Here is a 288,358-nt window from a genome sequence, read left to right on the forward strand (position 1 = left end):
AAAGGCGGGACAGGCGTACTATATAATAATAATGAGTATGACTTTATTCTTATTTCCCCGATACACAACATACATAAAAACATACACAAAACAATAAACACACAGAAAATTGGGAAATCGGGTTAACAGGCAAAATCTCTAAAAAGATTTAAAATAAAGTGGAAATACACGTGCCAGTTTACCCATATTACACGAACAAATATATATAAAAAAATTGTAAAAACACGAACGGAATAGTATGAAATATGAATACAACGTTTGTCTCGAGAAAATTTGTTGAAGGTTGAGATCTCAACAACGTAGTTGTTACGTCATAACATATTTCTGTAACCATATCGTATGTCCCGAAAGGATAAGTAAAATTAAATTGAATAAATAACGGAATGTTAACAAACGAAAATGAAAATAAGAACACATAAGAGTTACGTCAGATAATACCGACTATTGAAACATTTTTTTTTTATCTAAGGGGGAAAGTGGTTGCGCAGTGATGCTAACCCCTGCCCTATACGAAATGTTACGTACACACTGAATGGACTTTTCCCCGACCTTTGACCCTCGGAAAAATTTTCCTATACTTTACCATTGCAAAATTTTTGGGGCCATTTTAAGAGTGCTTTTGCGAGTTGGCGCTTGTAAAATGGGGTATGTGTTACAAGCCATCATTATGATTTATCGAATACAACAATCTGTTTTTTGAAAGTACCAGTAAATAATTTCAGGCTAGTCTATCACAGCTATTTCTACACTAATTTTTATTACTGCAATCAAATTAAAACTCCTAGGAAAGACAGAGTGATCATTGAATTATCTGATTTATATGTAATTTTCCGAAACACAACTGAAAACTAACTAATAAAGTTCAAAAACGCGAAAACGAGGTAATGTTTACAACCATACTTGAAAATCCGTCTGAGTGAGAAAAGTGTCTGAGCGGATGCGAAAAGGGGGACATTTTTACGTCATTTTTTGCATCTTGCTGATTGGCCAATGTCGCGAAGTAAACAAGGAAAACGATGCTCGGGGAAAGGTCCATAGCCCCGACCAACGACTGCCCCCGACAGAGGGCGTTCTCGAAGTGCTGTTTCATTTTTGCCTCGTCTCGCTCAAAGTCTTGCTGAAGCTTCTTTTGCTCTTTATTGTTGTTCTGAGGAAAATGCTGCCGATTTTCAGTGGTCTGGTGGTAGGGCTTGCTGATGTTTATGCTTCAGATTTAAGCATACCGGTAACTCCTCCCATACCGTATACTACCAGTACTGCAGTACCTACTCTCCAATTCTGCGATCGCACGAGAGGTTGTGATTCTGTTATTCAACAATGTCAATAGACATATCCGCATACACAATACGGTACAGGCATTAATGATAGAGTGACAAGTAAGCCAGTTGCACAGTCGACAGATTTAGATTTGTTCAGTGGTGAACTCAAGCCCAGAACCTCACTGAAAAATAGAAATATTTTGACCATTTAAAATGTTGTAGCTCCTTAATAGATACCGGTACCGGTACCATACGGTACCGGTACTTCAGTATTTGTATAAAGCCTTGGATGTAGTCTATTTGTGGGTTCTAGGAAAATTCTCCGCAGGAAATTTCCCTGTAGGAAAATCTCGCCGCAGGAAATTTTGCAGCATAGGAAAATTCGCCGCAAGAGCGTTTTGCTGTAAAGCAAGTATTTGTGATAAAAACAGTTAAGTTAGGTCTGTCTGTAGGTTTTTGCAGTATTATTTTATTTAAAAATGATTCGTTATTTAAGAGCATACCCTACTGCCCTAACCCTATAAACCTAGCTGTTTTTATCACAAATACTTGTTTTACAGTAAAATGCTCGTGCTGCGATTTTTCAAGGGTCGAATTTTTCTATGCGGCAAAATTTCCTGTGGCAAATTTTCCAGACACGATATTTGTGATAGAAAAACTTTCATGAAATATCATATTGATACATCATATTCAACTATGAGTTTGCTCTATTATACATTACCATATTATGTTTTTCTCTTCTACTCTGAAATGTAATGGGTCACGGATGAAAAGTTTTATATCCCTTGTCGGCCATTTCCTCAAAGATGTAATAAATTGGGCATGCTGTATGCTGAAGCCAACAATTCTCACAATCTCACAAACATTGGAACATGCCACAAACCAGTGCAGCAGTGGCTGTTTATTTGTTGTGAAGTTATGAATACATTCTGCAGAGCTCACTCATTTCAACCAATTTAAATTATTTTTATAATTTTTCGTTATACAGTATTACGATAATTTTGCAATGTATTGAGCAGATGGACGTGCCAATAATTTCAGCAAAGTTGACATATCGCGACGGACAAACAATTGATTTTCTTCATCCCAAGAATGGACGGGATTTAGAATTGAGCACTGATTTAAAACTATTACAAGACGATGTTAATAATGTATTAACTGACCTGGTGTTGCTTGAAAAAAAAGAAAATAATAAACCAGCTGTTCAGGAAAACTCTTCTTGCGACGAAGAAAGTGATTCTAATGATAATAACAATACAGAGCCGAAAGAGAAAAAATTGAAAAATCAATAAGTTTTGATGGATGACACCATTATAAAACCATATATTTCGAAACGAAAAAGAAAAAGTGCTCAAAAACGTGAAACGGATGTTGTAAAAGGGGTTAGGGAACAGCCGAATTCTGAAGATATTAAAAAGATATTTTTAACCGATGATGTTGTATATCAAAATACCTTGAGGAATCCTCATGGAAACAGATGTTCTAAGTTTCTCAGTCAATGTAAAGTTATTACTGATGGCCCACTATGGAAAATCAAGTGGTGTAAAAAATTCAGTCATCTGCTTTCAACAACCTCACATAATTCTATCAGATTGTATGATGTTATGAAAGGTAGTGAGATGCGTTATGTGTTCGATTCATCGTTAAGTGGTGATGCTCGTTCCTACAAAGATCTTGATTGGTCCAGGTCATCACGACAGATTGTGGCTTGCTCATTTGATAAAACGATAGAAACTTGGGATTTTTTGTGCTCAGGAAACCAATCTCTTTGTATATCATTACCAGAGATTCCTTCTGTAGTAAGATGGTCAAATGAAGATGATAACCTGTTACTCGTTGGTGGTGCAAATTCTTTTCTTGCGTCTTATGATATTCGCAGTGGTAGAAAGGCTATATCGTATAAATCTCAGTTTGGTAATCTTTTAAGTATTGATTCATTTTCCGACACTGGAACATTTGTTGCCACGGGTGACGTCGTGAGCAGGCAATCAGCTCAATATTCAATCATTGTTTGGGACTTTGCCACTGGAGCTAAATTATCTGACCAAATATTTCACGAGCGTTATTCTTGTCCGGCTGTGAGTGTCCATCCCAGTGAGACATCGTTTCTAGCTCAGACGAATGGGAATTATATAGCACGGTTTAATGCAACAAGTCCATATCGACTGGATAAATATTTACGGTACGATCAACATACAGTAGAAGGTTACCCTGTTGGTTTTGATATATCTCCTGATGGTACTATAGTGGTGTCAGGCAGTTCAGATGGATCTGTTGTGTTTTATAAATATACATCTGGTGCTGTATTGAAAAGAATAATGCTCCAAGATAATATTAGTTTTCGAAATATCAGTACCAGTTCTTCTGGGACTAGTGTGCAAAAATCACCTATTGTTTCGGTACAGTTTCACCCTGTTTTACAAAGCATGGTAGCCGTAAGTGATTGGACCGGAAAATTGCACTTGTTGAAATAGCAATCGAAAACAGTTTTTATGACATTGTGTCAAATTTGCAGAGATGACTAAAACTTAGTATACTTTGTTGCAATCTGAATGCTAGATGGAATTTTAAATTTGCATGAAAGAAGTTTTTTTTTTCAAATATGATGGGCCTATACAGGAATATTTAAAAATTGAAGGAAATCGTTGTTTTATTCTGTCCCAGTTATGCTTCATTTCCAAATTGAGCATTTCTTTGTGATGTCTGTTTGTCTTCATGTAATTATCCAATTAATTATGTCCTATACTGTCAAGTAGATATGACTAGAAAATTTTTTTTTTTTCTGAGTATCCTGATTTGCACACTAGTGTCTTTGTCATAATACCGTAGTTGTTCATTGTTATACCCAGTAAAATGATACTCAATTGAACTCAATTTTGAGAGTGGTGTTCTTATGAACTCTTTCTTTATATTGTTTGCCCATCATAATTCAATACTATTGTCATTCTTTTTAGAAATACTATTAGGTGAAATAGATTTTAATCTTAAGAAGTGCTTGATGGAATCAATCACTTCATAAATCTGTTAATTGTACGAGTGATGGCTGGATCATCAAACGATCATCAAAACTCAATGAAGCCTGTATCGGTGTCACTGCATGTTGCCTTACTTCCTGTACTAGATGAAGTAAGTACCTTCTTCATACTAGTTTTGTATTCCATGTTGTTTTCATTTTCAAATTGGACTAGAAAATGGAAATGTGGCATAGGGCAGGGCTACTCAGCTGGTGTATCACTGTCCGTATTCGGACCTTTCGAATATTTGATTCGGGCGCACCTAATTCTTTATTTTGGATCATTAGCCCCACCCCTCATGACTTTTATTGTTTTGAATAGCCCTATATATGAAAAGAACTATAACACCATAATAAACAATCTTGATCAGCTAATAATCATTAGCCCGTTGAGGAAGTGCTTAATAATGATGCCAAAATATAATTTCTGGAAACACTGGACCCGAATAATTTTGAAGTTTTGTATGCAGATTTTCGGTAAAAATTGGTGGGTTGCTCTGGCATAGGGTATTTGAATTTTGAGTAGCAGACTATAATAAATTTCTATGAAGCTGGTATTTGGATTACTATGTAAAGAAACATTAATATTGATACAATTGTTAGGATAATCTGTATTTCTCCTTGGTTATATATCATCTGTGTGCTTCATTACCTCAAGTGTTTTTCCATTATAGTGATCTGAAAGGTAGTTATGTCAACCCCAAGACGAAAAATATTTGTTCACCTTTGTGGTTTTTCAATTCAAAAAGAAGTCGATAACATTTTGATAGTCAGATTCTTTTGATCTTTAGTGAAATCATTAGTGAAGAAATGAATAGTTTTTACCAAATATTTCGGAATATTTAGATAAATAAAATTTGGATACTTTACTGATGCCAAAAACAAGATGGATGGGGCCAATTCAATGTACTTTCTATATTCCTGAATATAACAGTAATTTTTCTGTAATGTCATCACAAAGCTTTGGTAATAACTCCCGAGATTCAGAAAGTTTTTCAAAGGCTGGGGTTTTTGTGATTCATAGTATAATACAGTACTATATGTGATATAATTACTGTAACATATTTTCCTAATTTCTATATTAATTACATCAAGGTTTCTTTTTTAGAGGGTTCTATTTTTGTCTGTTAGCATTATTCTTCAGTATTTAAAATATTGCAACACTGCTATTTTGTACATTTCCAGTTCATCAGTTTATCTATTGTTAGTGAAACACAGTCACTTTCAATTTGATATTGATTGGTATACTATCCAAATATAAATAGTGGGTGGGCATGCATAGATCGAATGAGTGATGTGATTTTGTTCAAACAAGAATTTAACACAGTCATCATATCTGTATAATCTTATAAAAACACAGCCCTAACATGGCCATGCGAACAATTCTAATAAAAATTTACATCCCTCACTTGATCAGACATGATCATGAAATAATTTTTTTTATTGTATGTACTGTTACTTCCTCTTCCTATTTGTGAAACAGACACGACCCGCTGAACAAAATTGATATACACTCAAGCATGGGATAAAGAATTTTAATAACTATAATTAAATATTATTATATAAAGGTATTTAATTAATAATTTTAGGGAACGATGTCATTGGTTGAAAGTGTTACAAGTGGTATGGAACTAGGGTATTTTACCATGTGGACTACGCCCTTTTTATCGTCACTGCTAGACGGTCAATTGTGCTATTTATAGTATTGGCGAACAGCTACCATAATACTAAGCGTATATGGTTACGTAATATAATATCTTACATATGTACGTGAATCACATCAATGTCTCACTTTTGTTTGATCGATGATTTATATTGTCACTACTTCGTAATTCCCTTTATTACCTGAAGAGTCATTGTATGTTTTTTATAATCAATTTGTCACAATGTTTTATTTTCCGAAAATTAGTAGTGATCGGTTATATATTGTATTCTTCTATCAAAAAGCCTGGTTTAAGAATTATAGATACTCTGTGTTGATGTCAATATGTCCTGTATATGCTTGGTATACATGAATTGTATTAAATTATAACATGCATACAAAGTATTATTAATATTTTATCATGTACAAGTTTTTGTTATTCCCTAATAATTTAATGGGATTTACCCCAAGTTTTTAAAATCTCTAAAATATTTGAGGTTTCCCAGCCTAATTCCACATAAGACTTAAGATAAGGTTAGATGAAGCATAACGGAACAAATATATTTTTGTTTGTTTTGCAGCAAAAACCTTCAGCCATTTGAATGTTTTTAAATATTATGAGAATATATCCTAGCCTTATATTCATGATTTACAATACTTTTTCAATTTTTTTGAAAAGTTTTTCAAACCAATTTTGAACCCAAGATTAATAGTCACTTTTATTTTCAGCTTTCTAAAGAATGTGACAAAAAGACAATTTTGATGCTAAAAGATGCTTTCACAAAGGTAAATGTGAACTACTTTTTTCTATTTAGGAGTACTGACTTAATAGAATTCCAATTTCAAACAGTGGTCATAAGAGATATGGACTTGGCTTTGCGGCTGAATAATATCACTTTAACCTTACAATCTTCCCTATAATGACAAGCAGCAATGTAATTTCTGCATCTGATAAATCTTCTCTAATATTTTAGACTGAAAAGCAAGTTCCAGGATTTACACAGGAATTCTTGAATGGATTATTACAAAAAGAAGTTCCGGGAGAAATTAATTTCACAGAAAGTTTACTGCGAATGTCGGGACGTGATAGCCCAGGTAAACTATGCTTGCAAGAGTGGAGCACAGTTTGTCGTGCCTATTCTACTAGGCCTGTTACTATTTGTGTTATTTTTTCAACAAAGATAGAGAAATTCAATAAAAATTACAAGCTCATTTTTCAAATTACACATGAATCAAGATTTCATATCAAAATAATCCCAAATTTCTAATTTAGTAAAATTTGAAAAAATAACACGCTGTGTACCTGGATTTCTATTTTTGTGTGAAGTAAGTGCCATACACCAACACCAGTGCTTTTCAACCTTTTTCTTACTCCGGGCCCAACTGACACTTGATATTTTGTTGTTTATAAATTATAATTACATTATAAATTTGAAGGCTCATTCCCGTTTATGTTTTCTATTTACAATCTTAGGGTGCTGTCCTTCCGTACATAACTTGGTGGTTGGGTCTGCAGGTACAGGCTATATCTTCCTGAGAACAGTTTTCATAATACCATTATCTTTAACCCCTGTTATAAAGATATTTTTATAGTCATTATTGCTATTGTTATGCTTTTATGTAACAGAGTTTGCATTACAACACAAGGAACCAGAATTCATCAAGTTATCTGATCGAGCCAGGTTATTAAAACAAATATTATCGAGGATACCTGATGAAATGCATGACAGACCCAGATTTCTTCAAACGATAAAGTAAGATTTTCTAATTTAATATTTTTGCGAGATGACATAGATTTTTTGTAGAGCCATTTAAATGTACAACAGGATTTAACAATTTAACTGGTCAATTTTGTCAGGATAATGCCCAAAATCATTTGGTTAGGCTTCAAATTTCTGGCTTTAAAGATTAGACATTGGTTGCATGTTGTAGTTAAATTGATGGGGCTCTTTATCTCTGTGCACACATTGTTTTTACTTTTGTATAACTTCAACCTTCATATAAGCAAGTGCTTCCAAATAAAGTATATCTATGTTGCATTGTGCTATTTTGCTCTCTATTATTCTGAACTACCGTAATAGTTCAATGAGGAATTATTTTTGTATGGATTCTCATTTTGTGTAGCAAAAAAAGAAAAAGAGATTCCTGTTTCCTAAATTGGTTTTATAAAACGTGTTTATGTTTAAATATGTTTATATAAATATTCAGAGATATAGCAAGTGCAATAAAAGATTTATTGGACGCTGTAAATGATGTTTTCAAAAGATATAGCAGCAGGACAAATAGGAGGGTAAGTTATCATGGTTGTTTTACAATATTATCTTATATGAAAGAAACTTGAATCTCATATTGTTTGCATGAATTCTGAATTCGTTGGAGACAAGATTCAGAACTGCAGACTTTTAATGGAGATAAATTTTTACAGGAATTCCAGCATTGGTTCACTAGCCATTCTTTAACAATCTATTAATAAAGAAACTTATATACTTGGAAGTTTTTGTCTTCAAAATTTGATGGTCTAGAAGTCGGGGAGTTGGAATTTACATATTCATTTCGTTAGGGTCTCAGGGTTGTAGTGAAGATTTTTTTAAAACGGTGTTGGTAGTTAAAAGCGATTGCAATTTTTCATCGATTTCGCAACCATTTTTGTTGCATGTTTTTTCACACACATTCAATGTTAATAAAATTATTGCGGAAGGCGAATATTGCAATCAAAAAAATTTAAAAATTTTTTGTCCTATATTCGTGTTACGTGTATGTAGTCAGATTATATAATGTGGATATTATCTGAAAATAATACATGCTTTTGTTTGACAGGCACTGGATAACCAAAAAAAAGAATTTGTTAAATGTTCAAAAAATTTTAGTGATACTTTGAAAATCTATTTCAGAGACGGACAGTGAGTTTATTTTTTGAAATATATTTTAATTAGGATAAATACAGTTATATAAGTACTCAACACTACAAAATAGTTGATTTATTATTAATATTTTCAAAGCTTTTGACATTTTAGCAGGCTCACATAATTACTTTTTATTTTTATATTGGGGTAGATGATATGCACATTAACTTTTATCTCACAGCAAATTGGATTTTCCTGAGAAACTATTCCTCATTGCTAAAATCTTACAATACTGCCATAAAAATATTTATTTGCACCCTCTTTAACTTCCTTGGTGACCTCTCGATTAGTGTATTTTATGCTGCATCTGAGGGTTTACTTATTATGACTATCTATGCATTGACTAAGCTACCATATGAGAAGAAATACATTGCGGTGTATTCAATTTTTCTTTGTGTACATACCCCTGGTCGTAATGTTAGAGAATTATAATAGGAAGCAATACATATATCATCATTAATTTTGTGTTTATTATTATTTCCATTCATTAAAGTGATAGCAACTGCTACAATTTTTTAAATCACTACATATGGTATAAATACATAATTTTTTACAGAGAGGTTCGTGTATATGCAAGTGCCAACAGACTCATTCAACAAGCCAACGCGATCCTCATGGTTTTCAAGAGTACTTCACCAGACTAAAGAACCATAACTGCTAACCGCAAGTGACTATGATTTTATGGGGTCATGACAATTTATAATGCAGGCCACCTAGAAAAGGCGTCAGTGATATTATTCCTTGACTCTATGTCACTTTTTTCATAAAGATGAAACTATTTTAACAAAGAATATTTTCATAATAAAGTGAATTGCAGTATTCTCTATAATTTTCCTTGTCCTGCCTGCTTCGTACTAAATAAGAAAGACTTTAATAATAAAGACAGCGGGGCTAAACAATCCAATGCTGTCAAATTTCCATACCCGATACCCAATGAGAGGCTGTGTAACGCCATATGATAAATCCGTCTCATCGACTTTCCTCTCCCCAGATAAACATGAAAATCTTTTTGCTTTTTAGTGTTCCTAAAATTTGATCTCGATGCCATTTTACTGTTTATTCGCAAAATAGATGGCAAGGGCTTTTCTTAAATGACAGTTTTGTTATATTAACAATGCTTTTGTGATATAGTGTTCATTTCTTTATGAAAAATCACAATGCGCTAATGCTGACTTTTCCAATTCTACTATTCTCAGTCTCAATATAGCTTTTGTAATTCTGCTCTGCTTTTTCATAGTTTTGATATACGCGAGTACTCGTATAGCGTACTCTTAATTCAGATTTGAACCCAACAGGTCCAGCGTAGGTGATATTCTTAAGGTTGGTGCTTTGTATAGCAGGTGCCCAGCGCAGTATAGTTTCGATTCAATAGCTCTGATTTGGTGATTTATTATGAGCAATCCATGATCTTAATTTGTAGGATGTATGTTAAATCTTTGATCCATGATGGAGTATGAAGCATGTGAATTCTTTTAGGGTATGTTTATTGACATTTGCAACCTTATTTTATATTATAAAATCATTTAAATTGCATCTATGACTGAAACTATCAAAATTTATTTGTGGCAAACCTGGAACTTACTTACAATCTTGAATGTTGAATCAAAAACATCATTGGAGTGATTTTATTATCTGAGATACATCATACATGCTAGAAAATGTCATCAAAATACTGATTATATATGAGTCTCCAGCAGACAAATTTTTAGAGGAGTAAAAAAAGACAAATTTTGAAGCACTGGAAACTTTTGGGTTTATTGAACACTAAAATATCACATTTGTCTTATTTCTCCCCCCCAACTTAATATTTTTCTTCGATTTATTATATAAGTGATATCATTGATAGTAATTTTTCTTTGAAGTTTTTCATTTACATGATATCGGTTAATTTTGGTGTGTTTTTTTTATTATTTAGTAATTGGAGTGTGCGAAGTACATTGATTTATTTAGGAAATTTTTCATTTTGTTTTTATCTTTATCAACTCTTTAATTCAAAAACTTGGATATTTTAATTTGAAAGTTGAATTTTCGATCGATTTACTGTTTAACAAAATTTTGCCCTAAAATTTTTAATTATATTGCCAAAAAACGCAATAGTCCGTTACAGTGGTTCCCAACCGGGGCAACATGGGTTCGTAGAAAGGTTTTTGGGGTCAGCAGCTTTGCATAAGGGGTAGATAGCACAGTAAGGGTTCTTTACTTTGCAAATAGTTACTCTCTAATACAGGGGTTCCCAAGCTTTTTCAGGACGACCCCAATGACAACTTTCAATTGTCCAGTGCGACCCCAGGTCAATATATATATTTTTCATGAAACTTTAGAGCTTCTTTCACTGGATTTTTGAGTTTGGTCATGTGCTGGTATTAAGTAAAATAAGCTAAAACCAAATAGTGATGTCACAATAAGCACCAACATTTTCTATAGCATAAGCATAGAGCGATGCTTATGGGGCCCGTTTTACAGTAAGCCCTGCTACAAACTGCTAAATTTAACATGGTTTGTCAAATCTTAGATGATTCGTACACCCATCCTCTACCATACCTCAGCGACCCCATGACCTGTTTGCGACCCTACCTACTTATCACTCCGACCCAATTTGGGGTCGCGACCCCTGGTTTGGGAACCCCTGCTCTAATAGTTACTTTCTCCAAAAGATTATCTAAGTTCAACAAGAAATTCTGTTTGTAATTTGACGAATGAACAGTTTTGAGTGGTTTTATTTAAATGATCAACAACCTAATAGCAAATTATCAAAAGGTTGGGAACCACTGATCTGGTACCTGTTTATTGGGATAATAAGTTAAAACGTTTGAGGAGAATATCATATTAATATTGAAAACAATCTGTCCACTTTTTTACTTATCATTTCAGGCACAGTATAACTGTCATTCATGATATACTGGTCGATGATAAATCAAGTGTTGGTGATCAAAGTCTTTGGCTCAACATGAAAAATCATGAATGTTACATTACAGTAACTTTATCTCTTCTCTGGAAAACTGCTTAAGATTTAAAGAAGCAATAGATTTCCACCAGTGGTTCTATTTCTAAATATCCAATGAAATTTATGCTCATCATATGAAATTTTGGCAAGGATATCAAAATTGGTTATAATTTTGTGAAAGATGCTTGACTATCAAGCTGTTAAGGACGATTGTTTTAAGACTGTTTATCAAATATTGAAAAGTACCATAATATACCATAGTTATCATTCATTGAATGAAGAAGTTTTAATCTTAATGGTTTTATCTTTGTTATAATCTTGTTTTTTCTTTTGTATTGTATGATCATTCAATTTGCCAATCCAATAATTATTCAATGTTTATTTTATAAATATTACTGTAACAAAAAATATTTTCATTGTGCCCTTGAAGACACTGCGCATTCCAAGCCCATTCTATCGTCGGGAACAAGACCATCTTAATAGTAATTTGCAAATTTAAAAAGGCTTCAGCATGAAATTAAGTCAACATGTATATCCACAACAAAATCCAATGCTGATGATTTATTCGAAGCATAGCCATGCCCATGGGGCACTGTCGTACCTGTACTACTGAGATATCATTCTCCAGAATGATGTGATACATCTCATACAAGCTGATAAAAAGGGGAAGGAATTCTTGTATTCAGGAATGCTGATTATCTAAAATATATGCCTTTGTGTGGAGTGGAACCATTTGATCAGGAATTCTCATGTAATTTATTAAACTCTTTGGGATACCATTTCCTTTCAGTTGTATCCATTCCGGTGGTATTCATTTATTAATCCGCACATTGTCACCAGTTCCCGATATAGCCTGGGGATTAGTGGTACTTAGCAAAGAACAATATGCTCAATGGACGGCTATCCTTCTGCTGCAAATACGTTTCAGCCCCGAACTCCGTTTCTAATTATAGAAGTTGAAATAAATAAATTGTGTTTGAATGATCATTTTAGTTTACCGTTTTGCTTATTGACATATCGTTAATATGCTCGTATAGCCGCCTTCAAAAGTCTGGCTTTAAATAAGATGCGACATGCGAAGTTGAGCTAATTTCAGGTAAATATACTGCTCCAAGAGCTGGCCAAACTCCGTAAATTCATGCATCCTGAAACCAATAACTGGCTAAATAATCCTTCTAGTGTGTGAAAATTGACTTGCAATGGTATTTCTTGTCCTATGTGGTTTGCTGGTCATTCGGATCAGCAAGGATTCTGATGTTTTATGGAAGGAGCGAAATCTAGAACAAATTTTTCGGGAGGAGTCAATTAATTTGCAATGTGTTTAGCGCCGTCGTTATGATAGCATTACATATCCGTTCTGGATCGGTCTTTAATTTTGAAGCAGCTGTAAGATAAAGCAAAGTTTAATCGGAAGTATTTTGCTACCTAGAACAGCGTCTTTTTCATTTCAGAAGCAAAGACTGAAAACGGTGCGGCAGATTATAATTCAATCACGGTATTTTTCACCTTGACAGTAAAAATAATACACTAAAAAATAGAGATTATGGAGTCATATTGCTGCCAGCCAATTGTATTTCATATTACACACAATTTGCCCTTATTCCCATTTAAGATTCCCATTGGCGCGGCGGTGTGGCTCAACGGACTAAGCGTTAGGAATACGCTCGCAACCGCACCTCTAATTACTCTGCGTGGGTTTGCAGGTTCGAATCTCATGCAGGGATGATTATGTGCGAGAGCATTGCTGGACTCCTCGCCGTCGTTGGGTGGTTCACGTAACCCCTGGTCGGTTACGGCTTCCTCCACCATCAAGTCCATGCTTTCGAAAACAAAACAATATAACTAATCCCATACCCGACTTGGAATGGTAACCGGACGATAGGTCGTGGTTCGCCATATGGATAAGCCGTCTTATCGGCTTTCCTCTCCCCCGGGATAAATATGTAAATCCTATCCTATCCTAAGGAATATAATCACAACTGCGCATTCTCATTTGCATTCAAGTGCAGATAGTGGACATAGCAAAGGATGTCGCGGGCCCTGATGATGTGAGAGAGACATGACTTACGAGGCAAGATCAACATAATAAAAGTATTTATTGCGATAAAGCAACTGATAAGCTCCATAAATGTTTTAGTCTAGCGGCAAAAAATCTCTAAAATTGGAATAAACGATTTATATTAACTGCCAACGGCGCCTTCCTTCCCCGACATCACAACACAAGTCACGTACGCTACCTAATGGGGTGAAGAAGGCGGTTATGATAATGAATTATTTCCGTTTAACTGGGTTAGTTATAAACGCGAGAGCGACTTGAGCTTTATCTTCATACCTTGAAGCAGCGACTGTATCATCATTCTGCTAACGATCATCGCCTTCGGAAAAGTGAGTATTATCTGCGATAACGTAACTATTTCAATGCATCCCAAATAGTACGAGAAAAGCTGCACTAATACATTTGTGTGCTGCTTTCTATTATATCTACATACAAACTAGTTATTTCAATTGATTTGTATCTGCATAATTAGCATAAATATCATTGACATTACATAATATGTTGCCTTGACTAAAAGTTCGTAAATATCTGTGTGAATATCAATGAATAAGAATGCTTGGTATATATCACAGATATAACAAGGAAGAGGCAAATATTGAGTTTAACCGAGATTTGTTTTTTAATCTGCGCTCTACGATAACATAATTTTACCTTTTAAAACTTGTAACCACGAATTCTGAGTCCTGACTTCATAACGTCTGAAATTTATAATCCAACCTCCAGATTCTTCAGAGTTTTAAGGTTTGAAATAGGGAAATTAATTAGTTTATAAATCATTATTTGTTACATTTAAACTTCAAATATATTGGTATACTAATTATTATGAAACGTATGTTTTTAGATACTTCCTAATTGATGATGAATAACACTGTTTATTGTTGCCTGGTTATATTGATCTTTGTACATTCTCTGACATTGCTAGAAGTGGAAAGCACGAGATGCACGTAAGAAAATTTAAAATTTATTTAGTTACGAAATTTAATCCATACAACTAATGTTCTTTTTTTATTTAGACATTATTTGTGCCCACCTCCTCCAAAACCAGGTAATTATTTTGAAAATTATAGTTTTGAATTAATTTTGTATATGGGCCATTCCAAGCATAAGTTGAATTCCATCAATTTTTTTAAAAGTGTAGTGAAAGAAATTTTTTTGTATTTTTTTATGTCAAAAGACTTTGGAATTTTATTGGACTGCATTTATTTCACCCAGGTTTTACACAAATTGGCCCGAAATGTACAAATTTTAGTACAATCGACATATTTTGTGATGATTTATGACACAGAGTGTTTGATTATGTGATACAGTTATTTCAAATAAAATAAACGCACTGGACTTAAGTTAATAAAGTTTAAATGTTTGCAGTGCTGTAAGACATGTCTTTACCCATTTAATAATTTAGAGCAGTGGTTCCCAACCGCCGGTGCCGGTCCGCGAAGCTTTTTTGCCGGTCCGCAAGAAATTTTGTTGTCTTGTTGTTTTTATGCCATTTCAATCGCTTTACCGTAGACAAAGTTGCGTTGGCTCATTACGCAGTTCTCTTCTGCCGTCATATTACGACGTCTTTCGCGACATGTTGGCGCCGTATTACGCGACATCTTGGCGCCGATCACTCACACTTTTCGCTTTTCCAGCTCCGATTCATCGCGAATGCGCTCCATCAAATCTTGCAAAATTAAGAAGCCTAAAAATCGGCACGCGTGCCTTTTCTGTTCTGCGTGCTTTTCCTGATTAATATGACCATTCATATGAAACGTAATGGATATCTCCTTGTTTAAACTAGAAAACAGTCAAGAACAGTATAATAATCCAGTAAGATATGAACTTGTTGCGACCCCACAGGTGGTCACGCGATACACGCAAAAAAAAGCATGAGCCGCAGAGATCTTTTCCAGACGCAGTAGAATTTTGAGCTTGTCGCCAAGTTATCGACGACTTTGTCATTGTAATGCAAATTCATTCCGTTTGAGGCGTCGATTAACTGCAGAGGAATTAATATTATGAACCCAATGAAAAAGAAAAGGCTTGATTAAAATTGTGATTCTTCTTTACAGTCCAGATTGAAAAAGAATTACTTATCACAATTTTAGATATCTCTTGATAGCGAATACCCATCGCCAAGTAATCGAGCAATCAAACTGTGGTCCGTCTTTTCAGCCAGTTACTGCGTTATGCGAAAAAACATTCTCATCACTCGATTCAATTAAAACCTCACTTTGATTAAAACGAGGCAAGGAAATCGGCTGCACGCGGCTGCAGAGCTACGTGTTGCAAAAACTTCTTTGCCTCGTTCGCAATCTTGTATTGGAAACGAAACAGCAGCAAAATTCTCACAGAAGTTAATTGTGCATTATTTTAATGTGAGAATTTAATGCGTGCCTTTCTCACGCATAATGGGTGCCCAGCACTGCATTTCATTACGCAAATATATGGTATTATTTTATGTTTCACTCATTTGTAATTTTTGGTCGGCACATTATTTGATAGTTATTCTTCGTGTGAAATGTTTTAAAGTGTGCTTTTTTGTCTAGAAGCATATTGAGTGCCCGACATTGCATTATAAGACGCAAATATATGTTATTCTTTTCTGTTACGGCCATTTCAATTTTTGCCGGTCCGCGAGTACATTTAATCTAATTTTACCGGTCCGCCAGGGTAGAAAGGTTGGGAACCGCTGATTTAGAGATCATAGGGGCCCCTGTTCCGAAGTGGAAAAATAGTCCTGTAGTGTCACATAGGGGAAGGTTCGGTACGTTGGGACACGGGGCACAGTGGAAAATCCGTTCTCACACTCATACTATATCCTAAATCAGGTCCGCGGTTCGATGTTTAAATCCGGCTTTCGGTAAGTTACAACCTCCATGCAAACGGACAGCGACCTTGCTGAGCGACGCAAGCAATGAGAAGAAATTGGTTTTGGGGGATCCAAACTAAAATTTCGCCATCTCATTCTTTCCTTTTTTCCACTTTTGGCTTTCGAACAGAACAAACGACTCTCTGGTATTTTCTAGCTCCAGTCCACTGTGAAATAATATTTATAACGTTGGCGAGTGGACACGCCCTCCTAATCTCGACTTGGGGCAGTCTGGAAATATTTGTTTCTTGTGGGGAACAATGGACCGAGATTCAGTGGAACTTTAGTAGATGATGATGGCGATTCATAGCTTATTTGTAACACGTACCTCATTTAGCTTACCAGACTGCTCCATTTGCCACAGGGTCTGGTCCCATGTGCCCCACAGGTGAGGTGCAGTTGGACACTTGACAAACGTTTTTCAAAGCGTTTTGATGGTAATATTTGTGTCGCTACGGAATTATTTGTTTTTCAATAAAAACTACAGTTACCCCTCTATCAATTAGCTCCACAATGTCAAATGAATGTTCAGATTATAAAGCTCAAAAATTGAAAAAGAAAAACCTTCCCCACTTTGCCTTACAATACGCCCATTATTTACATGGATTTACAGTGTTACATTAAATAACTTGAGCAACACATAGAGGGGTCCTTCAGCTACTGCACCACGAAATAGTACGGGATCCTGCTGTACCATCGCAAAAATTCCCAATTCAAAAATATTTCATTGAATCATTTTACGGTTAGGACTTTTCGCGCTTTTTGAGCCCTGTCTAAACGGCGCCCATGACATTAGCCATGGCTGCCATACCCCAGATACGCCACTGATCCCATTGCGTTTTCATGTACACTAATGCAAAAATATACTCGTTTCAGACGAACGTGCTGATGTAACCGAAGATGAAATACAACCAAATGAATTTGACATTTCTCAGCTCCCGGAAGAACAAATGTCATTTTTGGCCTAAATTATCCAGATTGATTTCAATCATAACATGAACAATTTTGTTTACTATCGATTAAATAAAACTAACTTGATATCATGTATATATGTACGTATCTATATCGAATCTTAAAGCATGAAACAACAAATAGCCAAAATAATTGTTTTTATTTCATTCAATAAAAGTTCTCCAGTAGCTGTACCACGTGTTGTAGTTAAATATTCAATTTCCAAATTAAACTCCATGGTAATATTCCCTATACTACCGCAGTTTACTATATCGAGATTCTCCGCTTTGCATTCAAAATTGGTCTGTCAATGAAGGTGCAGGAACTCGCGATTCCAAAGACAACATCTTGCACAGTTTGTTCGTCGCAATACCATTTCCACGCGATATCTTCATACGACTAAGAGTGATAAGTGATCTTGAACTTAAAATCAAATTAATATTTACTTGGGACTCTCATAGGATATTTTGCGGAAAGACGCCGCCAAAAAACACTCCCGCCACAACTCAAAACAAGAGAGCTATGCTCAAATATATGGACAGGTAGCGCCACCCAATGGCAATAATTTTGATGACGTCATAGCGAAAAAAAAGTAATAGCCTTCTGGAGAAAAATTTTATCTTTAACCACTGGAAATTTCAAAGCAATTGGTCCAGTATTCGAAGAGAAAAGCGATTTTTTAATGATAATGACGAAATTTTCCACTTCGTGTCCAAAAAAGGGTATTCACCAAGTTAGGGCCAGTCGTTGGTTAGGGCTTAGGATTAGGGATTAGGAAAACAGATTGCGTTGGAAACTAAAATTTTTAAATCATTTCCAAACCGAACCCAACTCTATCTATCCCTAACTGAGTAATTACTAATTTTTTATTTCAAAACGTGGCGGGGGTATTTTTCTTAAAATCTCACATTTTTGCATTAGAATCGGGACTTACAAAAAATCTATTTCATGCATATACAAGAGAGTTGTGCTCAAATATATGGACACGTCACAAGGTGTCGCTGTTTTTTTATTCTGACACATAAAAAACGAATCTCTTGAAGTCCACAGAAATTTTTGAAATAAGTAAAAGTAATAGCCTTCTGGCAAAAAAATCAATCTTTAACCACTGAAAATTTCAAAGCAATTAGTCCAGTATTCGAAGAGAAAAGCGATTTCATCATGACGAAAGAGAAGAATACTACTAACAAGAACAACACCATAATATTGAAACGATCGTTATGTACACTGACGTGTCCAATAATATATATATTACACAACACATTGAGATTATGTGCCAGTAGATTGCTGAACTTCTTTTATTGACCATAGTCGTGTCTTCATCCGACACTCAACGAATGTCACACGTAATATTTAGCACATATGACCCCTGGGTATCTATGGAAAATTTATCTACAATGAAAATGTTTAGAAGTACATGATTTTCCTCTTCTTTGCGACCAAGGCGATTAATAAGGATTCCCTTTGCATTCACTTCGCATGCAAGAAATAGGCCGCGAGCCGAGGCCATTTATCTTTCAGTTTCGTAGCGCACATCAGGTAACTACCTGAAAATGATTTTAAAATGTTACTTAGAAATTTAGTAACAAATATTGCCTTGTTCCCACTTCCAAAAGTTGCACGTTTTACAGAAAAGACGCTTTTACTACAATAAATATGTGTTACCATCTGTCCTATTTTCTCTGCTTTTCCGGTATCATGGGCCAATGAACGCAGACTTCTGCACGACGTAACAGTCAAGTTAGTCAGCTGTAGGTGGATCCCCAGTGGTCGGATGAATATCAGATGTACTCAACTGCTCGCTTTTGCGTTGAGTAGCCTTTCCATAGTTTTTTTCAGTTACCGGTAATATTAGTCCAGTTATTCTAAGGAGGTGTTGAAAAGTATAGGTAAGATATTAAACACTTGTATATCCTTGCCATAAATAGCAATTTTAGTTGAGCACTAGCTCATAAGACGTTGTTAAATAGGTACGGTGCGGTAACTCCAAGGAAGGCTAGACCTAGAATAATATGTCACAAACAACGATATTTTCTGGCTTGCATGAAATGTTTATGATTAATTTAATGACTCTTCTTGACTATTCAGCAGACTTATACTACTATATAGGCCACAGCATATTTGGAAATAGAAATGAATGGCTGTTTCTGTAATGCACGGTTGTGTGAAAGAGAAGAAATTAATCAATTTTACTAATGTCGGTTGGTCTAAATCTAAATTCATAGAGTCGACAAGAACCTGGGAAGCAATGATAAGTTATGCCGGAGTGGAAAGAAAGGTAGCATTGGAAATGATTGAGAGGTGAGAAATGAAGTTGTAGACAAACAGTTGATGTTTCAAAATATAGTCTATAGTCCATACTCATACTGTCATAGGACATTTCAGACTGTGATATATCAAAATTTAGTGTAGATATAGTCTAGTAATGGTATGCAAACACTGCTGGACTGTAGAACATGCAATGAGCATATATACGCTCATTTAGTACATCAGATAAAATGCATTATGTATTCAAGGTATTAGTTAGTATTTAGGGGTATTTTTAAAATCATGCTGCTCCAAATATTATTTTCTTCCTTATTTTAGATACTGTACTACAAAAGAAAACGACAATGTTCCACCAATCCGACCTAACGCAGGCTCTGATCCCTGCTGCTATCAGTGCTATAAAATGGATTAAACAAGAAGTCTTGAAGCTTAAAGGTATATGAGAATCATAATAGTTGCAAACAGCTTAGATGGGCTATTCATATTGAAATACTTTAGCACTTTTCTGCAATTGGAACTGCCCATCAAATTCATGTTGGAGACTTCATTGAGATTTTCAATTCATTTTTTTCCCTCGACTATGAAGATCTTTTGAGGTTAACGAGGTATTAATAAATAAAGCTGAGGAATTTGAAGAGGATATGAAGAATGTAAATGATACCAGGGCACGTCTATTTAACACTGTCAAACATAAGGATTATACTCTCCACCCAACAATGATTCACTGAAGAAGCATGTGGCCCTCAAATCAGTTCTTGAGTTGGCAAACTGCAAAGAAAAATAGTCAAAATAATTTATGAAAGTGTGCCAAAATCAACTTAAATTGCACAGATTTTTGTTTTTGTATTGACTGCAGAAATCACAGTACACCTATAGAGGAAAAGTCGATTTTTGAGATAGTGGATTTCGAAAACAATTCAGAAGAAAGTGAATTAGATATTACAGTTGATTTAATAAGTATCATACATTTTTTTTTTTTCAGACATTTGTTAGTGTCGTAGTCCTGTTTCTAGAAATATTATTGCCTTTGTTCAAATACATAACCACATAAACTAAAAAAAGATTAATTGTAAATTGTAATATTTCTGTTCACTATGTTATGTACATATTGTACATTCATTTAATTTTCTTGACTTTTGCGGTAAATTTCTTAAGTGAGAAATAACTGATTTATTTGTGTTTTCGTGCTCACGATGTTAATTTGTGACTTCATTGCTTAAAAATAAATACGTTTGATACTTGATAGCTTCTATAAAATGGATGTAGCTTTTTATGCTGTTCTTGTTGTAAACTGCTTGTGGTTATTACATAAAATTTATTCTCAAATGTGAATCAGCGTTGTTGGTGTCGCTGCTTTCGAGGTCACTCCCGACTCCTGTCACACAATTAAAGTATTTTTTGTTGTTGGTTACATGTATGCCATATTTTTCGTAATCTACCTAATAAATTATGATTGACTGAGGAAGTCCGATTTTGGTCAGGCAAAACATTACAGGAATACATTTGTGTTAGTGTGCTGTAGGGCTCTCGAATTGTATAGTTCTTATGTATGCGTTGTAAACTTATGGTTATTGAATTTCCGGGAACCTCTTATATTCAATTTCGCACCAGGATTGTGGAACAAGCTGTAATGCGTTCAATATGTTCGTTTTCACACAAAACTGAAGAATTTATTTAGTTACCAGATGTGCGCTACGAAACTCATTTTCTGGGCGTTTTCATGGTTTCGTCTCACGGCCCATATCCGTGGTAAGGATCTACAAGTGTTTAATAATTTACTTATACATTTTTCAACAACGTCTTAGCATAACTTAACTAATAATAACTAAACAGGGCTATGGAAAGCCTGCCCAACTCAGCGCAAGGTCGAGCAGAAATAACTAATATTCATCCGCTCGCTAACAGCTGGTTTAATTCAATTGTTACGTCATGCAGAAGTCATTGTTCAGTGCCGGAAATGTAGAGAATATAGGACAGATCGTAGCACATATTTCTTGTAGTAAAAGCGTCTTTTCCGTAAAACGTGCAACTTTTGGAAGTGGGAACAAGGCAATATTTGTTACTAAATTTTTAAGGAACATTTTAAAATCATTTTCAGGTAGTTACCTGATGTGCGCTACGAAACTCACTTTCTAGGCGTTTTTCAGGGCCTCGGCTCGCGGCCTAAAAGGGTGGGAAAAGGTCCCGGGTACTTCCCCCGTCGCGTATTCTAAGCGCGAATTTTATTTCTGGAGTCTGGAAGTCAATGTGCGACTGCGGCTACAAAGCTAAGCAAAAAATAAAAATAAAAAAGAGTTTAGTTAATTCAACGATAAGTTCACATAACTGAAGTTGTAGAATGGATACAGACGCCGTTCCTACCAGTGGTTGGATGATCGCAAAAGGTAATGTATAAGCTAATGTTAATGTATAAGCTAATGTTAATGTATAGGCTAATGACAATGGCTAGCTGGCACATAATGTCATATGGTTGTTGTCGCACTATCAACCAGATAGACTTTAGGCATACTATATTAAAACATGCACGGACAGCTAAAGATGTCCATCACAAATGTTTTCAGAATCCAATAATTAATGCTCTCAGTAACACCAGAACACAGTGATATCCTGATATTTGTAAATTTTACCGCAATAAACCGAATAAAATTTAGGGTTTTGTAATGACAGATAATAGTTATCAAAAAGCGTGAAAAAAAAGCAAAGATCAGGAAAAGATGTAGCCTTTATAAAAGAGCATATGAAATGTTTGTTGAAGCATATCTGGATATCGGGTTTTTATATCTGAAGTACTTCTATTGGGCGTAGCATAGCGATTTTTGCACATGTCAATCCTAACCCCCACCTGACTACGCTATTCAAAAATTAAGTCACTACGACGTCACAAACACGTCATAGAGCTTGCCAAAGTTTACCTACGATCGCCCGAAATGGCATCTGTGCTGAGGATAAAGAACTCACTAATGGCAGCATCTCTCTATCGCTGCAACGAGAAAACGAGAGCAATAGCTTGTTCTATTTCAGGTGATCATCTGCGCGACTATGAAGACAGTGCGTATAGTGTGAAAGTCATTATTATGTCACTGTTACATCGTAGTGTTGTAGTTTTTGGATGATGCTACGTCCACTAGAAGCACTTTAGGTACGAAACTACTCTAGACCTCAGATATCTACAGTGTCTATACTGGTCTCTTTTTGCCCAGATAGGCTTAGATTCAGATATTTATTTCCATTGTGCAAGATTCAATGTGAAGTAATAAACACTAATCATAAAAATAACAATTAGCAGAAAACATTAACTCATTGCCATTGATGAAAGGTCGCGAAAGACTCGGTGAGCGGTAAGTCATCCAGTCGGTGGCACCTGACACTGATTGAACTTTTCACTGGAATTATGTTTTTTAACGCTGGTTGCCAAATTCCCAATTCCTGAAATTTACCTCAACTACAATGTATCTATTCCAAGTTTTTCATATCGTACTATAAATTTTTGGCAAGTCCCTCATATATTATGTATGGAATATTTTACACTGAATTAATTTATTTTGAAGGAATTCCTGGAGACGGCAACAATATGCCAAATATAATTTATACTTGCTATAACATGCTAGTAAACACAATTATGGATACAAAATGTGATGCTTCAATATATTGGTACAATAAAGAAATATATGTGTGCCTCAGCAAAGGTATTGTATTACATTGAAACTTTAGTTAATACATGCATAAGAAATGCAATTTTTATATTCCGAATTTGAGAACATCAACATTTTATACAATCTTGGTGTCAATCAGTATGGAGACAAATGCTTTTTGTAATCATTGTTTTAGCATAGGTATATAGGCATTTCTTTAGTATGCTTTCGAGCAAAAATTTGTTTTTCCTATATCCATATGAGTATTTTCAGTCAATAGTTATATCATGGTATAATAAATTTATGCAATATTTGATAAGGAAATCTAATTATATTAGTCCAACTTCATGTTAACTTTCTTCTGATTTACAGTTCTTTCTATGCTCACTGGGGAAGATTTTACAATACCAGAATCTGAGAAAGTCATTTCACATCAAGATGTCTTATCACTTTTCATTGAGATAGGAAAGAATGAAACATTAACTTGCAGTGAGTACAATTGCTTTGTATGTTTTTATACAAACTGCTATAACCGGTGGTAAAGTAGAGGAAACTATCGGTTATAAGAGCCCTCTTTCACATCAAAACACCCCTTGCAGGATTCACACTTGCGATGTTAATCTGAGGAAGTAAGATGCTATTTGTGTTTTTAACACTCGGCAACAGCCATGATGAGATTATAAATCATTTTCGAGCATATTTCCATAAATTTTGTCCGATTTCAATTCAGCATACAAAAATTTGTTTTGTAAAGTTAGTGTATTTAAAATTCATTTGTCTAGAAATATTCCATGCATTAAAAAGTTTGAGTATTTGTACTTTGGTTATTTGGATGTTAAAATCTGTGAATGAAGACAAATTACACCAAGATGATTTTGAAAAGATTTCCAATGCTTTGACAACACCACCCTTTGACTGTATAATTGAAGATTCTGTTTGTAAATGGTCATCGGTAAGTTGCACATATCTTTATAATTGATTATGGCTGCTTAGATTACTAGTATTTTGAAACATAGGATCAAATCGCAGCAGTACTTTTATAGATCATTGTTTTTGCAGGATGTGTTTTCTGCATATAAGAATCCATCTTTCTATATTCAGGGATTTGGAAGATTTGTAATTTGCGGATGTCTCAAAAGTGTCGTCTCCCACTTAAATCACACTCCCGCATAAATCACACTTCATATGAATACTCGAACCTTCTGCTAAAATATTATTTTTATATTAAACTAGAACATAGTGAATCCCAGTTCAAGCATTTGTCTCACAACATATAACTTAACTCAGAGGACAAGTGTTGGAAACAACATTCTTGAGACACCAGTAATTTTCATGGTAAAATGGTTGGATTGACTTAGAGAGGCTTGATGTCGTCGAGACAACTAGCCTACTAGTTTTTGTATCCAGCTGAGTTGGCTATATAGAAATGTAGGTGTTTGCAATAAGCAAGCAAAAGTCTGATTGATGACAAAATTTATTGAACATGTGAAAATTACACTATCCCTTAATTTTATTGATTTTACTTTCAGAGGGAAACTCTACATGTGTTGTTTCATCAAATCAATGCTTCTGATTTGGAGAAAATTGAAGAACATCCAGATGATTTGACTCAACACAAAGCATATGTTGCTGGATTTACTGAGTATAACTCTGGAAATTATGAAAACGCTCTGCAACTTATGCAAACTTTTACAAAAAATACTGAAAGATATAGCTCAGATCTTTTGCAACTTAATCTTGCCAATGTATTCAACTTAATCGGATGTTGTTATGCAAATCTGGGATTGGACCATACTGCAATTTTGTATTTCAGGAAAGCCATACAATGTGAGGACAATCATTTTGCTTGCCACCTAAACAACATTAAAATATTGTATTGTAAATTAGGAAATTTGGATGCTGCTTCTCAATTAATGGATATGCTTGTATCATCATTCAGTATAGAAAGGCCAGAAAGGACCACAAATCATATTTTATTACTACACTCTAAAACATATGTAGAAATCGCTGTATTGTCTAATATATCACACTGGGGTTGCCAGAGAACTACAAATGATTCAATTTCAGCGATATATGTTGCTGCAAAGACTAGCCTTCGTGCTGAGCATTATCAGAAATCTGCTATGTACTATGATAAGATCTTAAGTGAGCAAAATAACACTTTGTCGCTGGAAAACCAAAAAATAAAAACCCTGTCGTTACCATCGGAAGAACAAATTCTAGCTGAGAGAGAATTAGCTCGCAGTGGAGACAATAGTGAGGTCAATGAGGAGGACAAAAATGAATTTGCAAAAATGAAAATGCATTTTACGCAGCTTTTAAACAAACTCGACAACTTGTACTCTAACCTATATACAAATTGTGAAAACGAATTATTGAAGGAATTTATTAACACAGCACGAACCCTTTATTATTGCCTCTGTTATACTTTATGCTATTCAAAACGATTTGTAAATAATGCAGAGGAGGAAAATATAATTCGTTCTCATCTTACCGAGTTGGAAAGATTTGAAATTACAAACTACTATCCTCTACATTTGGATGAATCAAACCTGGATAAAAATCTTCTTCAAGATGCGAAAATTATTTTAGGATATTTAAATGATGTTCGAGCAAAACTTCTGTTGAATAAAGTGATTATGTTAGTCTGTATTGACAAGGTAAGTTGGATTGAGTTAATACTGTGTCCTAATTGTCAAAATCCAATATTTTTCTTTTTTTCCTATGCATTATACAAAATTCAAGATAAGCAGTTATTTCTGCTTTATTTTTGAATCGTATGTTGGAGATTAGCTTTGTGAATATTTGATCAGGTTCATTATCAACATACCCATTATATCCATCAGAACATCATTGGTGCAAGCTTTGTTATTGATGAGGTTTCATTTCTAAGGCCGGGCTAATGACCTTTCCTTGTGCAATTCTATATAAAAAGCTATAGAATGACTGATTACCGACACAGTGACGGTCCCATCTCTATTTGCAATAATACAAACTTCAATTTATTATTCAGAATTATATTTATTTAGAATGCAGAAACGTTTCAAGTGCTACAAAATGTTCTAAAATTGGCACCGCAAGATATAGAAATAAGATGGAAGCTCACTTTAATGCTGTGGAAACTTGGATACAAAAATGAAGCTTGTAAAACGTGGATGAAAACAAGAGCACTTGATTACAGAATGACTGCAAAACAGGTAAGATAATAACTAAAAACCTGGATTATAATAAAATATTGTCAAAAATTGCTGATTCTGAATGCTGTAAGTAATATGGATGTGGTTCAGTGGTTGATTGCAGGCTACCAACCCTTTTTATAAAATTTAATTTTGCGATCAATCAGGGATGGCAATAATAAACTATTATGAATATATTCGGAGATTGACTTTCAAAAATCAAAAAATTCAAATAAAACTATATATTTAGTTTTTTTATTTTATTTGTGACCACATATATTTACTTATCAATTTTAAATATTTATCAACATTCAATTGCTTAATACTAATATGTTGCAAAAAGATTGATTCTGAGTTGAAATCGCATGGAATAAATAAACAACAATAATTTATAAATTTTCTAGATTATGCAAACTGTATCTGAAAGATCATCAAAGGAAACAGGAGAACGAGAAAAAAAGCTTTATCAGAGAGATGTAGCAATTCTAAAGGAACTATACACAAGTAAACAGTTGGTTCAAAAGGGGGAAACTTGAAATACTTTGTGATTGAAGTTCCAAATTGTAGATCACTTATTGCACAGTGCGGTTTGTAAACCTACATGAAGAGATTGAATTGCTCAGCCATTTTTTTGAATTAAATTTTCAGCAGACTTTATGCTGTTGTCAGTTTCCTGAAATGCTGATAAGGAGGTTCCACTGCACTGCGATAGAAACATTTCTTCTTCTGGTGAGATCTAAACATTGATGATATAACGAAATATATATCTTGAATTGGATAAATATTGTGGCATGTTAATAGTTCCCACATACAGATTCATTACTGTTACGGTACTTCTTAAATTATTAAAGACAATGATTAATGACTGTGACTGGACCACTGTAACATGCTCAGAGTGCTGTTCAATGCAATGGGAAAAAAGCATGTCAGAAGCCATTGATTGTAGTGTGTCGTTAGGAATGAACCAACTAATAAAATAAATAAACATGTACCTCACTTCCAAGTTTTTTCACAGCTGTTAAAATTTCAAGTTTTATTTGTGTGTAGGCGTCTTTAGATACTTTGCCTATTTTATGATCTCTATCGATTTCTTTCAATCTTGTGCGAAGTTGCCCAGGTTCTTTTTTTGCAAATAATTTTATGACTTCAGGTGTCTTGAAAGCTTCACTTATGGCTGCTTGTATTGCCTTTAAACAAATTGCTGTAGAATTAGTTGGTTATTGTAGCTTTGATTGCTGAGATTTGGGGTCACTTTCTATTTTTACAATCTCTAATCTATTTTAACATTGTATTATAATGAGATCTTGCCTAAATCATTTATGATAGTGGAGGACAAATTCGAAACTTTGAAGTCATTTGGAACTATATATATGGACCTCCATAGAGTCATGGCAAGTAAAGCATTTTAGTAGTGGAAAGAATCAAGAAAATAACTTGTGTGCTGTGGGACAAACATTGCGAAAGTTTGATTGACTATGCCAGATTTTAAACAGGTACAAAAATCCGATGTGCATCCAAGCGCCGAAACTGCTAAAATAACGCCTACCAAATATGTGATGTGAAATATTGATATTTTTTTTTAAAAAAGGCACAATGAAATTCGTGACAGATTTGTTTAGGAAAATCTCTCACTTCTCAACTAAGCAGGTCATGCTAAAAGGGTACCAATAGGCTTTTATTTGAAAAAATAATGTATTTTCACATTACATTTTTGTTTGGCGTTATTTACGGTGTGTTCTTCACTAGACCCAATTTTCACAGAGCATATACCATCCACAATACCGAAAGATAAATATAGAATTAAGCTTACCAACTGCATCGCATTCACGCTGTCAACAAGCGTTATATCTCCTTTAACCATCTTTGATAAAGACTCCTTCATTTCTTTCAATTGCTCAATAGTTTCATTTTTCAGTTCTTCATATTCATCTTGTTCAAAATCATCCCTGTCAGTAAAACAGAGATCAGTGCTGTAGTACAGTAGTAGGTGAATTTGATATTTAAAAACTAGGCTGAAATCTGCCAACTTATATCCATAGTTGAATAGGAGCTGCGATGATGATTTATTCACATTGCAAACCATGGCCGCCTGCTAATGTACAAATCGAGTATGAGCTTAGTAAATTTGTCGCAAATGCAGAGATGGCTGGGTTTCGTAGGGAAGAAAACCATAATCTGATACGGATTACATGAACCATCCCCCCTTCATGAAGATTAGGTACGGTACTGGGGTCTCATGTAGTTTCGTACCTAACGTACTTCTAGTAGTCGTAGCAAAACAATTTTTTCACGTGTCATTCCTAACCACCATCTGACCACGCCATCCAAAAATTACGTCATTACGACGTCACAGTGACGTAATAGAGCCCTTCAAACTATACGAACTGTCATCCAAGACGCGCTGACGAGAACCCGAAATAGAACATCCATGTCTCTCGTTTCTCGTCGCAACAATCCGCATAGGAGAGAGATCGCCGACGTCAGTTCTTTATCGTCGGCGCCGATGCCATTTCGAGCGGTCGTACGAGTATTTGGCAAGCTCTGACGTAATTGTGACGTCGTAGTGACATAATTTTTGGATGGCGTAGTCAGGTGAGGGTTAGGATTGGCATGTCAAAAAATTTTTATGCTACGCCTACTAGAAGTACGTTAGGTACGAAACTACACGAGACCCCGGTACTGTAGACCCAACTGTTTCAGTGCTCACAGGCTCCACATGATATGTGATAGACTTCGTTGATGTGGATTACTGCAGCACGGATCGGAAATGAACTGTACCAGAGAGTGTCAGGAAAACGCAAGATTGAACAATTCAGAGAAAGACGAAAGGAACGTGCCAGTGCCGGTAGTTTGATTAAGCTTTTTATGCCCGTCCTGATTAAATCATAATCAGGTCGTGTAAATTTTAGAGAAAAAATAAATGGAGTAGCCTTCTAACGACTTCTTCCGTCTTCAAGTACAGAAGTACTGAAAATATCAAACTGATTGTTCAAACACGATTTTACATATCACTGTGTTATGGACAACACCATTTGGTTACATACTGGTAACTATTTTTGCAATTTGGAGGGTCTGGGGTCGGAAAAGACAACTGACAAGTCTGAAAGTGGGAAAGCTAGAAAGTGAATACAACAGAGTTGTGAAGAAATGTGATATGACTTTTTGCCCACAAATATTGCACTCATAACTACACAAGCCAGTTTAATTCTGTAATTTGATTTTTTTAATTCTGTCGAACTTATATTTGGCCACTTCATGAATGGTATTAATCAGCACTTCACTATATCTCAGGATGTCCTGTTCACTTTATAACAAAGTTAAGGACTAAAGAGTTTTCACTATGAATAGTATAGTATGGGCATTGCTGGCAGGTGATGGAAATTTTAAAGACACCCACAAATTTTCCAATTGCAAGTGTGCTTTCTGTTTTAATATGGTTGTTTGTATTGTGTTACTTTTGATAAATATGCCTTGAATTGTTCATCCTATTTCAATGGCAAAATTATCCATGTTGTATTTTTTATGAGCTCCTGCAACCTTACTCTGTGGATATTATTTTGGCAATATCTACTTTTTCCTCTTCTGCTGCCAATAAGTGGTTATGTACCACCTAGAACACCAGCATAATTTGAATTTTCTACTGTAACATCAATGTTTCACTTTTGCTCATGGTATTTCTTTGTGTGAGTGTGTAATTGAGATTGCTTTTACTGTTTTAATAAATGATTTTACACCTCCATGTTGCCTGCTAATATTGACAGTGTTTGGATATTGTTTTGGTAAATAGTTCCAATGTATATAGCTTTTTTGTGTTTTTTCCTGTGTTACTAGTCACTATTTTCTTCTAACATTGGAACGCATTGTTAGGTATTTGTATTCACAGCTATTGTCACTCTATTTTTATCCCCATTATTCAAAACGTCATGCTGCTTTTCAACCATGTATTTATTTATCTGTCTTGCACATTTGATAGGTTTTTAGCTTGGCCATAGATTTTGACTTATATATTTCTTTGCTATATAGGATTCTCAGACCCAAAATATACAGAATTCGAGATCAGCTTTTTTTTATATATATTTACTGCAAGGCTAATCCTGGCGATTTCTCAGCTACCATAATCGTATACGAACATTTGAAACATCTATCAGAGACGGAGGAGGTCGTTGGGATTCTATTACATTTAATTTTATCTACCTGAATTTTGCTGTCTTATTTCGAACGCAACATTTATTTTACTCCATGTAAATTATTCACTGATTCAAGCAATTATTTGGCTTTTATCATTTTAAATTGAGTTATAAGAACTGCCCGATTTTGAATCGTGTCCATATTTTTTGTATAATCGTATTATTTTTACTTTTTGGTGGGTGGGCACGTACTTGTACGTTTTTTAACTTTATTTTAAGTTATGCTCGCCTTCCAGGTATCTCTGTATTTGTTGTTTGTTTACTTTTTTGTATTGTTCCGTTTTAGTTAGAGAGCCGAAATAAAATGATTGATTGATTGATGTATCAACTATTTCGGCGAGGGAGACTTGGAAAGAAATTACAAAATTAATATAGTATAGAGCAGAGAAGATATGATACTTATCTAAACCGAAACAGCAATTCATAGTGATTTGCTGTGACGCTGGCAGTCCATGGTTGAATGTAGGCAACATACAGACATATTATGGCAAAACGAAGTAACTTACTTAGATTCCTCCAAATCGACAAGTTGCTGCACAAGTCTGTCAAGTTGATCTTGCAAATTTTGCTGAAGTACATTCGTCTCCGTTGTACCGCGTGAAGACATATCTTGCCAAGAAGAAAGACCAACGTAAAAACAGAACTCTCTCTGCCCGTGCCCTGCTGTCGCTTGCTGCTTGCTCGGCAAGCCTCCAGGAATATAATATAGTGAAGCAGTCTTATGTGAACTGCGTCACCCAATCTACACCAGCTAATTTTACTACAACTACGTTGTTTTTGTCTACGCTTTTAACTGAGATAAAATTTTATTTTTACATTTTAATATATACTAAATAAGGATATTACAACTTTATTTTTTTTTGTACATTTTTAATTCAACTAAAAAAAATAATTATTCGTGTCTTTTTGATTCACATGATGACGCTCGTGGGTAAGATATTTTCTTTCGTCAACAAAGTCGAAATCGTCTCGATCCCGAGTTTCTGATACGTACGATCATTCGCTTTATTTTTCGTTGCGGCGTTATCTCTCTTTTGAATTGTATCGTGTCGGCTGTTCTCTGGGTGCGAGTTTTCTAATCTGCCAATGTAACGATTATTCTATTGCCGCGATAGTGTTGCAACTCTTGAGAAAAAATGGGTAACTAAATCATGGGTTGGTCATTCTTTTTCAGCTCTGTAACACAGATAGCCCCGTTATTCCGGTAACGGTGCCGATAGGCTATATGACGTGCATGTTTCAATATTTACTGATTTAGGATACAACTTTCTAACTACAGGGCATTGAAAATATGGACACAACTCAACAATATGACACGTAGGCTATACTTTTGTATTTAGACTCACCGTTCATGTTTGTTGGTTCTGTAGTTCAGTAATTTCCCATGGTTTATTAATTCAGTAATTACAGAATTGAAAAGAGGGAATTGCTAGTTTCAGAGTTTAGTACAGTAAATATTTGTTTGATTCAAACTTGTTTATTAGCAGGCTGATGTATTTTTGCCATTGTTATTTATAACACTTGAAAACAAAGACAAATTAATGTGTTTGAGTTAGTAGCCTACAGTTGCCAAATAAAGTTTAAGGTCGATTTCAGCATCTTGAATAAAACTGATTATACAGTTATATAAGTATAGGTACCAGTTATTGCTTTTTTTAATTCAGTAATCTGAGAGTATTTTTTTCATTTAATATAACTTTATTGTATTTACTGATTTAGTTGTTACTGTAAATATTTCACTTTGAGATCCCATTGTTAAATAAATAGGCCAAATAAAAAATTTGTCGACCAAGTTCGAAATCTGTTTTAAGGTACTTCAGCAGTGAATTACTTAGATCAGTGTTTGGTGTTTTGTCCATACATGAAGCGCACCAGGCTATAAATGCCTAACATTCATATAACTTACATGTATGTTGATTAAAATACAAAATATTGTAGGTATTATAGGCTATAGAAATCAATGATTTAGTAAATTTGTTTGGTTGAAGATCTCTAGTTACAGATTTACATGTTCTGGATTGAACAGTCACTTATCAAGATTTGTACTCACATGGTTGGAAAAGAACTTTTTCTTTCAATGTGATGTATTTATTTATTGAACTAATTACTCACCTTGTTTTTAATACTTATTTGCATTCAGTCAATCTGGCAACATTGTGTTCAATCAATGATAGCAATACATACTTTCGAGAGATAAATAAATTGATACCATATGATTAATAATTCAATGTTAATTTTGTTCAACTCCTAATGCACATAGTATACCATTTTTCGGTTTTATACTTTGAATAATTTTACTAGTACTTTGCAATTATTTTTTGATTTTATGCTTGAATCAATTTTGCTATTAATGTTCAATTATCAGTATATTCATCTACTTATTAGTTCTACTTGCCAGTAGTTATTATCTTAAAAAAGTTATTCAGTGAGAATATTTAAAAGTAGGAAACCAGATTAGTTTATAATAATATAGTCTTACTCTTGGCATGAACACAACATTAGGAATGACTGGAGAAAGATCAAAGGACTCACAGGAAGTGATATTGTACTGTTTGATATGATATTGCTGAAATTTACCTTGAAGTAGTATTTTTAATTTGTTTAAATTTTTTCAAAGTGGAATTTTCAAAACATTAGCAAATGTTACTCATTTATGGCTTATACATACTATTTAGTTTTAGCGTAGTATAGCATAGTGTGTAGGCTAATTATGTTACAATGTTTCATACAAACACTAGTCATTTACTTCAAATGGCCAGAAATAGATAATATATGATGCAATTAAGATTATGTCTCACTATTATAATATTGTATGTTCACAAGCATTTTATATTGATTTTGACTTTATATTATCTCACTAAACATTGCAAATCATCATTTTATGTACATTTTGACAGGCTCTGCAAAATGAGTAGGTGTCAATATCTTAGTATACATTTTCATCTGATTAATTTTGAATCCTAATAAACGCATTTTTACTAAAATTTGACAACATGTTGATTGACTGGATATCTTCAGCATTCAATTCTCCTGAAGAGAATATCAGCATTGAGGAAAAAGAAGAAGAATTTAACAATGTGGTATGAGTTTCGCTGTAACTAATTTATTAAGTGATTGATAGTGAAAATCAATAAATCAATTTATTGTATTTCTTTGAACTACTTCTTTTATTGCCTTCAATTTGAGTATGATAATAAATAACCATACATCTCACACGCACATGGCGAAGATTATTTTGGTTTCAGGGTTTTGTATTTATTTACATTCACATCTCTATGATTTGGATTATTGATAACTTATTAATAATAAGCCTCTCAGGCTCTTGGGTACTTTATCATTTCTTTGTATTTATTTATTAATAGTTAATACCAATAGTTCATCATATATATCCAAATGAAATGTTTAGCAAAAATGCATGTGAAGTGTATGGAAATCAAGAAAACATTAAATATCTGTTATAATTGCAATTTTTTCCGAAATTTTTTCACACTTGCTCACAATGCTCTTGAGGAGTGAAACCACTGAAATTTATTTGAAGGCTCAAAAAGTGAAATCAAAGGACACACATTAAAAAATACTTCAATGTTTTTTTTATGACTGTTTTAGTCATAATGAGGTTTATCATAACTTTTTTCAAATCTCTCACAGGATAAGCAATATGCTGTACTTATAAATTACGATTTTGTTATTTCAGGTTCGAGAAAACATAATTGGACTTCTAACATTCATCGTATTATACATAGCAGCATATTGCATCATTGTTTTTCTTCACCGGAAAAAAGAGAGAGATGAATGGTATGGTGGAGAGGATGAGGCAAAGGTTTATAGGTATTATGAAAAGTTTTGTTGGAAAACTCATTTGTCATCAATGAAAACTTGTCACTCTCAGATTTTTCTATTTTATTAATTATAAATAATATTATATTAGTCATATTTTCTGTTTTCACACAGACTTGATATCAAAAGGCATAATATAAATTTAGAAAAATTAGAATTATTTCAAATTTGTAATTTTAGACCAAGCTGATTGTTGAATAATCATATTTTCCATTTGGGCTTTTAAATAAGGCCTGTAATTGTTTGTTTCCAAAGCATGAGATGTAACTTGTTATGGTTCATGGAATTTTACTGAACTTTGATCCTTTGTGGAATGGACTTTAAACTATGCTTTCTATGTTGTAATTTAGAGTAAGCAAATAATGTTCAATCAGATTGTTTAATCGCACATAAACCAGAGAGATGGATTGTGATTTAATAGCATGTCCCACACTTGAGCAGCAAATAAAGGATTTCTAACATGTATATAACCAACTATAGTTCTCATTCCATTTCATGCATGATTATTAACATTAGTATGTATGTCAAGTGGTTTGCTTATTGTTTCTATAGTGTATTAAGTCCATGTTGTATTGGATAATGAAATAGGTTAATTTATTTGCACTGATTAGTTGATGGATCTTGAATTTTTATATCAAAATTTCACATTTTGTAAATACAAATATCATCACAATTATGATCTGTAGTCACAGTAGATGCTCATATTGCAATCTGTTATTCCAGAAATTTCTTTTTCATATGGTTTTCATTCTAAATATCCTAAATCAACTACTTTGCATAAAAGTCCTAGTAATTGTAAAATTTTACTTTAAAAAGTTTATCAATATAATTGTAAAAATATTAATTTATCCTGAATTAAAATCTCCTTAGCGGTACTCTGATCTTCAAAAAAATTTCTCTTATTATTTCTTTATAATTACCGTAAGTTTTTAAATTTATAGTCATGGATTTGTGAACATTACACTACAGTTTCATTTTTACTGTGTTAGTACTGAAATCTAAACCTATAAAACTATTTTTACTTATTTATAGGATCTCTTTGTATCTTTGTGCCGCCACATTAGCAGTTTCGATATCAGCAATATTGATGTTGCCTATGTCTATGATAGGAAATGAAATTGTTCATCTCTTTCCTGGAAGCTACTGGGTACAATGGTTGAATGGAGCATTGATTCACAGTAAGTTACTCATCAGTTATAAACAAAATTGTCATTCAGAAATTACAAATCACTGGTATTATCATATACTTACATTGTTTGAATTTTATTTTCAATTGGAAAATTTTACACCCAAAAGCAACAATAGGTGCAAAGTTTGGTGGTGGTTTTTGGTGGAGCTCTCTACAAGTTCTTGGTAATACTCGACGGCTATGGCTCTGTCTATTCAACTAAATCTGTGCCCAGTTGACAAATTAGAGAAAAAAAATTGTAAAAGATTTATCATTCGATTTCTCAATTAATTAGACACAGAAACATGATGACATTGAAAAAGCGAAAAAATCTTAATATCTTTTATGGATGTAAATATAATATTTGATCCAAAAAAGCGATTCAAATCATTCGAAATAAAAAAATTAAATTTAAATTGGAATTTCAGGTTATCGTAGGATTTTAGCACCGTTATTTTTATGATCCAGATGTCTGGGATATATTTAATATTACTTTTCAATTATAGCAAACCTTGAATTTGCATAAGTAATTAATCATAGAGATATAAATGGTATCATCTAATGATCTAATAATGCATTCGAATATGCAGCTGAGATAATTATAGTTTCCGCCCACTTTAATAGTCTTACTTAGCCAGTGATTGATGCCCTTGAGCTATGCTTGCTTAAGCTAGATGCCAATGGGTCAAATTGTTATTCAGCATCATGCAACCTAACAATTATTCTCTGTTGACTGATAGTTGGTAGTCGTTACCACAAGTTCACAACCTTGAAGTAATTTTTTTCAGTGACGTCAATTTGAATAATTGCTTTATGATACAATATGCCGTATTCCTTCCAACTTTTATAAGACTTAATTTTTATGACTGCGAACTTGGGACATAAATGTATTTGAAAAAAATGTTGAAATTAGAATACAAGTAGAAGTTATTGTAACTGTTCCATGTCAAATTTTACTAAATTTGAAATAAAATAAGATATTTTGTTTTGAGCTTTGCCAAGTTGCCAGAACTTCAAATATGCATGTAGAAGTATTATATTATATGGACAATCTCACACTTATTTCACAAGTTTTAAACATAACACAAAGTATTGATGAATTTGGAATGTATTTAGAAATAAAATTGAATATAGAAATATTCACAACTTCAGAAGCCTTTTTATATAGGATATCTGGTTCAAAACATGTTTGAATTCAAATGTAACTTCATTTCTCTTTAACTTTTTTAATCCAAATTCCTACTCAATTGTACATTAGTAAACGTGGTTCTAGGCTTCTAGCATCATTTCTTTTCTAATTTTCAGGATGTGGGAAAGTTCGTGTTTCCTGTTGTTTTGTATTGATTTTTTTGATCCGTATCAGTCTTATCCTAACCTAGATTTTGCTATTGACATTCAATATTGATTTTACATGAAACGTTGCTATAAGTCATACACCACTGAACACAAGTTATTTAAAAAATTAGAACTGATTGATTGTGTGTTGTGTTGCTAACTATTTAACCTTTTTCTATACTTTTACAATGGATCTGTATATCTGAGGAAGTCTGACTCTGGTCTGACGAAATGTTAGAAAAACACAGTAATCTTGAAACGCATTGTAACTATTCTTTCTTATTCTTTAGGTTTGTGGGATTGGACTTATGCTTTGAGTAATTTGTCTGTCTTCGTTCTTCTACCTTTCTCATATTTCTTCACTGAATCAGAGGGATTCACAGGGCAGCGGAAAGGTTTACTGCCAAGGGTTTATGAAACTGTTACAGTACTGTTATTACTTGCAGTACTGGTTTTTGGACTCGCTGTTCTCGCACTCGCATTCTTTGACAAAGACAATTCTGGATTGGTAGGTTTTCTTCTATATCAAATCATACCTTGCTGTATTAATAATAATTTTTTTACTGACTTTATCGCTGATTAGGTTTCGAAAGCTCGTTCCATAATCCTTAAATTAGGTATGTGGATGGAATATAAATTTTTTTGCTATTTAAATACTATATTCTATCAAAAAGTTGACTTAGACCTAAATCTATACCCAAGTGAATGATACCAAAGTGAATGGTGGTGTCAAAAACGTTATTGTGCTACACCAGTTTATTCTATTGTTACAGTTTTAGTATCCAATAGTATAATATGATTCTGAGAATTTGTTTATTTTTGGGCATTGACTTGGTTTATCCACACTGGTTTAAAGTAAAGCGTATTCGGGGTGTTTCAATGCCTTCAATTTTAATTTGTCCTACTTATGACTCCTGTTATCCACTAAACTCAATTGCTCACTAGTATCCCAAGTTCAATCACGAAACTTGTTAAATGTGTGTTAATTAACAAGTATTAGTGTGTATTAGTGCACAAGAAGCCCGCTACGTAAGTAGCTGCTTCAGTTTGGAAGGACCGCAATCTACTCAATTCATTATACCCTGGGTGATGTGGGGCATGGGATTGAACCGAGATTTCAACCTGTAATGCCATCGAAGTCAAGTTTAACACTTTATTAACAACTAAGCCATTGCACTCACTACTTCAGTTGACCTTTTTTATTTTTATCATCATCATTTTCGAACAATTGGTAATGACTAATGAGGTCTGTAGATGTTTTTTATTAAAATTATTGATTGGCTTCCTGTTCTAATTCTAGTTTCATTAAACTATTGTTTATTTTTCATTTCCAGCAACTCCTCACAATTGTCGGAGAATATTATTTGCAATATCTTTTTTCTTTTCTACTCTGCGCATTTGTTATTATTATGCTGACGTGCTCGCCATTCGGTTTTATTCTATTGTTTGACATGGTCGGAAAATTATTAGTCAAACCAAAAATACTCGAAAATAATGAAGAACAAATTAATGCTGCAAAATATGAAGAGGTGAGAGAATATTGATTGGCTTGATTGACTGTTTTATGTTGCTCATTAGCACTAAGTAACAAATATTCTGTATAAATGAACTGATTAGGAATAAATGTCACCCTACTTTTGGCAGCTACGGGAATACCAGTAAGTGGGCATATCTCAAAGAAACTGTATAATGAAAATTTTTTTCTCATCTCGTAACTTCGTTAGCCTTCACTTTTTTGAGAATGATTTTATTCAAGGGCCGTTTCATGACATTTTCTTCACTAACAAAGCTCTTAGTAAGCAGTAGCTGATTGGAATTCTTTTCCATCCAGTTGAGTATTATATTTACGAGTATCTGTTGTTTGGAAATAAAACGCTTACATATCAACATAAAATAAATAAACCATTTTGATATTTTTATTGTGTGTTATTCTGTATATTTGAATTGATGTTTTTTTTTATATATATATATTATTCAAATCTTTATAGCTTGGTTTATCATGTCTTAATAAATTATTACTTTTTAGTAAAACAATCACACTTGTCCTCTATGTTTGGGACAGGCACATGGACATGATACATCTTTGATTGATTGATTCATCCATTACACAACAAATAGGCTATGTTTTCATTTGCTTGATTGAAAAAATAGCATTGTGTCTGATGATATTGATTACTGTAGACTTACTGTACAACATGAGCTTTTATTTTTTTCATCTTTTGAACAGGATACATTAAAGAGAAAACTGCGCAGTCATGCATCAACATTAAGATGTAGACAAGATAGAGAATCTTTGAAACGACAAATGGAAGAAGTCAGAACAACAAGGATGGAATTAGAAAGAAGACAGAAAGCTTCTGCTTGGGAGAGAAATTTGGGATATCCCCTAACTATGCTGCTACTCATTATTCTCACTGGCCTTGCATTATTCTTGGTTAGTGAACTTATGGCAAAATGTTCAAAATTTTCTATAGGGAAAACCAGTGCTTCGTGAAAGCTAAAAATGTCTCGTGTAGCTCTTGCAATGTTAAATATGTTACTTCTGATCGGGATTTTATTCTTTTGCATGTGATTGGCCAAAGTGAAACTGTAGTTGTGGAAAGCCCCCTCTGATGCTCCATGTGTATATTTATACTTGAAGTTAATGTTGGTTGGTCTTATTAAATACCTCCAGAGTAGAAAGACAGGGTAACAAAAGAAAACACAACCTAGGTCATTTGGAACATATTCTTGAAAAAAGACAACTTTTGTGCAAACTGTCTTAGATTACTGAAACTGAATCATACACTAACAACTGTTAAATAAATTTATTCCATTTTCGTTGAAGTAATTGAGAAATTTATGGGTTTTGTTCTCTGGATTCACTCTGCAGTAGCCATGAACCATATTATGGAGATATAGAGTAAACACTTTTCTAAATTATCTGCTATTAACAATCTACTAAAACTATATTAATGAATACTTTTTTCTAATTATTACAGGTTGTTATTCATATTCTTGAGCTTGTATTTATTGGAGATAATGAATTACAACCAAAGAATGAGAAGGTGCGTGTTGTTTGTTCAAAAATTGTTATGCCTAATACTTGCATATCCTGTATTAGTTTTATGTCTTGTTAGGTTAGAATTTACATTTGTATATATTTGTAGAACAAGCACTCAGATATAGGTCTACAGGACTTAATTAAAGTCAGTCATGATACCTATCTTCAAATGAATATTCAAATATTCTTATTTTCTCACTTATATACCCTGATTATGGTCTAGGATTCTCCTTAGACAACTGTGCTTTGTTAACATGGTTTGTCAACAGCTGATACTTAATCCACATTTCTGTGTTCAGGGAGCTTTTCATAAAGACTACAGAAGTTATTCTGCTGATAATCAAAGATTTCATCAACAAGAAAAAAGTAAACCATGGGGTTTGTTTTCAAGCATTCTGAAAGACGAGCAAAATGTAGGTTATGGCAACTTTAGGTTAAATTATATGCAACTAAACTAATTTGTTTAAAGAAGCCATTTTGGTAGTAATGTTTTTGTGCAAAAAGTGGTAATTCATGAGAAAAAATTTTGCCATCACGATCAATCACTAAGAAGAAAAGGAATCCTAGCGATGATGCCAAATAATGCAATTTTATTTTTATCGTGCCTGGGCAATATTAGAAATTTTCTGCTCCTGATATTCATTAGTCAATGAATTAGTATTTTGTTCATTCATATCATGTATGTATGATCATCTTCCGCTTTGTTGGTAACTACAGCTGTGGTTAAAAATTTTCAAATTACATATGCTTATGAATATCGAGTTGCCACATTAATTAGACACGTATCATAGTTTTCACTGGAATCTATTAGGACAGCGGTTCCCGAAAGGCAAGTTGCTAAGTGCACCGCGAAAATTAACAGAATTGAGTTGAACATGCCTAAAATATGATTGAGTATTTTACATATTGTATCATATGTTTTATAAAAGTTTTATTGTTTCCCTTTCAAAATGCTGTGTATATGAATCGATCAATTCATTCCACCTCTCTATGTTGTTTACCTTCTGTTACGTAGTGTTTGCCTCTACTGTTACGTTACAATAGGATAGACACTATGTGGTGCAATTTCGCATGCTGCAGTTTATTTGTCTGCTGAAATTAGTTTAGCGAACATGAGTGATTTTTTTTAGCATTTCAAGTTGACCTTTTGCCTTTATTCCTAGCCGACATGTTTACAAACTTTAAAATGCATAAAGTACACATTAACGATCACAGAATTGAGTTTTATTTAAAAGCAGCATTTTTTTTGTATAAGTGTGTCGTGAGTTTTTTTCCTGATAATTTGGCGCCACATGAACAAAAAGTTTGGGAACTGCTGTTTTAGGACATAAATAAACTGATATATATAAAGTCTATCACCTATCAGTCAGTAGTAGTACATGTCCATTATCACTATTTTCAATCCTTTTGAGTTCAGTTCTGCATAATAGTTGTTTCAGATGTATATTTACTTTTTCCAGGCATTCAGAACTATTAGTAATACGAGTCCCAAAGCCTCAAGCCACCGGTACATCTCTCTTACAAATCCCACAAAATTAATAAAAATTTGCTTATTTTTTTCAGAATCATATGGCAACGCTTGGTGCGACTTCTTTATCTGCTTTCGGTATTGTTGGTACAATGCTTGAAGTTGCTGTTATATTTTATCTGATGTTGGCATCTGTGGTAGGATTATATAATCTGCCTGGATTCAAAAAAATGAGACCACAACGTCAAGACACATCCATGACAGGAATAATATTTAACTGCCTTACTATTCAACTTCTTGGTTCTTCACTGCCAGTACTTTGTAGGATTCTAGGTAAGTACTAATGCGTTCATTTTTATACCATATTAGGAAAATACTGAATTGTTCACAGTTAGGGCATGCGCAACTGGTAAGAAATAAATGATCTATGTTAGCTTCAAATTTGAAAACTTTCAGATAGATTCTGATTTTTATAGATTTGTGTGTGGACAGCATAGCTTATTGGTTTTGCAAGTAATTCAGTAGAATAACAAAATAATTTGTTATAAATTTTTTTGGTATATTGATTCATAGTGTGTAAAACTTGGAAAACATGAAAATTCTGTAATTTTTTCTTCAAATAAGATTCTCATCCAGTATTATATAAGTGTAAATGTGTCTGAAAGGAATTTCTTTAAAATAGGCCACACCCTTTTTATACGTACTAGTCCAAAAATAGACTTCAGAACTATGTGTTCAATCAATTATTCTTTGATACATTCGTTTAGGTATCACTGAATTCGTTCTTCAAGGAAGTTATGGACAATTTTCATGGCTCGGAAACTTCTATGTAGTTTTCTTTTGCAATCTTGCTTTCGCTGGCTTCACAGCTTTTTGTCTCACAAAGAAAGTAACAACGAAGATGAGAAACGAACTTTATAAAGCGTTAGGTAAGAAAAGATTATTTTTTGATTATTTTTTAAATATTGTAATAAAGTGACATAACAAAAAAATTCATGATGTGACGAGCATGATCTGAATCCTTTATTAATATAATATGTTGAAAACGTTGTTAGCTTTTGTGGCTAGATAAGATATTCAAATATACTTAAAATGGCTTCCACGTGGGCAATAAATGAGATGCTCAATTGAGGTGGCCACAAGCTGTATGATAAACAAAGTATATATGTTAGGTGCTTTGTGAGTGGAAATGAATTACAGCAAAATCAATTTTATATAAGTTTTGAAGTTTAAAGAAAATTTCATGGAAATTACAATCATACTGTCTAAAAGCTCTTTTTTTTCAAATATCTGATTTTTTTACCTTAGGATCTTTTACATTTCTCAAAGTCTCTGAAACTGATAAAAATAATTTCGTTTTTGTTTCATATTTGTAGGAGACCAAACTAAATTCTTATATGCATCCACCCGAGCAGCTGTGATATTTCCACTTCGCAAAGCAAGAGATAAAAATTTCCTTCAGTTCATTGATTTTATTCATTCATGTTATTATGTAAATGGTGAGGGTCGAGTCTGAATGTGTGTGATGAGTTGTCCTTCCTGCTTGTTTTGTGCATGTTGTTTTGTCTTACTGTCTGATGCTATGAAAAGCCTGTGATAAATATTTGTTGGTCTAAGTAAATCTTTTTACCTATGCAGAGGCCATTTTGAAATTGGTAGATATTATTTCGGATAAATTATATAACCAATTCTCCATAAAACAAACTTCAAAAAGCTGTGATTACATTTTCATGTTGCCACAATAGTAAATATACGCTATTACACATTGTGTATTTAAAACTTGAACCAAAACCGGGTTAATGACCGAGGGTGGAAAAAATGTATCTGCACCCTGGAAGCTTCTCTTGAATATATCTCTATGATTAAAATGCTCTTTTAGCTTAATTTTTATTCCATTCTTAGTATCTCAGATGTGTTCCTCGTTTCTGTATCATTCTCTTTGAGGTGTATAGGTGTTGAAATCTAATATCAGACCATTGTTTTTTTAATTTGTTCACCTTATATATTTTTAAATTTATATTGATTCATCAGGGCTAGACAAAAGACAATCATGGACAAGTAGATGGTCAACAAGCTCAGCTGTAGAGATCAGCAGCAGTCCAGCACATTCACCACCTCCTTCACCCAGGATATCATCAAGCAGGAATAGAGAAAACGTGAAAGAAAACGGAACTGTTCCGAACAGTGAGTCAAGAGGAAATAACAAAGATTCCGCGGCAACCACAAGCGGAATTATTTTGGAAAAACTCGAAGAAATAGATAAACTCACTACAGCTTTGGCAAATCATGATGAGCATCTTCATAACACGGCAGTGCCTAAAGAAAATGGTATTGCAGGAAGGTGACATCTCACATACCATGAAGCTGTCGAAGATTCAATCCCATCATATTTAACTGAAGCTATATATAAATACAAATGTATGTATGTTCACTGTGCTCACAAAATAGATCACTTAGATACTGCAAAAATATTTTCAGAATTTGGTTTACTTCAGAACGTGATGCAACTCATTTTCATCTTCTTACACTTAGTTTTATACCAATTTATTGATGGTTAAAGAAAAGTATGAAAGGCAAATGGGGAATCCGTTTCTAGGCATGTTTTGCACCATCATCTAATTTATAATAATTGAAGCAATTTTTTATAATTTAGCCTGGTGTTAGTAGGTTTGTATATTCTACTCACCCACCATGACTGGTGAATTTTTAATGTAAAAATTGTCTCGAAACGTTTCATGCTTTTTTTTTTATTCATGTGCCTTCCATTCGATGTCGTTATTTATTGCTTGCAAATATAAATGCAAATAGCCGCCATTGCCATTTACGGATTGATATATACTTTCGGTTACTTTAAATATCCCATATACAAGCATGAATTGTAGATTGTATGTATCCTTGACGAAAGAAATAGGAGATTGCAACTGCAATTTACTAGTTTATCTATGATTGTCTCTGGTTATCTACGATTTAAATCCATTCGCACACCTACTTACTATCTATTTCTGTAATATTTCGTTAACTTCTTCAGACCAAGCATATTTTAAATACTGCATGTTTGATGCATACAAATTCACATGCACTTGGGGATAAGTAGTCTTGCAGAAGCTAAGATGTATTATGCGCATTTCAAAATAAACTTCATATCAATTTCTTGGGAACCCTACCAGTGTTGCTGTTGTTTTTGGGTTTTCTTTTATCGCAGTCTATGTTAATAATTTGGTTGTTGGGTTGCTTTGTTTTGTTGTATATTGCATTTTATAATCTACACTGTGCAGTTTCATTGTTTTCCATTCCCATTACATCTAGTTTTTTTCTGCATGGCCTATATTATTTGTTAAAATTTTAATGTTATATATACTATTATGATATATCATACGAAAGCAGACAGGTACATTATATATATTTTCGTTTCTTTTTTCACAAATAAGTTGGATTTCTATTACTTCAGATATGTGGTTATTGAATTACCATATTTCTAAACTTGAATTTGCCCGTTTTTTAATTGTATTGGGAAATGGCATATTAATACTATTTACCCTCTGGAAAAGCAAAAAGCCTGTATAAAAATATGATGAACTTTATATTGGAACTGTCACTGAAGCAGACAGAGAACACCAACCAAACCACACTTTCAACACATAATCTTCAATAATTTGTATGTTTTCAATTACATTTGATTTCAACGATATATCTTGATGTTTTAATTGTGTTATGTCAGGATCAGTAGTGCTGATTAGTATATCAGTAATGTAACATCTAACTAATCTAGTGTATATGATAAGATTCCAGGCAAGTTTTTAGGATTGCTGTTCGCCTGCCGATTTGTTGTAATACTGAAACTTTTTTTGCCATAAGATACGATTATTTCAATACGTTCTTTTGCAATGCAGAAAACCCAAATTATGAACAAAACTTGTACCTAAACAACAATTGCTGTCACTCACTGCGCAACTTTCTTTCTGATTTCCTTGCTTTTCAAAACTTCTACTTCCCTTTATCACTACTTTTCTCTGAAGCCATGACAAATGCAAAATAGGCAAGAAAACTCAAAAATATTCCCAACAAGTATTATCCGCTGTTGTTCTGTCTTGAACTGATGCTTGTTAAGTGGTTTGGGTAAGGTCGGGTGGCGTCATCTCACTTTACCGTGAACCACAATACTTTTTACTCTAATTTCTGGTTGACTGAGTTCTAGGTATCACTGTACATATGACACACTTTGCTGTGCTACATACGTCAACCTACATTAAGTTCTCGTGCTAGTGCGTTCTTCATAATAACCATCATAATATTGTGCTCCCAACAGGCCAACCAGGAAGCAAAGATTCCTCCAATTATATTGGCAGGCATCTACTTGACTAACCTCATTGCAGCTTGTTTTATTCTATCTGCCTCTACATTTTACCTTCTCAGTCTGGAAAAGGACATCGATGACCAATGATGTTATAAAAATGAAGTGCGCCCTAATCCGCTCAAGGGACATCACATGCTTTGCTGCCTCAAGATTACAGATCGTTACATTATCTTATCTAATACAGATTGAAAGAAACATTAATTCACCTCCAGACCCCTCAGTATTTGTAACTATTTGCTTTCTTGGTTCCATGAGCACCTTAATCCTGAGCACTCGCTTGCTTGACACTTTGACAGACACAAAATTTACAGAAAAGTTATTTTCAAAGGTTCAACATGTGTAGAAAAATAGTTATTAAATGCTTAATCGAAACAAATCAAGAGGGAGCTGGTTCTAAACAGAATCATGCTCAATTTGATACTGGCAAGTAAAGAAAGAAGTATTGAAAAATAGGTTGCCTTGTGCAAATGAGAAGTATTAGATTTGTTTGAAACTTTATCAATGAATTTTATATTCTTTTCATATCACACGCAGACAATCCCAGGTCAGCCTATTGGTAATCGAGCATAATTCTCCTTTCTTCGATCTGCTAGGTGGCGTTCGATTATCTTCTTGTATAAATCCCTTTTTAGTAGTTCATATGCCATGGAAAGCATTCTTCCTGCTGCTTTATTCAAATATCTGAACAATTAATTTATTTAGTTGAGATAACTATGAATTATGGTAACTGGTAGGAATTTTAGAACAGTTATCCAGATTAATTCAAACTACTGTTGTAATATGGAATTATGAAAATGGCACAAACAATACAAAGCAATAAGATTTGCCAGGAATGAGAAGTCCTGAAATTCAAAACATATGCCAATGTTTAAACATCTTGTTTGCATCACTATGACGGCCTAAAAAGTCATACTGATAATTTGAACAAAGCATATTTTATTTACATTGTATAAAATTTGTTCAAAGTTTATATTTAGTTGAACAGAAAAATGTATTCAATATACCTTGACCCATAGCAGAACATATTGATACCCAATTCGAGACCCATCCCAAAATCACATTCATCATTGGCCAGTTGTACATTAGTCATCGTAAGCTGCATGACTTCAAATGCATCCATTCTTGCATCATCGTTAACTGCTTGATCAATATTTTTGAACATTCGTCTGAGTGTGCCAGTAGATTCTTGAACAGGTCTATAACCAACCTCGTTTTCATCAATTGGAACGACTATACCAGCCTTATGAAAAGTATAATCTACAATGTGTTTTCGTCGTTCATTTACATTGTCTGCTGCTTTTAAATCTATATTATAAGCGTCTACATACTCTTTAAACTTTGAGGAAAAATTTTGTAAGGCTGATTTTTGTTTGCCTTTAGCAGAAGATAGTTTTAGTTGTAGCTCATTGTTAATAGCGCAGAAAATGTTGTCCCCTATGATGTCAATTTCACAATCGTTGCCACTATTTGACACAACAATACATTCTTTGTCATTTGGATCATCTCTTAGGTAACCAATGTGATAAGGATTTTCTTTAGTGTCATCTGAGATAATTAAAGTCATCAGCTCAGGAGGGTCATAGAAAAATCTCCAATGAAGATAAAAATTCACTACAGAGTTGGATGCATCTGGTTTAATTGTTTTTGCTAGAACCTCGAATGGACCTACTAATCGAAGTCCAAGTGATGATAACGCTTCCAATGGCTTGGCCTTGTTTATTTGACAACACAACTCCCATAGTTGATGTAAATCTGCAGGGAACGTTACATTGTATGCATCCTTCAATAACTCAGTATTTTCGGTGTCAATCTTAAGTGATTTCTTTATTTGTTCTTTTTTTGAGACTTTCGGCTTCTGTTTTGTTTCAGCCTGCTTTTGACGCTTTTTGGGTGGCATTCCCGGCTATTATAGAACTATGAATCTAAATTACATGAGACTGTGAGAGGAGCATATAGGAATTTTATCCTGAAGTACACTTCGCTCGAGTCTTAATAAATGCTAAAATATTAACTTTAAATAGCATTTTGTCAAAAGTGAGACAGATTATAAAAGACACATTTAATCGAAAGAGTCAAAAAATTAGAAGCTTTCAGCTGTCGAATTTCAGAATTTAGTTGGCTTATCTCACCAGTCTACTGTCAGACAAAACTGCAAAAAGAGAATTTATGACCAAAGTTTTTTTCTAATAACTTCAGCTAAATTCTCGCACCAATCAGCAACTACTAACGCAAAAATCCCACTATGATTCTTTACAGTTTTGGTTGCTCTTGGCACTTTAGTAATTTCGTTCCGAGATCAGCTTCATTTATTTCCGTGTGAGTGCATATAACGTTTCAAGGCTGAAAGGTGACATATTTCTATCAATTATCTGATTTATTTTATCATCAATGCAACCATAGGTTGTATTAAATGGAAAACAAAACAAAAATATTAAAATGACAACAGAAACAAGAACTGTCGTTGGTCAAGTTCGATAAAAGTCTGAAAGTTCTGAAGTTATTGCTGAAACGTCACAATTTTAGTCTGATTTACCGAATATGAGAGGTTTAAAATACGACTCGTGTCCAATATCAGCAAAAATAAACTATCTATTACCCTAAAACACAAGCTAATCATTACGTAAAAATATTACCGCTACTATTACAGAGATATGAGGAAAGAAAAAAAGCTACGGCAAATGAGAATAACGAGCAAACCTGACCCACAGGGCTAAATACGCGCGCTTTCTCACATATTTACCTTCTCTCTTTCGCGGCCGAAGCGACTCAGCTGATAGATTTTTTCCTAAACTGTCCATCGTCATTCTCTCATTTATCCTTCGGTCACGTTTCATCAGCCAATCACAAGCTACTGTTGTCACAAAAATTGGTTAATGACGTCATCACTCAGAAGAAAGCCCCGCCTCTTCAACAAGTAATATAAAAGCAGCAACACGCCGTCGACAATCAGAAGCCCTCGTGGTGTACCGTCGGCGACGTCTCTCTGGAAAGCCTCTCCGCGTCAGTGCTGTTTATGACATTTGCACTTACTTACGTCAGTAAATTAGTGTTAATTGTCTTTTGAGGTTGTTTTATACCAGGAGGACGAATAACGAGACTTTCCGATTGATTTTTGCCAGAATAGATTTAAAATTGGTGTATGATCCAGTATTGAGCATAAACACGAAAGGTGTCGGCGCGTCACTTCGACCGGCGGCAAATTTAAAAACGTTGTTTGTCCATTTGCAAAACACAACTGAGAAAGATGGGGACTCTGACAGAATCAACTATACCTCTGAAGAATGTCAAACGTGTCCAGTTTGGTATCCTCAGTCCAGATGAGATTGTACGTGAATATGTTTATCTCAGTACGACTTTATGAGTTTTCTTGTTTGTTTGAAATGTTGATTATTCACATGCTTGTCTTATAATGGTTCTATAAGACAAAAAATGCTCATTTTACATGTGGTCACATTTGAAACAATTGATCGGCGGTTACACTCTCTCATGGTTGACCAATATTTCCTTTATCCATGTATTTGTTTCGTACTCTGTGTTATCTATCCTTGCATGCGCAGGGACAAGGAAAAAGTGTGTTTTTGATTGTACAATATGACATCATATTCACTGTAGTTCAATATGAAATATTAGTAATATAAATGTCCATCCAGTTTTTCTCAAGTGTTTTCTCTCTGATCCCATTTATTGGGGAGTGCAATTTTTTTGATGATGTAACAAGTGTTTATTGAGTCATTTTGGTCATGTTTTTGCACAATAAATATACAACTTTATCAAGTCATTTATTGTATTAAATGAAACATATTGGTTTATTATGAAGTTTTACGCTTTTAACAACCGTATTCTGAAGCAATCTTCACCTGAAATCCTATATTGTCAGTCTGGGTTACGTAATAAATATAATCTTCATTATCTTGCACCGAAGGATATTGACCGTTGTACAATAAAAAATTGTCTATAGTTCGAAAATTTCCTACTCTCATGTTAATGAAATTCAACAGAACTGTAAAAAATAAGAAGCATACATGCAATTAAAGGAGTAGTCGACTAGGGATAAAAATAAAATTTAATTGTCATTTTCTTCATGTAATAAATTTTTTATTGTGTGAAATTTCCTCAGCGCCAAAACGAATCCTGATGCGATAACTAATCACAACATTAAATTATTTTTTTCTGAAACCACCTCTCAAAAAATATCAGGAGAGTTGACAATTATTGTCATAGACACGACACATGTATGCTAAGCTGCGTGTCTGCTTTTTTGCAATTCTACAGTCATCCCGTTAATAAGCTGGTATATCTCATCATTTGTATTTCCATATATTCAGCATAGTGTTATATTCAGTATTTTTGTTGCAAGTCATTAATACATGGTTGCAAACACACAGCATACACACTCTCTTTTATTATTTTTCTCTATGTCCACTTGGTCATTTAAAATCACATGGTAATTTCAAGATGAAAAATATATTGAGAGCGATACTTGATTTACCTATAATACGTTTCTGATGTGAGGGCAGAAACCAATGAAGTTCGGTATAAATTCAGGGAATTAAAACAGGGTGTTTATAAGTATTTGAAATTTACTGACATATCTTTTTCACAGAAACGAATGTCTGTGACGGAAGGTGGGGTGCAATATCCAGAAGCATCGGAAGGTGGCAGACCCAAATTATTGGGTCTAATGGACCCTCGTCAAGGTGTTATTGATCGTATGTCAAGGTGCGATTAGTTTAATATCTGTCTGTTACATCATGGAATGTTCTTGAATCTATATACAGAATGCTGTTATCCACTTATATATTTCACTTGCCCAATGCAATCACACTTAATAAGCATGCTGCAATTATTATCATATTAATCAATTTAATTTATTCTTATTTTAGATGTCAGACTTGTGCCGGAAATATGACTGATTGCCCAGGACATTTTGGACATATTGACCTTTCGAAACCAGTTTTTCATGTTGGTTTTCTTACAAAGACTATAAAAGTTTTACGATGTGTTTGCTTTTATTGCTCCAAAATGCTTGTTGACAAGGTAGGAGACTGTTGTTTCGGACTCAACTTGCTTAGATGCAGACCCATTATTAACAATATTGTGATTTCTCAACCATTTTGACTAGTTTTCCTTTTCCAAACTTGACTATTTCCCCATGTGATACAATTCAGTGATAGGGTATATGGGTATTTTAGATTGTATATATAATATAATTGACTTTTCAGGGGAATCCCAAAATTCGAACAATTCTTGGAAAGTCCAAAGGTCAGCCGAGAAAACGTTTACTAAATGTTTACGAGTTGTGTAAAGGAAAAAACATTTGTGAAGGTGGAGAGGAAATGGATGAAACATTTGATGTTCAGCAACGAGAGGATGAGGAGCCTAAGAAGTAATGTTCTCCTCCTTTTTTATCTGCAATTTAATTAAGTAAATTTTTTAAAAACACATTAATTCCCATTATCCAAATTCTTCAAAAACAGTTATGATCCAAATTTTTTTTGCACTAAATTTCTAAACTGAGAATATTATGTTTTTAGGGTTGGACATGGGGGTTGTGGTCGATATCAACCAAAAATTAAAAGGACTGGTCTTGAATTGGTTGCTGAGTGGAAACATGTGAATGAAGACTCACAAGAGAAAAAAATTCCACTCACTGCTGAGAGAGTTCATGAAATATTCAAAGTATGATTATTTTCATTAATACAAAATGATCACTTAAGGCAGGGCCGGGTTTGAGACCTGAAGACAAACATATAATGACAGTCGAGGTATTGATTGTGTGCGGCTTGTGGCTTTTGATTCTAACCATAGTTTGATTCTATATATAGTGGGTAACTATAGTGGGATTTAATTGTCTTTAACAAACAAATTTCTCACCATATTTCAAACTAATTTTGTTGTGTTTCTTATTTTTGCAGCGAATCTCCGATGAAGAATCTGAAATAATGGGAATGGATCCTAGATTTGCGAGACCAGAATGGATGGTAATAACTGTTCTCCCCGTCCCACCACTCTGTGTCAGACCTTCTGTTGTAATGGGTGGTGGTAGTGCCAGAAGTCAGGTTAGTATTAGATTATCTTCTTTGTAGGGTTGAATTACCAAAATAGATAAATAGCAAATTCAGAGTATTAACACTGAATAGCAATTATATGTTTATATTCCATACATTCAGTGTTTTAAAGAGTCAAATGTGTATTATATAAATAAGAGGACCAGGAGAATTGCGTTCCTTTGAATATATAGTAGATCCTTACATATCTGTAACTGTAACTTCTTGTACAGGACTTTGTTCAAATTGAAAAACATCTGGTATTTAATTAATCTCCATACTCTGCTTAACAGGATGATTTGACCCACAAGCTTGCTGATATTATCAAATCAAACCAACAATTAAAAAGAAATGAACAGAATGGAACCGCAGCTCATATTATTGCAGAGGATATAAAATTATTGCAATTCCATGTTGCTACGTTATTTGACAATGAATTACCTGGTGTGCCGAGAGTAAGTAATATTTATAGACGACAAGAAGATGATATTATTTTTTCAAGATGTTGCTTAGCATAATTACCACATATAAACCAATTCTCATTTATTTAGGTTTGACTAATTTTGCTTGTACTGTTTGGGATTTTGTAAAGAAAATCGAAACAAAAAAATAATCGACTATGTATATATTATAAAACAGAGCTATTATTTCATTTCAGGCATTGCAAAAATCAGGAAGACCACTAAAATCAATCAAGCAAAGACTGAAAGCAAAAGAAGGAAGAATTCGTGGAAATTTGATGGGAAAGCGTGTTGATTTCTCTGCAAGAACAGTCATCACTCCTGATCCTAATTTGAAAATTGATACAGTGAGATACTATACTTCAATTAATAAAATGATAACTGATGAATGGTAGCATTTTTTTTATCCCTGATTGCATGCATACTAGTACATAGATGGAGATAGGATATCATACACTAACGATATATGATCATTTGTTGATTGTTTTTGTTCGTTATTTTCATGTTGTAATGACAAATTCTGTTCATGCTTTACATGTTCACGATATCATCAGAATCATTTTGATATCCTGTTGTATGTTTTCCTGTTCAATTTTGACGTGCTATATTCTTACTTCCAGTTTCAAAATTTCAATTAAGATTACATTTTGTTTTCTATGTGAGCCTAAATAAAGCATATCTTGTTACATTATTAAAAACTATAGCAGCATATGTGTATCAAAGATGTGTATCAGTATTTAATCTTACTAATTTATCTGTTTAATAATAATTATTACATCAATTGATTCTCATTTGAAATTTTTAAAACTTAACAAGTCAAAATTTCTTACTTGCAGATCGGTGTTCCTCGTTCCATAGCTGCAAATCTCACTTATCCTGAAATTGTCACTCCATTTAACATCGACAGAATGCAAGAGTTAGTTAGAAGAGGAAATAATCAATATCCTGGTGCAAAATATATCATAAGAGATTCGGGAGATCGAATTGATCTTCGTTATCATCCAAAACCGTCTGACTTACATCTGCAAGTTGGATACAAGGTATGATTTGATTCTACCTAACTAAGAAGCGAATGGTGGAAAATTTATGAGAGAACTGGACGAAACCTATTAATTTTCATTCACTGCGCTGAATACTTATAAATATGAAAGTATTTTCTGAATTTGGTTGTATTCGCACATTTCTTTAAATTATTGAAATAAATCTACACAAACTAAATGGATAGGACAGCATTTTTATATTTATCCTGGAGGAGAGAAAAGATCTTAAGGCGGCTAAATCATAAGGCAAATTGATTCATTATGTATTGCTTTGCATATTGATTTTTTATGATCTGAACTAGGTACTGTTTAATGCAATTTCTATAAGTCTTGAAAAAGTACACGTAATAGTGATGTCATACGACCCTTTGACAGGTTGAACGTCACATCAAAGACGGCGATGTTATTGTATTCAATCGTCAGCCGACACTGCATAAAATGTCTATGATGGGACACAAAGTTAAAGTTTTACCTTGGTCCACATTCAGGTTGACATTATTAACTTCTTTTTTATATCTGTAGGAATTTTACGTTAACTTGAATGTCTCGCCACCTGGTTGTATAATCCATGCTTTTATCATGTCTCAGTTAATTCAGGATCACAGCTTTTTTGTGTAAATATAAATATATTTTTCTAATATATTGTAAATGTTCTTAGAATGAATTTGTCTGTAACGACTCCATATAATGCTGATTTTGATGGTGATGAGATGAACATGCATGTACCACAAACTATGGAAACAAGAGCTGAGATTTTAGAGTTAGCAATGGTACCTCGTATGATCATCACACCGCAAAGCAATCGTCCTGTCATGGGTATTGTCCAGGACACACTGACCGCTGTCAGGAAAATGACCAAAAGAGATTCATTCATTGATAAGGTATATACCATGGTTATAATATTATACCCAATTTGGTAGAAATATAGTATTGTAGTGTTATCCATCGCATCCCCTATTAGGATTATTCTCATGAGCTTTGAGAAATTAGTGGAATACATTTACTTAATTAACAGAAGTATGATGCTTCTAAAAGCCTTGAAGTGCGGTGTAAATTGTTAATTGAATCAATTGACTAAAACATGCAAGCCACAAAACTATTTATTTGTTATGTAATAATTTGAAATTTTTCCTGAGGGTTCAATTTTTCTTTTTTAATAAAAAAAAGTTGATTTGTATGTATTTTTGCGTTGCAGCCATTCTTCATGAATTTACTAATGTATCTTGAAAACTGGGATGGGCACATGCCACAACCTGCCATTTTGAAGCCAAAACCACTGTGGACTGGAAAACAAGTATTTTCATTGATTGTCCCACCAGGCATTAACTGTGTCAGAACACACAGTACTCATCCTGATGGAGAAGATTCTGGACCTTATAAACATATATCGCCTGGTGATACAAAGGTAAATGAAAATTATTTCAAGTCCCAGAACAGTCAATAAACATCAATTAGTTACAAACATTCCATAACAAAGCTTAAATAACCAATTTTCTAAGCTTAACTGTTCTACCGTTTTCATGGTATCTTGTGTCCCAGTGTATTTTTCGTTAGATGTTTACCACATTGGCCGAAAACTCATCAATATTTCTAGAGCAGTGGTGGGCAAGGCTTTTAGACCAGGGACGGTGACGAAACTAAATTTAATCACAATTTCAATGAATTCCTTAGTTATTTTTAGCTAAAACATCGAAATGTGGTTTTATTTTGGCGCAGCATCAGGTGGGCCAGATTTAATTACCCAACGATATGTCCCGTGGGCCCTAGTTGCCCATGTCAGTTCTAGAATATCAAGTATCAATGCCAAATATTATATTATACCCAGGTTGTAGTCGAAAACGGTACTCTTCTGAGTGGTATCATTTGCAAAAAATCACTTGGAACATCATCTGGATCATTGTGTCACATGGTGGCGCTGGAACACACTCCAGATGTTTGTCGTGAGTTTTATTCAAACATTCAAACCGTTGTCAACTACTGGTTGATGGTCGAAGGTCACTCAATCGGTATTGGAGACACTATTGCTGATGCACAAACCTACCAAGATATTCAAAATCAGATTCGTAAAGCAAAGCAAGAGGTCATAGAGGTAAGTGATGATTTACATCTTCTTCACCAGATAGTTTATAGGTTTTTTTACAGTATTGTTAGGAGAAAAAAGATTTCCAATATCTTTTTTGTTTCAGGTAATTGAAAAAGCCCACAAAGAAGATTTGCAACCAACACCTGGTAACACATTGAGACAGACATTTGAGAACCAAGTGAACAGGTAAGATTTATTTTCATCTCAATTTCTGATATAAAGTATAATGTACAGATTTTTAAAAATAATATTTTTTTTATAGAATAAATAATAGAATAAATATTTTTTTTATAGAATTTTGAACGATGCTCGTGACAAAACTGGTTCATCTGCCCAGAAGAGTTTGTCTGAATTTAACAATTTTAAGGCTATGGTGGTCGCTGGATCCAAAGGATCAAAAATTAATATTTCCCAGGTAATGATAATGTATAGATGTCATGTAACCAATATATATTTGCCCCCAACTGATGCATACAGTCCATTGCGTTATTCACATACAGACAAAACATGATTTCTTATTCTTATTTATCATTCCCTCTCACACTAGTTATTGCAAGAACAGCAATAGTCACAATTGATTACAATTCCAGTCTTATACAAGCCTTATCTGTTATTGTATTAGTTGCTACAGTGGGAAGAATCCTAAGTCTATCATGCCCAAGTTTCCAGTTTTTGAATGATAGTATGGTAAAATTGGTATGCGAGTGTACAACTTTCCAGTTGTGTTCTTTATTATTCAAATATCATTGACTATGTTATTTTGTATTTTCATAGGTCATTGCTGTTGTAGGGCAACAAAACGTTGAAGGAAAAAGAATTCCGTTTGGTTTCAGACACAGAACACTTCCTCATTTTATAAAGGTGAGATCCAGTTTGAAAATCCTAGTCCTATTTTTATAAGCAAAGCAGTTCAAACATTTCAGTCCGGTCTGCTTCGTGAATCGTATTAGTGAAAAATTAGATGAACTACCATTAATTTTATCTATTATTCAAACATACTTTCAATCGTGTTTTCTCAGGATGATTATGGTCCAGAATCCAGAGGATTTGTTGAAAACTCATATCTTGCTGGTTTGACTCCAACTGAATTTTTCTTTCACGCTATGGGAGGAAGAGAAGGTCTTATTGATACTGCTGTCAAAACTGCAGAAACTGGTAAATGCTTGGATTTTGTTTATTTGTTACAGAAATTAGGATACATTGATCTTCTTGCACTCGCATCTAGAAATCAGTTTTAAATGACTATCGGTGAAAAATTCTGTTGCACCAAATTAATATATTGCTTGTTTCAGGTTATATTCAGCGTCGTTTGATCAAGGCTATGGAATCTGTGATGGTACGTTATGACGGAACATTGCGACAATCAAACAATTACATGATACAATTGAGATATGGTGAAGATGGACTTGCTGGAGAAAGAGTTGAATTTCAAAATCTGGCAACATTGAAACCAAGTCACAAAAACTTTGAAAAAGTAAGTTTATCTTTCAGTAAAGGATGCCTGGTAAGATGGAAAATTATGGCCACTATTGAATATTAATGTTTGTATGTAATTTCTAGAAATTCCGTCTGGATTATAACAATGAAAGACATTTGCGTCACTGCATGACTGAAGAATTGATTCGTGATATACAAACTGATGTCAGTATGCAACAAGCACTTGATGGTGAATTTGAATCATTGCGAGCAGATCGTGAAGTTATTCGAAGTATTTTCCCGAGTGGTGACAGCAAGGTATTTTAAATCAGTGTTGGGGAGGCTTCAGTTGAGTCAACCTCTAAGTGGCTCGTCTAAATAAAATGACTTGGATTCGTACTCAATTAATCGTCAGTGAGACCTAACTCAGTAATTGACTCTGGGTTAGGGACTTCTATTCAGCCATTCGAAAACTGCAGCTAAATCAATAGACAGACTAATGTAATTGGAAATTGTTTCCCCTCAACCCAAAATTAATGTTTGAAGTTGTTTATGTATCAACTTATGAGTGTGGCAGCACAAAATATCTTGACAATTTCTTTTAGGTTGTTTTGCCTGTAAACCTCAGCAGATTGATCTGGAATGCACAAAAAATATTTCATATTGATCTGAGACAACCTTCATCTGTGAATCCTGTTCGTGTAATTGAGGGAGTCCAAGACCTAAGTAAAAAACTCATCATTGTGAGTGGAGAAGATAAATTGAGCAAAGAAGCGCAACATAATGCAACTCTTCTTTTCAATGTACATTTGAGGTAAATGAAGTTTATATTGACCCCTGCATTGTTAAGTTTGTTCAAAACGAAGGAATATTATAAGATCAGTTGAATTTTCTCAGTTGTATCAGTTGTATGTTTGGTTGTCTAATATATACCTCTGCTAGCTGTCTATAATATTTTTCTCAAATAAGCGGTGCGATATTGAATGTTACCCGGTAATGCATATGGCTGTTTGATTGTTTATTAATAAAAAGTTAAGTACTGTCGAAAGAATTTGAAACTTAGACTTAAATTGGCTGACCTATTGTACAAGATGAATATTGTTAAACCAATATAATCAGGCTGATTATCAAACTATTTGTCAAAATCAATAAATACTTTTTTAAAGATCTACTCTCTGTACGAAACGTGTTGCTGAGGAATTCAGATTATCCACTGAAGCATTTGAATGGATTCTCGGTGAAATAGAAACACGATTTCAACAAGCTCAGGTAAGTTTGATTAATGCCTTCATTTTTCAGTTACCTAGTTATGATTGCAATGTTATGAAAGTTAACAGAAAGTTTGAAACCACATTCCTGTGAATAATATAAAGCAGAACATTATCTTATAATGTTTGTTTTTATTTATGTTGAATAAAACAGGCTCATCCTGGTGAAATGGTGGGAGCTTTGGCTGCACAATCACTTGGAGAACCTGCCACACAGATGACATTGAATACTTTTCACTACGCTGGTGTATCAGCAAAGAACGTCACTCTTGGTGTACCTCGTTTGAAGGAATTGATCAACATTTCAAAAAAGCCTAGAACACCTTCTCTTACTATATTTTTGATTGGACAACCAACCCGGGATGCCCAAAGATGCAAGGTATGGTTCAACTTGTTGATATGAAGTGGATTGTTTTGCTGAATTCTTGCTGTGGTTGTTGGAAAAAATCACTTTTTTGGCAACAAGTGAACTAATTGCTTTGGAATTTCCAGTGCAAAATGGAAGAAGTCACTAGAAGGCTATTTCTGACTCCTAATTTTTTTTAAATTGTCTGTGTAAAGAGATCTAGGTGACTTGATATTTTTGTCAAAAATTCTGCCGTTCATTTCAAAAATGGGGAAACATTTTTATATTCCATATTGCTCAACTGTCTCTGTCTGTTGGTAAATCATTTTGACTAACTAAGTGCTCTCAGGCCTTAACTTGTGTGCGGCCGTCATGTCCACATATTCCAGCAATACTCACTTGTTTCATACATATTATGAAAATATTATTCAAAAGCTTTTTCTCTTGTGGTATTGCTTTGAGCTATAATTTATATCTTTATTCTTGCCTCTTTTTTTTCAGGATGTCTTATGTAGATTGGAGCATGCAACACTCAGGAAAGTGACTGCAAATACAGCAATTTATTATGATCCTGATCCAATGAACACTGTTATTCAAGAAGATCAAGAATTTGTCAATGTTTATTATGAAATGCCTGATTTTGATGTCGGCCGTATTTCACCCTGGTTACTCCGTATTGAATTGGACAGGAAAAGAATGACTGGTAACTACTGGTTGTTTCATTTGTGTAATCTAGAAGCAGATAAGTTCCCATTACTCATGCTACTAATGTTTTTCAGATAAAAAGTTGACTATGGAACAGATTGCTGAAAAAATTAGTGCTGGGTTCGGCGATGATCTCAATTGTATTTTCAATGATGATAACGCTGAAAAACTTGTTCTACGGATCAGAATTATGAACAAGTATGTAACAATAATTTTTGTGTACTTTTTTGTCATTCGTTATGCATAGATAGTAAAATTACTGCTTAGCTGTAGAAAAATGGCTACCTGTGACTTTAGGATTAGATACAATATTCTTATTTTCTCTTAGTGATGAGTCAAAAATGGACGAGGATACAGAAGAACAAGCTGATAAAATGGAAGATGATGTTTTCCTAAGATACATTGAAGCTAATATGTTGACGGACATGACCTTACAAGGAATTCCGCAAATTGCTAAAGTAAGTTGGTGCCTTATTTCAATAGTATTAAGGAGTTCAATAGTATTAAGAAGTACATTATCTCATAAAATTTATATATATGGTTATATTCGAGTCTTGGATCACCAATAATATGAAATTGAATGAAATATATCCAAGAATCCATGAAATATAACATTTCACTGTAACTTAATTAATAAATAATATAAAAACAGTTGTCTCCCAATGTTTTTTCTCAGCATGATGCTCTTTATATTTGTTCCTGATACAACACCCCACTTCATAAATGATATTATTTACTTAATTCAATGTTTGAAATAATGTCAATATTATTGCAACCTCTGCTGTAATGCCTTTACGTAATGAAACTAATATCTGACTGAAAGTTTAAAAATAAATTTGAGGATTGTAGAAAAAAACTCATATAAGTTTAGAATTTATTATTCCACCCACATATTATTAATCTTTAATTTCTGAAATTGCTTTTAATAAGCACTCAAAATTAGGCTTGTTTCCTGTCTCGTAATATATTTCTATGTTGTTGGTGGCCAATCACGCAATCGCTCTTTTCTCTCATGTTGTGCAAACAGTTTGAATGAACTTGGCAACCTTGTAACATCCAGTCGGTAAACGCTTGGTGTGCGTTTATATACCTGCCGTCAAACGCCTTTTTCTTAAAATTTATTCTCTCTTTTTTGTTGTTCTGATACCAAAGTATCAGTCAACTCAGTTTTCTATAGTTTAATGGGTGCTCGTTTGGTATGTACCATTTATCCATGGTTTGTGTTTGGCAAATAATTCAAACTACAGTATCACGACCTGTTCATGTGACACCCTTTTTCAATCTTAGTACATTGTCTGTACGTTTCCCTCCCCTGTTGAACTCCCTTTTTCTCTTCTCTCGTTTTATGTTGGAATAGGAGAGAAAATAAAGACAAAATAGAAGGAAGAAATATTGCCCTACAGTTGCGCAATAATAGTCTGTTGTGCACGGAAGAGAGAGCTCTATGTATTATTGCGCTAATAAGAGCAAACTATCCGGTTTCATAACACCGTTTCATTTGCACCATTGATCGCAAGCACGGCCTTTGCATTTTTCTATAACTAATGGCTAGTCAGGCTTGTCAAAAACATAGATTTTCTTAATTTCCTCTTCAGAATGAGCAGGTCTACTTTATTTTGCTAAATTGCTGTTTTTGTTTTATATTTTTCACATATCCACCTATCTCCAAAGGGTGCATTGTCTTGCATGAAATAGTATTCCAGGATGGGCCTGCATTTAATTTGTAAGATTGGTTGTTTGTGAAAGAATTTAGGCTACTTGTCCTATAACATCAATGTTTTCTTCAAGGTTTATATGCATCTGCCAAAAGAAGAAAGCAAAAAAAGAATTGTCATAACCAAAGAAGGTGAATTCAATGCAGTGCAAGATTGGATTCTTGAAACTGATGGAACTGCTTTGATGAGAGTATTATCGGAAAGGGACATTGATCCTGTTCGAACAACTTCCAACGATATTTGTGAAATATTTGCGGTAGGCTGGGCTTAATTTATGTTAGGCTTAAGGGTATATCTCAATCCACTGATGTTTTTGCGCCAAAATTAGAATAACCTTCCAAATTCATTTTAATATTTCATAGTTAGTTAATAGCACAGATTGCATCTTTTAGAGCTAACCGGAATATGATAAAGAAGTTACTTTTCGTGGTCTAAATAATTAATCTTCTAAACGTAATAGGCTATTCTATTCAAACTTTAGCCTGGTCACAATCTCATATAGGTTTTTAATTCTTGTTAGGTCTCGTTTTTTGCACCATGAATAGTTGGTCTTATTCTATTTGTCTTATTTTTGCACCCCCTAATGAGGGTCATATATGTATTTAGGTTCCATTACATTTGAACCCATGACAATTGCACCTGTATGCTATTGCATCTATGGAATTTTTTTTGTTTTTCGGATAGTTGAACTCATACTAACCCTAACCCATGGGTTTTAGCACCCGCATATAGATTGAACCCGTGGATATACACATGGGTTCAAATGTACGTGGGTTCAAATGTACGGTCACCATGTATTTATGGTCATCTCATGCAGCCCTGGATGGTTTAAATGCTGATTCATGGAGGACTATTTTTTATAACACTATACTCTCTATCTTTTCAGGTGCTTGGTATTGAAGCTGTACGAAAAGCCTTGGAGCGTGAAATCAATCATGTCATATCTTTCGATGGATCATATGTAAACTATCGTCACTTAGCTCTTCTATGTGATGTCATGACATGCAAAGGACACTTGATGGCAATCACGAGACATGGAATCAACAGACAAGAAACAGGAGCACTGATGAGATGCTCGTTTGAGGAAACCGTGGATATTCTTATGGAGGTAGGTGTTGAATAATATTACACATTGTAATATTTGAATGTACTCAAGTTAATGTTATTGCTACTAAGTTAAAAATTGACAATTCTATGGCACTATGCGAAAGATATTTTAGAAACCAGCATCTTTGTCTCTTATACGAAAAGCATATTGTAGCATTTTAAATATGTGAATAAACCATCAGGCCATATTGCATTAAACTGTATTTGTTGACGACTTGACAATCAATCAATCAATCAAATCGTTTTTATTAGCCGTCCAGGCAAACGGGCACACAAAAATTGAAGCAAAATTGAAAATATATACATGCCTTTGTCCAGAACGGATAGGATGGCCGCAATATGACCATTTGGTCTACATGTCAGTGGCTTGCAATAGCTGCATTAATTAAAATTTAGGAATCGAACACAATCGCTACCTTCTGTATTCTTTCTCCCCCACGCATATCCGTGGTTGCCCGTGAATTTACAACTAAATAAGTTCTTCTGAGTGAGTTTATATAACTTTGATATCAGCTAATCAGCATTAAAAAAACTTTCTGATTTCAGGCTGCTTCATCAGCTGAGACCGATTTCATGAGTGGAGTTTCTGAAAATATCATGCTGGGACAACTTATACCTGGTGGTACAGGATGTTTCCAATTATTACTTGATGCAGAAAAATGCAAACAGGCTATGGAAATCCCAACAAACATCGGTGGTGTTGGAGGTAGTTCTTGCTGTTATTTTTCTAATTTATTTATTGAACTATACATGTTAATTCGAAAATGGTTTGGTATTAATTTTGGAATAATTTGAATAAACCCATTCTACAGCAAAACTTTTACTTCCAAAAATATGCTTCCTGGGTGAAAATGATATTATTCACAAATTATCAGATTAAGAATGCATCTTTTTTGAATATCTGGAGTATAGAATGACCTAATTGTGGCACCTGTGCCACTTCTTTCTTTACCATACCATATTTCTACATACTATACTTCCTATGCTGGATTTCCAGAAAAATTTCAACCAATTTTGCATTTTTCTTCTAGGTACTGGCATGTTCTTTGGATCAATGGCTTCACCAAGTTCTATGTCACCGAGCATGACACCTTGGGCAGGTGGTGCAACGCCAGCATTTGCTGGAGCATTTACTCCTGGCTATGGTTCTGGAATGACGCCAAGTGCTGCTGCTTTCTCTCCTGCACAATCTGATGCGTCTGGTTTTTCACCTGGATACAGTCCAGCTTGGAGTCCTGCTCAATCACCAGGACCTGCAAGCCCTGGTTCTCCATATATACCATCGCCAAAGCATTCATCATTGTCTCCAAGTTACTCACCAGTATCACCTGCTTATGAACCAGGGACACCAGGCACACCACAAAGCCCGAAATACAGTCCAGGATACACACCTACAAGTCCGACGTATTCACCTACTTCACCGAGATATTCCCCAACGAGCCCAGGATACAGCCCGACGTCACCTTCATATTCTCCGACCAGTCCGTCTTATTCACCTACATCACCAAGCTACAGTCCGACGTCACCTTCGTATTCACCAACAAGTCCATCATATTCACCTACGAGTCCAAGTTACAGTCCGACTTCGCCATCGTACTCACCAACGAGTCCATCCTATTCACCGACGTCTCCAAGCTACAGTCCAACATCACCCAGCTACTCCCCAACCTCTCCGAGCTACAGCCCCACTTCACCAAGCTATTCTCCAACCTCTCCAAGCTACAGTCCCACTTCACCAAGTTATTCACCCACTTCACCATCCTATTCCCCAACCAGCCCCTCATATTCTCCCACTTCACCCAGTTACAGCCCAACCTCACCTTCCTACTCCCCCACAAGTCCTTCATATTCTCCAACCAGCCCGAGCTACAGTCCGACGAGCCCCTCATATTCTCCTACCAGTCCTTCGTACTCGCCTACTAGTCCGAGTTATTCACCAAGCTCACCAAAGTATTCACCATCGTCTCCTTCATATAGTCCTTCGTCTCCGAGCTACTCGCCATCAAGTCCAAAGTATTCACCAGCTAGTCCATCTTACAGTCCAGCCTCACCAGAGTACAGCCCATCAAGTCCCAAATACGCTCCATCAAGTCCGAGCTATTCACCATCGTCACCATCTTACTCTCCATCATCACCATCATACAGTCCTACATCACCAAAATATTCCCCATCAAGCCCGAGCTATTCTCCATCGAGTCCATCATACTCGCCTGCAAGCCCGGAATACTCGCCATCATCACCAAACTATTCACCATCGAGTCCAAAATCAGGACCTGCAAGTCCATCGTACAGTCCATCTTTGGGCTACTCTCCAAGCAGTCCTAACTATTCTCCAACAAGTCCTGCTTATTCACCTTCAAGTCCGGGATATTCTCCATCAAGCCCACAGTATACTCCAACGAGTCCGACATACACACCAGGGGATCAGGAATCTGCTGCTGCATCACCATCTTACAGTCCATCTAGTCCGTCATATAGTCCAGCCAGCCCTGCTTACTCGCCAGCAAGTCCTAGCTACACCCCTGCCTATTCACCATCAAGTCCGCAAGACTCCTATTCTCCAACAAGCCCTGGATATAGTCCTTCTTCACCAGGGTACACCCCGAGTACACCAGGGGGTGGGATCTACCCACCACAAGATGAGGATTCTGATTGAGAAAATTGTGACTAAACTGTGCAATCGTTCAATGACGAAACTTGAGATATATGGCAAAAACTGTCTTTACTTTGTTTACAAGGACTGCAGTAGTGCCTTAGCTACATCTTATTTGTTTGTTTTTCTTTGTCAAAAAATTTTAAAAAAGCATTATTACCAAAAAAAAGTAATGCATAATCGTGACAGTTTTGTTTCTGAAACAGCTTTTGGGTATTGAGTACAATCAAGCTTTTGCTGTAGTACATGGAAAACATTTATTTATTTGTGTGCTATTTTTGTTATTATTTCTCTTGTGGTAAAGTTTCTCTCAAAAGCCTGAGTTTGTGTGATGCATTCCTTAGATGTGCTTCTCATGTACAATATGCTTTGTTCGTATCTTACCCTGACGCCACATGATTGCAAAAAAATAAAAGCTTATTCCATCAAAACTTATGTCTGGTATGTTGAGTTTGTTTCACAAAAACTTATTCAGCACAACCTTGAATCATGGGTCATCTGAAACTCGAGTTGATTCAGGCTCACTGGCAGTTAATTGATTAGGGTTATGAATCCAAGTCCAAATGCAGTCTGGTCAATGACAAGCCCTAAAAGATTCATTCTGTGTTAAACGAATACTCCCGAGGTATGTGAACCAAGATGGCGAACATCTAAACGTAGTCTGCGACCAGGTTAGGTTTAGGCCATAATTCACGTACAAAAACTACAGGAGTCACCTGATTAGTCCCCGAACTCATAATAGAACTGAAAATTGGGAATAAAATTACGGCCTTAACTGGTACACATACTATGTTCCGGTGTCTGCCATCTTGGTTCACATACTTCGGGAGTACCCTAAACGTTCTTGCAGCAAGTGAGTGAAGCTTGACTTTTTTCTTGGCTCAATTGACTTTTTGTTAGCTGTACCAAAATAGGGATCATGGGATACAGTATCTGACCACATTCTTATGTCAAGCCTTGTGATAGCATGCTGTTTCATAGTGGTAAATCAGCTGCCTGTCCCCTTGTTTTTGGAGTACAGTCTCTCATTGTATCACGCCTTCAAATAGAATAAGTCTACCCAAAACATTCGTGGATGTACTGACTATTGGTTGCCAATGCAAAACAAAATCAACGCCATTTCATCTAAAGCGAAGCAATATGCATAAACTTTCCCGGTGTTGCGCGAAACTGTTCACATTGAAATAACCTGATGAAAACTAATCAATCTGCCTGATCACTCTCTCAGATAAGAAATAATACAAGTCCATTAGTGATATTCTTTTGAATTTGAGAGCATGATGGGAAACAAATAACTTAATCACACGAAACGACTGTTTGGAACCAACACGGATACCGACACCGGTTGGTAGCAGTTGTGCCAGGATTTGTGCAGCTGACGATACTACACCCCACATTACAATCAATTATTTCTTCACATACTTTTATTAATCCACAATTCTGAAACAAATCACAACCATAGTACATAAGAAATAATCACAATTAGAAATATAATCCAGCTTCCATAACACACAAAGTACTCTTTGATTTTCAAACAAGAAATTTCATTTGCACTGAGACCACAGTTGGTAGTCTCCTTTGATAGTATATATCAGGGGTGGCCAACACGTCGATCACGATCGACCTTCACGTTTCGAGTGGTCGATCGCGTCTATTGTTGGTAAATTTAACAACATACCCCCAAAATTTCCTGAAGCAGTTTCATGCAGCGCCTGTTGTGTGTTTTAAAACAACGAATACAGTACTGTACATGTGCAAAAATAATCATACAGTATTTGAGTCTGGACAAGCCCCATTTACATGTTATTACGTAAAAATGCAAGTTTCGCCGCTACCAAGTTTAAATTGAACTTGCCGAATATTGTGTGTTTTAGTTGATAAATGTGCAGTGAGTTGAATTATTGTAATTTAGATGCTGAAAATCGAGCAGTAGTGTTTCATTGATGGTTTTCGAAAATTTATTTTTCTTTATTTGTAGAGTACGCTAATACTTTTTTGAGAAATTTACGACAATCGGGGCTAGAAAAAGGCATGTGTTAGGTCTGAATTGTATGATTTGAATAAATGAATGATGAAACATTTACGCCGGCTACTATTACATAATCAAATTAACAAATTAAATGGAACATGAACAATACAAATTTTTGTGGCGTTTTAATTGTGAATGTGCCCACAGAGCTGAGCTTATTGGCAGTGCTGTATTTTTTTGTATGCGTGTTTGCAATAATCTATGCATAATCAGTACCCATTCGTTTTTGTATATGACCTTATTACCAATCAGTCGATCGCAAGCTATTTTGAAGATTTTAGTTGATCGCGGACGAAAGTAGGTTGGCCACCCCTGGTATATATTATGCATCAGACAAAGACCACCATTTCATCCCTTATCAGAGTTTAGGTATTTCTCATGTGTAGATGCAGATTTAAAGAATTCAAACTCAGCACCAACAGCAGTAGAGAGCAATTTTTGAATATTTCTTTCTTCAACTGTCCCAAAACAATATCCGTTTGCTTTATCTGCTTGTCGGATGACGTTCAACATACTTTCTTTGTCTTGGACATTCAAGGGCACAAAACTAACAAGACTGTAATCTTCAACAACTCCAATTAATTTTCTAAAAGAATTCGTACACAAGATAATATATTATCATTGCAATAAAGAATAGTAACGGAGCATTACCATGTCCAGTAAATCACAGTATGTTACCCGCATCTCCTGCAAGAGATAATCAAGGGTTTGATAAATAAAGTGTTTGGAACGCTTGAAACAATAAGACATACATGGGAGCCCTTCAATGTTATGGATTACCATATATTTAATCATAACTCTAATATGCTTAATAACTCACTCATTCAGTTTCTTGTGTTTCTTCCAAAATGGATCATCACTCTCAACTGACAATAATTTTTCAAGATCAAGAACTTCCGTGTAATAATCCAAGTGGAATGCAAATCTAAAACAAATGATAACTTGATAACAAGAATTAACAATCAAATTTTTTTAGTACTTCCAACTCTATGAATAAAATAGCTTGTTTCATTACAAAACCATACAACAGAAGTTCATTCCCAAACTATAAGAAATCACCATATAAAAATACAGATATTCGCATTATTAAGTCTTCAGTAGGACAGGGATTAACTCAAATTTGCTGCCTATTTCAAAGAGGTCATTCTGACAAAACATTACACTTGAACACCATTTGCGATCATAGTTTTATAGAGTAATTTCACATACTTTCCGTATTGTTCTGCAACATCCATCTTCGATAGAACATTGATATGTGGAAGGTTGATATGTAGCATAGTAGCTAATGAAGTCAATAAAACAGATATAAATTTGCTTCCATCAGAACAATAATGAGAATCTACTAAGTGAATGGCAGTGAGACGAAGATCTTGTTCTTTGCTGGTTAGTTTTTCAATCACATTTCTCAATGATGAATGATGTGTATATAACTCGACCTGTCCAGGACAGTCAAACACAATATATCTGAACAATAAAGGTTTGCTCATTAAAAATATTTAATGGCCTATTGGTTAAAGCGTTAGACCTAATTTAACTATGATGACATTGCCGGTTTAAATCCCATGCCCACCATCTTGCCCAGGATGCAATGAATTAAGATTTCGGTTCTTCTTAACTATAATAGCTCCATATTAAGAGTGGCTACTTGTCTAGAGCCTTGTTCATTTTAAATTTTGATTTGAGTTATAGCAATTCAATATAAGCTTGAACAATTGTTACTGCTGACTCAAGCATATACTGTTTGATTGCTGTAGATGTTATGCTCTTTATTCACGGTAAATTAAAACATGTCAAACACACATAATACCAACCCTAAATCAGGTTATCATAATTCAAAATGAAAACATACTTTCCAGAATGCTGTTTTAATTTTTCAATGAGCCAGTCCATATTAGCTTCAAGATATTCCATACAATAGAGAAGTCCACCATTTGGTCCGAGTTGTAAATTTTCCATTACATCCTCTAATGTAATTAATTCTTCAATATTAATATCACATTGATAAGGAATATTCTCATTTGCTGGATCAAGGTTTACAATACAACATGGGCGTTTCAATGCACCAAGAAACTGCTGCATCCCATGACAATATGTTGTCTTGCCACTTCCTGGTGGCCCAATCACAATTTGTCCGAAACTTGTTCTCGCCTGTGACATCACAATTTTCTATTTTAAGCAGTTTTTTTTCACAATAATACAAATAAAATTTTTAATCTCGTCCTTTTGCGTCTCCGTGCAAAACTTTTCCTCTGTGCTCAAAGATGTAAAATGATGGTCTATTTCCGACTGTTTCAAATGATTTGCTCTTTGTTTCTGCGTTAACTTGTATATTTTTGAATTCACCAGCAGCTAGTAAAACACCCCAAGATGCCAAAAACAAACCGAATATTGTTTGTACAGTGATCTGCAAAAAATACCATGGTAATTTTATGAATAGTATTTGAAAATAATCCCATTATTATTGTATGCGTTAACTTTATCAAACTATTTGTTTGCAAAGTTATTTTTAACATACCGTACTTCTATTCGAGATACAAACCCTGAATGCCGAAAGTACACAAACCCCTTACAACCATTTTACAGCAATTTGTACAATGTCAGAATGCTGGATTGTGTATCTGATTATACTTACATCAATCGGAAGTGAGTGAAGTTCCTGTTGTGTCAATCGTACAAAGGATCTATCTGTAAACGTAAAAATACTTGTTAAAAGCTAGCCCAAGATGTTGCCTATAATACTCAATTATCAACATCATTACCAGTACCGGTATCAGATGACAGGCTGCTGCAAAGTTAAAGTCATTTATATTTCACACACTATTATAGAGCTATTATTATAGGTACTATTATAGGTACCGGTATCAATATAAAGCATTGAGAAAATCTTGTAATTCAAAACGACAAACTTCAAAATAAACCAGTCCCTGTACCGGTACTGCACCTGCAGACCTGTAAACGAAACTTATAAACACATTGAATTAAGGCTACATAAAGCAGTCAGGCTACTTACGTTGCGCAGCAGATATTCCACCATGAATCACGAAAGCAAAACCTATAAACAACAACACGTTCCTCAAAGTTTTTGCCATTACAACTCCATAAAACACGAATTCGTAAGCAAGGAAACACTGAGCAACTACCCAACAAGGCCGAACTCCACTATGGCGAACACCTGCTTTCACTGTTTATTGAAAAAAGTGAACGGAGTCGAATATTACGCACTTTTTATTATTATTATCAAATTCAGTAAATAGATTTTCTTCAACCCGGGAACTTTTTTATATTTTATCATTGTGATTTGTGATATATCGAAGTTTATTTGAATAATGTTTTAGCAAGAATACGTATGTAAACTTGATATTTTGTTAATTATGATAATATTCAAGCAGCTTTTATTAAAAATGACTGACATATGGTATGATTTTAGCTTGAACTTTTTTAGCTTTTTAGAGCAGTTTTCCGATGGTTGATTATTTTGACATCGGACTCTTTGTATCACCAATATGCCAACAGTGACGTAACAATTAAAATTTAGCTCCGACTCGTACACTTTATCTTCAGACAGATTTTTACGCATGGTGAAATTATCGCCCGGATAGAGGTATTTTTATTACTTTCCATTCGTATAATAATATTTTGTTTAGTGTATGGTAATTCAACGAACTCAAGTATTAGCCAGAATTTTTTAAACTTTAAAGTTTTGTCGGATTTATTGTCTTTATCGCCGCTTGTTTTTTTGTTTGAACTGTCTAATTGAATTTTACGTAATGTCGATTACTGGAAATAAAATGAAGCAACCTATCCACGGGCCAAGAAAAAAAGCACAGCTCCGTCCATTCCAGTAATACTCACCAGCATCATCCATTTTCTTGATGAAAAATATGTCATGACATTTGTGCTTTTAACGACAAGCATGATGCGCAACCGCGAAGCCTTGTCGAACATTAATCTTTTTAGTTACATATACTTGTACAGTATGTTCCCCAGCTTTTCATTTTAGGGGGGGTGTTTCGAAATTTCGGGGGTGGTAAATCATTTGCTATTAGAGATAAAACTATTTGTATTCTCAAAAAGTTGGTATGTATTTAAGAAACGATGTACCTAAGGGGGTCCCCCAAGTTGATTGCCGGCGAGCCAAAATACACAGCAGCAGAAAATTATAGAGCCAGAAAAGGGGAGCGAGGAAAATGTGCGACGACACGGCTGGGGTTCAGGGCGCGCTTAAGCGCCCTGAGAAAATTTTGAGAAATAGGCACCAAAATAGGCTCTAAGCTTAGTTTTAGATACACCTAGCATCGCAGTTTTTTATGCAATGAAATCAATAATTATCATTATAATATTTAGCTGATAGAATTTCCGATAAATAAATAACAAGCTTGGCTTTCAGCAAGTAATTTGCAACTGATAGTGACTAATGAAGTTACTTGCTCATCTAGCATATGGCATCGCATGAATGGCTACTTATGGCTTGGGGTAACACATTTCACATATTTTTGAACATGTTTGTTTGACTTTTGTATGAATTAAATTTTGAAATGCGTGCGTCAACTGATCATAATGGCGCATAATGTTGTATTCCTTCTGAACCGAAATATTTTGTTGGCAAGGAAGACAAATCGCTGAAGTTTGATTCTTTCCAATAAAGAAATGAAAACGACGCCTTTCATCTAAAAAGTATCTGTTTTCGGTGCCTAGTTTTCGTTTTGTGACATCTTCAAGCTTTCTTAATATAAGGCTGGTTTAGGACTATTTCACTCAAGTTCGGCGGGCCATTTTAAATTGTTACGCGGGTCGTAATTGGCCCACAGACTGCGATTTGGAACCCTCAACTACACTGATAAATATGCCATTGTCGTTATATATAAATACAATTATACTTGAGTTAGGATTTACGGTGTGGAATCAAACCTCAAAATTAGGGGGGGGGGGGGGGGGGGGGGGGGGGGGTTGAAATTTTAGGGGGGGGGGGGTGTGTTCACCCCCTATAGGGGGGGTGTAGGGAAATCACTGTACTTGTTCGACTTCTTTCTATTCTACTTGTATCAAAGTTAGTCACGAGTGCCGTTGGTCGACAACCAACATTGTTTTTTCGCGTCACCCTTCAACGTGAAATACCATTTTCATGTTATTTTCCTAGTTTTGGTGAAAAACAAACTACTGACTGGCTTTGTCGTGTAAGATAAATTTTGGGCATGGCCACTGGATCACAAATATTATTTTATTTTGACCTCATTTTGATGATTGCTTTCATTTTCAACATATTGTCGATGATTTTGTAGCATTGCCTTGTGCTGTAGTCGGGAATTTTTTTTTTTTTTTGCAAAATTATTCGGGTATAATTCGTAAGTCGGATCATGAATATATGTACATAGTTGCTAGTTACCAAGGTCTTGGCCATCCAATAATTTTTCAAGAAATAGAAGAATGAAGACGCAACAATCCAATCAAGTCAATGACTACATATATTTCATTCGCACATGTATGGCATTTTCAGTTTTTCATATTCATATATTGATTCATCTCCAGTACATAACATTGCCGCTCTCATGATTGAAATAATAAAAGACTTTTGCATAACAATTATGAGCAAATACGCAATCATACGAACATATGTTAGCACAAAACACCATTCGCTAGAGGTGATAATAAAAAACTTGCTCGTATCAAGGGTACTACAGCGACGCTACACAATTCACTGACACCGTCGATCACACGTCTGTGAATCTCATCATCGCTCGACAAAAGTGTGAATCATGGCTGGTATAAATACTCAGTGACATAAGTTGAAAACCAAGCATTTAACGACATGTACAGTTGAATATTAGCTTCAATCAGTTTATTCGGTATATAATACGAGACAGGAAAGGGTTGAAAGCGTTGAAGAATTATGTATTATTGGACACATACTCTATCAGAAGCTTGTTTACCATACATACCCGCCTAAAGTATAGCATTAAAATACTACTTAGACTTATTATTTGTAGCGAGTGTATGATAATTATTTACCGAACGTAGTCAGTTTTGCAGTCTTTGTTTATGAGCTTTTCACCTTCTCCTTGTTCAATCATATGTAGAAGGCACGTTAAAAAATATATTTATAATGACGGACGTTCGGCTGATGCTTTTTATTTCATCGCATTTTATTTTATTGGATCAAACGTTGTGTTTTTGCAGAATTTATTTTTAACTCTTTAGTTCGACATACAAAAACTCTCATCAAAATGGCCGATTCTGAAGTGAGTAATTTACATCTTAGTTTGAGTATAACATATTTCGTGATAGCATCTGTGTAAAATTGAACATAAAACTAAAAAACTAAATAATATTGGACATTCAACAGATTTGATCTACTTATCGTATTTGAAAATGAAAAAAAGTTTTTTACAATAAATATATGCCTTTTGTCAACTGATAATGTAATGCTCAGTCTATAGGTCAACTAATCGCCATTAGTCGTGTGCTACTGTCAAATTTATTTTCTGACATTTAGTATCGAATGGAAAATTGTCAATTTTTCTATCCTCGCCTTGAATTAATTGTGTTGTTACCATGTCAAAACAAGCGTTAACTACGTTGCTACTAATTTGTGTTATCTTTTTAATTCCACTGGGAATATCATTTCTAAAATGAATTGAACAGACATTAATTTGTAGACGGCGACCAGATTACATCATGTCGTGAATTTACCATGAGAAACGTAGTGAATGATTATTTCAAAGAACGCGGGTCCGGGAAAACATTCGTCATACATTCCTAAATGATTTTGAACTACAGCCATATGCATGATATGCCCTCGATAAACCTCACCGTCGGCATATTTGATTATGGTGGTTTTTGTTTCTCTAGAGTGCACCCCGCAAGATGACACACCAGCGCAAACAGCAGCTGAAGTCTCTCATGCTAAACAAGGCGCGCGAAGACTTGAAAAGAGAAGCAGAACAAAAAGCAGAGGAAAAAAAGAATGTATTGAATAAGAGAATTGAACCAATGGCTGATCTTGGCAGCATGTCACAACAGGAACTTATGGTAATAAACTCAGATTTCCAAAACACCACAAACAATATTTAAAGTGATTTAGAAAAAAATACCTGAAACAAAGCAAAGCGTATAAAACAATGATTCGTAATTCCTAATAAGCACCAATCATTTACCAATGGCCTTGCTTATCATCTTAACAATTCTTATTGTGATAAAATATCTATACTGTTTTAGGACCTGTGTCGTGAATTGCATGCTAAGATTGACAAAGTTGATGAAGCAAGATATGAGATTGAAGGTAAAGTGAAAAAGAATGACACAGAGGTATGGAAATAATTTCGATATTGTTAAGCTCATATATTTTAACAAGTCATGACTGTGATGGGGGAAAAAGCAATAATATTCTTTTTATTTCAGATTGAAGAACTAAACCAGAAGATCTTTGATCTTAGAGGTAAATTCAAGCGTCCACCACTGAGACGTGTACGTATGTCTGCTGACCAAATGTTGAGGGCTCTTCTTGGATCAAAACACAAAGTGACCATGGATCTCCGATCAAACTTGAAAAGCTCCAAGAATGAGGTTCGTTAAAATATTGAAAATATTTAAGTTTACTACTTCAATACAGTTAATGCAAATGGAAATATTTTTAAATGCTGTATAGATTTAGTGCATAGGGAACATAATAATGTGTAGAATATATTCGAATAATTTATAATTCGGAACTTTTTTATATTCATCACAGGGAAAGAAATAGATCTTCTAAAACGACGTTGTCAATCAAACAGAAGCAACTTTTTTCTATTCATCATTTCACCATGTCGAACTTCACAATATTTAACTAAACCTAGATCTCTGTTATTTGTTTGAATTTGTTAGTAATTTTAGTAATAAAATAAATATCAAAGCTGTAGTGGTATATATATTTGTTTTTACGCGCCTACTGCATTGTATAAGCTGCCACTAGCAGGAAAGCATCCACAGCCATCTCTGTGCGATTATTGTAAATATTTCTAGCAACACTGTTCGCTATACATTCTACGTCACTCCATATACTGTACAATGGTGATGTTGCAATATTTTTCAACACTTTGTGAGGTCATCTTTTTTTATTTTGTTCATGGTTGTGCGACAATTCCATTTGGCGGGTCAGCAAGATATTTTCGGTTGTGTTTACAACGTTAGTGCTAGGCAACGCCACTGCATTGGACGATAGAGCAAATGGATCCACAGCTGATCATCTTCGCGTTCAATAACGAGGAATAGAAGTTGCTTAAGTTGACTAACGTGAACAACCGTTATCAAGGCTACTAAGTACATATGTAACAAATGAACAGACAATAACATATATATATATAATATTTATTGAGACATACAGAATGAAAATACACAATACACACTCTAACTTAACCATTACATTTAAATAATTTTTGGCACGGATGATTGATTAGCATGTTATCTGCGTTATATGATGGCATCGCAAATTAGAGATATTGTAAAATACGGTCGACACTCAAGTCCGCCACCCCACTCCGAGTGTAAAAAATTGAGTTCACTATGCGCAACAGGTGATTTTCCGGTCCTCCCAAGGTATGTTATTTTCAAGACAACTTTGTTCGTAGGAAAGACGAGACACGCCGCTTTAAAGAAAATGCAGGCCAATATTCTGATGACTGACTGAGCTGGATTAATGTCATTTATATCGTTTTGTTTTCATAACATAGTCAGATTTTTTTGAAAAATCTCAAGGCGCAAATGCCATTATAAAAACATTGAACACCAACCACACTGCTTTGTATTCGTGAAAGTAGCCTACGACTTCCAATAACTCGTATCGAGTCTCAAGGTGAAAACACCGTGTTAATGGTTTAATACTTCGCGATGTTTGTAATGGCAGTGATTTATGATCGTATGATCATTCGCATATCATTCTATACGTATACGTGAATTGCCTTCTCACATAGACGGTGGGTTTAATTTTCATGTTTTACGCTAACCTTGTTCATCATGGCGCTCTTCAAATCGGTCTGTACAGATTAACACTTGGATGTAGAAAAAATCGGGAGGACCAAAAAAATTTCCAGTTTATCAACGCTTATCAATTTTCCCTCTGCGCGAGAAATTGATTTTGGGATAGACATGGTACTGACCAGAACTGATCTGCAACACCATCATGGTCAGGATAGCGCACTAATCACTGAATAATTTCACCTACTAATTGTGCGATTTTTAATCATATTCTGATGCAATTAAATATCTGAAATATGTAAATTACATATACGATACCTATAACTCAAACTAGAAACTACACTGAATACCACATCCTAAATTTACTTTTTAAAAACTAGTACAACAGAGTTGCAAGTTGGCCCGCGTTTTTTTTTTTTTTTTTTTGAGGGTTGGGGTGGCGCTTTATATCGCCCTATGTAATAATGTAACTGATATTGCGCAAAATTATTGGTTGGGATTAGTAATTTAGGATATATATATATAACGATTTCAAAATTTATTGATATCGAACCCGCTTGCAAACCAAAAACTAAAAAAAACTGTTACTAAAATATATATATACTCATTCACACACACTCAATATTTTGTTAATTTGTATCTTCACGTTTCCACCCCAGACAACGAACAACTGGATAGAATAAGCACTTCATGACTTTTTTCATATGCTTTGCCTTTGATTTTTGTTTCTGTTTAGGGGAATAGATGCGTCTCTCATTTTGCCTAGGTATTATAGGCTCGCTTTCAATGATGTCAACTTCCTTGTCCACAAAGCTGGTGAAACGAATAAACATATTTAATTAATTAATATATATACATCGTACACAATTTCAACGGAACATTTCATTACCCTGCATGGACGTAGGTGAGAAAGATATGTGCGCGAGGGTAGCAGAAATTTACACTGCCTTGGTCACTCGATCCTATTATTTGGCATTCAAGTAGTATTTTATCCAGATATGAATGCAAAATGGTCACACTGCCATGTTTTCGAAACCCTGGAATTTATACCAGTTTGGTCAGGCAATTCTTTTCCGAAGATGGTAAAAACAATTCGTGATATCAATACTCAGCGCTAGATGTAGTTTCGAGTCATTAGGGTTAGTCTCATTCGCTAAGCTATCATAGCAACAAGTAGAATAAAAATTTCGTAAAATCATTGAGCTTTAGGAAATAAAACCAAACTAAAGCCAATGGGATAATTACCAAGCATCAATATCCTTTTCGGCTAATACGTCTGGAACTGTAACCTTTTCTCCGCTTAAAGTATAATTGTTTGGCAGCAAAACTGATAGATGCGGAAGTGGGACCAGGTTTTCCATCGGTGATTCTAAAAGACCTGACGGAGTCTCATGTTTTTGGCATTCCAAATTCAGATATGAAAATCCTGATGATAAATATATTTACCTTTTTTTTTATAACGAAGGGCGTGAAATACAAACCTCACTCTTTATCAGCTTAGAGGGCCTAACCGTAAGCATAGGCTACTAACTTACTCGAATTTGGCAGACTGTATGTTCTCGTTATTGCATTTCTTGTGCGATCTTCCACAAATAGCCATGGTTCGCTCGCCATTTTTTGTCTGGCCACCCATGAGTATTCGTTCTTGGTGATGGCGTATTCTACCAGACCTGAGAATCAAAATATGAATTTGGGAATCCGTATTTTTTTCTACCAGATGTTTTGTGTTACCTATTTATTTGACTTACTTAAAATGCAAGGAGAACTTTGGGTTCTCAACCATGCTTCTTCATTGGGTTTGTCGATCATCGCCTGCCTCAAAAAACGCTCGCTCTTCCATCTTTTTTCTGGAGATATCTGTTTCAATGTAGCAAATTATATATAATACAATTGTTATAAAATGTATGAGATTTGCTACTGAATTGTCCTTTTCAAGGTCGAATTCCACGAGCTATTGTAACGAAGTATAAAAATAATTTTCTTTTATTGTCAGGTTATAACTTGGTAATTGATATCTAGATTGATTTTTGACATAGGAATGACCGTGGTCTTGAGTTTATTAAAGAGCGCGAAATTTTTTTACAGATACACTTTTCTGCAGAACTCAACCATATAGTATTGTTTAAATTTTATTTGCTTACTTACCTTAATATCGCCACAAGCATTGACTAAGTTCATTCTGGACAACATATTGTAGTTTCACAAGTTATGTAAACTGTACGAATGCGATGACGTCATAATATAAAAATGTTAATCAATGAAAAATTCATGGAATTCGTTGAGAGGCATCCACATCGAGATCAGTGATAGCAGACGATGATATATCTGCTTATCCGTCGTTTCAGTTTCATTGGAATCTGGATTTTTGGATGGATAGTGCAGCGGAAGCGGTGCTTTATCGGAAATTTGTAGTAAACTTGAAGCACTGTACGAATTTTCGCCGATGCTTAAAGTATTCCCTTTCGTTAGTTTTGGTGTTCCTAGTTGGCTGACATCTCCATTAACATATGAATTCGCGCGTTTCCTGACTACTGCATTAAACGTTTTGCGACCCTGAAAGGTTCCAAATTGTTTGGGCAATATCAAAAGCAATTACTATAGATAGAACATTTTTAAATAGGCCTACAGATATCAAATTGAACATATGATATGACCATATACGAAGACTAAATTTTGTTCGATAAACTTATTACTTATGAGAATAAAAAAATATGGCCATGATTAATTAAAGTATTAGTTCTTGAACAATGTTGGAATCGTTCGTTTTACCCTGGTTTTACATACCAGTTTTACATCACTTTAGTTATCATGTAATCAACTCAAGTGTAAATGTTGTTGACAATCAGCATCATGAAATAATGGAAAGATATTATTTAACAGTGACATTTCTAGTGAAGAATTGCATCTATTTTATTTTGCCAATAGGTCGTACGCCCACGGAAGTCCGAAATCCGTGTCTCTCTTATATGGCTCGGCGGTGGGGCGCATCGTGCTAAGCGTTAGGAATACGCGCTCGCCACCGCATCTCTGATTCACTTCGTGGGATCGCAGGTTCGAATCCTATGCGGGAATGATCATGTGCGAGAGGATTGCTAGACTCCTCGCCGCCGTAGGGTGGGTGGTTCACGTTACCGCTGGTCGGTTGCGCTTCCTCCACAATCAAGGCCATGCTTCCGAAAAAAATAAAATACCTGGCTATCTAATCCCATACCCGACCTGGACTGATAATCGGACGAGAGGCCGTGGTTCGCCATATGATTAGGTATTATCGGCTTTCCTCTCCCCCTGGATAAATATGTAAATCCTACCGTATCCTATATCCATTTTTTGTGTATTTCCATCGTTGATTTCCATCCTATTACAGTATTAATCACGTGATCATGAATTTTCAGGTGATTCCCCTATACAGGGTGAGAATTTTGTTGCGCAAGTTTGTCACTTCTGCTTTGAGTGAGTTGTTTCATTGTTCAGTTATTGCGCCATATCTTTGAAAAACAGTTTGGATCTAGATAAATCAGTAGGCTATATCGTCTTCAGAAATGATCAATTGTCAATTTTATCTACTTATTCTCGTTGGTAAATTTGTGCAAAATGGTTTCCATTGAAGAAGAATTGAATGATATTGAACAAGATTGGGAAGTGAGATATCTTGAAGAAACTTCTCAAGATCTTCGCTACGTAGTTGAGTTGCTCAATGAAGAAGTCAGTTTAAAAGTTTACATTCCAGGTAAGATGAATACTGAAGAGCCGTTATTGCTTATGTTATAATCAATGTTCCCTCTAATTTTTTTTAGTATGTGTGCGCACTTTTTTGGAATCAATCAATTTTATTCGGTCACTCTGATACAAACAAAACACAAAACAACAACAAACAAAATACAGAGGACCTGGAGGACGGGCATAACTTAATAAAAAAGTTAAATACGTACAAGTACGTGCCCGTCCCCCAAAAACAGAATAAAACAAAAACACGATGTGACATCGGGCAATATCTTATAGATTCAAATTAAAATGTGAGACGTGTATGTGCTTTTCCTATACAGATATATGGATTAAAGAACACTCGCTGCCGAAAAATGGTGATGCTGTAGGCCTAGTTCAATTATATTGCAAAAATAACACAGTGCAGCAGTGATAGTGACAAATTTTTTTTCCTAAAAAACAAGCTTGGTAAATGGTTTTGGATGTTCCATAGCAGTCTATGCACAAATCATGGATTGGGGTGTTAGGTTCTTTTGTCGTTTTCGGTTAGTTCACTTTAAAATCATTGTATCCGTTCCAATGCTTCCAACATTAATATCGAATTTTCCACGAACGACCACCATTCAGCCATTCCAACAGGTGCAGTGATCCCATCTTTTCTACGCTGTGTTCCATCATACACGACTAGATTCATAAAAGGATCGAAACGTCGCAATATATTCGTAACAGATCGTCCACCATTTAACTTTAAATCCAATCTTTTATCCATAAACTTCTTTAATTCTAGTGGATGGGCTTTGCTCATGTTGATATTGCGCGATACAGATTACAGATACCGAAACATACAACGCGTAGCATTCACTAGTCTTTTCAAGCTGACACGTCCGCACCCGACGACGGTCTGAACGGAATCCGGAAATAACTAATATTTGTGCAAAAACCAATTAAGAAATTTTGGCGTTTTAACCGGGTAATCAATGGGTGGGCCAACAACAAATTTCTCAACCTGCCAACCGAGAACATTGTAACATTACATCGAAATACGTCTGTGCGCAGTAAATCTATGCGTGTGCGCAGCCTCTGAAAGCTGTGTGCGCGCGCACACGCGCACACTTTAGAGGGAACAATGGTTATAATTATGTCATCAGTGACTTACATTTTATGAGCTCTATTTCAAAGTCTGAAAGTGCAAAACAATTTGAAAAGTTCAGATTTGTTTTACAGTTATAGACAGACTAGGAATGATAAACAAGTAGCCTACAAGTAAATAGTAGATGGAACTAATATATATATAAATACTGAAATAATGGAAAAGGTGTGTCTCTTTCAGTCTTTGTGCAGTTGTGGTTCCTTATCGCATGTCGAATTAAATTCGTTGCATAGGTTTTCTGCCAGTTTGTGATTGTGGCGATTTTTTTTTTATTTCAATTAATATCAAATTTCTGATTTAATATCGAAGAAATTAAAGAAGGGATTTCATAAATTAGTGATTGGAATCCAACACCTGTCGCCTACACTTTCATGAAATTTAAGCATAATTCGCTCAACCATAATCCACAACACGAAAGCCCTAAAAAAGTGATCATCTAAATCAGCAACTGTGGGACTCCTTACAGAAAGTTGGAAATTTTAAATTTTATCACAACAGAATTATTGCATCTTAGAGGTATGCAATTGTGGTTCACGTACGGTTACAGCTTCCTCCACCATCAAGTCCATGCTTCCGAAAACAAAATAACTGGCTAACTAATCCCATACCGGATCTGGACTGGTAACCGGACGAGAGGCAGAGGTTCGCCATATGATTAAGCCATCTTATTGACTTTCCTCTCCCCGGGATTAATATGTAAATCCTATCCTATGCATTACATTTTGCTTAATCTCAAACTGGATTGTGGTATCATAAATCCTATATGATGGCTGATAGCCAGGAAAATGTTATCTGTGTTTCTATTAAGTGAAAATTTCAACACCAGTAACACTTTGATATTCCTGTATTCGGTTAATATACAACAAGACTTGCAATAGCTTCAATACTGGTGATGATGTGGGCATTGTGCTCAGTAAAATAAAGCCATGCATTAAAAATATTATTACAAGAGAATTTTAATGTGCAATATAGCTATTTATCTGTGTCTTGTCTATTTCTCTCAAATCTGAAGAAATTGTAGAGTATTAACATTAAAAATACATTTTTTCGTTGTTTGAGATTTGCGTTATTAGGTGTTCATAAACTCAGATTTGGGCCGTACCCAAAAGGTCCGTAGGAACCATTTGCTTTAATATATATTTTTACTAGTTAACCACTGTCGTTATTTGTTTGCAGAAAATTTGATTTTGTTCTATAATTGATATCAGCATTATTGCTTGAAATTATTATTCTTGTCATATTTGTTTTAGATAATTATCCTGACACTGTACTACGTATTGAATTTGGTGAAAAAGAAATGAAGGGACTTGATGTAAATATGCAACAAAACATTCTGAAATCATTGGATCAGAGAATGATGAATAAAATAGGAGAACCAATGTTAAAATTTATAGTAGACGAAATTTGGTATCAAGTTAAAGTTTTGTCTGCACATCGTCAACAGAAAAACTTGACCCAACAGATGACAGAAAATATGAAACCTCAAAAGAAAAAAAAACTTAATCGAAAACGTGCCAAAATGGCGGCACGATTTGGACTAGTTGGTGGAATGCAACACAGACCAACTTTGGCAAATGTTGTTCAACAATCTGTTGTTCCTGTCTCAACAAAGGAAAACATTACTGAGGTAGTGAAAGAGCCTGTTGTTAGCAACGATGTAAAAAGTTCTTCAAAGAAAAATCATGGTGAAGCAATCGATCTTTTTGTTAACAATGATGTGAAAAATTCTTCAAAGAAAAATCACGGTAAAGCACCACCAATGAAAACTGCTAGAGATGTTATTAATCGGTGAGAAAATTCTTTCCACATTCTCTAAATATTATTTGTTCACTTTTTTGGGGTGTCATGGGAAATTTGCCTGGTAAGCCATTCCATTCCATATGGATCTGAAATTGAATAGGAAAATAATAGTGATGAAATAAAATATTCATTACATGATTATTGATTGCCGGTAGTTATTTTTTTATCATGTGATCATTGAATAACTATTAGAATTTATAGCTCATTATTATTCTCTAATATGAGATTTGTGATTTGGGTGAGTCACTGATGCTCACACGTATGAGTATTGTTATGTCATTGTGTTTGTAAATGATAATAAAATTTATGAGTAGGTCTATATGTGTGGCTTTCCGACCCACACTCCAAGTCTATTTTATTACATTAGTAGTTTTATTCAAATATCATATTATTATTATTTATAGGAAACAATTAATTGAATCGTGTGGACTTACCAATTAGAAATATAAACCAGATCTTCGCAAACTCATTTAAGGATGACTCATTATGTACCTCAGCTTTGTAGCAACAAGGCTTTGAATACTTACCGTATATGCTCGTTTTACCGCCCGATCTTGATTAAGGGCCTGTTTGAATAGCCGCCCGTGTGAACAGAACATGAAAATAAATAAGGGCCGGTGCTTGAATACCCGCCCAATGTAAAAGCTGATTTTTCAGTGGTAGAGAACAATAGGAGATAAGAAGCGCTTTTGTCACAACGCTGTCAAATTTTAAGCGCTGGTAGATAACACTCACGCCTTTGGCGTCCAATTACATAACAGATAGCATTGATCACGTAACACCGTGGTTCTCAAACTGGACATCGCGACACCCAAGTGCGTCGTTTCAATATTGATAGGGTGTCGCAAAACTTTTCTTCGTTTGCGGATTCGTACCTGCGGTACGTAGAAAAAGTCAAAATTTTCAGTATTCTCGTTTAAAATCATACTTGAGAACTGGAAATGACAATAGATTAATTATTGTAACGATCGATCTTATCTATATATATATGTTTTATTATATATTCTTATGTATAATTTCACTTTAAAAATAACAAGCGCTCGTGCTTGAATAAGGGCTGGTTTGGATAAGGGCTCGGTTAGTGAGTTTGGTTAAAAAAATATGGGCCCGGGCTACAAAACGAGCAAATACGGTATGTATGCTTGTATTTAGACACACTGGATCGCCATAATTTTTCTTGTTTGACAAAGCTGAGTACCGTACTAGTTAAATCATCTTGTTGGTATTGATTGACTTTTGAACTGACATCAGTATGAACAAGAGATCTCTAACCTTTGATGTCAAAAAACATTCACTCAAACAGACATGAGCTGAACTTATATCATGCTATGTCATTTAATATAGTATTAAGGTTTGCCTATTTGTTCAACGGGAAAAGAAGGCTAAGATGGCTCACAAAATTTGCCAAAAAGTTTAAATATTTATGGTTAACAAAAACGAAATCTCTTTATAACATTATCGCTCTGGTTAATGATAATTTACAAATACATTTTCTGTATCATGGAAAAGGATCATTATGGTTAGGGCTGTCCAAGCGAACCAAATATTCGAAATCGAATCGAATCGCAAATTATTCGAATCGTTTTTCGGCTAATTTTCGAATAGCTAAAATTAGGTACCGGTACATAAAGCGGAAACCACCTTTACGGGATGTTTTTCATCGGGCAAGCGGCGGCGCTCCGAGCTCAGACCACTCTCGCTCCCGGCTTGCTTAATTGGTTTCCCGATATTTCTCTCGCCTTCATTTTGTGATAAACATGTCATTACTAATGCCCGCCCGGTGGCACGTGATTAGCAATTTCATGCGTGGTCATCATAACAAGGTATAGTCGATCGTGACGTTTTTGAGAGAGAACAAGGAGAAAAAGGAGACAATTTAGAAAACGATAGTTCTATAAATAGAATCGATTTGAAGCTGTTGAGTTAGTTATCATAGGAACATGGTACAGGCAACTCAAAGCTGAAACAGGTGTTTTGGGATCCTTATGATGGCAATACCTTCTTTAAATGGAATTTGTAATTTCTCATGATGGCATTACTGTATTATCCATCTATATACCAAGACAAATAATTGCACTCTTGCATTTTGATGGCTGTTGTACACTAACAATATTATAGTCCTCAAATAATATTGTCATCAAACTAGCTTGGAATTTTTAAATGCAATTTTGAACTTGAGCAACAGTTTTATCTATATTGATGGTTGTTATTATTTTGCTGAAATTTACACAAAAAAACATAAAGACTAGTGAATAGGATTAAAATAGCATCTACAAGCTTTATATGTCCTACTAAAACTGAATCCATCAAAATTGAGATTGCAATTTTTGAATAGTGCAATTTTTACTCTTAACACTCAACAGTTTTCGAGACCCAAATTTTGGAGTTCTCCAATTTTTTTAACCAGTTCATACAAGCGTGTGATCTCCTTTGATTTAACTGCACATACGTTACCACAACATCGAAGGGCAGGCGTTTATTGTATAATAGAGACAGATTTACTATTGCGCAATAATATTCGATTATTCGGTTCGATTCGGCGAAAATATTCGATTCGATTCGAATCAAAAAATTATTCGATTTTGGACAGCCCTAATTATGGTATTATTAATTATAATTCTGACATTTTTGCTTAGGCATTTTTGTGGCAACTGCTTCATACAGATTTTAAGCAGAATTTTTTTATGCGGCGATTATTTACGGATTAAGGACTGGAATCTTTTGAGTTTGACATCGCATACCCAATTCATTACACTCTTGGGGGAGGTGGGGGTTATAGGATTTGAAGATGCGTAATCAAATTAAATCAAACAAGGAAAAAGGACTTCATTATTATTATTAAAAGGACTTCAATACATGTTTATAATAACCATACTCTATTATTTCTGCAGTCTCAAATGGGATGAACAATTAAAGAATGAAGAGTTTATAGTTGGCTATGAAGATCGTTTCAGAGGAATACTTGAGGTCCCTGTATTTGACTTAAATTGGCAAGATGATATTTCAGCTACTGGTCCTGCTGATCAACTAACAATACCTGAGCACAGAGTTCAATATTTTAAATGGAATTCAGAAGTTATTTGGAAAAAAGAAAACAGGACTGATTTTGTATTTGGATCAACTGGAAGCAATATTGGAATTGTTGAATTTATGGAAAGGTTTCATTGTTAATAATATATGTTTTGCATTCATCATTTTTTTTATCTTTTTGATCAAACTTGCTAGGGATTTCCAGAATATATAATCAAAATTGGGCACTCCAGAAGTATGTGAACCAATATGGAGGTAATTAATTTTGTTCGCCTATTTTACATCAAGTTGTGTAAATTGAATGAAGCCCATGGGAAGGGGGTATATTCACTTGGCTAACACAAACAATCCCCGAACTCGTAATAGAACTAAACTAAGAAAAATCAGAATAAAATTATGGCCTAACGCAACCCAAACTGGTACACACACTAGGAGTACCCAATAATGTGTTATGAAATTGTTTTACTCTATTGGTAGCCATGCACACTCACTCATAAGTAATGGCAATTACTGAAATAACAATAGCTACTGAAGGTATACTATATGGCAAAAAAGTTTGTGATTGCGATGTATTTTGTCTAAATCATTCAGTGCAGAGTTTTAGTAGTAAGATTAGTAACTGATACTTAAATTTAGAATTGAACAATTTTGCATTCATCTTACACATCCTATGCCGCTGAACATCTTTGTTGGTCCTGTTCATGTCCATGCGTTTCTGGGATAGGTAATTCATTGCGAATATTTTTCATCAAAATTGGTACAAATAATTCCGTTTTTGGAAATGATTTTACTGATTTTATGTAATACAAACATATTTCATAACTTTTTCACTAAATATTTGTACCGATAGACAGCATGGAGCATACTTTTTCAATTTATTTAGATCCAAGCAAAGGTTAAAAATTGCAAGCAACACTTCAGAAGTTGAAGATTCCGATGTGAAGAATATATGTGATGACACAATTGATTGTGATGCAGATAATGTTCAAAACTCAACGCCGGATGAAGTCGAAATCGCTGCAAAAAAAATTGTGGAGGATTTGCTTTCTGGAATTGAAAAGCTCAACATTTATTCCTCAGGTCTTGGTCATATTTACATTCTTAGCATAACATTTCATTGATTACTCTTGTTACAATTTTAAATATTTACTTGTTATACATGTAACATCTTGACACTTCATTGAGGACTCCTCCAGGAGCCTGAACATGGAACTGGTTATGACTTCAAGTCTTCAATCACTATTACTTTCAATGAAAATTTTCTTGCGTCTTAAAGCTGCTACAATGCCTCATTAATTGTTATTATATTATACTGTCTCCATATCTTATTTTGTTTCTTGTTTCAAACATTTTGGATCTAATACTATCTATAGGTACTAATAAATAGCCCATATCATTGAATACTCACCTGTGTTATAAAGCTGTTGAAGCATTTGATGAATACTATTATATATTGTTTTACTTGTCAATAGAGTCCATTAATAAGGGTTTAATTTTTTTTTAATCTGTGTAGCTATAATAAATATTTTTTGTCAGATTCAGCTGATGATCCTAAGAAAAGCAGTGAGCAAAATGTTGAAACTGAATTGCCTGTTGAATCCACAGATACTGAAACTGGTTTGTATTCATTTTGTGTTATTAAATTTCATGATTCCAGAATCCAAGTCTTTGAATTTTTAGATGAAAACTCTTTTTTTGAATTTCCTTAGAATGTTCGATGATGAAAATGATGGATTTTACTTCAGTTTGAAATTTTCAAATTTTTGTTTGTTAGATGAAGATTTACATATTTATCCCGGGGACGGCTCAATCATATGACGAACCACGGCCTCTCGTCCGGTTACCAGTCCATGTCAGGTTTGGGATTAGTTAGCCAGTTATTTGTTTCAGTTGCATGGACTTGATGGTGGAGGAAGTCGTAACCGATCAGCGGTTACATGAACCACCTTATGGATACAAGGAGTCCAGCCATCCGCTCTCACATAATTATCCTCCCATGGAATTCGAACCTGCGAAACTATGCAGGATAATCAGAGGTGCAGTGATGAGCGTATTCCTAATGCTTAGCACGGTGTTACATCGCTGGCCAGCCTGTTGTTTACAGTACTTGCATGTATTTTATTTTTTCAGATCCTGGAGTAAGAGAAGTTCCAAATGGTAATTATCATAACAGGCACTCGTCTAGAGCAAACTCTTCTTTTTCTTATCGAAATGAAAGATCATCAAGAGATCATCATGAACATGGACCACGGAGATCTCGAGACAGTAGTCGTGATTCAGAAAGACGACGAAATGAACGAGATAGAAGTGAAAACAGGAACAAGAGAGAAGGTGATTGGATGCTTAGTTTTAGAACAATATTTCAGATCTGGGATCCTAATTTAGATTAATGTTCTCGTCTTTTATAAACTTATTATACAGGCACACTGGTACCATAATAAAATATACTCATGAATCAGGAACAGAATATAAACTGAATGTAGCAGATAATAACACTTCCTATTTGAACCGTTTTTAATAACCTTTATGTGGTATTGTTTATGTGTTGTAAGAACTGCACCAAGTGTTGGTTAGCGATAGAGAAAGCGATGTCAAATGCCAAACATGATACATGTATAGTTCATAGCAGTGGTTCTCAAACTTTTAAGCCTCGCCCTCTTTGTCAAGTCTAGCACGCCACCTCGAAAATAACTGGCTACAAATAACAGATAGTAAGGCGAAAGTATGTTTCATTCAAAAAACACATTGAAAATATAAGGATGGAACAAAAATAATGAAATAAATGTAAACGTAAATATCCCAAATAGGCGGGCAAGACCATATCTAGCAAATATTCATATTTTTAATTAGCTTCACGCCCCTCCTTTGTGTGGCGCGCCCCACTGTTGAGAACCACTGGTCCATAGAATTTCTGTTCGTCATTGCCCGAAGAAATATGGAAGAAAACAGAATTTGGCAAAATGAGTCTAATCAATTTGCAAAGCAAAATCAATTTCAATCAAGTGGATAACAAAGTGGTTTAATTTGATTACAGGGTCTTCCCGAGCCAATGAACCCTTCAGGTGCAGTATATTCACTTCCAGACTTCAAAAGAGTGAATCAAATTTGGTGTGGGCGATTCAGAAACAAATGCATCAACATATTCTCGTTCCCCAACATTTAAATGTTAATCTTGCGACTTGCTACTTAACTGGAATGGAATTAAAAAGGCTAAAAGAGGTGAGATACGAGGATGACAAAAATCGCATAATCTACATTCTGATTTAATATTTTTGAATGGGTCTATGTAGTTTCCAATAGTAAGGTTTGCTATAATCTTTGCAAATAGATTTGGTATTGCAAAATGATCAAGATAAACATTGTTTAGTTTGAGTGTCAATATTTTGTGGTGCCATTAGTTAAATGAAGTTCATATAGAAATTTTTTCTAAATTCTTTCCAAAATTAAATATTAATATCGATTATCATATACACTTTTACATGATTCCATGAGAAATGGACAAGTGTTTGTTTGCACTTGGCCTGTGTGCTATTTTTTGGTTTTTGGCAATCGCCATTCCAGGTTAGCCATGCACCATCTGTTCCTACATTATACAAATTTTTCTGCTTGTATTTGGGTTAATGCACCTGGAATATCAAACGTGTTAGCTTAGCCATTCAGTACCCAACCTTGACTAGAAACAGTAAAATATATGGAATTTTGACATTGGAATATACATTCTTACCTTTCTCATTTCCGGGATAGATATGAATGAAAATATTTTAAAGATTTCTGAAAACAGATGAAATTATCTACTCGCATGAAAATCTGTCTAGGTCTCATTTTTCACTGTTCAGTCTGACACCAAAGATTGACATCAGCGATTGGAAATCACTAGAGATACCTCACTGCAAACTGTATGTAAGCAGTCAGTGATGTGTAAAGTCCACTATTTTACGAAGACTAGAATCTTTCAGTTTCAGCATTACTTCAGTGTGGTGGTGTGCATGGGAATTATTAGTGATCTGCAACTTGCCATTTAAATGTAGTGCTATGTTTTTATCACTCGTTCAATGACCACTAAACTGATACATTTATTCAAGGTTCTGAGAGATTTCTCCAAAAAAATGCGATCTTTAAAGCTGGAGTTTACTGACGCAACTCAAATAGATAATGACATTGTTTGCCAAATCAAACGAACTGATTCATTAGATGAATTTTTTGAAATATTAAAAGAACAAATGCAACCTTGTAAGTAAAACTAATTAAATTATCAAAGGATTATAGAAAGTGTCAATCTGTGACATTGCGATTTGCAATTATGAATTTTTGTTTAGTTAGTAGGGTGTCCACTGTCCATAACCAAATAGTTAGGCAGTCTAGATTTAGAATGTCTTGATCATTTAATTTTTTACTGAGTTGTTTGCGGAATAATTATGGTTTATGCCAAAAAGATAATTTTGATTATCCAAGAATAGAGCTTTTTAAAACATATCGAAAATCAGTTTGGTCATTTGTGCTTTGTGAAGACTGAAGACTCAAATAAAAGTGTCTGATTTGTTGATCATTGGCTTCATTCCTTTCTAATAAGTTTTATTTGCCGGTGTTCGTTAATTTAGTTATGCAATTATGGAAATATTCATATGAATTGTAACAGAAAATTTTCTTATTTATAAACCATATCATTTATCTAGGTCAATTGAACATCTTTCCTCATGTCAAAATAGCAAAGATACAGGAATCATTTCACGAAGACATCAGTCTATTGAAGTGCAGTCCCTTCACGCATACTTTGAAATTTGTAAATATTGGGAAAGATTTTCCGTTAAATTACCATCAAATTTCAAGAAATTTTCAACAAGAATCTATGCAGGGATATTGGTCCCACAGTAAGCTTGAAGTTATATTTGATAACATTGTTTAGAGACGGGCATTTAACAAGAACTCAGTCAGAAGTAGGATAGGATATGCATATTTATCCCAGGGGGGAAAAAAACAAAATAATATGGCTTAATCATTTGGCGAACCATGACGTCGCGTCCGGTTACCAGTCCTTGTCCATGGGATTAGTTATTTGTTTTCAGATGCATGGACTTGATGGTCAAGGAAGCCGTAACCGACCAGAGGTCACGTTAACCACCCTACGGCGACGAACCTGCGAACCCATGCGGGTTAATCGTAGGTGCGGTGGTGAGCGCATTCCTAACGGTTAGCACGATCCACCACATCGCTGAGCCAAGTAAAACAGACTCATCCTTGAACAGTGACCACTGCAATATAATACTCCAAATAGAAATATGATGGTGCATTATGTGCTAGCAAATGTTGGTTGGCATGAGACTTGAAGTTGTTCAAGTTAAACACAGAACCACAAGGGAGGCTCATTTTTGACCAAAGTTTGAACAAAGTAATCACTGCGAATAGGTACTGAAACCACATAGGATTATGGTGGTGCGTAACATGTGAAAGCAGATTAAAATTAGAATTGAAACAGGTCAAGTCAATATGATGAGGAAAACAGTTATGAGCAATTGATTTCCACACATCTGAATTCCCATCACAGAATAGACACTTTTTTTTGAAATACTGTTTGAGTCAATAGGGAAGTTTTACTTTAAAATATTTTTTGACCAAATAGTATTGAGTTATTTGATTGTTAATCAGTTTGTTTTGATTGGTGTTTACAGAACGAAAAATGGGGAATGAATTTGAACAATATCAATATGAACATCCTGCACAAAAACAAAGGTATATTTTAGATGTTTTACCGGCGCTCCCATAGTATGTTCACTGAGATGGCGCACATCCTGAACCCTAACCTGGTAAACATACTATCTTCAGGTTGTGCGCCATCTTTGTGCACATACTACGGGAGCACCATTTCACCAATTGATAAACTAGACATTTAACTTTAGAATTTGACTCAAATATTGATATGATGAGTTTTTTTAATTCCTTACATAGAGTCGTATGTTATTTAGGCTTTGTAGCTGAAACTAAACTTAATCTTTGGCCATCTATGCTATTTTTTTCCTGCGGAATGTTTTGGATTAGTCTGATCAGGGTTGGGAATTTATTCTAAAAATGACATGTGCGAAAGCAGCTGTGATATAACTTACAAACTCTTTAAATTATATTTACTGCGTTTCTATGATTTATGGTTTATATGGAGAAAAATTTTGAGATACTTTATTGTGGCTTAAAATGCAGGTGAAATTCCGCCTGACTTTCAATGTCTGCTATTTATTCTTTAGACTTGCAAATCATTGGGAAAAAGATAAACGTTGGGAAAGAAGCATCAGTATGAAGTTGACTACGATTCTTCGTCACAATGGCTTGGGTTTTAAAATTGATGAAGGTTAGACTGTATTTGCTTTTTATCGTTCTATGAACTGCTTGTTTGTATTTCATAGTCCCATACAAGTCGTAAGCTTCAATACCCTTGCCAAACTCAACTATAGTGATTAAAAAGGAATTGCGGTTAAAGCAATAGACTTAACTGTGTTGGTATGCAGCGTTTAAATGACGTGCCGCCTACCCACCCAGATTGTAATAAATTGTGTAGGCAATGCAGAACCTGGAAGATTCTATTTTTTTAATCATAGTAAATATTCAAATTTTGTTAAATATCAGTAACTGTTTGTATATGACCTCGTTGGGTTGGGAAGGCGTGAATGACAGTAAAAAACACACAATGGGGTACATGGTATTTTAGAAATGGGAGGGCTATGTAAATTGAAGCTTCGTATATATATATATTTTTTTTTATATGGAGAGAAGCTATTTTAGAAAATAAAAATAATTGACTACTAACAGTAATGAGATTTATAAGCTCTATTCTATGCAATCAATTCTAATTCACTTATGGTTCGATAAATAGCGAATATATTACAAGAACCGAAACAGAAAAACATGACCTTACAAATATATATTAGGTAATCAACAAGTGGTTCTTGTTCTAGTTCTTTCCCCAAAAATATTAGCTTCTGGCGTATCAGTGACCATTTGTACAAAACCATTTTCAGAAGGAAAGTGTGTGAAAATGCCCATAAAAATAACGCAAAACAAAAAACTTATGGTAAGTTACTTATTATTTCAACTTGCAGACGGATTTCTTGAAGTCAATCGTATTTTAAGTCACCAATTTTTCAAAAACAATCAAGTATTGGAAAATGATATTATAAAAATTGTGAATGAAAATGATAAACAAAGATTTAAGCTGGAAGGAGAAAAGGGACATTTGAAAATTCGGGCAACTCAAGGCCATACTGTGGAAGTAAGTATTTTTTAGAAAAAAGAACAATTTAGGATTTCAAGATAGACAGCTCTGGTATGATAGTAACCATATAATATGCATGACTTTTTCAGATTGAAATTCTGATGGCAGGAAGCCGATAAGACAGTTTAATCAGTTAACTAGTTTCTTGTTTCAGAGGCATGAACTTGACGCGGAAGAAGTTGTAACCGACAGGCAGTTGTGTGAACCATCCCATGGCAGGTTTACAGGTTCAAATTCCATGGGAGATAAATATAAGCCAGAGGATTGGTGGACTCCTCATCGCTGAAGGGTGGTTTACCTAATTGCTGGTTGGTTACGGCTTCATCCACCATCAAGTTCATGCATCTGAAACAAAAAAACTGATTAACTAATCTCATACTCGACATTGACTGGTAGTTGGATGAGACTTTGTAGTGCGCCATATCATTCACCTTTCCTCTCCCCTGGGATGAATATGAAAATCCTCTCCTATTGACATTATATCCTGTCTAATCAGTCAGTGTGATCAGGAATTAGCTTTTAATCCTTGTTTTTCTCTACATATAAATGAAAAATTGAAAAAAAACATTTTAGTTTTCCAAAGAAGAAGATCATTTGAAAGAGATAACAGATTCATCAAAATTTCCTGTTGTTGTTCATGGAACTTCTTTAGAACTTTGGCCTGTCATAAAAGATACAGGATTGAAAAGAATGAAGGTTTGAGATTTTTTTATTTGTACACCGCGTAGTACTACTCGAACCTTTGCTATTCAAATTGCACTCCTTGGTTTGGAATAGGCTTTTGGCTCGGCAGTGTGGTGCATAGTGCTAACCCTCTAAGAATACACTTACCACTCCTGCGTCGGTTTGCAAGTTTAAATCACATGCGGGGTTAATTATATGCGAGAGGATTGCTGGACTCCTTGCCGTCGTAGGGTGGTTCACGTAACCGCTGGTCGGTTGCGGCTTACTCCACCATCAAGTCCAATCAAAAAACAAATAACTGGCTAAGTAATCCCATATTCGACATGGACTAGTAACCAGATGAGAGAAGATGAATATCTCTATCCTGCAATGTGAAAGGGTTACTGTAAAATATATGCTATTGCACATTCATCATTCTTAGTTAAATTTCATACCAACCATGATCCTTGTGAAATCTTCTTATAGGTACAATTATTATTGTAACGCAGCACATGATCAGATTGGTTAACTATTTACCAAATATATTTTATACCATTTCAACAGAGAAACCATATTCATATGACAACTGCTGAACCACATACTAGTGAACAGGTTATAAGTGGAATGAGGAATTCAAGCAATTGTTTTATCTATATAGACATAGGAAGAGCAATGGAAGGTATTCAAACTCAACTGCTTTTTTACCTGTTCAAGCAGTTTCATTAATATTCTTATAGCCTATATTTTATACATAAAAAAAGGATGTGGTTGTTTTTTTGGGCCGTAAAACTATAATCACTATGAATGACCCTCACTATGTCTTGTTTGAATTATGGGAGCAGATTTACTGAGTTGTTTGATCTGGCGTCGCTGGAGCAAAGGCAGATCTAGTTGGGCCTGTAACGAGTATAACTGAGCCTTGTTTGAGTATATGAATCAATAACACAGGGTCGGGCACAATTTATTAGTATAAGAGCCACAAGCTGCAAGTCAAAACTTTAAAAGAGCCGCAGAATTTGTGAATTTATTAATATTATCAAAATACCATGAACAGAAAAAAAATTCACACAAGAGTCTGATAACAATAAATAGATAAACAAGGCAGCTATGCTCAAATATAGGCACAATTTGAGCTCTTTTAATTTGTGTTTCCTTATTGCTGATTTACGAGGGTAGTCTCGTAAAAAGTTTTCATGATTCGTTTCATGGTGCCGTTTAACATTGCTGACTTTATTCTGACTTAGTAGCTTATGACAGATTAAGCACAAAGGTTTATTCTCCTGACTGGTAAATGCGTATTCTTCTTCCCATTCTGACTTGACAACTCTGTTTTCATCTTCGTACTTTCGTTTTTTAATTGAGGACAAATCGCACAGTTACTTAGACTAGCTAATCGCAATCAAGCTGCAATACCGCTGACGCATCAATAAACATTGACCATTGGGATGAAAGATTTGCTGACTTGACTGACTTAAATTCAAAATTCAACGCTACAGCGATTTTTATACTAAAACATAATTTGTCTTAATCATTGACGAAAACTTTTTTACGACATAAAAGTCTGGCGAGCCGCGGTGTGCCCATCCCTGCAATAACACCTATCAAATGGGATTATATACGTTTACCATAAATGGTGAATGTATTCAATCGCATTTGATAGGTGTTATTAATTTATGCTAAATTTTCTACCTATGAATAGAATGCAAACTTACCCAGAAATTTTCTGCATGGCCATACTTATAGATCAGCGGTTTCCTGCTTTTGTTGATGTTTTTTTTTCTCTGCCTACTTTGAATATCTTAATTTCTTCCTCAATATGCATAAATCTCTGTTTCTGTTACTTGTTCAGTCATTAATAGATCAATAGCTAGTGATATGCCCGATTTGCATGTTGGCTTTTGTAAAGTTTAAATAGTTTTTAATGTGTACATGGATAAATATCACATTAATACCAAAAAATAAAGAATTTTAGTAATACTACATGCAAAAAGAAGTGAAATTCCACCCAGAAACCAACAAAATCCCACCACTGTTGGCAGACACTGTTATAGATGATTGTGAATTTTCTTCAAGTCGCCAGCTTATTTGATTCACCAATAATTTCAATTATTGTGATTGTTCATTTATTTCAGATGGTGTAAAATTTTATTGTTCTGATAATGGAGTTATATTAAGCAAAGGCACAGATGGTGTTTTGCTTCCAATTTATTTCAAGGAAGTTTATGGAATTCTTTACGGAAAAAGTGAGTACTATATTACACAATATCAAAACTTACCTTATCGACTTTATTGGTGATCCCAAAGTATATAGCACAGTCTGAGTAACTCTGATATATGAGTAAATGAAGTGATTAAGATTGTTTGAGTTAAAAATCAATTGTGACACAATACTAGAACTTCCTACCATTCATAGATAGTTTTATACTTTGACAAATTTTTGACTTTGCCTAAAATTGCACTGCACTAAATTGATTTTTCTCTCCTGGTCGTTTCACAATTACAGACTTTTCTGAGATTCAGCAAAGCTGAAGCATTTTGAACGCGTATCAATCAAACACTCTGTAGAAAGCTTGAAATAGTTACAATTGTGATGTGAAAAATTAGAACGTTTACTCATTTTTTGTTTGCTGTTGATCCACGAAGATCACGCAATATTTTGTTATGGGAAAGCATTTGTTAAACATATTTTCAGGAGAAATACTTTATCCTCTCGCTGAATCAATTGCCGGCCCAGAGTTGAAAAAAGACAGAAGTGTTGAGTCTAAATCCACTTCAAGACATAAGAATTCGAGATATAAAGAATAAAGCATGGTTCTTGATGATGAAGTTGTGTTAATTTGTATACCAGGAAAATATATCGATGCTTTGTTGACTTTTTATCCTGCCTTTTCTTCATTTACATCTGGGTTAACTTTTATCTAAATTTTTATAACAAGGGTGTGTTTTTGAAATGATTCTTTGATTTTTCCACTATCTGAATTCGAAATCATGGTGTTTAGTAGATTACATGGCATCAAATTTTAGATTTATTGTATTAGGTTGCGATTTTGTCCGATTTCTTATTGTATTTTAAATTGAATACATTTTTCCATGTCCTATTAATCAATGAATGGATACACTGTAGACATAGTTTTAGATGATATTTCTTTCTCTCAATTATAGCATGTTCCATATTCAGAGTGTTTGATTTTAAATATTGCATGCCAGGCGTCAAGCAAATTTACAAGCAATGTTACCTGTGAAGCATTTGAGAACATCACGAAGTCGTTATTGATCGCTGGATTTAGCTATATATACGGCATGAATTTATGGAAACGATCTGTGACTATTTCCATTCGTTTGTAGTACATAGTCACTCAACGTACTAGTCCTATTTGGCCATTGACAAAATCATTCAATAGGGATTCCTGCTGAATGAATTGAGTACCGGCACCTTATTTTATTTTCAATGTTGTGAAGTACGTCATTGGTGACCGGGTGGGTATTCATTGCACTTGTTTGTGACCGGCCTTTTAAGACGTTAAATCTTGAGAGTTGTACTACCGTATTTAAAGATTTCAATACCTTTAAAATTTCTATTGGAATGACGACCATAATCTCTGTTTTCTCTTATTCAGTGTTGATGACTCCCGATTTTTTTTATTTAAAGGGAGAATGCGGCTAACACATTTCGTGATCAAACATAGGGTGTAGTTTTTTCGGACCTCCAAAAGTATGTGCACCAAGATGACGCGCAACCTGAACATAGTATGTGTACCAGGTTAGGGTTCTGGTTGTGCGTCATCTTGGTGCACATGCTTAGGAAGCGCCGTTTTTTCTGTGCATTTTCAACTTGAAGACATGACGTTATATCTATAGGACTGAAGGCCCTATCTGCGTCTTATCGTATTAACACACGTTTAACAGAGTGCGATTCCGCTCTGAACCCCTCGGAAGTCAATAGGCACACAATATAATTCTAATGCCAAATGTTCGTATATTGCAAAGTTTGCACAATCGAAATGAATCCAAATATTGAAATATACACTCAAACCCTTAATATAGTCATATGGTCGAATGCAAAAGCAAGTCCCACAAAATCATGAAAATACTATATATATTTCAACCATCGGACGAAAGCCGGGAACGCGTCATCAAAATTGGTCGATACAAAGAAATCTATGCACAAGAAAGCTAAGGCTTGAAGCTGTCGCGACTAATCGTAATTGGGTAAATAGCTAGAATGACTTATTTCATTGAATTCAAAATACTATTAATAAAAAGTGGACAAATAACATACAAGCCACATTCGATACGACGTCTATGACTTTTGGACTTTGGATGGCGAAAGTTTGAAAAGTCACCCAGTCGCAGATAGCAACTCCTGACTAGGGCTGGGCATTTTCGAATACCTTGTGATTTCAGAATCGAATCGAATCTCGAATACTTGGAAATATATAATTGTAGGCGACTTTTTTTTATAGTAATTGATCCTCTTAACAAATGAATCGCTGAAGACATAGAATATATCACTCAGATAGATTACTGAGCGTTCACACACAATAACAAACACGTTTTATTGATAATTCACTACAGAAAATAGTCATATATATGTTAGAATTGCGTTGAAAAAATATGACTCCAATGAAAAAAAAAATTGGGGAATTCACCTCGACCATTGGCGAAAAGAAGAAAACAAGATGGCGGCGATTCGAAATTTAGCTCTGAACCGATTCGAATATTTCACTATTCGATTCGAAATGCCCAGCCCTACTCCTGATCCTTCGCCAGCCCAGAGAATAATTAACGTGGAATTTTGACCTTGACTGGCCACTTTTTGAAAAATCTTTAAAAAACTTGTGGTGATCGCCCCTAATCCGAACAGCATCTGCCTCTGGTCTGCGGTGGCGCACGATGCCAGATGTTATACTTAATATACGCAATAAAATATTCTGGTGCCAGAATTGGATGGATATATATATTTACGCTCAAGCAAGAGGATATAATAAGCTTTTCTCGTTGAACTATTGGTTAACGTACTGGCAGACGACTCCTGGCCATACAAATTCTCGATATATGTTCCCCATTCCTTGATATATGCTGGTCGGGTCTCTGTTAACGTAGAGGTGAAGGTACCTGTTGTCCCAAGATTCTGATTCCATTCTTGGTTCTTTAACCGGGTACCATTTGATGAATGAGTCAGCAGGAGTGATTTCCGATTTCCTTCACAAAAATCATATTTTTCAGCCGGTTCTGTTACAAACAGAACATTGACAGTAACCAGTAATGCTAACCGGTTCGCTGATCTCATGAAATTTCGTGAGACAGTTCTATAGAACGGGTGGGATTTAACCCGGTTTTATATCTATCCTTTAATTAAAACGAAATTTAACAACAATCTCAGTTATAGCTCTCAAATGGTCAAAAGTGGAAGCATGTCAATCTTGCTCTCCTATACATAAAATTCTACTGTGAAAGATCAGAAATACAAGGTTTTAATACTATTCCAGGTGAGAAAAAAACAATATGACGTTATTTGACGCACCACGCCTCTCGTCGTGGCTAGACTGTATTAGAGGAGCGATGGCATGCGTATTCCTGGCGGCGTCGATTATGACGTCAACCATCGAAATGTTTATTTGCCCCAGGAAAATATACTTTACCACTGTAATTTCATATTTATTTTTAGGGTGTTTGAAATGACAAACAACCAGCAAAACTCTCTACAAAAATTTTCTAATGTTCACCATGCCTAAAAATCTGTTTGAGTGAAAATGGCGTTTGAGCGGCTTCTAAAATTTAAATTGTAACGTTACCATCAGCGCTGTGCTGAGTAACAGATGTTACGGAAGTGGACAAGAAAGTCAATGCACAAGGAAATATGCGTTGCGAAATATTTAAAAAATTATTATGAATTTGATAACTTTCTAACCGTGGGATCGAATTCATTTCCTATCCAGGCATACACGTTGTTCTTCCAGTCGGGTACTATCTTTGATCTCAGGTTTTTGGCGATCGCATCATAATCTTCTCCGCTCCTTATGACTGCAAGGCCTGATCCCCGTCTTTCACAGGTTTCTCTCGCATCGGCGTATGTCATGTCCCACTCATCATGAACTTCAGTCCAGTAACATATATTGTGATCCAACAGTATCTCACAGGGTGTATTGTCTGAATGTAGCGACATTAATAAAAATTTGTTTTAAATCTAGCTACTCATGATGTATGCCATACCTTATATTTCTAAAAAAGAGTTGCAATTTGAGTTAGCATCGCAGTGGCTTATTCAAAACGCAGAAGATATTGTGAAACCAAGAATATACGTTTCTGGCAACATTCATCTTAGACGTATTCTTGATCAGTAACAAACAATATTTGTTTGACTTGTATGGTGGCCTATCGTTGTCACGTGTAAAATTAAAAAAAAAATGAAGAAATAAAATGAAAAAGCGAAAATAAAAAAATAGTTGTAAAAAAACATAAAAATAATTGAAAAAAAATAAAATAAAAAAAAAATTGAAATTAAAAAAAAAATTGAAAAATAAAACAAAAAAAAAAAATTGAAAAAAAAATTAAAATTAAAAAAAAAATTAAAAAAAAAAAAAAAATTAAAAAAAAAAATTGGATAAAAAGAAAATAAAAAGGTTGACAACGATGGTCCGCCTCGTGGCCCATCGTTGTCACGCGTTTTTATTTTTGAAAAATTTGATGCTGCTTGGGACCAACGTTGTCAGGCTTAATCCTACACGCACAAATGTGTTTCCTGGGTTTCTAACTCACTACTGATTTTCATGAGCAATATCCAATAAATTCAACATGAAAATGTTCTATAAATTCTCCATGCTACAAGTTCAACCACAAGCAATATATTTTTAATAATGATAAGAGAATATAGAATTGGATACGAAAATTTGTTTTTACGTGTAGAAGGTAATTTAATTGGAAAATGCTGCTTAACTGCTCAGACACTCGTGCGATGCCGGTACGGTACCGTCTGACCGTACCGGTACCCATGCAATCACTCGTGAAAGAATGGGAGATACGGATAGTCTCGTAGAATATAGTCTACTGAAACACTCTCTGCGCCTGCCCCATACCGTACAGCCGTAACGTACCGATCCAGACAAATGATAAATCGCCCGTGCTCAACCATTTATTTCAATCCATACCTCGACTCACTATATTCTACTAGGATCATGGTATGGATTGAAATAAATGGTTGAGCACTGGCGATTTATCATTTGTCTGGATCGGTACGTTACGGCTGTACGGTATGGGGCAGGCGCAGAGAGTGTTTCAGTAGTCTATATTCTACGAGACTATCCGTATCTCCCATTCTTACATGAGTGATTGTATGGCTACCGGTACGGTCAGACGCAAAGCGACTATAACCGACTACCGGTATTTGGTAAGATGGTACGGTACCGGCATCGCGAGTGTCCAGACAACTGAGTAGTTAAGCAGCATTCTCCAATTAAATTACCTTATACACGTAAAAACAAATTTTCCGAATTTTCGTATTCAATTCTATATTCTCTTATCATTATTATAAATATATTACTTCTTGTTGAACTTGTAGCATGGAGAATTTATAGAACATTTTCATATTGAATATTGCTCAAGAAAATCAGTAGTGAGTTTGAAACCCAGAGAACACATTTGTGCGCGTAGGATTATGCCTGACAACGTTGGTCCCAAGAAGAAGCAAATTTTCTAAAAATAAAAACGCGTGACAACGATGGGCCACGAAGCGGACCATCGTTGTCAACCTTTTTATTTTCTTTTTATTCAATTTTTTTTTTTTTAATTCTTTTTTTTTTTTAATTTTTTTTTTTTGTTTTTTTTTTCGTTTTTATTTATTTATTTTTTTTTAATTTTAATTTTTTTTTTCATTTTTTTTTAAATTATTTTTATGTTTTTTTACAACAATTTTTTTATTTTCGGTTTTTTATTTTATTTTTTATTTTTATTTTCAATTTTACGCGTGACAACGATGGGCCACCATAGACTTGGGAGTTGGGACTACATTTTTTTTAATTGTAACCAATTTAGAGATCTTTTGTGATCGAATTGCTGGAGAATAAAATAGAAGGATTTCCTCCTGGATACCTCAATACCAGAGGAACTCTGGTACCAGACCCCAATATCTTTATGCACGCCCCAAAACAAATCACAGAATCTAAGAATAAATTGCACAAACATATTGTATAGAACAGGGATGGCGAACCTTTTTCAATGAATGGGTCAAAAATTATATTTTTATCGCGGAACAGAAGAGAGTGGGTCACAGATATATGATCAATGTTTGTATGTATAAGAAACTTCTGAAACAAATCTTTTAGGCTTATGTTGGTGTAGTTTCAGGCTTTACTTATGCAGCACTTCTATCAGGGACTTGATTCAGGCACTCGATTTTATGAAATTAGAGTACGAAAACACGCATATGAATTACCATAAACGTTTAGGATGATGCGGTAAATTATTTTACGGTTCCAAAGAGTTTGGAGGGAATCCCACCTTGACAGTGTTCTCCCCCATTGTTATTTCAGGTTTCTAGGCTTTTATTTCAAGTCTGAAAGATTTTGTTCTCTTAGCGGTATTGTGGGCGAGAAACTAATAAAATACAAAGTAGCATCTAATTCTCGCATAACCCCTAAAACAATCTGCAGATGAACTTCCGAAAGAGACCCGACGTAGCGACAAATTAACATATCAGTTGCATTGTTATGTCATAAACGATGTCAGAGCCAATAGCTGAATAATGGTTCACAACGGTGCAAACATGCGTCCAAGATTAAAGGTTTTGAAAATTACCATACCGGCCCGAAATTAACAATTAGAATATGAGCCCTCGCGACCCGGACTGCCCAACTGACGGTAGATTCAGTAGCGAGGGTGTGGCAGCCATGGCTCGTGTCATGGGCGCTGTATAGACAGGGGCGCAAAAACGGCAAAATTTTTTAATCGCAATATGTTTCAATAGAATTATTTCAAATTGGAGACGACTGAAACTCGCATTTTTACTTGAAAAATATCGTACAGGTACAGTATAGCATTTCAATAACAGTCATTATAAATCGTTAACCAACTATCGAGGGGTGCATTTTTTACCTTTGCCATGGGCGCCATGTTACGTAGATACGCCACTGGGTAAATTATAATAGTTTAGGTATTGTTAGATTAATTTAAGGCCGGTTTTATCGATTTTTATCACTGATATGTTAGCATTTTTTTATTATTTTATTCGTGCCTTGGCGGGTCCCGAATAAAACGCGGTGGGTCACTTTGTGACCCGCGGGTCAGTGGTTCGCCATTCCTGGTATAGAATATATGAATATATATAGACATCCTTGTTTACCTTCCACATAATCTGCGCTCAAAAAACTGATCTTCAATGCAGTTAGTAACACGAAAGCTACTTTGATATTCATGACTTTTCCCAGCGTCTCTCTTCGATTTAGCAATTATTGAAGAATGTGATACAGACGAAACTCAGAGTCCTAGAACTATTAGTTTAGGCTGAAATCTGTTTAGAATTATTACAAATATTTAAATGCATAGAATGTACAGTTTATAAAATTATTGGGAAAATATATTGGTAACATTTTTTTTAAATTCAAACTACATTTTACGACTAAAGTCGTTTCTTGTCTATTCCAACGCATCTCATTTTCAATACCAGAATATACGTTGGGTAAAGTCATCCTGCAGAAGATGCCCGAAATTGAACCTATTTCTTAGTGAGTATGACTTCAAATGAGGTTTGTCAATTTATATCGTTCAATTTTATAATCATCCGCAGAATTCAACCTATATGTAAACATGACCATACTCAGTCTTCAACTTTCTTTGGACGGAAGTTGGGATACATTTCCTTCGTTTCATCTAACTGAGCTGAAAATAAGCCTTCACTTTCATAAGTTTTATATATTGAAAACAAACTTCGAAGAAAATTACACGTACCAAATACGGTTCTATACGGTATGTTTCACATTCGACACCTGTGAATCGTTTTGCAAAATTATTGCTGTTCTTGTTAGAGTCGTTCAATTTTTCAATACCCAAAAATGGGAGTAGTCGCTATGAGAATCCTATCTAGTTTTCCCGAGTACCTCGAGCTTTATATTTCCCCTCTCATATATATATATGTGATATTCGATACCTTTTATTTACCATTTGGTGGAAATTTTTCCGACATTATTGGGGTTTATTAGTCATTGGACCTTCGTAATGCCAAAGAAATTCTTTTAAAAACTGAACTCTTCTAAATTATCTAATTAAACAATTATATTGTCACACAAGTATACAAATATATTTGGAACAATGATATAAAGGAAAGGCACACATCAAATATTATAGAACTGTAATAGCATTTATGGCGGTCAATAAAAATAGAAAGCAAAGTAACAAAATATTTACAAAAAAAATAGCAATGAATATATATAACCGAGGCAGGATATTTTATTTATTCCATGACATGAAAGACGATGATTGTTAAAACGTACTACAAACCATGGGCTCTAGTCGTTTACCAGTCCAGTATCGGACAGAGAAATTAATTTAGCAGCGTCTTTCCACGTTTCGATGTATATAGTAATGTAGATGCTGGAGAAAATCTTACGTGTAGAGAAACCTGTGGTCTCGGTATTATAAAATATGTTAATCAATGTAATATTGTTCGCATACAATTTTCATTCTGCGAGAAAAGCAATTTTTCAACAAAGAATGAATAATATACATATGACTGAATATCAGTATCGTTGTTTTCAATAAAAATCAATTTCGTTTTATGTCAGAAAAGGTTCGATGCATTTTTCGAATACTGTTGGTGTCTTGGGCCATCGAAGATGTCTCACACCAGGAAATGTGCAGGTTTGAATTGATTCAGATTTGTCAAGCGTAAGAAGCCCAAATGAATCGTCTTGGTAAACCTAGATTATAAAGAATAAAATATTTCAATATTGTAGAAATAAATATTGCATGCCGTTTATTTAATTAAAATTGCGATTTCTGGAATAATGACTTACAGCCTGTCACACTCATAGAATATCGTCCTAGCAGGCAGACGGATTTTTATTAATTCAGAGAAAACAGAGTACCTCGAATTTCAAAATATACATCATTACTACCGGTTGTAGTTAAATCAGCAACTAACGCATAATGAAGTTCTAATAATTGTGCATTAGTTTAGTTCTGAAAGTATTCAAAACAATATATAAACGTTGTTTAAACGTACCTTTAGATTTTTCATCGGTTCAACAAGTTCGTGTCCGTTGTAGAATCCAAATTGTGCACTTTGCCATGGAGTTATGACTTCATCGTCTGGTCCTCCGATCAACACTAATTTTTTCAGTCGAGTAAAATTGTTTTTCCACGATGTTTTAAATTTGCTGTTTTCTGCTTTGACTTCCTTGTTCAACTGAGCAAGAAAATCGCTGTATTCTTCATAACGAGTAATTTCATGTGGATCTTAAACGACAATAAAATCTGTGAATTCATCTAAGATACAAATTTAGACTATGATCTTTTATTAGTTTATTGTTTTATGGGAGATGCATGACGACAGAAGTTTGTTGTACAATTTTATAACCTAGCTTGGTAATGCTGCATGATTATTTTCAGATTGCTATATGTCATCAGTACCTAATTACAAAGAATTGAAATTTTACCTTTCCAATAATTTCCAATAGACCAGCTTTGTCCATATTTTGTGTAAAATAACTTATACATTTCTTCTTTAATCATATGCGGAAACAACCAATTGAATACGTAAGTATCTGAAAATCAAGATATAATAGCTTTATGTTACAGTTTATATATAGTAAAATACATAGCAGAAACTGAACGAAATGAGCCGGTTTCTACTATATTTAATCCAACTATCCTATAGTATCCTAAATATAGTAGGAAATCCTACTATATTTAATATATTTCTACAAGTACACCGTGAAAAAGTACGTACCACCATATTGCCCATTCAGAGGTGAAGACAAAGCAATGAAATTGTCAACATTGTGGTCATCGGTAGTTTGAATCAGTCCTCGAGCAATCAGACCACCTGAATAAAATGATTTTTGTTTTACATGGACAATATGTCTTTTATCATTAATATCGTTTAGCAGTGTTTAGTGAACCGTTTTTAGTACTCTGCAGTCCTGTAAATATATGTGCCAAAATAGATTTTTAAAACTTTTTGTTACAAAATATTGAACTTACCTTGAGAATATCCGATCATATGAACTCCGTTTATTGCAGATTTCATGATGGAATGTGTTACATTTCTAATTGCCTCCACTTGATTCCACATAGGTTCGAAACTATTGTAGTAATCAAACATGTCAATCGCATGAACCTTGGTTCCTGGATGAGCCTTTAAATAGAAAAAAAAACTAACGAGTTATAGGTGTGTAATGATATAATACAATATTCATGGCTGGTTAAGACGGCAAAATCTATATGATGTATAAAATATTATCAATTCACTGCATAAAAAGGGATTGCAAACTGGCACATATTATAAGAACAGAGCAAATTAACTATATTAATATCACTAACTACACACGACCTTGTCTTGAATTTATTAGATTGCTATACCGGGAATATGGTATATATTATTGTTCATGGATTTTTCTCTCTCGGATATAAAAATGTGAAATAACATTAAAAAATTTAATGAATATTGACTATCGATTTGTTTATATTCAACGATCAAGCATAAAGGTTCTATGAAAAGCCCTGGAAATCGGCGCCACTGCACCGATCATAGATGGCCGATACAAATATATTTCTACCAGCCATAAAAACGAAATTAGAGAACAGCTGATTACTAATTTTATAGAATAAATAAAAAATTCTCAACTGAACCCACTTTATCGATATAGGATTTCAATTCTTCCAATCCAGAAGCGCCTTCCAGAATTCCGTGAATAATAATCACTGGTTTATAACTGTATGATTCATTCAATGCTTGCAATATTGCCAACATGAAGTACAAATATTTCAGAGCAACCATTTTGGCTATTCTGTATTGCTCAACTATAAGCAGAAAGCTGTGAAAAGCAGTTTGTGATTTGGATAAATTAATAAAATACAACAATGCCAAAGTACTTTTGGTAGATAACAATGTACAAATTGAGCATTTAGTTTTATTCCGGAATGAAACATAAAGATTGACGGATGTAAAAGTATGCCGTTAATGATTGAAGAAACTAAGAATGAGGCTGATTTGAGGCACATACAAACCTGTTCTTTTTATATAGTATGTAGTTGGTATGCTGTTTCTATTCCACTGTTTTAATTCTGTCGATATTAAGTTGGTTGGAAAAATAGCCAAAACTTACACCTGGACTACACTTGGGTAGAATCAATAAATTTGCTATGATTTACATATCTAACCTGAAACTCTCAGTTTGTCTTTCCTTGGAATCTATTCAGCTGTTTCGAACTACTTATTTCATATGTATAAAGTCTATAAGTCTTATTTACTCGCTTGCAGGTATTCTCATTGACAACCTCGCAAGTATTAACGAGCCTCAAAATGCTTCTGTAGCCATTTTATTTAGCCATTATCTTGACGCATATGTCAAACCGGAAACTGACATTGTGGTGTCTTGGCGTTTTACGGAAAGTAACAATCTTGGTGACAGCTTGCCTGCCCGATCTGAAACGCAACGTGCAATATGGAAGGTGATCGCAGAATATGAATGATTGATCAGGACAAATATCTACTGAAAGGCTGTTGGAATGTTAAGAAATGTCTGACAGATAGCTGTATCGTTCAAATGAAATAACTGTGAAATTTTTAAATTATAATTTTACTAACTTGTATTCACACATCATAATTCCATTAGGCATTGTAACTTCAATTGATTGCAGTACGTATATAAATTTTATTTGTCAAATTGTTTATACATTACCTGATTTAAATGTATTCATTGAATTGATTTTTTTGTTTGAGTAATAAAAACGACAGATGGTATATATATAGATCGCCAGGTGATTTCAATTAATTATTACCATTTTATAGTGTCTCTATGTTTATATCGCTTCGTGTGTGCCTCATCAAATACATTTTCATTGCTTTGGACATCTACCAATTCTGCTAATTGTCGGTAATTTCAGATGTCTATCACTATCCCACTCGGATGAATGCATATTATTTACGTGAAACTAAGAATACTGTAGAATAAAACGAGTCACTTAGATCCAAATATTAAATTCGTCAAAACGTGCTATATTTAATTAAAATCGCAAGTTTATTACGTGTTTGAACATAATGTATGCCTGTTGATTTGTTCTGCCTTGGGTTTTGCGCTCCATTACGATTTTGTGACTTTAGCCATCTAGACTGTCTTAACGTATACGACGTTCATATAGTTAAACTGAAAACCATCAATAGCAAAGTATACGCTACCTGAAAATTCTAAACCCTGCTCTATAGACTTGGTTTTGAAAATACACTTTGTGGCATCAATTATCTGCACTTATATATATATATATATATATATAATGAGCGCAAGCTGTGAAATGTTATGGGATGTATTTGTGTTAATGATGTAATGTTATTGAGGGAGTAGTTGTTGTGTACAAAATGTTCCAATCATTTCATTCGAGTACAAGCGGGTGTGAATTCTACGCAATAAAGTAAGTTAGAAAATAACTTGTTTTGGTCAGTAGGCTACTGTCGTACAGTCGGCTGTAAACAAAGGTTCAAGCGGATAAACATGGCAATAATAGTCCGATCAAGTGCGAAACAGTCGAATGTCAGCCAGTCATATTTGATCGCGCAATGTTGCGCCATATATACGCTAAAGATCAACTTTAGATTGCAATTAATATTTTTAAATAAGTTCTACCGTGTTTCCCCGAAAATAAGACTGGGTCTTATTTCAATTTTCTTCCAAAAAATACCACCAGGGCTTATTTTCGGGGGATGTCTTATATTTTCATTTATCAAAAACAAAATTACAAAGTAGAGAATTACGAGAGTTTAATATACAAAATATGAAAACTGATATCCATTCACTTTTAAATAACACGTTATTCAAAACAACTGCAAAACATAGATTATTATCAATCATTTAAAACGTGTAGGTGAGATTTCTTACTATCGACTGGGTTAAAAAAAAAATTCGCGTTTTTGACTAGGTCTTATTTTAGGGGGAGGGCTTATAATAAAATCATTTTTAAGATTCAGGCTAGGTCTTATTTTCGGGGAAACGCGGTAGTTCAAACACGACCCCGCCCCCTATTGGATCATATCAATCCGAAAATTGAAATGCAAGTTAGCTAATTACATTAATTGTGACAATAAAATTTTCCATGCAAGCGTGTGGCTAACCCCGTAGAAACAGGTCGACGAAAGATACTAAAAACCACTCGAGAGGAAAAATGATCATGGAGGTATTTGTTTTATAACCAACGACTAACATACCGTTTTATAACTGAATTTCGGAAACAACTGAAAAATGACAAATTGTTATCAAAACCATAAAACGAGCTAAATTACAACAATATATCCACTATGCGGCGACATAGACCACGCGCGTAATAGGATTTTTCACCTATGTTGTTATTATTACTGATTACCTTTGACAGTTTGTCTGAGTTTACTTGTTGATGGAGTATTTTCGGGTTGCTGAAGAGCTATTCTCCAAAAAACAATACGCGTTGTCTGCCCAGGAATATACCAAATGCATTGATACCCTGTCCAAATATCAGACACTGGGTGCAATTGAAAGGTAGGTGAGCAAACACGTGTCTATTTTCACGATTCCATATTTTGTGTATTTTAATCATCAATTTATCAAATGAGAGGTGTACTGGTACGGCTGCTGCTCTGAACACATCTTTTCATATTTCCAATCATATAGACTATTAGTTATGTTTAACATAATTCTGTTAATTTTTTGGGCGCACTTACCAAAATCCCTTTCTTGAACCGGAACCACTGTATTAAAGTGTTATATTTCATCAAGTCCAGGCTTTCAAAAACAAATCACTGGCTAACTAATCCAATACCTGACATGGACTGGTAACCGAACATTAGGCTGTGGTTCGCCATATGATTAAGCCGTCTTATCGACTTTCCTATCCACGGGATAAATATGTACCGTAAATCCTATCCTATCTACAGATCTATCAATTACCGCTCTACTGAATTGTGTATTGTGTCTACCGGTCTATGTTAAGATGTTGGTTATGATGTCAAATCAAAGTATTGATGAAAATCCAGAAATTACCACCTAAATAACGACGCGGCGGTGTGGCTCAACGGGCTAAGCGTTAGGAATACGCTCGCCACCGCACCTCTAATTACTCTGCATGGGTTCGCAGGTTCGAATCCCATGCAGGGATGGTTATGTGCGAGAGGATTGCTGGACTCCTCGCCGTCGTTGGGTGGTTCACGTAACCGCTGGTCGGTTACGGCTTCCTCCACCACCAAGTCCATGCTTCCGAAAACAAACAATATAACTAATCCCATACCCGACTTGGAATGGTAACCGGACGAGAGGTCGTGGTTCGCCATATGGATAAGCCATCTTATCGGCTTTCCTCTCCCCCGGGATAAATATGTAAATCCCATCCTATCCTATCCTAACAATTGCTAGGAAGGATTTAAGTTTCTGTGTTTTCTGATTGATAAAAGCATGAAATTCAAAATCTTTTATCTCAGACTACAGTACTATAGTAAATTATCAATAATGTACATGTCATGTACTGTTTACATATTTATTAACTATTAGCCTATATTCAAATTATTTGTACTTTTGTTTTTACCACTAGTTAGCTAGTGGTAATAGTTTTCAGCCTCACCTAGGCTTAAGTTTTTACAATTATATTCATGAGAGAATACATACTTTTTCATGATTCAATCTTCATACATCTGTACATGTTTAGGTTGTGTATAAAAAGTGGTTTCTTTGATATCTGTGTCAGATCAGGTATTGCTTATTTAAGCAGGATGAAATTTGACTATGAAGGATATTTTTGTTTCAGTGAAAAACTCGTCGAAGCATATAATAATCGTGGTCAAGCTGAATATCGCCAAGTACTTTTTTTTGAAGCAATTTCTGACTTCACTTCTGCAATTAAATTGAATCCAGAATACTTTATTGCTTTTTATAACAGAGGATTAATTCACTATAGATTAGGTAAGGTTTAGACAAGTTTACATGGGGAATTAAAAAAGAGAAGGGTACTGTTGAAATACCACTAGAAAGGCTTGTTTGACACATTGTTGTAAGCACTATGTCCATACAGTCGCTATTGCATCGCTGATTACTTTGTGCAGGTTCGAATATTGTATGTAATGATTTTGTTTTGAAATTATTGCTACACATGTTGCCATTCACAGTTCAATTTTGAGCAGGTTGGCGAAGCAGTTAGATCGTTTGAGCATCTTGGGATCAAATCTTAAGCCCCCATCTCACACAGCGTGTAATAAATTGGGCAGGCAAATAATAGTAGCTCCTCACATGTCATCAGCTATCAGTGCTGCTTGCATAGTGCCTTATTCGAAGCCGAGTATAACTGCTGCTATAGGTTATGACGTCAATCACCAACCTTTCAATGTTCAAGAATCTGCTAAACCAAACACTATTTGAATCTCTTCATTTATTTTTTCCTGCTCAAACTTTCTCCAGATATATTTGATCTACAGTATATTATGTGTGAATGCACATAGTTTCATTTTGAGTTTTGTTGACAAGGGCTAAATTGAAGATATTTATCAAAGCATAAATAGAATTTCATATTATGTAATTCTGTTCTAAGGTCAATACACATTGGCGATAAAAGACTTTGAAAAAACATTACAAATTCAACCTGATTTTCGCGATGCATCTCTTGCAATAAGCACATCAAAATTAGAACAAGCAAAAGACGGAGACAGACCTTGGCCTGGTTATTTGAAGAGAATTGAATCCTAGGAACATACTCAAGAAATGGCTACTACTAATCGCACTGTATCTTTCGTATCACACCTTGAACTAAACCTAGATTTAGGCAAAGTTCTTCCTCATGCAATGACATTCGGGGATGTTGATAACGACCGAGGGAATGAACTTGTAGTTGGGACCACAGGTTAGTTTTATTCAAATATGATATTATTGAAATTTATACTGTATTATTGTAGCACTTGAAAGGAAGGTTCGAATACAAAGTTTTTGTACAAAATTCTCTCAAAATTAAGAAGCCTCAAAATCGGCATGCGTGCTTTTTCTGTTCTGCGTGCTTTTCCTACTTAATATGACCATCCATATAAAACGTAATGCATATCTTCTTTTTCAAACCAGAAAACAGTCAAAAACAGTATAATATTCCAGTAAGATAGGAACTTGTTGCGACCCCACAGGTGGTCACGAGACGCGCAAAAAAGCATGGCCGCAGAGATCTTTTCCAGACACAGTAGGATTTTGAGCCTGTTGCCAAGTTACCGACGACTTTGTCATTGTAATGCAAATTCATTTCGTTTGAGGCGTCGATCAACTTCAGAGGGATTTTTATGATGAACCCATTGAAAAATAAAAGGCTTGATTAAAAGGGCGATTCTACTTTACAGTCCCGATTAAAAAAGAATTACTTATCACAATTTTAGATATCTCTTGATAACGAATACTCATGGCCAAGTAATCGAGCAATTGATCTGTTGTCCGTCTTTTCAGCCAGTTACTGCGTTATGCGAAAAAAACATCATCACTAGATTCAATTACAACGAAGCAAAGAAATTGGCTGCACGCGGCTGCAGAGCTACGTGTTGCAAAAACTTCTTTGAGCCTCGTTTGTAATCTTATATTGGAAACAAAACAGCAGCAAAATTCTCACAGGAGTTAATTGTGTTTGTACATGATTTGGCATGTACCTGTTTTTATTGTGAGATATGCATACCTTTCTTACGCATGATGGGTGCCCAGCACTGCATTTCATTACGCAAATATATGGTATTATTTTATGTTTCACCCATTTTTAATTTTTGGTCAGCACATTATTTGATAGTTTTTCTCCGTGTGAAATGGTTTTAAGTGTGCTTTTTTGTCTAGAAGCATATTGAGTGCCCGACATTGCATTATATTACGCAAATATATGTTATTCTTTTCTGTTCCGGCCATTTTAATTTTTTGCCGGTCCGCGAACACATTTAATGTAATTTTACCGGTCCGCCAGGGTAGAAAGGTTGGGGACCGCTGCTATAAACCATATTCGCTCCTAAATATTATACAATTGACACTGTTTTTTGAGCACCTCATATATGCAAGTAGTTTTAGGTAGATTTTGTCTTTGATCTTTCTCTAATTTCAAGGCACTTCACGTGTGCTGTTTGATGTGATGCACTGTCTCTAGTATTTACCACTTGTATATAACCTATTGGCTATAATTTTAAAATGGGTCTACATCACCAGAAAGATTGGTAACCACTGTTGTAGTCCATGTATCCATGATATGTTAGTGTTGTTAACTCAGTATAAACGTATAATTAATGCCTATAAACATAACCAAAGTAACTCCCCAGACATACCAACTTGCATTCGGGTACTCCAGAAGTGTGTGTACCTACCAATATGGAGGAAACTAATTTTGTTTGCCTACTTTACATCAAGTTGTGTAAAGGGACGGAAGCATATGGGCAGGGGGTATATTCACTTGGCTAACACACACAGTCCCCGAACTTGTAATGGAACTAAAATAAGTAAAATCGCAATAAAATTATGGCCTAACCCTAACCTGTTACACGAGTACCCATGAATTACTACTACCTGATCCACTTCACCTTCACAGCTGGTTGGTCTTGATCTATCATCTAAAACTGATGACATCACTGGTCATGCTCAGCCATCTTGGAGAATGCTAATTGCCAGAAATGCTAGTTGCCGGAAATACAATAAAAATACAGTTAACAAATGTGGGGGCCAGTTCGCCATGTTGTTGTTTGGGAAGTTTATCTTTAGCAGACCATAATATCTATTGTTGCAAATAATACTTACCCAAAATCTTTTTCAGAGGGATATCTTTACATTTATAGAGGATACAATGCAGCACCATGGAATAAAGTGACAGACCTTGGTTCCATTACTTGTATAATTGTTGGTGATATTATGGAAAGTGGAAAGAATCTTGTTGCTGTGTTAAATACAGAGGGTACTTGCTATGTTTTCGACTTCAGGTAACTTTAATAATAAGAGGTTGTGGACAATTTTTCGTTTGAAAATATCTTACTATGGTTTAAATCAAGAATGTATAAAACAAATAAAAAATTCAACTCATTTAGATTCAATTAGATTCCATAGTTTAATCCCTGAATGCAGTAGAATAGTTTCAATTGAAAAATTAATATTTTGAGCAATCTCACAGCATGATAAAAATGCCATTTACCATATTCAATTTCTGAAAACTGTATAAAATATAAAAGCAATCAAATCCTTATTTCAACTTTCTTGCATTTTCATATTAAAACTCACTGAATTTACATGTATTCAGAATAGACGATTATTCGGTTCCGGTCCCAGGTTCCCTTATTTAGAATTAATATTTGTGTGATTGCACAGCTAATGCATTATAGCGTCATGAATTTGTCCGAAAGATTTGAAAAAAAAAATCCTGACTAATTCATATTTTTTAATGTATTTTTACCAACAGCGAAAAAGTTCCAGAAAATGAAAATGCTAACAAATTTTTACTTGCTCACAAACAACTTTTACAAACCAATACAAAAATGTTGTTACTTGGTGATGTTGATGGTGACGGAAGACAGGAATTAATATTATGTCATACCGATAGAAAAGTTTCTGCGTGCAGGTATAGAATTGATAATTTTCGAGTTTGTTTTGAAAGTGTAGATGGCAGACCTGCAACAGTCATTTATTTTTTCAAACAATGGTCATTGAATGCACAAATTTGATTAAAATATTATGCCCTACAGAAGTGTGTGGACCAATATGGAGGTAATTATTTTTGTTCGCTCATTTCACATCAAGTTGTGTAAAGGGACTGAAACCTATGAGCAGGGGTATATCCACAGTCCCCACACTCGTAATAGAACTAAGTTAAATCAGAAAAAAATTATGGCCTGACCCTAACCCGGTACACACACTACGAGAGTACCAAATATTAGTGATTTATTTACTTTTATAATTATTTTGAAGTTTGCCGACTATTGTGGTGATCAAGAATTTTCACCCTTTCTCTGCTTTTTTTGAACAGACTCATGCACTCACAGAAACCTTATTGTACCTCATATATCTTGATGCTACATAGTACATACACTTGATTGTGAATTATTACCCCAATTTATTACATATAGCATGTACATCAAATAAAAACAGGAATTATGAATATTTAGTATGTATATTGCCATTGACATAAAGGAAAACACCGCCGCCTGCCCCAGTCAGTTTTATATTCATCTCATTGAGAATTAAAAATTCCTTTTCAAGCTTCATTGTTTTAAAATTTGTTGCTCATAATAAATCCAAACTGATTCTGTATTACTAGGTGGAACAAAGCCACGGAAAGCTTCGTCAGATTGCAAGAATGGAAATTAAGACAATCTGTAGGAAGTATAACATTACATGGAAAATCAGATGAAGGATATCTCCAAATTATTGCTTCCCAACCTGGATGTGCTTATGCAACATTACTACCTTCATGGGTATGAGGATTTAGGTACTTCTAATTGAAAAAACTAAGGCAGGACCTTTTTGCTTCAACTAAGAGATGGCTAAAACTATTTAAATACAGGAATGAATTTGAAATTAGTTATATACCATAAATTTGGTTTTCCAAAAAAATTTGCAATGTTTTTGTTAATAAAAAATATAGGACTCTTCACAATTGGTGTCTTTAGTTCATATCACACCTTATTTAACTTTTGATAACTGCAGAAAAACAAACAAAAAGTAGTCAATCATAACTTCTCTACATTATAAAAATCAATCGATATGACTATATCATGGTTTATGCTGTATTCTCAGTTGAATATTGCGGTTTAAAATATTTTAATACCGATATTTCATATTTTACTTATTATTTCAAAATGTACTTGAAATAGGCAATTAACCATCATTAATAATAATTTTTACTTTAGAATAATGACAAAAGCATCGGATCTAACAATACACAAAATGAGACATTGGACTTTGAAGACAATGTTCTGTATCAACCTATGTCCAGGTAATTTTGAGTTTTATCCGTCTTGTTTGTTGAGCTTTGTTATCATTAACAAATGATCCAATCCAAGTTTTGATTATATAAATAAGTGTCAATTTTATCTTGTAATAATTGATTGATGCTTTGCTCCCTTTTCATTTATTTATTCCTTACAATGTTATCTGCATTCAATCTAATCTTCGTATCAAAATGTAGGTTAGTTCATGTATCTGATATGATTAGATTAACTGGTTAGTTAGTTGGATACCCAACATGGTCTGGTAACTGGTACTAGAAGCCGTAATTCATTGTGTGATGAAGCTTTCTTAAAATCATTCCTCTCTTCGAAATTAAAAATGAAAAAGACATTGAAGGTTAGTTTGAAATATTTGCTTAGTCTTCCAACAAAAAGTGGTCTAATCTTCAATAAGTATAGAACTGGACTGAAATCGCATTGTTCTCATCCGTCCTCATACCTTTATGTTAGTGGATCCGTATGGTATGCGTATACTGCAATGATGCTCTAGCAGCAGTTGACATGACTATTCTATCCAATTAAAGAATCCTGCTGCACACTAACACAAATGTATTTCTGTAACAATTCATCCGACCAAATTCAGACTTTCTCAGAAAAGCAGTTTACAACAATATAGATTCATATGGATTAATTGTTGTAAATTGGATAGAATATTTTGAGGTCTATTAAAATTTATATTGTCTCATGTTATAACTGACATTTTTGTTTATCAGTCTTTCCAGATCACAAAATCCAGCCATATCATGTCAAATAGTTGGGAATATTTGCAAAGATACTGGAAGTGACAAAGGATACTTTGCCTTGTGTACCTTGGATGGAAATATTAAATTAATAGAAGATGATAAAATTCTTTGGTCTTTTCAGGTATTTTTGATTTTTCAAATTCGGAATAAATACCAGGTTTCAAGGATGTTTGCTAGGATTTACTTATACTGTATATACAAAGCAACTGTATTTCGTATTGTATTGTCTTCGTTCTGCCATTACCTATTCAATGGTTTTATATTTTTTCTGGTAAATCTTTGAAATGACAAGGACTTCGACTAAAGATTTCTAACATCCCGAATAGGTTGAGGATATTGTATGAATTGTGTTTAAATATTATTAGAATAATGCTTCAGGAAAATTGTTTTCAGAGTATTAGGAAATGAATATTAATAAATGAATGTGGAGGAAGATGCAAATAAACACTATTTCTACTAGACCAGCATGACCGCATATCATTTCTCAATTTCTTATTCTGCAGGTTGACCATCAATTATTTGCTATGAACAAGCTTGATGTACTTGCTAATGGTAAAGAAGAAGTTATATTATGTGCATGGGACGGTTTAACTTATATTGTTGATCATGACAGAAATGTTGTCAGATTTCAATATGAAGAAAATGTTCAGGTAAATATCACTTTTTTCCAGTTGGCGAAATTACATTATAACTAGTTTAGGGACTAGAAAATATCTGTCTATAACTGTTGAGGTTGGTAATAATTGAGAGTTGGTAAGGTAATAATTTCTTTTTTGTATTGCTATATGAGTTTATTACCATACCATTGTATGGACAAGAGGACTCCTGGGCTTGAAAGGACTTAAATTTTATTTGTTAGGCTTCTGTCTTTTTCTTGTTCACTTTGAAAGATGTAGATCAGAGATGTGGCATGTGGCCCAAATGCGGCTTAAAAGGAAGAATTGTGCAATTTTAGCTGGTGTGTGGCCCACGAAACGAGTTTTTAATTTAATTAATTCTGGTATGTCCAAGTAATTCTTGCGTAATCATTGCGAAGCATTATACCTGAGTCTAGTTTATTATCAATGCTATGACGTTACAATGCCCTAACAGCCAGCTGGAGCAAAGCAAACAACGCATGTCATAATAAGATCAATAACTAAAATATTTGTGTCTGCAACTACTAGAAAGCCAATGTTAAATAAAATTGGTAGTGTGGCCTGCGGTTTCACTCAGTTGTTTGTTTCTGGCCCGCCTGTATTAAAAGTTGCACACCCCTGATGTTGATTGTGTAGCCAACCTGTGGCTTGCAAGTCTGAGTTTGATGCTTTTACTGATAATGAAGTTGGATTTAGAAGAGTTGGAGTTGCATTTCAAACTCCTGGAGCTTGAGTCAAATTATGTGTCAACCAGCAGTAAGAAGTCAGAGCCAGGATCAATTAGGCTATATATATATATAATGGTTCAAAGTTTTAGAATCTGAGTTAAAGAATTTCAACATCCTTGGCTTACCATTAATCCAACATATTGCTTGGACTTATTTTCATTAGACCATAGGGCAAACAGATTTTATGAATTTGATTCAATTATCTTTATTCACACCTACATGGTCATCAGAATTGTCATTCGTCATGACAAACTCACCACATGATAAAATTGTTACTTAATGTATAAATGTATTGTTATTTCTTGATTATATTTTCAGGCATTTTGTGCTGGACAATATGCGATCGAGGATTGTGAGAATGTTGTATGTCTCGTTTATGCAAATTTCCGGAACAAACTTCATGTGTATTATGACATCAGACTTCCTCGTTTAAAAGCAGTTGATTTTCTTACCGAAGCAGAATCAGATCCTGTGATCAAACAACTTCTAATCGAACTGGGTGCTAAAACAGAAGAGGTAAATTTACAATTATCAAATTATTGATTGTCAATTCTACCATTGTTATCTATACAATTTCTATTCATGCCTTCGCTCTGAATAAGGCTTCGTACAACTCACAACTGATAACTAACGAAAGGTAAAGATTTGAACAATGGTTCTTAACCTTGGTACGCGGAAGATTTTCAATTAACTATAGAGTTGGCTAAATTATGCCAGCAACTTTCTTTTTGTCCTCCATACTGCGGATCAAAGTATGTTTCCCCGAGGTTTGCGATAATTCAATGGTGGCGATAATTAAAGCCCTTCAGTTCTGGCGGTAAACGATGCAAATTCCCTCGCGATTTTGCACGCAATTAATACGTTGTTACTGCATATAATGAATATGTTAAAAGATTGCACGAAGCTGTAAAAATAGATGCAGTGTGACATTATAAAATACTCCCATAGCTCATTTCTTGAGCTATTGTTCCCCTTTCAGTAAAGGAGGCTAAGAAATACTAAAGTGGTGTGCTGTCAGTAAAAGATTGAGAACCACTGGGTTAGAAGGTACTATACTCTTGGAAGGAACGAAATATTTCCGATTGGGTATTGCCTACCCAGGTTTTACACCCTGGGGGAGGTAGGGGCATAGGATTTGAGTCTTATGCTTTTAACGATGAGGCATTCAGATCTATTTTTTGGGCAAAATTTTTAATACAAACCAACAAGTTTATTAATCTTGTAATTATAAATACTGATTTCGTGTTATGGTGGTGGCAAATCATACAGAAATAATAGAATTTTTTTTTTTTTGGTTTTCTGGTTTCATGCTTAAAAATTACTGTATGAGGATTATTTTTGCTTCTTTTTAGGAGAAAAGAGAAATGATTAGATACTGCATGTATGCTATTCCCAGTTTGCCAGAGGAAGAAGTGAATTTGAGTGAAGAAAAATTAGAACTTTTTAAGAGGGTATGTCATACAGCGAAGTTGCAATATTCTTTTGTCTATATATTCCTTTCATATATTTGTGCTTTACAGAAATCAATGGATTGATGACAATGTGGGAGACTGATGGAATGTTATGCTACCTGTTTCTGATCGAATCGAATACTCAATCGAAAATCAATCATCTTCACTTAGGAAGTGTAAACTCTGATTGTGGAACCAATTGTGCACTCCCGCACTCTAGAATCCAAGAAGTGTAATTTATACGAATAATTCTGTATTTATAAGAGAGGGCTGATTACACCACGTCAAGACCTGTGAATTGATGTGCTGTGGGCCCTTCAAACACACCAAAGTGGACCAATAGAACAATAAAGTTACTTGAGGATTTTACAATTGGATTGTAGTAATTTTTAACTGTTATTAGTATTGAAGGTCAAACATGAAAATTTGTATTGTTGTTTCTTCGGTCATATTAAAGTCTACCAATCATTTTCAACATAAAAATTGATTTTTCACATCAAATGATCATTCAAAAAATGTTTGAGACCTCTATTTCATTGTTATTCGGTACTCACGTGTTTGTACCAGGTTGGGATTAGGCCATAATTTTATTCAGATTTTCCCTATTTTGGTTGTCTGTCTGTGTTAGCCAAGTGAATAGGTTTCATAGGTTTCAGTTACTTTAAACAACTTGATGTAAAGTAGGCGAACACAATCAATTACCTCCATATTGATACACACACATCTGGAGCACTGTTTTTTCATTATGTGTTACTAAATTTATAGATCAATTCCATAGAATGTGGAACGGAATCTTTTACCCATTGAGGTCGTTCTTCTCATCGTTATATTTCTTCATTATACAGCTAATCAAATAGGTACATTTTACATTACAACCGATTCAAATTCAACTCAAGTTAGCTAATAAATTTCATGAAGCTTCTGGTTCTGATATGTAACTACTGGTAGCTACTATTATTTGAAATGACCTGGTTGCTATGATTGATTTTAAATCAGCTTCTGGCTAAGTGTCATTTCATAGGCGCACGTATATATGACATATCCTACAATTCTTTTATATTCGACTGGAATTTTGCTTGTTATTGTGGTATATTTCCTTTCTGTGTCTATATATTTGAGCATAATTCACCTGTTATACGTAATAATGTGTTCGATTTCAACCTATCAAAAGTATCATTTATAATTGTTTTGTTTCATTACTTTTTTCGAAAAATTGAATATTATGATCTATTTTGAAAATATTTTTTTAATCATCACAGACCTAATTAATCCAATCTGTAGCTTTTCATAATAACTTACTCTCTTAAAAATGCCTCCAAAGCGGAAACTTCCCAGGGATGGCACAACACAAGAGTCTCCATATAGCAAGAGATCTCGGAGGACAAAGCCGAATCAAGTAAATATTTTGATTTTGATTTCCTCAATACCAGTTTATTGATAGTTTTTTATTGGACCACGCTTATTCACACAATTAGCTCTACAGAGTCAGCCACTGATATCTGAAGCTATGCAACGAACTTCTATTGAAAGGAATGGAATTTTTTTCGGTGCAGCATTGCCCGCCCAATTTATTACTTTCTGGGTGAGGTGGTTCGCATGGGATTCGGTCCTGAGAAGTGTAACCAGCTAACATATCGGATACACAAACCAACTGGTGTTGGGGCGGTGGTTCTAACTTATACCGTCCCAAATGCTAGCTGACTTTAGTCTGCAATTTGAAAATTTTGTAATTGCCTACCAGGAAGGCAAATTATATTTATCAACTTTCTCTTAAGACTGATATTGCTGAAAAAATATTGGAAACTCTGAAATCTCATCAGAAAGAAGATGGTTCGAATATTGCAAATTCTTTTCTCAAAGTCCCTTCTAAGAGGTAATTTTTTAACATTTGCAATCTGTTCGAATTTTTCACTCTTATCAAAGGTAGTGATTGTTATGGAATATTAAAACAACAGAAGCTTCTAGAATAACAGGATAACACACTTGAAGTTTTTGGGAAAATTACTCTTGATAGAAAGCATATTTACAGGATTTGTATTCACTATTGTGTATTTATACTAAAAAACATTGAAACCTTCAGACAAAATCCTGATTATCATGAAACTGTTCGAGAACCGATAGATTTAACAAGGATAACACAAAGAATGAAGATGGATGAATACAGAGATATTGAATCATTAACTGCAGATATGGATCTGCTTGTCAACAATGCTAAGAAATATTATGATGTAAGATGTTTTTTCGACTATTTTTGTTCATGCCCATCTGCCGGCACTCCAGAAGTGTGTGTTTAACTAATTTTGTTCGCCTACTTTATATCAAGTTGTGTAAAGGGACTGAAACCTATTGGCTGGGGTATATTCGGTTGGCTCACTCGTAATAGAACTAAAATAAGGAAAATCGGAATAAAATTATTGCCAAACCAAACCTGGTACACACACTACGGGAGTACCCATCTGCCAATCAAAGGAGCTTTATTATAGAAAAATGGGGTTCATTTTTGTGAAATCTTCTGGCTCTTTCAAAGCTGTAAGCATGCAATACTAAAAATGTACTCCGCTGCAGATTTTAAAATTATATCAATTATTGGCATATTTCATTGATTATGACATGATTGTAACATTGAGGATGAGTGACCAGTTTGACGAGCAATCTGGACATGAATTCAAGATCTTCACTGTTTGAACATAATTCATCCACCAGGCTTTCATAGAACATCATACATATAAAAAACAAATGCAGTTTAATTTGCAATCATTTTTAATGTTTATATGAACACCTATGAACTCTATCAGAGCAATTAATTTGATAGAACAAAAATGTCATCCTTTTAGAGATTGAGATAAATACGGCTAAAGATTTCTCCACCAAGTATGTTTTCTAGCTATTTCCATACCCGACATGAACTGGTAACTGAATGAGAGGTTGTGGTTCACCAAATTGCTTAATCCTTCTTTTCGATTCTGCATTTCTCTGGACATATGTGAAAAATCATACTTCTAAAAACTAGATCAATTTGGATATGAAAAACCACACACAAATTTATTTTTGTCGCAGGATGATTCTGCTGAATACAAAGATTCTAATGCATTATGGGAATTATATCTCGATACAAAATCAATCATTATGTCAAACGATGCTCCTGAGGAACAGCAACAGACTGTTGGTCAAGGGGTTAGTATTTATTTGTGTATGAAAAATGATTTTGAATTTTTGGTAATCATATAATTATACTTCTTCGAATATTTCTCAATTTCTGTGAGACTAAAACAGGGCAGTTGAGTTGGATAAAAGTTGACTTGACTCCTGGCTATTGATTTTGTCACATGATAAAAGTTTAGAAAAATCTGAATTTTGACTCAGTTCTTCAATGACATGATTTTGACAAGAAAAATTTGACTTCGTAAGTCAAAATTTACATTTTAAATTTTATCTTCACCATGGAAATACTACTATCAAAATTTTGACTAGAAAAATTTATCTTGGTAAGTTAAAATTTATGTTTCTAAATTTTTTTTTCACCATGGAAATACTACTGAGACTCGAATACAGACAAAATGTCAAACTCTTACTTTGGACAACTTGATTTAATTGTAATAATTCCCTAACTTCTTGGTCTGCTATACAAGTCCATCTTCCAATGTATATTTAATCTGTCACGAACAAAACTGTAGTCATGTGTTTGACATATGAATGCTTATTCCACTTTCGTATTAACATTGAAATGACAGGAACTTGGGTCCTGATATGTGGTACTTGACGTTGTGTACAATATACTTTGTTTACGGAAATAAAAATACGATAACTTTAAATATACTAAGTGACTCAAAAGTATATTATTACTTATTATACCTGTTAATAACTGATTATATTGCCCGTTTTTGATTCTTATTTTATATGTGTTCGAATTAATTAAAATATATCTCATTGCAATACAGAGTGAAGAAGTGATGAATAAATTGGATGATATTTTTAATTCATTGTTGGCTGAAGTTGATGATGAAGGTCAAGGATTAACTGATATGTTCATGCTTTTACCTGATTCAAAGGTTTGTAATAAAACTCTGAATATAATTCGTTTTATATAAAAAAAGTTTGAAATTTGTGTCGTGCAGACTTATGGGAGAAATCTCGTTTTCTCTTCATTTTAGTTCGGAATTTGGTTGTGTAGGAATTTTGTAAAATTATTCTGTGCTTATTCTCCAAAACAAACAATCATTTCATTAAAATATGACGGAATAGCTGAAACTGAAAATTATTCTCTGATTTTTCTAACATGATTATCTCTCAAATGGAAAAAATTGAGGTCGTTTCTAACTGAGTAGCTCCCATACTTTTATATACCCAAAGTATGATGCACCTGAATAGTAAGAGTGACAAAACACAATTCAGCTGTGTTACAGATGATAAAGTCCTCATATATCACGCTTTGAATATATTGGTCTATAATTAATATGTTTTTGGATACAGATATTAAATAGCCTAAAAATTTTATCACATAATTCAATTTTCTTACCAGGTATATCCAGACTATTATCAAAAAATTAAGGAGCCTATCGACTTGACAACAATAGGTAACAAAATCCAGAACAAAGAATATAAAAATATTAATGATTTTGAAAAAGACCTCAAACAATTGATAAAAAATGCAAGAAGTTACAACGAACCAAACTCAAAGGTAAGTTTGCATCCTGGAACTCATCCTTTATTTTGGTTATCTATGTTGTTCCACTTGGTAGCTCTTGTTATTTCAGTGACCCCCTTGTGACTTCACTCAGAGATGAGTCTTTTGAGTGTTGGAATATCCAAATTTCATTCCATATCTTAACTGTGCTTCAATAGAAAAAATAGCACATATCAAATTTTCAATCAGTGATTTGAATAAGTAAATATAAATAGCGTAAACCACTTAGACATTATTTGAGGTATTTTTACAAACTCATTTTCAGCTAATTTTTTTGTAATAAATTGATCCAGAAAATATTTTCTAGTTGAAACTCATCTTACGTAATCACAGGAACTTGATTTTTATATTAAACCATAGAGGCATTTTCGTTATCATATTTATGTTGATATTTATCATTTAAAATCTCTAGTTTGAGTTCGAGACTTACCCTTTTCAGATCTATAATAATGCTGTTGCATTGAAGAATGCATTACAAGATAGACTTCAATCTGAAACTGAAATAAAAATTGAAAAATCAGATCCTGGTGTAAAGACAAGTGCTAGAATCAAGTAATGTTTTGTTACTTTTTGAATAATTTTTCAACTCTATTTTATAAATTTGTATTCTATTATTAGGCTTCCCGCTCCTTGTCAGCAGGGAACCTATTGTATTCCTGTGTTTTATTATTATTATTATTTATTATTATTATTTTTTCAAATTGGTCCTACAAACTTGAAATTCACCTCAAATGTGCAGAAGTTCTCAGCTAGCAATAAAATGCAATTTTTTTTACGCGCAAATTTTTTTTTACGCGGGAAACCTTTTAAAGCTGCACGCAGCTCTAGTTATAGTTTGGTTTCCTTGCAGATCGTGCGAATGAAAACTAAGAACATCCAATTTTTTGTCATTCTAGAAGTTTCCAATGACTGCAAACTCATTGGACTTAAATTGATTTTAATCATCTTTTTTAAAAGAGCTTTTTAAAGACAATTAATTGCAATGAACGATGTTCATTGGGTCGAATTTTTGAATTATTCTACTCTACTACAAAATCCTATTGGCTTTTTTAATGATAATTGTTCTGATTTTTCTAACCAAATTCAACATTTGAGAATAATTGGTATCTGTTGCATGTAATATTGTTTCCCTTTTAAAAGATTTTGAAAAATTTTCTTGAATACATTTGATATTTTTGCAGTGTTTATACTATTTATACAGATATATTTTATCAATTTTTTAGACAACGGACATCAGCGAAGTTTGATCCGGATACTTTTCTGAAAAGACAAGACGCTGTTGATGTACCAGTGAATATAGTTTTTTATCTTCTGAAAATAGTGAAAAGTTGCGACAGAATGAATCTAATGCAAATTTAAAATACAGAAAATAAATTTTAATATAATGATATATGAATGCACATGTAATACTACGTAGTCGCATATTTAGAACTCTTTTTAAGTTTTTGCGACTTTCCCAATTTTCCATCCTGCGTGTTCGTATATTGCATTGCCATTTTTTCGTAACGTGGCGGAGTTTGCAATAAAATATCTTTTTCTCTAATAAGCTAAGTTAATCAAGTCAATTAATTTTTTTTTCAGGAAACGAGTGTTCGAAGCAGTCGAGCAACAATTTTGCATCAAGCTTCTATCACAGACACTAGATTGAAAGGAAAAGAGGCTTTACAGGTAAATATATATTTGGGAAATTTTCTCAGAACAAAGCTACACTCTCACTAAAAATTGAAGGAAGTACATCTATGAAGCAATTATCATCAGACTCAATCAATTGGGTTAATCATTAGACAAACTATTCTCATCTTATGGGTGTAAATATCTTTAAACTTTTATGCTGCCTGTAGAATAGAGGCATACTGTATAGTTTATACTACATTTAAGGTGAACTGGGGGCACAATTCTGAAATATTATGGGTTGATTGCCTAGCGGTTAGGATCGTGGCCCCCTTCCAGAGGCTTTTACATTCATGGCCCTCGTTTATCATTCCAGTAGTTTTGTATCTCTAATCCCATTATGTTTAATGAATTCATGCTCAACAAATTGAAAATCCCTGTGGAATAACCTTATCAAGCAATGAAAATAGGAAGAACAGGGAGTTTCCTTGTCAAGAGAAAACTTAAATCGGTTTTGCTCTTGGTCCTTCTTTAACTACTTTGTGGCCCCCTTGAGGGCTCGGTCAGAAACTGCTGCAGTAGTTTTACCCGAGCTGGCATCCCAGCTTAAACATTTCGGGTTTAAATCCCATTCCTATCATCTCAGATTTTACCCAGGATGTAATAAATTGGGTCGGCAATGTCGATTCTGGTTCTTATCAGTAGCCTCCTACATACCGTTAGATATCAGTGGGTACTCATACAGAGCCTTGTTCAGAGCATAAGGTGTGATAAATGTTGTATAAAAAACATGTATTAATTTATATATTTGATGTAACGTCAGTCCCAAGTTTGTTTTTTTCAAGTAAAATAATATGACAATTCAATTCCATTTCTCGTAAAAGTACAAACAAGAAATCTGTAAAAGAAAACAAACCTATATTAAAGTTTCAGACGTGTGGAGCGCTTTATGTTTTCAAAGCAGCTCCTATGTGATCTGTGTGTGTACTTATGTTGTGACGTTATTAAGTGTTCTTATGACGAAGCTGGTGTAATCAGTAATGTATTTTAAACATTTCAGGCTAAATTGTATAATGTGATTGTGAATTATCGTAATCCTCTTGGACATTCAATATCCGATGCATTTGTTCGTCTCCCCAACAAACACCAGCATCCGAGTTATTATGAAGAAATTGAAAACCCAATCACTTTTAAAGCTATTAAGAAGAATATAATAGCTCATAAATACAAGGTAATTTGCTATTGTTTTTAAAAGCCAATATTTTCCTAAACCTGATTCTGAATATTTTATTGTATGTTTTGAAAGCATTGTTCAAATAAATATCTGAATATAGCTGAAATAATTATATCGAAAAGTTGTTTTCAATATGTACTTGCAACATCTAATATCCCAAGTCATTATCTTGTACTCAGCCTTGCTGCTGTTGTTTGTTGTTCAATCTTGCACACTGGATTTTTACAGTTTGAATAGTTAACAATGGGTGTATAAATATCAGTGCTCCAGAAGTGTTTGTACCAATATGGAGGTAACTAATTTTGTTTGCCTAATTTACATCAAGTTGTGTAAAAGGACTGAAGCCTATGGACAGAGGGTATATTCACTTGGCTAACACAGACAGTTCCCGAATCTTAATAGAACTAAAATAAGGAAAATCGGAATAAAATCATGGCCCAACTCTAACCTGGTACACACACTACGGGAGTACCTAAATATATATTATAATAATAAGTCTGAAATTCTGACAAGTAGAATTCAAAATTTCTGCTTTGACTCGCAATTCCACGGCTACTGGTTACATGAGTTATCTTGCAGTTTTCCTTTTTCCCCATAATTTACCATTTGATCTGCCCCTTGTCATTATTATGATATCACTATAATAAAATCCATGTTTCTAAATTTCCTTAGATTGTGACAAATATATTGTTTTAAAAACCAGGTATGATTTAAAGATGGAGCATGCCGTTTAGGCATGGTCCATCTTTAAATCATGCATGGTGAAATTTATAATTTCAACAATATTATATTATAGTCTCTCGACGAATTCTCTGAAGATTGCAGATTACTATTCAGTAATGCAATGCATTATAATAAAGAAGGTTCGGTCATCTATAAAAATGCACAAACACTGAAACAGTTAATGGAGGATAAGCTGCCAGAAAATAAAAGCCTTGAGGTTAGTATAATTATTCTGTCTAGTCACAGTATTGAAAATAAATAGATAACAATGATTTAATTAGTTCTCTACTTTTACAGTTTAGACATTGAATGAAAGCCTTTTTGGTCATAATGGAAAACTTGATAATTGATATTGTTTTAAATTAATACTATTCCTAAAATCAAAAAATAACTAGTATAATTGAATATGATTTTGGGAATGGTTCGAGATATTTTCAATTGAAATTTTCTATCTTGTTAAATTTGAATCATATTGTGATTGGACTAGGCCGGGCGTTTTAAAGAATTGAATATTTTTTTAAATCAATCTGAAATACTTGGAAGTTACGTAGCTAGTAGTTACATGCAACTTTTTTATTGTAATGGCTACTCCAGGTACTTAAATTACTGATATCATTACATCCATCACTCAGGCAGTTCTCTGAGTGTTCACACAAAATAGAAATATGCTTTTATCAATAACTCACTGGAAGAAAAGAATGATATGTCAGAACTGCATTTCGAAAATGAATAATTCAATAAAAAAAAAATGGAAGGATTCACCCCTAACCTTCGATGGACAAAACAAAACAAGATGGCGCGATTTGAGATTTTTTTGGCCTGAGCCGATTCGAATAATTTACCTTTTGATTTGAAGTGCTAACTATATTGAACCACTCGAAAATATCTGATCTTTTCCTGTTAATTTATACCAGCTTGTTATGCATATTCGTTCAAAGGTTTTCTAAGTAAAGCAGGTAGCATTCATTCTTTATTATTCAGGAATGGTGGTTGAATTCAGGGGCGCAGCCAGAAATTTTTAAAGGGGGGGGGGGTTCTGAAATTTTTATTCTCCAAGTTAGATCGAAACAACTAGCGGGTCCGATCGAATCCTGGAATACGCATGTTTTCATTAGTCTTGGGGGTTTAAAAAGCATTTCAAGCTACGGAAAATTGCTATCTATGATACAGAAAAATGATTTTATTTTTTTTACATTTTAAAAGGGGGGGTTTCGACCCGCAACAACCCCCCCCCCTGGCTACGCCACTGGTTGAATTATTCTGTTCATTTTATACATTTTCAAATAGGAAAGGTAGTGGGGTGAAGTATATTAGGTAGTCATCTCAAATTTATTAACAAGATTATTATTTAAGAATGCATACACCTGTTTGGAAAGTGTATTTATGATATTATGTAATTACGATGCAAAGTAAATCGCATTACCAATGACCAGATTGATTTTTGAATTGATTATTATGCTGAAAGGAATGGGTTATTCCATTACAATTGTCTATTGTCTTTTCCCTGAAACTTATCAACCCTATTGCTTGGTGATATTGTATCGTGCTAGATAATTTTTAAAAATTATGAGATATCAAAACTTGATTTTGATAGGACGAATTGGAGGATTCTGAACAAGATGAAGAGGAGGAAGAAGAAGAGGAAGATGAGGAGGAAGAAGAAGAAGAGGAGGAAGATGTGGATGATGAAGAAGAAGAAGTTGAAGATGAACTATACGAGGGATCTACTCCTGATAGTAAGAAAGGAAGAAAAAGAAGAGATTCTCTGGTGAGATATTTCTATATACCCACTTGTTTGTTATGGGAAAAGGAATAATAATCTCTCTGAGTGCACTTACTCACATCAGATGGTAAACCTGCTTCTATAGTAGCAAACTCATAGAATCGGGTATGTATCTGCAGGCTGGTTGGGTAGTGGTCTCAGCTGCAGCTGCGATTTACATATTCAATTTTTGCAGAATATGTCCACATTTCACTCTCCCCTCCAGGGTAGATATCAATTACTGCATTTCCCATCTTCGTTTAGTTCTCTTGGAAATTTATTCTGTTATGTTGTAGTTGCTGGTTCCTAATTTATACTCAAATTTTCGGTGCAAGATTTTGACCAGTTTCCCCCAAACTTCTCCGACTTATCATTGGTATTAGTAGAACAATTTTAACTAGGGCTGTGGCATAGGGTAAAGTTTTATCTCATTTGGACTCTCATTTCTTATTATTAGAAATTTTTAAGGAAAGATTTTAAAGCCTAAAACTTAAAACTGTCTTTGTTTTTACTGTACCAATACTAGGATTCACTAAATCTGGCTTGATTCACAATTTGTCAGCGATTTTGCTTTTAAAAAAAATTCTGTGAAGTGCTGAAATAGCCAAGCCCGACTCAAATTTGATAAAATTATTAGAAATAATAATTTATTTAATGGGTTGGAAATTTACATTGTTAATTTTTTAATCATTTTTAAAATTATTTTGACCTGGTATTTTGAAATTCAATCAAACACACAAGCTACGAGTGTCAGCCAGATATTCTACTTCAAAATCAATGATTTCAACCTTTTTATGGAAGTTAATTTGGACTTAGGTGGAATTCTGCCTATAATATCATAAAAATCATTATTACTCTCCTACTTTTCATTAATTTTTTTCTGCTTTATCAGAAATCGAAAGGTTCTGGTCAGAAAGAAAAACCACAGGATATGTTTCGGAAGAATTTACGATCATTGTATGATGCAGTGCTGGATGGAACATATGAAAGTAATGACAAACTGTTCATACCTTCAATTTATTTATCTGACATTTTTTAAAAGTAATTCACAGTATTTCCTATAAGTGACTCTAACTCAAAATGAATCGAGCATTGTGAATGTTGATGTATGAAATGAAAAAAATTATTAAAACTGATAAATTATTTCATTGTTTTGATAGTTAAACAATTTGTCCAAGAATATAATCTACAAACTTCGATACTCCCATAGTGTGTGTCATCATTTTATCCCGATTTTCCTTATTTTAGTTCTATTACAAGTTCGGGGACTGTCTTTGTTAGCCAAGTGAATATACCCCCTGTCAATAGGCCTCCGTCCCTTTACACAACTTGGTGTGAAGTAGACGAACAAAATTAAATACCTCCATATTGGTACACACACTTCTGGAACGTTGTTGAATTAGGATATAAATTTTCTCTTCCACCAATCAAGCTCTTATATTTTTTGCACTTAGACACAATATTGTAATAGTATCTTTCTTAGGTCGTAGCATGATTGGTTTATTCATGGAGAAACCGTCACGTAAAGATTATCCTGATTATTACAAGTTGATCCTTGAACCGATCGACATGAAAACTATCGATAAGAAATTACGTCAAGATAAATATCCAACTGTATATTCACTCGTTGAAGATTTCATGTTGATGTTCACTAATGCTAGACATTACAATGAACCTGGATCAGAGGTAAGAATAACTTAGGATTAATCACACTGGTAAATGGTGAAACCCACAATTAGTGCACATACTCCGGGAGCTCGATGGCGCACAACCTGAACCCTAACCTGGTAAATAGGTTGTGCGCCATTTTTGATGCACATACTTCGGGAGTTCCGTTTAATTTCAGTTTACATTTTCATTCTCATAGGTGTATCAGGATGCAGATAGATTGCAGGAGATATTAAGAAAGAAACAAGAAGAATTTCCTGCATCTGAAATACAAGATGATGGCAAAATGACGCCTGTCCCTGTTTTAACAAAAGAACAAGCTCAAAGAGTAAATAATTTTTTTTTGCAACAGAACATAATTATGCTATCTATAGTTTCTGCAGCACCAACTACTTATCCGCCCTCTAGGCTTGTAAGTAATCGACCAAAATCAATTCCGTATTTACGGCCAAATCGATTACATAATGACCCTGCTTGGAGAACTTGTGGCGCACACGCAAAGGTATTTTCTGACAAGTGTCGGCAGAAAACAATATTGCTTGGCATCAACTTGGGCTTTCTACCAAACTAAATCAAGACTTTTGATATTTTTTTTAAGATTTTTCAATTCCACCAAAATAGAATTTTTTGTGGATAGCATATCGCGGACATATTTGAGAAACCGGGGATCCATAAACGTTGATTTCTTGATAATTTCCAATGGCAGTTCCGACATTTTATTCTCTATGTACTCTTGAATTTTTCCCTTTATTTCTTTTGTTATATTAGTATCTCCGCCTTTCGGTGACATTTCTTTTTTTATGAAATCGTGCATCGAACGTAAGGCCGAGATTCTAATGTGTTTGTCGCCAGATAATGCGCCAGTTAAATTCGATAGAGCTTCAATGCCTTTGATATTGATTCGTAAACATTAAAATCTTGCCAGGAGGGCAGTAAGGACGCATCTGTTCGGTCCTTACTTTGAACATCCCTGATTGCTTCCTGTTGTCCCGAAATTCTTTCAATCATGTGAAACAGCGACCCCCACCTGGTCGGACAGTTTACTACGAGCATTTGACTTGGAAGATTGAATCGCTGTTGGGCAATTCGAAGATCCCGTTTCTTTTTATAACTGTGAGAGAACGATGGCACCAATCTTTTGCCACAGAAATTGCGCGAGTGACGTGAAAATCCTTCAGCAAATTTGTGATTGCGAGGTTTAAATTGTGGCCAAGGCAAGAAACACGGATCATTCCATTAAGGCTACAGGCCGATTTCACATTCGCCCCATTGTCCGTTGTTATGGCAACAATATTAGTATTTTTGAATCTCCCAAAAGTATCTGGCTATATTTGATCCGGTATGATCTGGTATGAAATGTGTTTCTAAGAGGTATGAATTCATCTCCCAATTTTCGTTAATATAATGCGCTGACAGGCTGATATACCGTTGCAACTGGACCAAAGGTTCATCGTTAAAGAAACGTGAGCAGCTTTCGTGACATAACTTTTAACATTTATTCTGGTTTTCTCATATAAAGCAGGTATTGCTGTTTTTGTAAAATAATTCCGACTGGGTAGACCGTTTGTCTAACGTTTCCAGCAACTTTAGTTAGACAACGCGTTATTGCTTCTGTAATGCTATTCCAGCGGACTTTCGATTTTGGATACTCAGCACATTTTTCAAAGCAGGTCTGTATGTTAAATTGCGTTTTTAGTTTAGTATTACCTTTCGCGCATTCAAATCAAATTCCTGAAGTTGGTGACAGCGAAGGTGACTGAGCAGACATGCTGTCGTACACGTTTTGGTTGGAAGCTTTCTGTTGCACAATACACAGGTGGCGGCGGAATCCCTTTCTGAAGGCGTTTACAAGCCGAAGACTTTGCTCCAATTTTTTTCAACAAAGGCCTACTTTCAATTGCGTTCTGCTAAACAACAAAAAGCAGACGAACGTCGCACGAATAGAGCGCCAGCAGTCGCACGAATAAAGCGACCGCCAGTAAGAGTCGAGTACATTTAAGGTTGTGTAGGTGTAGAATTGATTGTGTTGGCGGATTTGACTGCTTTGAACACCTTGATGGGAGCTGGCCAATATTTTCGACTTTACGTAATTCTTAATTTTTCGATGTTATTGAAAAGAAATTCCCTAATTACGTGAATCCATAAATTAAGTGCAAGCCTACCGACCTCTATGCTTTTGCGCCGGTGGATCTGTGTGCATATACCGTATTTATTCAATTATAACGCGCACTCGTGTATAACGCGCACCTTTAAATTTTGAATGAAAATTGGTATAAAATTCTTTTTTTTATTTTTTCTCTACTAACTACTGGTAAGCACATAAGGTAACAACTCAGAGCATGAACAAAAATTTATTAAAAGCACACAGTAATTCAAAACTCTTCAAAATCGGATTCAGTCTCTGATTCACCAAACAACTGTTCGATTTCTGTTTGGGTTTCTTCTAAATCTTGAGGCAACTTTTGTGCAATTTTTGTTTTCTGGCGTAATGCAAGTCCATGCCTTCTCATAAACTTTTGTGCCCAACCATTAGATGCTTTAAAGGTTGAATCTTTGCAAATCTTTTGTGCACGGAGTCTAATATGGAGCGAAGTGACGATGTACCCACTAGATCTTTGATCAACTATCCAATCATAAAGCTCCTTCTCCAACTCTGGGTACCGGGCTTGTCTCCCTCGCCGCGCTTTCTTTGTTTTGTTCATATCTTTTAGAACAACTTTCTGCTTTCTCCAATCTCTGACATTTGTCTCTGGTACATTGAATTCTCTAGAAGCTTTTCTATTTCCATGAGTTTCCGCATAATCAACAACCTCCAGTTTGAATGCAGCCCTATATGCAGAACGTTTTTGTCTTGCTATAATAGATAATGGGTAATATATAATGGGTATCTACAGTACAGTACGATAATGGCAAATAAATATTCTCAACGCAGCGGGAATGTCAAACGCATGCTGAGCTGTCGCATGTGCGTGTGCTTGCACGAAATCGAACGCTTGCACGAATGTCAAACGCACGCTGAGCTGTCGCATGTGCGTGTGCTTGCACGAAATCGTCCTGCATTGGAATGTGCATGCGCGAGCACACGCACGTTACAGATGTTTAAAACCACATTTTCAATACCGCATTTCTCAGACCTCGTGTATAATTTTGCCTAAAATTCAGTTCAAAATTTTGCGCGTTATAATCGAATAAATACGGTAATTCAAGAATGGTGATGTTTTGCATTTGGGTTGATTTATATGCTTAAAAGAGAGCGGAGTCCAAATGAAATTTCAATTGCATAGAATAGCTTTCGAAAATTGGAAAACCCTTCATGAAATTTATACAATGATTTGATAATTTGTTTAAAAAATTAAATTTTACATCAAATTTTCAGTTTCTTGACTTATTTTCTCTGAATGTGATCTTTTTGAAGTAATCGTATATGTCCAATTATGAATTTGTTTTACTCGTTAATTTTCTTCGACACATCTATTTGAAATAGTCAAAAACTAAATGTTCAATTATAAATTTGTTTCACTCGTTAAAAGTTACCTACTATATCTTAATATCAATTTAGTCTAGGCAATTGACTGTCAATTTACAGTCTTTGGAAAGCTAAGAGAATGGTCGTTTTCTTCTTCACATTCATTATCTTGTGAATTTTTCTGATTGCAGAATCCCTTGTTAAAGTGCATGGATCACATTTATCAAAAAGTCCGTAACTTCCGAGATCCTACTGGACGTGAAATTTGTGAAATTTTCAATAAATTACCAAGCAAATCTGAACTTCCTGATTATTATCAAGTCATAAAAAGACCAATGGACAATGATAAAATACACCAGAAAATGATGGTATGTGATTCTTATATTTTCGATTCGCAGGATTTTTTATTTTAACATATGTTGTTATATTTTAATGTCATTTACTACGTTGGTTTTTGTTTACTTGGCCAAAACCTGATAATGCACTATTCTGGAAAATTTTCTGACAAACTATTTCGACATATGTGTATCGAAATGGGTCTTGTTAAATAGAATTTTACACAAATAAATATATATTTTTTCATTGTGATTTCTGAAAATTGAAAAAACACATCATGCCTATTTTACACAATTTTCTGAAATTCTGTGTATTTTATGTTTTATTTTAATGCCAATTGCTTAAAATAACATTGAAATTTTATTTTAAAATTTATTTTAAAATTATGTTAAAATGGAGAAGATACTATACTGAGTAAAAAGTATGGCCTTGGTCATTTCTTGGGATCAGTATATTAGTAAAGAACCAGGGCACAAAGGCACCAATGGATAACAAAATTTTAGCATATATAGCATATCTTCATCATTTCAGTACAAATTTTCCACTATTCTCAAATGTTCTATTTTTCATTTTCCACTATGATAAGATTAGCTGCTTTTCAAAAAGTTTCAGTACATATTTCATATCTCCATCATTGCATTGATAATTTTCCGCTATTCTAAAATTTTTTATTTTTCATTATCCACTACAATAGGATTAGCTTATTTTTTGAGACTCACATTCATCACTTTTTTGTTTCAATCATATTTATTTGTTTAATACTTTATTTTATTCCATTTTAGGCTAACAGTTACCTGAGTTTGAGTGAATTCATGGCGGACATGTTACTGATGTTTGAGAATGCTTGTACATACAATGAACCTGGATCTCTTATATATAAGGATGCTCTTATATTACTGGTATGATCATGTTAGATCAGTGGTTTTCAAACAGTGGGGCGTTAGACAGTTTTTTGAGGGGACGTGAAGCTAATTAACAGTAAAAATATTGTTTTTAAATCTTACCCGCCTTATTTTGGATATTTTCGTTTTGGTATTTTGAATATTTATATTCCACCCACGTAATTTCAACATGTATTTTGAATAAAACATACTTTTGCCTTACTCTCTGTTATTCTTAGCTTATTGTCACTGTCAGCTAGTTATGGGGTTAGCTAGTTAGCTAGAGGTGGGGCACGAGACTTGACAAATTCTAAAAAGGGGCCGTGGCTTAAAAAGTATGAGAACCACTGTGTTAGATCATTCTTTGAATGTAATAGTAGGTACAGTTGTTTTCTCAAATCTATGAGATCTTGAAACAGTGATTTTGTATTTTGTATTTGCAGAAAGTGGCAGTAGATGCACATGATGATTATTGTATAGTTACCAAGCAAGCACCAAACATACAATCGAAAGTTGAAGATATATTGATAAATATATTTGTTTCGGTCATCAATTGTCAAGATGAAGATGGGAGGTGCTTAATTTGATTATTTTAGTGATTCCCATCTGTGATTGGGGAATTTTATTAAAATAAATCTGAGTAGACGTCTTGTAGTGTAGATCCCATTCCTGGGCAAATTTCTCTTCAAATTTTGATATATTGGTAGCATTTAAAATTTTCGCTATCTTCACTATTCAATTCTCTCCCAAAATTATGCCAGATAAGAAAATATTCAAAATAATTATTGATTCAATTTGAAACTAATCATGTAAGTTGGAAAGATGAATTCTGAAATAGCAAACTTAATAGCAAACTATTCTGTTTCTTGGGGAAATTCTAGTCAAGTCTTAATCACCCATACTGTCACAATAAAGTAATGGTATTTTTCAATCTGTTCTACAATCAGGTGCTACAGTGATACTCTCCATGAACCAGCTGCTCTAAAGAAAGGCACAGGTATAAAATTTGTGTAACTGACTGTTTGTATGCCCGATTCAGCTGAATCGATTGTCAATTTAATTATTGAAAATATGGGATTTCTATTCCTAAACTATACATCATTAATAGTGGGAAATAGCTGAGAATTATCGAACCATAACTGTCAATTACTTCATGTAATCAAAAGTATGTCTGGTGTCTGCGCAGAGCCTATTTTATAGAGAAGTAAATTTTATTGCTTTGTTTTGCTTATTTCCAGATACTCCTATTGCATCTCAGGAAATAAGTGCAGAACCGGCCACAGAGGCTATGGATGTCACAAACAATCCCGCACCAGATACAGCCGAGGTTTGTATGTTACATTGTTTGAATTGTTATATGTGGGTTAATACAGGGATTCTGTGACTTAAAGGTTGTGTGACATTGTTTCAGGAAAATTTCCCAAAGCCAGATGAGGATACAATTACACTGGACGTTATAAGAAGAAATTTACATGCAAAAAGATACAGAAGATTGGATGTTTTCCAAGAACATATGTTCCATGTTTTTGAAACAGCAAGAAAGAATAATCGCACAGATTCGGAGGTTTGTATTAGTAGTGTATGTACTTTTATTTAGGCTATGAAGAAAGGGAAAACTTGGATTCGACTTCGGACTTCTGATTGACATAAATTTCGAATTCGATTCAAATTTACGAAATCAAATATTGATAAATTTGAAAGTATGCCAAACTTTTTTAATTAGACTGACCCCTTGCACATTATTGTCCCTCACATGATTAGTAACTTTAAGCCCACTAAGGTTAATCAGAGATTCAGGGTTGTGATGGCAAACATGTCCTGACGCTTAGCACAATACGCCAACTGTTGAGACAAGTCAGCATTCTTATAAATAGATTGTGACTTTTCTAATAAATATTCATTCAATCATTTGACTTGTACTGTTTGAAATATAGACTTTGGATACATATACCTTCATTCAAGATCGAAATTTATATAAATGTGATTTTGTTGGTATATACAGATTTTTGTGGTTATGTAAACTCAAAGGAATATAATTATTTCACTGGCTTTAAAAATAGATCAATTTGATGTTTGTTTTTAACAGGTGTATGAAGACGCAGTTGAATTACAAAAATTTTTCATCAGATATCGAGATCAGTTGTGTAAAAATGGTGAAATACTATCATCACCTGCTTTAGCTTATACTTCAAAGATATTGCAGAATGAATTAGATGTCGAAAAGCAGGTACTTGTTAGTGATGTAAAAATTTATTTCAATATAGGTATTTTAATTTTATTGCTTCACTAAAATTTAGCGACAAAACAGCGGCTGCGAATTTTAACCACAATTTAATTTTATAATCCACGCTCGAGGAATAGATAGATGAACACGGAGTGGACCTATGGATTGTTTTGTTATTATGTGTTGTTGTTCTAGTACTTCATTAAATATTCTTCCTCCTATCGCTAAGAAAAATCGCTTTTTGTTTTTACTGCACCAATTGCTTTGAAATTTTCAAAGGTTAAAGATTGTATTTTTCGCTAGAAGGCTATTACTTTCATTTATTTTAAATATTTCTGTGAGCTTTATGGGATTCGTTTTTTGTGTGCTATGACATCATCAAAATGTGCGCACCGATTGGCAGTTTCGCGGACGCATATCAGCGGATCTTGTGCTCAGCGAACTGAGGCGGCCCTACTTAGCGAAAGTGGGAGGTTTATGGATAACGGTAGACTGTGCCGACTTGATCTGATAATACAGAAGTGACTCAAATCAGTTGGTATTTCAATTTACGTTGAAACTGAATCAAGAAGAATGGATAGTCGTCACAGACCTGGAACTTTCTTAAAAAATATTTGCGGCCCTCCAAGATTTGCAACCATTAATTTTGACCTGAGAGCGACAAAATGTTGCCAACCCCTGTACTATAGCATACCCAATTTATTCCCCCTTATTATAAGATTTGAATCTGAGATTTATAATTTTCGACGCCAGCATATTTTGTCCCTCCTTGCTAACTATTAAGTCATTAAGTTTAGATATATTAAGGCTTGATGATATCAAAGATTTTGTGACAAATTCTTTTTGATATGCACTTGTACTATTATGATTCAGGAAAAACTTCCTGGTGAAGAATTAGAAGATGAAGAAGGAAATAATGAAGGAAAAGAAATGAGAGAAAAAGTTCAACTGTCAACTGCTTCAGATGGAATGGATGTCAAGGTTTGTATTAGTAAAACTAATAATCAGTTTAACTTTCGTAAAGATTACCGGTAATTTATTCCCAATATATTCATGATTTTCTTGTGCTAATTGATTGAGGCTCGATCTCCATTTATTGGTCACAACTAACCACAATTGTGACCAAATTTCTTTTACCCTTGATATTGACCAATTGACTACTAGTAGATCATTGGAGGGAAACGTAGATTGGAAGGAAACGTTTTTATGAAAAAATAATTTTACCATAGCTCCAAGTTGTGTATACTAATTTGATTTTTCTTTACCTCTGATCTATTTCATATAATCTGGAACATATCATTGAATCTTACATACTTTATTGCAACATGCACGGAATATGTAATTTATCGTATTCATTTCTGAGGAAGAGGAAAAGCCTTTGAACCCTATGGCGGTGTGGAGTCAAACAGTCAATCCTTTCGCATATAAATATCACTAATGAAAATAAAAAATATACACCTACACAGTGTCTTCAAATGCACAAGCATGTTCTCCTTGCATAGCATAATGTTGCCACTGTCAAGCCATTCAAATTTTTTTTTAAATCTGCTGGTCACACAAATTTCTTCCTTTAGTGTTTTTAAATTTCCCATTTAAAATATGCAACTTGGATTTTTATTACAGGGTGTAACATATCAAGCTGGAGATTTTGTCTATGTTGAAGATACAGAAGAAACATCCAGTGGAAATCATCCACCACATATTGCTTGCATTGAAAAATTATACCAGGATGAATCAGGTCAACAAAGAATGTACGGGGTGTGGTTCTTCAGACCACAAGAGACTTATCATCTTCAGACCAGAAAATTTCTCATGAAAGAGGTTTGTTATTCGTATATTTTTATGGCACTCTTTTGATATATATTTCTCTCTTTGCTTATTTTGTTTTTATTTCATTTTTTGTAAGCCATTATTTTTTTTTTACCTTTATGGGGATCTGCCATTTTCAGAAGGGGGATAGTCTCCCCGATTCGACATTGCCTATCTACCCCTGGGTGAGATGATTGTCGTGGACATTAACCCCTAACCCTTCAACCAATATAATTAGATCCTTCGCTCTATAACCCTGACATGGGCAAACTACGATCTGCGGGCTAAATCCAGCCCTTTGGGTGATTCAATCTGGCCCGCCTGATGCTGCCATAAATTTCTGCTTTCGACTAATTCTGCATTGACTGCATAGTTGTTGTTATTGAAATCTGTATGGTGCAATAGGCCTGTTAGATTATGATCGAAGTCTGTATAAGTTGTATTTCAGGTCGACACAGACTTCCATGTTATGGGGACGTTAACAAAACTTTACGTTTTCTCGCTCACTTGATTCTACGACATGCTTTTCATACCTCTTTCTTTCACCTTGTGCACTCACACACGGCCTCGAGTTTCGATTTAGTGTCGACAAAGTTTTGTTAACCTCCCCATAACACTCTCTTGGCGTTCTTCTTTGTTCATAACTGACAGATTCTTGTTATTCTGCTCATAAATGTAACTTTTTACGTCACACTTCTATGGCCCGCCAGTCTAGGTGAGCAAATTTTTGGCCCTGCTCCAAAAACCTGGCCCTCCCCCTGTTGTCACCATTAAGCCACCCTTATTACATACTTTATGAAAAAGAAGTTTCATTTTTTATTTGAAATAATCTCGTTTAATGTCAGGTGTTCAAGAGTGATTATTATAATACTGTACCAGTAAGCAGTATAAAGGGAAAATGTTTCGTTATGATTGGGAAAGATTATTTCAAACAAAAACCAGTCGGTGAGTCTTTCTCAAGTTTACATTAATATAATATATTTATGTTGAAATATTTCCAAATATTGTTCCAAATATGATATTAAATATAATATTCCAAATATAAGTTGTTTATTTGGGACCGTGTATCCCACAAAGGAGTTCGCTTTTGTAGAATATCCTATGCTTTCACTTATGTTTTGTTTCTGCTAGTCACAGATATTTACCTTCTAGAACCTAGACCAATTTATTTTTTTATTTTTGTTTGAAAGTTTGTACTTTTCACTAGTAGTTTTTTTGTCGCTGTGAATTTTGATCTGCCTTTTTCTAGGTTATCTGGAAGATGACGTCTATGTTTGTGTATCGAGATATTCAAGCAGAATGAAATCATTCAAGCGTATTAAATTACTAAATCTGCCACAAAATAATACTAAAATTATTAATAGAGAAAAAGCTCTTGTACCAGTTCGGGTGTCATCAGTTTATTCAGAAAATTCGAAGGTAGGTTTTTATATTGTACCTTTCTGTGTGAATATGTCTGCGGTGTGGTGCATCGTGCTAAGTGTTAGGAATATGCTGTGTTACGAACCACCGCGCGCACCTCTGATTACCCTGCGTGGGTTCACAGGTTCGAATCCCATGCGGGGATAGTAATGTGCGAGTGGATTGCTGGACTCCTCGCCGCGCAGGGTAGTTTACGTAACCGCTGGTTACGGCTTCCTCCACCATCAAGTCCATGCTTACGAAAAAACAAACAGCAGGCTAACTAATCTCATACCCGTTGACTGGTGACCGGACGAGAGACCGTAGATTTGCCATATGATTAAGCAGTCTTATCGGCTTTTCTCTCCACCGGGATAAATATGTGAATCCTATCCTATGTTGCAAAATGCAAGGATTTCCACAAGTTATAGTAAGACTTCTATACCAGGTTCAGCAAATTTAGTTTTTTTTTAGAAATTATATTTTCATGTTTATCCTGTAGAGAATATTTATGTGCGAGAAGATTACTGGATTGCCATTGCCGTGAGGACTTCATATGATTAGGCTTCCTTTTCAGCTTTAAAGTGAATGGATAATTGCGAAAGTCCTATCCTTATCTCATAGAGAGGAAGGAACAAGCATGCTTACTGGTGATCATAGTATATAGGGGACCATGAATGGTTTATTTGAATTCATGAATTATATTGTATTCGTTATCAATTTAACCACTTTTCCTAACAGGCAATGGAAACACCAAAGCTATCTGACATGCATCGGCCACTTGTAACAGATGATCTGCCATGGCCGACTGTTGTTATACATAAAAAAAGACAGAATATTAAATTTGACAATGCAACCCAAGAAAATAAACCACCAGGTAAACATTTAACAAATATTTTTCAGTGTTTGCACATCACCACCATATTTTAAATTATTTAGTTTGGTTTAGTTTCGTTTTGATGTTCAATAGCCCTGACAATTAAGTTCAATTACTTTGTGATACTTAACGTTTTCACTCCTTCACACTGAACATGGTGTATTAGAGGCACTCACGGAAAGGTAAGGGAGCCGCTGTCATTTGGAAGGATGGAAATCTTTCTGGTTTGGCGTTGTATAGCCTACCTAATTTACTGCACCTTGGGTGAGGTGGTGCTGAAACTAATTCGAAGATGTTCAGTGTGCAATACCAACATGATTAGTTTACAAAATTCCCAATGGATTCTTTGTGTTTCTAACCCTGTATTTCAATTTTTCATTTAATCTTGAAACCTGGCTCTGTTAGTTTGAGTATAATATAACAATTTGAATCATTTTGTCATTGCTTATCGATCTTTGTCTGTTTGTTTGTTTGTCTGTCTGTCTGTCTGTTAGATGCATGGGATATCTCACGAAGGCGTGGTTGAATCTGCTCCAAATTTTGCATGTGCATTCATCATATCTCAGACCAGACGAAGCCTATTGATTTTGGATGAATTATGTCATATAATTAGCGAGTTATTAATTAATTAGTGATGGGGCACGCGGTGTCACTATAGAGTCATGAATCGAAACCGCAGTTTCGATCAATAAGTCTTCGGTCTCCGTCCGATATTCTCGTTTGTATATTCACCAGGAAAACATTTCTTTTATTTTTCAGTGTCTCAGACATTTTATCTTCAATACAACATCAATAATCTATGTTTGAAAGTAGGTGACAGTGTTTATGTTCAACAACAACATACTGGTTCTGATCAAAGGTTGAAGGTAAGATATTCACTTTGCCTGTTTGCTAAGTATCTTTATATGTAGTTTCTTTATGAATATTTTTACAAATCATCATCAGTATAAGTTACTGGTTTCTAATAATAGTACTCAGGAGCGGTGTTCCCTCTAAAGTGTGCGCAGCTTTAAGAGACTGCGCACACGCATAGATTTACTGCGCACAGACGTATTTCGATGTAATGTAACAATGTTCTCGGTTGGCAGGTTGAGAAAGTTTGTTGTTGGCCCACTCATTACCCGGTTAGAACGCCAAATTTTCTTCATTGGTTTTTGCACAAATATTAGTCATTTCCAAAAAAGTGCGCACACACCAAAATTTCAGCGCACACATACTACAAAAAATTAGAGGGAACCTTGCTCAGGGGCATATCATATAAGACCTTCAAGGCATATTTCGAGTAAATCACATTGAATACGAGGTAAGGCTAAAAAGAAACGGGACTGACGTCACAGATTGCTCAACATGATTAACCATCGGTAATCAACACTTTTGCAGTGTGGCGAAATATGTGTTCTGTGTTTAACAGCTGTTTTGACACAATATCGCAATTATTTTTGCTTTTCACGATCCATAAGTGAATGTGATAAATTTCTTGTTGAAAAAAAATGCTGTGCGAGGTCTGATTGAGTTTTTTGGCGATAGGGAATTCAATTAAAGAATGACGACTGAGCAAAGAATCAACATTAAATTTTGTAAATTTTGTGATATTGTGTCAAAACAGCTATTAAACAAAGAACACATATTACGCCACACTGCAAAAGTGTTGATTACCGATGGTTAATCGTGTTGCGCAATCTGTGACGTTAGTCCCGTTTCATTTTAGCGGCACCTCGTATGCCATCTTAAATTGCAAGTTAGTGCAGCTCATTAACCAGCATCTTCAAATTTTCTTGGAGTGGTTGCTTAGTGCATGAACATCGAGCTTAACTATGTGGGCATCACAGATTCAAGATCTCAGTTCAAACTCCACAACCATGTCAATCACTTTTTCTAGGGTGCGATAAATTGGTTTGAGAATGCGAAACCTGAAAGATCTCGGATCTTCTAAAAATAGTATCTTCTCACATAACAGCGTCATAGCCTTCTTGGGGTTTAGGCATGAGATTGGCTATTTAAATAAGTTAGAATGTTTTATTTTGTTAGTACGCCTACAGATTTTGATACCATTTTGTACATGAATCACTATCACTATGAAAGTCATTTTTTTTTATCTGTGAAAAATGCTTACAATTCCAGAATTAGTCAGCAGTAAAACTAGGGCTGGTATATTTCGAAGCCCATTCATTAACCCATTCGAATATACCTAATTATGCTTTCCAGATTGCCAGAATAGAATCAATGTGGTCTGATGCAAATAACGTCATGTGGTTCCAAGGATCATGGTTTGCTCAACCTTGTGATACATCTCATGAACCTACAAGGATGTTCTTCAAGTAAGTAATACTTGTTTATTACTCGGCTGGGACATGTACTGCTTGCATTTTATCACAAGCGGGAAACTAAAAAAGAATTCATTCGACAATGCATCCTCAACAGACAAATAGAAAAAGCTTGCATATAAAAATGATTTTGTGGTCAAAAGTTTGGTGCTGAGGCTCTCCTTAAAATTTCCTTCAACCCTGAGTCAAGAGCCAGAGTCGGCCAGAACTTGATTCAATTTCCATATACTCGAGAGTTTGTATTCTAGGAAAATTGACATAAAATTTGGTCTTGATTTCCACTATTCTTGGAAATTTAGTAAAGCTTATAATAGTTACTTATAATAGTGCTTTGCTAATATACATTATCTGATAATGGTTTTATTGTGTGCATAGATTAATGGTATAAATTTGAGATTTCAAGTGTCAAGTAGTTCTGAAAGGTTGAGCTAGGTGAAACTTGGAAATATTATGTATGTTATAAAAATTTATTAAAATTGAAATGTTAAAATCCCAGTGGATAATAGATCTGATACTCATTAACATTATTCCATGCCATGATATGAATTCGCTGGTCGCCATGAAGGTGAAGACTATCAATTTTTTCTCATGGTTATATTTTTTTTTATCTCATTCTCATATGCTTGTTATTTGTAGCGTTTATTCATTGATGAAAAATATTTTCAGGAATGAAGTTTTTCTGCTTTCCTTCAATTCACCATACGGCGACGAAGCCACAGCATCGATGCCACCACCCACTCCGTTGTCATGGGTCGTTGGAGTTTGTGCCGTCATGTCTGTGAGAGAACTCTCACAGTGCAGACCAACAGAAATATTGGAAATGCATATTCATGTTTGCGAATCCAGATATCTAGCTGCAGATAAATTTATAAAGAAAATAAAAGGAGGTTCTCTGAAGAAACCTGCTGCTAGTAACAAGGTATGAGACCTACAATCATTAAAAATATTGCAAGAGATCTCACAACAGTTTTAAAAAAAGTTCAATTCATGGAGTGATAGTAATGTAGGTATGTTGTGTCTTTTGCATCAAAATATGTTGCGACTTTTCCATACGACATATTTATACGTCTTCTAATCTGAACAACAACACTCTGCGCTAGAAGCTACTATAATTGGAAAAGACTAGAATCCTGCCGGTTCAGCATTGTTATTGCACCCTAGTTATGGTGGTGGGCATAGGAGTTGAACTCAAAATTTCAACCTACGATGCCATGATAATTTAGTCTAACGCTTTAACCACTTGCCCACTATGTTTGTTAATGTGTTTAGTTATTGGTTCTGGATGTACTAACTAGCCGAGTTCAAAGACTATTTGTATTAGCCAAGTGAATATACCCCCTGCCCAAAGGCTTCCGTCCCTTTAGACAACTGGATGTAAAAAAGGCGAACAAAATTAGTTACCTCCATATTGGTACACATACTTCAGGAGCGCCAACTTTTTTTGTATCATCTCTCTTTGGATAGTGATAGTCAAAAATCAATTCAGAAACCTGAATCTGTGAGGCCAGGATAGTTATGTTACTAAGTTTAAAAAAAACAATTTATATTTTGTTTAAATGTAGAGGTTACATTTGGGTTTGCTGTACTGTGATAAAGTTTTAACAGTACCATTAGTATTGATTAGTAAGAGGCGATCTGTAAATCTTAATATCATATATTTATATCTATCTGTTTTGCAAAGATGTTATGGTTATTCCACATTGTAATGTATCATAAAAAAATTTGACATTTGAAAACTCAGGAACAAAATTGTAGAATCACAACACTTAGGTATTATAAAATTTCCCTGCTAAGAAAATAAGAAAACAAACTATTTCCTTTCAAAATCAGATTATAAATATGAAAAAATATTTTGTTTTTGGACATCATTTCAGCAGACAGGAGTTTGTACAAGAAAGAAAAATTTCTATTATTCAAAAGCTGAAGTTGAAAGAATGAAACTTATGAGAGAAGTATTATATTTCAGTGCAGTGATATATTTAATAGTTGGGTAATGAGTATTGCCTTTTCAAATGAGTTTCGGAAGGTTTTAGTAATTCCAGTTTATTATATCACAATGAAGGGAAAGGAAACAATTTATTAGAACTTGATGTGTTGTGGAATAGACCCATTCATAGATTAGGTTAGACTGGTTAGTTTAGAGTCGATGAGGCCATTCTGGGAGATTTTACTTTTCAAAAGGTTGTTTATAGCTCAGTATGTCTTCTTTGTAGTAGGCAATGTAAATGGGATGGGACTATATAACCATCTTTGAACCTAACTACAATACAGAGTAGCAAGTGAGGTTTGTTTAGTGTACATTACAACTAACATATGTTTGAATTGGGCTAATTCGGATCATTTTGACTTTTTTAGGTGGTTGATGATGAAATGTATTACTTAAAAAAACCTTTGGAAGTATCGAAAGAAATTTCACCCATTCTTGCTTCGTCTGTAAAACAAGAACTAAGAGAAAGAGAGATTGAATTCGCTAAAGAAAAAGAAGAAGAATTGAGAAGAAAAACGATGCAGGTTTGCTGTTTGTTTTGAGTTGTTTGACAAATGAATTTGATTTCAAATGTACATTTACGCTATTAACTGTAGAACTTGTAATACTGTTAAGTATAGTCTCATGAAACAGGGGTTTTCAAACTTTTCGTATTATGGTGCCCGTGAAGACGTTGACTATTATTTACGGAGCGCCACAATGAATTTACAAAAATAAACACAAAAAAACACATTGTTATTTACCGATAAATGTCCCTGAGTAAAAAAAAGGAACATTATTTAATGACTCTGATGTATTTGCTGCTTTGTATTAAAAAAATATTCATTATTTTTATAATTGAACGAATAGCTCGTGAGGCCCCTGGGTTTCTCTCACAGAGCCCTGGGGCTCCATATGAGGCTCTTTGAGAACCTATGTCATGAAAGGACACCCAAATGAATTGTATGAATATTCGAATCGTTTGAAATTTCTTGCATTTGGTATTCTATATTCTAGATTTTAGGTTTATTTTGAAATATTTTCATTTGAAAAAATATAATTGTGAGCAATTTAACTCTAACAGGATAATTAAAAATGCTTTCATTTAATTCCTAAAAACAATAAAAAGCAAAAAATAGAAAAACAATCAAATCACTGTCACCTCAACTTTACAGCATTTTCATTTTCAGTATTGTACTTAATATTTCGAAATAATATGCAGATGTTATTCAGAATATAGATTTTATAGTTTCGGTCATCTCTAGTCCAAGTCTGTATGGTGGGCATATGTGTTTTTTTTTACCAATTAGACAGGCAATTAAAATTTTTCTTTTTTTTTCTTTTGAGGTCCAGCAAGTCCAAGGAGTACCTATGGCGCAGCAGTATCCCCAGCAAATGATGCCCCAACCAGGACCTCAGCGACAGTACCCTGCTCCACAGTACCAAGCATACCCACAACACCCATATCAACAACTTCAACAACCTTACGTTGCCCACCCACCACAACAACAATACATGGCCCCACCTAATCAACCCCAGGTAGTGCCAATTCAACAGCCGTACCAGCAACACCAATTCCCACCCGGGACCCCGTATGTAGCTCATACACAAATGATTACACACCATGGGGTTCCTTCACCCGCTCCACAGCAGATGCAACCCCAGCCCCAAATGCAACAGCAATACATGCAGCCACCGATACAGTATACTCCAGCTCAACCAGGAATTCCACCGCATATGGTGCAGGTATAATTTTTTTCTATCTTGATATGTTTACACTTTTTTAATTAACATCAGAGGAATTGTAAGCAACAACTGGTGCAATGTGAATTGAATATAGATTTATAGTTGTGGCAGCGATGCCAATGATTATCATAGGTTCATGTGACTTGAAGTACTTAAAGTTCCATTGTTAGGGAAATAGAAAGATAGGGGCCAAATTTTAGAAGCTGAAATTTCTGGAAAAAGTTCCAACACAAAAATTGGAAAACGAATCTGGTTTAAGAAAAGACGCAAATAGAAGAAAATGTGGTTTTGATTATCTCAATTCATAAAAATTCCCTTTTTTTGATTTATGTTACAATTTTATTAAAAACAATCATTTTTAGACATTCCTGAAATAAATTTATTGATCTTTCCGATTGGTTATTCTAACATATTTTCTGTAATTTCTTTATTATTCATTTGCTTTTTTATTCACTGATTTACCATATTTTGTTTTTTGTTTTGTTCAAGTTTTCCGATACAACCAGATGACTGTTTAACTTAAGTCTATTTGTTTTTGTTACTGCCGCAAATCCTAACGGAATACCTTTTTAGTCTCCAATGCAGCCAGGTATGCGGCAAACAATCACACCAATTGATCGCGTCGAAACACCTAGTAGTTCGACAACCGGGACTCCAACAACGAAAAAGAAGAATCGTGGCGGACATTCCACTGGATATATTTTATTCGCGAGTGAATGTCATCCCCGTATGAGGGCTGAAAATCCGACAATGCCGTTTGGAGATATTAGCAAGCTTGTGAGTGTCATTAACAGCATGCTAAAATGGACAATATTATTGATAATAATAAATAAAAACAATAGATGCATGTATTTCCAGTGGATTCAAGATCCTTCTTTGGTCTAGTGATTGGTCTTAATAATTTGTGTCAAGAGGACAAAGCTCTTGGGCTAAAACCGCTTTCAATGTAATAAAATGGAGTAGTCAATATTGAGCTGAAACATTTTTGCTTTGTTCATATTGATGGTGTCAAAATGCTGCGATACCATACTGATTCATGAAAATCCTATATATGGCGGAAACACATATTACCAAACACGAGAGAAACGAGAAAGCTGAACAGAATTATAATGGTTTATCAGATTCATTTTGAAGCAGGATCATAAGAACTGAAAAGAAAGGAAAGATTTGATGTAATCCTTTTTACCATCAGGATTCGTAGGGTATAGTCAGCAAGGGATGATCTTCTGCAAGGAAAAGGACAAAAGGAGAGATGAATACCTGACAGTGACCTAACGATAAATTATTTTTTATAAACAGAATTTTAATGCACAGATTAACAGAATGAGGATGATATTGTATTATTGAGATTTTGTGTTGAAGTTTTCATTTTTTTTTTCTCATTCTCTTTTTATGGCAGCAATTATTTTTTGCAAGCTTATGTATTTGAGATTTTAAAAACAGCATGGTATTCTTCAAAATATTTACAGTATCTTGCTTATAGAAGCATGGAATTGGCAGTTAACCTTTAGATTAGACAATACAGACTCTTTAGCTACATAAAGATTAAGCTTGAACCATCCCGCAAAACGTCTTTTCCCACATCTACTATAGTCCAACACGAAAAAAAATGTTGAAAGTGAGTTTAAATTTATGTATTCCATAATATTGAAAAGGAATTTTGTTTGAAGATTTTGATTCTGGTTCTGCTGTTATGTTTCTAGCTCACTGAGTTGCTTTTTTTGCAATGAAAGCATTGTTCATTCAAAACTGTATATGCAAAAATTTCTTCAAATATAATGTGACTTACCAGTAATCAGAATATTTGAATTCAAATACAAAAGTACTGAAAGCATCGTTTACATAATTCCATACTGTTAGATTAATTTTGCATGCTTATAATTCGCTTCTTGAAACTGTTTTTCAACATTGTTTTCATCTCAAATACTAATCTGATATTCATACGGTTCAGGTTGGTGAGGAGTGGAGAAGTCAAACTGATGAAAAGAAGAGAGAATATGAAGAGAAAGCAAGAGAATTGAGTGCGAAAGCCGAAGCTGAAGGCCGACCAATGCAAGGAAAAAGAAGAAAAAAACAACAGTTGAAAAGAGAAATGGAGGAAGCAGCTGCAGCGGCCCAACAGCAACAACAGCTTCAACAACAACAACATCCACCTCCTCAACCTCACATGGTGGTTCAACAACAACAACAGAGTAGGTTCATTTTAGTGTGTTGTTTAATTGATAATAAAGCTGAACAATGCAAAAAGGGGACAATAGTGTGTTTGTTAGTTTTCACGAAGCATTTTTAAATTTGAATCTGAACTAATCCACTGTGATTACCATGATTGTTGTCTGCTGCATTTGTGTGTATATCACATTTAAAAGCGAGCAGTCAACCCTGAGAAATAGCGATGCATATGTCTTGAAAGGGAAATGTCGGTCATCAATCAATAAATTGTGTAGACTTCCTCAGACAAGCAGTTTACAACAAGGACAAGGAAAAACTGCTTGTCTGAGTAAGTCTGATTTTGGTTAGACAATGCCTTACAGAAATAAATTTAGTTGAAAGCAGGACTCTTAAATTGCATAGTATGGTCATGTTTATTCCTGATACAGCATCCTTGCATTTCACACATACGGATCAACTAGCGCAAGGCATTGAAGGATTGGGAGTTAGTCTCGCATAACCTCTACTGATAGTTTAATAATTTTTTTGATTTTATTAGTGATGCTACAGCAACCATACAACCAAGCACAATACCATCCAGGTCAACAATTTCAACCACAACAAGGATACCAACCATCAACACCACAACAAGGCACTCCACAGCAATACCAACCAGGTCAAACGCCACAAATGGTTTCGACACCTGGTCAGGTCTATGCCACACCGGTGAATGCAACTACTGATCAGGTAGACATTCAATTTATGAGGAGTTTTTTTATTAAAATAAGATATGATTTTCATAACAAGAGGAAAAGAAAGAACTTGCTAATATGTCCGGTCACTGTTAAGGCTGGGCATTTTCGAATACCTGATGATTTCAGAATCGAATCTAATATTTGTTTTGAATCGAATCGAATCTCGAATGCTAGAAAGATATTCAATCGTATGCGACTTTTTATTGTGATAGTAATGGTCCTCCGGGCACACAATTACTGAAAACATCGAATCTATCTCTCAAACAGTTTTGCCGAGCGTTTACACATAATAGTAAACATGTTTCATAAATAAGTCACTAGAAAGAAAAAGTTATGTCAGAATTGCATTATAAAAATATGGCTTCAATAACAAAAATTAATTCATCTCCACGTTTGTCATCCAAATAAAAAACAAGTAGGGGCCGATTCGAAATTTCCGTCTGAATCGATTTGAATATTTAGGTTTGGTTCAAATAGTCGATTTGCCCAGTTTCTAATCGAGTTCAGGCATGAAAATTAGATTTTTCTAGCGCTAACAGATTATCATTTTATCCACAATCTTGGATCAGTGTTAGGAACGTGCCCATGCTTCTGATTACCTTGATCTTCGAGATGTAAATTTGACTCTTGAAATTTGAATATGGTAATGTGTGGGAAAAAGTTATTATTGCTTTTTACACTTACTGATCTAATGTAAAAGACCATTTGACTTTGTTTTATACATTGTTGATAATTATTTGAGAACCATCTTTGACTTTATGTTGTTTTCCATCTATAGCAGTGGTTCCCAACCGGTGGAAAATTTCCCACTAGTGGGAAATTTGGGGGTTCCTGGTGAGAAATAGAATGCTCCTCCAAAGATATACGCACAATAACACAATTATTATATATTGAACAATGAAAATCACAATATAAGCCATGAATCTGAAAAAGATTCTCATTCAATTAATTGAAACTTTGGTAAACTATCACGGTGTTGGCCATGTTATTCTGATCGTGCTCATGTAACTAATTTTGATCTTTGGTCGTCCGATAACAACCTCACAGACATGTCTCGAACGAGTACCAAGGCTCTGATTGTTATGCAAGAAGATTTTCGTTAAAGAGTTGCTGAGGGGCACAGTCTATTTTCAAATGTCTTGGAGATATTGGGTAGGCATACGCTCTGATGGGAAAATGTCTGGTCCGTCCCGTCATTGTGGTCAACTTGAAATAAAGCTAATGGCTAATGTATGTATTTATCTCGGCTACTTTTCAAGTTTTTAAAGAAAAATTTTGAGCAACTGACGCAATGTGTTTTTTGCACTAAGACCATCTCCAATGGTTCTATGAAGCAACATATTTCCACGATCCATTTCCTTATCAGTTTGCTAAAAAAACAAAAAATAAAAGCAAAATGATATTTGACAGCATGGGGCAATTTCAGACAAGTTCAAATGGACTGCGTCTTATGCAGTTGTCCTGGGAATAGCAAGGACCAAAAAGTCCCATAACATCGGTGAGACATTGATAAAACTTTGTCTGGTGTAGTGTGCTGATATTTTGCTGAGTGAGTCATTGGCGTCAAAGGTGAACGGGTCTCCTTGTCCAATAACTATGCGCATTTTTAAAATAGATTCAGACATCCGGTCTATCATATAAAAAAAAAAGCAAAACTGATATTTGCGGTACAATGTAATCTTTGATGCGTCCTTTGTAATCTTGTGTGTTGAATTGTTCTATTCGGTGAATAACACTTTTTTTACACGGATCGTCACTATCTTGGGATGCTAGAAGGCGCAATGAATGTTCTCACAGGGTTTCAACTTTTACACCAATTGCAAACCTTTATTACAGAAAGTCTTACCAATTATTATGGACGGAAAACTTATTATATTTAAGGGAGTCAATATTTAGTTGGAAATAACAACTCAGCCTGAATCGGAAGTGGGAAATTAAGATAAAAAGGTTGGGATCCCCTGACCTATAGAGATGTAATAAATGTCCTGTCTACCTATATCGGTCCAATGAGGACGCACAATATTATTAGTTTCTTGATCACTGTTACCTTATGTTCCCAGCCAAGGGTGAACTTGAAAGCAATGAAATCGGCAGTAAAATGCTATTGTTCCATCAAATTTTTCTATTAATCGAATAAAAAATTGTAAGTTTTGCTATCGGATTACATATTAGGAAGAGATGATTGACTGTTTTCTGTTTTTTTTTTTTACAGAATGGATATTCTCAACAACCTGGCAGCGGTATGAGACGTGGACCTTTGTTTGTCAAACCACCGCCTAAAGTTCAACGTGTGTTACATTCAGAAGCATACCTGAGATACATTGACAGTGAGAATTACTTTGTTTTCTGATATTTGCTGTAAAAAGTCTTTGATCAATTTGACATTTAATGTGACATTTTGCAAATTATATTCTGTTTTAATTCTATGGCATTCAGGATTTTGTTGACTTTGACTTTTGTTTACTCTATTACAACGACAACGAGAATTTAAGTTATTTTTTTGTTTCAGGTCTGGAGAAAGGAAATCGAACAATCAGTAACTTTGAAAAGACCCTTTCTGTTGAAGAAAAAGATGTCGAAATGTCTGTCAATGATATGGCTAAGTGAGTATAATTTAAAAATTATTATATTATATAAAACAGTTGTGCTGTACTTTGTAGTTTTATTTGAAATTTGTGTACAGTTTTATATGAATCCTTATATCCTGAAACAATTGGGGAAAATGTTTAAAATATCCTAAGTTGAATTGCAGTTGAATCCATAAAAATGCAGTAGACCATAGATTCTCAAAGTGCTCCATACGGAGCCCCAGTGCTTCGAGAGCTATTCGTTTACTTATTAAAATACTGACTTGGTTAATTTTGTAACTGGCAATAGGAGCAATAACAGCCTAAACTAAATTTGACAACGGTTGCGTCGAAATGTGGCAACAACCGCGACCATTATCATATAGCTAAAATCGTTACCTACAAATTCACAATTTTATTTACGGAATTTGCAAATTCAACACTTGCGATTTTAAGATGATGCCACGCCCTAATTATTACTACAAGAAAAGCTTCAAAATGCAACGAATGTAATCAACTCCTATGATGACTTCATTCATGGTCGAGTATAATGTTCACATTTTTGAAACATTATTTGGTCAAGAATGGAATGGATCACTAAAAAAATACACGCTGAGATATTAAAAAGTCCAATAAAAGGGAATATGGCCTGTCATTTGTTCTCTGGTTACAAGTTTTTTATACCGACTTTCCAAAACTCTGACTCTTTAACACTTTTTATATTTTTCGAATGACGTCATGTTCCGCGGAACCGGTTGAAAATCACTGCGATAGTCTGTACGTTTACTTAAATCAGCACAATTAAACTAGTTCAGTATTAGCATCATATAGTGTTATGAGTGTGCACTTATTTTTCAATTCAATGAAGAAAATTACTTTCAGCAAACATTTGCTTCACAAAATTGTTTAAATACAAACTTTATAAATATAATGGCTCTAAACTTGGTATGAACCAAATTATTTGAACAGTTAGAACATCTTTTCACATTTATTTGATATAACATCGATGATGTATTGTTCAAATGTGAGTTGTAATGTCTGATATGCGAGCTTTTGTTAGGTTAACATGAACTTAAGGTACTGATCAAAACACGTTTTGTTCCATTGTTTACTAGGATTGATATTTATTTCTACACTTGCAATACCTGATATGTTGTAAATTATATAGAATTCAATATTTTAATGAATATTTTTAATTTCTATACCCTAACTGGTTGTGTTTTTTTACAATTTCAGTTTTTTAATAAATACTTTCGAAAAGGTACACAATTTTATCTAGGGATGGCTCATGGATGAATATATCAATATATATATATATATATATTTAATAGAATGTTGTTTAAGATTCTTTAAATTGTTGTATTGTAATGACCATTTTTTAAAGAACTTGACTAGTTATGTAACACAATCGTGTACAAATTGTGCTATCAATTTTTAGTCACTTTAAAAAAGCTATAAATATATGAGATGGTTTCACAATAGGAGCACGTTTGAATATTTGTGAACTATTTTTTGTGATTTAATATCAAATGAAAAATGCTCATGTGATACAGCTCATGGGTATCACACGTGGAATTCCGTCCTTTCATGTAATTGTAGTCATTATTTGTTTAGTGATAACCTTCCATACTTTTGATTTTCTCCCAAAATACAACATAACTTACTTCAAAACTATCATACAGACGTTTGTTTTCCGCATATATATTAAATACCAGTCAGAAAATTTATGAGTAAAATTCGTCGTGTGATACAGTCTTGTGTAATTGAACACCCGGGTTGATCTTCTGCAGCATCATTTGACTAAAATGAGGTATTCATAATATGTTTATTTTTTAAATTTCAGGTTGCCAGCTCATTGGCTGGCGAATGGTCAAGGCAGACATGCTAGCATCAAGTCTGCACTTTGGTCTCTACGTGATCTCATGTTGAAGGATGCACTGGCGATCAAAAATCATTTCTTGTGATGGGTAGTCCTGGAGTGACTGTTACTAAATGTGTCTAGGAATATTATGATTGGCCCTCACCTGTGGGCCAATATGTCATTTTCTGCTAGAAAATCGAATTTGTATCAGTTTTGATGATGTTCTTTTATCATCAGTTTGAAATGACTTTTGATCCTAGACAGCACGGTCGGGCTGAATATTTAGGATATGAATGACTTTATATTTTATGAGAACCGGCTTTCGATGTAGGTGAAGAACAAATATGAGTTTTCCATTGATTCGTCTAATCTTAGCGAGTATGTTATCGAATACAAGCATTGTATATTAGGCACTAGGATGATAGCACACAAATACCTTCATTTATAGATGTTATCTAGTGGTCAATTTCTACAAAGAAATGTTTCTTCAGTTATCTTAAGAGTTAACAAAGAATGGAATCTTAATGAACTTGTCATTTGATTCTTGACTACCACATATGTCGCCATTGACTATGAATAAAGCAGATTGGTCACTAACTTGCCTACAAGTAATAATTTTGATATAATCATATTGCATTATATCAACCGAACTACGGAGGATGCAATGGGTGGCCTGACTGGTCTAGTACATTTTTTATATTGACCAACTCAACAATCATATTTAGTTCGGTTTGACCCATTACTGTGTTGTCTATTTTGTGCTGACTTTTGTGAAAGTATTTTGTCCTGTATTTTTTTGTTCCTTATATCGTCTTATATGTTTCTTTGACATGCATCGGTATTCTATTTGTGGCCTATGCCGCAATTCTTTTCTAGTGGAGGTATCTCGCTAGTCGTCCAATGGAATGTGGTATATCAACAAAATGAATGAATTCGTTGTTAGTGATAAACTATCTTTGATGGATTCTGTCATTATTTCAATATCGTTTACCACAGAAGCCGTCATTTGCACCTAACATGGTTCTAACCACAATGTTTTGGTAAATTGTATCAGATGTTCACAAACAAAAGACAGTTGTCTCCGTCATTTATCGTTGCTATTGATGGTATTTTAATTGTTTATATACACAACACAAACATTTGACAAGCTTTGTGATATTACGGGCTGGTACGTACTTTGGGTTGCCGAGTTGCTCTAAGGATACAGAGAATCGCTTTTAAACTAAAATCTGTATTATTTCTTGTGGAGAGGAAAGTTGTTAAGATAGCGCATTCATATTATCAACCACGGCCTCTGTCCGGTTGCGAGTCCGGCTGATATACCACTTTATTGTTGAAATGCATCCGGTGGTGAATGGAGCCATAAACGTCCACGGGTAACGTGAACTAATTTGCGACGGTATGACGGCGAGGGTCGCGAGAAGGGTGGGTTCAAGTACAACCATTGAAATGCAAGAATCTAGCTCTAAACAGTTGAAACTCCTCATTTTGGAAAGGTCTGTCAATCATCCGAAGAACGGGCCGTCGCTAAATTGATTTATCAGTCCGTCATTGTGGCGAAATTATGAAATCCGCAACGACCCGATTTTATGTCTCATTCTATTGGACCTCTCTCAGCCACCGTCCTCGAATTATAGTTTCATAGCTAGCATATTAATCTACTATCCTTCCAACACATGTGATATTAAGATTTGCGGTTATTATTTGAATGCAACATGCAAATATCACAATACGAGAATGTGGGCACGCCCGACTTATCAGGTGAGTTCGCGCTTGACCCGATTTAGCTATGGCCGGGAACCACACGGATCGTCTGGCGAGGCATATTTTTTAATGCCAAATGCGATGCGTTGTTGTTTATGTGTTACTAGCTGCGCGTGTGGGTTTATTAATAAACTGATTATTTGTTGTATGTAATCCACTTATTTTTCTGAATTTCGACGTGTACGGATGTACCGTCCTGTACTAATATATATGAAAAAGTCTCGCCCACTTTTTAATAAATGAACTCCAGACGAAAGGACAAAATTGCGATTTTGGTTGGATATGCGTCAAAAAACGTAAGTGGAAGATTAAATATGGAGAATTAGATACTTTTGGCGAATGTCCTTTTGTTTTACTAATTATTTACATTATTATTGCCAAAACACACTTTACACCAAGCTTTATTACGCAGTTTGTAGCGCTTTGACGGACGGACGAACGAAAATGGCTCACCAAAACTAACCGAATGAGCTTAGTATCTGTCGAATTATAATGGACGAGTAAAATTGAAGGCTAATATTTTCGAGAATCGTTGTAGTTTCCGGAAAAGTTTGCCTTGCGAAGCCTTTAATTTTCGATTTTTGTTTCTCTTGCCATTCGTGTTGTTATGTAAACTCGTACAGGAACAGTTTTTCATGCCGCTTCCCCCGGCCATATTGTTAACTGACAAGAAAGGTTCGTTATGAACGCGATACCCAACGAATCGGAAACATTAGTAGCAAAAGTTATTTGAAAGATTTTTTTTTTATATTATAAATAATATTTAATGTTCCCCGGTAAATTGTGGACAATTAAGCATCGGTACCGATATGGCCTACGAATATATATATATAAGAGTCGATGATATGTTTATTTCGACCGAAAATTGATAAAAGCAAATTAAATGAGCACAGAGTTTGCCAAAAAATCGACTGATGAGCACGATCGAAATTGTTGGTGAAATATCGGACCCATAAGACACGAAATTTGAAAAATAAAAGTAATAGCTTTTTAGCGACTTTTTTGCTGAAAATGTTTAATATAAATTATAAAAAGCTTTACTCCGAGTAAAACCCTACGCGAACTTCCACTGAAGGACAGAGAGCTACTGAGGCGAGTAAAGTGTGGGCCTGTCGAACATTTAACGTATTAGTCTATTCAAGGGGCCAACCAGGAATTTCACTTGAGATACCCATGTCAACATAGTAAGATTAACGCACTAAACATCATGCCATCGTGTGCTGAGAATCCTTTCTGGATTTGAACGCCAGCTCGTCACTCAGCGTCCATCACGCTACATCTGCCTACATTGAGTAATTCTACGAATAATATTGTTTTCCGGCGTCCCAACACCTCATCAAATGAAAATCACAAACTATTGCGTGAATAAGAAATTATATTTGCAATGTGAGTATAGCAATAAATACACAGTAGGTACGATACGATTGGTAGGCTGAAGGTTTCTTCGAAATCGCATCGAAATCATCTTTGAAACATAATATTGAACAGCCAAAGTAACTTTTATAAAGAAGAGTTTGGAATGAGCGTAAAGGCTTGTGGAATTAAGTTATAATTTACCATTGGCGGAATCCAATAATAAGCTAGCTACGTGCAAACAGGCAGGCATACAAGCCGTTGTGTACTAAAGAAATGTGTATGTTCTACCAGGTCACAGATGAATATCCGTTAACCTAGTCATATTAATGGAATTACTGTATACATCGTACTTCATCCCGTTGGAGTGTTCACAGACACAGTTTCGAAAATAATTTCAGTAGAAAAAAAAATGCAATATTAAAAAAATGCAATGAGGCTGGGAACGAGAATTATCATATAAATTATGCTTTGGTCCGCTCTAATTAACATGATTGCGTGAAAGCCTTTTAAAAAAATTAATAAAAAACTAACTACAATATTAAAGAGGCTATGACGCCATCAAATTATCAACAACGAGACTATTTGATTCTACATTTGATCTCGTAATTTATCTTCAATTTGTGTTTTTTGCAGTTCTCATATAATAATCAAATAAACAGTGATGTCACAAAGCGTAAAGTATTTTCGTCAGTGACTAGAAGACAACAGTGAATGTACAAGATGCAATCTGTGCTTGATTTATTACTCATTGTCGAAAATCAAAGCTCTTAAATCATGGTTTAATTAAATACTGAACAATTTTTGGAGTCAACAACCCCACAAATTGCTGTAAACTCCTGTCAAGTTTTTTACATGAGTTTAAGCTAGGAAATGCTCTCTCTTTAGTTTTGGGTTATACCGACATAACTGTTCGGAATTTATACGTAGAAAGCTATCTACTCAGGTTTGTAAAAATCACGGGTTGGGCAACTAAACACGTTTTAAACCAGAAATCTCCATGTTGATGCAAACGTCAAATCTTGAAATCAATTTTTGTGTTTACATTTGAATACATATGCGACCAGTTTAAAGTCGTTAAACGAATAGTAGTTTTAATTTGAAATTGACAACAAAACGAGATATTAGAATGCGACCATAATAGCTTTCCCGTTAGGGTTAACATTTACTTTCTGGGTGTGGTCGACATCGAGAAACTGAAGGAACAACGCGTTAAAATTTCAATAAAAACCGAATCAATAAAACTCAAAAAGCCAGCAAAGAAAAAAAATAAATAAATCAGAAAATAAGCAAAACTAATATAAATAAAAAAAAAAATACAGAAACGTTACAAGCCACTGCATTAAAGTCTCGTTGTGCATTTTAACGTAAAACATATTACAACCACCTTCAATAGGAATAATTATATTGTCAGTTTATAATGCATAACTCGAACAAATGGGTCCGTAAACTCAATCATTCAATTTGCGAAGGGGTCAGAGAGGTCATTTCTGCCTATATGTAGACTTATCATTAATCACGTTTGTTTATTACACAATCAAATATTATTATTCGGTCTTTCTGCTTTCTCATATAATTTTAACTTATTTGAATTAATATCATTTATTGAGCTCACAGAGGTAGAAGTGGAAGACATGCTCGCTCAAACAGAATACCAACTACATGACAATTTTATACCCAATGGTTTGTGAGAAAACAGATAATTTCAGCGTTTGGTATGGTTGTCGACAGTTTTCAATGCGCTTTTTTCCCACACGATTATTTTTCGCCAATTAACAAACAATACACAGAATAATCGCAACTGAATTTGCAATGATCTACATCGATTATAATGCAGAATCAAATAATTCCACTATGTTCGTACCACAGTTTAGTAACGTTGATATGCACAGTAGGCTGATTGTCTGAAGATCTCTCGGCTTTCTAAGCCTCAACTAACTTGTCTCGCGTTTCCACAAGCCCAACTGGATCACGGGTTATATGTAAAAGTCAACGTGCGGTCAACGTGACATATCACCGAGATGAACATAAAACCCACGACAGTTCTTTAATCGCTAGGCTGTTCTTGCAGCATCGTAAATGAACCTCGAGTGGGAATCATGGTAGCGGAATGCGACTGATGGATGTTACTGCTTTCGAGTGCGCCATCGCTTTCACCAGAGGCATCTGATTCCATTTGCTGTTGTTGCAAGGCATCTCTTTGCGCTGTGGCATCGTTTTCGTCACTCATGCGGCCGTGGGCTCGTAAAATAGGTGATGTGCGACTCATGTCTAAAGGCGTGGACATTTCTGGTGATTGGGGTTCAGGGCTTCCGTATTCCCCGCCTCCAGTGTACTTGCTGCTGTTATTATTAGCATTGCGAATATCTGGTTTAACTTCTTGTATTGAGGGTGGAGATTGTGACGAAGATTCATAATTGTTTTCTGTCATTTCTGCTGCCCTTTCTCTCTTTATTTTATCCCTAAAAAATGAGGAAAATTCGATCGAACTGCAAGACTGCGCTGGATGGGGGGGATGGTGGGGCCCAAATTGTTTATTGTTCAAACCAAGATCCCCTTCTGCGCAAAGTGTAAAAATAGGTAGGATAACACGAATTGAAAACAATCAGTAGGTCCTTCCAGTGATTCAAAGTAATACTAAGTAGTAAGATAGGAACAAAGCTTATAGCGGTTATCATTAGTTAGTATTCAGTATAATTGGATACAAATGTCCATATGTTCAACATAATTCACTTGGTTGTGTACGAAATAGCATTACTGCGCTTGAAAATTATAGAAGTTTGTTTTATTCTAGAAGTATTGGAATATCTTTGAGGTTCTAACCAATGTATGTATATGAGGTCTATATAACGTTATGAGCAATAAAATTGGAAAATAAATTTTCCATTAGATATAAAATAAGGGTACGAAATGTTTAACGGTAAACTCACATGACTAGATCTTCTCCGAACATAGTATTTCCTCTGGAAGAAGGTGAAGCACTTCGTTTTCGAATTCTATTCGATTCTTCCATCATTTCAGCTACCGAAGTTGCTGATTGAGATTTTACAAAGTTTCCTGCAGCCGATTGACTGCTCAATAATGCAGCTTGAGCCTGCTGACTTGCAGCAAACAGGGCTGGACTAAAACCATGCTCGCCTAAAGCCATCTAAAATAGAAGAAGTTTTTGTGTGATTAAGAAGTATATTATTTTGACGTGAAGAAATTTTAAATCTTACTATTACTAAATTCAAGTAGTTAAGAACCAAATGACTTTAAAAAGTACTGGGCTTAAAAATGCTATTTTAGAATTATAATTGGAGAAAATTAGTGCTTGATAAATAAACAATTCACCTGCATTGCTGTTTGATTGAGTGAATTTCCATAATATACTTGTGGTTCAATTCTTCCTCGCATGATAGGACTCCTGTGAGATGGATAAAATAAACTTAGGACATATGTATGCGATATTGAATTATAGAAACTACATACAGTAATTAATATGATGCGTGTTAACTTTCCTGTTATGGGACGCGCTTGTGCACGACACCCGCCAGTCCTAATCTGACAAACTTGGCTAAACGAAGTGTGAGGTTGAGAGGCTCGGATTTATCTCGATAACGTTAGTTTGAACCTTGGACTAGTCAGTTGCCCTCAATAAATTCACAGACAAACAGGACCTGATAATCGACTTTGTGGCAGGAATTGTGGGGCGTAAACGAGTGAATATAGTCTCCATACATAATGAGTATGAGTATATTATATGATATAACCAACTTCGGAATACATTGTAGGGGCGAATAAAAAACGAGGAGAATCTTAAATCGACTAGGTGTTAAGTATATATGTAAAAATAATCTACAACTAGGTACATAAGCAAAACATGCAGCATGCAAGTTAGTACACTTCGCAAAAGCAAGCAGCACACAAGCAAATTAAATTAAGCTTAATTGAGACGCGAGAATTATAACAAGAGAGAGTTTAAGAAGAAATGGATGAATGAAATTATTCAAGTTCACAAACATACGACCATAGATGCCAGAATTGATAACAAAAGAATAGCTGAGCTTATATGACAAATAGTATATATTAGGCCTATCTTCTGTTACTACAAATCTGGCATCATATATATTTTTGTTTTGGTTTGGAAGTGAAAGTGCGTTGGAGCGTGAAAATTTTTTTGTGATGGGATTCACGATTCAATTCCGTGGTGGTGCCGGGATGCAATTTGTGTGCGTGATCTGGTGCTGATCGTCATCATCATCATCTTACTGAGCGTTTATGGAGAAATCCAGCGGCGCTTGGACTTCTGTGCTGGTTGTCGATGTATCTTCATCCTCTTCGTACTTTCGAGGGCGGCCACGTTTCAAATGGCGACCTCTTTTGAATTCAGAATCGTCAACAGTCCAATACGATCCCATGGCATCCTCGCACCGACGGAAACACTTGTGAAGCGACAGGTTTGTCCTGATTGCGCTCTGTTTGATTATGAATTAGCAAGCGTGAATCCAGTTTAAACCAGATCAAACAGGATCGGCGTTACAGTGTGCTTATTATTATTATTAGCCAACAGCCAGGACACAAAAGCCATGCTAGACTATACAATACTTTTTTATTAGTTCGTGAAATTGGATCGGTATTTAACGCAGAATCAATTTTGTTAATCACGATTCCACCAAATTATAAGTTTGTTAGTTACAACATACCATTGGTGGCAAAAAGTAAAATATATTATGTAAAATTTAGGAGATTCACCACCCATAAATGTTTGTTGAAACATGTTTTGAGTTATACATTTTTAACCAGCGCATAGCTATAAACGGGCTATTAAAATGTTTAAAACGTTTCTAAAGGTTGTTTGCACAAAAGAACATATTCTATAATTTAACAGGTAAGAATGCTCCGACATTTGACAATAAATGAACATAAAAAGCCAATGAATAGCAAATATTTAAAGAAAAGAACAAAACAATCTTGGTAAATAGTATGATGTAGTGTTACTGTTGTTATGGAGTTAGGAAGATATAATGTCGGACAAAGTAGGACAAACACGACTTCATCTCCGTCGCTTGTTAAGAAAAAGGCGGGAAATCGTGTCGTCGTTTAGCAAATCACCACAGCATGCATGAGCGCGAGCTTGATTGGTGGATGCGCAAACATATCAGCCAATCAGCAACAGCCAACATCTAAGCTATATAGAGGTTATTCTCTAGGCAGCTGAGAGAGGACACCGTCACCAGGCAAAAAGCTTGTGCAAAACACACACAAAGACACAGAAATAGGCAGAAACATAGATAGATAGATGCAGGCGGTGAAGTTGTCAGTCAGCAAATTTTACCCGGAGAACTTTTGCGGTCTCCGCTTCTGATATTCGTTTTCATCGACTGTCCAAACCGCTCCTTTCACGTTTTCAACTCGCACAAAACATTTATGAAGACTGAGATTGTGTCTCACTGCGTTCTATATCAATTAGTGGGAAATGGCAGGGTAAGCACTTGGACATAAATTTAGAAAAAAAAATCGTAGAAGTGCAAATCAAATATTCATCCTGTATTCAGCAGGATTTGCCTGTTTCAATCACACACGCAAAAAAAAAAATCGACGGATAATAATGCCATAATTATACCGACTCCTGACTTTATTCCAATTATATGCATGTTAAAATTTACGCCCAGGTTACGAGATAACTTAAATTCTCTTAGTCTTTATAATCAAATAGTACCAGGTGTTATACTGTTACAACATTTACTGGTGGAATTAGACGATATGACATACAGTAAAACAACTCCTTCAAACCAATAATCATGCCCCAACCATTTAATGAATGTGGCCCTGTAGTGAAGTATACTTATAATAATAGAACGCACTGTTTACTTTGGTAACTACTATTGCAATGGACATTTCAGAGCTCCAACTTGACAAAAGACTGTCGATTTTATTGTGGTGATATACTGTAGCAAACTCGAATCTTGTTGGTCATTAACCAGCAGTCGGGCGGCACATCAGGATATTGTTTGACTTTTTTTACAGTCGAATCAAAATTGTACAGCTCATATTTCATCTAAGCATGTTCCATTAGAAACAATAAAACAAACCTTCCACGTTGCTGTATTCCTCCTGAAATATGCAAACTTTCTTTGAAACCAATTGTAGATTTCATTCAGTGTTAGTTGGTGATCTGGTGTTTCTATGATTGCCTAAAAACAGGAAATTAAAATAACGATTGAGCAAAAATAAATATGATAAATCTGACGACGTCGTTTTAGGTATTTTATTAGCCATATTATTATATATTCTGTCGAGTTTCGTTATTAAACATTCATAATATATTTTATTGTTATTGTTTTTAGATTTCGATTAAAATAACCACGCCTATTTTAACGATAACAATGAAGCTAATCAACACAAGTGACGTTAATTTCTTATAATTGCCATATACCATCGAGAAAGCATAACGCCATGTAAGAAAATGGCGAATATAGACAGAAACACGCTGAGAACGCATTTGACAAGTATGTGTCGCAAATAATAACAAAAAACATCCAAAAACCACGAATGCTGATGTGAGCCGAAGATGAGCATAAAAATATTTCAAATTTAGTCAACCAAATCATATGACACATCAATATCACTCGGGGCCAAGCTGACTGTATGTCACCATGTATTTTGTGGAAAACATTGGAGATAATTTTCCCCTAACATAGAAGCGCCATGTCACAACAATGCCCCAATATGATTGGCCTGGTCGTTTAGTAGAATGGGATGGAATCCTAGCTGCGTGTGGGTAAAGGGGTAAAATTACTTCGTATATAGACAATATGAGTATTTTGTTGTGTTGACCAAAAAGGAGTGTTGTGTAAATCTCGCATTTCGTAATTATGCGCTGGAGACAACTGTTTTATAAGTCGTTACGCTTGAATGCACATTCAACCGAAGCGAAACGTTTCTTGTTTTTATTTCAAAATGATAAAATGCAATACACAGACAAAAAATATTTTGTCACAATGTCTAACTGGATACGAAATGTACGAATATAAAAATGGAGTCCAAATATTTTTCCCGAGTATCCGATGAAATTATCAGTTTTCATTTATCATTCTGAATTTTCGTAGTTCATAAGTTAGTACTCGTCTTGGAACGGTAAATTTATTGTTTTGGGGGTTAAATATGCGTAAAACCATAAAGTAATAACATACCATCTAACCCAGACTGAACAAATACATAATTTCTCAAACTTCCTTCGGTATCGTATTTCCGCCAAACAACAAATACTAAAAACAATGCGCGTCGATAATGACAGTGTGCACGGAGTCAGAAGTTGAAATGCAAATCCAACTTGGCATACATAGGAAAAACGCATTACGGAACATATATTACCATGTCAACTATGAATCACAATGAATTTCAGTTTTAGGCCCTGATTTTATCAATTTTTAAGTTTGATTTGGTTCCAAATTATTGACATTTTTAGGCTGAAAACTTGGCAGACGAAAGATGACAACAAACTTTTGTAATAAAATGCACTTTGCTTGTATTAAGTGATCCTCTGATGACCGGAACACAATACTCAGACTTCCTTTAGTCGATAATGTAGCAATACGCACAGACAATTTTGTTGCTGGTAAACTACGATAACTAGAGGTTATACTTGGATATCTTTTCCACTAATTCAAAGGTTTTAATGGTGTAATGCTAAATGTATACCGAAAAAGTTGTTTAGAAAGAAAATTTATCGAATATTACGAACATTTAAAATTTCGTATAAGATAAATATATAAATAAAATTAAATAATACTGCAAATAAGATGAAAACAAGGTAGGAAAATCAAAATTGGCTTATCAAATTTTTGCTGCCCGTTTTATATTTATATATTTCTAAAGTATATATACGCTATTCAGTGATATATCATTGAATCGAACTTAACGCAGAACACGTTTCAAGTTCGATATTGTTCACACAAATGGTTTTCCCACAAACAGTCCACTTTTTTGCTAAACGCCACTCACTGGCTACAATATGGGCATTAGTCAATATGTAACTTTACCTAGTAATATGAGTTTAGTTACTGCTATGTTTTTTAATTATGTGGTGTTACATTTTATGTTTGAATTTGCTGTGGGCCATACATAAAAGTAAGAAAGCAATGCTATACTGTATGCGTGTAATCAAAGCTTTATAACGGTTGACAGATAAGCGGGTATTCGAGCGCAGCCGAGGTGATATGCCAAACATTTCTACATTTGTATTTCACGGATTACTGGCAACCATGTTTATTAGAATCTGCACGAACGAATTAGTCTCAGTTATTTCATTATTGGTATTAAAAAATAAATTGGTCAGCATTCCTACAACAGAATAGAGAATCCTCAAAATGTTGAATTTGAGTTTTAAAGTTATAATAAAACATTTGAATGCTCTTTCTGTTTGTGTAGTCATCATAAGAAATTATAAAATTCCTGAAAAAAACATGTGATTTCAGTCAGAGTGCACAGTGAAACGAGGTTTTTGAATAACCTTGCAAAATACGTTCCCATTTGGGCCTGAAACACACTTTTTCGATCCAAATTTTAGCGACCTATTTTGATCAAATTAATCGCAGGCCCGCACTAAAAAATATGTGTGATTTTAGTGCCGATGGATGATTTTTTTATTCTATTCAACAAATGAAACTAATTGGGCGTTCCCTTGTATTCGCCCATCAGATAATTATTTTGAGATTGGTTAGGGTTTCAAGCTTGCTTATAATTTTATAAATTCGGTATTAGAAAACTAGTATCTTGATAAACAACTCATTTCCCTTAATTAAACGCCATTAAATATACTGGATATTTTTTTTAAATATGACTATATTTTTAAATTTTTAATATTAATTATTTCAGATCAGGCCCACAATCGTGGTATAGTCACAGACAGACGGTCTAAGCCGTTCTGGTAGATTCGGTCACGTACACAGGATACAACATTGACATAAAACACCTGGGATCACAAATACCGACGAAAACAAATTAACACATTAACCCCTTTGAAGATAGCCAGGGATTGAAGAAAAGGGGGTTAACTCGCTTTTTGTTGGCCTTCCTATCGTATTTTTATCAGAGTAACAAAATCGATAAAGACCGTTTAACAAGCACCGGGCCAAGTAAAGGTCGCTAAATGAATCCCCTATTGGTTTAGTGTATTGTCACAGCCTGAACATAGAAGAAACAAGCATTGTTTGTAAACTGGAGTAATACAACCTATGATAATCAAGCTTTTATTCGTCATTGCTTTATCTGGCCGTACAAAAAAAAAATTAATTTTTTTTTAAAAAAACCACGCCCATAATTCTGAGTAGAAGACAACGTGGGCGTGGCCAATGATACTATTCAATATACTAACTTTGAGAAGTGGTAAATATATACATATAGACGAGTTCGAGTTAATATATATAGTATACCAATGTTATTATATTTTGTTTGCAAGAATGACAAATTCATCTATACGGTTGACCCGTGACGAACCGACAAACAAAAGCAGTATAAATTTAATTTGATCTCATCTGTCAATGATGAGAAATGATCGCAAATCAAATCACTGCTGATGAAAAGTTGGAAGACAATACATCAAAGGTTGTTACTTTAACCGCAACTAGTATGTATTGAATAGTTAATATATGGAAATATTTGGCTTCGCACAACAAACTAATGTTATGATCAAATTAAAATGAGTGAGTTTTTCCTTCAAAATCAAATTTACGTTTTATGGTTAAAGGTATCTTTTACAATATTTTCGTGAAAATCGCTCGTTCTCTCGCTCTTTAAAAATACGTTGTTTACTATTTCGTGAGTGGTTGGAATAAAAAGGATGAGGCATGTGAGGCTTCAATTTATGACTTAGGTATTTTTTTTTCAACCTTATCGTGAAAGCGATGAGAGATTCTACCAGACTTTCTCATAGTAAAACATGGACAAATGGTAAGAAGCAAACAATATCGTTTGTTTGTTTTCTGTTGTAGGTAATCATTACTATTATAAGGTTACAAAATTTATTGATATCTATATTTATTTGACATCGCGTCTGGTCTCTAAAAAATTTTGTCTTCAGTATTTTAAGTTGAATGAAATGAAAGACAAGAGAATTATGTCAATGTCTAGATCTAGATGAAGATAGGTTTTCGAATTGTATAATATATATGAAAAATCAGGATTCACAAGTGATAAACTTTACACTGTTTAGTATTTTTTCATCATAATGGCGATAACATCAAAATCGTACATGTGGTATAGATGAAATAAACAAGAAATACTGTTAACTTGAGCTAAAATGATTAGATAAGTAAAATACCTGTCTTATCAGTGATGCGTATGTGTATGGAGGTCGGACATCAGCATTTTTATAAAATTCTTGATTTTGACTTAGTTCTGAACAAAATAAAAAAAATGATAGTAAGTAACAAAAAAAAAAAAAAATTTAATGCCATGCGCAGTAAAAAATTTGTAAAACGTTACAATCGAATACTAAAAATTAGGAATAAGTATAATATGATAAAATATGTTGAAAGAAATTATACGGCAATTGGGACCACATTTTTTTGATGCAATTCTTCCAGAATATGCCTACGAAATTTGAGGTGGGGGTGAAGTGGGATGGATGGGACTTAAAACAGAGATTGCAATCTGCAATACCAAAACTGTCGAGTCCAACTTTTCAACCCTCGTGCCATAGCTGTATTCTCTCTCAGTCCGCCGTACAGCAAACTAAACGAGTTTTGCAACATTTTAATTAATTTTACAAATTAAAGTTGGGGAGTCGATATCAATATCACCTTCAGTGACGTCACAACATCATTTTTAATTTAGTTTATGTAGCACAAATAGTTTTTTCCAGCGAATCGAATTTTTATCGACCGGTCGGTCTTTCGTTCTACGAAAGCGTTATTTCTTCATCAAAAAGCATCAAGATTTTTTATATAAACATTTCTTTTTATTATTGCGCACCGATTTTCGCGCCCCGTGATCCGTGCTCTGACAAGCATGCTTTTTGCATCAACGGATATTTGTTTATGCTCGTGTATTCGCATGGGATTTGAAAAAGTGCAAAAATGCTGATTTTATATATCTCATCAAAAACACATAATATTGCGCATTTGTTTGGAAAAATGCCGAGCTGAGATAAACCAAAATAACTAGTTAAGTAACTTAAACCTTAAGATCGTGGATAAATCGGACATAAACACAAAAAACATCGCCTTATTTCTTTCTAAGTACTAATTTTCACAAAATTATCTCCGATTTATCATTGGCAATATATGATCCGTATATACGTAATCTCTCTATGAGTATAGAAAAGTATAACGCGCGCTTTCGCGTGCACAGACATAAATTTCGCGGGCGTTAAGACCTATGTATTATTCATTCTTGACAACAGGCGATGCATGCAATATTTATGCGGAAATGCATCGAAGAAAACAACATTTTATCATAAACAACATATATAAATAACGCAAAAGAAGTTAAATATTGAGAATAAATAAATAAATAAAACAAAAAGTAGGGTTGAAAATGCAAATTCGAATGACGTAAGTTTCTGTAATGCATTTGTCACAAATGTTACGGATGACGAGATACTAAAATAATTGAAGGAAAAGTAAACGGTACATTTTTATTCGAATTACCATTTGAAAATGAATACAAATATATTATCAGATATATGGATTCGCGAAAAAATAATTATTTGAACCATACTATTGAATGGACAAACTTTATTGTTGCAAATTGATCAACCTTGAATGTAAAAATTACATTTATAATCGGATAGAAACGTATTTTGGATACTTCAGATAATTCGAATATATATATATATGGGCAGGTCATGGGCAGGTATGTTCTATTGCTTCCAGGACAGTGTTGAAGTAAAGCATTTCAAGTTCCGTGCCCAACGACACTGTCCAACGTATATATATTAATTGTACATCTTCAATAATGTCAAATATGTCATTTTTTGTGTTCTGTGTGCAGTGTTGTTAACTTCATTGCAAGGACTCGCATTCTGAGTTACGAAATACATGAAAAATCGTCTTAAAATCTTCACATATGTTTTTGGTCAAGCAGAATAGAACAGAATCGATGTGACAAACGGCGTGAAATTGATGATGGCGAGTATATATAAATGAATATTATATATGTTGTTATTTGTCATCATCGAGACGATGCCAGAAACTGTAAAAATGCGACTAATCTGAATCAAATCATGAATAAAAATGATCTTAAAAATTCATGCTCGCGTACGCAAATTCTACTAAAGAAAACTGTTCGAAGGTATAGCTTTAATTGTTTCAGAATTTTTTTTTGCGAGCAACTATGAGGATATATTTTCAAACTATATATTTAATTAACAAATTATTCAACCTTCCATTTGCTTTGCTTTAATTTTGAATAATATATCTAGCGCAAAATCTTGATAACTAATTCGAAATGTTTCGAAGGCGATAAGATAGTGAAATTAATTGATTCGTCAGGCGTATTTTGCATTTTCCCTATACACATAGAATACGCATTTTTTCTCATCTAACACATAAACAATTATGCTTGTAATATTTATGAATAAACCCCGATACGATCACAAATCAAGTTCGAAAATCTCGTTTATTCGCTTCCCCATACTTGATATGCTTTTAAATTAATAAAAGAAGTGCGTGTTGAAATAGGAATAAAAAAATTAGCACGAAAATTTGCCAGCTGGTTGTATGCAAAATGAGCGAGTGGATTTTTGCACTAAGATGCAACCGCAACTAAATAAAGTGTAAATAAAGGCGTAAAATCCGCCACATCGGTTCAGGGAAGCAAAAACATTAAAACGGCCGTTTAATGGGATGCTCATGCATAATTGAAAGCTGTCGACAGGAAATAAGAGAGTAAACGAGAAATATGGGTTCAACAGGCCTGATTTACAGCGTTTTTACCGAGAAAAGACCTGCGCTGGATGGATTTCAATAAGCATTAATCAGATCTGCCGACTTATTGCAATGAACAGTAGACCACAAAGTTTACAAATCCGAAAACATAAGAGATTATATCCAAAATAGAATTATTCCAGAAGTCAAGTTTAAAAAAAACTGTAGATTGGATTAATGTTGAAAAAAATTTCAATCTGATATTTCGCTATTATCACAATTAAGACGCTTCTTGTAGGAGCTTGCGTTCTCAAATCAAAAGACAGAATATTTCTGACACAGTCACACAGCACAAAAATATCATTTTCCCGATCGCATTGAACTTGACGAGCTCTAAGCTTTGCTAACGGGTTGCCACAATACAGATTAAGTAAATTATTAGGCATTTCAGTATTAACCACAGTTTTATATTGGGGTGAGATCTCTCTCTTGTGCCATTTAGTTTGCTTTTTTGGTATTGATATTGGAAGGGTCTTGATAAGAAACATAGATGGGCTGATATAATAAATACCTGCAGAAATTGGGATAGCATTAGAATGTCTTCTTCTTGTAGACTGCACCATTGCAGATGGATCTCTTCCACTGAGGTTATTCACAGACCCACCTGTTGAAAAATGCGATGCCATGCTCGGAGGAGAGTGCGAGAGAGAGTTCGATAACATGGATGACGAAAATCCGTTTGGACTAGCTGGAAGGCTGAGACTGGATCCGGCCCCGCCCAGAACACTTCCAGCCATGGAATTGAACATTGGACCCATGATATGAGCTCCCGGCTGCGTCTAGATAAAAAAAAACGTGTAAAGAAGGATGTGTATACGGGACTGTGAAGGTTTAAATTATCAGTATATAATATATATTTCAAATTGGGGATGGAGATATGGTACCAATCGTTATTTGAATGACCCTATTCCTTCTATGTGACATATTGGTTTGTTTCATATAGATAGAGATAGTGTGCTGGATTTTCCGGGCAAGCTACACAAGACGTGAACTGCAAATGAAATGCAAATACTATAGATAAATATGACAATATCTATGTACTGCTTGAAAACAAAAAAGTGAGCTTTTCAATCAGGTAAGGTCCACCTACATTGTAGGCACTATAGTACAATTTTAGTAAGGTGGTGAACCACAGGACGGAACTGGCCTCGAAACAAAGATAAAAACAGTCAAAAGACTCCATAAATATTTAGAAGACACTAAAACGAACTGAAACAAAGAAATGTTTTCGAAAACAAAAAACATAATTAATTGTCAGCTATTTGAAAGTTACTCATTTTTTGCTGACATTTCATCAAAATACTTGACCATCGTTGACAATAATACACCGCATATGCAAAGGCAATATTTGGCCCAATGGTAAATCTAACATAATAAATTTATAAAAATTAATCTCAACTACGATCACGGAAGTTCTATTCAATTTTTATTTCACACTTTACAGTAATTACGATGGAGTCATACACTATGAAAATTATCGTTAATTCAACTAAAATTTGCGAGATCATTGATTCGAATTCCCTACAACACCAAATGCCACCAAAACGTTTGCTCAAGGGCGGTTTTAAGCTCCTGTAACAGCAATCTTGAAAGACTTCAAAATTCAAGTTGATGCAATGAATTTTCATTACAGTGTAGGTGTACTACTTGACGACAAGTGTTGTTATTAATATGTTGTTGAAATATCACCAGGTACACAATAAATAAGACTTTGGTGACGTCATTGTTTTAACTCCCATACAAGACACTTCAGCCTGAAGTGTTTGCGTGAACTAACATATATTCTGCCATGCGTGACTGACGGTAAATCAATAGAGTTATTAGTGGTTCATACTTGATTATGTACAAAAGTCTAACGCGCATTTAGCCACTATGAATATTGAAGTACAAAACAAGTTGATTTTAATGCTGATTTTTAACAGTGTGGTACAAAATGCGAATGTCATTGTTTTTGTTTGTACGCACAAGCATTTGTTGCGTTAGGTACACTTGAAAAGGCGAAGTCCTGAAACTCTGAATTTCAAGTAGCTTAATTTTACAAAATTTTCATGTTTGAGTTGCTTTCAGCACCCACAAAAACCTTATGGAATTTTTATATTGTGCACACGACACAGAACAAAGGCGTTTACACGCCCATTCGACAGAAGTCAAACACTCAGTCATCGTTACCTGTTAACTTTCCGTTTCAAACAAAATATCAGTATTCACAGAAATAAATTATCATACCATCAGTCAATCGTATGTCCCATTATCAGTTATTGCCAAATTTACATCAGTCTTATAGGTCAAATTAATTATTAATATTCTGCTATTATTATTAGCCCTGTTTGATAATAACGCATGGAGTATGCTTACAAGTCAAATTCCAAGGGTCTCCAATCACTTTAACCCTCATATATGTACAATTGCCTTGTGGTTAAAGCGTTGGAGAAAAACTGTTCGGGGTAAAAAATATAATCTAAAATTATAAAGTTGACCGACGAAATTCTACTACGAACTGGAATAGCTACCGGGCGAGGATATAGACCATGGTTCGTCTCATGATTAAGGTTGACTTTTCAATTTTTTATCCTAGAAATAAATAGAAATCATATCTCAAGTCCTATTTAACAATCAAAATCGGCTTGGCAGTTACATTTTGCAACTTACTTGGTTTAATATCACTCATTTCAAAACTATTTTTCAAAAGGTTTTATAACTAACTTCATGGTACTCAAACCAGAATGACAAATTTAGTTTCATATGTTTTGAAAAGAAAGAGTTAATATATCATGTCGAGTTACTAATGCTCTCGCACCTGCGTTTGGATAGAAAAGGGCTTTTGTTGATTCCTAGTTTACAAACAAATCGAAGTTAAGGCGGCTTTTATTCCTCGAAATTCACGACGGGCGGCGACAATTCACCCCCGTGGATTATCGCGTCTTGTTTGTATTACATTTACGGGTTTGTAGATATTTTATGCTCTTTTCGTACTTTTTTGTTACAACGTAGATTCTATACGTCTAATGGATTGGCCATATGGGAATTTTGACTCTGAACACCATGCAATTCTGTTCAAATTGGGCAATTTGTCATCGACTAAAATTTGTTGGCTAGAAGTATCAGGATAGATATATTTTTCAAATCATTTAAAGTACAAAGTATTGTATTATATTGGCAGTACACATCTTATAGAACTTTTTCAAAATCATACCCGCTGCTTATATAGCAATCTAATAGTCCTCCACCTTGAACGGCATTGAAATGGACGATAGGGACCATTCCTATTGCTTACTATAGAATATAAGATGCTAAAGTAGCATCTTAGCCAAAAGTTTTTTTACCGATTTCGACAATGATTTTACGGCAAGGGTGGATTTTTTAAAATCTGGGTTTCGCATATGTGTGAATTAATAGGCAGATTTACAGTTTCTCGTGATTCCATATTAACTTGGCACCATTTTCCCTTAAACTACCTAGATCAGGCTTTCGGATTATAGAAATTTCAATCTAAACTGCTTGGCCAAAGACAATTTCTTCAACTAATTTTCAAGTTCGATTTAATCGATTGCTGAACGCAGCACAAAAGCGACAAAGCGAGGTGAAATGTTGATGCAGCTTTTCATTATTTGCGAGGTCAAGTCGAAAGGGCTTCAAGAACGTTGAGAAGTCTTTGTTTCGGTTAGAAGAGCTTGTGCGAAGAAACAAAAGGTTTCGTAATAGATTTGTAAATCGTAAATGAAAAACAAACTCAAGTATCAGCAAAGTGTTCCCACACAAAATATGGAACAAACTACTTAAAATACATAAGTTGATGAATAGCACGTTTGCAAAACAGTTTTCAATTAAATACTGAATAGTACTGATAGCATATCTGATTCTAACCTAGGAGATTGAACAAGCCATTTTGAACCTTCTTTTTAGGTTGAAATATCCAGAAACTGCAATAACAGCACGAATCTGGTTCCCTCGAAAATTATCACCCACTCATATTCCAACTTCTTATATACATCTCGTTTCTGTTCTAGAAATTTGTAAGGAAATGAGCGCATTCGCGATTAAATTATTCGAATGGACAATGGGCCATGTCTGCATAGGATTCAATGGTGAGTTCTGCATAAGCCATTTCTAAGGGCATGACAATCGGAGAAAACGTTTTACAGTGTGTTTTACTGCATGTTTGGGATATTGCCACACAGTGTTGAGTTAAGACGATTAACTCTTCACATATTGTACTCAGTATCAAATTTCCTGCATCAAGGTACCCGTAATACTTTATATAATTTACACAATATAAACAGTTTTCAATTCTTTTTAAAATAGTATCTCCGGGAGCATATTACTGGATGATGCTTGTGGAGAGTGATGATTTGAGGACATCTTATAGAAAAATCCATAAGGGAACACCTTTCGCAATAAACAAAAATCCAGAAGTCGGTGACAGCGATGTTTAAAACGAATCGTTGTTGTTCGGAGCTCAATCTTAAGTGTGCTCGAACGGACGCTCAAAGTTGTCGAGTGGTTTCAGAAATTTCAAACTTGTTTAGAAGTTAATCATCCAAAGTAATTTTTGTTGTTTGCAGTGTCTAAGAAGTTTTGAGTTGATTGACTATGGTGCTTTGGCAAGGAAAAAGCTTTAGTTATGCGTTCATTTTGAGACACGACCTGGGCGCAATTTTACATTCTAAGTTGGGACGAACTACTTGAGACGAACAAGACAAACAAACACACACTTCTTGAAGACTTGAACAACAATACACGCCGAACTTGAGAAGTTTCTTTAAAATAAAGACTCGGCCGGGTATGTAATGGTAAATTCGATAAGTGTGTTCCTCGCTGATGAACTTTGTATTTCTATGTTTAATTACAATATACCACACGACGTTCCAACATGATGTGGCAAGACCGTATTAATAAAGGATAGCGGGATACCGTGTAAATACGGAGCGAAATTTAGAGAAATATATCTACATTTAAACAGAAGCATAGATCGAACATTTAGAACAGTTGTGGAATCAAAATTGAATGCCCTTTTCGCAACATTCACAATTCGACTGTGTGCATTCATACTATTGTGTCTTCCATCCCTGCTAATTACATTCATCTTACCAATGCGTGAGATACGGACATCAAATGATGATCAGGTACCAGTAACGTAGGTCGAGTTAAATGATCGTTCAATCTAGAAATATCGTCAGAATCCTGGCTATTTCTTCCCGGGTTATCTTGTGTTTGTTGCTGTTGTTGCTCTCTAATGTCTTCCATGTTATGTAGATGAGACATCATTGCATTCAAACGTTCTCGTTCTTTGTTTAACTGAATAAAATGATTGAATATATTTTATAGTTTTGTTATTCATGAATTGCTTTTGCATAGATATACTTGAATATGGGGACGAACTTACCCAGAATTAAACAAAACTGTCTCAAAAGTACTAAAAATAATTTGGCGGGCGTAATGGTCTTGTGGCTAAAATATTGAACTGTGTTAGCGTTGAAGATTGAAAACATCTGGTTCAAACCTCATCGCCCTGGGTGTAATAAATTGGTAGGCAAGGGCGTATAGGATATGCCCCTATTTTACAAAAAATAGTACTCCCTTAGCTAACATAGTTGTTCCTAAATAGTGGCTCCTTACATTAACTGCTAGTGCAGAGCCTTGTTCGGAGATAAGGTATGTTAAAACCATATAAAAAAGAAAAACTAGATGAATGTGAATGGATAGGACAAATAAAATACACCGATTTTCGAAAGCATAGGATCATTTCCTATTTTGGTTTTCTATACAGAACTTTCTATTTCAGATAATCTTGTTTCTTGATATTCAAATTTCCACAGACAAACTTTTTAAAACTTCATTTACACTAGTGTTTTTCTGTCAATTAAATCCTCTTATCCCAAACGCGATGTATCGACAAACCACATGTGCGTGGACAAATAAATATTGCAAGCAAACATACCGGTGATTCAACTTTGTAGCTTACTTAAAATAAATATCTGTTTCTTATTTGTTATTGTGAACGTCACAACAAACCACGAATTTACGCATTTTCCACAATAATCATGCGAATCGAAATGCGAACAAACAATTATTGACGCAATTTACAAAGACGGTGACATTCACACAACGATCGCTGCTTCGGAAAACCTTAGTTTATCAAATTGAAAGGCAATGCGTTGCTATAATTTATTATTACAGATAAATCAAACTACATTGAATACAGTGCTGTATATGCGTTACATTCAAGAAGGAATTACAAGATATTGAACTAGATCATTTTTCCTAAAACTACAAAATAACATCTTTTCATTCATCGTACTCTGGTCCCGGGCGATCCTATGGTCATATTTTGAAATAAAACGGCCTAAATTAATGAACTGCCGTTCCGAACAATTCGAGTTTAGTTAAAATCATTGGTAATTGCAACATATGATAATTTTTTTCATTTTCTTCATTCTGCTCTCAGAACAATACTCTGAGCAAGCAGTCACTGCCCATTTCATTCCTTTTTTTATAAGGTTTCCATTTTAATCCATTCAAATTGTTTTCTAACTGAAACATAGCAGGCATTGGTGGCAACATTTTGCTATAAAATTCATTGTAGCTATCCCAGGTTAGTTTAAATAAACGTATGCACACACGTATCATTGAGTCAAAACCATCGTTTTGGTAAAGGCTCTTTGGCGGAGTACATTTTATGAGTAAACACAAGTAACAGGTCTTAAGTTTTTGTAAATGTAATCATTGTTGGTTTTTCACTCAATCAAGATTTTCGACGAAGATCAACACAAAAGAAGTCGCTATGTCTTTTGTTGTTGAAAATTCAATTCAAACGAATTCAATATATTAACATATTATGATATTTTAATATATTTTTTTTTGATTTTTGGGCAACAATATATTATTATTTGGGCGTGTTTCGTTATCATCGATCGTTGAAAGCGGAAAACATAATTTCATCTTTTGTTCGAACGAAGATGCACACACACGATTTTGCTTTCACGTTTTTAGTCACAAAAGAATCGGACGCAGACGATTTGTTCTGTGTTTGTTTGTTGGTCGTCAATATTTAACATCGGACAAATCAAAGACCGATCGACATTATGCTTTTATTTTCTGATTGAAAAATGATAATGTGGTGGTACTGTGTTTGATGAAAGACTTTGTTAATCTTTTAGAAAGAAGGATAAAATCATCTGAATCCACCGAAAACCTGTTGGCTGTGTATTCCTCACATTAGGCACTCCGCTATAACCTCAAAATATCTTTCCATAGAACTGGGCAGTAAACCAACTGTGTACTTATAGGTATGGATAATGAATAGGCCAACGAATTGTTTGAAATGACATTGCATATATTATTAGACATGAAGTATTTTTGTTCGTATTACAATCGGTACACACCTACATAAGACATCAATTTGGCTGATATTGCTGTAGTCATTTGGCCCTTGTGTGTGCCCTTATATTCGAACACCACTCTCTTGTTACTTATAAAAATTTTTTACACTGTATGGTGGCAAAGTTTTCGGTACTTCCGTATAGTGTGTGTACCAGGTTGGGGTTAGGCCACAATTTATTCCGATTTTCCTTATTTTAGTTCTATTACGAGTTCGGGGACTGTCTGTGTTAGCCAAGTGGATATACCCCCTACCCATAGGTTATTTCAGTCCCTTTAGCCTACTTGATGTAAAGTAGGCGAACAAAATTAGTTACCTCCATATTGGTACACATACTTCTAGAACGCCAAATTTTTAACGAGCATTGATGTCTAATTGAAGATCAATTAACGTAGTTTTTAGGTAATTTTACTTGGGCGAAATCTGAAGATTAAACGAGATATAGCAATCATAATAAACCAACAAAGTACTCAATTCTGTCAGAAAGAACGATGTCCGTATACAATCTTTCGAAATTTGATATGATCATAGGCGTAAACTGTGTTTATGGTTTATGTCGACCCACAAACAACCAGCAAAATAATCCCACGCAGATTAACATGAATTTTTTACTAACCCTCTCAATACATTTTAGCATCTACAACTTTGCATCTAAAGCATGTTAAATATATTTTACTGGTTTATATATATCTAACAATCTAATATCATATCCATTGGGAATGTCCGAGGAATTTTGACTATACAAATTTACTTGTTCTATTCTAAAAATTTAAAATTTTTAAAGTGAAATTTTTTTTGACGCCATTTAAATTTTACAAATCAAAATTTGCATGTATCATCATTCAACATCAAAATATCTCCATTTGAAATAAGGGAAAACTTCACACCTTTGCTCCAAACAAGGCTCAGTACAAGCCTCCACTAATAACTGGTTAGCTACTACTTTTGGGAGTTTCAGAATTGAAACCGAAATTGGACTACTTGTATATGTATGTACGTGCACAAATTGTCATCATCGAACATGACGGTCCCTCAAATGCCAATGCCATCATTGTGTATCCAAATATTAAAAAAAGTATTCACGAATTCATAATTTGTTTCAACATTTTTCTTTAGGGACTATTCTTTTTCTGTACGTACATGGGTTAACCACTGCTCTGCGTGGAACTATAATTTATACTCAAGCTTTTGAGCGAGTTGATTCTATCTAATACGGCGTAAAGGTTTCGGTATAATTCTGCGTACATCTTTGACGTTTATTTATTTATTTATTTGCGATTTCCCGCGAAAAGACTGAACGCAGATTTGATTGTTTAGCGTTGTTTAACTGTTTATGGTTTTTGTTTACGAATCTGCCATATTATTCAATGTACTTCGACTCTAAATAGGTGACAGATTGGTAGCAGACAATGTGATGTTTTGAATAAAATGTGACACAAATTCAAGTATGGACGAAGGTTGGAGCGCGCTTTTTAAGACACATTTTATCATTGGTACATGGTTGGTATGAGTCATATGTTTAAAACTCGAGACGTCATCTTGAATTGACCGTATTTTACTATAAAGTTGACTGTAAAGCACTGGTATAATGAAATTTTAATTCAAATTAATACCCAGAGCAAAATTTAGATGAAATTCTAAAGGAGTATTTAAATTTGCTTCGTGACTATATCGCATGCGTAGGTAGATAAATTCGTTTATTGGAAAGAATAGTTACTCGTAAATTAGAGGATCTTAGATTTTTTTACTTTTTCCAAGTATACTAATATTTTTACTACTTTTCTGTTATATTAATTAATAACTGATCAGTGAAATTACTATTCATTAGTAAACTATTAACAAACAAGCACCCTGATTGGCTCAGCTAAGCAAGTTACGTGATTTCAATAAAATACTCTTGTAGAAAGTAAAATTCAACGAAAAATTAGTAAAAATTTACTAGAAAAATTAGTATATTTACTAATTTTTTAACAGTGTAGTAGTTAAACATAAGATTTGTAAAATGCGCGTGTAACCACAATGATCAAATTCGGTTACACACTCATAAAGTGATCGGACCTCCTGAAGTATGCGAACTAGGATGGCGCACAACCTGAACTCAGGTTGTGTACCAGGTTAGGGTTCAGGTTGTGCGACATCTTGGTGTGCATACTTCAGGAGTACCAAGTGATCGAATAAACGCATTACTATAAGATTAAAAAAAAAAGATATTTCGCGTATGTCCAACTGCCTGTTACGTATGATAGGAGGCAAATTGCATAACAGCTCTATATTAGCAATCCGTGGCTGCTTGCCCAAAAGCCTCATTCGGAGAAAATTGGCAAAACATTTCATAATATCACTCTCCCAAACAAGTGAACATAATATAACTAAAACGTTATAGATTTCCATATCGTAATCTCATATTTTACTCCGTTCGTATCTTCCACATTCACTGTCATGTTTATTGTCAACATTCAACGAATTGAACTGATATACATACAATTTAGTCTCTTACTACGCCATGCAAATCAGAATAATATGAAAACACCACTAACCTGTTTTTCTAATTGTTCTACGACTTGCATCTGAACTCTGCATTGCGCTGTACTTTTATCATCGAGTCTGTGATCTTGATTTAAATGCCTGTAATAAATCAAAATTCGAATTTGCCACCAAGAAATAGTGAATCAACAAGGGTGTAAAAAATGGTATATGAGAGGCTGAGCAGATTCATCAAAATGAATGCTTGTTTTGTTTGCCTTGTTCGGAGTACTTGTGTGAAATACCTGGTGAGGACTATTCAGAAATTGAATTGTAACTGTACGATAGTATGTGTGAGAGATGCATGATTTCATATAAGAAGACAATATGGGTATGAATAATACCAACGGATAAAATTATTTCTTCCATTGCCGTCTGTCATTTGATTCGTAATTGATTTTTGTTTTTCAATTTTTCCGATGATTTTTTTGTCTGCATAACCCGTATTTTTAAATTTTTAGTGAGCAATTATTATTGTTTTCGTTTATTGATTGGGCTACAAAATGAATTTGAACGAGTATCATGCTTATAATATAAACAATAATATTTAAAAACAAACAAACAATGGCACAAAATATCAATAAATATACAAAACTGAATTCGGATCTTAATGACACAATATGGTCATCTGATATATTTTAAAAGGCCGATAGTTCAAAAGCGTTTGAGCTATGTATGATTTATGCTTGGTACATCGTTAATTGATATGTAATAAAATTAACGAAAATACAAATAAAATATGGTTTTGTTGTGATATAAAAGAACAGAAAGGGCAGATCAAAGACAGTGTAAACATTGACCATCTGCCGAAATTCCTTGTTTATTTTCCTAAGGGACGGAAGGTCGGGCAAAGGTGTGAGGTGCCTGCGCAATAATTCGAGAAAAGGCGAGAATTTGCTGCGTTGATTTTGATTAACGCGATCAACAACGTAACGCCAGAATTCTGGACTTTTCTAACCGACAGAGAGCGTGACTTAGTGAGTAAATCCATATGTAAGATTTTATAAAAAGACTGCTCGAAGTTGCAATATATTAAGCTTATAATACCGGTAATTTCCTAAAATATGAATCATTAATTTAAATGAATTATGGCGACTTTCAAGTGGTTATTTATGGGATAGGCCATACATATTACACTTACGATATTGCCGACTTTCCGTCGAAAGTATAAATTAGCGGTAGAGCCACGGAAACGACTTTTAAAATAAAAACAAAGGTCATAAAGCAACTGCAAATAATAATTAGTAGGTTCGTCGTCTGCCAGTCGGATTTAATATTGAACATGAAAGCGTGCTAGCGATCTATCGTGTCACATTACGAGCGATTTTGGTGAAGATAACCCACAATTAAAGCAAGAACATAACGTTTTGTTGTTATTTATTTCGAAACCCACTTGAAGACTAAGCGACTGTCGTCTGTCTCCCAGAGACTGAAACCATGCTTCTGTCGAAAGTAAATGCTGATCAAATGCTCGAATTGGGTGTAACATAAGTATGAAGTGAACACATATTTTAACACCATAATATGCTTATGTCATGTCAATTTTAATCCCGTTTCAGAACTTCGAGAACAACAATTCGGGATTCGAAATGAGATCGCGATTGAATTTTCCTTTGGTGGGATTCGGATCAAAAAGTTATCCATTTCACATGCAACTACTGTTCCAGTTGTCTGTGACGACTTTCAGAGGGTAACAAAATAATACAAACGTCCAGATAGTAAAGAAATGACCTTTAAATATGAATTTCACGTGAACTGAAACTAAATCTGATTTTCGAAATCATAAATACTGTGAAATAATACACTAATTGTGACATTTCCACCTAACTTCTATGCCAATAAAAAGAAAAGGAACTATATTACTTTTTTATGTACGGATATTAAGTTTTCAAAATTACCGTGTTGTGTTTTACACATGCTATCTTTAATAATAACATAGCGACATTTTAATTATAAGAAATTATATTAGTATAGACATGATCAAGCCTGGCTTATAGATATATAATAATTTTCGTGCTTGTATCAAATCTGATCAAAGCTAAATTAAAACAATCAATTAAAAACCCTTACAAGGAATTAGCCCGATTTGGCATCCTTTGATGTCCGCCATAATCGCCAATTTAAAGTGATTATTTACAAGACTCGGTAACAAAATAACTTTTAATTATAATATTGGTGAATAAAGTGGATGTCCTAAACGTGTTTCGTATGTCTTTATGAAGATTTTTTATTTTTATGACATGTTTATATATATACCATGAAAGGAAACATTGATGGTTGTTTAAATTTTTGGTCGCAATTAATTATTTGATAAAAGATTACTGGAGTCATTACCATATAGATTAGGATTTTATACAAGTTGAAAGAAATAGTTACATTATTCTAGCGGCATGTTTCTAGTTTTACCACATGCAAAAATAACTCACCGTCGAAACTCGACTTGATCTGCGCATTCAGTGTCACAGCCAGGCCATTTACAAACACCGTGTGCGTATATACATGCTGTCCCTTGATCCATAGTGCCAGGAGAACTTTCTCGGGAACTTCTAAAATTTTGAATAATTGGTATATAAAATGTGGTAGCAAATGTTCAACTTAACATCATCAAAATATGTGACACATCTTCAGAAAACGAACACAAATTATAAGTGAGAATTTTTTTGCGCGAGCCAGGTCTCTGCAAAAATTCGAAAATGCAGGTTGAAAAATTGAAATAAATCTATAAGTTAATTATCGTTAATGGAATTTGAAAATGTGTGATTCTAAAAAGAAAATTACCCGGAATATTTTATATCGAAGCTTTGAATCCAGAACTTAGGTCCAATCCATATTCAATTCTCGAGTTCTACCAAACATAAAACCTTTGAAACTATTGCTATTTTTACTTTACATACCTCCTGGCAGAATCGCCGTTCCTGTCGATGGGCTTTCTTTCCTCTATAGGAGAGGAAAACATTTTCTCACTTGACTGTGTATCGAAGTGATCAGCAGATCTTGACTTTCCAGATGCAGCCGCCATTACCGCTGCCGCTTGAAATGCAGCACTTTCCGTCATCTGCTTCCAAATTTGCTGCAGTTCCGCTGTGAAATATATAAAACAGCGGTTATACTCGAGAAGTAAAAATTTTTTTACGGTATTTGAATTGAAACTTACGTGACGATAGGGGTGGTAAAGTCCGCCCATGAGCAAGTGCTGCGGCAGCTGCAGCGGCTAAACCCTGCTGCTGTTGTTGCAAAGCCGCGGCTTGCTGCTGCTGTTGATGGTGTTGAGCCTGCATTTGCTGGAGTTGAACAAGCTGCTGAAGGGCTATTTGTTGTTGAAGGGCTTGTTGGTTTTGATCCCCGGAATGCTTGCCCTCGTCGCCGCTATTATTGTTATTATTGTGATCATTTTGGGCGCTTGTAGCAGCTCCCGTACGTTTGCCATGCTGTCGTGTCATCTGAAATATAGAAAAAAAAACTTTTTTGAGCGCGCACTTCGAATTTGACACGAAGAGATTTTACGTGTATATATATATAAATTGAAATGAAATCCAGTACTGTATGACTGTTAAAGATCATAAAAATATAGCTTCATCTCTTCGAAGTGTAAAAATGCTACGTCAATATGTGAGATGAGAGGGACACGGCATTTGGGAGACACCACCATTCGTCCTAATAGTTTGACAAGGTTAGGGCGTGCTACTATTATATAATTAAATCTGAAAAATAAATAAATAAAACAATAATGAACGCCATTTTGTCTCCTGAATATTTCAGATCAACCATTATACACATCTACATTTGGGCATGAAAACCCAAAATACTGTAAGACGGAAAGGAAGACCGCCATTATCAAAACAACACAATCTGTTTACCAAAACACACGCGAATGAAGACGATATATCGGAAACCCACTAGCCAATCACTCGGGCAATTGAACTTCAACTCGAAAACATTTTTGGATACAAATTTATATATAACGAACAACTGTGGTCCCCAGTTAATTCGAACTCCTATAGCTTCTGTTCTAAATTGGGTCTGGCCTATTTTATAAAAATAGAAAAATACTAGTAAAGACCCGCTTTTTTAACATTTTGAATTCACCTTCAAAGAAAACAATAATATTTGTTCTAATTTCCTAGCGCGTTTATCTATCAAAATAAATCAAAATAACGGATATGGTTATATTGAAAGGCTCACATTGCTTAATTTTAGAAGGACTAGGATAGGTAAAAAGTTTACGAGGGAGAATGACAGTATATATGTACATAGAAATAAATTGGGAGCTTATTTAAATATTAGAAATGGAGATATATTTTACTTTTGTCGTTGTCGTATTCCGTTTGTTCGAGAGAGCAAAAAGATAGCTTACGAAATTTGTACGTACATTGGACCCTTAATCCAGCCCCAGAAAAAGGCAACTTCAGTTTTATCCTTGAGCTCCATTGAGTAAGTTTCAGCTATTTTTTAGACAAAATATGTCATTCGACGTTTTTTTTTCGATTAACCTTGTATTGAAACTACGTTTGTTGCAAGTTTTCAAACAAAAAGTAAGTGGACTACGATTCATTTCTCAAATGCATAAAAACAAAAATGCAAAACAACATACACAAGAAAAGGTGATAAAGATCAGAGAGGGCATTTGGAATTGAACTTGAAAACGTGGTTGTCAGAGATACAAATCCAAAAAAGTAAAACAATTTCAACCGCAAAGTAATTACATTTTCTTTGAAGGGTTTGTTGAAATGAGAAAAGAAAATAATTATTTTTGTTAGGAATTGTGAAAATCAAAAAAAAAAAAAACGTAAAAGACAAAGTGACATTTGATTTTGTGAACTTTGACTCTAACAGTCGAAACTAATTAGATAGGAAATGTGAATTTTCGCGCCTGTGATGTTGATTTTCCCAAGTTCAAAAACAGAAAACAATTTGCCCTTTATGTATTGGCGTAATGCACTCCGCCAATTTTATGCCAATAACTCAACGGTCCTCATCGAGTTAGGACCACGCTTGGATGTGATTGAACCCGTGATGTTACCTTAACTTTGTAAAACTTGGCCACATTAGGTAGAGTACTCAAAGTTCTAAGATAGAAAAGATGAAATGTTGATGGCAATGTTTCGGTTTTGCAAAGTCGAACACAGACGAAATACAAATATGACTTCAAACAGGAAACGAAGTTATTGTGTGCGAGTGTCATCCTCGTGTTTGGGGTTTGGATGAAACAGCGCGTAACGAAATACCCAATTTCATTACACAAGTTTGTGACAACTCGAAACGCATGCAAAATGAGCGGTTATTTCAGTACTGTCGTCTGTAAAATAGCTTGGTGTTGCATAGTGATCAAATTTTGATTCCAAGTTCAAAATCAAACATGAAATAATAAATATGGCGCTTTCCTTATAGCGCATTCAAACCCGCATGTGCTTCATCGACTGAATATCTACTTTTTAAAAATGGCGGCGAACTCACACAAGCGCATCGTAATAGACACCTTGAACCCTGTGATTTGTGACGTCAGAAATTGGTTTTGTAAATTAGCATAGCTTTTGCCCTAATTATCACTGGTGCAATCTCATTGTAATGGCGCCGCTAACAAATTGGTTTTTCTTTTTTCCAGTTAGTGTGGTTGTTTACTGATCCGGCGGTCATCATTCACATTTTCTTGTCGTGGTAATGAAGCATGCGTTAACACAATAAGTCTATCAAAGGAGATGAAAAATGCAAATTACAGTACAGCTATAACAGCGGGATATGTTAACCGGTGAAAATACCAGCAAGCTTACTCTGAGTGAAGTTAGTAAACGCAAACACATATGGGCATATGATAAATTTTGACCAGAGCTGCGTTTTGTTCTATACTTATACTTGACACACGGTTTCCAAACCTACACAGAACCTTAAATAAACAGAGACCATGGTTGCGGGCGATAGTGATCACTTTCCCATAGTGTTGAGGTCGTCAGGGTCAAGTTCCTCTTATCTCCGCCTGGTCCAAATTTAATCCATAGCAAATTTCTCAAACATTAGCAGAGACTTGTATGCGCGAAAAGCCGTAAACAAAAACAGACAAAGTAAACAGTTCGGGGCGTCATCAATCGGGCGAGAAACGATCCCCCATGCGGTCCGATAACCCCTCGATGACCCTGATACCAGACAGGGGACATTTTTCACTCTGGCGAACGTCTTAATTATCCGACGTTTTCGGAAAGGTAGTTTGTTTAACATCATTATTCTGTACAAGTTAATGTAAAAGCGTAAATAACTCGTTCGACGGGAAAGGCGATATAAGGGGAAACGTGGGCAGCGGACTAGCAGTGGACAAACGTTTATTAAAATGCATTTCGAAGTCTAATAACGAATTCACTCATGCCAACAATAACAGTCATAGTATAATCAGGTACAGATTAACTCATGAGATGGTTCCCGCTATCGGCGACGTGATTCCATGATTCATCCATTCATCATGTCTCAACGTTATACCAACAAACATAAAAAATAGACAAACAAATCAATGAAGGATTTCGGTAAATTGCGCAAATCACAACTACTTGGCACTAACTCATTCAATATTGGAATAAGGATTTAGTTGGGTTAAGCATAATTCGATATAGGGCATGAAAACGGTCCAGTTATGAATCAAACCTGTAGATCTTTTATTGGATGACTAACCAACTTTTTCATATTCAAGTTGTTTGGTATATAATAAATAACGAACGATAATTTATCAACCGTAATCAAAAATTCGGCTTGACATACAAAGAATTTTATTCATTGGATATATTACATCACTATTTAAAAAAATAAACACAATAACAATTTTTGAAATTACATAAGCCTTCGTGGGGTAATGTCACATTTACACAGTTTTTATATAGCTTAGTTATTGGAAAGTCTTCGTTTCACATTTCTCCGGGTGGGCGATCGCGTGTGACGCTTTTCAAAATAAATTTGCATACAAAGGTTGTTTTATTGTACATACGAAGTTTTTGAAAAATGCACCATATGTCAAAAACTAAAATCAACCACAATTTATTTCCAGTGTAATTTATTTGTTTACACAAAACACCGAACCTGACTTGCGACCTTCAAGACACATACTGCACTATCTATATTTAAATATGACAAGTTATTTGCACGCAAATCGCCAACACAACGTTGCTATGGAACTAAACAAAGATCACAATGTTATTTATAAAATAGATGTATTCAAAATAGTTGATAGATCAGCAAAGACACTTTTGGAATTAGGGCGACGGCGAGGTTTGTGGTGATTGTATCAGAAATATTTCCGGGATTGTAAAAAATAGCAATATACTTGATAAAATTTCAGAAGTATTTGATGCTGTTATTATATATTTTGACTACATTTTGATTACCTCAGGAAAAACCGGGAATACGTGATACTGATTTTTCATCCCCCCCCCCCCCCCCCTTCACGAAAAAGACTATTTCGATCTTAATATAGAGAGAACACGATCTTAGTTGTGCAAGATTAGTACATTTCTAATAAATCTGGGTACAATCATACACAAACAAAAGTTCAAGGTTAGAATAAATTTTCTTCATTTTCGCATAAGTTAAGAAATAGGACAGGAATATCGTCACGTACACGTTACTTATTACCCATCTCATGCAGAAAAGTCATATCGAAATGAAACCCTGCATCACGCGATTACGTAAGTAAAAAAAATAAGGAACCGAAGTAAAAAAGGACGAACAGTGTATAACAAAAACATCTTACCTGAATCTGAATATCGTGAATATGTTTTTGTTGCTGCCGATATAGTTCTTGAAGCTGTTGAGCTTGATGCTGAAAATTTTATCCAATATTAAACTATAGCCAACTAAAATAATAAAACGCAAGGCCATGAAATAGGAAAATAGCATATCTGCTAGTTGCCTTTCTCCCGTTCTCTAATACAAGTATATATCCCGTAATAAAAAGACTCATTTATCCGTAGTGCGTGATTAAATAAAAGCGTAACGACATTTTAATGTTTACGTCCAGTATAAGATGCAAGGTCATACGTAGAACGCAGTAGTTTTCACCCAAGGACAGGCGTTTGTCTGTATGTATATCTGTCCTCTCATTCCGCATAATTATTTATTTAATGGCACATAACAGCACAGAGCCTTTATCTTAATTTTGTCAAACAGCTTATCTAAATATCTTCATCCATATTCTCTTTTTCTAGCAATAATCTTGATCTACATCCGAAATTCCATATACGTATTCCCTTCATTTAATAAACAACACATTGAAAACGAAGTAAACAACCCGGGCGACAGAAATTGGAGCGCACGGAACATACACTCATGCGCGTTTTGTATACCAAAACACCATGCCCGACGTACTCGATGAAATATTATATTAGGAATCACCAGAGCGCGAGCAACGAACGAGCGCGGCTTTTAGTAAATATGATGTGCTAGAATAATAAGGCTAGAAGATCACGAAAAAAAGAAACACACACAAACAAACAAATATACGCCCGCAGGCGGAGCAAAAACAACATCGTTGCGGAGCTGTTTACTTTTGCGCCTCCCACCTTATACTCTTTATTTTCCTTCGCGGTGTGTATAAATAAACACCATGGTTCGAGACGATAAACATTCGATAAACAATAAACATAACGACATAGATGTGAAGATGATGATTGAAACAAAATTGTTAAATATATGGCTGAGAATGTAGACCAGTGGCACGATTCAAGTTGGATGAATATGATGACATTATTAACCTCATATACACTTAGGGTATGAGTTTAAAAATATCAAATTTATGTACCTGCATTATGCATGCTAGAAATTTAGCGAATGGTCTGATCTGTGCGGAAACGTTTTTTTATATTTTACGGATACGGTACATAAAAACCGAATCAACCTGTTATGAGATAAGGATTGTGAGACGGTGTGCCTGGGTCAATTGCCGTTTTGATAATCAACAACAAGATGAAATTTTCCCAAATAATTCAAGAATGGAGGATATAAATATAAAGACACGCTTGTAAATTTCGAAAACGATTGATTTAGGTATACCCAACAATGCTAAAATAAATTCGATCAGGATCTCAAGCGTTTGTTATGGAAACTGAATGCTCCAAGACTCTTGTACTTTGTGAGGCGCGCAAAACTGATTTGTTGTTGTTGTGGGGGGAGGGGGCGAAAATAGGATTTCGATAACATTTTAAAATTAACACAGAAGCTTTGAAATTGAGATTTTTTGATTGTTTCATAGTGATTATTGTCGGGTAAAAATTGATAAAATGTCGAGATATGCTTTTGGTAATATCTTTAATGCTAGCGTGTGTAATAACAAAAAAACTGGTTAATCTACAATTTTTGAAACTATTTTACAGTAAACAAATTTATATTTAACAAGTATAATCGTTAATGAATTATGTTTGAAATGACGAAAGAGCATAAACAGCCAGAGGCATATCTTGGCCTCAAAATATTGGTAGTTATTGATATAACTGGTATAAAATCCTAATTTTATTGCTAAAAATACTTAATTCATGGTACATGGTCAAATTTGAATACCGTTTGACGTTTTTATTCTAATTCCGGAAAATCACAATGCTGCTATTATGTAATTTTGCATCGCTAATTGATTGTATAATTGGAATTAATTTCCCATGTTACCGAGAAGAATATAAAGAATATAACACCATGTTGAACCTAACAAAAATTCCGAGGTTATTCAACATCGCAAGATAGTCAGTCTTTATCTGATTAGAAAGAAGCACGTTCCTACTTTCTTGAGATGTAGCGGTACCAACGACTTTCAAGTTCAAAATATATCACTTGTAACATTCTAATTATCTTTAGTTGCGAAAACAAATTTAGTCCACTGTGACGGCGCCTTGAAAAGCTTTAAAAGGAGTCGTCAAAAATGTTTATCTATGCTATAGCTTGATGAAATACGTTTTCGTATTTCATTTTTAATACTAACGACAGAGGGTGACATTGGAACGTAGGGTACTCTGTTTTGTTGATACTATGTTTTTGTTGATAGATATACCCTTGACGAAAAATGTAACGTCAACAACCAATTCAACTTGATCCATATATATACAAGGTGTCCAGAAAAGTATTCCCTATTTTATTGAAATGACAATAAATTAACATTTGTCTTCGTTTAATAGTTCTTATTGTGCTTATAGTTCTCATTTATTATACAATAAAATTTATTTATAACGTGCAATATTTATTACTATAAAATCGGGCAATTTTTTTTGGACACTGTGTACATATTTTTTTTTCATAAATCACGCCATTTTGCGAACGGCCACTGACGTGCCTGACTATCTTGCATTTCTTATTTACACTCGTTCATAGACGTATAGTCTCCAATTTGCAAAACTTCACACAAAATACAAGAAAATAGGTTTTAAGTCGTGATTATATATTTAATTCGCCAATTAGAATGGTATAAAACTCCACAAATACCTACTTTGCAAATTAAAATTTAATACGACAAAAAGTATGCAAATTTCTACGTGTATTTCACGTTCTTTGATTAAAACTCAAAGTTAAAAAATGTCGTCAATCATGGTGGCAAACCAAAAAAAGAGGCAGTTATTAAAACTATATCATAATAAAATTTTCATAATTTTTCAAATGTGAATTATTTGAACTCAAAAGCGAGTTGATAGGTCAAGGATCACTTTTATTTGAAAAGAAAGTTAAAATATCGTATGTATAATTATTTGCAGCGTTTCAGTTTCCAATACAATTTGTTATTTAAAAAAAGATTTATGTTTATTTAAGAACAAAAGCTCTACTGCCTCAACCAAAACCCACAAAATACAAAATCCGGTTGTTAGGGGGGAAAAAGAGGACAGGATTTGTATTCGGCGATTTTTCCTGAAATCGATCAATATATCGTGTTTATTAATGGCTCAAGTACGCCGCAATATCTTACCATTTCACGTCGTACTCAACCATGAACAACGAGAAATATCATATTCAAGCTCTTTTTATTCATAAATCAAGCATGTCTGAGGTTGAAATAAAAATACCTTTATATGAAATATCTCCTATTTAAACTTAAGATTACACGGGTGAAAAATTGTTAGAAAGCACAGACATTCGAAGCTCAGCATTTAATTAAATATGTCAATGACCTATACATAAAGCCGAAGAAAAACGTCTGTGCCCGAAATTCCCTTTTTAAAAATATAAGTAGTACATAGCGAAAAATAACGAATGAGTGGGTTTAACTGTATAAACGTTTATTATGAAAGCAACTGAAATTTAACCACCAAAATGGCGTGCGATAATTTTAGTACGACTATTCACAATGTGGTTTCGAGTTATTCAATTATTTGCATTCAATGGAATATTTTTCAATTGCTGTTTTTAGTATATTACTATAAAAATATCCCAAAACTGAACATGTTGTGGTACTTTATAATAAAATTATTATGAAAAGTGTCAAATCATGTATGCGCTTGTAAGCAGGGGCCATGGCGAGGCCTTCAATAGATAACGTCGAAACATAGATAGATTCTTACAAAAATACATAAATAGTGATATAGCTGTATTTTGAAATCGACAACCAAAATTTTCATTTTTCCAAATTTTTAAAAACATTTTTGATAGGTTTCCAATTTCCGAAAGTAAAAGTCAGAGCGGAGTGAATTTCTCATAACTGCCTGATATTGTCATGAAATTTTGCATGTTGAACAAAATTTGAATAGTACAATATTTGGCACCACATTTAAGCATTTAAACATTGGTAACTTATTTATTAATTGTAGAAGATTTAGTTTAATGTAATATTTCAGTTAAAACGACAAATTGGGTTTTGGTATTTGGTAGCTGTTTAAAAAAAATTATATAAATAGAATCAGAAATAGTTTTATATATTCCTATATTTATTTTTGACAAAATTTTTTTTAGAAAGACATTTGAAAATTTGATTAATATTTTTAAAATTCCCAGTAAAATTGTTCCATTATTATGACATTAATGAAAGTTACCAATTTTTCAGTCAACCCGAGTGCTACTGTTCCCATGTATGACTATCTAACGGGCAATCTGACTTTGGTTGATTACACACCAACAAACTGACAGTCAAGCGAGGGCGATTGCGGACATTACTTTCAAAAAATAAGAGGACGAAGACGTGGGAATTCAAATTTGTTTATTTTTTTTTATTTCAGTCAAAATTATCATCACAATTATCAGTATTACGATCTGAAATTGTTGTAAACGACTACGGAAAATATTAAAAAAGAAAATTTCCAAACAAAACATTTTCAATTGATATTGCGACAACAAAATAAGTCATCGACTCTTTGCCTTCCAGCGACATCCCTAACTCAAATAATGTTTGTTTTGGTAAGCTGAATCACAAATTTGTAATTCTCCAAAATAGGAAAATTGATGACATAGACTCATTTTCCGAGAAAGTGGTAAAAAAATAAAACAGATTAAAAACTGATGACAATTAGTTGACCGTCTCTAAGGAAATGAGCCTGTTTGTGTTTATACACATTGAGTAACTAAACAAACGTGAAGATAGGATCTGATCTTGCCATGTTTGGAATAAGGTAAAATGCTAAATATCAAACGTCGGTTTTCTATAACCCATCTATGGGTAACTATTATATTTTAAAAAGTCGAATGACAAAACTGACCGAATGGGCACACAGTGGCCACAGCTTGACGGGTCGACGCGGTAATAAGGTACAGATAAGGATTTCAATTGTGCGTGAAAACGTCAGAATCGGACACGGGTCACGTCACTATCATCCATGTTCATCAAATTAGGCGTTTCCATAAAATGGCAATTGCTTTGTAGGTCTGTAGCACGTCCGTCCGCATTTAATAATTGTCTTCCTTACTCGCTCAATATTTCTGGTGAATTTTAAGTATGCCAAGTTTTACATAAAATTGCAATAACACTGTCATTTCAAGATACTGAATTAAATAAATTTACTATCATCAAATATTGAGATTACCAATATACGGGATATTTGTGTTCATATTTTATTTAAAAAAGTACACAGCGCGAACACGAATTTTACCCGAACCACCTGTCTATTTCTGTTCAATTATTATCAATTTGATGATGCTGTAGATATAATAAATAGTAAGAATGTATTGCTTTATCGCAGGTGTGACTTCTGTGAATTTGGAATTTAACCAAAACGACAAATGCCTATTTCCAAACAAACGATAGAGCCAGAAATTTATATTCTGATCCCTGTTTGATGAAAATGAATTGAATGCCACATTCAACAAGACCAATAATTAACCCTGAAGGCAAAATACGACGATGTACCAGAGTGGGAGATTATACCCAGGATTTCGAAGAACACTACATAGAATATTCCATACTTCAAAAACTGCAATAAATTGACCTACAGACTTAAATGCAACTAAAAATCGTCGCTTCGTTGATATTCTTAGACAAAGATTACACAAATATTAGCGTGTTTGAAGAATCATTTCCAAGTCGCTTGCTACTGTTGTCGGGTATTTACTCGTTTCCCGCGCATTTTGACCTTGTTTACTCAGTTGCTTTCCGCGCCAATTTTTGGCGCCCACGAAGGAAACAAGATGCAGATGTACGATAAGGGACAAACAAACAAAACTGTCGTCTATCTCTTGATTATCGCCGACTGAATTATTGGTTACTTAGCATTGAGAATATATGAAACAAATTTCCAATCAAGTATGGAGCGCACTTGCGATTTTAAAACGGCCGGTCTCACGTGGTGTAAAAACTGCAACTCGAAAGACATCTGCTTGTAATCTTGTAATACCCAGAGCGATGGTTAGTCATATAACTTGTTTAGAAGTAAATATATATAGTCTGGCGATACAAGGCTGACTGATCGTGTTATTTGTCAGTTTGCGGAAGGCCGTGAAAATAGATAACGCCGTTTCACGCTCAATATCATCTCGGGTATTCATCTACTGTCCAGTTGACGAAAAAATCTATATATATTCCAACGTGAGTAATGAATTAGTTAGTCATATTAATTTGCCATGATTTACTTTACCAAATGTAAACATATGAAGTTATATTTCATCCGAAGATACCACAATGTTACCAATGTCACTCTCTATTTGCAATGATAAATTCTGCAGTGCGTAAGAAATATTTGTACCAATATTCACAAAGGCCTAAGGTGTAGAGATGTGTTTTCCTTTTATTATACAATAACAAATAAAGGTTAACTGACCTGTTGAGCGGCCATGACTTGATGTTGTTGCATCAGCGACTGCAGTTGTTGGGGAGACAATATTTGTTGGGATAGCAGTTGCTGGATCTGCAAGTGAAATAATATACCACTATTTATGTTATGATTCCAGTTTGCACAATATATTAAACAAAATTTTGAAGCAATAAATAAGCCACGATTTTCAAATTACAATTCCAAAACGCCGCACATCTTATTATCATTTGTGTATGACAGTCCAAAGGCCCTCTACGTTGAGATTGTCCAAATAGCGTTTGAGACTATATCTTCATTCCTATTGTTAACCGGGGGCAGTTGTTCGTTTACGCCTTATTATTATTAAAAAGGGTTAAACTAGAAAATTTGCTGGTTGCAACGTGCTGCTGAAGGTAAAAAAGTGTTTTCTGGCAACGGGGTTGACAAAAAATTGCATTATGCTGGGATATATTCGGTAATTTAAAAATGAAGTTCGGCGTCCCCGAATGCTTCAATGTATTATATTTCATTCTCCAAACAAGGAAGCTGTTCCCGAAGCTCAATACATGACTATTTCATACTTGATATCGTTTAATGAAAATTTGATAAAACGTTTGCACGGTTTTGTGTATCCCGACTGTTTACAGGAAATAACAATCAACTCCGTTGTATAGCATTTCTTCCGCAGTACTGCGTATTGAACTTTTTCTCATTCTCGTTGCACACGCGGGCGAGTATTAATTAATATTATTCTTCCTATTGCAACAAAATTACGTAAGTCTTGCTTGCACAGAGCATTTTGGGGACAGAAAATTGAATAATTATTAATCAAACTATTTTGACCACTGGAATCTTCAAAAACAAAAATACAAAGCAATGTACATATTTTTACAGTTGCATAGAATAAATACAGTTATGTGAATCTGATCAAAGCAATATAATATATCAATGGTTGAGTCATAAGAAAAACTGTGTCACCTGTTGTGACCCGAGTTGGGAAGATAATAACGAGGCTGGATTGAAGGGAAGTCCTCCAGATGGTACTCCTGACGCAGCTGCGGCTGCAGCAGCAACCATTGCCGCTGCAATTGGATTCTCTCCTCCTGATTCCTTAGGGTTAGATGCGTCACCCCGGTTGCTATTGGGGGAATCGGCAGGTGGATGACCAGCCACGATCGCTGCTGTGCAATTCACTGTCTTATCCAATTGTTTCAAACCACCAGTCTGTTGTTGTTGCAGCAAAGATAGTTGCATCGCCTAAAACGGATGACAAAAATGACGCCTGTACTTGCGGAAAGCGCCTGTTTTACACAGAAGGCGGATTGTTTTCGCATGTCATCCGCAAGCATAATACACAAAAACGTCAAAGTGTCACTGTCATGAGTGAAGTATTTCTTGTACGAAACCAAGTCCAATATGTCGGGACAGCTTGTAAAGCAAAATCAGATAATTGAACAGAACTGAAAAAGGGTGCTTGATCCAAATATTCAAAAATATATCGAGCAATATTTTCAATCACTTATGCGCGAATTAACCGTCGCCTAAATTAATTACGAATTTAGAATTGCGCTCACTTGGGGCGGCGGTCAGAAGCATCAACCACAATTCGAGTTCTCTTCGATCGGACAGACTGTAGTTTACAAAGATAGGCTTTTAAATCATTCTTTTGTAAAAAGTTTGTGTCGGAGTAAAAGACATTAATAAGACGTGTAAATCCAGGTAAGAGGGCTAACTTGAATTACGATGTACCACTATTGCGAATTGTAACGGCATGGATGACTAGTACATTGAACGACCCTTTCAGTCATGCTCCAAGTATGTAAATGAATTTGGGTTATACTATATAATAACAAGTTGGCCTACCTGGAACAAAGCATTTATATCGATCGAAATTGAAGTACAACGATTTGTTTATGTACTTCGAGGCGGGATGGATGGGTGAAGGCGACAGCACGTAAAACTAAGGCTAAATCTAATTTGCTTTCGGTTTCTCTGCCAGTTATATGCCAGTACACGACTAAATCACTTGTATTCCATCAAGAAATCGATGCTTCAAAACACGATTCTTTCACATCGATAACATTAATTCAACATTGCGGAAAATTGTAATCTGACTAGCGCTGGTAAGAACGAATTTGTGACAGGAAAATACAGAGAAATCGAACAGCAAGAGTCAGTGTCTATTTCAATATCCAGGACGGCCAACTTACATTTCAAGCGCATTATTTTGTTATGCTCTTAACCAAGCAACAATCGTGCGAATTCAAGTTCAAATTGATATGTGCAACTCGGCCTACCGTATGTGGATGATGATTATATATAACTCAAAGAGGCAAAACGAGACAGCAAAACATAAAGCGATATCTGAAGCGCAACAATAATGTATATTGAATTCCAAAACACTTTTCCCGTAGTATTAAATCTAACCCATATGACTATATAGTAACCGTATTGCTGTTCGACGTAAGCATATACGACGTAAAAATATCAGTAAATTAAGCGACGTTTCGTATAGCTGGTGTTTCTACTGTGTTTTCGAATATTACCGGGCACTAGATTTAATGTTTTTATGAATGGTCCAAAACTTACCTTTTGATTAGAAGTAGTGAATTTATCTTGTACTGGTGGTAGAACTTTTTCCTCGGCTTTTGGCGTACCGCAATCACCAGAACTTCTCTCCTGCGTTGATTGGATGACTCGGGAGACTATCGAAGCAAAATCAGTAGCTTTAGATTCGTCCGAATAATTTTCAGCCGACTTCAGACCCGATGAATCAATTCTTGGAGAATTGGCAACCAGTGAAACAATATCTGTTGATTCTAATGAAGCACGATTCGATGTTTTGTGCTCGTTGTTAAAAATTACATTAGTTTTGTGCATTCCGGCATTTGTAAGAATGTCGGTAATTCTACAATAGACCGGAGATACTGTATGACCAAGATAAAACTTTGGTTACTTCAATAAACAACAAAACAAAATCAGCAAGGTGGGCGTGGACATCGAATCTTACTTTAAATCCAATTATTGCAATATGTTCATTGTTAGTTTAAAAATATAGAAATTCGAAATACTTTGAAATATCAACAAATGCGATTTGTTTTAAATTTGTTGTTCTTTTTCTTAATTAATCCATTTCCACTAATATATTAATCATGGCTTATAGTAATTGGTACACGAAGCAAAACAAGGCCTTTGGGTTGTAAAACAGTGATTTTATCAGATTTGTAAACCATGTTATATATTATAAATTAACAAATATTTAAAATTATATCAAGTTTTCGAAACTTTTCATGGAATTATTTAAAATTATTGGTTCATATTTCATGTTAGGTTTCAGTCCATCTCCGCTTCAACCTAACATCTGACAAAATGACATCAAACTTATCTGCACAGGCGTTTCTAATATCACGACAGGCAGAGAGAATATTATCTATCATGAGCAACGGGAACAAACAAGTAATAAGCTAGCAGCTATACACAATAAAATTTATAGAACCTCTTCATTGTATAGATATATTATGAAAAAAAATGAAAGTCCTCGTTTCTATTTATTGCATTGCCCTTCTGTTATAACCCAAGCTCATATACTCATTCTAGATAAATTGCGTTCCTCTTTCTTAACTCGGAGTGTGATAAACGACAGTCTCAAATCATTAGCAGTTATATTTATGCTAATAAACAGGAAACGATCAAATCGAAAACTCTTTATTTTGATGTTCTTAGCAAGTGAGGGCCATAGCAGATGCGGTTTGTTTTAACTACGGTTCACGTTAGGCACAATTGAATAGTTTTGATTAGGAAGATTCGCATCAAACAATACTGTTATAAAAGTGCACTTTCACATCTTGTATAGAGCTATAGATGCAATGACAAACGCAGCATATTCCCAATATAATATTACAGCAAGCATAGCCAAGGTTAAAGTTAGGATTTACAAACTAAATAATTTAAGTTTTAGGAATTCCCGAGATTGTCAATTTTCGTTTTTAAAATACAATAACGTGTAGATGCTGATAAACCTTGCACAAATTTCTAATGGGGTAAAGAACAATGCTACCGGTAGTTTAATGTGATTACAGGAACTTACATCGACGGCGACGCATATTTTTAATATTTCCTAATGCAAACCATTGCAGGGTCATTGGAAGCACAAGATAATAATTAGCAATCAAATAAAAACAGATATAAGTTGTGATGACGTCAACAACATCCCACTGAAAGTAGACTAAAACGTGAACCTCGTTTTAATAATGGCCAGTCGCGTGATACTGATAAATAGATACAATCGTAAAACAAACTAATTTGACATTTTAGTTTCATGTTGAGTTGTAAATTATAGAAAGGATGAAAAAACTGCATTGAAGTCACATTAGTAAAGTTTTTCATTATATAAACATGCGTTTACAACTGTCATCATTAAATTCACGACAAATCTACTCGAAATGGTAGGATTGTTGAAAAAGCTTATACTGTATATTGATCTATCGCAGATATCGATATAATACCTGATTAAGTAATTGAGTATTTTGTGTTGAAAGTTTCTAAAAAGTCTGTGGAATTCACTTCCGTCTAGAAGTTTGCCTGACAATATCGCCTTTATGAATTTTAACATATATTTACCAGTGTCACTACCGCAATAATAAATCCAACTGTCTGTGATCTGCCAGAAATCATCTGTCGTTCTACGTGAGGTCTCATGGCATGGTTTTGTGAAAACTTACATACCTTCCCTACCCTAACGTGAGTCTTTCTCACACGGGTAGGAAAATGACCTAATTACTTAAAAAGTATGGTTATATGTGTTTCGAAACATGTCGTTACAAAAATTCTGTAGATAGAAATGACATCAAAATCGATTGTTCTCGCCTGCTGTACTAAACACTCACTCTGTATTACTACTTTTAACGGTTACATCACGACGCTGATGTTGAGCAATTTTTGTCTGAATCAGAAACTACATCGACTACTCTAGAAATAGTTTATACACAACTATTTTTGTTTACATTTGTTCACTATTTTTATACTGCAGTATTGTCTATCTGCCTGGGGCTCTTTTCGTGATCCACTCAAGTTACATTTCATATATTCTGTGAGTGAAGTCTAGTTTCGAACTTACTGCAACTTTTATTCTTCATTATCTCAACTTCAATCCAAATTTACGTGAAATAGCAACAGGGCAGGTCCTATTCATTCAATGTTCACTGATCAGAATCGACCTCGGATATCTTGCTCATTTTCGCCTTGTCTCGTTATCTCAATCGCCGGCAAATACAACATTTTCTCATCGCAATATTTTGAAGGAAACGGCGGCGACGCAAATTTTTTCTGAGCTTATCATTTTCATTTACGAGCAAAGAAGTACTATTCAGTGGTAACTCGTATCCCAATGAAAAAATGAATTCCCGAATTCTACTTTAAGTTAACGACAAATTAGAGATATTATTTAGATCAAAGCATTTTTTGATTTTTTAGAATAAAAAGAAGACATGACTGGTACTGAACATGAGCAAATTTGCCCATAACTTGTCTTCCTCTCGAACCAGGAGTATTTTTTCAAACTAATTTAATTAGCATTCTCAAAAATGGAATATGCTAATCCAAACGCGGGTAAAGCTCGGGGGAGAAGAGATGCTTCTGTGGAAGACACTTATATAAACGAAACGCCATTTTGAACGAATGAACTCGCTACAGATTTAGCAACCAAAAACCACAATATAAGTTGAACATATTAATTACCACCTAGTAGCATGTAGCATTACTCTCGGTTAACGAAGCTGTAATGCTCGCGTGGCGCCGAACTCTTAAAATTAGTTTTATTTTTGTCGTTTTTAACCACATCCGAACGTTTATGCGTAGTCGATTGCTGCCGCGTCAGAGTTGGGGGCTATTATGGTATTAATTGTTGTCTTTCTTCAAGGGTCTCGTTCTCTCGCTTAGATTCAATTTGCGGCCGAAACGCAACAAAACGCGACCGGCAAAGGGCGAGTCAAAGAGATAATAACAGAGTTAAACAAGAAAATTAAAGTTTTTATTCCAACATAAATAAAATATCGACATTGCTAAGCCGTGTTATTAGGAGCGGTAACTTTTTCAACCACCACTTAATTGCTTGTACTGGTAGAAGCTACAATGTCAAAAATAACCTAAGTTCCGTAATGGATCGTTGACATTCATGTAATCAGGTATCAAAGTGATAAACGATTTCCCGGTATACGGCTGCTATAATAAATCATATATATATTTAATAGTCTGCGCTTAAAATTGCAACTTTCTCTTGTGGTTTGAATGAATCCGATTGAAACTCGCGTTCACGCATTATTCACCCTTCATGTGTAACAATACTTCAGTAACTTGAGTTGCACGCATATGTGGCCAAATAAGTAACAATATTTATATTTTCTCATTTCAGAAGTTTAGATAAAATTTACCACCATGGTGCGCTGAGAAATTAGCAGGCCAACGCTTTTTGTGTCGGCAGCAGTACCTTATGCGCGAATATCCATTTGCTAGACGCGGTAATTGAAGATTGAGTGGCATGTTCTACTAGGATTGCCTATTAAACTTTAGGTGAAAGATACGTGAGACCAAGCATACAAGGAGACCACGTGTTTGAATTCTCCTGAGCCAGGTTTCACCTCCAATCACTCGGTATCGTGCAGTACATCAGCACATATCAAAGATCCCTCCAATAGGCTAGTATAGTAATTTATAATTGGACGTTGAGGTCGAACACTTTTTCAGTCGAAATATTCTAAAATCCCTCTCCAAATCTTCAGAAAACTTCGAATTTTAACTCAAGCTAATTTCAAGTTCATTCCCTTTTTCAGAACGTTAGAAAATTCATTTCATGTTGCTTTGCTATCTGTTTGAGACATTGAACCAATTACTCCTAATACATTTGCTTTTACCCGAATACAATTGGCGGATAACTACCCATAACGTTCAACTGGAAACTTTTCATAAATATGTATAGTATTAATTCAAATTCAGTTCAGAATATTCAATTGAAACCAGTTATGTTTATTTGTTCAATTATTTTGAACAGTTGAATATCAAAATTTCCTGCATGAACGGAAAAGCAGATTGGATTTCAAGCACAAACCATAATTTGGAATTAGTTGACCGCGCAACGACCGGTTAAATCTGGAGTAAACACTCATTCTCAATCAGTACTCATTCTCGCCATGCACGTTGTATTCGTGAAAGCTACAATCACGGCTATTCAATTTATTATTTATTGCAATATGTGGAAATCATTTTTAAAATTCTTTCATCGTATACATTTAGTCAGAAATTAATTTTAAAAATGCCATAGACACTACAAATTACTCAAATCAAGGTTTTGGAGTATGAGATCAAAAACAAGGTTCGAAAAGTTCAACATGTAAATATAAATGAAAACTATTACTGTGAACTATATAGGCAAGAACTTAAAATAGGATGTATAATTTTTGGTATAGAAAATGTCATTGAAAAACAAACAGCAACCGTGGACCTTCGATAGTGTGAGCCGCTTACCACAGTTTATCGAGATCCATACTTGACAAATAACGTGTGACATGGTCGATACAATGTGGCCTGTGTTTACATATTGGCCGCCTACTACTGTAATTAACAGTTAATGCAAGCTTGATTGAAGAGTTCAAACCAACAACAATAACTTGACGCATCTGACGCAATCTGGTTGGCGACTACAGCAGTGACAGCGGGGGAAGTGCGATCTCAATTAGAGATAACGTCGTCCAAGGCGCCTTGCGTCACAAATGCAGAGCGAAAAACAAAACAAGATGCAATGGAACGATAAAGAATAAACCACATCAAAACAGGTCATTTGCATCATAAATAACATATTAAGGGCGTATGTAACAATCTGTTTAAATACCACGAAGCATTTTGTAACACCAATCACCCAATACCTATAACATACAGCCATACAAATAAGGAACTACTACATATGAGGTGGACTAAATAGGCAATTACATAAATTTTTACCGTTTTTGTTGAAAAAAACCCATGTGTATGATGCAACACAAAATTTTAATGCTGGTTTTATTTATCAATATCAATTTCACTGAGCTTTATAAGCAATTCATCATTCAAAACAAATTTGTTTGGAAAACTATTTGAATTAAATTCTGTTTGATGACTGAAACGAACCGCTTATTTAAAATATTATAAAATATCAACTATTTATAAGTAATAATGAGCCTTTTTGTTTCTTTTTTCAAGCAACCATCACTAACATTTCACAAAATTTTGATAGAATGATGACAAACCTTGCCCAAGGGGTGTTTTATTTTTCAATTAAAAGCAAGGAGATACTAATGGATCGCGGGAAAGACCGTTCCATTACATTTTGCGTATTAGAACGAATCAATCTCAAATAAGGTGGCATCGCTTCCCACGAGCTAAATTTCCATAATTGCAGCATTTTCGCTTTCAACAAAATAATCCTGAGCACAAAAAATCGAATGCAAGACTGGATCAGTCAAATTTTATATTCCTCGAATTTCAAACTGAGACAAGTGAATTTAGATATTTTATATATGAAACGCAGAACATTATTCCACATAAAAATATGTGGTTCTGAAACACACGTGGTATTGGTCATAGGGGCTGTCCTCTTGAAAGAAATTTTTACAGGTACCCACAATAACAAAACAATGCCGGTTCTCTGTTATTCTAACCCGGGGAAATTTTTTTCATTATCCAACAATGTCAATGTGGCAGTTTATATGTGGCGGAAAAATAAATTTTGACCTCGAGAAAAGAGCTAATTTACTGTGGGTGTAAATACTGAGATCAGGCATAAAAACCGTGAAGTTTACAAATCGATGTGGATCCACGTTCGTGCAAAAATAACAAATTAAGACCGAATCTCAGTCCCCAGGGTTTTTCACCCTTCTCACCAGGCGTCATCATAACACACAATTACATTAATGGAATCCCTTGCCGCGCATCTCTAAAACAGTTTTTAATGCTTTTCTTTATATTTATGGCTCATGGGTGATTCCTCTTCATGTCAGAATATATTGATTTTTTCGACATACACAACACAACATGGCGGTCCGAATCAAAAGCGATAATTTGCGTGCAAAATTATCCGGCGAGAAATGTCGTTTCGCATTTAAAATGGAAGTTGGAGACAAATAATTGAAAATATTATACACTCTCGTCCGGGACAAAAAAAGCAAACTAATGGCTATTCAAGTGACCAAATAAACTTTGACCAAAGATCAATTTATCACGGAAAACTGTCAGAGTCAAGATTGACATATTACGATGTTTATTAGTTTATCAAAGCGCTTCATTTAAAAATAACTGCTCAACTGCTGGTAGCAATATTTTAATGATTATTTCGATTAGATGTTGTTAAAACATAATTTGCAATATTTCGGAGCTATTGCGTATTTCGATGGAGTAAGCAAGCACATATCGGCATGCCGTGTGAATGAATATATAGTCGATCACGTGCCCCACTCCCAACATACAGATACATCAAAGTAGATGTGAGTGTGTGGTGTGAGTGGTGTTACTTCTTCAGACAGGATTCAAGAAAAGCATGGCCGAACATAGACGTTAGTTAATTGAATTCCAGTACAAACATACAAACAAGTTGAAAAACCTCTCAAGTTGATCATCTTTGGCGCAATGTTGCTTGTTCTGTTCGACAAAATGATGACTTGAAATCATTGCACAAGGTTTGGTTGATTATTTCAAATCAAACCCCATCATTCTCCCCCGAATATAGAGAATACTCGCTATGAAGCAGTTCTGTATGATATTATACTTGCATATTACGAGAAAATGGCGTAAACGAACATGACTCTGCGACACCTCTTATGTGACTTTGGAAAGATTAAAAAACAGATGTTTATTATTGGTAAACAAAGATTCAATTAAAATTGGGTGTGCCAAGATTAAAAAGTCAAAGCCGGTCAATGACAAAGAGGCAAGCTCACGAATTAAACTGCTACATGTGCCGTGATATCTCTAGCAAATATGGATTGCTTAGAGAAATCAGTAGTCAGGACCAGTCACCATAAAGACAGATGATTCTCTCCATCGTCTATTATAACAATTTTCGGCATGATCTTTATATTTCTTCATATTTGAAAAGTGCGAACTTACAATAAGAGACAAAGTTTCAAAGGAAAAAATTCATGCCCCAAATTTTGAAGGTAACCGAAAGTAACGTTTTTTTCTGGAAAATCCTATGATATCATATAAAAAAATTTGACAGTATTTGGTTGAAAATTTTACGTGTAAACTTGAGTATTACAATATTTAAATATGTCTTTTCAAACCGCGCTCTGTTATTTGTCGCTGCGAAGACCGCTTGAAATCATCATATTTCATCGATACTTTGATACCATTTTTTAACATCCATTTGCTCATTCAAATATTTATATAGCACATGAGAGCTCATAGGCTGTGCCATTTGTGAAGCCATAATTTATCAATGAGGTAATATTCATTATAATGTCATAAAAAGAATTTCACATAGAAATTTAAATTGCGTGAAATGCGGTATTTTAATTACAGATAAGATACGTATATATACTTATCACCCCTGTTGATCAGATACTATGCAGTAAGACATTATTCATACTTAAAATTATGAATAAATTTTTGAAACAAACGGGTTTTATTGAAAAAAATATAATAATTCTTCGATTCGTTGTTTTTAAATTAGTGTAGTTATATATCGATATTTTTTCATGAAATAAACGCGCTATTACGGTAAAAACTGTCGATTAATTTCTTATTAGCAAGTTTTTGAAATTCATTTATTTGATCATATTTACTGATTTAGCCTTTTAAACAATTAATATTTGAGACAGTAATTATTAATCTGATTAAAAAATTGAACATATATCAGTTTCATAAAATTCAAACCGCCCTTTTTCTAAAACAATCCTTTACATTCTAGAAACCAGTATAGGGAAAACCTTGTTATTTTAGTTAGATTTTATGTTTATAATATGAACCAACTAACAGACTTAGCAAAAATATACTTTCTTGGCTATACCAGCTGAATGGAAGTTTGAAATTAAATGCGAGGTCCCTAGGATTCAGTGGATCTAGCCTAATGGTGAATCTGACCCTGTACATAGTATTCTGGGAAAAACTAAAATGCGCGCCGTTATACCGCCACCACGCTGTCAGTATTAAAATACAAAGGTTCAGCAGGAGAGATAGGAAACAAAACGCTGTCACCAGGCAATTTATACCCTTCTTCACCACTTTTATTCTTTGTATCTCAAAACTGATATATATATATACTGTGTCCTTCCCTGAGATTGAATTTGCTGGCATAGGCAGATCCACATATATAACTCATGATGTTTGCTCCAAATGATGTAAATAGTACCGATGCTTGATATCACATGCTTGTTTTCATATTTTGAAACAGATAATAAATCTTATATTCCTCCAGCATAAACTAATCTGCAGTTAACAATATCCACATACTCTTTCGCTCCTGACGGCATGGAACTGAAACTGCGTGCTTCGGAGAATCGTAAATAATAAGCAACAAAACTGCTCACAAAACAATGTACGAAAATGCGGAGCAATAGATATTTTGTGTTTGCATTACATCTCGTCATAATAAGAGAATACAAGTAACAACAGTCCTCGTGACAAGTCACAATCTTTTCACGCACCCTGGATAACAAGAACAAACTGTTTACCGTGCCAACGAAAGCCTAATAAAAGGATTTTATGCTCACATCTGAACAAAAAGAATCGCTTAAGTAATTGAAGGCCGTCGATACGAGGCAACAAACAAACGTGTAAACAAGGTAGTGCGCTGTTTTTTATATCTACTCAATGAGTGAAAAGCTGGCGCATTAATCTACGTCGTGTGTGTGTTTCCATAACCGCATGTTTGGCTTCATTTGTTCAGTAAATGATTGGTCTATTGTTCGTTTCACGTTCACAGAAAGCCACCTTAGATTGAAGACCTTTTAACGTTAAAGAATACGGGTCGTTACTAGGTTGTGCGATAAATGTGCCGAATTATGGCATTATACTACACATATTTACATGCGTCGGAGCGACTGTTTACTTTCCAATCCTAAAAGATCGTCGGCGGTATCGCCTTTTGATTGTACCCCGTTTTTTTCTTCTTGTGTATACGCAACTTTGTGTCCGGAAAATGTCGAGCACAAAAAGGCGAGTGACTCAATCAATACAGCATAGAAATTTTAGTTTGTCGTTGGGTCGCCTCTATTGTGTCGCAGATGACATTATTTATTTATAAACACTTATTTATTAAAGGAAGAACGCCAACCCTTTGTGCAAACGCTCGTAATCTTATGAGAAAGTTATAACATATGGATATTGGTGCTCCCATTAAAAAAGCTTTTACAGAAAACGGAAAAAATAAATAAATATTATAAGTAAATGATTGTTTGTTTTTGTATTCATATAAAATGAATAAATAAACGTACACAACATGTTCTGGGATAACTGCAACACACCTTTTCACGTAATAGGTTTGGCATTAGGGGAACATGATTACCTGTCACTTTTATATCTCGATATTTGGCAACAGATCTGAAAGGAAATTGAAGGAAATAAAAGCATCCTTATGTTTACCTCCCTCGTTCTCGCAAGTCATTTCATTATTTCACACAAAGAACTTCTGACAACCTTCAATTACCTGTACATGTACGATGCACTGAAAAGACTCCATAAAGTACATGTAAACACAACACGCCCGCTATTGCAATGTGCGATGAGATCGTTTATAAATGATCGCGCATTCACCATTTCCGATGGTTACGATTCCACCTTCAAAGCAAACAACGCAAGTATGATTTGTCAGATTATTATTTGAAAAATGAGAATTTATTTTGGCCAATTATCGTACCAACATTTATTGACTTCTATTTTTTAAATCGTTAGCCAAATGTGGTCACCTCACTAAAACATTCGCCACACTGATATATTGATCAACTGAATAAAAGGTACTCCCGAGGTGTGTGTACCAGGTTAGGGTTAGGCCATAATTATATTCCGATTTACCTTATTTTAGTTCTATTACGAGTTCGGGGCCTGACTGTGTCAGCCAAGTGAGTATCCTCCTGCTCATAGGTTTCAGTCCAATTACACAACTTGATGATAAAATAGACGAACAAAATTCGTTACCACCATATTGGTACACATACTTCTGGAGCGCCGAATAAAAATATCTGTCGTAAATTAGTTATGAACGCGTGCGTCGAATTTTCTTAAAAGATGAATTTTTTTTCTTCATATTTACAAAAACATTACTGCGTTTATTTCTTCTTCTTTTCTGCCACTGAAGCCAATAATTTTGTGAACAAATCCCATAGAAACATTGTTTTTAAATAATCTAAAACGAGCAGAACTTAAGGAGAGCGAAGGAGTTCTATACATATTAGAAAGCTAAAGGTGTCGTTAACACGACTGTGTATTCAAATCCCAATCCTTCACTTTATCCAATAATTAGTTTATATTATCGCTTATGTATTTCGACGGAAAAACTACCGGTTACACATTCAATTTTAGAAATAATCGTAAATTTCCAGTGTCAAAATTTCTTTTGCAAATTGGGCGCGTTTATGAGTATGAACAGCAATATCAAAATCTTTTAGAATTTATAACTTTACTTTTATTTCCATTCCGCGACCAATAGGTTCTGCGCAATACATTTTTAAACTTCTTGATTGCCTTTATTCAACAAAAGGTTATTCAATCAATAGTCGGATTGGTTCTGAATTCACGAATAACTAACTGTACACTTATCTATCTTACCCTTCTCACCCGACCTATAGAAGTACGTGCCTGGCTTGTAAGAGCGCGTGAGAATCTGTCATGACATCCTTGGCTCTGTCTCAAAAGTGACGTGTTCATTGCTGCGTTGAGTTGACAAACAAACAAGGCTGTTGAGCATCGGCTCTTCCACTCGAGGGTAACCGCCAGTTGTTTATTTTCGTCGCCTCTTGACGAAACATTGTCAACATGACGCGTATTAAAAAAAGAAACAGGATTCCCACGCCACACGATCGCAGCACACCCATATTGCACTTGAGACTGGCTGTAAATACGCTACAAACTACCCATGCGGACAGGTTTATCGATAAACTCGTAATATAGACAACTCTTCACATTCATCTTTAGCTATAAATTGTTATTTTTACATTTGGTCAGGTATCATATTTGCCTCAGTTGAAAATGCTATTCAGGCAATTATATATATGAATTTTTCTGGGGGTTTCGATCAACTCAGAGATTACATAAACTCCACTTCAGATTTTAGTTGCACTCAACAAATCGCTTTCTGACTGGGCGATGGATGATGGGGAAAATTAAGCCTCCAATGAAACTCTATATATACCCTGGAGCGTTGTTCGAATCGAGCTATACTCAAAACAATGCCTTCCAGTGGAAAGCATTTTGTTTCCGGATTACTCTTATGAAATTCACTTGTACATTAAAAAAGATGCGTATAGGCGCGAGGTTAGAGGTAGTAACCTGCATAGTGTATATATTTTTCCTATAAATTCATATAAAAGCGGATAGATTTTTAGTTTCAAATATACAATGCAAATTCAGGCAGGATTACCATGACTAGAAAAGAATTTCTTTGGCAATTATTTGAGAACCGTCAATTTGAATAACCCAATCCATCGTAAAATCTTGGATACGCTTTATAGGAGTCTGATACACTCAGAATAATATTTTTTAGATCTAGATTTTCCTAACAAAATGACATGAGCGTTCCAAAATGACAACACACATATTTGAGTTATTTAAAAGTTACACACGTGGCGTAAGAAAACAGCAACTTCCGACCAACGATTCTCCAGATTTATGACCTTGTATCACAAATTTTATTCTTTAATGTTTAACCGACAAAAGTCAGAAATCGGCAGGAAATGTACAACAATGCGATGTTAATTTTGGCATCGAAATTAGTCATTATTCGTAAGTCGTTTACTGACAGATGATAATATAATAGTTCGGTCCTAAACTAACAAAAACAACAACAAACAAAGAAACAAAGCAAATGGAAAAGCCGAAGAAAACAACCAAAGAACAACAAGAAATGAGCGTGTACAAAATAAATATTTTGTTTCTAATTGCCCAACTGGTTTTATTGCTCTTGGGTAGATACGAAAGAAGATCTTATCAATCCTCACGCTTTTGTTGTAGAAAAACATTTTCAAGAATAACTCCCATTGTTGCGCATAGTCATAAAACATTCCAAAATCGTTACTAAATAAGCAGAAACCATAAAAGACGTACATTTATATTGGTAAACAAATGTATAGACGCGCGTCTCTGCAATAAAATCCAAAGAGACGTTGTGTTTGTCGACAATATACCATAGCAGTACAAAAAAACAAACATTACGCAACAATACCGACCTATTATCGAAATTTTGTATAAGGCAAAGTCTCAGTCCTGAGTCTTATAATAAATTTATGATCGCCTTCCTATTTCATTGACACTAGGTCAAAGAATGGCATTACATTTTGAATATGAATAAGAAGCAAATGAAATTAAGAAACTTCAGGTACCAAGAAAAAATAGACTTTCAACTGATTTTAAACCAACGGGTACAAATAGAAAATGTCAGTGGTTCAAATTTGAATCAATATTACAGCACACGTCTCCCCTAACTTCGATGGAGTTATGCTACATTTTGGGGAAATATTTATAGAGATTTCGACAACAAAATAATTTTATTTCGCCGCTCATGTTTTGCTCCGATTGATCGATAATATGATCAATAAAAGGTAAATCCCCGAGAATTTCTACTTTTTTTAATAATATGAACCTAAAGTAATCTACTTTTCATGGTTTCTAGACTTTAATGTAGCAAGGTTTCCGTAAATTATTTAAAATAATGCTATTTAAAAATGGGGCAGTATTTTAATTTTTCATAACTTGGTATAAAGCTAGAATTGCCCGCCTGCTAATACACGAGTAGATGGAAATTGAATTGACGATTATCAGTTAATTATCAACTTATACAAATAATCCAACACGAGGTATTTTTACGATTTTACATCGAAAATTTTGATTTCATCGTATCACTGCCACGAATGCGATGATATTACGACATCTAGCGGAATTACAACGATGCGTTAAAAGCCTTACTGCATTGCAATTTATTACTTATCGATCTTAATCGGTAGATACCAATTCAGTACCACTAAAAATTTCGAAGCAATCGGTCCAGTAGTCAAAGATAAAATGAATTTTTCACAACAACAATAAATAAGACCAAAAATACCAGAAACAACAACAAAAATATTATAATAAAATGATCCATAGGTCCACTTTGTGTCCAATAATAAAATAACGTCAACAAATATTTTTTGCCAGAAATAGTGAAATCGAGGTATCATGATCAAACTTTTGACAATATTTCCTGATCAATACAAATATACGCATTATGTCATAAATCAATACGTGAAATGTTAAGGCATTTTACTTAGGAAAAGACCGAACAGGATGAAGCAGCGTTGTATATTTTATGTGATATTTTTGACATTAATATATTGTGATGGCGAAGGTGAGTAAAATATTTAGACAGAAGTAAATACGTGTAACATAAGGTAACATTGCGAGAAGTATTTATGAACTGATAAGATATCTTTGTTCTCCACTATGGACATATACGATTTACAAATAAGTCATTTTGAATGGAAATAAACTATGTTTAGTGACCTTATATCAAACAGGTTCAAGTGGACGTAAACGAACACTTCCTGTATGAAGAGCCTTGGTCAAACCCGTACCCAACGTATTGGCGATCAAATAATAACCTATCTAATACGATAGTTAGGTATATCTCATTTAGATGTGACGGTACACTAAATTCACTAAGATATGTCATAGTTAACGTCCTGTTGCACCTAATATTACAAAAGTGAAATTCGTAAACTCATTGCAAATTGGTTTTCAAGTGCTGACAGTACATCTAAAAAGGTTTCTTCGTAGCAAATTAAGATGACCGAAAAATCTGCACTCGATTGACCAGTACTAATTTGACGAAAACTCAAACATTGATTTACTTTAAACAAAACTTGATTCATGTCCTAAAAATTAATTCCTTTTTTTAAGGTAATGCTGAAGATGTTTGTCAACCTGAATCGCCACCTGCCCCTGATAACGGAAAGGTTTGGTGCAATAACTCAAACAGACCAAATTCTGTCTGCATGTTCACATGTGAACCATATCATACATTAGTCGGCGACAAAATCAGTAAATGTCTTAAAACAATCAACGGGACAAGTTGGACCGAAGCTAATATTGAATGCAAACGTACGTTTAAATAACAAGACGTTTATTTATTGTAGATATCATGACTCATATGCGGTGTTTTCACTGAATAGAGTAGTAGGCAATGGATGAATTAATTCTCGTACTTTAAACCCTAATATCTGTTCCAATTAATTTGGGTCTGCATCTTTGAGTCTCCAAATATACTACTGATGGATGAATTACAAACTTGACACAGAAAGTGGTACTTGTTGGTTCTATGGTGTTACATAAATACCGCTTGACATTGGACTATAACTTTTGATCTAAAAAGAGATCCATACATGCAGTCGCTTGTCGACTACCGAATACTGACGTAATTTAGACAGGTTCAAAAAATTCTTAAAGAACTCAAGTATGCGACAGAACCAGAATAATATGCACAAATATCTTCTACTTTTCAGTATGACCCTGTTCTTGTTTTGTCACAGCTGATCACTGTGAACCAGAGATACATTCATTACCAAATGGGGTGGTCACGTGCTCGCATGGTAACAATGTGAGATCCGTTTGTCACTACAAATGCACAACACCTGGAACTAGCATGTTCCCGGGTATGAAAAATACTAATCGTTGCTTGCCTTCGAAGAAATGGGATGTGAAACCACCATGCTGTCAAGGTCAGTAAGCGTCTAGATTTCTTGGATTATATCAAAAATCATTCATATATTATGAATATTTTCTAGTCTGACGTACTATCGTGCAGTAATACTTTATATTGGGCCATCAAGTTATACTCAAGACTGTGGGGAAATATTCTATTCCAATCCAACTCTGGTTTAACCCAAACACGGCTCCAGGTTGAAAAATTGCATTTCATTTTCAGACAGAAATTCTGACGACAACTTTAGCATAATGTAAGTTCCCGTTCAAAACTTCGGTTTAACGAAAACTTTTTTTTAATGTTGAAACGCGCCATTCATACGCGCCAAATTTCATAAACTTCCTATTCTAATCTACTCTGATCCTTATATTCAGACGAAGAGTTATTAAAATATAATTTGTTACAGCACCATGTCCCTCAAGCGCTAAGATGGATGCCGTTATCATTATGGATTCTTCTGGATCTTTGGGAAACGACAATTGGGAACTCATGTTCAACTTTGTTCAAGAATTCATCAGGTATGCTCATACGGTTATAGTCTGATTTAATAACCAATTTTTCCTCTTTAGCGACTGTGTGCTACTATAATAGATTTTGACCAATCGTGGTAAATGTTGTTATTCAATTTTGAATAAATATATTCAGATCTAGCCTGAAGACGTAGCTGACAGTAAGATAGAGTCAGTGGCGTAGCATCCACCCCCGCAACCCCCGCACAGCGAAAAGGGGCCCTAAGCGGTTAAAATTCAGAAATTTAAGCCGTAAAACCACGAGAGTCTTGCTACGCCACGGGAAAGAGTAAATTTAAGTTCATATTATACGTGTTCTGAGTCCTTTTGCATCAGATGTGGTAATGCGCGTTGATGGAAGATTATATTAAAATTTATCCATCGGTATTAACTCCAGAAAAAAAACCGATACTGACGATTTTTCAAGATTTGCAAGATGTTTGTATATTTTTCAGAGCATTTCCAATTTCTGAGAACTTGACGCGGTTTGGCATGTTTCGGTACAACACTGAGATTGACGAATTGTCTTCCACTCGTTTGGAAAATTACGACAGTTCGCTGGATGGATTACTGTACAGAATGAATAATATGGAATACGATGGAAGAGGTAAGGCACTCACAAGAAAAGCAGGCACTACTAAAAATAAAAGGACCAGTGGTGTTACTTTTCAAACACTATGGGAATATAGTATATATAATGCTACACGAAATTCTTAACATCTATTTTCTAAAGCGCTAAAGCAACGAACTCTAAATCAGTGGTACAGAATGCAAAACCTGACGGTTATCAATATTGGATTGTAACATGATACTTCTGGTTTAATCGCGGCTTTTCAAAAACGATTTGCAGTTCATCTCGTGGGTATGGTGGGTTATATTCACCGATGATTGTAACATATAATGATATTCGTACACAGGTACAAGGACCGGTAAAGCTCTACAATATGCAGCGGAAAAAATATTAAGCTCAACAGCGAATCGACCTGATGCACAAGATCTTGTTATTTTATTTACGGATGGAATGTCCCAAGACGATGTTATGGGTCCGTCAGAGAGGATCAGGATTATGGGAGGAACGGTTAGGTGCTTTGTTTTCACAGCAGTATAAATTGGCGCGAAGATGTGAACTGTATTTTCGTGATATCGTTCAAATATTTTATGTAAGCAGCAGTACGATTTTCGACTTGTTTTCTGACATTAACTTGATTTTGCAGATAATCGTGATTGCAATCCAGCCTGTAACGGGACATCTGCGTATGGACCAATTCCACGTTATTGCCGGAGATCCTTCAAATATAATAGTAGTTGGTGGCTACTTGGGACTCGATGTGGAACTTTTGGAGCGACTGATAAAAAAAATTTGCAACGACATATGCATAAATTCTTATTTTATTTAATTAAACCATTACAGTCATTGTTTTGTTCTATGTGGTCACGTGGAAAGCATCGATTGACCTAGAGCAGTAGAAACGGGGCAGGATTAAAAGGTTTGGCATAGAATCGAAATCTTGAATCTCTTGTGTTTCTGGTCTGTTTATCGTTTGAATGATTTACCAGCTTCTTTGTTTACTGCTTCACAAAAACATTGCTAAAAGGGGTTACCCAGCGTTTTCCAACATTTTTTGCTCGCGGACTATTTTTCTCACCAGGTAAAATCTTTGCTGACTCAAGTTCGTTCATTGTGTAACCGAACTCTGTGTGAAGAAGCAATAAAACCAAAAACAATAAAATTTTTACGAAGTCATTTTATTATCCACATTAACATATTTCAATGATGAAAATTATAGGACGGAATTTGCAGCTAAAATTTGATTCTCGGGTCGAATAAATTGATTCTGATTATTATCCTCGGGTCGGCTTTGATTGTCTTTAAAAAATTAACAATATCTTCATGGCTGGCTCCTGGTTCAAAACCTGCTTCAAAAAAAATCTTTGAAAAGTCGTTACTGCGTATCCGTTGAAATCTGATAGAATTCACTTAATGGTATTTCATATCCAAATTAATATATCCGCTCGGAAATACTTAAAATGTTACTTTAATACAGTGGTTCTTAAACTTTTTGAGCCGCGCCCCCCTTTGAAAAATGTTACAAACTTCGAACTCCCCCCCCCTATTTTTGCTTTGAAAAAATGCTTTTGTGATGGGCAGGTTGCTATATATTAAGATGGCGCTATAAGAGTGTTGGTCTCATAGCGTCAATGCTCAGATTGTTTAGGCATAAAACGCTTCGGAGTACAACTTTGCCATTCACTGTCGTATTTATAAAGCCAAATAATGGTTGGTCATCGTACATTCTCGTTTTCCCCCTCAGTTTGCAATACCTGGTAAAGTCAAACTAATTTTTAGGTAAAACTAAACACGCAATAAACCTATGCTTTAATGTATTTTCTGCTTAAACGTTTACATAAGACACATAAAATTTTAATCAATTGTTTACTTCATCACTATTGAGCGATGCCAAAAAAAATAAGCAACAATTACAGACTTCTGCGCTTGCCCAACGTTTCAAACAAAATGGAGAAGTACAAATGAATTTATGTAAATTTAAAAGCAGTTCATTTTTTAATAGTTGTTATGCATGTGGACGTTTCCTCGACCCTTGACCGCTGAAAAATAAAGTCGCTAAAGCGTTTGCGATTGCATTTTGTTTAGATCTCGATTGTTTTCGTAAGCGTGGCCTGCTATGCCGTAAAGATCTTGATTTTGGTGTTTATTCTCCCTGAATCAGAAATTTCCCTCGACATATTCTTGTGTCGCGAAGACGGTTATAATTACTTTTTTTGTTTTCGAATAGAACCATGACACCTCTGAGGAAAACGAGTTAGTTTTTATTATATAATCATCAGCGACGAGATGCTAAAGATAGAATAAAGTAGTGAATCTGCAACCAAATATTTCTTTATTGTAAAAGCGATATTATAAAATACTAAAATAAAACGGAAAACATCATGAGTTTTGTTTTGGGGTGGACCGCGACAGATTAAAAACACTTTCTTAGACATTGCAAATCTTATAAATTCTATGTGCCTGCGGCACACCAGTAGTGTTCTAAAACTACCGACTTGAAATAAATTTTACTCCGTGGGATTTTATCGCAGACTAAGGAATTTCTGTAACGGTGTTAAAATTAATCGAACATTGCGATAGAGCGGAGTAAGTGTTGCAGGGACAGCTCATAATGGTGAAATTGGCAAGAATACAAATCAAAACAAAATGTAATCGGGCACTTTGCCACACATTTTAATGGTTGCGGATTACCGTGGTATTTTGGAGTAGTGGTGCTTTTATTTTATCGACGCAATCGCAGATTTAATTTATCCCAATCAAATGAATAAAGCAACCATTTTAAATGAGTATTTTATTCAACACGAAAACCATTACATATCCGTTGATAATGTCGGCGTAATCTCGAGGACTCAGGATTCGTACCGCGGGGATTACGAGTCGATGAATATGTATTTTAATTGTACTAAATTAAGCATACTTTCTGGGATATTATACCAGATCTTTCTAATGAAGACAACGAATTCGCATAAGTGCAATATATATCGAAACTAAATATAATCGGGCAGTTGATCACACTTTAATATGTCCGCGGATTGGCGTGGTATTTTAGATCGCTAATGAGTTTATTTTGACATGAGTCGCCGCAACCGCGAGTTACCTTGAACACAAATGAATTAAAATAGAGAGACATTTTGAATTCTTGTAGTTAATACGAGACAGAAAAATTTATTATACCACGAAAAAGCCGGTATTTTTAACGAACGCGGAGACCGTTTCAGGAGCCGTTACATGTAAATTTCCGAGTCCATCTTGTGACCTCTCCTTAGGGGGGCGCGCCCCCCAGTTCAAGAACCACTGCTTTAATAGGTATTTGTATTGGTGATTCGAATTTTACCAAATGGCACATTGAAAATATGTGAAACTCATGCGACATTGGCGCACAATTAGATCATTTAAAAATTAGAGCAATGGAGTTATAGGAAACAAATAATTTAAAAATATATATATATATCACTCAATTTTAATGTAAGCGAAAAGTGCGTGTAGACTCGCGTTTTTGTCAGAAATGCACAAGTGAGTTGTGCAATCCAATTGTTGGAGCGAGGCGCGATTGACGTGCCGTGTCCAAGTCACATGTTACCAGGTATTCCAATAGTTTGCTCTTCAAATATATTTTTCCCATCCCTACTAAGTAATCTGTAATTATTGACGCGATTAATTTTATGTGAATAAACTTGCTTTTTATGTCTTATGTAAATACTAAGGTAAAACGTAACTTGGCTGGTACTTAAGTCTGGTAAAAACGTTTTCGCCCCGCAATGAATTTCGCGACACTGAAAAGGTTAGTCACCTACATTACCTATACTACTACTACATAACTTTCTAATTTCGTCGTTGCGGACTCATTCGAACGCTCTGGGACTCATTTGAGACCGCGGACGCGGGTTGGAAAACACTGATTTAGTGTTGTATTTTCAGTTTTATCATGGAATTAACTATCATTAGTACTGTTCGAATGTTGTGCACATATAGAATTGTTTATCGTCTTTTAAAATGCCTGTCATAAGGTAATTTTCAGCCTGTTTTGCAAATAGTAAGTAGCTAGTTTAGTGTACCGAATTCTGGGGGTCATGTGGCTTCTCGTGAAAGTATCTTCGATTTCAGGGGCCGTCAGTGTTTTTATGGTGTATATTGCTTTCTTATATTTTACTGCCTGGTATCTGTTATTTGTAATTTGTATGCTTTCTGTTGCTTTGGAGTGTTTGGAGTATTTGGTTGTATTAAGATTGATAATTAATAAGTAGAACAAAATAGTATAAATTGAAGTTAAGTCCCACTTATCCCACGTCTCCCTCTTGTCTTGGGATAAGTGGGGCAAATGAGTCAAGTGGGACGCATGGGACACGTGAGGCAAGTGGGACACGACATTTTTGAAACACCCGTGTGTATTCTGTGAAGTTCATAATAAGACTCCGACTTCTGTCCGAATATGGCTTCATGACTCTACAGCCCAGAGACTCGACCAAAAAATCGTATATGCTAAATTGCTTTACTTTGAGTCAGAGTTTTTACAACTTGAAACTTGTTTTACACATATATAACGAAATCTTTGCAAATGTCAAAACTTTTTGTTCTCAATCGGCCAAACTTATATGAACGCCCCTTTTTAAACGTTCTCTAATTGTTATAGTGAGATGAAAAGTTATTAGAATTTGTTTTTGTTGCAGCACCATGTCCATCAAGCACCAAGATGGATGCTGTTATCATTATGGATTCGTCTTCGTCTGGAATCTGGCGAGGCCAATTGGGAAATCATGTTCAACTTTGTTCAAAAATTCATAAGGTATGCTCATACGGATATTGTCTGTCTTATCCAGTTTTTTCTGTTCTAGTTTAGAGTATAGACTATTATCTATTTTCCTAATTGCAATATATATATCTGTTCTTTGCTGAAGTATGTTCAGATCAATTCAACCTGAAGGAATAGCTGAAGGTAAGAAAGAGTTACCTTTGGATTCATATGTATACGTTTCACAGTTTTACTTAGTTTGTTATGGTTTTCGTATATTTTTCAGAGCATTTCCAATATCCGAGAACCTTTCGGTACAATAGGATGATTGACGTAATGTCTGCTACACATTTGGAAGATTACGACCGTTTGCTAGACGGTTTACTGTACAGAATGAATGCAATGGTATACGATGGAGTCGGTAATGTGCATATTAAAAAAAGTGTTTACTAATAGTATACGAATCACAAAACGATCCCATAGGTCAATTTTGTGTCAAAAAATCTATCTGTTATTGGTGCAAACGTTGGAGAAACAAAACATATATGCCGAAGATTGTATCTGCATTTTATAGGTTACCACCGCTTTCGCGTTTGTATTAGAATATAGGTATTGTCGAAAATTTCTAGGAATGTCAAGTATTTACACAATGAGAGAGACTTGTTGCACACGAAGTGGATCTATGGATCGTTTTGTCACTTTCTATTTTTCTTTTTGTTGTTGTGAAAAATCGCTTTCCCCATTAACTACTTCCCCATTTCCATTGGTTAACGGTCGTTGTTATCGCTGTAAGGCTATTACTTTTATTTATTTCAAAATCACCTGTGGGGTTCGTTTTGTCTTATATACATTTTGTGTCAGTTTAATTAATAGTAATAAAAATTACTTGTAGCGGTTCCGCGGCCGCATGTCAGTGGATTTCGTGTTTACTGAAAGTCGGAAGTTTTTAGTACGGTGGACTACACTACATGTACTGTAAATATATGATAATACAGTTGTGACTCGAATCATTCGATATTTCAATTCATGTTAAGACTGGAAGCATGATCATCATTGTCACGGGACCCGGAAAAGCTAGGACGGTCCGGTTCTTTTAATATCCTATTTTTTTACTGTTGAATGAATCACTGATTATACATCGATGAAGCCCGATGATTTGCAGTATGTAATGTTTGGATACGTCTGAATACAACCTGCAATTTCTTTTTGAGTGTATAAGCTATGACGCGATAAAGTACCATTTACATATTTTAATACTTAAAATGATGTACATGTATTGCGACTTAATGATAGTATTTGTACTCAGGTACAGAGACCGGAATGGCTCTACAATATGCCGAAGAAAAAATATTGAGATCAGCCGCGAATCGACCTCATGTTCGAGACCATGTTGAGGGTTCGGCAGAGAGGATCAGGAAAATGGGAGGAACGGTTAGTTTTCATGGCAGAATAAATTTGCGGGAATACGTGTTCTGTATTTTTATGGCATCTTTCTAATATTTTGTTCATGTCAATAACTGAAAAATGATTTTGTAGATTATTGTGATTGCAATCCAGCCACCATGGGGATCTCTATTTTTGGATGAATTTTACGTTATCACTGTAGATCCTTCAAATACACTCGTAATCGATGGATACATGGGACTCGACAATGAATTTTTGCTGCTGCTGATAAACAAAATATATATGTAACGACATATGTATAAACACCAATCCTATACAATGAGGCAATTACAGTCTTTGTTCAGTTGTATTTAGTCACTTGGATGGAAAGATTATATCAGAAATACGGAGGCGTTAATCTTCAAATAAATATAGAACTGGAATCTATTTGAAAAACACATTCGACCACTCACACAGTATAAACTACACAGGATTTTATATTGCTGCTTGTAGGCATCAATTGACTCTGATGAACAACCCCCTAAAGTGGTAAATATGAGCAGAATCAAATAGGTTTGGGATAAAATCGGATCCTCACAACTGAAAAGGAGTATCTAGGAAATGCATTACATTCCTATTATAAGAAGAAATCCATCCATATTGGAACCGAGTTCGATAAACAGAGTAGCGTCGTCGTCGCGGTGGCAGAAACAACAGATGCATAATATAATATGCATGGGTAAAAGATAAATTCAGAATTTTGATGCCACATTTTTTACTTGAACTGTATTATGTGAATGAATGCTCACTGTCAAAACAGACTTTTCAATCAAACAATTTTGAATGAATTATAATACGAGATACTACCAAGCCAAATATATATACCGTATATATATTGATGAATACACGTGCGAATCATGTATAGCAACTAACCGCCAAATGTACCCCATTTCATGTTGAAATCATTAAAACAAAGATAATTTGTCCCAAAATTCGAACAAAGACTTTCGTAGGAATCAAATTACACCAGTTTTAAGAACATAACATGTTCCACCCAGTCATTATCAAATTAAAATTTATATTCTCAAGACCTTTGTCACTGATTGAAATAATTATATCTAAGTTCCCATCCGTACGATGTACATAATTACCCTTATTGAGATAATAGGAGTTTCTTTTTATAACGTGAATCACGAGCTCACGTTTACAGTATTTAATAAGATTTATGATCGACGTATAAATACTACTCCGATATCTTTCGATATAGAGACGATGTAAACCATTCTAAGCTAGTCTGGGTAAATGTTTTAAGATTTGTATTCTGTGTGTTGTGGAAATTTACGAATAAAAACATATAGAGATTTTTAACGCTTCTTCATTAACGTGGGCACTGAAGCTGAAGGATGAACGGGCGACTGGCAGTTCTGAGACGGTCTACGAAATAGCAATATACGGTGACATCACATTCATTTATCATTATATATGCTATACATGTACCTGTTCAAAGAAACGAAAGCAAGAGAAAGTTTATATATTGAAGTAGCGCCATAGGATTCGTACATGTGTTGTTCATTACATTGTACGGCAGTGGTTCCTTTCCTCGTCACGCCCCTCAAGGTTGGGTTTATTTATACTCGCCTTCTTCCTTTTTGACGGGTCCTAAATGCCGTTTTTGGGGTTGGTGGGGGTTCGGAATAGGTGGCCTTTTAACCAACAATACGATTGGTGTAAAAATTACACCTCAGCAAAATAAGAATGCGTCACAAGATGTTTCGGTTCTGTCGTTGGAAACCAAATTATATATTTTGGTCAAACAACGTGAAAATATAACACGGACATACGAGCATTGTATGTTGAATATTTCATTTCAAGAGAAGATGGATTAACAATTCTTCCAAATGTTGAATCTTGAGTGTCATTTTGTTCTGCTACTTTACTGATGTAAAACAGTCGTTCTAATATTTATTGGACAGAAAATTGATGACGTTATGTTGGCATTGTATATTGTGATCTCTGTATCTCGATCGCGCCAGACAGTTGCTGGGATCGTTCAGCACAGCAGACTACACCAGGCCAGTTGAACCCATGAATAGATGTGAAGCGAAGCGTTGTCTTGACCACAACATCTTGATGGGTTCTCGAATCGTTTGTCCATCCAAACCACATCCTACGATTCAAGCAACACTGACGCCACTGCATTCCAACGTCTTAAGGAAGATCTAAAAGCACAGACAACAAATCGTGGGTCCAGGTTTTCAATAAAGATCCTTTGTGGATACTAGCAATAGGAGACTGTTGAACGCAAAAAAGAATATATTTTTATTCAAATTCACCATTGTGCATGTAGCTGATAAAAAGAAATTGAGGTCTGATGCTGCTTTACGACACCCCATTGACAAATGAGATCTGATGGCACTGCCAGAGGGTTTTGAGAACCTGAATGACGCAGCAGTCCGATTTCAAACTGCAACTTGCTTACTGAATCCCGCGTATCATACAGTCCGCAATTCCGCGCTTGATTATATTATATACATACTTAATGAGCGGAAGAATGCTAGACGCAAATAGGCCTACGTGCATTCGTGAGTGAGAGTAATGTGTATTGTGAATGTCTGGTAATTGAAACATTTCGTATGAATAGTCCCCCAAGTAATTTGTACGCTCACCCTCATTGTTTTTTAGACTACACAAATATTTAATTTCACCATATTTCCTGATCAATAGCAACGTGATATGTGTACTAGACCGAACAAGGTAGAATGTTAAGGCAATTCATTTGGAATGGGACACGATGAAACAGCATTATATATTTTGTGTGTTCTTTCTTCCATCAATATATTCCAACGACAAAGGTTGGTAAAATATTTAAATAGAAGTTTGGTAAGATATCTTCATTATAGCTGTGACTGAAAAGCAATTAATTTTAAATTGAGAAAATAGTGATTAGCAACTGTTTACCATATGGGGTTGAGTGTACGAAATCAGGAGAAGATTTTGAGACAATTTCTTATGATAAAAGATTTAATTATGAACTCGAATACTCTCGTGAATTTGTGAGCAATCATTTTTATTGTTCAGCTTAGTGTTATTCAGTCGGTGTTCCGGTTTACATTATAGTTCCGAAAGTACAGTCTAGGGGTTTTGAAGTTCACATTTAAACCCGAGAGTCTATATCAGGGGTCGGCAACCTTTTGTCGCTCGCGGGCCAAAATTGAAGGTTGCAAGTCTTGGCGGGCCGCACATATTTTCCAGAATGTTGAAAACCGAACGGATGACCGATGAATCCCATTTTTTTGCACAGGTCATAAATTGAAATTTTAAATTTTAAGCAGCGCCATTCTTAGAGACAAATTTACAAATGACATTTAATGCGACACTTTTTGTTGCATCACGCTTAATAGGTTTTTGACATCAGGCGGCACACTGGACGAAGCCAAGATTGAAATATTTTTTAAATGGAATCACAAATCCGATTTCACAGCCTGTTCTTTGTAATGTTCATTTTTGAAAATGATTGTTCGCACACATACGTACTTCCAAACATCGATATGATTTTTTTTTGCATGGTTTGTCAAATTTGGATAAAGTTTTCCTTCAAGAACATACTTTTTATATAAATCAAGCATTGATACATACTCTCGAATAAAATATAGATTTATGTCCTCATTGCATTGCATCCCAAAAAAAAAAATAATTTCTGTTACGTAAAGAATATAATATTACAAAACAGCCGTTTTGTTACTATAATTTAGTGAAGCGTCGCGGGCCGTAGGTTGCCGACACCTGGTCTATATTATTATATGTATATTGCTTAAATATAATTAAATACCTATTAGGTTTGCCGTATTATTGAACTTGGTCTAACTAATCGAATAAACCCATCTGCAAATCTGTCAGAATTAGATGAATATGTCTCAATTTATGTAAATGCTATATTTAGATACAAGGATTAATCGTTCAATATTTCAAGGTTCTACTGAAGATGTTTGTCAACCTAAATCGCCACCCGCCCCTGATAACGGGAAGGTTTGGTGCAATGATTCAAACAATCCAAATTCTGTGTGCATGTTCACATGTGAACCATATCATACATTAGTTGGTACGAATACAAGTAAATGTCTTGAAACGATCAACGGGACAAGTTGGACGAAGGCAAATTGTGAATGTAAACGTAAGTTTATGATTTCTTTGTTGTATACATGTGTATCATTTTCATATATCATATTACAGTAGGAGTTTGTACTTTAGGCTCAGATGCGGTTCTTGACCGAATAGGTCATGGTTGAAATTCTCCTCCTTCTTCACAACCCTGTAATCGGTTTTAAATTTAAAAAAGCTCAAATTAATTTATGAGCCTCCATCTATGAGTAAATGAAACTATTATTAGATGTTACAGTGACATACACTGTGGTACGTGTGGGTTTGCTGGTGCCATTCGGATACCCGTTTAAAACGGAACGGAGTAAATCGCATAATCCAAATACTATGAATCTACTTCCTATTTTTTTAAACAGCTGACCACTGTGAACCACAGATAAATTCACTAACCAATGGAGTGGTCACGTGCTCTCATGGATGCATGGTGAGATCAGTTTGTCACTACAAATGCACAACACCTGGAACTAGCATGTTCTCGGGAATGAAAAATACGAATCGCTGTTTACCTTCGAAGAAATGGGATGTGAAACCACCATGCTGTCAAGGTTAGCCAACATCCAGTTTTGTTTATTGATATGACAAACATAAGAATCATTCCAAACTAATCAAATGTTAAGAGCCAGCTTTATACACGTGAATTATGTTAATAGCAACTCTCATTTAGTAACATATGTCTACGTATATAGTATATTGCACTATATAGTATTGCAGTGTGGGTGGCCTAGTTATTTTGGGACGATTTCAAGCTCAATTGATTTCGACTTCAAATTCCGATCCCTACCTAGATAATGAGATTTGGTCCACGAAAACGACTGTGCTGTTCAAAATTGTCAGGCTGACTCCAATCTTATCAATATTTCAAAACTTATATATAATATAAGGGTGCTCCCGAAGTATTTATTCCAAGATGGCGCAAAACCTGAACATAGTATGTGTACCAGGTTAGGGTTGTTCAAGTTGTGCGTCACCTTGGTACGAATACTTCCGGACCGCCAAAATTAGTGTATTTCAGTTATATTCGATTTGATCGTTGGACCAAATAAAAACATATAACTATGCAAAAAAAGAGAATGCGAGAATGCATTGAGTCATTGATTGATTGTCTTAGCCAAATAATTACAAATCTTATCGTATTTCAACACCAAAATATTAATTGATGTTGACTAGTCGCGAGGCAGACATTCCTACTGGTAAAATTACAAATATATAAAAATGCATTTAATCATTTATCCAACTCGAAATATCATTTACAATCTGAATCTTACTTTACACAAATCAAACGAGCACACATTGATTCATTCAATTAATCATTCATTCATTTGTTTGATGTAGCACCGTGCCCAGCCAGTGCCAAGATGGATGCTGTTATCATAATGGATTCGTCTGGCTCGGTGGGGGCAGCCAATTGGAATATCATGTTCACCTTTGTTCAATCATTAATTAGGTATGGTCATTAATTTTGTCTAACTACTCAGTTCAAGCTTCTTTTTAGTAACCGTGGGTTATTATAATATACTTTTGGCTAATCTCGAAACAAATTCGATTTTTAGTTACTGTTTTTTAAATGTTTGTTGCTGTGGATTGATGTATGATTATTCTAAACTTATAACTTGAGATTATAACTCAACAGTAAACTCAATTGAAATTAATCTTAACAAAGTTTTCAAGGATTTTGCAATTTTTTTTTCATATTTTACAGATCATTTCCAATATCTGAGAACTTGACGCGGTTTGCCATGTTTCCGTACGCCACTTGGGTTAACGAAAGATCTGCCATTAGCCTGGAAGATTACGGCCGATTGCTAGACGGATTACTGTATAAAATGGAAAAATTCACCCATCAATCAGGACGTAATAACCATTTTAGAAAAATTGTGACTGTTCAAAAAAATAGACCCATTGACGTCTATTTATCCCTCACTGTGGGAATAGATTATAAATCGGCACGCTCACCCGGTCGAACAAAAATCACACTCTGACTGCTTGTGCTATACCAGCTATCTTTGTTTAACCTAGTTTGGAACAAATTGCAGAGGACAAATGTTTTCCATGTAGATATATATTTTTAAATTCATCATTAAAGATAAACCTGGTATATTTTTGAGCATTGTCACCAGTTTTCGGCATATACCCACTATTTGAATGAAAAGCCCAATCACTTGCATTTTACCTATTTATTTTTAGGTGATACTTTTAGGAGAGTGATGCCTGTATAGACTAATATTGTAATAACTTATGTATACAGATACAATGACCGGAAGGGCTCTGCGTTATGCAAAAAACAAAATATTGAGATCAGCAGCAAATCGGCCAGATGCACGAGATCTTGTCATTTTGCTAACTGATGGAAACTCTAGGGATGATGCGGAGAGTCCAGCAAAAAAGATTAAGGAAATGGGAGGAACGGTTAGTTGCTCTATTCCCCCATTTAGGTAAATCCATGTAAACGTGCCATTTTTAACTGCGCCTCATGCCTCATCAGAGAATAGTCCACGACTTTGGCTATGATCTCCGATAACAACCTTAATATTTTTTCAGATTATTGTGATTGTAATCGTAACACGATACGGCTCTCTGTCAATAGATGAATTCTACGTTCTAGCAGGAGATCATTCAAATGTTTTTCTGATTGATGGATTTCGGAGGCTCAATGCTGAACTTCTAAAAAATCTGATAAATATAATTTGCAACGACATATGCATAAATACTGAAATTGTTCAATAAATCAATTATAATGTTTGTTGTATTTATCATTTTCCTAACTGATCTATACATTTTCTACTTACAGTAGAAATATGTGAACCATTTTTATGCTTCATCAAAACTATGGTCAGAAACTTTCAACTAATCGGGGACAGGCCATGGTTCAAGACGAATATAATTTTATTTTTGCGGCATAACAGTAGATATTAATTAACACTGTATAGGCTACAAATGTAGAATAAGAGACAGGGACAAGGACAGGTTTAGCGCAGGGTTGGATTTGAACAGCGGACAGGAAAAGTATTCGGGAAAGACATCGTGGTATAGATAAATTGTAAGTATAAATAAAAACTTGCCATCAGCTTAGTCGTTGTGTCACGAGGTCAAGATTGTAGGTCTGATTGGTGGTCAATGTAATTCCTCATAAGGTCGCTTTCGGGGTTCCAGAGGCAAAAGGTGTACGGTTCGGAAATTTTCAATTCATACATGCGAACACTCGCTGTTGTGCCACACTGGGAGAAATCACAATACACAAACCTTCAGGTTATATACAAATACATAGTTGTGCAATTCATCTATTCTACTCAATATTAGGGCAAAGAAAATTTATGAGAGCTATATATAATGAAACGTCCTGTAAAATACAGTGATTTCCGTATTTTGCGGACATAGCATTTCGTTTTCTTCAACTCTTTGAACTCTGAATCCCCAGAACGATGCTACTCTCTCACCCTGACCTCCCACGGCGTCGCATCGATTTGACGCGTTAAAAAATTGTAATATCCCTAATTTCAAATCAAAATAACTTCTAAACCATTAGATATCAGATGGTCTGTAATATATCATATAAAAGCTTATCTAGTCTTTTATTTTTTACTGGCATTATTTTTCACGAGATGTTTTGATGAGATGTGTAAGCCTATTTTTAGCCCCATCTACTATTTTTTTGTATTTTGGTTATATTTAATACATTTTTTAGAAATGTATCATCAATATAAGTAAAATTTTGAAAAGTAGACAAAATTACCTTTCGGAGAATATACGAATGACTTTCTTAACATACGCATAACTCATTTTATTGCAGAATTTGTACTATCGATTCAAATGGTTTGCGAACAAAATTGATCAACTATTTTGACGCCAAGTTTGCGTAAGGACGCAAAGGGCGACGACGACATTGTCGTGATAACGTTCATGCGACGTATCGTGCGTAACTCTTTGCGTGAGGTATATTGCGCAATTGCACATCTGGTCGTTCACAGCTTGAGTGCAGATTGTGTCATCATCGCATCAGTATCATATCCTCGGCCGCAGATAAAACCCTTGAAGACGAATTTTGATCGAACATAGGAAAATTGCTAGAATATAAAGGCCATTTTATATACGTTTACTATTTGGATATGGGACGAAAATGAATGGCCAAAACGAAATATTTGATCCTCATGCATTTATGAGGTTCCGCCGGAAACATCAAGGCTAATTATTCACCGTTGGATATCATGAAGATTGAATAAAAAAAAAACTGATAACGGGTACACGTAAGACATGGTGGCACCAGTAGCTCACCTGGTCAGTGTTTTACATTTTGCGGCCTCATTAGATTTTCGAAATTACTGCATATGCGCTACATTCCTGATATCGCTATATTTACAATGGATTTTAAACGAAAGCTTTGTCCAGATGAAATATTGGATATAGTATTCATCTATCGGAAGAAGAAAATATGACACAATAAAACTCAGCAATGGCGATAAACAATGCATCCATCGATATGTTCCATCATTCCGTTTTTAGAAATCCTTATTTTTGCTATTCGTATTTTTCATATCTTTATGCAATTTAAAAGGCAATAACACTGCGTATTGTGTGTTTAGTCGAACCGATTTTGAGGCTGGAAGAAATGCGTAAAATTCCCCGTGTATCGTTTACAAGTCGTTAGTCGCTTCACGAGTACGAACTTAAGTAAATGACGTTACGAGCATGCGAGGAAACGTGTTTCTCGTATGAAACGTAAACGTTCTACGTGCCAACGTAATTGCTTAACGTCGCTGCGTAACGGCGTAAATGTGTTAGGTCGTTATTTACGTCACCCTGACGTCGCCTCGATCTTGCGACAAACAAAATCACGAATAAAAATGCTTCTAAAATTTGAATGGTGCAACATAAGTTCAATCTAATGGTATCACTGGAAAGCTATTTTCAAATTCTACGAATTCTGTCGATAATGTACTAGGTTTAATCGAAAACAAATTGAAGTTTTGTCAATTAGATTTGAGCAATTTTCAGAAGTTTTTTATGCTTTTTAATTTTGCCAATTTTCATAAGATAATCACAATATTTTATCTCAATTTTAAAATTATACTTAGTCCTGTAGATTATCTTTCACACAATGTAAAACTTGTCTAAATATAATAAATGGTTCGCGAGATATGAGGTTTCAAAGTTGCATACCTCTCACGGGATGCGAAAGGCGCTAAAGCGGCTTTCAGCGTCAGAAGACTTTCTCGGGAAAGCCGCTATAGCCGCTTTCAGGGTTCAAAGAGTTAATCAGTCTAGGCTTGAAATTACTGATATGTCATGTTACCATATTTCCTGATCAATAGTCCTGCGACTTAGATGCTAGTGGATCGAAAAAGAAATATTGAGGCCATTCATCCAAACGAGGCAATACAAGATGAAACAGCAATATATATTCTTTGTGTTACTTCTGGCTTCTATATATTCTAATGGCAAAGGTTGGTAAACTGTTTAGATAGGGCTAGAATCATACGGGGTATCAATAGTTTATCAGAAATTTGACTGGGCTTAAGTAGTAGTATATGTCGTATTCGATACCCAAATAATGTTGCACATGTTGAGCAAATGTTGGTCAATGAAGCAAATGTTGAGCAAATGTTGGTCAATGGTGATGATGTCGAATCCAACACATAAATGTTGTTGCAAATGTCAAGCAAAATTATGTTGGTCAAACGTTGGTCAAACGTTGGTCGATGGTGGCGCGTAGGAAGTTGTTATGTAATATTGTTTCCGGTATCAGGGGATAGCGTTTGGTAATTTTCGAAAACCATATCGGCAACCGTGTGTTAGTCATTAAGTTTATGGTTTTGCGTATGTTTACTGATCGACGTATGTCAGAAATAATTGAAAAACGGCATTTTTATTTTAAGCGCGTTTTTTTAATTTTCATTTTTTATATTTTGATTTGTATTTTTACAGTTGTTTTTATTTTTCATTACTTTTTTATTTTCGGTTTATTTTTGATAATTTTATTTATTTTTTTTTATTTTTTTACAAGAAATCGATAGTTCAACATATTATTTACCACAGAGATTCTTTTTCACAGACTTTACTGTTGTTTTTGATAATTTGTGAATGCAATCAGCATTTCAAGTACATGTACCCACACTACTTGCATTTTGAAATTTGGATTTCATCAATATTACGTAAGTCAGTACGTATATGTGAGTATTATACGTCAGCGAAACATCACTCTATTCCTCATAGCAATGCTCGTATTAGAAGTGAATAAGATATGATTTATTTGATTAGCTTTTATCATTGGCAGCTTTCGTTTATGTTCTTTAGCTTCCCAAATGTGTTAGTCATTAAATTTATGGTATATTTTGTATGTGTTTATATATTAGAGTATTGAGCAATATATATGAGGGTTTAAATCTTCTTTTTTGAGCCGAGTGATGCAGAGTGGTAATTTATTTCGTGTTTAGGAAATCATGCAATGTCGTAGTTAAGTTTTGTGCATCTGTTGATTGGAAACAACCATAAGGATGTACTGACTTTAGTAGAAAAATGACAACTGAGTTGACATAATTAAATTCAAAAAAACGTATGTTTACTGACCGACGTATGTTAAAATAATTGAAAAACGATTGTTATTGGAGGTTTAGCGAGAAATAAAATGCAACAGGCTGCGCATCGGTTTGAAAAAAAAAATTACAATATAAAACAGCTGACAAAAAAAAAAGGTCGTGTTTTCCGGTCTAGTCGTTTGATTTTTTTTTTACAGTTGTTTATTTTTTTTTCATTACTCTTTTATTTTCGGTTTATTTTTTATCTTGAAAATTTTATTTTATTTTTTTTAAATTTTTTTTTTTTTTTTTAAATTTTACAAGAAATCGATAGTTCGACATATTATTTACCACAGAGATTCTTTTTCACAGACTTTACTGTTGTTTTTGATAATTTGCGAATGCAATCAGCATTTCGAGTACATGTACCCACACTACTTGCATTTTGAAATTTGGATTTCATCAATATCACGTAAGTCAGTACGTATATGTGAGTATTATATGTCAGCGAAACATGACTGTATTCCTCATATCAATGCTCGCAAGTAGATTGTTCTTCCTCGTATTAGAAGTGAATAAGATATGATTTATTTGATTAGCTTTTATCATTGACAGCTTTCGTTTATGTACTTTAGCTTCCCAAATAGGCAACCCTAGTGATTGTCCTACATTCCCCAGATGTGATGCCAGACTTCAATACCTAACTTCGGTAAAATTGTCTTTGAATATTCAGAAAATGGTATATTTATCAGTGTAGAGTAGATGGTCTGTCATATACATAACACATTTTTATAAGTTGCAAATAGTTTCATCGCTATTGGCAAAATATTTACCACCCTCTAAATTTCGAAACACAACCCCTCAATAATGAAAATATATATATATCAATGAAGCATGGTAGCCAGAATAATGATATCATAATGGATGGGAAGCAGATAATAATATTTAACAAAGGTTACCAAAGTAAACAAGATCCGAAAATGATATAAATATATTAGTACAATGTCATATCACCGTAGAAGTTTTTTGTTGATAATTTCCCATACCATGGCTCGCCGAAAGTAAGGCATATCTCGCTGGGAAAATGTTAAGTCTGATTTAGAAGTAATATACTCTGCAAATTTGCAAGCAAAGACTCCACAATCTGATCCATTCATTTGTTGCGGTATATCAGACATTGACAACAGTTGCCAGTCAGAAAGATTGATCTCTGATCCTTTTTTATTCTTGTGCTCACAAAGAAGATAATTTTTTAGGATTTCAAGGCATTCCCGATTGGCTCCACCCATTGAATCATAATATCTTATTTGTTTCGATATGAAATCAACGACAGCTAGACACCAATGCACGCCAAGAGGTATTGGATACAGAACGATGTCTTTGGAAAATATATCAACTTTTTTTGTCCACCGACGTACTGATGTATAAGATTGTGTACTCAATCGAGGATAAAAGAATGTATTCATGGAATGTACTGCGGGGTAATCTTTTACATCTTTAGAGCGCTGAACAATCAATTCCATATAAAAATTTATAATTTCATCATTAAGCCAATTTAGACCGAACAAAGTCGACATGTGCTCGCGGGTTATTGAAATGTTGAAACACTCAGAAAGGACTTGATTTGGAGGATATGGAACTAGTGCTTTGTTTATGTGTTCGCTCATGTCGGAAGTCAGCTCAGGAAGTGTGGGTTGTTCGATAATCTTTTTTTCTTGGAGTTTTAATTTGTTGTGTAAAATTTCAGCCAGAAGTGCATCTTTTTCTTTACGTTTCTCGTGCCAAAGTCGGGCTCGTGTTTCTTCAGCACGTGTTTGAGCTTGCCTCTGACGAACTCGACGATTGTATGTCTTTAACATGTCAGGAACGAAATTTTGTGACAAATATGGAGAAGAAAACTCTTTCAAAATCTGGCTTCTCTTTATACTATCATTGAGAGTGGTTTCTGTTTGACTTTCGGCACCCCGAAGGACTAAGTTGTATATACTTATCGCTTTGTGTAAAAACTTTCACTTGAATCGTTTTTTATTTTAATTTTCAAATTTTCACGTCATTGGACGCGAAATGGACGTGTCCTTTGTCCTGTCCGATATCCATTTTGTTATTGTGCTATTGTTGTAGTTGGAATTCTTCTTTTTGTTGTGAAAAAAAAAAATCGCGTTTCTCATTAACTACAAGACCAATTGCTTTTGCTTTGATTAGTTTCAAAGACTTGTGTGGTCTTTATGGAATTATTCATTCCAAAATTTTTAACTCTTAACTATATGCACATATATACTTGAGTTTTTACACCAACTTCATCTTGCAGTCAAGCGAAAAATTACAGCTTATAATTAGAGAAAAATAAATTAGTTTTTAAAATTTTTGATAAACAAAACACACTTCTCTCATTTTTAACATCCATAATACAGTATTCATCAAAAAATAAATGAAGAATCTAATTATATTGCAAAACTTCCACGCCAGAAGCACCAAATAATATATACTTATGAGAAATGCTTCGCGTCAGCATCTTTGTTTTGAATTGTTTTTTATTTCAATTTTGGAACTTCATTTTATTGGACACGAAATGTACCTATAATTGCTTTCTTTTTCATGTTATTGTTACGTTATTGTTGGTGTAATTTCACTTTTTGTCGCTTTTCTCTATCTATGGAACCAATTGCTTTGAATTTTGCTGTGGTTAAAGATTGTTGTACTCTAATTACTTTAAAAAACTGTTGTGGGCTATATGGAATTTATTTTTCATTCCAAAATTTAAAAAAAATGCGTCAGTCTGCCGATACTGTACGATTATGATGCTATTTCATTTTAGCTTTCGTGTCCATATATTGAAGCATTGATTTTTTGTTTTTATAAGAGCAAGCAAGGCCATGCGCACCAACTCAGGAGTAAAGGAGATTGACCTCGATACATTGTACGAGTTAAAAATAAAATCTCCGGCAAATGTTGTTCATATGTCATAAAAAAAAAAACTTGAGCACATTGATTATTCGACGAAATCGAATTTAATGAACAACCCCAGCAAAATCAGAACCAATATATCCTAGAAAATTTTCTGTCAGGGTTTTTTGACGTTGGCAAGATATAGAGATTTGAATTATACGTTTTTTTTTACTAAAATCGCGGCATTGGGCCTTTCAGCAAATCTTACGATGGAAATTTTGGACTTGCAGAATATTACGGAATCTGCAACGTAGAGTGTTCTATTCACTGTAAACATCACAAAGATAGAAACTATATTCATCAAATAAACTGTAGTAAGTTCAATTATTATTCGTTTTCATACGTTTTCTGTGTACGTAACTAATCAGTAGAGTAAATCCACATCTTGCAATCACACTTGATTCTATAAATATAAAAAATATGATTTGTCTCAGTATTATTCCGTAGATGCAAATGTATTTGGTGTACTTGCTTCTGAATCTACTTATTTTGGGGATTGCACTCAATACAGCATTTCACTTTTTAGATGTATATATTCGCTTTTAACAAACTTTGAAGTCAAAGAGATTACAAAAAATTAGTCTTAAGTGACCACTAACTGTATGCAAAAAAAAAATTATTTTTTAAAGGCACAAGTTGATATGGTATCACAAGAAGACTTGAATATTTTTTTGTCTGGAACGATTATGAAAAACGCAAAATAATAAATCGCTGATAAGAACACACTTCGGATTGAATGTGCGCTACCAGTAAAGTTTTCTCGGATAGGATACGGTCGAACGAAAACTTTTAACTTACCCTTACTGGTATTTTTACGCAGGAACGTAGCAAAGTTGAAAATGTGTAATATTAAGCTGTGATTAAAGAGAATTGTTATTGCACATATACTAAAACAAAAACACTCACTTGATCCTGTTGATTGCACCTCGGACGTAATTTTGGTAATGCGTACCTAATTCTGTACTTGAATGCACTGGAAAATGGAACCGTTTCAGACCAATGTACAGTTGTACTTCGCTGATTGAAATTATCGAGATGATTTTAATAATATATCTGTCTTAAGGCTACCATAATAACAGAAACAAGAGAGCAATTCCCAAATATATGTACACGTTAACCAGAGCGAAGCAATGCTTACCTTTGACGCTACCGGTACCCTCCAACAATTTCCGAGTTACTCGTAGCAAGAATTTACAGTATCTAACTGGACAGCCAGAGTTCCCATGTATAAAATAATACAGCGAAATTTTGGACGAAATATCAGACTTCATACGAAATTTAGACATAAAGAAAAGTAATAGCCTTCTGGCAAAAAATCAATCTTTAACCACTGAAAATTTTAAAGCCATTGTCCAAGTATTCGAAGAGAGAAGCTATTTTTAATGATAATGATGACGAATAACAAGAACAACAACAACATAATATCGAAACAATCGCTATGTCCATTAGCGTGTCCAAAAGCAAAGACATTGTAAGAAAGGTAAGGTTTGTTTTTTCGTCCGGGTGTCAACGGATCGTGAAAGTACTACATCGAGTTACTCGTGGCGTCAAATTTAATACCCATTCGAAAATCAATGTTCTTTTCCTTAGCTACTGGACTAAACGCTTTCGAAATATCAGATGTTGAATATATAGTGTCATCCTCTAAAAATTCACTTTCCTTTTTACATAAATCATCAGGACTTCCCGTGCTCATTGTAACACCACATATTGTTTTAAGTTGAACTACGGCGTGGTTTTTCCGATGAGCCAATTTTCCGAGCAAGTATTAAAAATAGAACAATATAACAGAGTTGAACGATGATTTAGCAAAACTTTCCACAGGTTTATTCATGTTCAATAGGCTACTGAGATGACAACGTTCATTTAGTTACAATAGCTCACTTTCATCGCATATTGCATTAAATGTTTCGTTTTATCATCTGAAAGAGAGACCGCTTTCTTTGCGCCAGGCATCGTTATAAATATCAACTTTTTTACGGTATTCAAAACTTCGTGAAGAGCCTGAGAACCAAAAATAAAATGGCAAGTTGGTATCAAAATTACCTTGACAACGAACGTTCATTATGATTATTATAATATAAAATTAATGATATCGTGGTAAGGACATTTTCTAAAGTCTAAACTATACATTGTCAGTAATCATAATTACATACCAATCAGTTCTTATTGGTGACAGCACATTTGAACCCACGTACATTTGCACCCGTACATTTGCACCCACCGACATTTGCATCCCGGACATTTGAACCCACGTACATTTGACCTCATGGGTATATCCCATGGGTTAGGGTTAGTATGGGTTCAAATATCCGTAAACAAAAACAAAAAAATTCCATAGGTGCAATAGTATGTAGGTGCAATTGTCCGGGGTGCAAATGTCCGGGATGCAAATGTCGGTGGGTGCAAATGTACGGGTGCAAATGTACGTGGGTTCAAATGTGCTGTCACCAATAAGAACTGATTGGTATGTAATTATGATTACTGACAATGTATAGTTTAGACTTTAGAAAATGTCCTTACCACGATATCATTAATTTTAAATTATAATAATCATAATGAACGTTCGTTGTCAAGGTAATTTTGATACCAACTTGCCATTTTATTTTTGGTTCTCAGGCTCTTCACGAAGTTTTGAATACCGTAAAAAAGTTGATATTTATAACGATGCCTGGCGCAAAGAAAGCGGTCTCTCTTTCAGATGATAAAACGAAACATTTAATGCAATATGCGATGAAAGTGAGCTATTGTAACTAAATGAACGTTGTCATCTCAGTAGCCTATTGAACATGAATAAACCTGTGGAAAGTTTTGCTAAATCATCGTTCAACTCTGTTATATTGTTCTATTTTTAATACTTGCTCGGAAAATTGGCTCATCGGAAAAACCACGCCGTAGTTCAACTTAAAACAATATGTGGTGTTACAATGAGCACGGGAAGTCCTGATGATTTATGTAAAAAGGAAAGTGAATTTTTTTAGAGGATGACACTATATTCAACATCTGATATTTCGGAAGCGTTTAGTCCAGTAGCTAAGGAAAAGAACATTGGTTTTCGAATGGGTATTAAATTTGACGCCACGAGTAACTCGATGTAGTACTTTCACGATCCGTTGACACCCGGACGAAAAAACAAACCTTACCTTTCTTACAATGTCTTTGTTTTTGGACACGCTAATGGACATAGCGATTGTTTCGATATTATGTTGTTGTTATTCTTGTTATTCGTCATCATTATCATTAAAAATAGCTTCTCTCTTCGAATACTTGGACAATGGCTTTAAAATTTTCAGTGGTTAAAGATTGATTTTTTGCCAGAAGGCTATTACTTTTCTTTATGTCTAAATTTCGTATGAAGTCTGATATTTTGTCCAAAATTTCGCTGTATTATTTTATACATGGGAACTCTGGCTGTCCAGTTAGATACTGTAAATTCTTGCTACGAGTAACTCGGAAATTGTTGGAGGGTACCGGTAGCGTCAAAGGTAAGCATTGCTTCGCTCTGGTTAACGTGTACATATATTTGGGAATTGCTCTCTTGTTTCTGTTATTATGGTAGCCTTAAGACAGATATATTATTAAAATCATCTCAATAATTTCAATCAGCGAAGTACAACTGTACATTGGTCTGAAACGGTTCCATTTTCCAGTGCATTCAAGTACAGAATTAGGTACGCATTACCAAAATTACGTCCGAGGTGCAATCAACAGGATCAAGTGAGTGTTTTTGTTTTAGTATATGTGCAATAACAATTCTCTTTAATCACAGCTTAATATTACACATTTTCAACTTTGCTACGTTCCTGCGTAAAAATACCAGTAAGGGTAAGTTAAAAGTTTTCGTTCGACCGTATCCTATCCGAGAAAACTTTACCGGTAGCGCACTTTCAATCCGAAGTGTGTTCTTATCAGCGATTTATCATTTTGCGTTTTTCATAATCGTTCCAGACAAAAAAATATTCAAGTCTTCTTGTGATACCATATCAACTTGTGCCTTTAAAAAATAATTTTTTTTTTTGCATACAGTTAGTGGTCACTTAAGACTAATTTTTTGTAATCTCTTTGACTTCAAAGTTTGTTAAAAGCGAATATATACATCTAAAAAGTGGAATGCTGTATTGAGTGCAATCCCCAAAATAAGTAGATTCAGAAGCAAGTACACCAAATACATTTGCATCTACGGAATAATACTGAGACAAATCATATTTTTTATATTTTTAGAATCAAGTGTGATTGCAAGATGTGGATTTACTCTACTGATTAGTTACGTACACAGAAAACGTATGAAAACGAATAATAATTGAACTTACGACAGTTTATTTGATGAATATAGTTTCTATCTTTGTGATGTTTACAGTGAATAGAACACTCTACGTTGCAGATTCCGTAATATTCTGCAAGTCCAAAATTTCCATCGTAAGATTTGCTGAAAGGCCCAATGCCGCGATTTTAGTAAAAAAAAAACGTATAATTCAAATCTCTATATCTTGCCAACGTCAAAAAACCCTGACAGAAAATTTTCTAGGATATATTGGTTCTGATTTTGCTGGGGTTGTTCATTAAATTCGATTTCGTCGAATAATCAATGTGCTCAAGTTTTTTTTTTATGACATATGAACAACATTTGCCGGAGATTTTATTTTTAACTCGTACAATGTATCGAGGTCAGTCTCCTTTACTCCTGAGTTGGTGCGCATGGCCTTGCTTGCTCTTATAAAAACAAAAAATCAATGCTTCAATATATGGACACGAAAGCTAAAATGAAATAGCATCATAATCGTACAGTATCGGCAGACTGACGCATTTTTTTTTAAATTTTGGAATGAAAAATAAATTCCATGTAGCCCACAACAGTTTTTTAAAGTAATTAGAGTACAACAATCTTTAACCACTGCAAAATTCAAAGCAATTGGTTCCATAGATAGAGAAAAGCGACAAAAAGTGAAATTACACCAACAATAACGTAACAATAACATGAAAAAGACAATTATAGGTACATTTCGTGTCCAATAAAATGAAGTTCCAAAATTGAAATAAAAAACAATTCAAAACAAAGATGCTGACGCGAAGCATTTCTCAAAAGTATATATTATTTGGTGCTTCTGGCGTGGAAGTATTGCAATATAATTAGATTCTTCATTTATTTTTTGATGAATACTGTATTATGAATGTTAAAAATGAGAGAAGTGTGTTTTGTTTAACAAAAATTTTAAAAACTAATTTATTTTTCTCTAATTATAAGCTGTAATTTTTCGCTTGACTGCAAGATGAAGTTGGTGTAAAAACTCAAGTATATATGTGCATATAGTTAAGAGTTAAAATTTTTGGAATGAATAATTCCATAAAGACCACACAAGTCTTTGAAACTAATCAAAGCAAAAGCAATTGGTCTTGTAGTTAATGAGAAACGCGATTTTTTTTTCACAACCAAAAGAAGAATTCCAACTACAACAATAGCACAATAACAAAATGGATATCGGACAGGACAAAGGACACGTCCATTTCGCGTCCAATGACGTGAAAATTTGAAAATTAAAATAAAAAACGATCCAAGTGAAAGTTTTTACACAAAGCGATAAGTATATACAACTTAGTCCTTCGGGGTGCCGAAAGTCAAACAAAAACCACTCTCAATGATAGTATAAAAAGAAGCCAGATTTTGAAAGAGTTTTCTTCTCCATATTTGTCACAAAATTTCCTTCCTGACATGTTAAAGACATACAATCGTCGAGTTCGTCAGAGGCAAGCTCAAACACGTGCTGAAGAAACACGAGCCCGACTTTGGCACGAGAAACGTAAAGAAAAAGATGCACTTCTGGCTGAAATTTTACACAACAAATTAAAACTCTAAGAAAAAAAGATTATCGAACAACCCACACTTCCTGAGCTGACTTCCGACATGAGCGAACACATAAACAAAGCACTAGTTCCATATCCTCCAAATCAAGTCCTTTCTGAGTGTTTCAACATTTCAATAACCCGCGAGCACATGTCGACTTTGTTCGGTCTAAATTGGCTTAATGATGAAATTATAAATTTTTATATGGAATTGATTGTTCAGCGCTCTAAAGATGTAAAAGATTACCCCGCAGTACATTCCATGAATACATTCTTTTATCCTCGATTGAGTACACAATCTTATACATCAGTACGTCGGTGGACAAAAAAAGTTGATATATTTTCCAAAGACATCGTTCTGTATCCAATACATCTTGGCGTGCATTGGTGTCTAGCTGTCGTTGATTTCATATCGAAACAAATAAGATATTATGATTCAATGGGTGGAGCCAATCGGGAATGCCTTGAAATCCTAAAAAATTATCTTCTTTGTGAGCACAAGAATAAAAAAGGATCAGAGATCAATCTTTCTGACTGGCAACTGTTGTCATTGTCTGATATACCGCAACAAATGAATGGTTCAGATTGTGGAGTCTTTGCTTGCAAATTTGCAGAGTATATTACTTCTAAATCAGACTTAACATTTTCCCAGCGAGATATGCCTTACTTTCGGCGAGCCATGGTATGGGAAATTATCAACAAAAAACTTCTACGGTGATATGACATTGTACTAATATATTTATATCATTTTCGGATCTTGTTTACTTTGGTAACCTTTGTTAAATATTATTATCTGCTTCCCATCCATTATGATATCATTATTCTGGCTACCATGCTTCATTGATATATATATATTTTCATTATTGAGGGGTTGTGTTTCGAAATTTAGAGGGTGGTAAATATTTTGCCAATAGCGATGAAACTATTTGCAACTTATAAAAATGTGTTATGTATATGACAGACCATCTACTCTACACTGATAAATATACCATTTTCTGAATATTCAAAGACAATTTTACCGAAGTTAGGTATTGAAGTCTGGCATCACATCTGGGGAATGTAGGACAATCACTAGGGTTGCCTATTTGGGAAGCTAAAGTACATAAACGAAAGCTGTCAATGATAAAAGTTAATCAAATAAATCATATCTTATTCACTTCTAATACGAGGAAGAACAATCTACTTGCGAGCATTGATATGAGGAATACAGTCATGTTTCGCTGACGTATAATACTCACATATACGTACTGACTTACGTGATATTGATGAAATCCAAATTTCAAAATGCAAGTAGTGTGGGTACATGTACTCGAAATGCTGATTGCATTCGCAAATTATCAAAAACAACAGTAAAGTCTGTGAAAAGAATCTCTGTGGTAAATAATATGTCGAACTATCGATTTCTTGTAAAATTTAAAAAAAAAAAAAATTTAAAAGAAATAAAATGAAAGTTTCAAGATCAAAAATAAACCGAAAATAAAAGAGTAATGAAAAAAAAATAAACAACTGCAAAAAAAAAAAAAAAATCAAACGACTAGACCGGAAAACATGACCTTTTTTTTTTGTCAGCTGTTTTATATTGTAATTTTTTTTTCAAACCGATGCGCAGCCTGTTGCATTTTATCTCTCGCTAAACCTCCAATAACAATCGTTTTTCAATTATTTTAACATACGTCGGTCAGTAAACATACGTTTTTTTGAATTTAATTATGTCAACTCAGTTGTCAATTTTCTACTAAAGTCAGTACATCCTTATGGTTGTTTCCAATCAACAGATGCACAAAACTTAACTACGACATTGCATGATTTCCTAAACACGAAATAAATTACCACTCTGCATCACTCGGCTCAAAAAAGAAGATTTAAACCCTCATATATATTGCTCAATACTCTAATATATAATCACATACAAAATATACCATAAATTTAATGACTAACACATTTGGGAAGCTAAAGAACATAAACGAAAGCTGCCAATGATAAAAGCTAATCAAATAAATCATATCTTATACGTACTGACTTACGTGATATTGATGAGATCCAAATTTCAAAATGCAAGTAGTGTGGGTACATGTACTCGAAATGCTGATTGCATTCGCAAATTATCAAAAACAACAGTAAAGTCTGTGAAAAAGAATCTCTGTGGTAAATAATATGTTGAACTATCGATTTCTTGTAAAAAAAAAAAAAAAAATAAATAAAATTATCAAAAATAAACCGAAAATAAAAAAGTAATGTAAAATAAAAACAACTGTAAAAATACAAATCAAAATATAAAAAATGAAAATTAAAAAAACGCGCTTAAAATAAAAATGCCGTTTTTCAATTATTTCTGACATACGTCGATCAGTAAACATACGCAAAACCATAAACTTAATGACTAACACACGGTTGCCGATATGGTTTTCGAAAATTACCAAACGCTATCCCCTGATACCGGAAACAATATTACATAACAACTTCCTACGCGCCACCATCGACCAACGTTTGACCAACGTTTGACCAACATAATTTTGCTTGACATTTGCAACAACATTTATGTGTTGGATTCGACATCATCACCATTGACCAACATTTGCTCAACATTTGCTTCATTGACCAACATTTGCTCAACATGTGCAACATTATTTGGGTATCGAATACGACATATACTACTACTGACTAATTAAGATCATATTTCAAATCGATGTTGTAAAAGCTTGCGTAATTACACTGAAATCCGTGGGCAAAATTTACGCGAGAACTTGTGGTCAGCTGTTTGATTGTCCCTGCCAATCAGCAAATATACCTAGGTTTTTGTAAATAGTAAAAAAGAAAGCTCATGAATTTAAAACGTTAAGTCTCCTGTAAATGTGTTTTTTCCCTGTTATTTTGATTGAAATATATACAATGGCACCAAAAACTGCGCTGAAACGATTTTTAGTTCATTTTAGTATACGATGGCTGAGTTTTATGTCAGGAGTTAATGTTTTTCAGGATTTCGTTTTGATTTTTTTCTTGTTTTATTTGAAAGTAAATTTTTGCTTGGATTTGCTTTAGATGATGGAGTTTATCTCACGTAACCAGATTTTTCCCTTGTAATTGATTTAGATTGTCTTATGCCGTTTGCAATTTCTTCTAAAGTAGATTCATTATTTTTGGCTGACTTCCGTTTTTTCTGTCCACGTGATACGTTTAGTAGTGTACCACCCCTATCTGGACTGTCTGCTTTTTAGTTGATCGTGTTTTCATGCTTGTTTTTATCTGCGCAATCCGTGTATTTTGTTGAGTAATGAGATTCTTTACTGGCGTAGACTATCAAACTTATTATTTGAAAATTAATTTTTAAAAACAAAGACCCGGTTGATGTATCTAAAAATTGAATATTTATTTTAAGGTTCCATTGACAGTCTTTGTCAACCTGAATCACCACCAATCCCTGATAACGGAAAGGTTTGGTGCAATAATTCAAACAATCCAAATTCTGTCTGTATCTTCGCATGTGCACCATATTATACATTAGTTGGTACAAATACAAGTAAATGTCTTGAAACGATCAACGGGACAAGTTGGACAAAAGCTAACATTGAATGCAAACGTAAGTTTATGAAACAAAATGCTCATTCGTAGTAGGTAAAGTAAATTTTATCAAAAACTGTTTATTTTTATTTTATGTAATTTTTGCTATACAGCAAAATAAGAATTGAAAAATATCTACTATTCGCCATTATACACCTGTTCCTGTTTTGTCACAGCTGACCACTGTGAACCAGAGATCAATTCACTACCAAATGGCGTGGTCACGTGCTCTCATGGAAGTAATGTGAGATCAGTTTGTCACTACAAATGCACAACGCCCGGTACTAGCATGTTCTTGGGAATGAAAAATACAAATCGCTGTTTACCTTCGAAGAAATGGGATGTGAAACCACCATGCTGTCAAGGTTAGTAAACGCCCAGTTTTGTTCATTGATATGACAAACAGAAAAGTCACTCCCAATTTATTAAATGTTAAGAACCATCTTTATACAAGTTAATATGTTAATAACAACTCTCATTTGGAAACTTATGTCTGTGTATATCGATGGCATGGTGTATTGCAGTGTGGCGTGGGTGATCTTATTATATTGGGACATGGATGGATGAAAATTGTTCTATTCGAAATAAAAAGTTTACAACTAAGCAAAAAAAAGAAGAGAGAATGCATTGAGTCATCCAATGTCTTAATAATTAGCCAAATAATTACAAATCTTATCGTATTTAACATCAACTACTATTTGATCTCGACTGGTTGTGAGGCAGACATTCCTACCGGAAGAAATTACAAATATATATATATATATATATATATATAGCAATGCATTTATTTATTTAACAAACTTGAATAACTATTTACAATTTGAGTCTTACTTTACACAAGTCAAACGAGCATACATTGATTCATCTAAACCTGCATTCATTTGTTTGATGTAGCACCGTGTCCATCCAGTGCCAAGATGGATGCTGTTATCATAATGGATTCGTCTGGCTCGGTGGGGGAAGCCAATTGGGAAATCATGTTCACCTTTGTTCAATCATTAATTAGGTATGGTCATTAATTTGTTGATTTGCCCAGTTCCTCTCTAGTAACTGTGGGTTATTATAATATACTTTTGACTAATCGCGACACAATCGGATTTTTAGTTACTGTTTTTAAATGTTTGTTGCTGTGGATTGATGAGAGGTTATTCTAGACCAGGGGTCACCAACTTTTATGAAGCCGATGGCCACTTCCTGGGTACCGATTAAGCTAAGGGCTACCAGTTGGATGCATATTTCTGAAAAACCAATTTGCTCTATCATGCTCTAACTATTACAATTACTATTAGAGGTATATTTGGCCACTGGCGACACTGAGAATGTACAAGATTTTTCATGAAATTATCAACCATCATAACAATATAGGAAATACAGTAATATCAATACCCTTTATTTTTTCAAAGTTAGTGTTTTTCAAATTGAACTTTTTAAAATGATCACTTCCACAACAGCCAAGGAAATCACAATGTGGGCTACCTGCATTTATAACAAATACCCAACACAAGACTAAGATAAAATTGACTTAGAAGTTGTGCTATCAAATGTTACATTTTACAAACATATTTAACAATTATGAATATCCAATTTTCAACCGGGACTAAATCTGGTCTATTTACTCGTCAGTTACCTGGCATTGCATGCTGTCGACCAATTATGTCCACCGTCCATGTTAATGAAAGCATAGTTTTACATAGTTGAATGACACCCAGTGACCCAGTGTAGGAATAAGAATAACGATAATAAGAATAACAAGAATAAAATTGATAGATACAGCCAACTGGCCAATTTGAGCTAATTTAGAACAAACCTGCGAGCGACTCACGTGGTTTGCGCCGGCAACGCGTTGGTGACCCCTGTTCTAGACTTTATAACTCAACATTAAATTCAATTAAAATTGATCTTGCAGATTTTTTTCATGTCTTCCAGAGCATTTCCAATATCTCGGAAGTTAACGCGGTTTGCCATGTTTCGGTATCACAGTTGGGTTGACGAAGTATCTGCCACTCACCTGGAAGATTATGACCGATTGCTGGACGGATTACTGTATAACATGAAGAAAATGGTTTTTCAAGCAGGAAGTAATGATCATATTAGAAAAATTGTGACTATTCGAAATATAGACCCATTGAGGTTTGTTTATCCTTCACTGTGGAAATAGAGTATTCGCTACTCAAAAAATTATCCACAACATTTAGTTAAATCAGCACTCTCACCGGTCGAACAAAAACCATACTCTGACTTCTGGCGCGATACCAACCCATCTTGTTTAACCTAGTTTGGAACAAATTGCAGAGGACAAATATTTTCCATGTAGATATATATTTTTGAATTTATCATTAAAAATACATCTAAAAATTTCTCGAGCATTGCCATTGTTTTCGGCATATACACACTATCAAAATGAAAAACTATTGATGAGCCAAGCCCGAAAACTTGAATTTCACTTATATATATATTTTAAATGACGTTTTTAGGAGAGTGATGCCCGCATAGACATATAGTAATAATACTTGTACACAGAAACAATGACCGGAATGGCTCTACGTTATGCAGAAAACAAAATATTGAGATCAACAGCAAATCGGCCAGATGCACGAGATCTTGTCATTTTGCTAACTGATGGAAACTCCAGTGATAATGCGGAGAATCCGGCAAAAATCATCAGGGGAATGGGAAGAACGGTTAGTTACACTATTATCTCATTTAGGTATCCATGTAAACGTGTCATTTTTAGCTGCGCCTCATAAAAGCATAGATTTTTGTCTTTATCTCCGATAACAACCTATATAATTTTTCAGATTATTGTGATAGCAATCGTACAACGATACGGCTCTCTGTCAATGGATAGATTCTACGTTCTAGCGGGTGATCCTTCAAATGTTTTTCTGATAGATGGATTTCGGAGGCTCGATGCTGAACTTCTAAGAAATCTGATAAATAAAATTTGCAACGACATATGCATAAATACTGAAATTATTCAATAAATCAATTTTAATGTTTGTTGCATTGTGTCATTTTGCTGATTGGTCTATTACTCTCCTATTTACAGTGGGAATATGTTAACCCTTTGTTGAGTACGTTTTCTTAAAACCAAGGTCAGGAATATTTAACCAAGCCGGGACAGGCACGCCGCCATTCCCACGGTACAAGACACATATAATTTTATTTTTGTGGCAGGGTACGAGTAAATATTAATTGACACTGTATAGGCTACAAAGGTATAATAAAAGAACAGGAAAATTTACGTTTGGCGCAGGATTGGATTTGATCATCGGGCAGCAAGAGTATCTGGGAAAAACATTGTGGTATTGATAAATTGTAAAAAAAAACTGTCATCGGTCTATTTGTTAAATGTGTACAGGTTCAAGGTAGGTCTGATTTTTGGTCATTGTAATTCATTGCCATTGCCTTCGTGGTTCCAGCAGCAAAAAGTGTACGATACGAAAATCTGAAGATAAAATGTAAATTCATACATGCGAACACTCGCTGTTGTGCCACTCACAAATCACAATACATAATATCACAAACTTTCCGGTTAATATACAGATAAATAGTTGTGGAATTCATTTACTCGATATTAGAACGAACAGAATTTATGCAGAAGGGAGTGCTTTTCCTATTCTAATGCAAAAAGTTTGTAAAATACGGTGATTCCCGCTTTTTGCGGACATAGCCTTTTGTTTTCTTTAACCCGTCTAGGCTTGAAATCACCGATTTGTCATGTCACCGCATTTCCTGATCAATAGTCATGTGACTAAGGTGCTGATTGATCCAATAGGGAAATATCGAGGCAAATTATATAAAACGAGACTATACCAGATGAAACAGAATATATGTTTTGTGTGTTATTTCTGGCTTCTATATATTCTAATGGCAAAGGTTGGTAAACTGTTTAGATAGGAGTAGAAACATACGTGGTATCAATAGTTTATCAGAAGTTTGTCTGGACGTATTAAGATCATATTTCAAATCAGTGTGGAAAAAGCTTGCGTACTTACACGAGAGCTTTTGGTCAGTCGTTTGATTGTCACTGTCAACCAGCAAATATACCTAAGTTTTTGTACATATATAATATAAAAGTAAGCGCCAGGATTCGAAACGTGAGGTATCTTGTGAAAATTTTTTTTGTGCTTTCTGTTATTCCGATTGAAATATCAACAATGGCACTGAAAACTGTGTTAAAACGACTTTTAGTTTCCCTATTGATTGATTGCCTGCGATGGTTGTGTTTTTTGTTGAGTTAAGCTTATTTAGGGATTTCGTTCTGATTTCTCTCTCATGTGGTATTTTGAGCAATTACTTTGTAACTGATTTTACACCGTAATTTTTACTTGAAATGTATAAGCAATATCTTTCCTTGTGTTACATGTTCTTCGAGAAATTATGTTTTGAATTTTTATCCTATTCAAAAGTAGATTTCTCCTAAAAACAGCAGCCCTTTTCATGCAACCAGATTTTGACACTTGTACTTTCGTCATTTTTTTCACGTGAACCAGCTCAGTAGTATACTACCCTTATCTGGTTTGCCTGTTGTTTTATTGATTGTGTTTTCATGCTTTGTTCAATCCGTGATGAATAATAAGATTCTTTACTGGCGTAAACTATCGAACTTATTATTTTAAAAGTATTTTTTTCAACAACAAAGACCTGCTTCATGTATTTAAAAATTTAAATCATCATTTTAGGGTTCCATCGACAGTCTATGTCAACCAGAATCACCACCCATCCCTGATAACGGAAAGGTTTGGTGCAATGATTCAAACAATCCAAATTCTATGTGCATGTTCACATGTGAACCATATCATACATTAGTTGGTACAAATAAGAGTGTATGTGTTGAAAAGATCAACGTGACAAGTTGGACAAAAGCGAACCTTGAATGCAGCCGTAAGTTCATGAAACAAAATGCTTATTCGTAGCAGGTAAAGTAAATTTAATCAAAAACTTTATTTTATTTCATGTTAATATTTGCTACAGCAAAATAAGAATTGAAAAATATATATTATTCGCCGTTATGCACAAGTTCCTGTTTTGTCATAGCTGACCACTGTGAACCAGAGATAAATTCACTACCGAATGGAGTGGTCACGTGCTCTCATGGAAACAAAGTGAGATCAGTTTGTCACTACAAATGCACAACGACCGGTACTAGCATGTTCTCGGGAATGAAAAATACAAATCGCTGTTTACCCTCGAAAAAATGGGACGTAAAACCACCGTGCTGTCAAGGTTAGTAAACCCTCAGTTTTTATTTTATTGTTTGATTTAATAATTTGTATTTACTGTATCATTCACATCAATAGTTGTCATGTATATAATTTTCATACCTATTTATGCGCCCGATGTCTACATAGACTAGTCTGCGAGCACTACCGTATAATACTTTATATTGGGTGATCGAGGGTGATTGAGTGATACTTTATATTCTCAAGGCTGTGAAAGCTGACAAATTATCTTCAACTCTAATTAACATAAATATTTAAAAAATGATGAAACCATCTCCATTTTCAGATTTCGAAAAAGTCAAATTTCAACCAAGGAAACGTTGATATAATTAGTTAGTTTCTATCGTGAATTTCGGTTCCGAATTCATAAATTACGAAGAGTGTTTTTTCTGCAAAGAAGACTCCGGCTCCTTCCATAAATACGACTCCGACACTACAGCCCAGACCGAAAAATCTTATATGCAAAAATATTGCGTTGATTCAATTCAATATTATTTACAGCCTGAAATTTGTTTAACAAATTTAAAACGCGATGTTTGTAAAATGTTAATACTCTTCATTCTCAATGTGTCAAACGTTCATAAATCCCCTATTTTCTTATATTACGGAGACAATTTATTCGAATATTATTTTGTTGCAGCACCATGTCCATCAAATGCGAAGATGGATGCTGTCATCATTATGGATTCGTCTTCGTCTTTGGGCATTGCCAATTGGGTAATCCTGTTCGAATTTATTCAAAAATTCATAAGGTATGCTCATGCAAATATTGTCCGTCTTATCCAGCTTTCTCTACACTGTGAATCTTTATGCCAGTATAATCTATACTTTGTCAAATTGCCATAAGAGTGTTATTGTATTTTGGTTAAGTATGTTCAGATCAAATAAAGCACTACCCTGAAGGTGTAGCTGGAAGTAACAAAAAGTTAGCTTGTGTTACCATTGGTTTTATATGTATACGTTTCAAAGTTTTATATGAGACGCTGATACGGGTTGGTGAGAGATTACAACGGAGTTTATAACTCAGTTTTGACTTGAAATACCCGACTCCGACATGTTTTTTCAATCGAATTCGCAGAATTTTTGTATATTTTACAGAGCATTTCCTATATCCAAGAATTTGACGCGATTTGCCATGTTTCGTTACAACAGGCGTATTGACGAAATATCTGCCACGCGTTTAGAAGATTACGACAGTTTGCTAGATGGATTACTTTACAGAATGAATAGTATGGTGTACAATGGAAGCGGTAATGTGCATTCTGAAAAACGTGTTCACTTATTGTGGGATTTTCGAAATTCTTCCTTGAAATTGCCTATAAATTGCCAAACCTATATTTGAATACACACGCTAAGACGGTGGTACAAAATGCATATTTATTATTCGGTCTTGGTAATTCATGTTTTTCCAACGTGACAATGGCAGAGGTTGTTTTTCAACTGTTCCTGTATACTTTCTTTACTCCATTTTTTCCTCCAAGCATTATCATGAATTTTCAACACAGGAAAAATATTTGAATGAGTTACTGTTTATTCTTCCAAAGCCATTGCGCCATAAAGTACCTTCACGTATTTATCTACTCAATAGGATACTTCTGTTACAATTACGACATTTAGAACGATTTACAGATAATTGCAAGGGCAATGTGGGGGTATATTTAACTGTGATTTGGACCTTATGATAATATTTGTACACAGGTACATTCACTGGAATGGCTCTACGATACGCAGAGGAAAAAATACTGAGATCAGCAGCGAATCGACCTGATGCGCGAAATCTTGTTATTTTACTGACTGACGGAAGACCCCAAGACGATGTTAATGGTCCGTCGAAGAGAATCAGGGAAATGGGAGGAACGGTTAGTTATTTTGTTTCCACAGCAGAATGAATGTGCGCGAAGATGTGATCTGTATTTTCGATATATTGTTTGAATATTTTATATAAGCAGCAGTACGTTTTTCGACATGTTCTCCGATATTAATTAACGAATGATTTTGCAGATAATTTTGATTGCAATCAGGCCACCAAGAGGATATCTACCTTTGGATGAACTTTACAAAATTCCTGGAGATCCTTCAAATGTACTTGTAGTCGATGCTGGATACATAGGACTCGACGATGAATTTTTGCTGCTGCTAATAAATAAAATTTGCAACGACTTATGCATAAATTCTCCTCTTATACAATGAAGAAATTACAAATTTGCTGTGTTGTATAATTTGGTCAACGGATCATGATGTTTCCAATTCATGGAGTACAATCTTGTTTTCTATATTAATGGTTAGATAATGAACACGTGGGAGTTTTTTTGAGTTGATTTTACTTTTGTGAGAATTCTTAATCAAAAAAGTGTAGATCTGAAATTATTTGATTTCCAATATCTGAATGCCAGTGGCATCAAAGTTTTTTCTTTGCACAGACATCAGTATTAATTTTGCAAAGGCACAGAGAGTGGAAAGACAGTTAGTCTCACATAACCAAAACTGACAATGAGTGAAAATCATTTCGAGTGCACTTTTTTGTATATCCTAACCGCGTGCACACTACCGTGTTTCCCCGAAAATAAGACTGGGTCTTATTTCAATTTTCTTCCGAAAAATAACACTTTCGGGGGATGTCTTATATTTTCATTTATCAAAAACAAGTAGAATTACGAGAGTTTAATGCAAAATATGAAAACTGATATCCACTCACTTTTAAATAACACGTTTTTATTCAAAACAACTGCAGAACATAGATCATCAATCATTTAAAACGTGTAGAAGAGATTTTTTTTATCGACTGGGTCAAAGAAATTTTGCGTTATAGACTAGGACTAGGTCTTATTTTAGGGGGAGGGCTTATATTAAAATCATTTTCAAGATTCAGGCTAGGTCTTATTTTCGGGGTAGGTCTCATTTTCGGGGAAACACGGTAACATAAAAACATGATTAAAGGTGTCATGTGTGTTTGTTGCATTTGTTTGTGTTAGTCTACCTCAGGGCGTTTAAGGTTGCTAGGATGGAGGACCGCAAAAACTTTTGAGGTCTCGCGGGCCGCAAGTCGGAAAAAACCCAAAAGTGATCGAAATATCTCGAGTTTACTTACTTTCAATTCAATAAACAACGAGAGTTTACCGTTCTAATTAGACTATTATTATGTTGCATGGATGGCGTTCTTTTAAAAAAGATATATAAAGCCCTGAGTTATTTTAAAATTTATTTCCGAGAATTACCGTTGTATTTTCCGCATCTCGCGTTTAATGTCGTTTCAAATTATATTCTTTCGTGACAGATATTACTTGAAATCCAACCAGACACTATGTGATTTGTGGTCATGACGTGGTAATAATATGTTATTTTACGTTTATTGGACACGGTAGTGGACATAACGATCGTTTCAATATTATGTTGTTGTTATGGTTATTCTTCGTCACCATCATTATAAAATCGCTTTTCTCTTCGAAGACAAACAGTCAAATACCTATCAACATACTTACCGATTAAAATCGATAAGTAACAAGTGGACAAAAGGATCGTTTTGTTGTTATTTTTCTAAGTCTTGTCGTAACTGTAAAAAATCTTCTTTCTCTTTAACTCCTGGACCAATCGCTTCGAAATTTTCAGTATGGTTGTGGATTGTTGTTGTCGCTAGAAGATTATTGCTTTTATTTATTTCAAAAAGTCAAAACAAAATATTAAGATCAACAGCAAATTGGCCAGATGCACGAGATCTTGCATTTTGCTAACTGATGAAAACTCTAGTGATGATGCTGAGAATCCGGCAAAAAGATCAGTGAAATGGGAGGAAAGGCTAGTTTCTCTATTCTCCCATTTAGGTGAATCCATGAAAATTATTATTTTTAACTGCGCCTCGTCAGAGCATAATTTTTTGTGATGATCTCCGATAACAACCTAAATATTTTTTCAGATTTTTAGATTTCTAGCAGGAGATCCTTCGAGTGTTTTTATCATTGATGGGTTTTGGAGGCTCGATGCTGAACTAGGTCTGATTGGTGGTCATTGTCATTCCTCATTTAGTGTATCATTCGTGATTCCAGCAGCAAAAAGTGTGCTATACGAAAATCCCTCACAAAACACAATGCACAATATTACAAACTTTCAAGTTATTATACAGATAAATAATAGTCGTGCAATAATTATATATAAGGCAAAGGGAATTTCAACAGAAGGGAGCTATGTGTAATAGCTATGTATTGCTTTCCATACTATTATATTTCAAAGCAAAAAGTTTGTAAAATACATTGGTAACCGCTTTTTTGCGGACATAGCCTTTTGTTTCCCTTAACAAGTCTAGGCTTGAAATTACTGATATGTCATGTCACCGTATTTCCTGATCAATAGTCACGCGACTTAGATGCTAGTGGATCGAATAAGGAATACCGAGGCAAAATATTAAAAACGAGACTATACAAGATGAAACAGCAATGCATATTTTGTATGTTATTTCTGGCTTCTATATATTCTAATGGCAAAGGTTGGTAAACTGTTTAGATAGGGCTAGAATCATACGGGGTATCAATAGTTTATCAGAAGTTTGCCTGGACGTAATAAGATCATATTTCAAATCAGTGTGGAAAAAGCTTGCGTATTTTCACTGGAATCCATGGGCAGAATTTAAACAAGAACTCGTGGTCAGCCGTTTGATTGTCACTGTCAATCAGCAAATACACCTAGATTTTTGTAAATAGTAAAAAAGAAAGCGACCGGTTTACAAACGTGAGGTCTCTTGTAAAAAAGGTTTTTGTGCTTTCTGTTATTTCGATTGAAATATCCACAAGGGCACAAAAAACTGCATGTGTTAAAATGATTTTTAGCTTTCTTGTTGATTGATTGTGTGCGATGGTTAAGTTTTTTTGCCCGGAGTTGAGCTTATTTAGGGATTTTGTTGTGATTTCTGTTTAATGCGGTATGTTTAGCAATTACTTTGTGATTGATTTTATACAGTATCTTTTACTTGAAATATATATAAAATATCATTCTTGGTGTTTCATGCTCTTCGAAATTTTTTCATTTTATTTGAAAGTAAATTTTGGGGTAGATATTTCTCTGAAAACAGGAGATTTTGTCATGCAACCAGATTTTGTCCTTGTACTTCCATTATTTTTTTCACGTGAACACGCTCAGTAGTATACCACCCCTAGATGGTTTGTCTGTTTTTTTGTTGATTGTGTTTTTATGCTTTTTTTATCTGTTTAATCCGTATTTTTGTTGAATAATAAGATAACTGGCGTAGACTATCGAACTTATTTAAAAATTAATTATTCAGAAATTAGTTTTGGAAACAAAAACCTGGTTCATGTACTTATAAAATTTAATCATTATTTTAAGGTTCTATTGAAAGTCTTTGTCAACCTGAATCACCAACCATCCCTGATTACGGAAAGGTTTGGTGCAATAATTCAAACAGACCAAATTCTGTATGTATCTTCGCATGTGAACCGTATCATACATTAGTTGGTGCAAATAAGAGTGAATGTGTTGAAACGATCAACGAGGCAAGTTGGACAAAAGCTAATATTGAGTGCAAACGTAAGTTTATGAAACAAAATGCTAATTATTCGTAGGTAAAGTAATTTTAATCAAAACCTTTTTTTATATTTTATGTTAGTTTTTGCTACAGCAAAATAAATATTGTAAAATATCTACTATTAGGCATTATGGACCTGTTTCTTTTTTGTCACAGCTGACGAATGTGAACCGGTGATAAATTCACTACCAAACGGGTTGGTCACTTGTTCTCACGGAAGCAAGGTGAGATCAGTTTGTCACTACAAATGCACAACACCTGGAACTAGCATGTTCTTGGGTATGAAAAATACGAATCGCTGTTTACCTTCGAAGAAATGAGATGTGAAACCACCATGCTGTCAAGGTTAGTAAACGTCTAGTTTTCTTGGATGATATCTCAAACAGAATATCAATTTAAAAAACTATAAATAGTCTCTAATCTGGTATACTTTTGTGTATATTACATATAGTAATATTTTATATTGGATTATCAAGTTTTATTTGCGCACCCAGGGCTTTGAAGTCGGGAAACGTTCTATCCAAATCCAACTGGGGGTTAACACTGACTATCACTCTTGACTCCAGGATAAAAAAAAAATGAATCCAATTTCATTTTCGACTATACAAAGCTTCAATCACGAAACTTTAAAACATGAATCCAATTTCATTTTCGACTATACAAAACTTTAATCACGAAACTTTGAAATAATGTAATTTAGTACTTGTTGAAAGTTCGGTACCCGACTTTCAGGAGTCACAAATCACGACTCCGTGGATTTCAAAATCCAGAAACACTTATCTCGTATTCACTTAAAAAAGCGAGAACGGATATCATCTGCTATGTTTTAGACGTATATATAAACAAATTCACACGACAATTCATGTTAAAACCCCATCTATTCTAATTGCCCTGATCCCCATATTCCGATGAATTATGATTTATTAGAATACCATTTTGTTGCAGCACCATGTCCATCAAGAGCTAAGATGGATGCTGTTATCATGTTGGATTCATCTTCGTCTTTGGGCGCGGGCAATTGGCAAATTGTGTTCAACTTTGTTCAAAAATTCGTCAGGTATGTGTTGTTATTTAATTTGGTAAAGCATTACAGATAATATTAAAAGGTTTTATGATGATGCGCATTAGTGAGAGGTTTTTCAAAATTTATAATTCAGTACTACATGCGAATGAAAGTCTGATCTCGATAAGTTTTCTAAAACGTATTCACAGAGTGTTATATATCTATTTTAGAGCATTTCCAATATCTGAGAATTTGACGCGGTTTGCCATGTTTCGGTACAACAAGCAAATTGACGAAAAGTCTGTCTCTCATTTGGAGGATTATGATCGCTTGCTAGACGGATTACTGTACAGAATGAATTCAATGGCATATAATGGAAGGGGTAATGTGCATAATAAAAAGAAAAATTAATATTAAAACATGAAACTAGTGACGTCATTTTTTTTTATGTAGAAATAGAGTAACCTAGCTAAAGTCTAGATTTCTATTTGGTATGGTCAACAGATATTCGAGTCCGCACGCCGTCGTAGTAGCTAATAGCAGACAATGACTGTGGTTTCGATAGTATCTATCCTCGGTTTACCTATACCGGTACTAATGGAAGAGAATAATTGTTTCTGTTGTGTCTTTGATACAATTCATAAGGAGTTTCTTCTGCACTGCCACCAATTTTTGACACAGCATAATATGATAATGAATAATTGACACGTCAGAAACCGGTGTCTCGAACATGTCGTGCCCCACTTGTCCCAATGAGACAAGGAACAAGTGTCATTTTTGAGACACCCCAGATTCTGTAGTGATTAATGTGAGCGGTTTGCCCTTTTTTTAGTCGAATTTGCAGTTAGATGAGTTAAAACTTCCGATATAGAAATGTTTGGACTACCTTGCTATCTCAGGCCGAGTTTTTATTGGGTAATACACAAGTCGTTGATGAGTATACGGGTTAGAAGCGGGTCCAGAAAGTAATGTACCGATCGATTATTTTATACCAGGCGTCGGTTTAAATCTAAATTTATTTGCGTACTTCCCTTTAAAAAACACTTCTTTTACTTAACTTGAAGGTCCAACTCAACTGTATACCGCAAGCGAATTCTAATGTTCGATATCTATTAATGATAAATTTTCTTTGTTGACTATTATTCTGCGTAAACTTATATCATTTCATTATACCGTGTTCAAATTTAAGATAAGCTAATATCATGGTCATATTGTCTCTAACGGTATGATATTACACTGCTTCTAGATGGTTGCCGACCACTGTTTCAAACTACCTATAACGCTTGAAATATATTTAAACTAGATTTTTTTGTCCTCGAAACGAAAGCGCTTTAATAATAACGATATAATGTAAACGAGTGGGACACGTGGAGCAAGTGGGAGACGTGGGACAAGTGGAATGCGTGTGACAAGTGAGGCACGTGGGACAAGTGGGACACGACATTTTTGAGACACCCGCCAGAAACTATATTTTCCCTTCAGGAAACTCTAGGTATGTCATACGATAATGCGTACCTCGAGCAAAGATATCTCACGATAAACTACATATATTAACTCTTTGAACCATGACGTCTCTGAGCGAAGTTGCTCTCTCGCCCGGAGGTCTGCGCGCCGTATCTGTAGGACAATGAAATAGTTCGAAATATTGGTATTTTTGAACGTTTATTAATTTTTACCGATTATGGATAGCGAACTGACGGGCATCTCAAACGGAAGCAAATATTTTCGCGCAGTGAGATAAAATGTTACATTTTCGAGAAAAGTTTGTCAAAAAGTGAGAAATTCATTTTGGTCGCAACATATTTTTTTCACATTTTTTCTGAATCGTACGGTATAAAGATAATTTGTACCTGAGATGTTAGTTAACGGTTAAAATAAATCGTAACCGTTAAACATCTGAAATCGGTTAATCCCTGCCCTATGTATCACAGGTGTTTCGGTCTTATTCGATTCTGGTTGTATCATTACTTGCAATCTCGATACCGCTTCATATAAAACTGTACAAAAACTTTATATAAAAATTAAAGAGCTTTTCTTGTAATATTCACTAGGACTATAGGACACTAGGCAAACCTCACTTTCGAAAAAAAAAGTTTGAATGATTTCAGTTATCCCTAATCTATATTCTATAAGGCAGATTTTCATGCAAACAGTCTGCAACTCCTACCGTATTGTGAATTAATGTTGAGTGGCACTACATGATAGGACATCCATTATGGTTTCATGTTTTTTATTGTTCTGTTATGTACTAATAGACCTGGGTGGTCCAAGGTTGACGGTCTCGCGGGCCACACTATTGTTTTGGTATTGTTCGCGGGCCACAATAGTGCGAACAATAGGTGAATATTGCAATACAAAACAAATACTTTTATTTTCCAAACACAATTTTCAATATTTGTCATGCCAAAACTACAAAAAACTCACTAAAACGTGCAAACATCGTACGGACCTCCTGAAGTATGCTCACCAAGATGGCGCACAACCTGAACTCAGGTTGTGTAAGGTTCAGTTTGTGCGACATCTTGGTACGCATACTTCGGGAGTACCCATCTTACTATATCTACACTTGGTGTAAAATTTCAAACTCTTCATAACGGAGAAAATGTCGTTTTAGATTGTCATAGACACAACTTGCAGACATATCAAGCAATCATTGTGGCATTTTCCCTCCGATATCCAGCTAAATAAATATTTGTTTGAATTGGTCAGCTTTCTTGTCAAACTCATGTTTACAAAATAACTGCAGATTGGTTGATTACCGAATTTTACCAAATTTGAGATACCGGAAAGTAATTACTTAATTTTCTGACATATAGGCAGCATTTTTCACTGTTTCAGCTAGTTGTAAAAAAAACACTCGACAGGAGTTATATTGTTCGGCCATTACATTAATAAGTAGTTATCGGGCATAGCCAACCTAGGCTAATTAATAGATTCCTCAATCGATTTTTAGTTTTCTATTAAGCCTCTTTGAATGGCTCATCATGCAATCGTTGTGAAAGTGTCTATAGAAAGACTTTCAAATTCTCCAGCTATATTGTCGATTGAATATGTGGCTATTTAGGCAAGAAATTGAATTTCTTTTATACCTAATATTTGTTCTCATATAATAATTTCATACGCACTTTCAATTTACCAATTTTACTAAAATATCGTATAATAGAGCATCAATACAATATAAATAGTCCCAATGACTAGCTTTAATGCAATATAAAATTTATTTGAATACTCATTGTGGTTCTAAAGATATGAGATCATAAAGTTGACTCCTTCTGAAACGAAAAACAAGCCGGAAAACCGGCTTGCCGGGTTCAACCGGTCAATGTAATATGTCTAAAGCAATGTTGTTGTGGTTAAGAATCGTGCTAAAGATATTCAACAGTGAACAGTAACATAATGTTATCATTTGTACATAAGTAGTATTATATGTCGTATCCAACACACAAATGTTGTTGCAAACAATGGAAAACACAACATATTTTGTTGCAAAATGTTGTTGCAAATTGTGGGATGTTGTTATGTAATATTGTTTCCGGTATCGGGGGATTAATCGCATTGTTCTGTGCGTCAACCCTGTGTTAGTCATTAAGTTTATGGTTTTGCGTATGTTTACTGATCGACGTATGTCAAAATAATTGAAAAACGTCATTTTTATTTTAAGCGCATTTTTTTAATTTTCATTTTTTATATTTTGATTTGTATTTTTACAGTTGTTTTTATTTTTCATTACTTTTTTATTTTCGGTATATAGTGTCGAATCCAACACATAAATGTTGTTGCAAAATTCCATTTTTATTTTAAGCGCGTTTTTTTAATTTTCATTTTATATATTTTGATTTGTATTTTTACAGTTGTTTTTATTTTTCATTACTTTTTTATTTTCGGTATATAGTGTCGTATCCAACACACAAATGTTGTTGCAAAATGTTGGTTAAATGTTGGTCAAACGTTGGGCAATGGTGGTGCGTGGGAATTTGTTATGTAATATTGAGCCAACACATAAATGTTGTTGCAAATGTCAAGCAAAATTATGTTGGTCAAACGTTGGTCAAACATTGGTCGATGGTGGTGCGTGGGAAGTTGTTATGTAATATTGTTTCCGGTATCAGGAGATAGCGTTTGGTTATTTTCGAAAACCATATCGGCAACCGTGTGTTAGTCATTAAGTTTATGGCTTTGCGTATGTTTACTGATCGACATATGTCAAAATAATTGAAAAACGCCATAACCGGATGGATTAAAAGATAGAATTACATGAATAATATGATGTACTGACTTTAGTAGAAAATTGACAACTGAGTTGACATAATTAAACTCAAAAAACGTATGTTACTGACCGACGTATGTCAAAATAATTGAAGAACGATATGGTTTAGCGAGAAATAAAATGCAACAGGCTGCGCATCGGTTTAAAAAAAAAATTATAATATAAAACAGCTGATAAAAAAAGGTCGTGTTTTTCGGTCTAGTCTTTTGATTTGTATTTTTACAGTTGTTTTTATTTTTCATTACTCTTTTATTTTCGGTTTATTTTTGATTTTGAAAATTTTATTTTATTTTTTTTAAATTTTTTTTTTTTCGTTTTCGATAGTTTGACATATTATTTACCACAGAGATTTTATTTCACATACTTTACTGTTGTTTTTGATAATTTGGGAATGCAATCAGCATTTCGAGTACATGTACCCACACTACTTGCATTTTGAAATTTGGATTTCATCAATATCACGTAAGTCAGTACGTATATGTGAGTATTATACGTCAGCGAAACATGACTGTATTCCTCATATCAATGCTCGCAAGTAGATTGTTCTTCCTCGTATTAGAAGTGAATAAGACATGATTTATTTGATTAGCTTTTATCATTGACAGCTTTCGTTTATGTTCTTTAGCTTCCCAAATAGGCAACCCTAGTGATTTCCCTACATTCCCCAGATGTGATGCCAGACTTCAATACCTAACTTCGGTAAAATTGTCTTTGAATATTCAGAAAATGGCATATTTATCAGTGTAGAGTAGATGGTCTGTCATATACATAACACATTTTATAAGTTGCAAATAGTTTCATCGCTATTGGCAAATATTTACCACCCTCTAAATTTCGAAACACAACCCCCAATAATGAAAATATAGATCGGCTGCGATCTATATCAGCTTCTCCTATCAAATCCTTCACCCAAATATATCTAAATCAATTTTGGAATACTTATATTTTGACTAACACTAGATATGAAACAAGCTTGCCTGGTGGAATGCCCTAAAATTCATCTCACTAATTTCTAGTATACGCCTGACAAAAAGTACGAGTTTAAAAATAAATATTTTTACAAATCTTTATAAGGTATTGAAATAATAACTATATATCTGTTGTTATGACTCACGCAGCGTAGGTAGCCATTACTTTCAATTATTTCATTTCCTACTAAGCTGAAATGTGGGTGGAGTTTTTTCGTTCCACGCTCCACGTACTGCTTTAACTATGAACAAGAACAATCCTTTCGAAACTTCAATGGTCATCTTAGAATTTAGATGGTGTTTCAAATTTTTATTGTTTGTTGTTGACATCAGCAAAACGTCAGTAAACATTTATATAGCGAATCTGAACAATCACTACATTTCTATTGACAGTGGGGGAAAATGTACATTTTGAGTTGAACCTATGTGGCCTATTTTCGAGTAAATAAATCTATGCATTGGTATCAAAAATCTGCGCATTGAAATAGGGGGAGAATGTACATTTTGAGTTGAACCTATGTGGCATATTTTCGAGTAAATAAATCTATGCATTGGTATCAAAACTCTGCGCATTGGAATATTATTTTTCGCATAACATATTCTGTATATCAAAGTCTCAAGCATTCGGAATGTTCAAGAGGAGGCCGAGATTGGAGAATCAACCTATAAGATCCAATATTTTCATTCCGAGTTCAGATTTATAGTAAGATGTAAGGAGTTTTCTAGAAGCCATTCTTTTATTTTTAGGAATTCCTTCGATGCTCTCAACCCAATTTGCGCTTTGCAACACGCTTTCATATAACATTTGTACAATTCTTTTAGAATTCGGTTGTAATTTTTGCTGAGATTGCGATAGTATTTTAAAGGTTATATCCATAGATATATGTAAATATTGCTATATAAGTTTAATATGAAAGCAAGCTTACATAGATATATGTAAATATTGCTATATAAGTTCAATATGAAACACTTCCAACAAGCAGTGACTCAATAGCACGAAAGGATACGAAATACGAAAAGGAGCTCTATGTATTAGCATATTTCTGTATAGAAAGGCCGAGTTGTCTGCATGATGATTTGGATGTATACCAAAATACTGCGTATTTTATGCAAACGATTCGACTTTCAAGCAAGCTCTGATATTCAGGCTTGTCCATGGGACACATTTTTCTGTCCCATTCCCATCCCATAGAAATTATGCCTGTCCGATCCCATCAGCGAAGTACATACAACAAATTTACAACAAATTTATAGATTTTATCAATGCTTACACTGACAATAAAAATTGGTAAATTTCGACTTTTCCTTATAACTATCAGAAAATATATACCTTAGTTTTTACACCTACTTCATTTTCTAGTCAAGCGAAAAATTACAGTTCATTACTATAAAAGAAATAAATTACTTTTTAAAGCTTTTGAAGAAAAAAAAAAATACATTTTCAAAATTCATAAAACATTATTGATCAAAAATTAAATAAAGAACCTAATAACACTACAAAACTTCCACGCCCGAAGGACTAAGTTGTATATACTTATCGCTTTGTGTAAAAACTTTCACTTGAATCGTTTTTTATTTTAATTTTTGAATTTTCCCTTCATTGGACGCGAAATGGACGTGTCCTTTGCCCTGTCTGATATCCATTTTGTTATTATGCTATTGTTGTAGTTCGAATTCTTCTTTTTGTTTTGAAAAAAAATCGCGTTTCTCATTACCTACAAGACCAATTGCTTTTGCTTTGATTAGTTTCAAAGACTTGTGTGGTCTTTATGGACTTATTCATTCCAAAATTTTTAACTCTTAACTATATGCAAATATATATTTGACTTCATCTTGCAGTCAAGCGAAAAATTACAGCTTATAATTAGAGAAAAAAAAAATAGTTTTCAAAGTTTTTAATAAACAAAACACATTTCTCTCATTTTTAACATCCATAAAACAGTATTCATCAAAAAATAAATGAAGAATCTAATTATATTGCAAAACTTCCACGCCAGAAGGACCAAATAGTATATACCTATGAGAAATGCTTTGCGTCAGCATCTTTGTTTTAAATAGTTTTTTATTTCAATTTTGGAACTCCATTTTATTGGACACGAAATGTACCTATAATTGCTTTCTTTTTCATGTTATTGTTACGTTATTGTTGGTGTAATTTCACTTTTTGTCGCTTCTCTCTATCTATGGAACCAATTGCTTTGAATTTTGCGGTGGTTAAAGATTGTTGTACTCTAATTAATTTAAAAAACTTTTGTGGGCTCTATGGAATTTATTTTTCATTCCAAAATTTAAAAAAAAATGCGTCAGTCTGCCGATACTGTACGATTATGATGCTATTTCATTTTAGCTTTCGTGTCCATATATTGGAGCATTGATTTTTTGTTTTTATAAGAGCAAGCAAGGCCATGCGCACCAACTCAGGAGTAAAGGAGACTGACCTCGATACATTGTACGAGTTAAAAATAAAATCTCCGGCAAATGTTGTTCATATGTCATAAAAAAATAAAAAAACTTGAGCACATTGATTATTCGACAAAATCGAATTTAATGAACAACCCCAGCAAAATCAGAACCAATATATCATAGAAAATTTTCTGTCAGGGTTTTTTGACGTTGGCAAGATATAGAGATTTGAATTATACGTTTTTTTTTACTAAAATCGCGGCATTGGGCCTTTCAGCAAATCTTACGATGGAAATTTTGGACTTGCAGAATATTACGGAATCTGCAACGTAGAGTGTTCTATTCACTGTAAACATCACAAAGATAGAAACTATACTCATCAAATAAACTGTCGCAAGTTCAATTATTATTCGTTTTCATACGTTTTCTGTGTACGTAACTTATCAGTAGAGTAAATCCACATCTTGCAATCAAACTTGATTCTAAAAATATAAAAAATATGATTTGTCCCAGTATTATGCCGTAGATGCAAATGTATTTGGTGTACTTCCTTCTGAATCTACTTATTTTGGGGATTGCACTCAATATAGCATTCCACTTTTTAGATGTATATATTCGCTTTTAACAAACTTTGAAGTCAAAGAGATTACAAAAAATTAGTCTTAAGTGACCACTAACTGTATGCAAAAAAAAAAAAAAATTATTTTTCAAAGGCACAAGTTGATATGGTATCACAAGAAGACTTGAATATTTTTTCGTCTGGAACGATTATGAAAAACGCAAAATGATAAATCGCTGATAAGAAGCCACTTCGGATTGAGAGTGCGCTACCGGTAAAGTTTTCTCGGATAGGATACGGTAGAACGAAAACTTTTGACTTACCCTTACTGGTATTTTTACGCAGGAACGTAGCAAAGTTGAAAATGTGTAATATTAAGCTGTGATTAAAGAGCATTGTTATTGCACATATACTAAAACAAAAACACTCACTTGATCCTGTTGATTGCACCTCGGACGTAATTTTGGTAATGCGTACCTAATTCTGTACTTGAATGCACTGGAAAATGGAACCGTTTCAGACCAATGTACAGTTGTACTTCGCTGATTGAAATTATTGAGATGATTTTAATAATATATCTGTCTTAAGGCTACCATAATAACAGAAACAAGAGAGCAATTCCCAAATATATGTACACGTTAACCAGAGCGAAGCAATGCTTACCTTTGACGCTACCGGTACCCTCCAACAATTTCCGAGTTACTCGTGGCAAGAATTTACAGTATCTAACTGGACAGCCAGAGTTCCCATGTATAAAATAATACAGCGAAATTTTGGATGAAATATCAGATTCCATACGAAATTTAGACATAAAGAAAAGTAATAGCCTTCTGGCAAAAAATCAATCTTTAACCACTGAAAATTTTAAAGCCATTGTCCAAGTATTCGAAGAGAGAAGCTATTTTTAATGATAATGATGACGAATAACAAGAACAACAACAACATAATATCGAAACAATCGCAATGTCCATTAGCGTGTCCAAAAACAAAGACATTGTAAGAAAGGTAAGGTTTGTGTTTTCGTCCGGGTGTCAACGGATCGTGAAAGTACTACATCGAGTTACTCGTGGCGTTAAATTTAATACCCATTCGAAAACCAATGTTCTTTTCCTTAGCTACTGGACTAAACGCTTTCGAAATATCAGATGTTGAATATAGTGTCATCCTCTAAAAAAATTTACTTTCCTTTTTACATAAATCGTCAGGACTTCCCGTGCTCATTGTAACACCACATATTGTTTTAAGTTGAACTACGGCGTGGTTTTTCCGATGAGCCAATTTTCCGAGCAAGTATTGAAAATAGAACAATATAACAGAGTTGAACGATGATTTAGCAAAACTTTCCACAGGTTTATTCATGTTCAATAGGCTACTGAGATGACAACGTTCATTTAGTTACAATAGCTTACTTTCATTGCATATTGCATTAAATGTTCCGTTTTATCATCTGAAAGAGAGACCGCTTTCTTTGCGCCAGGCATCGTTATAAATATCAACTTTTTTACGGTATTCAAAACTTCGTGAAGAGCCTGAGGACCAAAAATAAAATGGCAAGTTGTTATTAAAATTACCTTGACAACGAACGTTCATTATGATTATTATAATATAAAATTAATGATATCGTGGTAAGGACATTCTCTAAAGTCTAAACTATACATTGTCAGTAATCATAATTACATACCAATCAGTTCTTATTGGTGACAGCACATTTGAACCCACCGACATTTACATCCCGGACATTTGCACCCCGGACATTTGCACCCACCGACATTTGCATCCCGGACATTTGCACCCCGGACATTTGCACCCACCGACATTTGCATCCCGGACATTTGAACCTCTATACTATTTCACCTATGGAATTTTTTTTTTTTTACGGATATTTGAACCCATACTAATCCTAACCCATGGGATATACACATGAGTTCAAATGTGCGTGGGTTCAAATGTCCGGGATGCAAATGTCGGTGGGTGCAAATGTCCGGGGTGCAAATGTCCGGGATGTAAATGTCGGTGGGTTCAAATGTGCTGTCACCAATAAGAACTGATTGGTATGTAATTATGATTACTGACAATGTATAGTTTAGACTTTAGAGAATGTCCTTACCACGATATCAGTAATTTTATATTATAATAATCATAATGAACGTTCGTTGTCAAGGTAATTTTAATAACAACTTGCCATTTTATTTTTGGTCCTCAGGCTCTTCACGAAGTTTTGAATACCGTAAAAAAGTTGATATTTATAACGATGCCTGGCGCAAAGAAAGCGGTCTCTCTTTCAGATGATAAAACGGAACATTTAATGCAATATGCAATGAAAGTAAGCTATTGTAACTAAATGAACGTTGTCATCTCAGTAGCCTATTGAACATGAATAAACCTGTGGAAAGTTTTGCTAAATCATCGTTCAACTCTGTTATATTGTTCTATTTTCAATACTTGCTCGGAAAATTGGCTCATCGGAAAAACCACGCCGTAGTTCAACTTAAAACAATATGTGGTGTTACAATGAGCACGGGAAGTCCTGACGATTTATGTAAAAAGGAAAGTAAATTTTTTTAGAGGATGACACTATATTCAACATCTGATATTTCGAAAGCGTTTAGTCCAGTAGCTAAGGAAAAGAACATTGGTTTTCGAATGGGTATTAAATTTAACGCCACGAGTAACTCGATGTAGTACTTTCACGATCCGTTGACACCCGGACGAAAACACAAACCTTACCTTTCTTACAATGTCTTTGTTTTTGGACACGCTAATGGACATTGCGATTGTTTCGATATTATGTTGTTGTTGTTCTTGTTATTCGTCATCATTATCATTAAAAATAGCTTTTCTCTTCGAATACTTGGACAATGGCTTTAAAATTTTCAGTGGTTAAAGATTGATTTTTTGCCAGAAGGCTATTACTTTTCTTCATGTCTAAATTTCGTATGGAATCTGATATTTCATCCAAAATTTCGCTGTATTATTTTATACATGGGAACTCTGGCTGTCCAGTTAGATACTGTAAATTCTTGCCACGAGTAACTCGGAAATTGTTGGAGGGTACCGGTAGCGTCAAAGGTAAGCATTGCTTCGCTCTGGTTAACGTGTACATATATTTGGGCATTGCTTTCTTGTTTCTGTTATTATGGTAGCCTTAAGACAGATATATTATTAAAATCATCTCAATAATTTCAATCAGCGAAGTACAACTGTACATTGGTCTGAAACGGTTCCATTTTCCAGTGCATTCAAGTACAGAATTAGGTACGCATTACCAAAATTACGTCCGAGGTGCAATCAACAGGATCAAGTGAGTGTTTTTGTTTTAGTATATGTGCAATAACAATGCTCTTTAATCGCAGCTTAATATTACACATTTTCAACTTTGCTACGTTCCTGCGTAAAAATACCAGTGAGGGTAAGTCAAAAGTTTTCGTTCTACCGTATCCTATCCGAGAAAACTTTACCGGTAGCGCACTCTCAATCCGAAGTGGCTTCTTATCAGCGATTTATCATTTTGCGTTTTTCATAATCGTTCCAGACGAAAAAATATTTAAGTCTTCTTGTGATACCATATCAACTTGTGCCTTCGAAAAATAATTTTTTTTTCTGCATACAGTTAGTGGTCACTTAAGACTAATTTTTTGTAATCTCTTTGACTTCAAAGTTTGTTAAAAGCGAATATATACATCTAAAAAGTGGAATGCTATATTGAGTGCAATCCCCAAAATAAGTAGATTCAGAAGCAAGTACACCAAATACATTTGCATCTACGGCATAATACTGGGACAAATCATATTTTTTATATTTTTAGAATCAAGTTTGATTGCAAGATGTGGATTTACTCTACTGATTAGTTACGTACACAGAAAACGTATGAAAACGAATAATAATTGAACTTGCGACAGTTTATTTGATGAGTATAGTTTCTATCTTTGTGATGTTTACAGTGAATAGAACACTCTACGTTGCAGATTCCGTAATATTCTGCAAGTCCAAAATTTCCATCGTAAGATTTGCTGAAAGGCCCAATGCCGCGATTTTAGTAAAAAAAAACGTATAATTCAAATCTCTATATCTTGCCAAAGTCAAAAAACCCTGACAGAAAATTTTCTAGGATATATTGGTTCTGATTTTGCTGGGGTTGTTCATTAAATTCGATTTTGTCGAATAATCAATGTGCTCAAGTTTTTTTATTTTTTATGACATATGAACAACATTTGCCGGAGATTTTATTTTTAACTCGTACAATGTATCGAGGTCAGTCTCCTTTACTCCTGAGTTGGTGCGCATGGCCTTGCTTGCTCTTATAAAAACAAAAAATCAATGCTCCAATATATGGACACGAAAGCTAAAATGAAATAGCATCATAATCGTACAGTATCGGCAGACTGACGCATTTTTTTTAAAATTTTGGAATGAAAAATAAATTCCATAGAGCCCACAAAAGTTTTTTAAATTAATTAGAGTACAACAATCTTTAACCACCGCAAAATTCAAAGCAATTGGTTCCATAGATAGAGAGAAGCGACAAAAAGTGAAATTACACCAACAATAACGTAACAATAACATGAAAAAGAAAGCAATTATAGGTACATTTCGTGTCCAATAAAATGAAGTTCCAAAATTGAAATAAAAAACTATTTAAAACAAAGATGCTGACGCAAAGCATTTCTCATAGGTATATACTATTTGGTCCTTCTGGCGTGGAAGTTTTGCAATATAATTAGATTCTTCATTTATTTTTTGATGAATACTGTTTTATGGATGTTAAAAATGAGAGAAATGTGTTTTGTTTATTAAAAACTTTGAAAACTATTTTATTTTTCTCTAATTATAAGCTGTAATTTTTCGCTTGACTGCAAGATGAAGTCAAATATATATTTGCATATAGTTAAGAGTTAAAAATTTTGGAATGAATAAGTCCATAAAGACCACACAAGTCTTTGAAACTAATCAAAGCAAAAGCAATTGGTCTTGTAGGTAATGAGAAACGCGATTTTTTTTCACAACAAAAAGAAGAATTCGAACTACAACAATAGCATAATAACAAAATGGATATCAGACAGGGTAAAGGACACGTCCATTTCGCGTCCAATGAAGTGAAAATTCAAAAATTAAAATAAAAAACGATTCAAGTGAAATTTTTACACAAAGCGATAAGTATATACAACTTAGTCCTTCGGGCGTGGAAGTTTTGTAGTGTTATTAGGTTCTTTATTTAATTTTTGATCAATAATGTTTTATGAATTTTGAAAATGTATTTTTTTTTCTTCAAAAGCTTTAAAAAGTAATTTATTTCTTTTATAGTAATGAACTGTAATTTTTCGCTTGACTAGAAAATGAAGTAGGTGTAAAAACTAAGGTATATATTTTCTGATAGTTATAAGGAAAAGTCAAAATTTACCAATTTTTATTGTCAGTGTAATCATTGATAAAATCTATAAATTTGTTGTAAATTTGTTGTATGTACTTCGCTGATGGGATGGGACAGGCATAATTTCTATGGGATGGGAATGGGACAGAAAAATGTGTCCCATGGACAAGCCTGAATATCAGAGCTTGCTTGAAAGTCGAATCGTTTGCATAAAATACGCAGTATTTTGGTATACATCCAAATCATCATGCAGACAACTCGGCCTTTCTATACAGAAATATGCTAATACATAGAGCTCCTTTTCGTATTTCGTATCCTTTCGTGCTATTGAGTCACTGCTTGTTGGAAGTGTTTCATATTAAACTTATATAGCAATATTTACATATATCTATGTAAGCTTGCTTTCATATTAAACTTATATAGCAATATTTACATATATCTATGGATATAACCTTTAAAATACTATCGCAATCTCAGCAAAAATTACAACCGAATTCTAAAAGAATTGTACAAATGTTATATGAAAGCGTGTTGCAAAGCGCAAATTGGGTTGAGAGCATCGAAGGAATTCCTAAAAATAAAAGAATGGCTTCTAGAAAACTCCTTACATCTTACTATAAATCTGAACTCGGAATGAAAATATTGGATCTTATAGGTTGATTCTCCAATCTCGGCCTCCTCTTGAACATTCCGAATGCTTGAGACTTTGATATACAGAATATGTTATGCGAAAAATAATATTCCAATGCGCAGATTTTTGATACCAATGCATAGATTTATTTACTCGAAAATAGGCCACATAGGTTCAACTCAAAATGTACATTCTCCCCCTATTTTAATGCGCAGATTTTTGATACCAATGCATAGATTTATTTACTCGAAAATAGGCCACATAGGTTCAACTCAAAATGTACATTTTCCCCCACTGTCAATAGAAATGTAGTGATTGTTCAGATTCGCTATATAAATGTTTACTGACGTTTTGCTGATGTCAACAACAAACAATAAAAATTTGAAACACCATCTAAATTCTAAGATGACCATTGAAGTTTCGAAAGGATTGTTCTTGTTCATAGTTAAAGCAGTACGTGGAGCGTGGAACGAAAAAACTCCACCCACATTTCAGCTTAGTAGGAAATGAAATAATTGAAAGTAATGGCTACCTACGCTGCGTGAGTCATAACAACAGATATATAGTTATTATTTCAATACCTTATAAAGATTTGTAAAAATATTTATTTTTAAACTCGTACTTTTTGTCAGGCGTATACTAGAAATTAGTGAGATGAATTTTAGGGCATTCCACCAGGCAAGCTTGTTTCATATCTAGTGTTAGTCAAAATATAAGTATTCCAAAATTGATTTAGATATATTTGGGTGAAGGATTTGATAGGAGAAGCTGATATAGATCGCAGCCGATCTATATTTTCATTATTGGGGGTTGTGTTTCGAAATTTAGAGGGTGGTAAATATTTGCCAATAGCGATGAAACTATTTGCAACTTATAAAATGTGTTATGTATATGACAGACCATCTACTCTACACTGATAAATATGCCATTTTCTGAATATTCAAAGACAATTTTACCGAAGTTAGGTATTGAAGTCTGGCATCACATCTGGGGAATGTAGGGAAATCACTAGGGTTGCCTATTTGGGAAGCTAAAGAACATAAACGAAAGCTGTCAATGATAAAAGCTAATCAAATAAATCATGTCTTATTCACTTCTAATACGAGGAAGAACAATCTACTTGCGAGCATTGATATGAGGAATACAGTCATGTTTCGCTGACGTATAATACTCACATATACGTACTGACTTACGTGATATTGATGAAATCCAAATTTCAAAATGCAAGTAGTGTGGGTACATGTACTCGAAATGCTGATTGCATTCCCAAATTATCAAAAACAACAGTAAAGTATGTGAAATAAAATCTCTGTGGTAAATAATATGTCAAACTATCGAAAACGAAAAAAAAAAAATTTAAAAAAAATAAAATAAAATTTTCAAAATCAAAAATAAACCGAAAATAAAAGAGTAATGAAAAATAAAAACAACTGTAAAAATACAAATCAAAAGACTAGACCGAAAAACACGACCTTTTTTTATCAGCTGTTTTATATTATAATTTTTTTTTTGGACCGATGCGCAGCCTGTTGCATCTTATTTCTCGCTAAACCATATCGTTTTTCAATTATTTTGACATACGTCGGTCAGTAACATACGTTTTTTGAATTTAATTATGTCAACTCAGTTGTCAATTTTCTACTAAAGTCAGTACATCATATTATTCATGTAATTCTATCTTTTAATCCATCCGGTTATGGCGTTTTTCAATTATTTTGACATATGTCGATCAGTAAACATACGCAAAGCCATAAACTTAATGACTAACACACGGTTGCCGATATGGTTTTCGAAAATTACCAAACGCTATCCCCTGATACCGGAAACAATATTACATAACAACTTCCCACGCACCACCATCGACCAATGTTTGACCAACGTTTGACCAACATAATTTTGCTTGACATTTGCAACAACATTTATGTGTTGGCTCAATATTACATAACAAATTCCCACGCACCACCATTGCCCAACGTTTGACCAACATTTAACCAACATTTTGCAACAACATTTGTGTGTTGGATACGACACTATATACCGAAAATAAAAAAGTAATGAAAAATAAAAACAACTGTAAAAATACAAATCAAAATATAAAAAATGAAAATTAAAAAAACGCGCTTAAAATAAAAATGGAATTTTGCAACAACATTTTGCAACAACATTTATGTGTTGGATTCGACACTATATACCGAAAATAAAAAGTAATGAAAAACAAAAACAACTGTAAAAATACAAATCAAAATATAAAAAATGAAAATTAAAAAAATGCGCTTAAAATAAAAATGACGTTTTTCAATTATTTTGACATACGTCGATCAGTAAACATACGCAAAACCATAAACTTAATGACTAACACACGGTTGACGCACAGAACAATGCGATTAATCCCCCGATACCGGAAACAATATTACATAACAACATCCCACAATTTGCAACAACATTTTGCAACAAAATATGTTGTGTTTTCCATTGTTTGCAACAACATTTGTGTGTTGGATACGACATATAATACTACTTATATAGGTACATGGTCCGGAAGGGCTCTACAATATGCAGAAGAAAAAATTTTGAAATCAGCAGCGAATCGACCTGATGCAAGAGATCTCGTTATTTTGCTGACCGATGGAAGATCCCATGACGATGTCGCGGGTCCAGCAAATAAGATTAGGCAAATGGGAAGAACGGTTAGTTACCTTTTTTTGACAGTTCCGTAAATTAACATTTACAATGTACATACAATTTGTTATTTCGTGATATTTTTCAAACATTTTATGCAAGCAATTATATGATTTTTGCTATGTTCTCCTATAATGCTAAAAATGATTTTGTAGATTATTGTGATAGCAATCCCGCCACCAAAAGGAGCTTCATCTCTGGATACACTTCACGATATTGCCGGAGATTCTTCAAATTTAATCGAAATCGACGGATACTGGGGGCTGGACGATGAACTTTTGCGGCTGCTCATAAATAAAATTTGCAACGAAATATGCATAAATACTAATCTTAGGGAATGAAGCAGTTAGAATCTTTGTTGTGTTGTATAATTTGTCAACTGGACATGCTATTTCTAATTCATAGCAGATAATTTTTCATATATTTGTTTAAATGCAAAATACGTGAACAAGGTTCAATGGACAGAGTCATGCTCATTGTAACCACTTATATACACACGTTGTCGTATCAAATCTGTGTACATTTTCCCCAATATTCTTTTCTACTCGCGAATATTTGTGTTCCAACCATATTTTCCTTCATTTATTTAATAAATATATTTGTTAGAAATCAAGGCAGAGCACATATTGCAACTAAATCTTAGTTATGGACGCAACGATTTTACAAGTCATTGCAAGGTCTAATTATATCTCATTTTTGCCGTGGTTGGTCATCTTCTTACATGGATTTAATGAAAATACAGTACGATCATAAATCGAATATACAGTGGCGTTTGGGAAGTTGGCAGGCCAACTACACTGTGTGAAAACTGCTCACAAGTAAATTCATCGCATCAGTCTTAGCTAATTACACAAAAGAAGTGTGGTTCAATAAGGAGTAATATATAAAGGTATATAAGAGAAAAATAGAGAACGAGAAACGATCCCGACGGTTCAAATTAAGATTTATATCGAGCAATTTGCTAGCTCTTATTTGCCGGACTCGCATTTATCAACATTCAAGACAAGTCCGTATATCCGAAGGCGTAAGAAAAGTTGGTCCAGTGCTTGGCAGTGTCGTCCCTCAGTATCCGTTGCAATTCATATATCGTCTAAAAATACGAAATTATGTTTCAAACCGGAGATTACTTCCGGCAGAAAACGATACAATGATGAACAGGCGTTGCACAGACCAAATGAGTTATATATATTTGAGTTAATGATTCAAACCACCCTTCAGGGCAGATGAAAGCAGCTTTCTCTATATCAGATTGATGAAGAGGTATTTGATGATATGCTTTCGAAAGATCGCATTTGATAAGTATTAACGAACATGTAATTCATCAGTGAAATCGCGCATGTGACAAATTGACCATCTGTGTTTTTTAGTCTGAATTATCATAGGGAATTATAGTCAACGAAAATTCGCATTTCATCGCTATTCTTTTTGGTACAACTGCGATGGGAGACGAATAATGAGAGTTGGAAATAACTATGTCTCCTGATTTAATAAGTGTTTGAAGTTGTTCCCTGACTATTTGACGTGAGTGGGGCGGAAAAGGTCTAGCTTTTGAATGCACTGGTTGCCCGGTTGTAATAATACGGTGGATTGTGCTAAGTTTCGCCGTAACAGATACGTGTCGAGAGATTTTCAAATCTTCAAATTCTTTCTACGAATGGACGTAGTGGCTGTGTTATTGATCTGCCAAAGAACTTCTTACGATATATATATATATATATATATATATATATATAATATTGAAGTTTGGGTCGAAGAGGCGTGAGTTGCGTAAGCCGACCCCAAGATCATGTTTTGACAACAAATCTAATCCTGATATCGGTCGTGCGCTCTGGAAATTACAAATATATATATTCGATATTGTTATCTAATACAAGATTCAAAACTTGTTGGCCATACCATGGTATTGTTTTACCGTTGGCCTGGCCGGGGACGGTTGTATCGTTTCGAATGTATAGGAAACCAAGAAAAATGTTGCTCATGTATCCACCAGAAATCTTCGACCGCTTTCTATATTAAATGAGTAGAGAAGTAGAGATCTGTGTTTGAAAAATTAGAATTAATTCTACGGAGTACGAAGTGAATTTATATGGCGTTGTGAAGTTTAGTACAGCGCCCTAGGAAAAAAAGAACCCCAATTTGGAAAAGGTACAGGGCTGGACGCAGTTGCGTGCTAGATTTTCGTAACGTTGATGATACCATACAAGCAAGCATTCAGACGGTGATTTCTGTAATTGGCGTTGTAACATCTGCCACTGCTATTTGATAATTGTTGAGTTCGCATATGGCCTGTCGATGGATTCATAAAACTCGTGCGCTGTCAGTTTCTGGTACGCACATGATGTTGAGTTAACGCATTAGACGTACTAGAAGTATGGGGTGCAGCTTCCGAAGACCATTGTGTCGAGTTATGTTTTACATTGTCAGTTTCTTTTCGAAGATTACTAAATTCATCATCTAACTTAGAAATCATTGATGTAACTTCAACATTGGATAATTTTCTACTGCTCTCAATACCACAGTCAGGGTTTAATTTATAATTTTTTATGAGTAATACGATTAGCAGATTGTAAAGATTTTCTGGCGAATAATTATACTAGCAGGTCAAGTAGGTAATTCATCGACGGTATCATCCGGATGTGCAGCAAGAGCTGAAGCAATATCTGATGGTAGTTGCTGAAAAAACATTTCCTTCAAAACTTCCTGATTGGAGTTTAGACGTAATTCGGGCAAACGGAACTGCGCAGCTTCCTTAGTATTTCAGATGATTTAAGATTAAAGAAAGCATCCACTACGGAACCCTGCTTCGGTTGATGTGAACCATTCGTCAGAGGAAGGAGACCAGAACTCTTTAATTTGAAGGGATGGACGCGTTAATGAATAAGCTCTGGTTGCGATCGAGCATGACTATTATTATTATTAAAAGAGCCTGCGAATAGTGTGTCATCAACGTTTACTTGTGTCTCAGACTCTAATGGTTCGACGTTATTATTATTTAGAGCTGAATCAGTCTGAGTGCCCTCAATTGAAAGTTCAGCAATAAAATCTTTAAAAAAATAATTTTTGATTTCTTCGACACTTGAGATATTATACTGTTGAAGTTGATTATGATCACGTCGGGATGGCACTAACATTCTGTAGGTTGTGTGGTAGTATTTCCCTACGACTCCGCGCGTACGGAGACTGCGCTTCTTAGCTGTCCACTTCCAAATCTCTAGGTTAAATTTTGATTGTGTATTGTATTGTATTCTTCAATTAAAACGACAACGATAAAACAGTAAAATGACTCTGTTTGAGGTAGCAGAGTCTGATTTTGATTTATCTTCAAATCACATTTTAGTAAAGTCTTTCTTTTTTACAAAGTCATCTTAGTCTTAGTAAAATAACCTCTCGTCTCGTCGACTATCGTCGAAGTGACGTACGCTCACCTCAATATTCACCGTGTTTTGTGCTTTGAAATTTAGCGTGCAGTTAACAGCATTTGCCATTTTTCAGCTGTGGCAAAGATTCCGATGATGTTCTTTTTATTTGCATTGGTATTTTGCCTATCACTGCCACTTTATATTTTATGTCATAAAATATAAAGTGGCATAAAATTTATGCGAATGTGAAAAATCTCACTGATCGTGAGATAGCCCTCATCTAAAACTTGTTCATTCATTGTTACTAACCACGCATGGGACATATTAAAATCTCTATAGAACTTAGGTTATATTATTCTAGTTTATATTTATATATTTAGCCTGATCTACGGTTGCCGTAATAAGCATATTCACCAAACAGAAACGGCGGATATGTTTGTGTTCTATGTTTGATTTTCCACATAAAGCGAATAAATATCGTAGTCGTTCGTGCCTTGCCATATATTTATTTGTGAAAGCTCTGCAGTGCTACTCATATTGACATTATGACCTTTTTTTTCATCTGATACACAAATATCTACCGCATGAGCTTTTTTCATTGCGAAACGTATAGCATTTTTGAAATAAACTTAGAGACGATAGGTTTAACGATATTCTTGAAAAGCTTGGAGAATAAAATTAACTTAATTTCTATTTGAAGGCGATGTAATCTAGAAAGTTCTATTTATGGTTTGTCATGTTAAAACTATTTACAACTTGGCTCAGGTAAAGAAATATTTCACAAATAGGACTAGTCGTGAGGGAAATGACAAATTGCAGACCATTCGATAGGCTACTTGGACTTCAAATATTTCCGAGCGTGTTAAAAGTAGAATGGTGTTTGACGGGCTGAATGAACGTTGGTTCGTGTTCCAACTGATGCGGTGTTTTGACTGTATTGCAGTGAATACTGTAAAGTGCAAACACTTGTCTAAACGGAAAATTCAGTGAATCAGGCTGTTTATTTTATTCAATTTCATAATGTGTGAATTACATGTAATTTTTTAAGACTTCTGGTGTGTATTTTCAAAAACAGGCATTTTTCAATATTACTTGTGTGTGTGAATTTTGCAATTTAAAGTCAATTGCATACAAAAGTGTTGCTATTTGTTACTTTGAGCCTTTAATATCTAGTTTTGTCACGCTATATTATATTCTATATCATTGTTTTTAATGCAACTAATCGTAACGTATAGGTACAAAATGCTGATGAACAAAACTACCACTTTGAATACCGGGGCGAAAATGCCTACCCTTGGTCTGGGAACTTGGAAATCGAAACCTGGCGAAGTCAGGGCAGCAGTCGAAGCTGCAATTGATGTTGGATATAGACATATTGATTGTGCATTTGCTTACTTGAATGAAAATGAGGTCGGCGATGCAATACAAGCAAAAATTAAAGAAGGAAAAGTAAAGCGAGAAGACTTGTTCATCACTACAAAATTATGGATGACATACTTCAAGCACGCTGAGGAAGGTATTGAAAAAAGCTTGAAATCATTGAAATTGAATTATGTAGATTTATACTTGATACACTGGCCAGTAGGGCTGCAGTACAGTCCAGCATCTCTAATCAAGCTGGATGAAGACGGAAAATGGTTATTCGATGAAAATGTACATTACAATGATGTCTGGAAAAGTATGGAGAATATACAAAAAATGGGACTGACAAAAGCTATTGGAATAAGCAATTTTAACAAGTATCAAATTGCAAAGTTACTAGATAACTGTTCAATTGTGCCTGCCGTTCATCAGTATGAGTGCCATCCATACTTTGACCAAGACGACCTCCTACATTTCTGTCAGTCGAAAGGAATCGTTGTTACTGCTTACAGCCCCTTTGGATGTCCGGATAGACCATGGGCTAAGACTGATGACCCCAATCTTTTTGGAGAACCCGAGTTAAAGAAGATCGCAACAAAACATGGGAAAACGGTCGCTCAAGTTCTTCTCCGATATCAGCTTCAGAAGGGAATGGTTGTCATTCCAAAAAGTGTTACTCCTTCTCGCATTCAAAGTAATATACAAGTGTTTGATTTCGATCTGACTGAAGAAGATAATGCCATTATAAAGAAACAAAATCGGGGCTGGCGTATTGTTTCGCTGGCCGAATGCGTTTTGCATAAATACCACCCATTCAGAGATAACTACTCGGAATAAAAAAAAAATACGAAATTAATTTAGCTATATCCTAAGAACTTTCTAGTGATTTCATTTGTAATGCTTATTGTTTGTGATTTGAAAGAATTAATTACGAACTGTGTATGCTCTCCTGTGACATAGGTATGATCATATTAATTTTAATTCGTCAACACTTCCAAACTGTACAGCCTTTTCTATAGCATATAATTCTGTATTTACAAGGTAATGATTTTTGAGATTCTTTCCCAGACGCGAATTGTTTGCTTTACAATTTCAAAAAATGAATTAGAAATTATTTTTATTTTTTGGTTAATTATCAAAGTTATCACTATACAAATGTTAATTGTTGCAAGAACTTGCTTGATTCAGCTGCTCTCCATTATATCTCTGGATTGAGACTAATCAAGTCCAGTCTAAATCGCGATATAAGTGGATTTCAGGTCCCCTGAAGATTTCCATTCACTAAACTTCGTGAAGATAACAAGCAGTGTTTGTCATCTTAATCGGGTTTAGTTCTGAAAATCTTCAATGTATAGAATAGATGAGTAGACGCTACTTCGATATATATATATATATAGTTGCATACTGTTTCCGCTGTGCTTAAATCGTACTACGACAAAATCATTAGTGCACCACATTTTAAAATGGCTGTTGCAGTGAACACTAAAATTTGTCTAAAAGGGTTGTAACCCTGAGGTATATTTTCCATTAATTTGTGACTTCGCTCATCTGCACGGCTCATTTTGAAAGCGTCTGCGACTCGCTCATTTTAATTTTCGTAGTCGGTGGTAGAAATACTGTGGGAAATTCGTGCCATATTACAGTATTCCATTGATATCGTATCAACTGACCACAAAATACCCTTTATCAGTGAATATACATTCTCGTTCGTATGATCAAGGATTAAAATTATGTATCCTATTTCAATGAGTTGTCTATGAATTGCCGCCCTAAGCGACCTAAAACGCAATGGTCGTTGAATTGAAAATCCAAAATCCTACTCATTAAATGAACACAAAGTGCCATTATGGAAAGTAGTCTAACATCGCCTCATACTAATGAATATGTCTAACGCACTATTAAGATGTGCCACATTATTAACGTGGAAAACACTGGTCTCAGTGACCAATACTGGTGACAGTGAAGTTTCCCGAGAAAACTGCTATCATCGGGAACCTCTAATTTTGCGTAAAAATTACTCGACGATTTTTGTAGTAAAGCTGATGCTTCACAATGGCGCAATAAATGTTTTCGAAATTCCGTGATTACCACAAAGGTCAGTTATGTTTGGGTGAATTCGAACAAGACATAACTAGAGAAACCACGACATGTCACGACTATTGTTAACAAGGAATTCCTTTAGCAAATCAGAGAAAATCCGATTCGAAATTGCACATGATTTATTATATTCAAATGAAAAAAGATAACAACAAATCAGCAGGTCGTGTTGAAGTTCCACTAGTTAGAGATTGTATAAGTGATATACAACCCCGTATATGCAAATTGATTTCTAGCTAGGGTTCTTTATCCGGTCCTGGTATTTTTATACCGAGTTTCGGGTGAAAATGAGTATCGATGATCTTGCGAGTGTTTCATCTAAATAAAAATAACAGTATGCATAAGGATGAAAAAGGGTCATTTTACAGTAAATGGTATTAGTATTATTGTTGCGTTAAGCCGGTTAAGGGTTTGTGGTAAGGCTCAGAACGAGTTTGATCTAAGTCAATTCGGTCATAGTAATTTTATTTGTAACCTTACACAACATATTTTTTTTCATTAATTAATAATGTTCGGATTGAAATATCGAAATCCAGAAATAATATTGAGAATATCAACCGCACCTCCAAAATCACCACAAGAATCGGATTCGGTGTCCAAACCACCACCCAGGCAGACCGAACGGCGGTTGCACGATTTTGTTCTGAACATTGAAGAAAATACATTAGCAATAGGTATTACAGATATTCTTCAAGATTAGAATAACTTACAATGGCCGATGGGATACAAAAATGATGCAATAAATGACGACATTGATGCTGGTTAAGTGTTTTACATGGCATGTCAGATTGACAGTCTTTGTATGATGCATTTGTTACATGAAATATATATATATATATATATATTATAGGGTGTTCATCGATGAGACCATTATTGCATAAAATCATTAAAATAAAGAAACAATCGAACAACAAGCGAAGCATTTTAAAGCTGTATAATATGTTAAACTTAGAAAACAGCGTCCATGTGAATCTTGATAGACTATAAAGAGGACCCAGCTTTCAGGCTTCAATGAAAAAATAATAAGTAGGAACGCTATTCTTCTACATAATACACAAAGAAGATTTCGCCAAGAGAAGTTTGCTTACTTTACGCCAGGGCACAATGGGTAAGGAAACCCTTTTTTATCATAGGCTCGGAATTGGATGAACCCCGGAGTTGATGTAGATCTTAGAGCTGCTGGAACATTGTTTAGCACCAATCTGTCATTTCCCTTCAGATATTGCACAGGTTGGGTGAGAGTTGTGTTTATACGGTCACACGAAGAAAGACCTAGAAAAAAATCTTATTTGAGCGTCGAGTACCACAAACTGAGCACATATTTAGATACTCTCTGGAACTTATGAAATTACTTTTTAATTTGTCAAATTATGTTTGTTTAAACTAAGAACAATATTTACATTAAAGTTGAATTATTTACTTTCAGATTGTGCATTCGCAACCGATTCATCTGAAGAGCGGGGCTCGTGATAATCTGCGGAATAAGACACACTCCACTCATTGACGCTAATCAATAATGGCTGTGGTCGCACACAGTAGGTCACTGGGGTCAAATTGAAGTTATAAAAGATATATATTTCAAAGACAGAATCTATTATGGGCATAAGTTTCTTTCTAGATTCATGTTCTTTCACAATTTCTGGTTTACCACACTAATATGCGTACTTACCACCAATTCCAGAAATAGTTTCTAGTATTTTCGTTAATGCAGCTTGTATTTCAGAATCTATAACTTCGACAGCACTTGCTCTTAAAATGAAAAAGGAAAAAAATTCACTGATATGCAAAATAACTTGTTATGTCGCTTTTGCTTTTTATGTTGCTTTCTGGAATTTACAAAGAAGACTTTGGCCATGTGTGAATACATCCAATAATTTTATTTTCTACATACTTAGCTGTGCATTTTAAGACGAAGCATGAATTATTCTTTTTCTCAATGCCATCATATAAATGTTGGTTTTGCAAAGTGAGGTTACCAAAGTGTGACGTACAAAAATCCAAAGCCTAATATATAATTTTTTTTTTAATTCGTACTTTGACAACAGCGTGTATCCAACCAGTGTCGACTTAGGATGCCCTGATAAAACAATTCCGTGATTGATTGTACTAGTTCCAGAGCTCCATTGTGACCGAGTAACACTTGAAACTTCCGAATTCCATTCCTATTATCACAACATATAACGTAAATATTAGTGAATTTTCGATTTTGACAAGTAATTTAACTACAGATATTCAAAAATGCATCTTTGGATTTTCAATTATTGAAAATTACGTTACATGTTCATTTATATAGACATATATATTGTACAATAGTCTTAATATCAAGCACAGCAAATTTGGAATATCAAACCGTCGTGATATGTATAGCACGGTGGCTGTTAAAATTGCATTTTACGGTCAGGATACGGAAGCATAGCACTTCATGTTACGAGTCATGAGATTCCGGAATCCAATGCATTGAAATAACGTATTAATCATTCGACTTCAAGTCAGATATTCTAGGTAAAACGATTCAAACTGACTAAAATACGCAATAGAAAAAAGAAATAGAAAAAATAGAATCCCACTTCTGTATTAACAATATAGTAGAAAACTTTACAGATTGAAGGATCGCTGGCGCCATATACGGAAAATGCATGGTATAGTAAAGTGTATTCGCCCGATGATACGGTTCCACTTCTTGTATTGGATGATCCACCGCCGTCGGCGCCTGCATCCCCTTCAGCCTGGGTTAAACATAACAATATTTTAATCAAGTTTTTTTGTAAAGGAATGCAATAACACATATATAATATATTATATAACATTAGAGTGTAAGCCCTTATTCCCACAACTTATTATATTTTCTGCAATAAAATAAATGATTGACATATGCCAATATACATACGCTAAACTAAACCATTACAATAATAAAATACAGTCAGCAAGCATATGATGGAGTGCCGTAACAACTGTCTAAGTTTCAAAGCTGCTATATTTGTTTCATTCAAAATATTGCGGAATCGTAGTAATAATAGATAGGAAAAAGCCCGCCACATCAAAGTATTAATACAAAAATTTAAAAAAATACAGTTGTATTACGTTACAAAGTTTAAAGAACCTTCAAGGAAAATGAAGATACTTCCTTATTTTCGTTACCAATCCACATTAATAAGTTGAATGGATATGATGTTGCAGTGAAGAGGTCAATTCCCGGAGTAGAATTTCTGTCGAAAAATAGTATAATAAACTTTAGATAGTTATAAACATCATCAAATATGACATTGCCTTGAACCAGAATGATATACGAAAGCTTTCGTCCTAGAGACCTAGAAGAACAATGTGATTCGAACCATCTTACTTGTAATTTATATTATATCTGATCCTGGTCGCGGGTTGATTTCCGATTTGGTAGGAAAGCTGAAAATAACAGAAACCTTTTTTACAAGAATAGTCCTTCGCCCAGATGAATCAGAATACATTTTTAATGTGTTGCAGGTATGCGAAGATTTAGTCCACAAAAATGTTCGTTTTTGGAACATGAGCTTATGCACAATGCAAGGCAGGCGGCGTTAGACAATGTATTATGACCGAATAGCTAACTAACAAAAGTCAAAAGTCGAAATTTGTTTACCTCAATAATTTGTTGAAACTTATAACATATGAAGCACTGTACCTTATTTCCACCATCGTACATATCATTACCGCCATCACTAATTTGAAGATCCCCACCATCGTAAGCGTAGTTGAAAAATCCAGGAACAACATTACGGATTCGAGGAGCCGTTGAATTAAGTGAACGTATCATGCTGTGGACTTGACCATAAAGGCTAACTGTAGAAACAATAGATTTGACTACAGATAGAAACTTGATTTTTATTTACTGTTTTTGGCTTTTGCTTACAAATTATTTTATTCATATCACTCACTTTTTATTATATTCAAGTTGCATGGTGCAAATTAAAACTCAATTGAAATCACAGATGAAGTATGAAGGTATAACTAATGTTGTTTCGGAGCACAGTATATATTAACTGCTATCCTTTAGTACCTGTTGTATCAACGTTCTTCAGCGGATAATGATCGCGAAACAAAGTAGCTAAATTTTCTCCAAAGTTAGACAGAAACGATGTGTCTGTGAAATATTTAATTGTTGCTCGTTGAGATGCCTCAAGTATTTCAACATCATTCGGGACATGCCATATCATGATATCTGAAGCCTTTAAATAGGATTGAGATGTATTAAATATATTCATATGCATTAGAAACATTATCTCCATACCTGTCTACCCCATTCCTAAGCCATTTTTTTGTGGAATTGATAATTTTGTCTTTTCAGGCAGTCGACGTACTTTTCTAGAGATTTAGGGACAAAACTGCTTATGCATTATTTCTATTCTTTATTTTCAATTTACGCAGAAATGACTGTTTTTCATATTTGTCCGATTTAGGCAAATCGGAAATTTGTTCACCCATTGCAGATTTGATCATTGCATTTCTGATTAAGCAAAATTATAAACTACTGCAAATTTTATTCAAAACAGATGATGGAAAATACTTTATTGTACCAATGCAATGATACTGTTTCCGAAAAATGATGGCTCAATTTTGCAAAATAGCAATTTTGTCGAAATTTATCTGAAACGGCAAGTTCAGGAAATTGTCAACATGTTTGCGAAGTAGACGGTTTCCCACTCTTTCAAACTTAACCCTCTCCACATAAAGCGTAATTACTATGATATTTCAGTTAAAATACTGGTTTTTATTCGTTAAAAGTAAGAATCGGTGTTTCATTAGCATTAAAGTTGGTTAAATTGTTTTTGTCAGCTGATTTAGTATTTTAAACGAATATTATTACTATATATAAGGACATTATATATTTCACCTGTAAATTATAAAAAGCTTCATTCTTGTAATCTGCACTTGTTGCGGCACCAGCAGATCCAAAGGTATTATAATTCACCCAGTTTCCAGACGCTGTAATTACGCAGATTAAAAATGAACTGTATGCAATCTATAATGCTTACTATTCATGGTAATTTGGAAATGAAAATAACCAGTTATTACCCAATGTCAACTTTAAAATTATTATCAGTTGTATATAGTGGGAAAATTTTCTATAACACTATGCTTTCATTATTCAGGTATTCCCAATTCCTACGATCTTAGTTATTCAATATATTTTGAGCAAATGTCTCCCTAAGGCTACGCGATTGTCTCAGGTTCAAGACCCGGTACATAAAAACCATCCGACACTGTCGATCCAAGCAGTATCGACCGTTTAATTGCTTTCCCTTCTATTTTTTATTTCGAATTAGCTAGAATAAGTTTCCTGGCACAATTTACATATTCAAATATTTACGTACGTGTATGATTTTTTTGTTCACTGGACCACATATCACCCAAAGTACATTTTCCCCCAATATTGTTTTCATGAATACTTGCTACCAAAGTCCAGCCTCCGCCTGCTGATTCCATATCGCAAAATACCTAAAATTTATGAAAAATATCATATATATTATATAGACTTGAAAGGGAGAGAAAACACGTTTTACGATATGTTAAGTAAACGAGTTGAAAACGTCAATGCATGATAGCTGAAAAATATAGTTAATGTCGGTAGTGACACAAAACCAAAAACGCGGCATGTACAACATTAAACAGTTCTGATGTTTGTTTATATTCCAGAAGCACAAAATCGGCAGTGCATCTTAACCGGGACAGACAGGCGACCAACATCCTAACGCCAAAAAACTCTAAAAACTATACCTCAAATACTTGAGATCTATTCTGAGTTTTTATTCCGTATATTCCAGATTCGTTCACGCCTTCTTGCCGTAATTGTAAACAAGATTGTGGAGGAAACGCAAGAAGCTTAAGTTCTAAGAAAAACAAAAGTGTTAACATTATAACTACAGAGCAGAAATTTCAGAAAAAGATGACAATATATATATATATTACAAACGCAGAAACAAGCGTAGTGTGATGTTGCTTAATTGTCACCTGTATGGAATTTAAGAGATGCATATTTTGTTGAGTTTGTGGCAGTTCGCTTACTACACAAACAGTTCTTTAAAAACATGAATAATATTTATGTCGTATAGTCCAAAGTACATTCCTAATATGAAACTGTTAAGACTAGGATGATCTAGTATTAATTTTTTTTTCACAAACAAGAGGGAATTTACCATGGGACAATTATCTATAATCATCAGTAAGAAATAATTGACAAAAACCAAATCTACCAATTAGTAGATCTCCTCTGGCGTCTCTTGTAAGATTTTTGCATGGAATAACCAATATAATGATCACCTGAAAACATTTCTCTCATTTCTTCATTTTCAGTTGTCATCTCTTCCATTTTTCGTCTCATTTTAGCAATTTCCTCTTCATCAGCAACGTTACACTGGCAAGGGTCACCTTTATCACCCTTTTCTCCTTTAATCCCAACCGGTCCACGCTTTCCATCCCTCCCTCGTTTCAAAGAGCTTTCATTAGTGGGTGGTGAACCCACAGACGCTCCGGGTTGGCAAATTGTTGTTGTACAAGTATATGGAGGAGTAAGAGATGCCGGGTTTGATGAATACCCACTTGCGAGAATGTTCGAAGCAACAGATAGAATGACGATTAAAATTGTACAAGAATTCATTGTTAGATATATTGAAAACTGAAAAACACGAAAAATGGATCACTATCACATTAATTAGCCAAGCAAGTAATCCTCATTGGAGTCGGCACTGGGGTGAGAAATTTGCAGTTTCATTGAACGCATTAAGTCGAGAATTGAGTCGTCTATGAATACATATATATATTTATATATTAACCTAATTAATTAAGATTTTATGGTGCGCAACTGCGCCATTGCGAAGTACAGCCACACCATTTGCGCAGTAGAATCTCATTCTCGCACACTTTTACCATTACGTTTTCAAAGCGTGGCTCGTCATATTTTCCTCGGCCTAGCTGGAATGCTCATTCCATATTTTCGAGTTAAATCTGCACCTCGTTCGCATTTTGATAAAATAGATACTGTTGTAATATTTCACATAGTTTGTAAATCATTTAATACTCTGCTCAGCTTAATATATATTCATGTTCAGTAAAATAAACATTTGTTCAGAGTAACATTTTCTTAGAAGGAACACTGACAGAGTACTGCGTAACAATTGGATCAATAAATTTCAGCATTTCATTTATCAAGCCATCATCATCACACACAAACGTTATCTACTTGAGCCTATGCAATTTAATCCGCGTTAATACATTGTTTCCATCACCCATATATACAAACATTTGTCTCACAATACACGATACGTGAGATAAAATAATGAACAACCGGTAATCCCCATTTTCGAAAACGGAAATTTTCAAAACATGATTTCTCTTGTTTCATCAGCAATTCTGAATATTTGCTCTTTATAGGCATTTCCAAGAAATGTGCAATATGAATTTCCTTTTTCGATTCCTTGACGCACAAAAATATGCAACCTTGAATTATCTGCGCCAGAAAAATGCCACGAAAATGTAATTCTGCAAACTGTCACCGTCCGCAGACGCAGCTGAATTGAAATTTTCAAGATTAAATGCGATTCATCTAATTTGCAAATATCACGAAAATGAATTGAAATGTTTATAAATTAAATAAACGCATTTTCTAATATTTGTTGCCAATCCAGTCACCTATAGTTGGAGAAAATTGTATTGCTTTTATACAAAACAAAACAAAAAAAAATTTATCTGACCTGACGAAATCTATCTAAAGTAGTTTGTGAATGAAAAGTGTATTGGGTTAACAAGAGTGTGTATCAACAAGTAAGAGAGTGTCTATTGACTTGTTTGCATCTTTCCTCCTAAAGACTAAGGTCTCAGCTTTCCGACTTGCAATTTCTTTGCCGCCCATTTACCTCGTTTCTATCACTACGTAATCTCCGACTCCGATCTACCCAATTGTTTATTATGCAGAAATCAATATGTACTGTACAAAAGTTTACTCTATTTCTAAGTACGGACCATGAAGAAGGTTTGAAGATATGATCACAGTTACGCACCCGGAGACATATTATATGGAACGCACTCCGTTTTTGACAGTTTTATGCGATTTGGAAGTCTTTGTATGCTTTGCTTGGAAATTTTCACTGTTGCATTCAACTTGACTAAGTGATAATTTTTGACTCCAAATTCATACTTACGGTAAGTCATTTTGGTAGCGACTTCCAAATATATGAATACCACAGTCAGACTTTGCAGCTATGTTGAAAACATGCAATCGTATTTTGTTACTTGTATGGCATCATCTCGTGGCAACAGAAATGTCGTCATTTATGTTTGTTAACAACGGTCGTTGAAACTAAATATCGGCACCAGATCAGTTAACTCTCATGTTAACATACGGTTATAACTGAATGAGACCCAGAATATACATGCTTCAAAGATTCATTGATATAAAACTTTTATGCAATGGATGCCACGTTTCAATAGCGCGCTGCGCAAAATAGTATGAGAACAAAATTGGCAGAAATTACGATTTTTGTGCGATTATATTTTTAGTATATAAATTTATGATGATTGAATCTAAACACAATAGGCTTTATATACTATATCAAATATGCATGGTAATCTATTTAGCTTGAGAGATTCACACCATCCAAACATTTTGGGGTGTATTTCCGCAGAAGATGAGTTATGACCAGAGGAAGAGAGGTGAATTTGGAAAAATTCAATTTACGCCTCAAAACGATCGACTGCACTGGATTTTTGAAGACCACCAATGGAGTACTGCAGAACAATTGGGACAATGAATTTCAGCAATTCATTTTTCAAGTCATCTTCATCTTGTACAATCGTTATCTACTTGGGCCTATGTGAATTAATCCGCGTTTATACATTGTTTCCATCACCCATATATCACAATACTACGTGAGATAAAATACTGAACAACCGGTATTTCCTATTTTCAAAAACGGAAATTTTCAAAATATGATTTCCCCTGTTTTATCAGCAATCACAAATATTTGCTCCTTATAGGCATTTCCAAGAAATGTGAAATATGAATTTCCTGTTTCGATTCCCTGACGCACAAAAATGTGCAAGCTTAAAGAGTTATCTGCGCCAGAAAAGTTTCACGAAAATTATGCAAACTGTCTCTTCCCGAATTTGAATTTTCAAGATTAATTCTGATATAACTAATGTGCGAATTGCACGGAAATGAGTTGAAACGTTAATAAATTGAATATATGCATTTTCTAATATTTGTTGCCAATCCAGTCACGTATAGTTGGAGAAAACTGTATCGCTCTAATGCAAAACGAAAAACAATTATCCGACTAAATCTATCTAAAGAAGTTTGTGAATGAAAGGTGTATTAGGATAACAAGATTGTGTATCAACAAGTAAGAGAGTGTCTATTGCCGCGTTTCCCAACCTTTTTTGGTCGCGGACTATTTTCTCGCCGGCAAAAACC

The 288,358-nt window shown here is 34.5% G+C and overlaps 22 protein-coding genes, 1 long non-coding RNA gene and 3 pseudogenes across 35 annotated transcripts; 17 read left to right on the forward strand and 9 right to left on the reverse strand.

The window, feature by feature from the left end:
• The first annotated feature begins 1,953 nt into the window (after positions 1-1,953).
• Positions 1,954-4,216, forward strand: LOC120327496 (WD repeat-containing protein 25-like). Its single transcript, XM_039393803.2, has one exon. The coding sequence runs from the start codon at positions 2,558-2,560 to the stop codon at positions 3,731-3,733; it is 1,176 nt and encodes a 391-aa protein (XP_039249737.2). The 5' UTR covers positions 1,954-2,557; the 3' UTR covers positions 3,734-4,216.
• On the forward strand, positions 4,210-17,716 carry LOC120327497 (programmed cell death protein 10-like). The gene is made up of 10 exons (XM_039393804.2): positions 4,210-4,385; positions 6,644-6,700; positions 6,889-7,009; positions 7,542-7,668; positions 8,123-8,204; positions 8,732-8,814; positions 9,374-14,146; positions 14,659-14,761; positions 14,831-14,862; positions 17,548-17,716. Exons 1-7 carry the CDS (start codon positions 4,299-4,301, stop codon positions 9,459-9,461), a joined length of 645 nt encoding a protein of 214 aa, XP_039249738.1. The 5' UTR covers positions 4,210-4,298; the 3' UTR covers positions 9,462-14,146; positions 14,659-14,761; positions 14,831-14,862; positions 17,548-17,716.
• A 1,489-nt stretch (positions 17,717-19,205) lies between these two features.
• Positions 19,206-21,355, forward strand: LOC144425263 (uncharacterized). Of its 2 annotated transcripts, XR_013477413.1 has the most exons (3): positions 19,206-19,923; positions 20,209-20,325; positions 20,747-21,355. It is a non-coding gene; the product is annotated as an uncharacterized LOC144425263 (long non-coding RNA). The 2 variants fall into 2 exon arrangements; XR_013477412.1 differs by having other exon boundaries at positions 19,209-19,923; positions 20,209-21,355.
• A 687-nt stretch (positions 21,356-22,042) lies between these two features.
• LOC120327717 (uncharacterized) lies at positions 22,043-28,011 on the forward strand. Its single transcript, XM_039394063.2, has 7 exons — positions 22,043-22,274; positions 23,439-23,576; positions 23,895-24,011; positions 24,305-24,474; positions 25,052-26,182; positions 26,552-26,719; positions 27,103-28,011. The coding sequence occupies exons 1-7, from the start codon at positions 22,229-22,231 to the stop codon at positions 27,232-27,234; spliced, it is 1,902 nt and encodes a 633-aa protein (XP_039249997.2). The 5' UTR covers positions 22,043-22,228; the 3' UTR covers positions 27,235-28,011.
• Positions 26,524-31,661, reverse strand: LOC120327720 (protein LZIC-like). Its single transcript, XM_039394067.2, has 4 exons — positions 31,392-31,661; positions 28,509-28,644; positions 27,691-27,885; positions 26,524-27,434 (listed from the first exon to the last, which is right to left on the reverse strand). Exons 1-4 carry the CDS (start codon positions 31,490-31,492, stop codon positions 27,318-27,320), a joined length of 549 nt encoding a protein of 182 aa, XP_039250001.2. The 5' UTR covers positions 31,493-31,661; the 3' UTR covers positions 26,524-27,317.
• Positions 31,662-33,773: 2,112 nt separating this feature from the next.
• LOC120327715 (protein LMBR1L-like) lies at positions 33,774-45,424 on the forward strand. Of its 2 annotated transcripts, XM_039394061.2 has the most exons (12): positions 33,774-33,965; positions 34,580-34,713; positions 35,755-35,900; positions 37,516-37,733; positions 38,560-38,754; positions 39,453-39,659; positions 40,207-40,272; positions 40,568-40,681; positions 41,832-42,069; positions 42,504-42,665; positions 43,113-43,235; positions 43,768-45,424. In XM_039394061.2, exons 1-12 carry the CDS (start codon positions 33,879-33,881, stop codon positions 44,079-44,081), a joined length of 2,004 nt encoding a protein of 667 aa, XP_039249995.2. In that variant the 5' UTR covers positions 33,774-33,878; the 3' UTR covers positions 44,082-45,424. The 2 variants fall into 2 exon arrangements, with proteins under 2 accessions (XP_039249995.2, XP_039249996.2); XM_039394062.2 differs by lacking the exon at positions 43,113-43,235.
• Positions 45,425-46,394: 970 nt separating this feature from the next.
• LOC120327718 (histone PARylation factor 1-like) lies at positions 46,395-48,733 on the reverse strand. The gene is made up of 2 exons (XM_078114813.1): positions 47,095-48,733; positions 46,395-46,771 (listed from the first exon to the last, which is right to left on the reverse strand). The coding sequence occupies exons 1-2, from the start codon at positions 47,985-47,987 to the stop codon at positions 46,636-46,638; spliced, it is 1,029 nt and encodes a 342-aa protein (XP_077970939.1). The 5' UTR covers positions 47,988-48,733; the 3' UTR covers positions 46,395-46,635.
• Positions 48,734-49,031: 298 nt separating this feature from the next.
• LOC120327714 (DNA-directed RNA polymerase II subunit RPB1-like) lies at positions 49,032-65,362 on the forward strand. Its single transcript, XM_039394060.2, has 29 exons — positions 49,032-49,415; positions 50,694-50,809; positions 50,974-51,127; positions 51,313-51,476; positions 51,625-51,769; positions 52,006-52,149; positions 52,431-52,592; positions 52,796-52,945; positions 53,435-53,638; positions 54,014-54,126; positions 54,297-54,519; positions 54,834-55,043; positions 55,464-55,727; positions 55,825-55,907; positions 56,016-56,136; positions 56,496-56,582; positions 56,741-56,876; positions 57,014-57,195; positions 57,282-57,455; positions 57,743-57,951; positions 58,304-58,406; positions 58,560-58,784; positions 59,253-59,454; positions 59,531-59,654; positions 59,785-59,914; positions 61,245-61,427; positions 62,058-62,279; positions 62,825-62,984; positions 63,310-65,362. Exons 1-29 carry the CDS (start codon positions 49,335-49,337, stop codon positions 64,932-64,934), a joined length of 6,096 nt encoding a protein of 2,031 aa, XP_039249994.1. The 5' UTR covers positions 49,032-49,334; the 3' UTR covers positions 64,935-65,362.
• Positions 65,363-66,337: 975 nt separating this feature from the next.
• On the reverse strand, positions 66,338-69,117 carry LOC120327719 (GPN-loop GTPase 2-like). The gene is made up of 4 exons (XM_039394065.2): positions 68,810-69,117; positions 68,170-68,424; positions 67,781-67,885; positions 66,338-67,546 (listed from the first exon to the last, which is right to left on the reverse strand). Exons 1-4 carry the CDS (start codon positions 69,115-69,117, stop codon positions 67,309-67,311), a joined length of 906 nt encoding a protein of 301 aa, XP_039249999.2. The 3' UTR covers positions 66,338-67,308.
• Positions 69,118-69,169: 52 nt separating this feature from the next.
• Positions 69,170-70,142, reverse strand: LOC120327721 (ER membrane protein complex subunit 5-like). The gene is made up of 3 exons (XM_039394068.2): positions 69,971-70,142; positions 69,593-69,645; positions 69,170-69,364 (listed from the first exon to the last, which is right to left on the reverse strand). Exons 1-3 carry the CDS (start codon positions 70,047-70,049, stop codon positions 69,170-69,172), a joined length of 327 nt encoding a protein of 108 aa, XP_039250002.1. The 5' UTR covers positions 70,050-70,142.
• Positions 70,143-73,035: 2,893 nt separating this feature from the next.
• Positions 73,036-74,857, forward strand: LOC120328044 (troponin I, fast skeletal muscle-like). The gene is made up of 5 exons (XM_039394429.2): positions 73,036-73,196; positions 73,807-73,986; positions 74,173-74,262; positions 74,356-74,520; positions 74,684-74,857. Exons 1-5 carry the CDS (start codon positions 73,182-73,184, stop codon positions 74,693-74,695), a joined length of 462 nt encoding a protein of 153 aa, XP_039250363.1. The 5' UTR covers positions 73,036-73,181; the 3' UTR covers positions 74,696-74,857.
• Positions 74,858-79,328: 4,471 nt separating this feature from the next.
• Positions 79,329-97,614, forward strand: LOC120328512 (uncharacterized). Of its 3 annotated transcripts, XM_078114449.1 has the most exons (17): positions 79,329-79,633; positions 82,009-82,442; positions 82,503-82,546; positions 85,450-85,716; positions 86,472-86,668; positions 87,125-87,205; positions 87,719-87,919; positions 88,623-88,807; positions 89,671-89,818; positions 90,262-90,456; positions 91,255-91,315; positions 91,822-91,925; positions 92,674-92,843; positions 93,420-93,542; positions 94,074-94,188; positions 95,642-95,752; positions 96,202-97,614. In XM_078114449.1, the coding sequence occupies exons 1-17, from the start codon at positions 79,498-79,500 to the stop codon at positions 96,312-96,314; spliced, it is 2,685 nt and encodes an 894-aa protein (XP_077970575.1). In that variant the 5' UTR covers positions 79,329-79,497; the 3' UTR covers positions 96,315-97,614. The 3 variants fall into 3 exon arrangements, with proteins under 3 accessions (XP_077970575.1, XP_039250956.2, XP_077970574.1); XM_039395022.2 differs by having other exon boundaries at positions 82,009-82,546; XM_078114448.1 differs by having other exon boundaries at positions 82,009-82,546; positions 87,131-87,205.
• A 301-nt stretch (positions 97,615-97,915) lies between these two features.
• LOC120328392 (uncharacterized) lies at positions 97,916-103,010 on the reverse strand. 2 transcript variants are annotated; one of them, XM_078114451.1, is made up of 3 exons: positions 102,847-103,010; positions 99,421-99,659; positions 97,916-98,711 (listed from the first exon to the last, which is right to left on the reverse strand). In XM_078114451.1, exons 1-3 carry the CDS (start codon positions 102,917-102,919, stop codon positions 98,688-98,690), a joined length of 336 nt encoding a protein of 111 aa, XP_077970577.1. In that variant the 5' UTR covers positions 102,920-103,010; the 3' UTR covers positions 97,916-98,687. The 2 variants fall into 2 exon arrangements, with proteins under 2 accessions (XP_077970577.1, XP_077970576.1); XM_078114450.1 differs by having other exon boundaries at positions 97,916-98,741.
• A 774-nt stretch (positions 103,011-103,784) lies between these two features.
• On the reverse strand, positions 103,785-106,866 carry LOC120328870 (lysosomal thioesterase PPT2-A-like). The gene is made up of 7 exons (XM_039395420.2): positions 106,731-106,866; positions 106,357-106,537; positions 105,705-105,858; positions 105,451-105,546; positions 105,158-105,265; positions 104,725-104,957; positions 103,785-104,419 (listed from the first exon to the last, which is right to left on the reverse strand). The coding sequence occupies exons 2-7, from the start codon at positions 106,498-106,500 to the stop codon at positions 104,276-104,278; spliced, it is 879 nt and encodes a 292-aa protein (XP_039251354.2). The 5' UTR covers positions 106,501-106,537; positions 106,731-106,866; the 3' UTR covers positions 103,785-104,275.
• Positions 106,867-109,082: 2,216 nt separating this feature from the next.
• Positions 109,083-120,488, forward strand: LOC120328625 (KICSTOR complex protein ITFG2-like). Its single transcript, XM_039395154.2, has 11 exons — positions 109,083-109,228; positions 111,264-111,572; positions 113,487-113,649; positions 114,123-114,281; positions 114,978-115,134; positions 115,570-115,655; positions 116,382-116,532; positions 116,915-117,061; positions 118,096-118,293; positions 119,130-119,228; positions 119,298-120,488. Exons 2-11 carry the CDS (start codon positions 111,434-111,436, stop codon positions 119,310-119,312), a joined length of 1,314 nt encoding a protein of 437 aa, XP_039251088.2. The 5' UTR covers positions 109,083-109,228; positions 111,264-111,433; the 3' UTR covers positions 119,313-120,488.
• On the forward strand, positions 120,409-156,418 carry LOC120328950 (protein polybromo-1-like). 4 transcript variants are annotated; one of them, XM_039395536.2, is made up of 38 exons: positions 120,409-120,624; positions 121,004-121,101; positions 121,309-121,456; positions 122,286-122,402; positions 123,167-123,277; positions 123,748-123,906; positions 124,352-124,464; positions 125,136-125,202; positions 125,494-125,580; positions 126,584-126,754; positions 127,554-127,697; positions 129,075-129,248; positions 130,135-130,231; positions 130,726-130,928; positions 131,110-131,238; positions 134,568-134,744; positions 135,495-135,611; positions 136,037-136,167; positions 136,541-136,590; positions 136,832-136,920; positions 137,005-137,157; positions 137,680-137,820; positions 138,691-138,798; positions 139,441-139,638; positions 140,472-140,571; positions 140,876-141,045; positions 141,769-141,904; positions 142,664-142,770; positions 144,110-144,222; positions 144,895-145,147; positions 146,584-146,739; positions 147,542-147,940; positions 148,514-148,717; positions 149,892-150,132; positions 150,648-150,835; positions 153,056-153,170; positions 153,353-153,446; positions 155,254-156,418. In XM_039395536.2, the coding sequence occupies exons 1-38, from the start codon at positions 120,538-120,540 to the stop codon at positions 155,372-155,374; spliced, it is 5,466 nt and encodes a 1,821-aa protein (XP_039251470.2). In that variant the 5' UTR covers positions 120,409-120,537; the 3' UTR covers positions 155,375-156,418. The 4 variants fall into 4 exon arrangements, with proteins under 4 accessions (XP_039251470.2, XP_039251473.2, XP_039251471.2 ...); XM_039395539.2 differs by having other exon boundaries at positions 147,548-147,940; XM_039395537.2 differs by having other exon boundaries at positions 125,136-125,196.
• Positions 156,419-158,392: 1,974 nt separating this feature from the next.
• LOC120327565 (uncharacterized) lies at positions 158,393-198,282 on the reverse strand. 2 transcript variants are annotated; one of them, XM_039393886.2, is made up of 16 exons: positions 197,949-198,282; positions 196,338-196,616; positions 195,387-195,473; positions 188,927-188,995; positions 184,355-184,640; positions 184,095-184,281; positions 183,627-183,746; positions 181,215-181,302; positions 176,388-176,594; positions 171,811-172,078; positions 168,692-168,768; positions 164,463-164,564; positions 163,706-163,827; positions 161,722-161,794; positions 161,319-161,536; positions 158,393-160,850 (listed from the first exon to the last, which is right to left on the reverse strand). In XM_039393886.2, exons 1-16 carry the CDS (start codon positions 198,237-198,239, stop codon positions 160,436-160,438), a joined length of 2,889 nt encoding a protein of 962 aa, XP_039249820.2. In that variant the 5' UTR covers positions 198,240-198,282; the 3' UTR covers positions 158,393-160,435. The 2 variants fall into 2 exon arrangements, with proteins under 2 accessions (XP_039249820.2, XP_039249821.2); XM_039393887.2 differs by lacking the exon at positions 188,927-188,995.
• A 13,558-nt stretch (positions 198,283-211,840) lies between these two features.
• On the forward strand, positions 211,841-215,472 carry LOC144425020 (cuticlin-6-like). The gene is made up of 7 exons (XM_078114145.1): positions 211,841-211,917; positions 212,469-212,669; positions 213,098-213,286; positions 213,677-213,788; positions 214,235-214,386; positions 214,697-214,857; positions 214,994-215,472. The coding sequence occupies exons 1-7, from the start codon at positions 211,857-211,859 to the stop codon at positions 215,174-215,176; spliced, it is 1,059 nt and encodes a 352-aa protein (XP_077970271.1). The 5' UTR covers positions 211,841-211,856; the 3' UTR covers positions 215,177-215,472.
• A 5,031-nt stretch (positions 215,473-220,503) lies between these two features.
• Positions 220,504-227,283, forward strand: LOC144425261 (vitrin-like). The gene is made up of 7 exons (XM_078114811.1): positions 220,504-223,311; positions 224,430-224,630; positions 224,974-225,162; positions 225,950-226,061; positions 226,317-226,468; positions 226,863-227,049; positions 227,156-227,283. The coding sequence occupies exons 1-7, from the start codon at positions 223,251-223,253 to the stop codon at positions 227,163-227,165; spliced, it is 912 nt and encodes a 303-aa protein (XP_077970937.1). The 5' UTR covers positions 220,504-223,250; the 3' UTR covers positions 227,166-227,283.
• A 59-nt stretch (positions 227,284-227,342) lies between these two features.
• On the forward strand, positions 227,343-272,848 carry LOC120346806 (collagen alpha-1(XII) chain-like). 3 transcript variants are annotated; one of them, XM_078114810.1, is made up of 8 exons: positions 227,343-227,654; positions 229,924-230,055; positions 243,287-243,487; positions 243,645-243,833; positions 255,169-255,280; positions 255,457-255,608; positions 271,949-272,109; positions 272,257-272,848. In XM_078114810.1, exons 2-8 carry the CDS (start codon positions 229,995-229,997, stop codon positions 272,440-272,442), a joined length of 1,062 nt encoding a protein of 353 aa, XP_077970936.1. In that variant the 5' UTR covers positions 227,343-227,654; positions 229,924-229,994; the 3' UTR covers positions 272,443-272,848. The 3 variants fall into 3 exon arrangements, with proteins under 3 accessions (XP_077970936.1, XP_077970935.1, XP_077970934.1); XM_078114809.1 differs by lacking the exons at positions 255,169-255,280; positions 255,457-255,608; positions 271,949-272,109; positions 272,257-272,848 and adding exons at positions 244,363-244,474; positions 245,395-245,546; positions 245,989-246,149; positions 246,267-246,467 and having other exon boundaries at positions 229,872-230,055; XM_078114808.1 differs by lacking the exons at positions 255,169-255,280; positions 255,457-255,608; positions 271,949-272,109; positions 272,257-272,848 and adding exons at positions 244,363-244,474; positions 245,395-245,546; positions 245,989-246,149; positions 246,267-246,467.
• LOC120330507 (sentrin-specific protease 1 pseudogene) lies at positions 231,997-236,028 on the reverse strand (annotated as a pseudogene).
• LOC120335425 (sentrin-specific protease 1 pseudogene) lies at positions 236,631-240,749 on the forward strand (annotated as a pseudogene).
• LOC120328299 (collagen alpha-1(XII) chain-like) lies at positions 247,139-251,833 on the forward strand. 2 transcript variants are annotated; one of them, XM_039394742.2, is made up of 7 exons: positions 247,139-247,347; positions 248,154-248,355; positions 248,509-248,697; positions 249,334-249,445; positions 249,792-249,943; positions 250,392-250,552; positions 250,695-251,833. In XM_039394742.2, the coding sequence occupies exons 1-7, from the start codon at positions 247,189-247,191 to the stop codon at positions 250,881-250,883; spliced, it is 1,164 nt and encodes a 387-aa protein (XP_039250676.2). In that variant the 5' UTR covers positions 247,139-247,188; the 3' UTR covers positions 250,884-251,833. The 2 variants fall into 2 exon arrangements, with proteins under 2 accessions (XP_039250676.2, XP_039250677.2); XM_039394743.2 differs by lacking the exon at positions 247,139-247,347 and adding an exon at positions 247,466-247,573.
• LOC144425262 (P-selectin-like) lies at positions 253,076-254,562 on the forward strand. The gene is made up of 3 exons (XM_078114812.1): positions 253,076-253,170; positions 254,025-254,225; positions 254,380-254,562. The coding sequence occupies exons 1-3, from the start codon at positions 253,110-253,112 to the stop codon at positions 254,541-254,543; spliced, it is 426 nt and encodes a 141-aa protein (XP_077970938.1). The 5' UTR covers positions 253,076-253,109; the 3' UTR covers positions 254,544-254,562.
• Positions 272,849-275,830: 2,982 nt separating the features above from the next.
• Positions 275,831-278,145, forward strand: LOC120328276 (aldo-keto reductase family 1 member B7 pseudogene; annotated as a pseudogene).
• An 878-nt stretch (positions 278,146-279,023) lies between these two features.
• LOC120328249 (uncharacterized) lies at positions 279,024-285,581 on the reverse strand. The gene is made up of 14 exons (XM_039394685.2): positions 285,211-285,581; positions 284,668-284,780; positions 284,265-284,388; positions 283,784-283,875; positions 282,950-283,118; positions 282,575-282,732; positions 282,260-282,318; positions 282,020-282,125; positions 281,487-281,645; positions 280,954-281,081; positions 280,589-280,668; positions 280,008-280,191; positions 279,483-279,562; positions 279,024-279,237 (listed from the first exon to the last, which is right to left on the reverse strand). The coding sequence occupies exons 1-14, from the start codon at positions 285,545-285,547 to the stop codon at positions 279,185-279,187; spliced, it is 1,842 nt and encodes a 613-aa protein (XP_039250619.2). The 5' UTR covers positions 285,548-285,581; the 3' UTR covers positions 279,024-279,184.
• Positions 285,582-288,358: the final 2,777 nt, after the last annotated feature.

Source organism: Styela clava, chromosome 7 (genome assembly GCF_964204865.1).
Source record: "Styela clava chromosome 7, kaStyClav1.hap1.2, whole genome shotgun sequence".
Lineage (NCBI taxonomy): Eukaryota > Metazoa > Chordata > Ascidiacea > Stolidobranchia > Styelidae > Styela > Styela clava.

What these genes read in the sequence shown, in the direction of transcription:
- LOC120328870 (XM_039395420.2), bottom strand. Translation starts at nt 106,500, where the DNA reads ATGGTTGCTCTGAAATATTTGTACTTCATGTTGGCAATATTGCAAGCA. An exon ending in TGAAATCCTATATCGATAAA is followed by an intron (nt 105,859 to 106,356) that starts GTGGGTTCAGTT and finishes TTCTATTTAAAG; the next exon opens with GCTCATCCAGGAACCAAGGT. An exon ending in TATTGGAAATTATTGGAAAG is followed by an intron (nt 104,958 to 105,157) that starts GTAAAATTTCAA and finishes TTGTCGTTTAAG; the next exon opens with ATCCACATGAAATTACTCGT.
- LOC120328625 (XM_039395154.2), top strand. Translation starts at nt 111,434, where the DNA reads ATGGCTACTACTAATCGCACTGTATCTTTCGTATCACACCTTGAACTA. An exon ending in CAACATTACTACCTTCATGG is followed by an intron (nt 115,135 to 115,569) that starts GTATGAGGATTT and finishes TTTTTACTTTAG; the next exon opens with AATAATGACAAAAGCATCGG. An exon ending in TGGGTGCTAAAACAGAAGAG is followed by an intron (nt 118,294 to 119,129) that starts GTAAATTTACAA and finishes GCTTCTTTTTAG; the next exon opens with GAGAAAAGAGAAATGATTAG.
- LOC120328392 (XM_078114450.1), bottom strand. Translation starts at nt 102,919, where the DNA reads ATGAATATCAAAGTAGCTTTCGTGTTACTAACTGCATTGAAGATCAGT. An exon ending in GAGCGCAGATTATGTGGAAG is followed by an intron (nt 99,660 to 102,846) that starts GTAAACAAGGAT and finishes CGCTACATTCAG; the next exon opens with ACAATACACCCTGTGAGATA. An exon ending in GAAATGAATTCGATCCCACG is followed by an intron (nt 98,742 to 99,420) that starts GTTAGAAAGTTA and finishes TGTTTGTAACAG; the next exon opens with AACCGGCTGAAAAATATGAT.
- LOC120327715 (XM_039394061.2), top strand. Translation starts at nt 33,879, where the DNA reads ATGTTGATTGACTGGATATCTTCAGCATTCAATTCTCCTGAAGAGAAT. An exon ending in AAGAAGAATTTAACAATGTG is followed by an intron (nt 33,966 to 34,579) that starts GTATGAGTTTCG and finishes TTGTTATTTCAG; the next exon opens with GTTCGAGAAAACATAATTGG. An exon ending in CGAACTTTATAAAGCGTTAG is followed by an intron (nt 42,666 to 43,112) that starts GTAAGAAAAGAT and finishes TCATATTTGTAG; the next exon opens with GAGACCAAACTAAATTCTTA.
- LOC120328249 (XM_039394685.2), bottom strand. Translation starts at nt 285,547, where the DNA reads ATGAATTCTTGTACAATTTTAATCGTCATTCTATCTGTTGCTTCGAAC. An exon ending in AGATATAATATAAATTACAA is followed by an intron (nt 282,126 to 282,259) that starts GTAAGATGGTTC and finishes ATTTTTCGACAG; the next exon opens with AAATTCTACTCCGGGAATTG. An exon ending in AACTATTTCTGGAATTGGTG is followed by an intron (nt 280,192 to 280,588) that starts GTAAGTACGCAT and finishes ATTTTTTTCTAG; the next exon opens with GTCTTTCTTCGTGTGACCGT.
- LOC120346806 (XM_078114810.1), top strand. Translation starts at nt 229,995, where the DNA reads ATGAAACAGCAATATATATTCTTTGTGTTACTTCTGGCTTCTATATAT. An exon ending in GAAACCACCATGCTGTCAAG is followed by an intron (nt 243,834 to 255,168) that starts GTTAGTAAACGC and finishes ATTTTGTTGCAG; the next exon opens with CACCATGTCCATCAAGAGCT. An exon ending in AATGGCATATAATGGAAGGG is followed by an intron (nt 255,609 to 271,948) that starts GTAATGTGCATA and finishes CTACTTATATAG; the next exon opens with GTACATGGTCCGGAAGGGCT.
- LOC120327565 (XM_039393886.2), bottom strand. Translation starts at nt 198,239, where the DNA reads ATGCACAAAACTAATGTAATTTTTAACAACGAGCACAAAACATCGAAT. An exon ending in CCCAACTCGGGTCACAACAG is followed by an intron (nt 195,474 to 196,337) that starts GTGACACAGTTT and finishes TTTCACTTGCAG; the next exon opens with ATCCAGCAACTGCTATCCCA. An exon ending in AGACCGCAAAAGTTCTCCGG is followed by an intron (nt 161,795 to 163,705) that starts GTAAAATTTGCT and finishes TCCATCTCACAG; the next exon opens with GAGTCCTATCATGCGAGGAA.
- LOC144425262 (XM_078114812.1), top strand. Translation starts at nt 253,110, where the DNA reads ATGAAACAGCAATGCATATTTTGTATGTTATTTCTGGCTTCTATATAT. An exon ending in TATATATTCTAATGGCAAAG is followed by an intron (nt 253,171 to 254,024) that starts GTTGGTAAACTG and finishes CATTATTTTAAG; the next exon opens with GTTCTATTGAAAGTCTTTGT. An exon ending in AGCTAATATTGAGTGCAAAC is followed by an intron (nt 254,226 to 254,379) that starts GTAAGTTTATGA and finishes TTTTTGTCACAG; the next exon opens with CTGACGAATGTGAACCGGTG.
- LOC120327720 (XM_039394067.2), bottom strand. Translation starts at nt 31,492, where the DNA reads ATGTCTTCACGCGGTACAACGGAGACGAATGTACTTCAGCAAAATTTG. An exon ending in GTCGATTTGGAGGAATCTAA is followed by an intron (nt 28,645 to 31,391) that starts GTAAGTTACTTC and finishes TTTTACTGACAG; the next exon opens with GGATGATTTTGAACAAGATG. An exon ending in GCGTGAATGCGATGCAGTTG is followed by an intron (nt 27,886 to 28,508) that starts GTAAGCTTAATT and finishes ATTTGTTTAAAG; the next exon opens with GCAATACAAGCAGCCATAAG.
- LOC120327721 (XM_039394068.2), bottom strand. Translation starts at nt 70,049, where the DNA reads ATGGCAAAAACTTTGAGGAACGTGTTGTTGTTTATAGGTTTTGCTTTC. An exon ending in TGGAATATCTGCTGCGCAAC is followed by an intron (nt 69,646 to 69,970) that starts GTAAGTAGCCTG and finishes TTACGTTTACAG; the next exon opens with ATAGATCCTTTGTACGATTG. An exon ending in TTCACTCACTTCCGATTGAT is followed by an intron (nt 69,365 to 69,592) that starts GTAAGTATAATC and finishes TATTTTTTGCAG; the next exon opens with ATCACTGTACAAACAATATT.
- LOC120327719 (XM_039394065.2), bottom strand. Translation starts at nt 69,117, where the DNA reads ATGTCACAGGCGAGAACAAGTTTCGGACAAATTGTGATTGGGCCACCA. An exon ending in TTAAAACAGCATTCTGGAAA is followed by an intron (nt 68,425 to 68,809) that starts GTATGTTTTCAT and finishes TTTATTGTTCAG; the next exon opens with ATATATTGTGTTTGACTGTC. An exon ending in GTTGCAGAACAATACGGAAA is followed by an intron (nt 67,886 to 68,169) that starts GTATGTGAAATT and finishes CATTTGTTTTAG; the next exon opens with ATTTGCATTCCACTTGGATT.
- LOC120327714 (XM_039394060.2), top strand. Translation starts at nt 49,335, where the DNA reads ATGGGGACTCTGACAGAATCAACTATACCTCTGAAGAATGTCAAACGT. An exon ending in GAGATTCATTCATTGATAAG is followed by an intron (nt 54,520 to 54,833) that starts GTATATACCATG and finishes TTTGCGTTGCAG; the next exon opens with CCATTCTTCATGAATTTACT. An exon ending in CACTTCCTCATTTTATAAAG is followed by an intron (nt 56,583 to 56,740) that starts GTGAGATCCAGT and finishes GTGTTTTCTCAG; the next exon opens with GATGATTATGGTCCAGAATC.
- LOC144425020 (XM_078114145.1), top strand. Translation starts at nt 211,857, where the DNA reads ATGAAGCAGCGTTGTATATTTTATGTGATATTTTTGACATTAATATAT. An exon ending in TTTGTTCAAGAATTCATCAG is followed by an intron (nt 213,789 to 214,234) that starts GTATGCTCATAC and finishes TATATTTTTCAG; the next exon opens with AGCATTTCCAATTTCTGAGA. An exon ending in TCAGGATTATGGGAGGAACG is followed by an intron (nt 214,858 to 214,993) that starts GTTAGGTGCTTT and finishes TTGATTTTGCAG; the next exon opens with ATAATCGTGATTGCAATCCA.
- LOC120327717 (XM_039394063.2), top strand. Translation starts at nt 22,229, where the DNA reads ATGGATACAGACGCCGTTCCTACCAGTGGTTGGATGATCGCAAAAG. An exon ending in CTGTTTGTAAATGGTCATCG is followed by an intron (nt 24,475 to 25,051) that starts GTAAGTTGCACA and finishes TTTTACTTTCAG; the next exon opens with AGGGAAACTCTACATGTGTT. An exon ending in TGTTAGTCTGTATTGACAAG is followed by an intron (nt 26,183 to 26,551) that starts GTAAGTTGGATT and finishes ATATTTATTTAG; the next exon opens with AATGCAGAAACGTTTCAAGT.
- LOC120327496 (XM_039393803.2), top strand. Translation starts at nt 2,558, where the DNA reads ATGGATGACACCATTATAAAACCATATATTTCGAAACGAAAAAGAAAA.
- LOC144425261 (XM_078114811.1), top strand. Translation starts at nt 223,251, where the DNA reads ATGAAACAGCATTATATATTTTGTGTGTTCTTTCTTCCATCAATATAT. An exon ending in AATATATTCCAACGACAAAG is followed by an intron (nt 223,312 to 224,429) that starts GTTGGTAAAATA and finishes CAATATTTCAAG; the next exon opens with GTTCTACTGAAGATGTTTGT. An exon ending in ATTCACCCATCAATCAGGAC is followed by an intron (nt 226,469 to 226,862) that starts GTAATAACCATT and finishes TTATGTATACAG; the next exon opens with ATACAATGACCGGAAGGGCT.
- LOC120327497 (XM_039393804.2), top strand. Translation starts at nt 4,299, where the DNA reads ATGGCTGGATCATCAAACGATCATCAAAACTCAATGAAGCCTGTATCG. An exon ending in GTCGGGACGTGATAGCCCAG is followed by an intron (nt 7,010 to 7,541) that starts GTAAACTATGCT and finishes TTTATGTAACAG; the next exon opens with AGTTTGCATTACAACACAAG. An exon ending in AGATTTCTTCAAACGATAAA is followed by an intron (nt 7,669 to 8,122) that starts GTAAGATTTTCT and finishes ATAAATATTCAG; the next exon opens with AGATATAGCAAGTGCAATAA.
- LOC120327718 (XM_078114813.1), bottom strand. Translation starts at nt 47,987, where the DNA reads ATGCCACCCAAAAAGCGTCAAAAGCAGGCTGAAACAAAACAGAAGCCG. An exon ending in ATGTTCTGCTATGGGTCAAG is followed by an intron (nt 46,772 to 47,094) that starts GTATATTGAATA and finishes TTAATTGTTCAG; the next exon opens with ATATTTGAATAAAGCAGCAG.
- LOC120328950 (XM_039395536.2), top strand. Translation starts at nt 120,538, where the DNA reads ATGCCTCCAAAGCGGAAACTTCCCAGGGATGGCACAACACAAGAGTCT. An exon ending in ATAATCGCACAGATTCGGAG is followed by an intron (nt 137,158 to 137,679) that starts GTTTGTATTAGT and finishes TGTTTTTAACAG; the next exon opens with GTGTATGAAGACGCAGTTGA. An exon ending in TTCCACCGCATATGGTGCAG is followed by an intron (nt 147,941 to 148,513) that starts GTATAATTTTTT and finishes ATACCTTTTTAG; the next exon opens with TCTCCAATGCAGCCAGGTAT.
- LOC120328512 (XM_039395022.2), top strand. Translation starts at nt 79,498, where the DNA reads ATGGTTTCCATTGAAGAAGAATTGAATGATATTGAACAAGATTGGGAA. An exon ending in ATCCACAGATACTGAAACTG is followed by an intron (nt 87,206 to 87,718) that starts GTTTGTATTCAT and finishes TTATTTTTTCAG; the next exon opens with ATCCTGGAGTAAGAGAAGTT. An exon ending in CAGGATTGAAAAGAATGAAG is followed by an intron (nt 93,543 to 94,073) that starts GTTTGAGATTTT and finishes CCATTTCAACAG; the next exon opens with AGAAACCATATTCATATGAC.
- LOC120328299 (XM_039394742.2), top strand. Translation starts at nt 247,189, where the DNA reads ATGTCACCGCATTTCCTGATCAATAGTCATGTGACTAAGGTGCTGATT. An exon ending in AAAACCACCGTGCTGTCAAG is followed by an intron (nt 248,698 to 249,333) that starts GTTAGTAAACCC and finishes ATTTTGTTGCAG; the next exon opens with CACCATGTCCATCAAATGCG. An exon ending in TCAGGGAAATGGGAGGAACG is followed by an intron (nt 250,553 to 250,694) that starts GTTAGTTATTTT and finishes ATGATTTTGCAG; the next exon opens with ATAATTTTGATTGCAATCAG.
- LOC120328044 (XM_039394429.2), top strand. An exon ending in TGTCACAACAGGAACTTATG is followed by an intron (nt 73,987 to 74,172) that starts GTAATAAACTCA and finishes ATACTGTTTTAG; the next exon opens with GACCTGTGTCGTGAATTGCA. An exon ending in TGAAAAAGAATGACACAGAG is followed by an intron (nt 74,263 to 74,355) that starts GTATGGAAATAA and finishes TTTTTATTTCAG; the next exon opens with ATTGAAGAACTAAACCAGAA.